Source organism: Brachyhypopomus gauderio, chromosome 14 (assembly GCF_052324685.1).
Source record: "Brachyhypopomus gauderio isolate BG-103 chromosome 14, BGAUD_0.2, whole genome shotgun sequence".
NCBI lineage: Eukaryota > Metazoa > Chordata > Actinopteri > Gymnotiformes > Hypopomidae > Brachyhypopomus > Brachyhypopomus gauderio.
The window spans coordinates 13740244-14026967 of NC_135224.1; the positions used below are offsets into that span (position 1 = coordinate 13740244).

General features: G+C 41.4%; 18 protein-coding genes and 3 long non-coding RNA genes across 40 annotated transcripts in view; 8 read left to right on the forward strand and 13 right to left on the reverse strand.

Moving 5' to 3' along the window:
- Nucleotides 1-897: 897 nt before the first annotated feature.
- slc71a1-2 (solute carrier family 71 member 1-2) lies at nt 898-14506 on the reverse strand. 2 transcript variants are annotated; one of them, XM_076972538.1, is made up of 12 exons: nt 14259-14506; nt 12117-12212; nt 9796-9858; nt 8872-8999; nt 8491-8605; nt 8002-8220; nt 7474-7587; nt 4391-4462; nt 4062-4174; nt 3855-3952; nt 3512-3678; nt 898-2798 (listed from the first exon to the last, which is right to left on the reverse strand). In XM_076972538.1, exons 1-12 carry the CDS (start codon nt 14340-14342, stop codon nt 2589-2591), a joined length of 1479 nt encoding a protein of 492 aa, XP_076828653.1. In that variant the 5' UTR covers nt 14343-14506; the 3' UTR covers nt 898-2588. The 2 variants fall into 2 exon arrangements, with proteins under 2 accessions (XP_076828653.1, XP_076828652.1); XM_076972537.1 differs by having other exon boundaries at nt 3497-3678.
- Nucleotides 14507-17631: 3125 nt separating this feature from the next.
- LOC143474806 (myosin IXb) lies at nt 17632-42113 on the reverse strand. Of its 6 annotated transcripts, XM_076972415.1 has the most exons (43): nt 41760-42111; nt 41565-41638; nt 40388-41269; nt 35749-35843; nt 35406-35468; nt 35202-35301; nt 34686-34786; nt 33220-33343; nt 32846-32935; nt 32428-32544; nt 32070-32204; nt 31852-31973; nt 30105-30246; nt 29781-29976; nt 29473-29548; nt 29110-29202; nt 28597-28704; nt 28442-28481; nt 28214-28336; nt 27859-27939; nt 27631-27741; nt 27293-27415; nt 27055-27204; nt 26772-26926; nt 26027-26563; nt 25835-25916; nt 25453-25632; nt 23920-23993; nt 23666-23772; nt 23330-23517; nt 23032-23139; nt 22702-22875; nt 22555-22596; nt 22315-22423; nt 22152-22225; nt 21600-21792; nt 21266-21394; nt 21059-21164; nt 20705-20836; nt 20359-20482; nt 19919-20013; nt 19623-19744; nt 17632-19352 (listed from the first exon to the last, which is right to left on the reverse strand). In XM_076972415.1, exons 3-43 carry the CDS (start codon nt 41222-41224, stop codon nt 19093-19095), a joined length of 6018 nt encoding a protein of 2005 aa, XP_076828530.1. In that variant the 5' UTR covers nt 41225-41269; nt 41565-41638; nt 41760-42111; the 3' UTR covers nt 17632-19092. The 6 variants fall into 6 exon arrangements, with proteins under 6 accessions (XP_076828530.1, XP_076828531.1, XP_076828529.1 ...); XM_076972416.1 differs by lacking the exon at nt 41565-41638 and having other exon boundaries at nt 41893-42111; XM_076972414.1 differs by lacking the exon at nt 41565-41638.
- Nucleotides 42114-53808: 11695 nt separating this feature from the next.
- myadmb (myeloid associated differentiation marker b) lies at nt 53809-58056 on the forward strand. The gene is made up of 2 exons (XM_076972675.1): nt 53809-53949; nt 56117-58056. Exon 2 carries the CDS (start codon nt 56191-56193, stop codon nt 57070-57072), a length of 882 nt encoding a protein of 293 aa, XP_076828790.1. The 5' UTR covers nt 53809-53949; nt 56117-56190; the 3' UTR covers nt 57073-58056.
- A 13059-nt stretch (nt 58057-71115) lies between these two features.
- On the reverse strand, nt 71116-79256 carry nfatc4 (nuclear factor of activated T cells 4). 2 transcript variants are annotated; one of them, XM_076972065.1, is made up of 14 exons: nt 78649-79256; nt 78004-78196; nt 77023-77183; nt 76251-76760; nt 75477-75652; nt 74749-74911; nt 74401-74501; nt 74057-74158; nt 73778-73965; nt 73372-73512; nt 73137-73192; nt 72832-72958; nt 71864-72571; nt 71116-71452 (listed from the first exon to the last, which is right to left on the reverse strand). In XM_076972065.1, exons 2-14 carry the CDS (start codon nt 78179-78181, stop codon nt 71382-71384), a joined length of 2682 nt encoding a protein of 893 aa, XP_076828180.1. In that variant the 5' UTR covers nt 78182-78196; nt 78649-79256; the 3' UTR covers nt 71116-71381. The 2 variants fall into 2 exon arrangements, with proteins under 2 accessions (XP_076828180.1, XP_076828179.1); XM_076972064.1 differs by having other exon boundaries at nt 78004-78383.
- A 15726-nt stretch (nt 79257-94982) lies between these two features.
- On the forward strand, nt 94983-108250 carry ltb4r2b (leukotriene B4 receptor 2b). Of its 2 annotated transcripts, none has more exons than XM_076972067.1 (5): nt 94983-95092; nt 102996-103539; nt 106638-106838; nt 106923-106963; nt 107329-108250. In XM_076972067.1, the coding sequence occupies exons 2-5, from the start codon at nt 103006-103008 to the stop codon at nt 107669-107671; spliced, it is 1119 nt and encodes a 372-aa protein (XP_076828182.1). In that variant the 5' UTR covers nt 94983-95092; nt 102996-103005; the 3' UTR covers nt 107672-108250. The 2 variants fall into 2 exon arrangements, with proteins under 2 accessions (XP_076828182.1, XP_076828181.1); XM_076972066.1 differs by lacking the exon at nt 94983-95092 and adding an exon at nt 101074-101314.
- On the reverse strand, nt 107879-108843 carry LOC143474560 (uncharacterized). The gene is made up of 3 exons (XR_013120811.1): nt 108518-108843; nt 108178-108203; nt 107879-108093 (listed from the first exon to the last, which is right to left on the reverse strand). It is a non-coding gene; the product is annotated as an uncharacterized LOC143474560 (long non-coding RNA).
- Nucleotides 108844-109268: 425 nt separating this feature from the next.
- sdr39u1 (short chain dehydrogenase/reductase family 39U, member 1) lies at nt 109269-112130 on the forward strand. Its single transcript, XM_076973678.1, has 6 exons — nt 109269-109417; nt 109773-109879; nt 110645-110727; nt 110994-111115; nt 111244-111396; nt 111703-112130. Exons 1-6 carry the CDS (start codon nt 109402-109404, stop codon nt 112128-112130), a joined length of 909 nt encoding a protein of 302 aa, XP_076829793.1. The 5' UTR covers nt 109269-109401.
- Nucleotides 112131-112376: 246 nt separating this feature from the next.
- mettl17 (methyltransferase like 17) lies at nt 112377-119211 on the reverse strand. Its single transcript, XM_076973676.1, has 14 exons — nt 119034-119211; nt 117303-117441; nt 116886-117035; nt 116696-116783; nt 116543-116624; nt 116379-116452; nt 114153-114247; nt 113994-114064; nt 113696-113803; nt 113512-113580; nt 113346-113396; nt 113132-113224; nt 112855-113045; nt 112377-112645 (listed from the first exon to the last, which is right to left on the reverse strand). Exons 1-14 carry the CDS (start codon nt 119106-119108, stop codon nt 112546-112548), a joined length of 1386 nt encoding a protein of 461 aa, XP_076829791.1. The 5' UTR covers nt 119109-119211; the 3' UTR covers nt 112377-112545.
- A 14-nt stretch (nt 119212-119225) lies between these two features.
- On the forward strand, nt 119226-134573 carry LOC143475749 (uncharacterized). Of its 4 annotated transcripts, none has more exons than XM_076973671.1 (10): nt 119226-119490; nt 121067-121228; nt 129015-129197; nt 129753-129854; nt 130343-130462; nt 130610-130717; nt 131268-132227; nt 132692-132860; nt 133805-133937; nt 134443-134573. In XM_076973671.1, exons 1-9 carry the CDS (start codon nt 119352-119354, stop codon nt 133932-133934), a joined length of 2073 nt encoding a protein of 690 aa, XP_076829786.1. In that variant the 5' UTR covers nt 119226-119351; the 3' UTR covers nt 133935-133937; nt 134443-134573. The 4 variants fall into 4 exon arrangements, with proteins under 4 accessions (XP_076829786.1, XP_076829788.1, XP_076829787.1 ...); XM_076973673.1 differs by having other exon boundaries at nt 130628-130717; XM_076973672.1 differs by having other exon boundaries at nt 130361-130462.
- An 11305-nt stretch (nt 134574-145878) lies between these two features.
- Nucleotides 145879-149722, reverse strand: LOC143475755 (uncharacterized). Its single transcript, XR_013121110.1, has 3 exons — nt 149595-149722; nt 148359-148426; nt 145879-146152 (listed from the first exon to the last, which is right to left on the reverse strand). It is a non-coding gene; the product is annotated as an uncharacterized LOC143475755 (long non-coding RNA).
- A 1229-nt stretch (nt 149723-150951) lies between these two features.
- On the forward strand, nt 150952-168515 carry parp2 (poly (ADP-ribose) polymerase 2). The gene is made up of 16 exons (XM_076973675.1): nt 150952-151265; nt 153796-153951; nt 160909-160979; nt 161101-161151; nt 161267-161363; nt 161733-161808; nt 161895-161997; nt 162214-162361; nt 162781-162919; nt 163057-163120; nt 163838-163972; nt 164656-164783; nt 165411-165510; nt 166692-166790; nt 166877-167001; nt 167205-168515. The coding sequence occupies exons 1-16, from the start codon at nt 151193-151195 to the stop codon at nt 167362-167364; spliced, it is 1725 nt and encodes a 574-aa protein (XP_076829790.1). The 5' UTR covers nt 150952-151192; the 3' UTR covers nt 167365-168515.
- Nucleotides 168516-168550: 35 nt separating this feature from the next.
- Nucleotides 168551-173199, reverse strand: LOC143475753 (protein lifeguard 1). Its single transcript, XM_076973677.1, has 7 exons — nt 173056-173199; nt 171796-172070; nt 171471-171553; nt 171173-171373; nt 169884-170012; nt 169034-169177; nt 168551-168845 (listed from the first exon to the last, which is right to left on the reverse strand). Exons 2-7 carry the CDS (start codon nt 172067-172069, stop codon nt 168693-168695), a joined length of 984 nt encoding a protein of 327 aa, XP_076829792.1. The 5' UTR covers nt 172070; nt 173056-173199; the 3' UTR covers nt 168551-168692.
- A 2993-nt stretch (nt 173200-176192) lies between these two features.
- Nucleotides 176193-179178, reverse strand: LOC143474489 (uncharacterized). The gene is made up of 5 exons (XM_076971957.1): nt 178411-179178; nt 177276-177371; nt 177088-177193; nt 176599-176698; nt 176193-176513 (listed from the first exon to the last, which is right to left on the reverse strand). Exons 1-4 carry the CDS (start codon nt 178898-178900, stop codon nt 176641-176643), a joined length of 750 nt encoding a protein of 249 aa, XP_076828072.1. The 5' UTR covers nt 178901-179178; the 3' UTR covers nt 176193-176513; nt 176599-176640.
- Nucleotides 178238-208940, forward strand: tep1 (telomerase-associated protein 1). 7 transcript variants are annotated; one of them, XM_076971955.1, is made up of 56 exons: nt 178238-178319; nt 184065-184602; nt 184751-184906; nt 185751-185900; nt 186220-186384; nt 186799-186936; nt 187180-187251; nt 187396-187517; nt 187681-187838; nt 188056-188165; nt 188403-188481; nt 188672-188861; nt 189063-189279; nt 189747-189899; nt 190176-190247; nt 190330-190451; nt 191143-191217; nt 191302-191448; nt 192293-192584; nt 192709-192830; nt 194364-194477; nt 195087-195204; nt 195388-195576; nt 195682-195866; nt 196019-196160; nt 196290-196469; nt 196573-196665; nt 196954-197086; nt 197222-197381; nt 197493-197611; nt 197699-197787; nt 197870-197984; nt 198184-198228; nt 198401-198608; nt 199167-199287; nt 199923-200047; nt 200305-200404; nt 200494-200649; nt 200759-200968; nt 201158-201214; nt 201300-201426; nt 201696-201926; nt 202100-202257; nt 202383-202490; nt 202657-202761; nt 202911-203037; nt 203145-203224; nt 203457-203610; nt 203712-203836; nt 204095-204216; nt 204510-204644; nt 204750-204846; nt 205240-205408; nt 206235-206317; nt 206592-206696; nt 206797-208940. In XM_076971955.1, the coding sequence occupies exons 2-56, from the start codon at nt 184123-184125 to the stop codon at nt 206914-206916; spliced, it is 7725 nt and encodes a 2574-aa protein (XP_076828070.1). In that variant the 5' UTR covers nt 178238-178319; nt 184065-184122; the 3' UTR covers nt 206917-208940. The 7 variants fall into 7 exon arrangements, 5 of the variants coding, with proteins under 5 accessions (XP_076828070.1, XP_076828071.1, XP_076828069.1 ...); XM_076971954.1 differs by lacking the exon at nt 178238-178319 and adding an exon at nt 182820-183589 and having other exon boundaries at nt 184041-184602; XM_076971952.1 differs by lacking the exon at nt 178238-178319 and adding an exon at nt 182820-183589.
- LOC143474490 (uncharacterized) lies at nt 180114-184316 on the reverse strand. Its single transcript, XR_013120792.1, has 3 exons — nt 184109-184316; nt 183362-183582; nt 180114-181433 (listed from the first exon to the last, which is right to left on the reverse strand). It is a non-coding gene; the product is annotated as an uncharacterized LOC143474490 (long non-coding RNA).
- A 3567-nt stretch (nt 208941-212507) lies between the features above and the next one.
- LOC143474571 (complement C1q tumor necrosis factor-related protein 3-like) lies at nt 212508-214224 on the reverse strand. The gene is made up of 3 exons (XM_076972080.1): nt 214050-214224; nt 213028-213162; nt 212508-212914 (listed from the first exon to the last, which is right to left on the reverse strand). Exons 1-3 carry the CDS (start codon nt 214222-214224, stop codon nt 212628-212630), a joined length of 597 nt encoding a protein of 198 aa, XP_076828195.1. The 3' UTR covers nt 212508-212627.
- A 6360-nt stretch (nt 214225-220584) lies between these two features.
- Nucleotides 220585-221611, reverse strand: LOC143474572 (cerebellin-2-like). The gene is made up of 3 exons (XM_076972081.1): nt 221443-221611; nt 221135-221275; nt 220585-220868 (listed from the first exon to the last, which is right to left on the reverse strand). Exons 1-3 carry the CDS (start codon nt 221609-221611, stop codon nt 220585-220587), a joined length of 594 nt encoding a protein of 197 aa, XP_076828196.1.
- A 256-nt stretch (nt 221612-221867) lies between these two features.
- LOC143475784 (cerebellin-2-like) lies at nt 221868-223350 on the reverse strand. Its single transcript, XM_076973737.1, has 4 exons — nt 223190-223350; nt 223040-223093; nt 222789-222926; nt 221868-222272 (listed from the first exon to the last, which is right to left on the reverse strand). The coding sequence occupies exons 1-4, from the start codon at nt 223293-223295 to the stop codon at nt 221977-221979; spliced, it is 594 nt and encodes a 197-aa protein (XP_076829852.1). The 5' UTR covers nt 223296-223350; the 3' UTR covers nt 221868-221976.
- Nucleotides 223351-224352: 1002 nt separating this feature from the next.
- Nucleotides 224353-234091, forward strand: apol1 (apolipoprotein L, 1). Of its 3 annotated transcripts, XM_076972661.1 has the most exons (18): nt 224354-224778; nt 225412-225477; nt 225824-225895; nt 227692-227742; nt 227873-227944; nt 228025-228105; nt 228195-228260; nt 228571-228624; nt 228759-228839; nt 228961-229020; nt 229160-229195; nt 229422-229514; nt 229636-229692; nt 229968-230006; nt 230606-230683; nt 230766-230805; nt 232468-232522; nt 232609-234091. In XM_076972661.1, exons 1-18 carry the CDS (start codon nt 224776-224778, stop codon nt 233495-233497), a joined length of 1893 nt encoding a protein of 630 aa, XP_076828776.1. In that variant the 5' UTR covers nt 224354-224775; the 3' UTR covers nt 233498-234091. The 3 variants fall into 3 exon arrangements, with proteins under 3 accessions (XP_076828777.1, XP_076828776.1, XP_076828778.1); XM_076972662.1 differs by lacking the exon at nt 229422-229514 and having other exon boundaries at nt 224353-224778; XM_076972663.1 differs by lacking the exons at nt 224354-224778; nt 227692-227742 and adding an exon at nt 227531-227653 and having other exon boundaries at nt 225411-225477.
- Nucleotides 234092-272488: 38397 nt separating this feature from the next.
- LOC143475092 (zinc finger BED domain-containing protein 4-like) lies at nt 272489-275328 on the reverse strand. The gene is made up of 2 exons (XM_076972829.1): nt 273952-275328; nt 272489-273729 (listed from the first exon to the last, which is right to left on the reverse strand). The coding sequence occupies exons 1-2, from the start codon at nt 275274-275276 to the stop codon at nt 273201-273203; spliced, it is 1854 nt and encodes a 617-aa protein (XP_076828944.1). The 5' UTR covers nt 275277-275328; the 3' UTR covers nt 272489-273200.
- Nucleotides 275329-284605: 9277 nt separating this feature from the next.
- The window catches only part of LOC143475619 (putative ferric-chelate reductase 1), a 2140-nt gene continuing 21 nt past the window's right edge, over nt 284606-286724 (forward strand). The window contains exons 1-7 of the mRNA XM_076973498.1: nt 284606-284728; nt 285080-285171; nt 285264-285455; nt 285644-285745; nt 285905-286040; nt 286127-286291; nt 286433-286724. The exon at nt 286433-286724 is cut by the window's right edge and continues 21 nt beyond it. Of these exons, the coding sequence (XP_076829613.1) occupies nt 285082-285171; nt 285264-285455; nt 285644-285745; nt 285905-286040; nt 286127-286291; nt 286433-286479 (732 nt within the window). The 5' untranslated portion in view covers nt 284606-284728; nt 285080-285081 and the 3' untranslated portion in view covers nt 286480-286724. The remainder of the gene's footprint in view (nt 284729-285079; nt 285172-285263; nt 285456-285643; nt 285746-285904; nt 286041-286126; nt 286292-286432) is intronic.

Consider the following 286724-nt stretch of genomic DNA (forward strand, 5'->3'; position numbering starts at 1 on the left):
TTCAGAAATGTTATCTAATGTGCTTGTAGTAGTTCAGAAGTTGTGCTTTCATGATGTTAGGTGCTGTGATGAGACGTCCGATACTGAGGCATGAAAACTAGTATTCCTATTACAAGCTTGTTCTCAAAAGATTGCATCAAAGTTACTTTTGACTAAATGTCTAAAGCGTCAAACATCACTGAAGCACAGGATGGGGGACCATTTCATAGCTTTGGCACCGTCCTATAACTTGCAAGCTATGAGTGTAAAATCTCTAGACATCTGTTTACTACAGCATTGTAAACATGGAAAATACAGATAATACAGAAGCAACATGGAGGAAGAAATGCTCAATTTCAGGACTACCCATTGCCTCCCGGTATAGTTTACAACATATTATAGGAAGTACATTTTTCATTTAAAAAGGCAAAATTTTAAATTATTGCAGACCTTTAAGGACTAATCATCAATATTGATGACCAAATCTGATAATGGTGTTTTGTATATTGTAGTTTGAAGTGCTGAACTCTTTTGAACTAAGTGGATGCTATAACCTGGTAACCAGCAGGTGTCACCAATATGGCATCAGCTTTCAATACTTTTTACCAGCACAATCAGGTGGAAACCCCAAAAGCTTTAAAAGGGCTTTGTTGGCCTATCACTAGGAGTGCGCAAGTGTACTCTCCTTCCGTGTTGGTGTCAGTGTTAATGTCTAAACCAAACTTCATCATCTGCTCTGACATATGTAACCATTTTGGAACACATCTGAGCTAATACTCAAATAACTGAATTACACAATTACTGAAAATTGTGTACTTCAAAGCAAACAGAGCTGCATCCCCCCACGCCTCCAGCAGCAGGGACCCTCCGTCTTACAGCTTCACAACAAAGTCCCTATAACCCAAAAGCAAGACGAGATCAATATCAATAAACTTTTAATAAATAGCTTGTCATTAGTTTCCCATATTTACATGTCCACTATTCGCATATATTACCATTTTTCAAGCACATTTTTAGGCACAAAAAAAAATTGGCTTTTACTGAGACTTTGTAAATTAGTGGCTAGGAGTAACAGTTTCAACAGTTTGTGACACTACAAAAAGAAATTTAAAAAGCCACCGTGTTCTTCACCGTTTCCTCAAGCTATACACAATTAGGACGTCCAGCAGGCGTGGCCTTCTCTACTATGTCTGACACAGACTGAGAGTCATTCCAATGGCATCAAAGTTACACCATTTCTTATATGTTAAGAGAAAAACTGTCTCCCAATTAGGTCACTGCTGGATTGTACTTTAAAATCCACGTTTCAGTAAAAAATTATGCATGTTAACCCCATGAATGCAATAAAATATAATTGCTTGTATACCAAAAATAATAAATAAAAAAAAGAAAAAGAAAGAAAAGGCCAAAAAAACAGAAACAAAATAATTATCACCATACTTGGACACACATTCCTAGGTATGGCACATTAATCAAAATGCAAAATGAACTCAATTACAAAATCAACAAAAGGAATTCCAATGCACTTGAGGCTTGTGCAGGAAGTTAACTGATCAGATGTTCAGACTGGATAGATTAAAAATCGGAGTGGAGAGTCAACCCTGTAAATATGTAAAATCACCCACAAGTCTCAAAGAATAACCGACGTCCTTGAGGTGGTTTAGTGGATTCCACCAAGTCATACTAACCATCTGTAAACCACCATGGTGCAACAGCACACCCTCCACCTCAGCAGCAAACAGCAGCAGTTACTCACACCTGCAACACATCAGCATCAACGCTGAGGCCAGAGCTACAGTCCACATGAAAAGCTCTGCTCGCCTGCCATGGGAAAGAGTGGAGTGGATCCAGACGGCTGAACCAAGACTCCAATGCACACAGGCTCCGATAGGAGCGATATAAACAAACCCATAAGCAAACCCACTCAGAGTGAAGTCGTCATCTGGGTCCTACAGAGTTTAAGATTAATCTAAAGGCAACTTTTCTTCACATCAAAAATAAGACTTTTGACACAACTATCTTCAAATAATGAGGGAAGATACTTGTCTTTAACATAAATGATAGAAAGGAGATAAAAATGCTTGTTAGCACTGGAACAAAATGGTCCCTTTGCACACCTACGTTTCTAACAAGCGTGAAAGTAGTGATTCTGAAAAAGACACTCGTCTGCACAGCTCAATTTGTTGGTGTCATACAAGCTTGTGTTCCTTCATTACACAAAAAGGTGCAGGAATGACTGTTTCACATCGTTTTCCCATCTACAAATAAAAAACAAAACAGCAACGGGGGGAGAAAGAAAGGGGGGGGGGGGGGGGGGGGGGGGGACTATGCATAACTTACTAAAAATTGTGATAGCTATCCTTCAACCAGTCATTATCAGTAGTGTTTTTAATGCAAGCACTGTCCACACCCCATGCAAGATGCTTTACTGGACGTCCAGACCATGGGTGACGTGTGAGTGACCGGAGCAGGCCCACCCTGGCCCATCCATCCAACCCCTTAGTGCGGCTGGCCCGGTCCTTACCATGACCCTGCGGGGGCAGCACTGAGCATGCCGATCTGGGGAGGTGGAGCTCTGGGCATGTGTGAGAGGGTGGGCATGGATGGGGTTATACGCTGCTGTCCTCAAGCAGTGGCTCCTTGCCCTCACAGGGCCCCTGGGGGTTGTGCACGTGGCTCTGGGCGCCACTGGTGTGCTTCTTATAGCTGCCGGGACGCAGACCAAGCGCGTTGTGCTCTGGGATGAAGAGTGCCACCAGCAAGGAGAGCAGAACAGAGCAGGCTCCAAACAGAAAAGGTGGACCTGGAATTATGGCACTCTACAGAGACACACAGAGATTTAGTAAACCTTTAGTAACCCAACAAAAGACATACAGTGGCATACAAAAGCAGACCCTTACCCATGGTATCATCGCCTTTTACTAGTCCTTTGGTAAAAACACCTACCTTGAACCTACCGTCACTGGCCCCTTTATTAAACTCACCTAGATGTGCATGTTGTAAATGGACAGTCATTCACAATCATTTGACTGTGGCCCATTTGTCACCATACTGCCCGATACGTCAGCAAAGATTATTTGGCTTGCAGAGCATTTTTTTATTTTTATGAATGCCGCCCCCCCCCCCCCCATCTTTGGAGGACAACTTTGTTTTTATTGCAGAGCATTTTCAAGACCGTATTAAAACTGATGCTGGTTGGTGGTGGCCTGGTTGTGAGTCTTATGCAGGTAAGAGTGTATCATGCACACAAAGGTTGTTGGAGGTTGAACTTACGTCACTGTTGGGTTGAGAGAAGTCTACCACCCAGAAATAACCAGCCAATAGTTGTCAGAAACTATGCTAAAGGATGGCTAATACAGTTTCAGCATGGAAACAGATGTGCTGTAACTGTAAACCAACAAGTTGTACCTACGAGTTTCCAACAAAATAGCTGGAGTACGTGTATCCAAACCTGCCTGTGTGACCCGTGTGCTTGCTAGACTAAGTGGCGAAGCATGACTCTGTTAATACTCATGACCTTTGAAAGTCCCACCTCGTCAGTGGGGTTGGCCATATTGGGTTTGGCTCCCTTCTCAGGGCTGTCCACAGGATCCATCTCGTTTAGCTCCACGTGGAACAGGTAAAAGACGAACCCATAGAGGGCAGGACCCAGGCCATTACACAGGCCCCTGATCCCTGTAATCATCCCCTGTACCACACCTGACAGACAGAGAGTAAGAAGAAAATAAAGAGGGAGTACACAGCATATTTTCATTTACACACAGGTTATTTTTCATGTTTTTTTTTACTTTTAATTACAGTGGGATGGTATTGGGCAGTATTTGGTGTGGGAGTGAACAGTGAAATAGAGGCTGCAGGTTGTGCCGAGGTCTCACCCTGCTGGTCGGGATCTGCGTTACGAGACACGATGGCACTGATGGCTGGAAATGTGATGCTGGACATGGCAGCCACAGCACCTGCTGCCCACATCATCCTAAAACAGGTCAAAACAAACCAGTAAACACACACATTCACACCCACCTGAAGCTAAAATGAGCTGTGCTGTACCCAGGCCACATGGCAGGGTAAACTGCAACACTTACCAGGGCTGGGAGCCAAAGCCATACCAGGCCAGCTGAAGAATCTGAAAACCCAGGCCCAACAAGATGGTGTTCTTGTTTCCTATGGAGCGCATCAGGATTCCCAACACAACAGTCTGCAACAAGCAGAATACAAAAACAAAAACGCCATATCACGCACAAATTACCCATAAAATCCCCAAATCCTCACAACAGTCACTGTAATCGGGCTGTGTTGCATTTACTTTTTGACAACTCGCTTAGCAGTCAGCTCACATACTCAGATAACTAGCACAGAAGGACACGCCGTTTCAACATTTGCACAGCACACAGCAGTCAGCAACTGAACCAACCTGAGCCAAGATCGAGAGAATCCCCACCACTGCGATGAAAGCAGAAACCGTCTCAGATGTGAACCTAATAACCTGGGAGTTCAGACCATAAAGCAGCAGATTTTAATGGAAGAAACCAGTCAAGACACCATGCACAGTCAGTCAGTAGAGCATCAGTTAAGGGGTCTGTATGATGGGACTAGACAGCACCCACATTATGCTTTTCACCCCCTCGAGACTCATCCTGTCAAAGATCTCAGACACCCCTTTCCTCCAAAATCATTATTAAGATTATGCAACCTTATAATAAAAAAATGTGTGAAGAGAAAAAAGAAACATGTAAATATTTATAGATCATGAGTTATTCATGTATTCATTAAGTGAGATTTTTTTTTAATTTGCAATACTGATTGTGAATATTGTGAATTGTGCGTTACTGAGGAGATGACCACACACGTTTCCAAACGAGTGAACATAGGGTTGAAATGGTTGATCCAGAGTTGAATGTTTTCAAGGCTGTATGGAATTTGAGCTGAACTAGACAGCTAGACTAGAATCTCCATTTCATGAACTTGAGAGCACTGATAATATGGCCACCAGGTCTGTGGCAAGCTGTGGAGCAACTGCCTTATTCCCTCAACTAATATTGCTCAGCTACTGCTACCAAATGTGCTACTGCTTGTGTATGGCATCATGTGGCTGGAACGCTTCCGTGACTGTGAACAGGACACCAACTGTGACTGAAACTAATGGCGCAGCACTGCAGGACACTGAAGGCCCCTGTGTAGCGAGGTGAAAACAGCACAATAAACTACATTGTTATTTAATAACCCAATAATCTACATAACATGGTTATTTAATAACACAATAAACTACATAACATGGTTATTAAACACACTATCATTACTACAGCAATTCCTGAGGATATTCAGTATTAATTGTAATGAATAATCACTTTAGCTGTTAATAAAATGTACTTTGTATCATTGTATTGCACTTTTCCAGTTTCACATGATTACAGATAAACTGGTTATCAACTCTGTTGTGTTTTCTCTCTGTTGTCTTTTTTTCTAGGCTGGAATAAGAACATTGTAAATTAAAATAATGAACATGAGAGAGAAATTGATATTACACTTGTATATTATCGTCCAACTAACTCAACCTTACAGAACAGAATGAGCTGACGGTGTCTGCATTTCTCCTCCTCTGAACAACTGTTAGTGACTGCCCTAATGCCAACACACTTCAAGCAAACTTGGCAAGCAAGGATTCACTATGCACCACTCTCACAAGTAAGATTACATCTTTTTAATCTGGTAAACATTAATAATGGGAGATTGAGCACATCTGTTGACTATAAGGATGGAGCATGTGCAGGGGGAAAGAAATGTCTGCATATTCCATCAAATGAAATGTCAATCTACCATATTTCACTAATCAGAACAAAGCAGATACCTGTAGGAGCCCCAAGATGGAGGAAGATGCAAGATGTTATTACTAGAAAAATGAAACTCTTAAAACAGCGTCAAGCAGGTCAAATGGGATTACACCTTACCTTCAGCGTGCTGGATTCTTTCAGGTGATCGACACTCATGTGCCGTCATATTTCTCATGTTGACATTTTAATTACATTTTTTCTGCACCTTCACCCCACTTCTTGCATACTGGTCTTCAATAACCTGTCCTTCATTTTTTTATGTAGCCAAAATATTTAAATACATTTCATGAAGGAAAATTTTCTTGGATCATGGTTCCTGTCGCCTTGACGTCTCCCTCCCTCCCTCTTCACATCTCTCTTACAGCAGCAAGCAGTGACATGATCACCCACAGTATGTGGGTGCCAGAGATTATTAAAGCAGGGCTACTGTGTCTCTGGTGATTCAGACAGCTTCAATGGGTCAATAACGTTACCATATAGCTTTATCACCATATATACTGCACTACCGCCCATCAGCACATGTCTAGTATGGAGCACAACAGATTACTCATTTAGCTTAATAAGTTTCTATGAAAAAAACTAGCTCAATTAGATCATTCATACAAAAAAGCATGCACAAGTACACCCCCCCCCTTCTACAATTTTGTGCCAACAGAAGACTACACATTAAGGACATTAACCACTCCAATCACGTTTTCCCATGAACGCAGTTCAGCAGTGAGCTAACCTTGATTAGATCTGCAAAGCCATTTGGCCTTGGTGATGAATGGACTGGTTCAAAACAAATGGATGCAAGCCTCTTCTTGTTAATTATTTATCTTTGTCAATGTTTGTCCCATGCTGTTTTGCACACATAATAAAGAAACACTAAGAGTCCAAACAACTCAGATACATGCAGAGACCAGAGTTACCCACATTATGATCAAACTGTTCTTGCCACCAATAAATGGCCCTAAATTCAAGCATATTACTTATAGAAAAGTAACTCTGAAGCAGTCTCTGGAGTCCAGAACAGGACAGCCTGGTGCAGATTGTGCAACCTGCTTGATCTTACAATGTACATGAAGCCTTGAATAATCATCCATCTAGCTACTGCATGAATGTAACGATGCACGTTTTTCAACAAATGGGATCAAATCACCTTAGTGAATACGACTCCTCCTAGGCCAACCAAAAACAGGCAGACCTCCGTCTTGTAAGAATGTACATTTTGATGGCTACACAGAGTGTGTTACATTTTGCTTAGCAAACTATTTGCATCATCTGCCATTATGTTCCAAAGGTGAGACCTCCAGCAGGATATGCAAATAAAACCTTTAAGCCAAATGACACCACTGCATAAACACAATAAGACTAAATAAACGCACATCTCTGTGCTGAACTAATCTCTGTGGTGCATATGTGGTGTCTTACTGCTGAGTCAGTGCTAAGGCTAACAGCACTCACCAAGTTTCTCACACCTTTTGACTGCTCATTTGACTCAATCAGCTTAGTCTCAAAGTGTCTTCACTGCAGTTATTGTCTGACCAACAACTCTCATTTTCATGTACAAGTTTCAGAGCATGAATTCACACAAGCTCTGTTTGAAACCGTGGTTTCAAACAGTGTTGTTAACGTAGGGAAAAGGGCAAAATAAAAGTTAAACCAAGAGAGTGTGTGTAGACACCTGTCGGAGATAGAGGAAGAAGCTGGAGTACTGGCCAGCCTCAGGCAGATAGGACAGGAAGACTGTGATACAGATCAGAAGGACCGTGGAGTCCTGGCCAACCTTACGCAGAGACTGCAAGAGAGACAGAAAGAGAGAGAGGGGGGAAGAGGAAGAGGGGTACAGTGCGACATGTATGAGCTAAATATAAATCATGCGAGACATGCAGCACTGTTTGAAGCCTGTATGAAGACCAACGATTACAAATGTATCCAGACTTATGAAGCTCAAGTCTGTGAACACTTATGTAGACCACTGTAATTATAGTTGGTTTCTGTACTAGCTATATATGAAGCACTTTAACTTTCATGGTAAAACTCATTAAAGCAACACCGCATGCATCTACCTTCCAGGTGGGATCGTGGGAACTGCGTTTGTGAGTTTTACATTGCGCTTAGTGTGCAAATACTAGGACCCGTGAATGTGTGTGTACCATCCAGTGGGTCTAAACGACTGATGGTGTAAAACTGCGTTTCTTATCCCACTTACAGCGAAGGGGTCTGCCTGTTCCCAGGAGATGGGGGCGCCCCAGGAGGCCGGCCGCATCTTTTCGGGCAAAGACTCGGGTACAGCCACCAGGATGAAGCAGATGTCTAGCAGGGCGATGGCTGTGGCTAGTATCACCACCAGCGTGTCCCCGTAGGCCTGCGACACGTACGCGCCGATCGCCGGGCTCGTCACTAGGCTTGCCGCGAACGTCGCAGACACCTGACAAAGGCGACGTCTCAATGACACAACCACAAGTAATGCTGACCAGTAGGACACTCGGAGGAAGAACGTGGATACTATAGTACTACAGTATCCAAAGAGCTGGACTGTATGCAGCAGCAAACAGTATCCAGACCTGTTGTGCTGGTTTACAACAGATCAGAAAAACTAAGAACATAAATGTGAGAATGTTCCTGATGCATGTGAACAGGTTGTGTGTGTGTGTGTGTGTGTGTGTGTGTGTGTGTGTGTGTGTGTATCAATGCTCACCAGGCCATAGGCAGTGCTTCTTTCGTGCTCTTGTGTGATGTCTGCCACATACGCAAAGATGACTGAGAATGTGACGGCAAACACTCCTGACATGGAGATTACAGCAAAGTACCACCTGTAAGGTCACAAGAGTATGCGGCATTACGTCAACCAGAGACGCCTTCCATCTGAGTGCTAAAGACGGTTTATTGAACCTAACAGAGAAGACCGTGTGTAAAATCTTCAATTAGAAGAAGAAGAAAAAAAATCAGAAGAGTTGTAACTTTAAATGTATTCTATTATCATATCAAAGAAATAATTGTTATATATATCCTATACAGTCATATAATGAATATTGTTAATGAATATTGACTGGCTGAAATCTGTGTTGCAGTATCTCACCAGGGGCTGATCTTCATGAGGGGGATTGGGGCACAGGTGAAGAAGACTGTGAGCAGGAGGAAGGACTTACGGCCCCAGACATCAGAGAGAGCGCCTATCAGAGGAGCACTCAGGAACGACAAAAGGCCCTACAAAGGACCCGCTCAGATTAGGCCAGACACACAGATCCCTACAGCTCTCCACAGTCACATTACACACACCAGCAGTCATTCCAGCAGAGCCATGAATAAACACAGCTACATTTCTTTCCTCAGGGGACTATTCAAGTTAATATATTACATGACCCCTGAGAAATCCAGACTGTGCCGTCTCTGGGGAAGGGCAATAAAGAAGTGGTATCAGAACAGTTTATCAAAAGCAAATACAAGAGTTACGGTCACACTAAGCCTGAAGTTTAACTCTGACTGTGGAGTGAGAGAGAACAAGGACGTGCACTCAGAGAGAGAGAGAGAGAGAGAGAGAGAGAGAGAGAGAGAGAGAGAGAGAGAGAGAGAGAGAGAGAGAGAGAGAGAGAGAGAGAGAGAGAGAGAGAGAGAGAGAGAATAAATGCTCTCTGTCCGTCTCGCTCTCATGTGCACATGTCCTCGTTCTCTGTGTCAGCACTGATTCCTGAAATGAGCAGTATTTTTGTTCAATAGCATCTTTAACTCTAACCCACTGCATTGGCTGGGATACATACTATGAGCAGATTAAAAGGCACCTTTGTAAGTCCTTTTGGATAAAAGCATCTGCATTGTAAAATGTAGAGACAGAGCAAGAGCGTATGTGTGTGTGTGCATATGTGGGGAGAGCTACATGTAAAATAATGGGAGACAAGCAGCACAGGGAAACATTCCAATGCGTGATCCTCAAGTCTGTACACACTTACGTAAACCACTAATTATTTTTTTGGTATTTTTAGTTGTCTGGTAGGTCATTACTTACCTTAACACCATGAATAAGCCCATTCATCAGGAATGTGTGATGGGGAAACGTCTGATGTAGTACCTAAAAAAACAAACAAAGGTCAGGAAGCACCTCGAAGAAATTCAATACTGGAACAGTAATTCAGTACGCATCACTACAGTCAAGGGGTAGCCAAATCGGAGGTGATTTTTTTCCCAAAAATTTAAAGAAGGGAATGAATGAATGAATATATATATATATATATATATATATATATACATATATATATATACACACACACACACACACACACACACACACACACACAGGTGAAAAAATACAACACTAGTATTATAGTCAGAGCTCTAAATATATGTCTGTTAAATACTAAGCAGGTAAACTTTGGCAGGCATATGTGCTCTAAATGTCTAAATGTCCAGCCAGTAAAGAAGCCACAGGTAGAATACATGTCCACAACCCATTCCACATGGTCATCTGGGCGTTTGAAGACCAAATACGGGTGTAAAAATACACTTATTCTGGTTTGCTCTAAAGGGATTGATGTAGTTCCATCCATATATACACACACACATTGATTTGTACTGTAAAACATCAGTTTAAAAATGTTTTCCCACTGTTTTGTAGGCGGTGGGATGAAAAACAGTAGTTTCTGCCTTTTATTCAAATTGAGTAATGTTATCACATTGTCTCAAAGTTCATCTTGAAAAAGCCAGAAAATGCCGAACACACACACTGGAATTGTATTGTGACAAAGTCGATTTGACTCATTAGTCTGCATGCCCAGTACTATCCATTAAGGCTCCGTAGGAAGCCGTCAGCAGTAGGCCACCAAACACAACCTATGCTCATTTACTGATACTTTTGCACAATGAGTTCAGTCAACTTTCGCGCTGGTTTTCATTTCAGTGCATTCAGTTCATTCTTTTTTTTTTTTGGCCTTCACGACCACCAAGACTCTCCACTTGACTGGAGATCAACTGGTCTACAGGGCAGCTGGGAGAAGGGCCCGTCTGCTGCACAGTCCTTCAAGCTTGCGCTTCATAAGTGGACTACCACTGTAAATATTTTAGATAAGTCTGATGTGTACGACACTTTGCTGAAAACAAAGAGCACAGTGAAAGTCAGATAAATGTAGAGGGACGACAGGGTCAAACACTGGCTTTCAACTGCCTAAACCAAATTATTACAGAGGTACTATGCCATACCCACCAGCCGTATGCAGCCATGATCTTCAAAAAAGAAAAAAAACAAGCATGTGTGCACACAAACATGTGCCTCCGCACACACAAGCACGAGCAAATGCACTCACACACATGCGCACGCAATGGACTGAAGATGAGAATGCTTGCTGATTTATCAAGGCCTACCCCATGATTTAGCTCAGATGTTTCAGGTCTCATTTGAATCTCCAGTGCTCTTGCTGATACAACATCTCCCTCATCAACTAAACCAAATGCATCTGTGGAGCAGCCCGATTCCAGGCACCATGAAACTTATCGTGCACTTATCATCGGTTTCAAAGGACACTGTGGGAGAGTGACCGCAAATGTTTTTGGTATACCTCCAAATGTTCTTGCCATCACTCACTGCTTGCTAGGTAATGTCAACTAGGCTGAGGTGTGGCTAGCTACACTCCTTTTGCATATACTTATTTTAACAATATGATTCACTCAAGTGAAAGAAGCGGCCGGGATGAGAATCAGCACCTCTAAAACTGAGACCATGGTACTGTCGGACAAGGGTGGAGTGCCCTCTCTGGGTCGGGAGTGAGACCTTGCCTCAGGTGGAGGAGTTCAAGTATCTCAGGTTCTTGTTCTCGAGTGAGGGAAGGATGGAACGAGAGATTGACAGGCGGATCGGTGCTGCGGGACGCTGTACCGGACTGTTGTGGTGAAGAGAGAGCTGAGCCAAAAGGCAAAGCCCTCGATTTACTAGTCAATCTACATTCCGAAAGAATGAGAACTGAGAAATGAGTGACCGAAATTAGTTTTCTCCGCAGGGTGTCCAGGCTCTCCCTTAGAGATAAGGTACCAAACACGGTCATCTGGGAGAGGCTCGGAGTAGTCACTGCTCCTCCACGTAGAGAGGAGCCAGTTGGGAAGACCCAGGACACGCTGGAGAGATTATATCTCTCGGCCCTGGAAACGCCTTGGTATCCTCCCAGAGTTAGAAGAGGTGACTGGGGAGAGGGAAACCTGGGCCTTTTTGCTTAAGCTACTGCTCCCACGACCCAAACTCGGATAAAACGGATGGATGGATGGAGTGAGAACACAGTGCTGCAGGAACTGATGGTTTTGGTCTAGATGCGACATTGAAGAAGAAGAGCGTAAGGAGGTTACCGTAAGCATAGGAGTGGTGAGCAACCCCCATGCGAAGAACTCCAGGAAGATGACCACCACAGCATGGTAGACACTCGGCTCGCCAATTCCCTGCGGCTGAACACAGACAATAGCAGTTAGCACATACACCTTGCAAATTACAGACGACAATTCACTACAGACAGAGAGGAAGGACAGAAATTATGCTTCAGCAAAGAGAGTAAGGCAGCATATAAAAATGGGATTACTGCTGTTGCTTTTGAATATGGTTTAGAAACCTTAACCCATGTTTGCCCCAATATCACAGGTGTCCTGCTGTTTGAGCCCTATGTCCACCACCATATCCCACAGTAACATGCGACAGTCCTCTTCACACAGTGCTGGTCCTCAGATAAGCTCACATGCCCAGTCACATCATCGAGTTCTGCGATTAGTGCTCAACAATCACACGGATGTGGTCAAATATAATGCTTGGACAATAGTTCAGACAAACAGTGGAAGGTTTCAGCGTGGGTAGCGACACTGCAGAGTGAGGTTGTTGGAGTAACGTGGCAGGCTGCAGTGCGGGATGTTTCCAGCTGAAGGTTTAGCAGGGAGAGAACATGAGAAGGAGTTTGTCTGAGCAGGAAGAGGTGTGTGAGGACAGAGCCCACAGAGACAGCCGAGAGAGCCAGGCAGGTCTATGCTGCTTCCTGCCTTTACAGACACCTGATGTACACACGTAGACCTGCTGGCCACCACTAAGCAACATGTCATGGCGATGTACTGACAAAGTTAAAAAACCATGATGTATGCTTTTTACTCCCACTACTCATAATAGGATCATTAGCCTAATATGGTATTAAAAGAAAATACTCCATTATACTGGAAGTGAATGTTCTAGGCAACTGGGTGGCGTATTGTCGGGGCGTCTGACGGGCAGTCACGTGACACATTAAGCACTGACCCCAGTGTCAATGAACCATTTGACTTTGATCGTTAAATGATAGTGAGAGTAAGTGCAACAGCCTGCTGTCAACAGCGCCCAAGACATGAACGCAGCATTGGAGGTTTCAAGTCCGCTTTCCTTTTGCACATTATACTGGGTCAAATACTAAACGGGTTTAAAATGTACCACACATGTGGACATACGCAGTGTAGGATCTAACCTGGGTCACACACGGTCCTTAAGGTCATTTCCTTTTGGCACTGAGTACTGAAAAGAAGCCTGTGAGAAACAGGCCTAACATACTATAAGACGGCACAGTGAAGCTAATTTAACTTGGATATCGTGTCATATCAAGATAACGTCTTGTTGCCTCAGTATAACAAACCACCCTGAACCGGACACTTTAATTTAATGTCTGGGTTTTTGAAAACATCTTGTGACGTTACATCCAGGAAACACTTACCTGACCGGCTAACTGCAGCTGTTAGCTAGTTATCCATCTAGCTGGCTAGCTTATTAGCCTTACCAGGTGCCAACACGCCGTGTACCTGTATGTATACTCTCGGTACTTACTAATAATGGTCGCATATGGCCTTGGATTTATTCATGGGTTCATAACAAATAAAGTAGAGTTTAATTCTGTGACAAAGCCCAGAATAAACAAACACATTCCGACTTTGTACTGGACATTCACTTAGCAGCTGTTATGAATCGGATGCAACTCAACGTAAAAAGGAAAAGCTAGCTAGCTTATGTTTGTTCCCCAAATAACATTCAACAGTTTCGGTGTATCGATTTAATTCTCAACCACAAACAAGCTCATGTATATGTTTATACAAGATAATGTACCACAGCACCAGCACTAGTCTAGTTCAATACCATGCCTCTACATGTAATGTTAGCTAGCATGGCTAACTGTACATGGCTACCCACCCAGTCAGGTGAGTTAGCTACTCACCCAGTACACCAACATTAATTACATGGAGCTAAATTAGCTGGATTTGTTTTCCAGTTACCGCTCGAATGGTGTTGGTTAAGGACAGTAAAAACAGACTTCCAAATACTATCCCATATGGTCCAAAGTACATTTAATACCGTTTTAGCTAACTAACCTGTCAAATTTACCCAATGGCTCAAATCAAGTAGCTGTCTAACGTCAGAGGGAAGCGAGGTTAGCCGGACAAGTAAGGAGACCTAACTAGCTAGGTAGCTATAAAAATAAATATTTAACTCACACTGCCACCATCTTTAATAATAATTTTCTTTGCCAGAAGAATGCTGCGGTTCAGCCGCTTTTTCTTCTTTTTCTCTCCAGTCATCCTTAGCTTATATCCATTCTTTGTGGCAAAGTTCTACCTTCCGCCGTAAGGTTAGCCAAGTAGCCAGATATCCGCGAGCGCTGTGGCTAGTCCACCGTTAGCTACGGAGCAGCTAACGCGACGCCCCGGTCTCCACCTCACTGTGAACCTGTCTTCGCAACCAACTGTCCCGCCTATTCCACACAGATGCATTTTGATTGGTTTCTTTCATAAGGAAAATCAAATGCACATCCGATTCGATTGGACGGAAAACATCGCCTGTAACAAGGTGCACCACTATCGATTCATTCCATAGATCGTATGGTTCGTCCACAACAACAAAGGGTTTTTACGGTGCTGTGGGTATTTAGTAAAAATAAAATGCAAAGATTGTAATAAAATAAATTTTAGGTACACTCTATCGTTTACTTTGAGTTCAGCACATTAGTTCGTTAGCTTGTAATATACTAATGGTCACCATCTCAGTTAATTGTCTTAATTCCTTTTATTATGTTGGCTTGCGAAGCAGCCAACATACTGTTCTCCCTATTCTTCTTATTCTTCTTCTTCTTATTATTATTATTCTATTCGAGTTTTCGGTAACTTTCACAGGTCGCAGTTTTTGAGCTAGAACCTTGAAAATTGGCAGGTTCACAGATCTCATATGGAAGAAGTGTGCTTGTGCTTTTGGGACATGTCGGACATACGGTGTCCTCAGGACAAGTCCTCAAAGTTGACTTTTTCCCATAGAGAATGAATGGCGGAATGTTCAGAAATGTCCCCAGTTAGTGTGCTCTCATGAAAAATCTCCTGGATAAACAGCTGTAAATTCCTTCCACTTTCATCTAGAAGCTCCATTTAAATTTTAAATGAGAGAGAAATTTGTCCTTTCTGGCAGGCCAAAATATCTAATCATTTTATTAATTACTTTTAGAGTTATGAGCATTTGTTTGGCACTAGACACAGAAAACTGCCCCATTAACTCCCATGTTAATTTCTCAAAATCAGAACTGTCTTTTTCACAATTTGCCTCTGTGTTTAACTTGTCATAAATCAGACAATATTGGGTCAAACAACACATAAATTACACCAAAATGATCAGCCAGGGGTCCTCTCTCATACAATATCTTCGGTTAAGCGATACGTTAAATAGAGCCCGAACTACGACCGTTTGTTCGGAGGGTGCAAATCACATTAAACAAGGCGTCTACAGTGGCAGAGACCGTGTTTCAGTTAAGGGATTTTTCACAATTAGCCTGTTTTTAACTTGTCATAAATCAGAAAATATTGGGTCAAACAACACACAAATTACACGAAAATGATCAGCCAGGGGTCCTCTCTCATACAATATCTTCGGTTAAGCGATACGTTAAATAGAGCCCGAACTACGACCGTTTGTTCGGAGGGTGCAAATCACATTAAACAAGGCGTCTACAGTGGCAGAGACCGTGTTTCAGTTAAGGGATTTTTCACAATTAGCCTGTTTTTAACTTGTCATAAATCAGAAAATATTGGGTCAAACAACACACAAATTACACGAAAATGATCAGCCAGGGGTCCTCTCTCATACAATATCTTCGCTTAAGCGATACGTTAAATAGAGCCCGAACTACGACCGTTTGTTCGGAGGGTGCAAATCACATTAAACGAGGCTCCTCCACTCAGAGTGGTGTCAGTTATGTTGAATGTGTCTCCCCCTCCCCCTCACACACGTACGCACACACACATGCATCTCTCTCATACCCACTCCACACAGACACACACAGATGGATCAGAGGAACAGATGGGGAAGATGGAGCAGAGGGGCAGATGGGGCAGGTAGAGCAGCAGGGCAGGTAGAGCAGCGGGGCAGATGGAGCAGACGGGCAGATGGGGCAGATAAAGCAGATGGGGCAGAAGGGCAGATGGATCAGAGGGGCAGATAGAGCAGATGGAGCACACACGCACGGAACCTCTTCTCTCCCTCAGTCCCTGCAGCAGTATTAACTGTATAACTGAACAACCACTCAATTTTAACTAACCCACAACCAATTACCCCTCAACAGTAATTGCCCCACCACAGGTAAATACCCCCTCAACAAAACATTCCACATCTAAACAAGCTTTTAACAGGAACTACACAGTAATCTTTATACCCATCAACAACAATAACCCCAACAGGTCAATAACCCCTCAATATCAACTACCCCACAGCCAATTACCCCTCAGCAGTAATTGCCCCAAACAGCTATATTACCTATTCACCGCAACAACACCATTAAACGAATAGCCTTCAACAATATCAAATACATCTGCATTAACTACCCCAATGGCAATAGCCCCTCAACAGTAATTGCCCCACCACAGGTAATTGCCCCTCAACAACAAATACAACATCTAAACAAGCTTTTAACAGGAACTACACAGAAATCTTTAAAGCTATCAACAACAATAACTCCAACAGGTCAATAACCCCTCAATGTCAACTACCCCACACCCAATTACCCCTCAACAGTTATTGCCCCACCACAGGTAAATACCCCCTCAACAAAACATTCCACATCTAAACAAGCTTTTAACAGGAGCTACACAGTAATCTTAATAGCCATCAACAACAATAACCCCAACAGGTCAATAACCCCTCAATGTCAACTACCCCACAGCCAATTACCCCTCAGCAGTAATTACCCCAAACACCTAAACTACTCCTTAACCGCAACATAATCTAACAATGATGACATTAAAACAACCTTTAACATTAGGCCATCAACATTCAAAACAGCGTTTCGACTGCTTTGCAAGCCAACATAAAGTTTGTTCACAAACTTTGCCTATCTAGTTACAGTTAATACCCTGTCGCAATTTATTCTTTTTACGTCTTAGTATGTTTTATTCTTTTTGTTACATATTATAAGCATTTCACTTTAACTTACACTATGTTTTTTTCTTTTAAATTACGGTGATGAGGTTTTTTTTTTGAGGTCAGGATTACAACCCAAGTATACATTCTTATATTTTCCCCACTTATTACATCCACACAAGTAGCAGACACTATCTTTTTTTTCAGCATCTTCTTTAAAATGTAGAGGCTGCACATTATAACCTAAGTCAGTTATACGGATATGCTGCATGGATTGCCTCAGCTCTTACAAAAATAAACCTACATAATTGTTCAATATTAACACAGAGTATGCAATTATTGGCCACTTTTTAACCACCACACTAATGCTGTGTAGGAACTCCATTTGCTCTCAAAACATCCTCATTGGTTCCACAAGATCCTGGGAACATGCCTGACATTTTGGGTCAATACTGATGTGATTGTCCACCGTTCAACGAAAGGAGCTTTATTGTATTCGGACATGGTGACTATGGACACAACTGAAATACACTGATCATTAGTCCTTTGTGACCTAGCACATTAGCATGATGGACTCAGTTTCTAGTTTCTGCATGATTATATTTACATTTAATATAATTAAAAATTACATTCATATGGCAGCAGCGCCATATGAATAAATGTCATATGTACGTTATAAATGTATGTATGTCATCGCGTGCGCACGGTGTGTGTAAGTAAATGTATGTATATACAACCCCTGGCAAAAAGTATGGAATCACGAGTCTGGGATGAGCACTCATTCAGACATTTTATTCTGTAGAACAAACTCAGATCAAAAACATTTCAAAAGTGGTCATTCCAAAGTGCAACTTGTTGGCTTTCAGAAACACTAATCAAAATTGAGTGATTCCATATTTTTTCCCTGTGCTTGCTTAATAAATGTAACATTGTTTCCACAATGTTTTTTGTTATTTCTTTTAGTGTTTCTGAAAGCTAAGTTGCACTTTGGAATGACATTATTGCATCATGTTTTTGATCTGAGTTTGTTCTACAGAATAAAATGTCTGAATGAGTGCTCATCCCAGACTGGTGATTCCAAACTTTTTGCCAGGGGTTGTATATACATACATTTACTTACACACACCAAATATTATACATTGTTTGTAATGTGTATATGGTGACGTGTAAAAGTCTGTCCAAGTGTAGGTCTAGTATTATGATGTGTAAGTGTACAGAATGGTAAAGAATGAGAATGATCTGGTAAAGGACAAAAGGGGCAATGAGCTGTAGCAATCTGAAATGCTTCACATTTAAACCATATGTGTAAGCACAGCAATGTAGATGCTATTTACAGAAAATAATGTGACAAGCCACCTGAAAACAGGCTGTGACACACGCCATCAAATCATATCGTTCCTAACTACAAATGCTACATTTTATATACAACGTGTCTGTTTAACCTAAAGACCAAAACATTACCAGTAAGGATCAGCAATTGTACAGTTATTTTAATGCTAAATGAAAAACATCCCTTAAGTGTATTTTTCTTAGAAATGTTTCTCTTTTCACTGAAAAGAGAAAACGTTTGGCTACTGTTCCTTTTCATATTTTACATATAAAATATGATCCATGCTTGGTTAGTTCATACAAAATGCAGTGTTAAACTGAAAACAATTGTTTCTTATAGTCGACGAACACAAAATTATGATTCGAAAAATGTTTTCATATGCTATTTTAAAGAGTTCGCATATATATTAATTACTCATGAAATTGTCTATACCTTAGCCAAATAATGCGATAAACATGACCATCAGAAAGCTCTACCTGGAATGATGAAAAACAGTGTGATGGAGAGCGTTGTTAATTCTGTTCTTTAACTTAATATTACTATTTAGTAAACGCAGCCTTCTCAAAACTAATGCTAAGATTGTTTTGTTCTTGCAGTTTCAGTTAGAGTTCCTCATCTATGAACGGGATGCTGAGGTCAGTGAACTGTCCAGCTGTTTTGGAGTTTAAGTCTTGGCTGCTGACAGAAGGGATGGATGACGAGAAGCCGCTTTGGCTCTGGGGGACACACGTAGACTGTGATGGCCGTTTGTGGTTCCCATCATCAGGGGGCGCTGTGTGTGCTGTGGTGGGAGTCTGTGGCAGGCTGGGAACATTCAACAAACCTTCCCAGCTCTGCCTCTTTAAGGCTGTGATCTTCTGTCCTGAAATAGAACCTTTACATTAGGCACAAGGGACTTGGGCACAGCTGGACCTCCCATGCCCACATTCTAAATGTGGCCATTTTATAGCTCATTGGGTATCCATGACCCTTGTATCCTTAATCTAATGGAAAACTATTGGAAAACACCACAGTAGCAGGTTTAAAGAAGTCAGTAGCAGGTTTTAACTCACCAAGCACAGACTAGAAGAGCACTCTTTACAGCATGAACACCACAATCAAACCAATGAAATTCTGTGTACCTGCTACTGACCTTCCAAGTCCAGGCTTGTGATGTCTTGCAGGCTGTCTGAGCTCACCATGGACTCACAGTCCAGGTTGTCATTATCTGAAGTGTCCTGGTCCATCTCAGGCAGTGTGCAGGCCAGTATGCTCCTGGAGCAGAATACAAGTGAGCAAAGTCAGCTGACGAGAGACAGGTCTTCACTGAGCACTTGGGTACAGAGGATTGTGGCCTACTCATCTGAGTGCAAATTCTGCAGCAGGGCTATGATTTTAAAAAAAGTATTAGAAAAAAGATAGAAAGGTAAAGAAGATATGGTTCCATACTTCTCTTCCTTTATGGACTTTATCCTCTCGACCAGGGTCTTTTCCACTTCTATGCCTGAATTTGTAGGATATTCAATCTTTGGATTGTCAATAATCTGGAACAAATCAGAAATGTTAGAATTACATGAAAGGATGACCAGCGTAAGATTCAAATACAAGACAACCTGCTAAATAATGTATTTTATCCAGGTACATTTCAATAAATTAGAATACAAGAATTACTATCACTATTAGAATCACTTTTTGTATTGAAGGAAAATACATCAAATAAATCATATTCAAATTTATTGAGATGCACCTGTATTTAAAGATACAGGTAAGTTGAAATCTTGTCTTGCATATTTCTTCAGTAAAATGTGATGTATCATCTTCATATGTATACTGGTATGGAAAGTTTCAGGACAGTCAGCATTCCTGTGTATTCAGCGATATCATCTTACCGTGTTCTGTCTATGGAGGTTGAGCTGCTTCAGCGCCAAGGCTTCAGCCTGCTCTAGCTGCTGTATGTCCTTCATCTTCTCATCATATCGCTTGATCTGCTCTGTGATCAGAATCTCTAGACACCTGTGCAAATCAGAACAGAGTCATACACAGCACATACCATACCAGAAGACACAGGGCACAGGACAAGCCAGGGAAAAACTTCACTGAGCAAACACTTCACCTAGAAGATCTTGTGCTAACTAATTATGCTCACCACCTAAGAACCTGGTGATTGATTATGCTCACTACTTGGTCAGATGTCTCCTTTGTGAATTAAAGTGAATGAGGGAATGCGGAGCTCACAGTGTGGTCTTGGACAGGTCTCTCATGCTAAGTAGAGGGTCAGTCACATCTGGGCAGCGCAGAATACAGGGTGCAAAGACAATGGCCAGCGAGTTCGGTGACATGCGGTTATGAGATTCCTCCTTGGCGACTCTAAAGACAGGTCATGGAAACATGGAAAACCTTCGTTTACAGCCATTTTATCTTCCTTGACATATACAGGAAGAATTTTCTGACGGAGGAGCTTTACAATTTATGGTAGTGATGTGTGTTTGTGATGCTTTGTCTGAGGTGTGTGCTGGCGTGTTGGCAAGGTCTATTGAAAAAAAGACTAAGGTGGTTAATAAGATGAATAATAGAAAATGAGTAGCTCACTTGACCAGGTGAAAGGTAAGTCTTTCTAGTGTACTGAAGTTAGAGGAAGGCAGGTCCTCTAACTTCCTGTAGACTGCACGGAGCCTCTCCGACGTCTCTGGCAAATCTGAGGGAAGGAACAAAATGGCCAGAACATAAACCTGCATTCTCCGCAATCCTTGACATCATAATCAGAACCCTATACAATATAAAAACACAAATACATACCAATGGCATACAGGAAGTCACTGTAAAGGCTGAAGGTCATGAGGGGTTCTGGTAACTCGCGTAACCAGGTTTTGATCAGACCAGTCACTGTGTGAATAGGGTAGTTTTCAAGACATACACCCTTGCAATCTAAAAAGAAACAAAGATTGCAATTAGTACAGTCATTCCTTTATGGACATTTCAACATATAAAATAACAAAATGTGTTTGATACATAATTATTTTCATTAGTGCATACATTATTATTAATAGACATTAGAAAATGTGCATTAAATGTCCAATTATTCTAATGAGTGTCAGTGTAGTGAATGTAGTGAAGAGAGCCCCATGCTCACCTGTCTCCAGCAGCTGATGCAGCTCTTTGGCCTTGCACACGGAGCCTGACTTGCGGTAGATGCCCTCTGTGTAAAGCCCATTCATCTCTACATGCGTTAGCATCATCTCCAACACAACAGGCACCGGGGTCTTGCAGCTGGTCAGAGCGTTAATGTGCACACCGAAGTGGGCAGTAGTTTTGTCCGTTTCAGTCTGCTCAGCGCACATATGCATACAGCAACGCGCACACACACACACACACACACACACACACACACACACACACACACACACACACACACACACACACACACACACACACACACACACACACACAGTGAGACGTTTCCCAGTAGAAATATACTGTGTGATTTTTTCACCAACATTTGAGCAGGAGAACTGGACACTAGTTATTTCATCTACAGCAGTTTTATCTACAGCTTCTTCATCTTGACGAACTTAATGAAGACATCCTGACATCATAAAGAAGCCTGTAACACTTTTGGCAAAAGAAGGTTATATGAAAATAACCTGCTAAAAATTTAAGGCACTGCAAACACAGAACAGCTTACCTTTCTGGGAACACGTTTAAAGCAGTGTGTGACTACCTTGCTCAGGCACTTCTTGTGACAAATCATCTTACAGACTGAAAAGCAGAAAAAAAATTCAGCCCAATTCACAGAACACAGAGGTCCAGATGCATTGTGGGGAGGAGTGCACTTTTGGATCACTCACAGTTGCACATGCAGGCTTTCTCCATTCCCCAAATAAAGGATCCACACACGTCACATGACTGCACAATGGTCACCTGCCATGTGCTGAAAGAGTGGTCCAGTGGACTTTCCTACATAGGTTGGAAATGGATTAGATGGATCAGACAATTGTGTGACCCATGCAAGAAATATTTATAAAGAAAAATCCTTAAAATATAAAGCTGTCAAATTAAAAACACACTTGCACACTGTGACTACTTACACATTTAGCATTTTCTTGTGACCTCTTAGCTTTTTTCGTGATCTGGTATAGGAAAAAAAAAGAGATCATGTAGATTGAAATAACTTGGCCCAATTTTGAAATTACTAAGTCGATTGGGTCACAGAAATCATTATTGGTGGAAGGTACCTTAACAGAATCTGATTCTAGAGAGTTTCTTTTGCTCTCGGCTCTGATAAACCCATCCAGAACGGACTCGAACAGATTCACAACCATAGACACCTCATCTGGCTTTTTTGTAGAAAGACTTATCACCTTACTCTTGTAGCCCTGCAGTAAGCCTTTATAGTTGATCTGTGGGTTCTGATGATCATGGAACAAAAAGCACAAGCCAAACAAAATATGTTAATTGCATCAGGTAAGTACGCCCTTTGAGAAGTAGATACAATTATTTTTGACAAAACTACATTTCTGGGGTGGTTACTATAAGTGCAGTAAAAAGTCAAAGAGAATACTCACAGAGACAGAGTACATGCTTTTAAGGGTGTCTCTAAACTGCGTGGTCGCTGTAAGGAAGATCACCTCTGTCTCCGAGAGCATTTTTACTCGTGAATGGAGATCATTCATCTGCATTCAACATGTCAAGAACACAAACACTACATCACAATCCTCAAACTCAGCAGCAACGCTCATTTCAAAACTCAACATTTGACCAGTCTGATGTTTGGAGATTCAGTGTCTTGATTTAGGCAGTGAATTGATCTTTATACAGTCGTTGTGGCTCCTAGACACAGATTTGCTCAGCACTTGGTCCCACCTGATTTCCCAGAAACTCATCCAGATGACGGAGTTCGCTGGCATCTACGATCTGACGGTTCATGGAAGCTTTCCACTGCTCTTGCACACGCGTACCACGGCTGATCTTGATGCTAGGGTTGAGGCGTTTGCGGCTAGGCAGGATCGGTGCACTGCCAGTGTTTGGATAGTATGAGTGGGGACTTAAACCTGTAAGACAAACCACGGTGAATAAGCAGAGGGGAACACGGAATAAAACGTAGGTCGGGGTGACCTCCTAAAATCAGATTTCTGTTTTCTCCTCCTACTATCCTCCAGCTCCAGAGGTGCTCAGAAGAGCTCATTAATTGGTGTTTACCTTGCTCATCTTTCTCAGCAGGTGCCTTTCCCTGGGTAGGGCTTTCACCTTGAGGCACCACGCGCTTCTTTTGGCCTCTTGGGAAATACCTACTGAAGAACGTAGTCCTACAACAATCCAAAAACAGACAAAATTAGGATGCATGTAATGAAGAAACAAGAGCAATAAACACCAATATGTGCAGCATTAGTTCCGGAAGGAAAGCAACTGCTGCTTTGTGTGCAAGTTGTGAGCAGTTAAGAGGAGTTACTCACTTCTCTGGAGTGGCCTGTGGTGAGGGGAGGGTCTTGGTTGTGGTCATCTTAAATGTGTCCGTTTCTGTACGTTTCTGAAAGTAACAGCGCCCAAAAACGACAGCTCTGGTTAGCTGAAAAGGCTTTGCTTGGGGTAGTTTTCCCAGACACAGAAATCCATAATTTACATGCTGTTCTTAAGTGTCAAATCATAACTTGCCTCATTTTGTTCTGTTCTGCACAGCCTTTCCTATAGTCAGTGAAAGACTCATATATACCAACTAAATTTGTGTGTTATTGGTGATTTTTAAGAGCAGACCCTTTGTATGTTGTGTCTAAACTGTGTCCAGAAAACCACCCTTTTGAGCTTAAGACAATGAGAGTATCATCAGACTACATTCACACAAATGAAACCACTCATTCAGCTTTTGCAGCAAAACCCACACCCTAAAAGGCAGATACACATAATAACTGTACCCTTTCCACACATCCCCACCCTGCTCCATGCTCCTAAGAAAGTCTGATCCAATAGGCAGAGCAGAGAGTGGCGGAAGCGCAGCACGGCAGGTGAAACGATGCATTCATGTGGCGCAAAAGGCACGAGAGAGAAACGACCACAAAAAAACTCCAAATATGCCCGAGATGACCTCATCGATCTCATGCTGACAAAACTCTCAACATATGACAAAAAACTCAATGTTTCCAGTAAAGGTGATAGAATAGACAATAGATTTAAAATGAGCTTTCCTACCACAGCCACCAAGAGCGACACCTCTTAGACAAAAGCCCCGCCCAGCATGCTGTATTCACGCCACCTTGACCTTTTTTGCTAAACTATATTTTGTAGCGAGACTGATTTTGAATTTTGCTTTATTTCACCAGCTCCGACAGAGCAAATGATACAGTTTGCAGTTAAATCTCAATAGAAGTGGTTAAAAACAACTGGTGTCAATTATTAGTCCAGGTTTTATTAATTTTGTTAAAATGTTACAAATCAACATGCCATAATTAATGGCATGATTAATGGCCAAAATTACAAATCAAGAAATTTGTAACACCCCAAATTAATGGAAAGATGGGTATTAATAAACTGGATTTATTATCATGTTATATGACAAAACAGATTAAATGTGGGATGACCAGTAACAGAAGCAAAATAAACAAAGGAAAAAACGAACAGTTCTCAAGTAGTTCTGAGGTCTGCTTTTATAGTCATTGCCATTTACCTCAAATAGTACTGCACAACATGTATACCACCTAGGCTACCTATACTTCTGCATGCACTCAGAGTCAGTAACCACACTTTCACCTTTGCCCGAGACAGTACTAACAAAAAAGGTCAGAAACCAGCTGTTACATAAAAATAAAACATTCAAACGCTACAAGAAGCCTGAGCATAGCCTAAATTTCTTGGAAACATTGAGTGTTTCACATGCAGAAAATTCCAGCTTCCAGCATGGGAAATTAACCTGAGCGTTTGCATGCAGAGACCTGTAAACCGGCCCTAGCCCCTGCCCACTTGCTCATTCCAACCAAATGGACTCATTCCGTCACCTCTGCTTCAGGCAGCCCCACAGGGGCACTTGCCCGGAAGGAGCCCGCAGGGCTGATGGGTGGCAGGGGAAAATTCCAGTACTCCAAGTCGGTGGCATCCACATTGAAATGCACGAGGCCACTGCGTGGGTGCGCCAGCCGGCGCTTATGCCCCACACGCTTGCGGCTACGCAGCTTCACCTAGTGATGTGCGAACCACGGTTTCAAAAGCTTCATTGCAGATGGCAGTCAGAAACGGCTAGTATTCTCCGGTTAGTCTGATTGTTAGTGTGCTTAAATATTCCACTTTGTAGTAATGCACAAGTGAAAATCAAATACAAGTTTAATTCTCTGTGCTGTTGATAAGGAGCATTTTTCTGGTTAGGCCTGCCGTTGTACCTACATCAGCCAAGGACGGAGTGCTGTCCGATTCAGAGGAGCTCTGATTAGACAGACTGTCCAATGACATGGAGATTCCTTGACCCCTAAATCAAAACGGTGACGTGTGGGAAGAAAAAAAAAATACATGGAAAAGCACGTTACCAGAAAAGATGGAAAACATTCATGGAGGATCCAAAAGTGAGGAATGTTTTACCTTAAACGTTTCATGCTCTCTTTTTGCAACTGGTCCTCAAAATGGCCTTTATCCAGAAGCACCATCTCACTCCTCCTTTCCCTCCATTTCTCCACCCTGTCCTTCATGACGGATGGCTTAGAGCGCTGAAGAGGTCCTATGGTAGAGACCTCATTTGAAACGGCCTGACCAGATGTCGCTGAGCTGTATAGTTCTGGAGGAACCGACTGTGCTGTTGCTGAGGAGGAGAGGCTTCCCCTCGTGTCCTTTCTCTCTTCTGTACCCTGTACGCTAGGTTGATCCTGACTAGTGAGTTTTGTTGGACATTCAGTAGAAGCAGAGATCTTGATTTTGCCGTCTTGCTGTTTAAACTTAATACCATACTGCAATCTAAGCTCTTCCAAGTTCTTGTCTTCTGGTGAGATGTTTAAGTTTGGTACTGTTGGAAGAGTATCTGTCTTATCATAAGGAGGAAGTATTGTATCACTCCTCCTCTCCTCCGTCACTTCACTGCCCTTGGTACTTTCCATTTTGTTTACAGTTCCCTGTCCCACATGCCTGAAAGAAAAGAATTCAATTAAGACTTGGTTCACTGGAAAATAAATGAGAAAGTTCATGAGCATCCCATAAATTCCAGGCCACAAACCTTGTGCCAACTGATTTGTCACAGCATAGATCATGAAAAGTGATCTCACACCAAACTCTATGTAAACTTTGACGTAATGAACATTTAAAGTCGGTGCACAACTTTGAAAACGGAGCAAACCTTTTGAGATCTGAGCTCCTTTTCAACAACTTCAGCTTTCTGAGGCTCTCCTTTTGGCGAAGGTATTCTGCTCTGTGACGAGATTCTCTCCATGCTTTCTGGATCACAGTAGCTGCCCTGTAGCAGGTTGATACTTGATAATTACGCCAGGATCGCTGAAATGCACAGAAGATAACCAACAACCACACATTACATACACTTACACAGACACGTTATTCACTAATTCACAAACAATTTTATATTCTGCAGGCATCAATCAATAGAGGAAAGGTTATATCATTACTTGTATGGTTATTATGGCTTTTCTCTTCATCAAGAAGTTCTTCCTGGCCAGGCATGCACGGAACCAGCGCTGCAGCGTGAGAATACGATGCATCACTTCTCTGTATAAGCTTGCTTGGAGTTTCTGTCTCTCCGTTTCATTTAGAAACACCTGTGAAGATGGACAAATATTCAGTTATGGAAAAGCCTGAAAACACATTTATTAATTGTGAGATCACAGTGGCCCAAGTGTAACGGACCTTGGTCCTGCCGATTTGGAAGCGTGTCTCGTCAATGCCGATTTTGAGCAGCAGGTTGGCGATATCCTCCTGGGGCATAGAGACCTTCTTTGGAAGAAGGACTCTATATTCTTCTGCAAACTCCTTCATGTGGCATAAGAAAATAAACGTAATGAGAATGTGCCAATCACTCAAATTCATCCTTCATATGGATCGCATACAACTAAAATGCATTGTTATGAACAAATGTTCATCTATGAAGATTGTCAACAACGTAGATTTCCATTCACGTCACTCAATAACATTAATGCCAATACTTTGGTGACAACACCATTCATAGTACAAGGGTACAAATTTACCTTAAAGGTATACTTGACGCAATAGCCAGACCTCTTAATGCGAACTGTCTCCAGCATACCAGTGTACCTCAGCTGTCGAAGGACGAGGTCGTCATCAAACTGCATGGCACTCTGAAATAACAGATAAATATCCATATGCAAATTGATGACTTCTCTCAAACTGAATAATCAAAACAAAATGTACAACTTTGTTTAGAGACTTTGATGTAGAGGGAGTCTCCACTGTACCTGCTCGCCATTAGACTTTATACACCGGATGAAGAAGGGTTCTGCTTTCCTCAACATGTCTAGCAGCCTCACCAGAGACGTCTGTGAGAAAATTACATGCAAGTTGAGTAATTCACAAATTCACTATATCCATTAGTGTCCATTACTTCCCATAATTTGGTCCTGAGGTCTGCCATTATGGTCATTGCTATTTACCTCACATACTACTGCACAACATGAATACCACCTAGGCTACCTATACCCATACGTAAGTCCCAAAAAGTGTTTTTGTAAGTGTGCAGCCACAAAGGCCTCTATGCAAATATGGACAAAAGTGTTGAATGGGGTGGTGGCAGGAGTGGGCATGTGGAATAACCTGAAACTGGGCACTGATGCTCGGGGGTTTCTTCTTCTTATGAGGGGGTAAAAGGGACCTGGTGTCGCAGTTATGCAGGTTGAGATCCACAATTAGCTTCAGAGACTGGGAGTTTATGAGATTCTGTCCATGATCAAGTAGAGGAAGAGTAAGAACAGTGCTGGATCAGAGTACTTATGGTAGTCTGATGTGGATCTTAAATTTATTACTATTACATGCAACATTTACCTTTGGTATAAGCTGCTTTTGTTTGTTTGACCTGTTCTTCCTGGAGATAGGTAAGAAAGAACAAGGAAAAGTCGATGAACATCTTCATGTTAAGGAACAACTAGTCCAGTAGCTGTGGACAGGCCAACACAGTGCAATATGAAACCCACACTCACTGAGAAAAATGACGTAACTTCCTCACAGAAATGGTAGATAGACGAAGCTTTTGAGGAACTTCACCACCTAAACGCTTAATGCTGTGGAGGACTTTTGCATGCAATTCTCTGATTTGACCCAAAGCAGAGAGTAGAAGAAGATAAAGAGATTTAGAGGGGAGAGGAGTTACAGAGCACAAAGAGTTAAAAATCAAAATATGATTAGTAGGACACAGATATTCCCACAGATGAGTCACCTGATTACAAAGTGCCCAAACCAAAACCCATATCCACCTCAGCAAGAACATCATCAGCAGGATCTTAATTAAGGAAGTTAAGACTGGGTACTCCAGCTGTGATACACTTCACAAAAGGCTTTTGATCTCTTAGTATTCAGATTAGAACGCAAGAAAAGTCACTAAAAAGTGAGAACTCAAAGAACCTTGCATGTCCGAGCATTTTGTTTGGAACCTGGCATGACCAAGCAAAAAGCATATGGTGTTGAGTCATGTTTTACAGATAAAGTCAACTTACTTCTTACTCTCAAATGTAGCAAAAATGTCCTCGAAGGCCTCCAAAGGGTTGTCCTCTGAACGGTCAAATGAGAAGTCTGTGAGAGAGCACTGGCTGTGTAGATCAAGCAGACATCGATTAACCACTTGCTTCTCCAAGCAGAATGTAAGTGGTGCTTTAAAACCTTGGTATATTCTTTAATTAATTTTATAATCAGCAAATGCCCAGGCTTTAAAAATTATCTGAAATTTTTTTGGGACACAAAAAAAAAAAAAAAAAAAAAAAAAAAAAACACCCCCCATATAATAGCCTAAACACAATTTACTGACTCTCTGGGGAGTTTTCATGACCTACTGCCCTCAAGCCCAGACCATCAACTCTTACCTCATCAGTCTTCCAATGGCAACACTGGGGCGCCTCGTTTCCTGCAGGGAACGGCGCCAACAGTATCTACGATTGTCTATCAGAACAAAGAATTTACTGCAGCACAACCCACAACATAGTAATTTGGAATTAACATCATTACTGGTATTCATTTTAAGTAATTAGACAACAATGCAAATTATATTATGACAAGAATTCTGTACATATTCCATAACAAGTGCTTCTTTGAGGAGGTTGACATTCTATTGGATTTTCTTTGTTGGAAAAAAAGAAAAATTTGTTAAAGCACTTCTACTAAGTTGTGTTACCATGATGTTGTGCAGGTGAGCGTTGGCCCATCTCCTTAAAAGCTGCCAGTGAGCGAATGGTGGCCCGAAGGATCCCCCACCTAAACAAAGCCACCGGATCCGAGCCAATGAGCTGCTTGAGGTAGCTACGCTTGCTGCTCCGCAGCAGGGCCACAATGTCAGGACGCATATGGTCTGTGTTTTTTGCCCTGAAGTCCTGCAAGAGAAATTAAGTCCTGCAGTATTAGGATGGAGCTTCATTAGCCAGGTGTCTTTTTCTATTTTCACTAACAGAAGAATCAAGAACCTTCCCAACTTTCCCCTCTTGAACTTTTCGTGTCTTACCTTTATCTGATACTTGACCTTTCCTGCATAATGAAGGATTACAAAAGCAGGTTCAAGAACTGGAATGGGCACAAAGAAAGGGTTCTTCTGATGCTCCCGCTTAAACTTCTCCAGCAGGGTATTGTCCGTGGCATGGGGAAAGCTGCAGACAAAGAGCAGTTAGGTGAACAGCTAGCCTTTCTACATCACTTAAACCTTCACTAAAGTTTAAAAACTGGCGAATTTACAAGCAGATGGCATGAGGTGAGATTAACTGGACGTACTTTGTGAGGGGTGAGATTAACTGGACTACCATGTGCTGTCTGGTTACAATATAGAAAATACCAGATCTAATGCAAAATCTCGCAGACTATCCCATTCGATTTAGCTCGGTAGCGAAAAATCCCAGCGTTATATTCATCTCGGATCCATCATTTGATAAATACATAGATAATAGTACTAGGATAGCTTTTCTACATCTCTGGATCATTGCCAAGCTGAGAAATGCATTATCCCAGCATAATGCAGAAAAATTAGTGCACGCCTTTGTTAGCTCCAGATTAGACTACTGTAACTCATTACTGTCAGGATGCTCAAATAAGAACTAAAATAAATTTCAAGTAGTTCAAAATGCCACAGCCAGAGTTCTGACTAGAACTAGAAAACCGATCATATCAACCCAGTCTTATCAACACTACATTGGCTGCCAGTTAAATTCCGTATTGATTTTACAAAGCACTACACAGGCTTGCTCCTGATTACCTCCAATAACTTATCTCCAATTATGAAGCCCTACGTCCACTAAGATCATAGGATGCTGACTTCTTAGTTCCTACAATTAAAACGGTAACAGCAGGGGGAAGAGCCTTTTCTTACAAGCCCCCCCCCCCCCCCCCCCCCCCCCCCCCCCCCCCCCAACTGTGGAATAACCTTCCAGAATGTGTCTGGGACTCTGACACAGTCTCAGTCTTTAAGTCTATGTTGAAAACTTACTTATTTAGTTTAGCATTTGGTAATTAATGTGTCCCCTTAGATACATGTTACAGATCTGGGGGTTCACGGGTGAAGGGCTTTATGGTAAACTGGGGCGCTGGTGCTGTCATCCTGTCACCACACATGATCACTCAAGTTTGTTGACAGTGTAGTGGACGGATGCCAATGTCTCAGCATGCTCACAAGTCTGTGTTACCGTCTACCCTTTTAGTTAGGCTGTAATAATTTAATACCGGAGTTGCTGCCACACTCCAGAAATGTTTACATTTCCTCTGTCCCACATATAATACCATACAGAGACAGTTGTCCCTCTTTTCTCTTCCCAAATGGCTGCACTCCTACACGAGAAATACTGAGATGAGGAGAGACGAGCCTTTGCTGCTATCCACACTGGGCCAGCCACCTCCGGCCTAAGTAGCTATGGATGAATCAACCTACTGACCTGCCCCCCCTTCACCACCTCGAACTCTCCCCTGCTATGACTGTATCTCCACAGCCCTGGACTACTATTGTTGGCAATGAAGAAGTCTAGGACTCTAAGGAGTTTTTCTTGCCACTGTCACCCTTGGCTTGCTCACTGGGGCCTTGGACTCACTTGTAAAGTGACAAATGTTGTAAAAAGCGCTATATGAATACATTTTGATTGATTGATTGGTTGATTAAGGGGTGAGGTTGGCTGGACTGCTTTGTGAGGGGTGTGGTTAGCTAGACTGCTTTGTGAGGGGTGAGGTTGGCTGGACTGGGGAGAGGTTAGCTGTTTGCATGGCTCCATCACCTGCTCTCCTCGTCCAGCAGGTAGAGCAGTCCAGTGGGTTTCTTGCAGATGAGGTTAATGCAGCCAATGTTATCAGTGTAGTCAACAGTGGTCCAAGTGATGCCTTCTGCCAGGTACTCCTCCTGCACATCGGCACATGGTGAGGAAATCAGCAGCACGTTACATATAGCATTTCTCAGTTCCCTACGTATAGAGCAGTCTGAGCTGATGCAACTCACCTGCTCCAGCCGGAATATGTGATGACTAGTGTAATGCTGCAGCTGTTCATTTGCATAGTTAATGCAGAACTGTTCGAAGCTATTGGTCTTGAAATCTTCGAATCCAAATATATCCAGAATTCCTACGGACAAACACTTTACACAAAAGGGGATACAAAATAATTATTGCAGCATTTAGACATGACTCAATGTTGTGGCCCTGAAAAATATTACCTCAAAACCATGATAAGTGCACTTATCATATTCTTTAGTCCAGGGTGCCTGGCTATGATCTGAACTCTTCCCCATGGGTTTTGCTATATTATTAATCAGCATAATAGTTCAGCTAACATTCTGAATAGGCAGGAGAGTTCAGTACCGGTACAGATTCTTCCATGTCTCTCTTGTTGAGGAGAGCATGGTTAATGCGCAGTACGATCCAGTCAAAGAGGGAGCTGTACAGAGACTTGGCCATGGAGTCTCGCGCCGTGACAGCCTAAGGAAGGATTATGATCAAAGTAAAGGTGATGAAGCCTAAAGCAGCCCTTGTTCATAGACAGAACCAATCAGGACAAGGCAAGACTGAGAACATATTTTTACAACATATGTAAAAAAAATATATACATAGGAACTTGGATTTATAATAAGGTGAAGAGCTGGTGGAAATGTTTATATTGCTATATTATTAAAAATATTAATAACTACTGGCTGGTGTGATTTGTCGGCAATTTAACGTTAATTGATAAATACATAATTCAGGCCAGTTTTCTAACTTGGATACCAGAAAGCCACTTTACCTCACTATGAGTGTATGGCAAAATCAGTACATCATTGGCAGTCATTGCTTTCCTTTTGGTTAGAGCCTCTACCAGGAGATCAACCTTCACCTGCATTTGGAAACACACCACTTACAGACAGTAGACAATAGAGAAGCAGCCAGCCAGTCACCAGCTACTCCTATTGGTAGCACCTGATCAAACCTATATGACTGGCGCCATTCATTATTACACATCAAATAGGATTAATCACATGCATGCTGGTGTAAGCAAGGTGAAAGCACAGATAAAGTATGAAATTCCAAAGTAAACAGAAATTTTTAAATGAGAAATATTGGCTAGGTTCTAGTTGAATGTGGAGAAGCAGGACCAGCAGTAGAGGGAGAACATGCTACCTTAAGAAGGTCAGACAGAGTTGACAGGACCTCGGCAGGGCCCACTGTTACTGCCTCTCCATCTGCCTTCTGCTCATAGGTCACATTACCCAGGTACAAAATAGCAGAAAGCACAGAGAATATTCTAAGGAAAAAGAAACACAACTTTTATTGGCAAATTGTTAAATATAAGCATTAATAAGTGAAAAGTATGTAATGTATGCATGTGAAAAAAACAGAATAAAATAGACAAATATTTTCACCCACACAATAACACAGAAAACACCTAGAATGTGTTTAAAAATCTTAACTCACATTTAAAATTAAATATTCTACCATATTAAATAATGTATGAGTGGTTGTACTATGGAGAGAACCTGATCTGTGATAAACTTGTGAAACTGAAAATGTGTTGAAATTATACATTACAACCAGATTACACTGCAAACAGTGGCTACAGTTTGTAATATTACAGGAGTAATATTTAGAAAAGAATATATATATATATATATATATATATATATATATATATATATATATATATATATATATATATATATATATATATATATATACACACACACACTGTATATATATACACCCCCCCCCCCCCCGTCAACAACTTTCGTTCGGGGGGCGCCGATAGTATGTTTGCATACACCTCAGAAAGTAAGTAATTGCACCCCTGTATAATTATTTTTAATTAGTAATTAGATTCCTATTAAATTAATATGTCCAACACCATGATCGGTATTTCTAATGAAGTGTTAGAAGCAGTCTTCAGTTCATCCTTTACAGTATTTTAATTTTAACTATAAATATACATATTTCCCACATTTCCCCTGGAAATGCACCTTCCTTTTGCATGTCTTCCTTTTCCAGAAATACACTCTAGTGCAATTTAAAGCATGTTTATAGAACATTAGTAGCATTGGCAGATGTTCCTATCCTAAATAGAATAGAAATTATTTATCAGTATGACTACATGTCAATTTAAACTGCATATACTGTCCTTGGTCCCATGGAGCAGTAAGAGAAAAACAGGATTAGTGTGGATTACACAGTTGTTAAAGCTAACCCAAGGGTAAAGCTTACTCAAAGGCAAATGTTCTGTGAATCTCTTTCCATGACCATAACACATGCTTGAGCACAGGTCTCTGCTGGATTCATGTCCGAGAACATGTAGATCAAATCTGATGCTTCCTGATATGTTAAGCTACTGATGCTAAACTAAATCCAGGATTTGAATTACTTTGTAATTAAAAATGTATACAAATTCCTAAATTTAATCTGTATACCACATTTTGCAAGGCAAAAATCCTATCCAATTATGAAAACTCAAATTGTAAAAATTTGAAATTACTGAAGGCTACAGAAATTTCCGAGAGCCTGATAAAAGTGAAACCTTGGTGCCTTGGGGTTTATTGACACTCATTAATAAAATGTGAATCATAAAATAAAACGTAATAAATAAGAGTTGTACTTACTGTTTCTTGGTTGCAGGCAGAAAGCCAACCATTTCCATTGCCTGATGAAGTCTCTTAAATTCATACTTGATTTCTGCTTGATCCTCCAAATAAAGGTTATCCTATAATAATGAGAGGAAGAGAATGTGTGTGTGTGTGTGTGTGTGTGTGTGTGTGTGTGTATGTGTGTATGTCTCTGTGTGTGTGTGCCTCGAATGGTTGTGCTGTTTTAGTATTTAAAGATCTCAAAATTTTGAGATCAAACTAAAATACAATACACCACCTCCCAGAGGCCACAGAAAGTTCCAACATGAGTGCACAAACATTAGAATCTGGGCCTAGCGTCATCTGGTACACTATCTTGGGCGTGCTCTGTTTAACAGCTCAAGTTGAATTTAGATATTGTTTATCATAATCTGAAAGCACATTTATGCCATCAACATTTATGTCAGAACATTTATTAAACACTTACTAAAGCAGAATTAAACGGATTCAGAGTGGAGCAGGTATCCTCCACGTAGCTTGGTGGGTCAATACCTGTTTGAGATAGTTGTAATCTTCTGGTGCCAAGAGCTTGAACTCCTCTTTCTCTTCCTCAGAGGCACCAACCAACAAGTAGTAGAACACATGGTAATTCCTGTAGTGTGTGGGAAGGAAAAGAAAGCCACTCTGACTTCCTTTATCAACGCAGTACTTTTATGGAGACAGTGGTTTGATCGTGAAGTTCAGTTTAGTCTATACCTTTCAGAGCACTTTCTGGCCACAAGACGGCACTTCTCCAGTAGGTACTTCTCAATTGTAGCTCTGAAAGTGAATCAAACTATGTTTGAGAAAGGCAAGCTTGGTGTATCTTTCCTCTTCAAGTAATTCCATGACAATTATGTGAGCGTGGAAGGAGTTAGCACAAGTAGAAGCTTGGTTATTTAAAACACACAACAGCACTTGAGATATGCATACTGTGTGAACCTCAACCTATAGCACCTATAGAGAGTCATATGTAAGAAGAACCCACAGATGTTATCACGTTTTCAAAAGGGTGTGCGGATTAGCTGCAGATAAGTCACACATGCGGTGGTAGACTCACCCTCTCACAATGCCTCCCTCCAAAAAGTTCACTTGGATAAACTTCCCAAATCGGCTTGAGTTATTGTTGTAGGCTGTTTTTGCATTGCCAAAGGCCTGTTGAAGAAGGAAAGGACGACAGAAAAATAATGTATTTAAATTATTCAACACCATATTGGCTAAGCTTTATCTGATTGATGATGACTACCATTATCTAGTGTAGCAGTCTGCAAGACACAAGTCGTATGAGTGAGACCACATGTAGATCTCTCATCATGATGTAAAAATGAGAAGTTATTTTTGTCATATCACTAAACTGATGAGTAACCACCATTTTATTTTTGTATAGAGATATGTTTGCTAAAACCACAGCCAAAAATCATCTTTGGACTGCAGAGCACAGCTATAAAATGCATGGCAGACTAATGGGTACAGCGATATGTATAAGTAAAAATCAAAAAGTAGCCCAAAATGTGAGAGTATGGACCTGGTTGAGGTCTGATTAGAAGAATGTGTTCATGACAAGAAGTGGTGGCACAGCTCAGCTCCTGTCCCAACAGGCTTGGGTGTGTCTGACACCTTTTTCAGACAGACACTCCTCTTGCACTAAACTCCTCCTCCTGATGCCAGTGAACCTACCTTTAAACCGTCCCATCTACCTATTCAGGAATGTCCCAGCTACATCCTTGTTCTTTTATAGCACCATGCTGTGAGTCTCATTGAAGCCACTGTATCGGTCTATAAAATGCTCCTGGTGTTATTTCCTCAACCATGCAGTGATGGTCTGTACTAAAGCACCAGGCCCAGATAGGTAATCCTAACCTTTGTTCATGTGTTTGTATCAGCTGGTATGATTTGGCAGGTTCTAGCATGTTTTGCTTGCTCTGGTATTCTGAGAATGCCACCACCCTTTTGTGACTGAGGCTGATGCCTCTGTGTCTTCCGGGACAGAACTAGCCAATCCATGAGTCCATTAGTGGGACAAAAATAAGCCAATCACCTAATCTGAATTCTATGTTAGAATACCAGCTGTACGGTAATGGTGTGCACTCCTTCAAATAGTCAGCTGTGCAGGGTTCACTCAAAGCTAGTTCACTGAAGAATGGCCCACAATTAATCCATTGTACACTTTAAACAACAGTTCAGATTCACTTTCAAACTGAGCAGGTTTTGGAAGAACAGTGTAAAATGTGTTTACTTACACACATATCTTCTATTGATATAAGTTCTTCTCAAGTAAGAATTTAGAAAACATATATTGCTAGTCAGTAGCGAACCGTGACCATTAAACCTGGGCCCGCTCCCATCCCCCCGAAAAAAAGTGTTTCCTCTCCTAATTAACTGCAATAAAGAAAAAAAACCTGAGACGACAGTACAGCTTTAGACACGCAATAAACAGTAATATCTGTACTAGATAACTTCTTAAGAAAAATAAGGTTCCAACAAAATAAGGTTCATAGCTCCGTGTTCCTCGGAAGCGGAATATGTAAACAACGCGCACGAGGACGTTAAAGGAATGAATCGGAACTAGCTAGCGGTGGTACGCTAACGACAGCTAGCGTCGCCACAGCGGGCGGAAATTATCATACAGTTAAGCCCGCCCACTAAGAGGGAAGATATGATTGGTCAATTTTACTGTCATGTGAAACTGGTATTGCGCTGAATTATAACTGCCAGGCCCTCTGTAAACGAACAGCGGGCATCACAGTCCTGATAGGGGGAGACACAGACTCACAGGCTTCCACTTAACCCCTCACCTTCCAACACAAACTGAATAGACATGGGTGAATAATTTATTCTTATAATGAATAATTTATTGCTTATATTTTTGTAATTGTTTAGATATTGATTGTCAAACTGTAAGTAGATAAAATAAAATTGGATAAATTATGTTATATATATTTATGTTTTAAGAATATTTTTAGGCCCTCTGAGAGGGCGTAGAGGGCCCTGACGGTTCCCCACTGTTGCTAGTACATTCAAATGACAAGTAGACAAATAGAGTATCAAGTGCCCTTCAAAAGCAATCACTACAAAGCAGTACCTACCTGAGACTACCAATGACTGTTCAACCCTACTGTATGAGAGACCCATTCTCACTTTTCACTTTTTTTTTTAAGAATACATCCACCCTTGATCTGTGCTAGTCTGCCCCTTTTGTGCTTTAGAATAATTCACAGTAGGGGCTGTACCAAAGGGTGTGTGTGTGTGTGTGTGTGTGTGTGTGTGTGTGTGTGTGTGTGTGTGGAGAAGGTGCATATTGAGTGACAAGTGTAGTGGGAGGAGGATACCAATAGAGGAAACAGATCAACATTAGCCACTATGTAGATTAGCATTACGCTAAGTATTGTAGCTACAATGGTAGTGTTTAGTCACAAACCAGTTTTGGGACAGTAGATCATTTGAAGTGGAAATGTTTTTCTCTACTAGGGTCCCTAATGATAATGAGCTGAATGACTCTGAATGACTGAATGTGCTGAATCGATTGACAGCAGAAAGCTTTTCAGGCCATTTAGATGAGAGAGAGAAAGTCATCCGTTTCATTGATTTGAGGTGTGGCTACAGATTCAATTTTATGGGGTTTTCAGGCTCTTTAGGAAAGGTTGTTTATTAAAAAGGCACATTGTTTAACAAATGGCTTGTATCACTACATATCCAATCAAACTTCTGGCTGAATGAATTTAGAACTCAAATATTCACATTTTCTTTTTCACTTTAATCCATTCCAAACCCTGTAGAGGTTTGAAATGTGCAGTAATGGCTAGATCTATGTCAACAATGGACAACACAGAATGTAACAAAGAAAGTACAGCCAATGGCTACAATGTGCCCACAATGGGTTAGCCATGGTCAGTTGGGTACACTGTGTCACAAACATATTTCATTGAAAATTGTTCTCCCTCAATTCAATAGTTTAATGAGACAAAATGACTCTTAGCTTGCTATCAGTCAAAAAAGTCTTCTTGGGAATGGCAGTTGAAAGGCAAAGCCTTTGGGAAATCTTGTGTGACCTGTTTGAGATACAATCTCTCTCTGCTGATCCCTTGCTCTCTGACGGCGTGCACACACACACACACACACACACACACACACACACACACACACACACACACACAAACACACACACAAACACACACAAACACACACACAAACACACACAAACACACACACAAACACACACACAAACACACACACACACAAAGCAGGGGCAAGATGAAGGCCATATGGTGCTAAACCTTTACCAGAATCACAGACACCGGCATCTACAGTACATTCACTCAGGAGCCTAATCAAAGAACCATACATTCTACCATGTCTAGTACTCACTGCTTGTGGGGCATGGGGAAAAGCTTTACCACTAGACTGACTTGATAAGGTAAAATTAGGTACATTTTAGTATTAAAACATTTTAAAAGTAGTAAAATAACCCATCTAGAAGTAATCCAGTCTACCAGAAAAGACAGGGAAAGGTAGTCATTAGTGGAATTAGATTATTAGTAGATTATTTGCATCAACAAGAGAAATGCTCCTCTTTGCATAACCTCAGAATGTGTGATGCATTTTAAAGGAATAAATGTAATTGATTTGAAAACATGCAGGGGGAAAACAGCCGTAGGCCGAGTTGGCTGCAGGCTAGAAACCTTCGCCGAGAGCTTCCAGCATTACCCCATTTTGTTAGACATCATGCCATTTCGCAATCCATCTGCATGGCACACAGTTCAGTCTCTATTTATAAAAGGGCTTTTCTCTGGAGACCTGGGAGAAGAAGCTGAGAAAAAAACCTCCCTAGTCATGTGATCTTACTGAATGGATTTGGCATTCAGTTTTTAACAATATATAAGGGATTACAACCAGGAAGCAACAACATTAGAGTCAGAAGCCCAAGAACAGAGCCAGAAGATCAATGGAGCAGAACACAAATGATTTTTTTCAATATTCAGACAGCTCAAGAAATAACTAAAAGTGAATAATCTGTGCACTCACAGAAGTGTTCCAGTCAAAACTAAGGTCTCAAAAAAATACAAATCCTTCTGCTATACAGGACCATATTTTTGATTAAGGCTGATTAAGTTGGATTTGAATAGGTTCAACTTCAAAGACCTGAACAATGCTGACCACAACATAATCTGTAGTGCTTTACTTAATTGGCCAAAAATAAAACACATTGTAACTTCATTACACAGTGTAACTTCATTACACAGTGTAACTTCATACAACTGCTCATATTTTGAAATCATATATACAGTATAAAAGAAGATAAATAAATAAAAAAATCCTGAGTTAAAAAAAATCTCTCACCACAGAGAAGTAACCATACTGGAACCCTTATCTTATATGAGGTTATTATCTTGCCTATCAGAAACAAGCAGAAGAGAAATTGGTTAAGCAGTACTTCCTGATTAGCGGTCACTTTTTCCATTATGCAAAGGTCTGCTGGCATAAGTTCACTGCACAAATATAAAAACTGAAAGCAAAAAATCTAAATATGAGTACCACCAAAATTATTTCAAATCTGAAGATACCTTGGTTAGAAGCAAATAGTAGATGCATCTCTTTATATCATTTTAAATATTTATCACCAACAACTCAATCTAGATTTCCATAGACTGGGTTTGAAGTTGCTGAGGACTAAACAAGCACCATGTTCTACAGTGTCATACCTCAAGCACAGGGCCTGCACCCAGGATGGTCCTCTCCACGCCGCTGGTGCAACCTTTGCGGCTCAGGGACGTCAAGCAGTGGATCAGGAAGTTGGCGCTCTGTGTTTTCCCTGAACCGCTTTCCCCAGATATGACGATGCACTGGTTGAGCTGCTTGTTCAGCATGGCGTAAAAGGCAGCGTCAGCAATAGCGAAGATGTGAGGGTCCAGTGTGCCCAGAATGTGGTTCTCGTACATCTCCACATATTTGGGATTGTAGATTGGTAGGAATTTAAAGGGGTTTATGGCAATGAGGATGTTGCTTGCATAGGTGTAAATCTGGTTCCTGTGAAATCGGCAGTGCAGTGTGTTCAGAATGTTTCTCTCATTCAGCACAGTGAGGTTGCACAGATCTTTGCAGTCTTCAGGTTGTGTCATAGCAGTGCCCTGCGTTACAGGCCTGTAAGTGTCCTTTTCGCAATGGCTGGCTGAAATGTGGTCGCACCGGCCTGATTCATCCGAATTTCCCATCCGTAGGGCAAAAAAGTACCTACAGCTTTGTGGCATCTGATATTGGACATGCTGGGGCCACAGCAGGGCTCTTTCAACAGGTAGGTCGCTGGCTTGCAGGACCCATTCCTCTGTTCCATACTCCCTCACCTCTACCAGCTCATAGGGTTTCGATGTGTCCAGGCCCAGACTGGCTGCTGCTTTCTGGATGACACAGGCTGCAGTGTCACCTCTCTGAACTTTAAGAGTGCAGCACGGGGCCGTTGTGTCGGACAGCCTTGGATAGATCTGTATAACATGCGCCACCACATCCAGGCAGGGTACTTCCTTCCTCTTGGGGATACTCATTGTAATATGTACGAGCACTATGCTTCACCACATGTCACATATCACCTGCAAATGAAGACAGAGGTGTGTAACAGAGAGTGAGGGAAAATAAAAGAAAAAGACCTCCAGTTTATGCATGTTCATACTTGTCCAATGTAAAGCAGGAAGTGCAAAGCTTGATACTCTGAGTAAAACCTGCTCTCCCCCAGCTCAGTTGGAATAGCTTATATGGATAGTTTAGTCCTCATGACAACATTAAATCGTGGTTTTTAAAATGCCTCATTGAAAAGAGTGCTTTCCTAATTTTCTTGTCATCCATTTCTGATTCGATGGGTGTCCCCATCCTTTAAGAAAAGCTCACCTTTACAAGGAGGTGATTAATACATACGGTTGGCGTTCTCACCCGTCTCTACTGTGAAACTTACTAAAGGGGCGCTGTGGAGAAATAAATATGGCAACAGAACTATGTACTGCCCAGACTCCAGGAAAGCTATAAAACAAACTTCCGTGCGCCAAACGTGTGTATATATACATATATATTTGTGGATAAACTTACCTGTCTTAACCTGCTGTTATTCGCTTAGCTTGAGCCCGTAATCATATCCAGTGATTAAAAACTAAACTTTCTTCGTTTTGCTTATTAAAATAAGATGCGTAAGAGAAATTAGTTACCAACAGAAGCCGCTCACCTGTACTGTTAATTAAACGAAAACTTGTAGGCGGATGTTTAGTAAAACAAAAAAACCTCCAACTAAAAAAGCAACGAACTAAGACGAAATCACGTCTACACCAAACTACATGTTTACAAAAGCTTTGAATTCCTGTCGGTTTTTTTTTACTTCCTAGCTGGGTAGTCTACTGCATTACAATGGCCTTCAACAGCACTGACGTATTGCCCGCCCCTGCAGCAAGTGTCAGCGCTGTAATGACGCGATAGTTGACTCAACACCTGAACGACAAAGTAGGCCTACTTCCGAATATGGTAGACCTCACACTCACACTCAACGCACTTCAGTGATGAGCTGATGCGCTATTAATCAAAACAATTATATAATAAAAAATTTACGAAAAAATCTAATAACGAAAAAAAGCCCCACTTTTTTTACACTCAAGTGTAAAAAGTGAAGTAACTTATTCGTGGTTCTTTCTTTAGTTAGGCTACACAACGAAATAAAAAAAATGGTAAGTCATTTATTCCTGTGAAACAACCTAACTTTGTTTGGGTCTGTTTGACATATATTATATAATGGATAGGTAATACCTAAATAACAAATAAGACTCAAAACTTCTAATAAACGTGTGATGAAATATATCTACATACTATAAACCTGTTGACATACTACTAAAATAATTATTCGTTGACGAATGAAAAGTGTGAGGTATGCAACACACCGGAAGGCTACATATTGAGAAGCACGTGCTATAAATTTGGCGTTATGAAAAATGTGCGTCTGAAGTCTTTTTTTTTTCCTTAGACTTTTAAATAAAATGCACTAGATGGCAGTATCCATCACAAATTTAATCTCATGCAACACATGCAACTACTCCTCGAGGTGTCTGATATGTCATAACCAGCTCCACTGGTCATCGTTATCTTAACAAGACACAGTGGCTAATATATCATAATATTACGTGACATTTCAGGTTATGATGTAGTCATGCACAGAACATTTCCACCCAGGCGTCCTTGGGCTTCTCCATGAAGCATATACAATGATGTTTATTTACTTTATCTATTTTATATACTATATGAGCAAAAGGTATGTGTAAAGGTATGACACCTACATGAGCTTGTTGTACATCCCTTTCCAAAACAATAGACATTAATTTGGAGTTGACCCCATTGCATCTACAGCTTCAAAAACCTACACTTGAACTGCATCGCCATTACCTCACACCCTGAAAAACCCCAGATCCTTAAGCCTCCTGTCATGCAGGTCAACACAGGAGACTGCAATTCCTGGAATTTCCTGCGTCGTCTGACCTGTTTCTCCTCCCCTTAGTATTACCTCTCACCTGTTTCTCATCACAAGACCATTATATATACCAGACCTTTTGCTGGAGTCTCTGCAAAGTATTGCCTATACATCATTGGAAGTATACACAGCATTTATTCTGACTGCTGTTGTTCTATATGGTTCTCCTCACATCAACAAGCATGTTGTCCATCAGACTTCCAGAAAGTGAAGCGTGTTTCATGTTACGTTGCTCAAGATTCCTGTGGAAGGGTGACCTCCTACCAGACTTTACACTATGGTTAGTGGTTTTGTGTGCAGCTGCTCACTGCTATTTCGTTAATTGAATTGTGGTGAAGGTGACAGACCATGACAGTGCCACGTTTACATAATGTCACTTGAGCTTTGAGGTTACCCATTTCCCATTTGCTCTGGAGATTACATGTGTATGCTTTTGCACATCTGATCCTAATAGGTATCACCACTACACACACACACACACACACACACACACACACACACACACACAAACAAATTCAGTCTGAGTGGGAATATATGCATTTATATATAAATGCACAAAATATCCAGACATTACCTGCCCCTTTTTGAAAACAGGCTGATAATAAAAGAGGTCACAAGGAAAATGCAAAGTCAAGTCACAGACAGGGCTGGTTCAGCTGCACAGTTATTCCTTATTTGATACTTATTTTGGAAAATATCAGTGAGGTGGCATCCACTTCACTGGCAAATGCTCTGGTATGCTGTCAGGTCTAACTGGATATATGATTTTAGTTTTTAGTGTGGACAAGGTGTTAACTTCAAAGTGCTGTGAAGGAGTTTTGATCTCAGTGTCTTGCAGTTAGAATCTGAAGATGAGATGGTTTTAAAGCATTATTTTGTGTTATACTACATTAACAAATTTATAAATTTAACCATATATAAATCAATGTATTAGCTAAAAGTTCATATTATTTACCACAATAACCCAAGGTAAAAGACCTTGTGTACAGGGGTGGAAAGTAACTAATTACATTTACTCACATTACTGTAATTGAGTACTTTTTATGAGTAATTTGTAATTTTCTGAGTAGTTTTTGAAATATGTAATTTTTACTTTTACTTGAGTACATTTTGACCCAAGTAGTTTTACTTCACTACATTTGAACGGCCTCAAATTACTGAGTAAAAAAATATTGATGGTGAAAAATTAAATGCGGGCAGAAATTTAAACTTCGAGTCCCAGAACTGAAGGCCAATTGCATGGCCTTGCCTTACGCGCGCCCTTTCCATTGTCTCATAATCAGGTCGTAATCTGGTGCACTTTTTTTCCAAAAGGATGAGATTGTTCTATCTTTAAATCTTCTATCTATCAGGTTCTGTGGGATCCTGTGGACATTTTATTGTGAAAAGTGGAATCCTGTGGGCACTGTATTTTGAATAGTTGGATCCTGTGAGCGTTTTAAATAGTGGAATCCTGTGCGCATTTTGTTTTATTTTGAGATGTGGCAACCTGTGGGCATTTTATTGTGAATAGTGGGATCCAGTGGGCACTGTATTTTGAATAGTTGGATCCTGTGAGCACTTACTTTTAAATTGTGGGATCCTATGAGCATTTTTAAATCTTTGATGTGGGATCCTGTGGGCATTTTATTGTGAGTAGTGGAATCCTGTTGCATTTTAGTTTGATTTGTGGCATCTTGTGGGCACTTAATTTGGTGTGCATTTTGTTTTTTGAATAATTTGTATTTCTTTATTCTTATCATAGTGTTGTCCATTGGACAATAGGACTGAAAATTGTTTGCACTTTATGGTACAGGTTGTGACTGTCCTTGTGCTGTGAGGAAGTATGTTCCTGAGCCCAGCTGACCTTTTTGCAAGCGTGGATGTGCACTTAAATACACTTTGAAATCGATTAAAACAACTTGTGTTGAATTTGGTTCATGATTCATCCATGCATTAAATAACTGAAAGTAACTAAGTAACTTTTACTCAAATTACATTTTAAATGAAGTAATTTTGTACTTTTACTCGAGTAAATTTTGAGATGGGTAATTTTACTTTTACTCTGAGTAGATTTTAGGCAAAGTAATGATACTTTTACTCAATTACAATTTTTCAGTACTCTTTCCACCTCTGCTTGTGTAACATTGTAAATGTAATTATATAAACGTTTTACTGCATAGGCAAAATTAACCTATTACTAAATTTGCTCTATATTGGACATCGGTTTCACAAAGGATGTTTAACATTGTATTGGCGGGTCATCTTTGTCAGCGGCGTTGAGTGAGAATATTGGGCTGGTCATTCTGTGACACCAGGGGTGTCATGGAGTGATGATGTGAATGCATGCTGTGAGTACAGTGAGGTTTATTATGGGCAAATCCATATAGAGTTATGGTCACAGTCAAAGGTCATACCATTATGGTCAGATACAGAAAGAAAACCAACATGCAGAGAAATATACATCCTAAATTAACTACCCAATAACCTTACCTTAAACACATAGATGAACAACAGGGCTGCATAGAGAACAATGACCAGCCACACATAAGACCAAGCACAGGGTTTAAATACACAGAAAATCAAGAAGACTAAACCATGACTAAACCCCTGCAGGCTAAACTAAACCCCTGCAGGGACACATGAAATCAATTACAAGAGACTTACAAATATAAAATACCAGGCAAGGAAAACCAGAATAAAAACAGAAGCACATGGAACATGACAACTTGACAGACACAGACAGGGGGCGGAGGCAGATGTGATACTACTAACGCCCCCCCCCCCCCCCCCCAAAGAACAACAACAACAAAAGAACAACAAAAAAAAAACAAAAAGCCAAAATGGACACAAAAAAACAGAAAACAAAGCAGAAAAACAAAAAACAATCAAAGAACCTGACCAGAAGACAGCACAGGAACAAAGTCAAAGTCAAATTTATTTATATAGCACTTTTAACAACACATGTTGTCACAAAGCAGCTTTACAATTGTATGGGTCGAGATCCCTAATGAGAAAGCCAGAGGTGACAGGGGCAAGGAAAAACTCCCTATGATGGCACGGATAGGAAGAAACCTTGGGAGGACCAAGACTCAAATGAGAACCCATGCTACATTGGTTGGCCTGCCAGCAGAGAGTCCATATTTAAAGTTCAAATAGTTATAGTTGTAGTTCTAGTTCCCAAGCCAAGTAGTCACAGTCCTTTCAATACAGATGGCGAGCCTCTGGTAGGAGCTAGCATCAGTGCGTCCTCTTACGGCAATGGCACATCCAACCCCGGCATCGGCACATCCACTGGCAAGCCAGACCATCTCCTAGGTGCTTGTATGGAATCGTCTTAGGTAGAAGCATGCAAAAAAGATATAAAATACAGGTTGAGTATGTGAACATCAATTTAAACAACCATTGATTTAAACATACATAGCTCACGTGCCAGTGATTAGCATGTGGCTCCGGCAGGCTAATCTATAGCAGCATAACTAAAGGGAGGGGTTCAGAGGTGACCACAGGCACGAGGGTTCACTGAGACATTGCTTTCCACCTAAGTCATTGTCACAACTAGAGTGATGACATGGCCCATGACATGGCTTAATGACAGCATTAACATCTCAACATCTCAGATTACCAGAAGTCTCAATGACTGGGGGCCCCCGAGCTCCACACTTTCACATGTAGAATATTAACTGAAGGCTTGATTAAATAGGTGAGTCTTAAATCTAGATTTAAATATTGGAACTGTGTCAGAATCTCGGATCGGAGCCGAAAGGCTATTCCATAACTGAAGGGCTTTAAATGAGAAAGCTCTGCCTCCGGCTGTCTTACTTATTTTTGGAACTAAGAGAAATCCTGCATTTTGGGAGCGCAGAAGACGAGATGGATTATAGTATGCAATGAGTTCACTCACATATATTGTCGAGCAAGACCATTTAACGGCTTATAGGTCAACAAAAGAATTTTAAATTCAATTCGATATTTAACCGGAAGCCTGTGTAACACGGAGAGAGAGTAGAACTAATACGATCTAATTTTCTAGCCTTAGTTAGGACTCTAGCTGCAACATTCTGTACAAGTTGTAGTTCTGTAGAACAGAACAAGGAACCAAAGGAACTCAAGACCAAGGATGTCAAAACCGCCGACAGGAGGGGGAGGAGCGACAGCAAAAAAAGAGCAATGACATCCGGGTGGAGGGACAAGAGAAGGATGAGGAAAACACAAATGCAAGACCAGGCAACAGGCAAAGGCACTGGAACAGAAACACTGGAACAGAAACACAAACGGAGACAACAGAACCTGGAACAGAAACCAGAACTGATACAGACATAAACACACGAGGAAACACAACAACAGGAACCAATGAAGGCAAAAACAAAAAAAACTAGACAAAGCATAAAATCCAGGCAGACACCCAGGAGACACAGAAAAGGGCGAGATGGGCAGGGTCCATGACAAAACAGAAGGCAGAATAGGCCCCTGGCGGGCCTCTGGAACAGCTGGGTGGGCAGTCTCTGGAGCTGGATGGGCAGCCTCTGGAGACATCCTCTAGGGACTTAGCATCAGGAACTTTGCAAACCCTGGGTGAACAAAGAGACATGGTTCCTCATCGGCGTACCTTACCACACTTACACACTTGTATGGAGTTTGCTCTGGCACTCAGGAGACCACAGGTGTATCTGCCTGTTCACACCAGCCAGCCACACCTTGTGTTGCAGGTTGGTCCTCCCTGCAATGCTGGTCAAGTTGGGCAGACTCGAAGTGCTCATAAATAGTCTCATCGCCTAAAGCGGCCAAAAATGCATGTATGTGCAGGTGACGAGACACCACTATATCCGAGGTGCCAGGGGATTTGCTGTTTCTGGTTTGCCAGGGCTGGGACACTAGAGACTCTCACGAGCCTCTCACGAGCAAACACAACAACGCTCTCTCACTGTGTCCATAGTGGGCTGGTCATCCTATGGTGCTGGGGGCATCATGGAGTGATGAGGCAGACGCATGCACTGAGTGGAGTGAGGTTTATTCAAGGCATATTCATACACAGAGTCGTGGTCATGGTCTAAGGTCATATCATTATGGTCAGACATATGGGGCGAGGTTACAAAATACCAGGCAGGCAAAACCAGAATGAAAACAGAAGCACATGGAATGAGACTTGACAATCAGATGGGGGGCGAGGCAGACATGACAGTTAGATGGCATGTGGCCCCTCTTAGGGACTTATTTCAAATGTTAAAGTGCATTAGAAATAAATTGTGGATCAGTATGTTCTTGATGGTTATATCCTATCATGGCAGGATATAAATAAAATGTTTGCACACTAAAATCCACACTCAGCATTTTGCTGTGAACATGAAATGACTTCAATTTATAAAAGAACCAGACATATGACTTCTTCCTCAGCAATGAGTCAAGTTTATTGCCTGGTTTATAAATAGGTTCACCTTACATCCTCTACTGCATGAGAGCTCTTAGTAATTATTGCACAGATTAATGCAACCAACAAGATTTGCATGTTCATTGCGTGTTGTTTCTGTAATTATTGACTGAAACTTTGATTCATTTTAATGCAGTATGCAAGACGTGGTACAAAACATATTGAGTTAACTTGTAAGTGTCACGGTGGGTCGGCCTGGACGCCACCAGAGGGCGCGCACACGCACCCCTTCTCTCACACGCACGCCCACAACCACACAGAGCACACCCTCTCATTCCCGGTCACTCCTACCGTCTCAGTCGCCTGAATACTAACACCTGCACCTAATCAGTTCAGGGCTGTATTTATTCCCAGAGCGCTGTCCAGTGCTGCGCATTCAGCCTGCACCCTCGCCTCTTGTCGTGGGGCACCTAGCCCTGTCTGCTAAATATATATTTGCCCGTTTGTCTCTCGTTGCCTTTTTCTTCTTTTGTTTTGCCTCTTGAGTCGTTTCTGCCTTGTGGCCTGAGTATTTCTGTTGGTTTGTTATCATGGATAATAAAACCGGTCATTCTCAGCCCATGCCTCCGGCTGCTTCTGTCTCGACGTCCCAGACGTCACAGTGCAGAGCCGGCCCTAACCAATGTGGTGCCCTAGGCGAGATTTTGGTTGGTGTATCCAACCTGTATCATCAATCATCGGGTTGATTGTGTCACTATTAAAGAAACAAATAAAAAGCAAATGACTTAAATATTACCATATAACAAGCAATAAATATAAAAGGTGTTGCACAAAAAATATTTTAAAACTATTTTACATAACGTAGTGCAGAGAACTTTTAAATATTAATAATAAATAAATAAAAAAAATTAAAAAACAACAACTACCACCAGTGCAAATCAGGGCAATTTGCCTACTGCAACATTATTTCAAAAGTGCATCCGCAATGAACAGAGGAGCATATGTGTGTTTTAGTATATATTTATTTTAAGCTAAGCTAATCATAGCACCTACTAGGATTGGGCAGTATGATGACAGTGGCGGTTTTTACTAAGATCATACAGAGGGGAAAAAGCCACAATGACGATTGTGTAACAACTAGGAGAGAGGGCTGAACGCAAGTGCGGACTGAACAATGAATTTAATGACAAAACTGATACAAATACACAAAGCACACAAAACATACACCAAGAATAATCAAACACCTAACATATGAACCAAACAACATGCCTCCGGCTGCTTCTGTCTCGACGTCCCAGACGTCACAGTATGCATTTAAACAACAAACAAAATTAAAGGTTGTAGAGAATATTATCAACCTTGTCTAGGGTCCCGGCCATAACAGGGTGTGAGAAAAAAACAGTAAAATTAAATTAGGACTCATTACAGAAGGTTTCAACATTAGATTTGGTGTATTTGGTTGTATTGATTTTCACATAAACAGCACCCTCCGTGATTATTGGCACCCCTAGTTAAAATGTGTTAAAAGCCTTTAAATGTTTTAATTTAATTTTTTTAATTAATATTTTTTTTATTGCAGAAGCATAATCTCTCTGAATGTTTTTAAGCAACCTTCAACTTAAGTGAAAAAAAATAAAACGTAAAGAAAAAATGCTGACTATGAAATAATTATTTCCCATAAAATTACTTGTTCCACAAATATTGGCACCCCTGGTGTTGTACTCTATATTGTACAACCTCCTTTTGCCAACAAGACGGCACTTAATCTTCTCCTGTAACTCCTCACAAGATGGGAGAATACAGAAAGAGATATTTGTCCTTTAAATCGTCCTGGGTCTTCTCCTATGCACTCTCCTATTCAGAGATGACCATAAGAGGAGCTTGATTTTGTGCCTTGTGATTTTTTCGAGAATATATTTGTCCACGTTTAGGGTCATTATCTTGCTGAAAGACCCAATGACAACCCATCTTCAGCTTTCGGGCAGAGGCCAGCAGATTCTGATTCAAAGTGTCCTGATATTTCAAAGAGTTCATGATCCCATTTATCTTTACAAGGTTCCCAGGTCCTTTAGAGGCTTAACAGGCCTACAGTATCACAGATCCTCCCCCATAGTTAACCCACTTCGAGTGTTTGTTGCTAAAAAGCTCTATCTTGGCCTCATCTGACCAAAGCACACGGTCCCAGTTAAAATCCCAGTACTGCTTGGCAAACTGCACCCATTTATGCTTATGAGTATAACTCAGAAAAGGCTTCCTCTGTGCATGCCTCCCAAACAGCTTGTTGGCATGAAGAAAGTGCCTGATGGTTGTTTGGGAGACCTCATAACCCCAAGATGCTACCGCTTGATTAAATTCTCTTACAGTGAGTTTTGCAGAACTTTTTTACTTCTCTTACCATCTTTCTCACTGTGTGTGGTGGCAAGATACACTTGTGTCCTCTTCATGGCTTGTTTGTCACAATTCCAGATGTTTTTAACTTTTTGGTCTGAATGTAAATAAGGGCTTCTGCTGGTGAGTGGTTATTTTCCTGTAGCCATTGCCTGATTTATGAAGGTCAACACACATCTGCTTTACTTGAGTAGTGTGTTCTCTTGTCTTTCCCATGTTAAAGAGTGAGAAAGTGTCACGGTATGGCAGGTATGGCACGGTATGGATACTGAAGTGTGTGATATGTGGGGAAGTTGAGACACCATCACTGTAAAGTGAGTGCGGCTGAGTGAGGTGGCTGTCAGCACGAGCAGAGGGTTGTAAAATGAGTGGTGAGTTAACAATAAAAGCCACTTTCTGTTGAAATGAGCTCCTTTCCTCAGACTCCTTTCTACGCGGATGCAAAAATATCAAAGACACAAACATAATCAAACCCAGCTAAAGCCAAGATTGCCACACACACAGCTTTGCACCAACGATTTACAGATTAACAGATTACAGATCGTGCTTAAGACACAACAAGTTCCATAATAAGTCCAACATAAGCTTTAGCAGCACCAAATTTTTCAACTAAACTCTCCAAGTTGGCGCCTGCCAACACTTCAGGACACATGACTACCAGAGCAGCAGTAAATGAATTCATGATGTCATTGCCCACACAAATGCACCTGACAACTATATGTGATGAATAAGCATTTGTGCATGTAACTTAGTTACAGAGGAGTTAAAACAGATAAACATAAAACATTGATCTTCTTTTCTGTTTTCTACTTATGCCATAAGTGCCATGGAGTTATGGCCACTCCTACCAGTATCCGATAACATTAATTCAATAACAGGGCTGAGAAAAAAAGTACACACAGCCTAGAATTTGCACTCCAGTAAATGTATGGACAAATATATACTGCTCAAAAAAATAAAGGGGAACACTAAAATAACACATTCTAGATCCTAGAATTAATAAAAGATTCCAGTTGAAAATCTTTATTTACAAAATAAAACAAAATAACATGAATAAAATTATCAATGTAAATCAATATTATTATCCCATGGAATCATACTCAAAATCAAAGTGGAAAATCCAATGACTGATTCAACTTCAGTGGAAATTCCTCAAGACAAGTTAAAATGAGGTTCACTCAGTAGTCAAATCAAATCAAATATATTTGTATAGCGATTTTCACAACATATGTTGTTAGTAGTGTGTGTTGCCTTCACTTGTCAGTTTGACCTCCCTACAACGCCTAGGCATGCTCCTGATGTGATCGATTGGATTCAGGTCTGCTGACATACTTCATCCACATGAGGCTTAGTGTTGTCATGCATCAGAAGAAACCCAGGGCCCACTGCACCAGTATATGGTCTCACAATGGGTCTGAGGATCTCATCTCGGTACCTAATGGCAGTCAGGGTACCTCTGGCTAGCACATGGAGGTCTGTGCGGCCCTCCAAAGAAATGCTTCCCCACACCATTACTGACCCACTGACAAACCGGTCATGCTGGAGGATGTTGAAGGCAGCAGAACGTTCTCCACTGCGTCTCCAGACATGTGCTCAGTGTGAACCTGCTCTCATCCTTGAAGTGCACAGGGCGCCAATGGCGTTCTCTGGCAAATGCCAGTCGCCCTGCATGGTGTTGGGCTGTAAGCACAAGCCCCACTTGTGGATATCGAGCCCTCATACCACCCTCATGGAGTCTGCAGTTTGAGCAGAATCATAGATATTTTTGGCCTGCTGGAGGTCATTTTGCAGGGCTCTGGCACTGTTCCTCCTGTTCCTCCATGCACAAGGGAGGAGTTAGTGGTCCTGCTAACACCAACCTGTGCACCAACACAACATGCTGTCATTTGTTTCAGTAAGCTGTGATCACGTTTTAAAAGTTTTTATACAAAGCAATATATTTTGCAAATGATTGTGAATCTAGGAGAAAAATGGACACGTATTATCAGACCTCCTCACATGATATGATGATAACATTGTTGACCGTACCTCTGAATTTCTGAACATTTTGCCAGCCCTTCAGATAGGGTGTGTCTGTACCAGAGGCTACGAGGAAACACCATATTTCTATTTTTGAATTTCTGCTTTGCAGCTGCTCTGAACGGAAATGAACTCTTGAGTCCCACATCACTTTAACCACATATTGTAAATGCTACATAACAGGCATCTGGTTTCCATAGTTACTGCTTTTATTACCTAGCAACATAAACAAACAGAGGATATGATGTACTTGCAGGGTGATAGTATGCACATCAATTGTTTACTACATTATTAAAAGAATTTAGTGTTGCTGTTGAAAAATGTTTTGTTTGTTTAGTTAATCCTTGAAAGATAAAGAACCTTGCAAATAGTGGTTCTCATCAATAATAACATAACGATTTTTTTCTCAAATATGAGGATGATGCCTTATTGAAATGTATACTTATGGTTTACAACGTAATAGCCTATTGTAGAACAGAATTTGCTGATTTTCTTGTGTTTTTGATTGATGTTGCAGAGACGTGAACATGCCATAAATATGAACTATAGCTTCCATAACACAGTATCATATCTATTTTTATTTTATATCTAATTAATTGGCTGTTTATTTGTGTTTACTTGTTTGAAGGGTATACTGCCACTTTCCTACGATGTATTCTGATGTAAGGTATTTTCAGTTAATCATAAATTCAGTTGTCACATTAACATTAAATTAATTAAGATTTAAAATCTTAACTTTTTTATAATAATGTCCACTCGTTATTCGTTATTTGCTTATAACGGAAAATAGGCGAGAGAGAGAGAGAGAGAGAGAGAGAGAGAGAGAGAGAGAGAGAAACACACAGATTTTATTTTACCTAATTTGGAACGTTATGGGCGGGGTTGAAGGGGATTTTCCTCTGGCGCATTCGTTGTAATGTTGAGGTCAGAAGAAAAGTTTAATCCATGCATGCACCCGCCCTTTTCTGATCTCAGCACTGAATGAGAAAGATAACGGAGGAGAGAAGGCAAAACAGGTAGGCTAACAAAAATGTAATTTTTTGCTTGTTTGTTTAGATACGGAGAAAACCGACAGCTTGTTGCTAATTTGTTTTTACCACTAGCAAACTACACGCGACTGTCAACTTCGACTCTGTAAGTGGAGGTTATATGCGTTAGAAACACTTGATGTGCCGACTGTTAGAATTACGTTTTCCATCGATTTAGTGTGGTTTGCGTCGTCTTTTATGTGTTCTAATACATTCGCCGGTTTCTGAATACATTTATAAAATGGCCAGTAATACAGAAGTTAAAATAATTCAATTTTTCTAAATATGCTGCATCTACTATATTTGCCTTCAGGGGATCAGTTATTTAACAATGACGCACGGCTGGGTGCGGTGCGTGGAGAGGCACACCCACCGTAGAGCGCGTGAAACACACAAGATTGTCTGATTTCATGTGTCATGAATACAGGGACTTAGTTAATAATTGGGGAGTGTGGTTAAAAGGGCTCTGTGTAATATATTTTGAAACGAAGAGTATAAACTAATCGATTAATCTGCAATATGTGTATTGTCATTTTTTTGAAAAATGAATTAAAGTGAATATGCAAGGATATGTAGACATGATTCCCGCTACAGTAACTAGTCCGTGCTGTCTGTGTTTTGGGCAATTTTTCAAGATTTGTCTCATGGCCTGCCACATGATCAATAGGGATGTCTAGTTCCTGCTTTTTTGTTATTCTATTCGAAGTTTGTTCTGTCCAGTGTTAAGACTAACACAATGGTGTAATAAGCCCCTTGCTGTAGCAGAGGGAGTACCTTCTACTTGTTTGATGGCGAGCTTGAGAACACATTCATTTGATTCATTTGGAAGATATGCCGAACATTATTTCCATCCATGCCATTGGTCTGCATTTTTTCCAGAGTCAGTGCTGAGTTTTCAGCAGTTTTGTAAAACTTTGAAAATGTGAGTCTGAAGGAAAAAAGTAGAGAATAATGGCGAGGGGACCAGACAGTATGAGTGGTGAGAGTTGCTATTGAGTAAGTGGCCTACATTAAGCCAAACACTGGGCATGTCTCCCTCACGCTGCTGTTTGGCGGGATCCTTAACATCTGGTGTGCATCAGCAAGCTGGAAACTCTGACAGAGCTAAGAGGGAGTGTAAGCGAGGGAGCGAGCGAGGGAGGGAGGGAGGGAGGGAGGGGGGGAGGGAGATGTGACTCATGGCTCTGAAATTCCAGTCTGTGTTTAACATTTGAGTCTCTCTGAGGTGAAAGAGCAGCTGCCCAAACCCCTCTGCTCTTTTCTCTGTATTCAGCACTGCGTTCATGTCTTTCATCAAGCCTCTCTCTATCTCTTTTCTTTTTTTGTTTGTCTTTATCTCTTTTTCCCTCTCTGCCTCTTGTTCTCCCTCCCTACCTCGCTGTGACAACCCAGACATCCCAGTTACTCTTGGTGACACCCCCTCCCCATTGGCCTGCTGTGTAGGTTTGAAACAGACATGTCTGCACTGTTTATACCAATCCACAGTGTGTGTGTGTGTGTGTGTGTGTGTGTGTGTGTGTGTGTGTGTGTGTGTGTGTGTGTGTGTGTGTGTGTGTGTGTGTGTGTGTGAGCGAGAGAGAGAGAGAATTCCATTTTGCTGGAGTGAAGTGTAGGAGAGGCAACAGGAGGGGTTTGAATGCTTCAATTGTCCTGCTAGCTGGCTTCTCCTACAGAAGCCAGTGGACAAATGCATTATAGGTTTGAGTAAAAATTTCACTGGCACCACGTCTGTCTAAATAGCTGGAATATATTAGTCAGAGGCTTTCACTAAACCATGGGCTGAAGGGCAGGGATTGCGAGTGCTACTCTGAGTCATTTTGTTGCAGTGGTATTTCAATTTTACAAGTGTAAAAGAATTTGTTAGCATTTTACTTACGGTGTAAGCAGCATTGTTAAATAAATGTAAACATCTGAGTGTCATGGTTAAAGTAGAGCTACAATGTTATACAACATTTGTGTAAAGTAGAGATACAATGTTTACAGCTTTTGTATAACATTTATATATGCACAGAGGAGACACATTCCCTAACAGTGTCATCAATGTCATCATGGGGAAACTATCAAAAAAGTAGCATTTTAGTGTTTTCTCATTAATTTGACATGCAAATGTTACAACCTGTTGATTTTGCTTTATTCTGTGTTTGTCCCATTCCAGAGACCTAGAAGTCTACACTGAGCAAGTTGAACATTTCCCCATAATTCCTTGCTGTCCAACCTGTGTAGCTGATCATGGCTGTGGTATTCCGCTCCACTCCCCTGCTGTGGACACGTGTTGCAGCCATGGTGTTCACGTGTGTGGCCTTCAGCGTGGCTCTGTACGGAGCCTCTCTCACACATGGTACTGGTGACTGGTGTATCTTCTGCTGGAGTTTTAGCTTTGCTGGTACACTCCTGATCATCCTGGTGGAGCTTTGTGGCCTCCAGACCCGTGCACCCGTCTCCTGGAAGAACTTCCCCATCACATTCGCCTGTTACGCCTCACTGCTCTGCCTCTCTGCTTCCATCATCTTCCCCCTCTTCTTCCTGAAGGGCTACACCGGCCGCGATGAGATGATCCACTGTCGTATCGTGTCCACGGTGTTCTCCTGCCTCGCCACCATCGCCTACCTGAGTGAAGTGAGCCTGAGCAAGGCACGCCCAGGCGAGGTGGCCGGCTACATGGCCACAGCCCCAGGGTTGCTCAAGGTCTGTGAGACCTTCGTGGCTTGCGTCATCTTTGTCTTCATCAGCGAGCCGGTGTCGTACAAACAGAATGCGGCCACCATGTGGTGCCTCTCCGTCTACTGCATCTGCTTCATTCTGTCAGCAGGTATCATTGTGATGTGCGTGGCTGAGTGGACCGGCTGCCTGCCTTTCCCATTCGCTCGCTTCTTGTCCACATATGCCCTGCTGGCTGTAGGCATGTACCTGTCTGCAACCATCATCTGGCCCATCTACAAGTTCGACGACAAGCATGGTGGGAGCAGCCACAGGCCCAATGATTGTGGCTCCAGTATGGGACTTTGTCCATGGGACAAAACACTCGCCATCGCTGTGCTCACTGCCCTCAACTTCCTCCTGTACCTGGCCGACTTGATCTACTCTGCTAGACTGGTGTTTGTAACCGTCTAGCCTGGTTGTTGAGGCACCTGTAGTATTATGGTGAATAACAGCGCTCTGCTCACTGTCAAGTGGTGCTGGCACCTGAGAGAAAAAAATGGAAATCTGCGGAAGCCCCATCAACGCCATTTGCATTATATGAAAGATGATTGGTCAGCAGAGAAGGGGTTGGGTGCTTCCTCTGAAAAAGGATTGGTCAGAGGAGAGGGGGTGCGCATGTCTTCTACTAGATGATTGGTCAGAAGGTTGGTGGAGGTGGGTGCTTCCGCTACATGATGTTTGGCGAGAGCAGAAGGGGCTCTGAGGTTTTGCTGATGCTAAAGGCAGAGATTACTGTGTCACCATGAGCACTGCAGATGCCATGCCAAACACACCCACCATTACATAAATACGTTTAGGATGCAATTGGCCTGTATCAAAAAGGTATTCTATGAAAGGTTTTGGGTGATATTTTTTCAGTATTGCCATGTTCAGTATTTGCATTTTAGTGTTATATTACTTTTCACTTTTCAGCAATCGTATACTATCATATACTGCACCAAAGAGGCTTTGGCTTAGTACTTTAAGTAGAGTACTTTTACGTAAGCAAATTTAAAATTCAAGCTGTTAGTAGAAACATTTATATTTAGGCCTGTCTTTACCTGTTTGTATAAGTGTAATGGAAAAGTAGGATATTGTTGCTCCACTATGTATCTGATGCTGAATTGACCACATCTCATGTTATCTTAATTATTCACATTAATCATAGGATTATAGGCTGTGAGTATCACATTACTGCCTTTACACCTGTCCCAAGAATATTCAGATTAATCTGTTCACATTAATGAATGTAAAAGTAAAGTTTTATCTTAGACCGTTATAATAATTGATATAATGCAGCACATAACACTGGTGATTACTAATTACACATATATGTAAAAAAAAAAAAAAGTTTCACTTTTAAGTTTACATTGTGCCCATTTGTCTTGTCCCCATATAACCAACTCTAAAAATAACTCCTAATAAACTGAGATGGAGAATTAATTGTATATGCTGACATATGAAGTTTTAACATAACACAGAAGTAAACCAATCAATGGTATTTACCCATTATTTTGAATACTTTGTTTTTCAAAAAATGTAATGTAAGCACTATATATAAACCAAGAACATGTTGGAGATGTGAATTCTTTGTGTTTGTGTTCTTGTATGTACATCTTTGCTATTCACATATTACATTCAGTATGCTGTATTAGTTACACAACCACCTCACAGCAACAAAGAATCAAGCAGTGTTTGTTGTGCAGAGTGTCTGGGGTCTGTGTCTGGCTGTTACTGCCTGTTACACTCCTTCTCAGTGTGGGAGGGAGAATGTGTTCACTGTGTGATCAACCAGAGCAAGAGACACGTGTTCCATGATGTCTCCAATCCTCTCTGTCTCTCAGTGTGTGCGGAGAGAGGTGCAGTTCACACTGCTGCATTGTGTTAATCTAGCTCTGAATAAAAAAAGTTATCAAAAGAAAGAATGAGAGCTTTGCATAATTTATGTATCTGACTTGGAGACTCTTTTCCCTGCTAGAGAGAGCCTGTTGAAATCTGATTACTATGGGTGGGCTTTTTCTATGTCAAACACCCTTAAACATGAACAAGCAAATGTCAAAACACACACATGCACACATACAAACACACACCATGAGCTCATGGATAACAACACCACTGACACATTACAACTCTATTTTACATAATATTTTGTATGAATATAATAATATTAGTAGAATATTAAATAGAGTAAACTATCCTGTTTCAATTGTATTCTAATACAAACCTGAAGGCACTGATTAAACTAATATAAATAACCACTGTTAGCTGGGGCAGCAATATACCTCAGTGCTTGTGATATTTTGACTCGTTTTGCAGCATGACCTTTAGGATTTTGACATTTTAATCTACTGGTTTCTTATTTTCAGGCATGAAAATCTGTCACCTTTCGGCGAAATTCGCCGTTTTGAAGTTGAAAAGGGTGACCTACGTGAATCGTGTAGATCCGAAGAGTTTTTTGTTGGGGGGGGGGGGTCGGGAGATTATATGTATATATTTTAATTATCATATTGACTTAATAAGCAAACAGAGCACTTCCGAAATCGGCAATTCCAGCAGTTTCCGCCCAGAACCTTCATGGAGGCCAAATAGCGTTCAATCATACGAACGTTCTTCATTCATGTTATTCATTTACTGCTAAGCAGGACGAGAAGCAGGACCTAGTGCTACACCGCGGACAAGTCAGAAGAGCGTACATTTACCACTACATTTACCAGATCGTACATTTACCACTACATTTACCAGATCGTACATTTAACACTACATTTACCAGATCGTACATTTCCCAGTGGATTTAATTGGGTTATTAATGGTTTCAATCGTTTTCATATTTTGCGGTAAAACAAAGTTACTGCCGTTCGCTACAGCGTTGAACACTGTCAGAAATAGCCACAAGCTCTTGTGATAAATAGGTAGATGGGCATACTAAGTTCGCGTCAACCCCGTGTAGTTAACGGCGACATAAAATGAGAAACAATATTTTTTTTTTCTAGTGTGTATGTAGTTGTAACTGGTGAATCCAGGGACGTGTGAGGATAACATTAGCGCCAGGGCTGAAAAGGTTGAAGATGAAGTTGTAAACGCTTGTCGTTTGGGTCTACCCTGTGCTTTAGCCCATGTTAGAAAATAAAAACACGTGAACCGTGGTATTTTTACACTCATTTTCGCCGCTGATGTATTTATTGGTTCATTAAGATGTAATGGTTTTGACTAGGCCTGTGTTGAAAAAATCGATTTTCCGATTCAGAATCGATTCGCATATGATGATCTGATTATCGATTCGTACGTCCAAAGATCGATTTTTTAGTGAACTTTTACCCCCGCCTCGTCACTGAATTCACGCAGGCGTGCTCGGTCTAACTAACTGTAAAACAACATGGCGACGGACAGTGCCGGTAACGACGATAGTCAAATCGGCAATCTAAAAACAGAAGGACAGTTTATCCAGTGTCAGTGACTATTTACATTTAGTCCATGTCACTGACAGTTTACCCAGTGTTTTTACAGTTTAAAAAAGTTAAAAATGCTCTTGTAACGTTGGGCGCAAGGCGATGGACGAGACAGAATCCTTTGCACTTTCCAAATCGTTAGTTTATTACATTTACCGAAGCGCAGACAGCGCACATAAAGTTTATTACATTTACCGAAGCGCAGACAGCGCACATAAAACACGTTTACATAGAACATGTGTGACTCAAACAACGACGAGCACAGGACGCTGCGCGAACGCACATTAAATGGACAAACCCCACGTGATGACGAGAGAGCCACAGGTGAGGATTATCACAAGACGCACCCGCACCCGCGGAGATACGCAGACGAGTAGCCGCAGACAACGTTAACACACGCCCAACAGGGAGGGGTCGGGGACCGTAACGTGACAGTTCTGTTATTATATTCTTACTTTAAAGAAAAATACACGTTTACATTTTATACTTTCAGTTTATTAAGTGTGAGCACTTTTAAAATAAAAATGCATTTGGTAGCAACAGCTTTTGGGTGACTTCTTAATTATTTCAATCATAATAATAATGCACTGGTTAGTGTCCCAGTAGGAGTCCACTGTTGCAGATATAGACACCTCAAAAATGTCCTCTGTTTATTGTCCTGGATTACCTTTCTTGAAGGTAGATTTATGATTACCCTTTTCACCAGTCTTCCAGCCATCAGTAACTACCAACTAGCAGTAACTATTTGCTGATTAATATTGATATAATACTAGTTTTAACATGTTGCTTCTGTACATAGTCAGGAAACAGCTCAAATAAATACATTTTTAATAACACTAAACCCCGAATTGGATCGAATCGGATCGAATCGATTAAATCGGATTAAATCGAAATAAATCGATTCTTAATCTTCAGAATCGGAATCGGATCGATTCTTGGAATTTGAATCAATACCCAGCCCTAGTTTTGACTAAGCCATCCGGAATGGCGAAAACAGCTTCTCGCATTTACGGATCTCGCTCGTACATTGAATACATTGACAAGACAGTCAAAACATTTTTTTAATGGATTTTACTATATTTTATGGAGCCCGTAAGGTGACATCATGTAAAAAATAATAACGCGTGGCCACGACTTATTAACGCGTGGGAACGAGATACTAATGTCGCTTTTCACACGCGGCAACAGTTTATTTTTCCCAGGGATGTTCGCGAACTGACTGCCCAATGAAGGTAAACCTGGCTTTATATAAAGTAATACTTAATTACCTTGTTCGCACGTGTAAATTATCTCGTTTGCACGCGTTAGTAAGTCGTGGCCACGCGTTATTATATTTTTTACATGATGTCACCTTACGGGCTCCGTAATATTTGGCATCACCTGTCGCTGTATCCCCGTACACCAGCAGCCACCCCCCCCCCCCCACCCCCCCCCCCCCGTCGCCGTATCCCCATGACGTCACATGTCAATGCCCCCCACGTCAACGCCCCGTCGCCGTATCCCCATGACGTCACATGCCCCGCCCCCGGTCTTCTCACCTTTTTAACCCCTGACCCATTTTCATGCCTGTATTTTTCTGTGTCAACATTCTGACTCTCAAAGTTAGAGATTGTGCAGTGTACACAATGCTTAAACCGTATTTTCATCAGCTACAACATTTCCCAGTTTTAAAAATGAAAATCAAAGCAATTCATGGATAAACAGCAATAAATAATAATATAACAATATTAATAATAATATGTGTTTTCCAGGTACCAACCACAGGCCTCCTTTGAAATACCTGAACATTTAAATTTTAGATTTTGTTGGCTATAACCCATTGTTATCCTGATGTTAACAGGCCACAGTGACCACTACAGCTCCCACCAATCAGTAAAGTGGTTTCCACTGAGTACTTTGGCATTGTTACAGTGTATTTATCTCTGTATGCCTATTTGCAGCTTCTTGTCACCCAGTTATTGTGAGAACACTGGGGAATGGAACAGTTGAGGCTGACTTACAGATTTACCTGAATCTGGTGGTAATATGGTTGTGATGATTGTGGTGAACAGATTCTTGAAGATGTGTTGATTGCTTCCATTTTCCAGCTTACCCATCACGATGGACACTGCAAAAAGTATTTTCTCCTTTGTGTTTCGCATCTACGGATTGCCAGAGGAGACAATGTGGAGACAGTTCTGCAAGACTCTGGGCATCCCAGTAAGTTTGTCATGAAGTCATCACCCCCAATCAAACAGCGAGGTGAAGCGGGTTAAATCAAGAAATAGGATGCTTTCTAATACAGTATTGTGTCACACAGTTTGACTGGCATCTCTACCTCCCCTAGGCTGAATATGCGAACATACGATATTCACTCACTCATTCTTCAACCAGACTAACCCCTTTCCAGTGTGTACAGGTCCTTCTAAAAAAATTAGCATATTGTGATAAAGTTAATTATTTTCCATAATGTAATGATAAATTGATAGCTGGAATGATAAATTAAACTTTCATATATTTTAGATTCATTGCACACCAACTGAAATATTTCAGGTCTTTTATTGTTTTAATACTGATGATTTTGGCATACAGCTCATGAAAACCCAAAATCTCACAAAATTAGCATATCATGAAAAGGTTCTCTAAAAGAGCTATTGACCTAATCATCTTGTGTCGTATACATAAGGACGTGTCAGACTCAAACAAAGACGAGCACGGGACACAGCGCGAACGCACATTAAATAGACAAACCACATAAGCCCCGAGTGATGACGAGACAATCCACAGGTGAGACAAATAAACACATTCAGACACAATCACACCCATGGAGATCCACAGACGCAGATGCCTAGACGTAGACAACGTAAACACACGCCCAAAAGGGAGGGGTCAGGGGCCGTAACGTGACATATCTGAATCAACGAATTAACTCTAAACACCTGCAAAAGATTCCTGAGGCTTTTAAAAACTCCCAGCCTGGTTCATTACTTAAAACCGCAATCATGGGTAAGACTGCCGACCTGACTGCTGTCCAGAAGGCCATCATTGACACCCTCAAGCAAAAGGGTAAGACACAGAAAGAAATTTCTGAACGAATAGGCCAGGAGTGGCCAACCTGCAGCTCGCGAGCCGCAAGCGGCTCTTTGCCTGGTTTCATGCGGCTCCCCAGCCGGTCCGCGCTCTCACCTGCACTAACGGTCTGTGTCGTGGCCCGGTTACCTCATCAGCTCTGAGGGCGACACACTGATACATCTTCGTGGTGCGTGGTTTGTTTACAAGCAGGCAGGGGTGTGAAAACAGAGACAACTAGGAATTTCAAAATAAAAGACACTCAAACACACAGAGAACAAAACAAAAGACATGACTGACAGGGGGGAGGCGGGAACCACGTGACAGTCATCTGCTGAAAAGCTTTATGGAGATGAAGATTTCATTTTTCAGCTGGACCTGGCACCTGTTCACAGTGCCAAAACCACTGGTAAATGGTTTACTGACCATGGTATTACTGTGCTCAATTGGCCTGCCAACTCTCCTGACCTGAACCCCATAGAGAATCTGTGGGATATTGTGAAGAGAAAGTTGAGAGACGCAAGACCCAACACTCTGGATGAGCTTAAGGCCGCTATCGAAGCATCCTGGGCCTCCATAACACCTCAGCAGTGCCACAGGCTGATTGCCTCCATGCCACGACGCACTGAAGCAGTGATTTCTGCAAAAGGATTCCCGACCAAGTATTGAGTGCATAACTGAACATAATTATTTGAAGGTTGACTCTTTTTGTATTAAAACTTTTCTTTTATTGGTCGGACAAAATTTTTGTTTTTTCTTTACTTCTTTGCCAAAATCATCAATATTAAAACAATAAAAGGCTTGAACTACTTCAGTTGTGTGTAATGAATCTAAAATATATAAAAGTCTAATGTTTATCAGTACATTACACAAAATAATGAACTTTATCACAATATGCTAATTTTTTTAGAAGGACCTGTATATGGTTATCAACCAGCTTTTTTGCCAGTAGATTCCGATCCCACCGAAGTCTCTGCATTGGATGAGTAGTTCTGCCAAAGCTCTAGGACGTGAGATGATGGCTCATGTACACCTTCGATGTGCGCAGACAGCAACGGTTCGCAGATCGTCACCACCTCCCAGCTCTCCCAGCTGAATCTTAGGCTTCCTTGTAAGAAACTCAGCCTGAAGTATTTAGGTCCATTCAAGGTGTTCCAACATATCAGTGCCGTATCCTACAAATTATTGCTCTACCAATTCAACCCCACATTTCACGTCTCCCTACTAAAACCTGTTCACTATAGCCCCATGTCAAATCAGACCCCTCCCACTACTCCTCCTCAACCTATTGAAGTTGAGGGGCAGTCTGCCTATCTTGTACAGTCTTTGCTGGATTCTCACAGACAACAGGGGTGCTTGCAGTATTTAGTTGATTGGGAGGGGTATGGGCCTGAAGAACAATCCTGGGTGCACCCAGTGGATATCCTAGACCAGGCGTACTCAACTAAATTTGTCCGTGGTCCAATTTTGGCAGATACCTGTGACCTGAGGTCCGGGGGGGGGGGTTGTGGTGTTTTGTCCGAAACGATATGTGGTAGAAACACCCCTCAAAACAGGGGAATGAACATTTACCTGACCAATTTTAATGTTGCTATGTGTTTCAGGTTTGAAAAGTGCTGGAATTTAGGTTAAAGTACTTTAAAATGCTTGAAATTGTAACTACTTGGTTTCACAACAAATCTGTCTGACTGAATAGTTCTCTTGTATTAGGTTAACAAATACGAGCCTCTTGTAATTCCAGGACGAAACATGAGAACGTGAAGACGTGAAGATTGGGCGTTTTTAAAATAAACAACCATTAAATAATGTGATAAAAAGCGAATTATTTCGAGTATATGTATAAATATTTAACTTAATTATGTTTAACATGCTGGGAAATATTGAAATGGACCTTGAAAGTGACGTACAAGTGCTTGAACTCCACCTTATAAAGGTGTATGAACCCTGAAAACGTGACTTTGTTCATTGCGCTGAAGCGCGGCGCGTGCGAAGTTACAAAATTCGAGAGGTGCACGACCTCGCGAACCGACAGCGCGCGAGGCACTCGCGCACACGCGGAGCCTCAGCGATTACGTTATTTTTGCCGCGCTGACCCTCACGCCGCTCGCGAAGCGTCAACCAGGCTTGTAGCCCGGGGGGGGGGGGGGGGGGGGGGGGGGTGGCGAACGTAAGTTGTTGAGCAGGGTGGCAAACGTACACTCGTGACGGAGTGTTTTTTCAATAGCCCTGAAATAAATGTTACGGTTTTGTTTTGGTCCGTATCCAGTTAATCAGGAATGAGATTGGGTCCGGACAGGACTTGAGTTGAGTACCCCTGTCCTAGACCCTTCTCTTATTTCAGAGTTCTATGCTAGACATGGTGAAAAGCCTGCGCCTAGGAATCATGGCCAGCCCCCAGTTTCCCTTCTGTCACGCCCCCGTCCTCTGTGATTTCACCTGCATCTTGTTTCTCTTCCATGTTTCAGTGTATTTAGACCCTTTTGTTCTACCCCTTGTCGCTCATTGTGTTGTGAGTACTCCTTTTCCCTGCCTTGCCTCGTCGTAATTTCTCGCATTCATTGTACAGTTTACGTTCTCCGCTCTGTTCAGTTTTCTTGCTCTGTCTCCCTGTGTCGGTTTGCTATCTCCTCTCGTTTCCCCCTCTACTCCAGTCTAGGTTGCTCTTTCCCGTAGTTCTCCCTATGCCTCTATTTTCTCCCTTAGTCTTGTTGTTGGTGTCTAGGTTTTCATCTGTCGTCATGGTTGTATTTATTATCCGTCTCCTATCCCCTGTCCAGACATCCAGTTCTGTGGTTTGTGCTTTCGGTCTTTTTTTGTTCAGTTTTCACTGTCTGCTGTTTCAAGTGTTCCTTTTAGTTTTATAGTAGCCCTACATTTTTACCCTGAGTAATATTTCTTATGTACGTTTAGTAGTAGTTCCTGCATTTAATACCCAGAGTGTTAATAGTTCTTGTCTGTTTGGTTCCTTTGTCTAGTTTAGATTATGCTGTTTAGTGTTACCCTTGTTGGGCGTGGATGGTCTTTTTTATGAGGTTATGCCCTCTTGTTCGTCGTGGATGGTCTTTATTAGTTCATGCTTTCTTTCTATCACTTGGTTGGTCCGTTAGCTGTGTTATCGTTTGTATGTTTCCCTTAGCATATATCCCCGTCTACTTGGTTGTTTTCCTTGGTTTAGTTCGGTTCCTGCTTCATTTAATAAAAACCTGCATCTGCATCACACCTGGCCCCTTAATACATGTGTTACATGTGTGCACCATAGAACTTTTATTTTATTTTATTTTTTTTACGTAAAACACTATATAAGAGAAAATGGAAGCAGATTCAATGGTAAAGTTAATAAGTAAATGGGTATCGGAAGGATTGCGTTACTTTATGTTCAATCATCCGTCTTGATGGCACAGTGTAGAATTGTCTAGTTAGGTTCCAGAAACTGAATACTGCTGATCCCATGATCAGATAATCCTGTATTCTTTAGCTATAATTTATGCTTTTCTTTATTAGAATTATTCCAAGTTTGGTGTCTTTGGAATGGTCTTGAAGAGCTGCTTCCTGTCCAGAATATAGTTATAAGAATTATTACAGGATACAGGTCTGTTTGCAAATTCCAAAGACAATGCTTTCTGGTTAGGAATGCATTAGATAAACAACAGAGGCTATAAACAGGTCCCTCTGGTTTGGTGTAAGCCATAATTCCTCAGACTAAGTCCTGGTGAATCTGATAAGAGGTCCTGAGATTGTGAAATTTGGGTCTCCAGCAGAGGGACTTTTCTTAGCAATTTTCACTTCATGCTGCAATAACCTTAAAGGACCAGAGACAGTTAGTTTCAAACTTTGTGAGGCAATGCACTTCCTGTGATTATGACAGTAGACCCTCAGAGCAAGAAATTGGAAAATCTTCTGCTTCACTCTACACCAGAGAACTAATTGTCCCCCTTCTTTTCCATATGGCTGCCCTCCTACACAAGAAATACCGAGACATGGAGAAATTAGCCTTTCCTGCTGTCCACCATAGGCCAGCCACCTCCTGCCTGTCACGCTACGGTCCCCGAACCCTTCCTTTGGGGCGTGTGTTAACGTTGTCTGCGTCTACTCGTCTACGTCAGTGTATCTCCGTGGGTGCGGGTGTGTCTTGTAATTATCCGTCTCACCTGTGGCTCGTCTCGTCATCACGTGGGGTTGATGTGGTCTGTCTATTTGATGTGCGTTCGCGCAGTGTCTTGTGCTCGTCGTTGTCTAATGTATACACGTCTCCGTGGTATGTTTGGATGTTCTTCGTGCGCTATACGCGCTTCTACGTATATATATAATAAAAGTGACGTCAGTCAAGAGGGATTCCGTGTCTCATCCTTCGCCGCGACCCCAGCGTCACACTGCCTAACCAGTTAAGGATTAACACGCTGCCCTGGTCCCTCTCACCACCCCAAATTCACCCCAGCTATGGCTGTATTTCCATAGCCCTGCACTACCATTACTGACCATCAAGAAGTCTAGGATCCTTAAAGTATAAGAACATATAGAACATGTGTATATAAATAAACAAAAATATTATTTATCATTTCCATTACTACTTTGTTTATTTATCTCTCTAATTGTTGTCATGGTGACCTGCGTCAGCCAGAGGAGGCTTTCCTCGCTCCTAAATATTCCCGTCAACTGTCAGCAGATGCTGAAACACATAGTGCGAACAAGTCGCCAACATTCTGCAGAGTCAATCACTACAGACATCCAAACTTCATGCGGCCTTCAGATTAGCTCAAGAATAGTGCACAGAGAGCTTCATGGAATGGGTTTCCATGGTCGAGCAGCTGCATCCAAGTACAATGCAAAGCGTCGGATTCAGTGGTGTAAAGCACGCCACCACTGGACTCTAGAGCACTACAGCAGTGGAGGTGTGTTCTCTAGATTGATGAGTCACTCTTCTCTATCTCGCAATCTGATGTAGATGATGTTGTCGTAACAATTGTCATATGTTTTGCATACAGCCTGTTTGCTATCATGCCTCGGTATCTCGTTCTGTATCTTAGTTTCTAGTTGTCCCTTGTATTCAGTCTCTTCGTGTAAGTTATGTTTCATGTTCTGACTCCCTTACGGACCTTACGCCTTTTTGACCCTAAATATGTAATACCCTTTAATTAATCTCGCTCCTCTCAGCGATTGTGTCTGCCTCTTCGCTCCACAACGCAGCCAGCATTACACTAGCCCTTTTTCATTGAGATGGTGTTTGTATGCAAATGTCAAGCTACTTCACAAAAATGAACTCGTAATGGAAAATTTTCCGTTTTCCAGTAATTTCCTATTTTGCTATGTCATTTCATGTACAAGTAAATATATCTGTAGCCTATACATTCATAACTTTAAAATAATCAAATTATCTTACAAGTACCTGTAATTGTTTAGGCCAATCGCTCTGTACCATATACAGATGCTTAAAAGATACTCTTGTCAGATTTGCTCAAAGCAAGAACTAACAAGAGATGTGATCCATGTTGCTGAGTCCTGTTTCTGGGCTAGGGAAGAGTCACATCCAGTTACACAGTCATTAAGTTTTAAACCCGTGGACATGAGAACACTCCAGGACTGACCACCTAAAGTATTTCCATTCCTGGCAACAACTGCTGGGCTCGGACAACATGCTAGGAGATTGAGTGAAGATACATGGGCTTGAAAATAGCTAACCCACAGGGACATACGAGAGAAGGGCAGACAGAATTGCATAGTTACTAGGCTCCTTGAATCAGATTGGGTGTATATGTCCATCATGGTGCATTGCTGGACCCATGGAATCCACACCAACAAAGTCAATGGTCCTACACCAAGGATTGGAATTGTCATGATACTGTTTCTGCTACATTTTAAAAATGGATTTGTACGGTGGCCCTGAAGGCCCATCACACTGCTAAGGACAAACTCGCTGCAAATACGCAAAAGCAAATTCATTAAAATGACAACGGATGTGCTACATTTCAGAATGGTGCTGCAAAATCAGAAACGCTGCAAATCCAGCCACAACACAACTGAAGCTACATTTAAAGAGCATTAATAATTCACTCCTGTTCAGCGTAACGAGATACTGTTTAAAATAACTCTTGTTTCTAGTTTAAAAACTAAAGTGTTTTTCCTTTCGCCTCTTACCAGTTTATGTTTTGTCTATTTTGGTCAATCATTTTGAGACATACTGCATCATTTAGGTCACCCATGATAAAATCACTTACTTATCCCTAGGTAGTCACTGCTTATGTAACGGGTAAAGACCTAAATGCTCTTTAAATGTAGCTAGCTAGGTATTAAGACTGAAATGAAGGCTTAAAACCCCTGATTTAAAAAATCACATTTAACACAACTTAGTTTCTATCTAAACAGCCAGATAGGGGACTTAATTAATAAAGCTCTTGAAATATCGCTCGCTAGCTAGTTACATTTAAAGTGCTTTACTACTTAAATCGTGTTCAATGTAATGAGAAACTATAACACAACTGTTGGTTATGGAAAAAAATCTGCAAAATCCCTGCGTAAAATAATTAGTCCAGAAACACTTCCTTTGTGTTGTGGCTGGATTTGCAGCATTTCTGAATTTGCAGCGTGTTTCTGAAATGTAGCGCACGCATTGTCATTTTGATGCTTTATGTATTTGCAGCGTGTTTTTTTTCCTTTGCAGCACAATGGGCTTTCAGGGCCACCGTACCTTTGAGCATAATATTCTGTTATGACACACGAGTTGTAATTTTTCAACATTTTCATGCCTTTTGCTCTTGTAGTGTGTTCTGTTGCTGCCTCTGCTATTCCTGTCACTGGAATGTCCCTTGAGGAAGCACTGTCTGTTTGTCTGTTGTGCATTTATTCATGTTGTCTCTGTTTAGACCCATTAGGAAAGCAGCTGGCCTCCTCCTAACCTCTCTGAAAATGCCACTACATTTACAAGATGGTCATAAAAAGTAATGCACAATCTAAAAGACTAAAATAAGTGCTTACTTATTTTTTATGTTTTGTCATAATAATACTATATAATAAGACTAATTATTGAATGAATGAATGATTAATCTTTCCTGCGTTTTTTAAATACTTTGTATAATTAGCTGCTACTTCCTTTAACTGATCAACCTCTAATAAAGATCGTAAAGATGCAGTGTCTGTTTACTTATTGCAGGAAAATACATTTTGTTGTTGTAATGTAATGTTGTGGTAACAGCATCAAGCACTATAGTGCACCTGGTCAAAAGGTCAAATGCAACCGAAAGGGCGGGTCTAAAAAGAAAAGAAAAGGAGCAATGCCCCCTAGTGGTGTAGGCCCACCAACAAAAAAAGCAAATCGCAGAAAAACGAGTGCTTAAACAGTATTATGTATTTTCACATAACACAATGAATATAAGCTAAATATTAGAATGTAATATGAAATGTTGAAATACTGAACTATGACATCTGGTGTACGGAATCTTACTGTAATCGGCATCTTCTGTCTCATTGGAAATGCTGAGGACATGTATTGCTCCTGTAGAGCTGATAGGGCAAGGCACTGGCAATGGTCACATCAAAGCTTTTAAAATTACATTACAATAACATGGATAAACCGCTCTTGAAAATATGTTGTTGTCTGGAAAATCAGAAACAGAACAATCCCACATGATAGATTTGAATATTCAGCTGTCATTTGCAGCTGAAGGAAACAATTCTTAGTATATCCAGATTTAATTTGCTGCTGTAGGCAGCTAATATATTTGAGGCACTGTGCGAAGGCACTGGTCTTCAGGCCAAATGAAAACTGTGGAAAGGCAGTCTAGCCTCAGTGACACTCAGTGAAGTCTGGGCATCACTGTTGAGTGTCCTTCCATAACTTCCAAATCCTAATACCTGGGCCTGACAGAACAGGCTGGACCACAGGCTGTTTTCAGTCACTGATACTATAGATCTGTCCTGATTCCAGAATATAGGAGCATGAGAGGTTTTCTCAATTTTACAATTATCAGTACAACTACCAAATTAAAGACACTGCAAAGATAATTTATTCTGAATACAGATTACAAACATTAGCTCTGTTCAAATTTGCAGTCATATTCATATATGAAGTAACAGGTATCTATCAACATACTTACAGTTGTACCCTTGTGTTCTGACTTACAACACATAACCAATACTGCATATTGCTTCATTTGAGCAATAAACAAAAAATATAGTCTTGTATATAAAAGAATGATATGATATTAATAATGCACTTATTATGGCTAAACGTGATTTATGAGAGGCAGGATCTTGTCATCCAGGTCTGCTGTCTACATGAGGCTCAGTCTGAAAAGCCCTGATGTCTTCACCAATGAACTCATTCACTGCAGAAGAGGATATTATAATCAATGTAGCAATCAATATTACAATCAGACATTAAATCAGTATATTATAGTAACTTGCACGGAACTAACAAATAACCAGTAAATGACCAATGCTCCTTCTATAAATGAGCATTTTCTTTTATATCAGTAAGTGACTAGTAAGTACTAGTTTCTTTCAAAGTGACTAGTATGATAAACCACACAGAACACTATATGCTCCAGTCTGCATCTTAATATTCTTAGCCCAAGACCCTTTCACATAATTATTATTTCACATTCCAACTTAGCTGTGCCATTTAAACATGAGTTTAATTATGATGATACTCCTAACCAAGTGGCCCACAGGCTAGGCCTGCAGCCTAACGTATGTGCAAATGTTTATGTCCAGTAACTGTGCTGTGTGCTTCTCACCTTCCTCCAGTGTGATGTGCTGCATTGGTGGAGGGCTGGTGAAACTCAGAGGACCCTCCTGCAGCTTCAGCGAGTCAACAGCTTCTTCCTCCTCTGCAGATGGGGCCTGCTGTTCCCAGCCATCGTATGACATGTAGGGAGGTGTGCCCAGCTCCTGATAGCGGCTAGGCTTGGACGGAGGAGAGGAACACATCTCCTGAGGATAGGGGCAGTGGGGGTATGGGGAGTGAGGCAGAGGAGGCAGGGGGGAGGTGGAGATGGGGCTGCTGGCAGGGAATGGGCTAAGAGAGGAGGAGTGGGAGGGAGAAGGGGAGGAGGAGAGGTAGGGGGAGTCCAGCCATGGAGATGGAGATGGGGCAGGTGAGGATGGCTGTGGGACACGAGCATATAGGGGGGGAAGAAGCTCTGTGAAGCCTAGCTCCAGACTCTCAAAGCTGGGGTTGCGCTCATTCAGAGCCCGGCCCCCACTGTCATCTGTAGCCTCATGCTGAGGGCCATAGTCCTCCTGGTAGCCCTGTGAGGGGTAGGAGAAATCGCTCTGATAGGGGGGCAGGTGAAAGGACATGCCTCTCTCATCAGTGGCAGCATCAGGTCCCAGATGCAGAGCCCTATCTCCTACGCCACTTCCCCTAACAGGGCAAAGAGTTACCCCCTCCAGGTGCAAGAGAGATGGACGAGACAACAAAGGGTCCTCTTCTTTAAACATGACTGAGAGATGAGAGCAGGGAAAGAAACGAAAAAAGAAACGTACAAATAAGGAAAGAGTACAACATTACTGGGGAGTTAGCTAGAGGACAGGGGGCAATAAACAAAAATATCCTGTACGCACAATTTCCTTATATGGAGAATATAGTTTACTTGATTATGATTTACATTCTCTAAAAGATTTCTATTAGGCAAAAACATCAGATGAATACCAAGTCTTGCATTCAGGTGTTAAGTAACACCTGTCCCACTGTCCCACTCACTGGGAAGGTATTTGAAGCAATGCGTGCTGCTCCTCTTCCTCTTTCCATTGGACACATACAGGCACACTGCCACAGGCTGACTCACAGACGCATCGCTGTAGGTGGGCACTCGCACACACAACACACCCTAACATACAACAAATACAAATCATCAAACATACATGCATAAGCAATATCCTAAACTCAATATCCATTAAATTCACAATGAATATAGACACTCACTGCATAAACCGATTTACGCCTCTCAGAAGTAGATGGGGAGTGTACATAAAGCTCTTTGGTGTATAAGAGTCTGGTGTCTTTACCTCATTACTTTGCTCCCAGTCGACATGTGCTTCTTCTTCCCATTGGAGTTTACCATCTAAGATTCAAAACATTTGAATACAATACAGACACAGTGACATCACTTTGGCCTTTATGTAAGATATTCTACATATAGATATTCTATGTCTAGATGTGTTGTTGCCATGTATAATGTCTAATACTACTCCAAATACATCATTATAAACTTGCATAAAAAGTAGTAGTAATGCTACTTACCAGAGCCTCTCTCCATAAAGAACACTCTTGATGTGGGCAGAAAGTTGGTTCCGCCCACCAGAAGCTCCTCCCCTCCTTCCACAGAGCAGGAAGTCAGACTAATCGACTCCACCACGGGCAACTCCTGAGCAGAGCGCTGGGCTGAATACAGGAAATGGAAATCATGCAGGGCAGTTCCGAAATTGCTAGGTTTAATTAATTTGTTTATTCAGTATCTAATGAGAAGCAGTTCATGCTGGGTGTGATGGCTACAGCATTATTAGAAAAGGTTAAACATGAAGACCACATATGTCTTAACTGACCTGCTGCACTGCAATACACAGGCCTCCCCAATATACATTTGAAAATAGTACCGTGACTGAGATACATAATTTAAAAGTGGAGAAGGCTGATTAACTGTACTCACAACACTCGATGGGCAGGGAGGCCATCTGCAGCGCTAAGACCCGCCCTGGAGGGGCAAGAGGCGGGGCCAAAGGAAGGTGTGTGCGGAAGACCAAACGCACACGTGTGTTCTTCCTCCCAACATCAGTCTCTCCTTTCCTCAGCTCAATATCTGAGTTCCTTAACTTCAGGATCCCAGCACAGTCAATACTGAGAGGAACAGAGATTTAATTACACACTTAACACATTGAGGAAGAAGGTCTTACGACACAGGTTCTCAGAACGAGTATGTGTTGCTCACAGTGCAGTCATGTTTGTTTCAGGGTTCAGGGGGATCTCCAGGAGTTTGGTGCCAGCCTGCATGCTTTCTTGACTCACCGTTCCCACAGTCTTCCCAGTCACCCTGGGTGAACACAAAACAATCCGCAACGACTTTAAATACTCATCCAGTAATGGGATCTTATTCAGGGATGATTCAAAATGCTTTTGAAGGAATGCTCCAGATTCTGAAAGGCTGCATCAGTTTAATAACAAGACGACCTTTTCTTAACTAACAAATATTTTAAGAATCTGAAAAGTAGTTTGGTTGAGGTTTGTCTACAGAAAACCATCTCAAAGCTGAGGATATTGGAAGAACAACAGTACCTGTGTATTTGATAAAATGGATGAGGCCGAATTGATCGATCATCTGCGGTTCCTACAAACACCTGTAAGGAGAGAGGCTGTCGCTCTCCATACCCAACCAGCTACAGGAGACACAAAAAATCAGCAACAAAAACTCCACATGTCTCAAAAAAACCTTATCCAAAAATGCCAAGGTGACAAAAAGTGAATGTTAGTTATCTGGGCCTAGTTAGCTAGGCTATTTTGCGCTGATTAGCATATTGGTTAGCATAACCACATGTGCACAGTGCTCTTCTCTATTAACTTTTATTCTCTTTGAGAAAAGACCGCCAAAGACAATCACAGAGTACATAGCAGAACTGGAATAACCTTCACTACAGGATGTCCTCCAGGAGATGCCTTCACTGCTCCACGACTTCCCTCCGTCTCATAGTGGGCACGGTGGTGGGGGCGTGGCTGCACCTCTATACGCAGCTCATACTGGTCAAACTGGCAGGGCAGGGGCCAGTCAAGAGGTGGCAATGCATTAGACCTGTGGTAGCATTCAGCACAAAACAAGAATTTCGGTCAAGAACACATTACTCAGGCACCAAGGAAGTCAATGTCGGTTTGCTTAGTGTTTTAATCAGGGAATCGACCTCTCCAGTCTTTTTACATTGTTATACATGTAACAAAAACACGCTAGCTAATGTAAGGTAACTGGCATGACAAAAAAAGATAAATATGTATATTACATTTAACGTGAATTTACAAAAAGGTTGTACTTCTGCAGTCTGTGCTAAATAGCATGCTAATTATTGATTAACTAGGTTTTTGAATTCTGTAGTGTATCTGAAAGACGTGGCATTTCACTAATTCTGAACAAAAAAGGTTCTGACACAATGCATACATCAGTGTACAAATTGGAAAATGCAGTCTGTCTGACTCATTTGTCATTCTTTTTATACACATATGGGTAGTTGATATCACTCTTTTAGCCACATTAGCATCATCACATGTCCCAGCTAGAGCCCTTTACCTCTTAATCTTAAATATTTCAAAAGTGTTGGCAGCTCTGTTGTAATATACAACAAGAAGAATGCACTCTGGGCTCAAACCTGAATATGGGACTGTGGGCACTGGCACGGGTTCTACCCCAGCCCACGGCTGAGGGTACTGACAGGTAGTCCATGCTCAGTGATGATGATTCCCTCCTAAGAAGGGCTGGATCTGAGAGGGAGCAGGGAGTGGTGGGAACAGTATTCTGTTCTGACTCTGCTTCCCTGGAGGAGACCTACATTGATAACCACACCAACAAACCCATATTTACACATAAGCATGTATAACATCACTATGAAATACGCATACAGACAAGCATGTTAAATGCATAGACAGTATAATTTACACTTGTATCAAGAGCCCTTGAGTTTAAGTCTGAAAAGTTCAGTTGCTCCCAACCTCATATTCAGGGACCATTTACTGCATTTAATAAACATCAAAGGAATATTTTTATTATTTAATAATTTTATTAAATTATTATATCTAATAATTTAAAGTAAAAATGGTTAAATTATGAAATTATTAATAAATTTAAAACCTAATTTTCACTCATTAAAGAAATACAAGCGCAGCTGCACTGAGCAGCAGAGTTTAAATGAGCTTGGTAAATGCCTTAAGAAATAGAAGAGTTTTAACTTTCTTCATGAAAGAGTTTAATTGTTCATTTATTTTCCTGCTCTAAAACAACAGCCCAGCACATAAAGGGCTTCATAATGACCTGATTAGTTAAGAGACCAATTATGACTAAAATGTGCAGTGAGGTATTTAAAAACGTGATTTGGAAGTACTGCATTCAACCACATAATGGCTGTCAAACCTGCTGCTCTGCTCACCTGCTCTAAGGATGTCTTCCTGGCCTTCTGTGGGATGCTGAGCTCACAGCTACTTGCTTGCCCCTGACCCTGCGAGGCACTGTCTCCTGTCTCCAGAAGAGAGGGGTGGTCCTCGGAATAGCTGCTCCTGCGGGATGAGATAGGGGAGGCTAGAGGGGAGTTCCTTCGCTTTTTGCCCCCAGGAGAGGTGGGGCGTGAGGAGGGAGAGAGGCAGAAATGGGCAGCAGCTTCACTGAGCTCTTCCTCTTCCACCAGTAGTGAATCACAGCTGGATGCAGGACTCAACCAGCCACGTGAGGAGGGACTGGAGGCAGGGCTAGGACTGAGGGAACCTGCCCCTGTCATGCTGTCCCGATAGCAAAAGGGGTCGAGCAGGGGCAGATAAAGTCGATCTCGGTCCCAGCCACTGCTGCTATCCCAGTAACTACCTCCCAGTACACCAGAGTCATCCTCTGGAGAAATAGTGGTGATCTGAATACTGGGGCACTCCAATACCCTAGACTCTGAAACCTGAGAGAGAGAGAGAGAAAGAAAAGGTGAGCTACTAGTAAATTTTGTTCATAAGTTCAGGTAGTATTAAAGCAAATCAAAAGTTGCACATGCAAGCTTTATCAATAATATTTCCGGATTTTTTTTTTTTTTTTTTACCACAAAACATATTTCAATACCAATGAACCTCTCAAGGTTTCAGAAATCCACTTTGAAAGGACCAATCACATCCCTAACATACTGAGCAAGTAGTCCAGATGCAGATATTCAAAGCAGGGTTCACCTGGACTGATCGAGCTGGGAGACTCTCGTATGTCCCACTGAACTCTCGCACCAGTGCCCTTCTTGGAGGCGGGGAATGCATCCCAGCCCTGGCTGATGGTGGAGGAGATGGGATTCCCATTGGCTGGCCAGTGTGTATGGAGGTCAAGTGGATATCAGAGACTGGATGTTAAATAACAATTTTTTTTTATTAGAGAACAACCATTGCAGCATGACAAACACATTAAGTAATAAATTATAATCAAGAACATGGTTGATCACAAACATGAAAAACGTTCTGACCAGACGTTCCAAGGGGGTTGTATACTGAATGAGATTTGACGACTTTATTGATACCTTATTTCAAGAGCTACAAGAATAATTGTGTGAGGAGATAACATGAATAAAGACTAAAAATGTATTTGCTGTCAGCATTACCAAAAAGTCATTTAGGCTGATATCCCATTCCCTGTAGCCTACATTCAGAAGGCAATGGCTGGAGTGCCTAAGGTATAGGTTCGGTTCAATCAGAAATCAGTAGTAAGTGCTAGGTATGGAGACTAGAGGTACCAAAGAGTTGCAGTGGCTAACAGTGGAGCTGAAAAGCTACCTTCATGCCAGTTCTGAGGGAGAGGCTGGGTGTGTGCCCAAGTGGATACCACGAGGGGAAAGGAGGCAGAAGAAAAGTGGGGGAAAACGAGGAGGTGTGTGTGTGCATGTTCAGTAAACAGAGACAGGAGGGTTCGGTCCAGATGGCAGCTGTTAACGTTACTCACACGCACAGCTGATTAAAACCACATTGTGCTCTACCCTCTCTCTCTCTCTCTCTCTCTCTCACACACACACACACACACACACACACACACATTTACTTCACACATTTCAACACTCATTATAGTGTATAAAACGTTTTTTAAAACAATTAACAGTGATAGAGAATTTCTACCTTTTCGTATACAGACCCGCTACATAGCCTTATCATCACTCTCAGATAGGTACTGACCAGTATTAGCGGACTCATGATGTACGGGAGCTCCCTCTGATTTCTCCGATGAACTGTGTTGTTGATCGGTGTTGTGCAGAGAGGACGGGCCGCGGAGCTGGCGCGGCGGATCTTCCTCGAACACCAGCTTGAACTCGAACTCCCCCTCCTCCCAGCCCGAGCCCGGCGCGGCCCCCATCCTCACCCCCAAAAACTATGTCAGACGGTACCGATAGAGCGCAATCAACTTTTGTTATCCAGTAGTGACGATCAAAAACCAGAAGAACCAGTAGTCCTTTCTTAAACTCTGAAAATTGAAAGGTCTCCAACTTTCACAAAGATCCAATTTCCTGAGCTGCCATGCATTTGCTTGAATTCCAGATTATCCTCAATCCCGAAGACTGTGTGCAAGATAACATTTTCATAAGCATTTTCTCATCGTACGCGTCGTTCTCGCAGTTTATTCAACGCGTGTTCCTTTAAATAACCTTTTGTTTAAATACCGTCGCTCTCGACTTCTTTAAACGAAGTTTCTTACCCCACTCGCTATTACAACTTCTTCTCACGAACTTGGATCGTTCAAAATAAAGTGACCAATCATGTTCGCTTGAAATGTAACTCCATATATCCGCATGACCTAAATTAATTCCTTTAATGTCAACTCACCTTATCTTTCCGCTTAGTGTAAAGAGCAAAAAAGTTGTATCAAGTATTTTTCTTGCTTTACCCTTAATTGCCTTTGGGTAGATTCCTTAGTCCCGTTTACTGCGTTACTCTTTCTCCCATTGGACATTTTATTTGTCAATCAAAAGACCCCCTTTCCCCCAGTTTCCTATGCCCATTCTCGCCGCGCACGCTTCCTGAGCTTTGATTGGCCGGCATAGAAAACCACATCTTTGGGGTGAATTATAACTTCACGATAGCCACAAGAATCTGTCCAACACGCATCCATCAAAGGAGAAACGCATTCTGCTCTGGATGATGGAGAATTCCCTGGATAAATATCAACAACTGAAGCTGCGCCTGAAAAGAGGCAGTGTGAGGAAAAGTATTCCGGACTTTGTCCAGGCGTGTGTAATATTTATAACATATTGCATATCCTGGAATCTCCGTTGCCCATGGCGTGCTGGGTGTGGGCACTGATGCTGCCTTTGGACAGGAAAAACATGTCATGGCCATGACACACCAAAGCCAGTGTCCTCTTCTCTGTCATTCTCTCCCTTCCCCTCATATTTTGCTCTTATTGGCCCTCCACTCTTCCCCTCTACTCTCTCCTTTCACCGCCCCCCCCCCCCCCCCCCCCAAATCTGTTTCTCATTATCCTCTGTAGTCTGCACTCTGTCTGAGACGGGAGATGAAAAACTAAAATAAACATGTTCTCTCTCTCTCTCTCTCTTTCTGTTGCTCAACCTCCTTAATTCATGCTCTCCTGATCTCTCTCTTTCCTCCTTCCATTTCTTACATTAATGCCTCTCTCTAACAGCTACTACAACCATCACTGGATTTTCACACATACGTATATTTACAGGCGGCTTCAGGTTCTGCATGCTGTTTTTTCATTGACATTTTCATCAGAGTTTTTTCAACGGCACTTAATTTATGCAGTTTGATTTCAAACTGAACAGTTTAGAATTCCGTTCCGCTGTAAGTGAGAGGGCAATTTGAGTTGGGGCTGTTGTTAGGGAAGGAAGCATTCGCATAACATCTCCCACCTCAAGATTCAGACTCAGCTCTTATACAGCTAGTTAACTAAATGTAGTGAATTTAAGCTATGTTGTGTGATATATATATATATTCTGTTATATGCAATAGGTCTATTATATTGTCTGGAAGACTAATCATACTGACAACAGCTGTTCTGCTTGGAAGAAATTATAGTTTCCCCTTTAAAATATATTATTATTTTAAATATATTATTACTTTCAAATATAGTATTGAAGCTTTCCATCTGTTGTTTTTTACCATGTCCATAATGTATGAAAAGGTATATAGAGATTAATGCTATTTTAATACTATTTATACTGTTGACTTTGTTTAATGGTCTGCATTCCATTGTACAAATGTAAATATGACTTGGATACTATGATGATCAAAGTATGACTTTGTGTGATCTTTATGATTGGGACAGAGTACGGAGAGAATCTAATTACATACACCAAACATTATCTTACCCTGAAGAGTGAGGCCTTACTGGAAATGTTAAAGGCTCGATATTCAGCATATTCCATTTTGGGAAATGTCGACCTCGTGTGGCCAACAGAGAGGCGGCTTTTCCCATAAAGACATTATTTCATAGCTCTGGAAAATCTTAGTGTAAAAGAAGAGATGTTTGAGAAAGTGACTCAGAAAATGGGTTTGTGATGACCTGGATAAAAATAAATAGTAAACAGAGAGATGCGCAATCCTGAGTGTTTTAGAGTTCCCATCAGGGGTGATGTTATGGAGCCAAACTGCTATCTTTCTTAATGCTGAGTAAACCATGCATTCAACAGGAAACTGGGCAGACTAATCAAGGGAAAGAAAGCACTGCAATTATACACATGCATCCATAAAACTCAGAATAAACAAGAATGTACTAGTGAGATTAATGATGGCAAACATAATAGAGCACACACAGCTACAGTGATGTATGACTGAAGAACACTTTTAGTTATGAAGAAAAACGAATTATTAATGAAAAATAGTCATTCCATTTGATAGTTGGATTATTGATACAAGTGGTGCATCCATGGTTGTGAAGATTCCTATTCAGAATTCTTATTCCAAGTGACAAGGAAAATGTCTAAAATCATATTTAATCTTAAATGGTGGGTGCCCTCAAGGGCCTCCGAGATTAATGTTTCCCTGATTAACTTCTATGCTGTTAAAACCTTCAATGAAACATGAAGACTTGAGGTGAGTGTTTTGCATAATGGGGAAACATGGTAACTTAGATGTAAGACATGTGAAGTCTAAGCATTAGGTCAATTAAGCTGGTTGACTTAATCCAAAAGACAGTGGTCCTGAAATTGAAGGAAAAATTACCAAAGACAAAAGGTGAAGTCAGAACTTTAAATTAATTAATACTATTAAATTATGTACTCACTAATCCTCCAGTATTAGCCTTTTCCAATTTTGACCTTCCTTTTGTATTGTGTACTGATATACAAATCGAAGGTACTTGTACTATATTATTTCCAAGTGATCCAAAATTCTAACCCTATGTTCTCTGATGAAAGTAGATGTTGCATTTCCTTTGGAAATCAAGGTCCCAGAGTCTGGAAGAAGAGAGGAGAGTCACAGAATCAGGGCCGGCGCCAGAACATATACAGTGAGGGGGCGTCAGAAAATTCCGGGGGGGGGCAAACGCAAGTTGTTTGGGGGGGTGGGGGGTGGGGGGTGCATGTAACGATTGTCGAGCGGGCCGAGGGGGCACCATGTAGCGATTGTTGTAAAATAAATGGGTCTTATTTTTTACATTGAGGGGGCGGGACACCTCGCCTGAGGGGGCGACGCCTGAGGCTAGGGTCCTAACTAAGGCTAGAAAATTCGATCATATTAGTCCTACTCTCTTGGCGTTACACTGGCTTCCGATTAAATATCGAATAAAATTTTTTTTTGACCTATAAGGCATTAAATGAACTCATTGCATACTATAACCCATCTCGCCTTTTGCGCTCCCAAAATGCAGGATTTATCTTAGTTCCAAAAATTTGTAAGACTACAGGCGGAGGCAGAGTTTTCTCCTTTAAAGCCCCTCAGTTATGGAATAGCCTTCCAGCTCTAATCTGAGATTCTGACACAGTTCCAATCTTTAAATATAGACTTAAGATTCACCTATTTAATCAAGTCTTCAGTTAATATTCCCCTTGTGAACGTGTGGGGCTCAGGGGCCCCCAGACGTTGAGACTTCTGGTAATCTGAGATGGTGATGCTGTCATCCAGCTGTGTCATGGTATCACTCTAGTTGTGACAATGACTTGGCAGGAAAGCAATGTCTCAGTGAGCCCTCATGACTGTGGTTACCTCTGAACCCCTCCCTTTAGTTATGCTGCTATAGATTAGCCTGCTGGAGCTACATGCTGATCATTGGCACGTGAGCTATGTACATTTAAATCAATGGTGGCTATGTACATTTAAATCAATGGTGGCTATGTACATTTAAATCAATGTCCACTCAGTCTGTATTGTCTTTTTGCATACCTCTACCCAAGATGATTGGATACAGGCACCTGCAGGCACCTGGGGGATAGTCTGGCTTGTCGGTGGATGTGCTGATGCCGGGGTTGGATGTGCAGTTGTCACGGAGGGTCGTGCTGGTGCTGGCTGAGGCCCACCGCCTGCACCGAGGGGACTGAGGCTGCTTGGCCGGGGAACATATTCTACAGTAAAAATTCTTCATCTTCTGGATTTGTACAGTCACTTATGTGGTCAATCAAACCTGCTTGTCAGATTTCTGAGACGATGTAAGAATCAGGAGATACAGCCATAGAAACTAAGACAAATGTACTGTATGCACAGTACATTCTATCGCCTGACATGCCAAGTTCACAGGATGATTATAAAAATATTCTACAGTAAAAAATCTTCTTCTGCTGGATTTATACAGTCATGTATGTGGTCAACCAAATCTGCTCTGTCAGATTTCTGATACAATGTAAGAATCAGGAGATACAGCCATAGAAACGTACAATACATTCTATCGTGGCGACAATGTAACTACTGCATTATTTTTTAAGGTGGAACGGAAAGTGCGAATAAGACACTGGTGAATAAGGAACCAACTTCAGCCTCGTATATGTACCGACCACTGCTAGTTGCCTAGACTACGTCTCCTGCCGCCCTCTTGTACCTTGCGGACTCTGCCATCACCTTATGACTTTGGACCGGATGGACTACTCCTATGTAGCTACACAAACTAACCCTCGTTCTTCCATCACCAGCTCGTATAAAGTGGTGTTTATATGTTTTAATGTGTTTACTATTTAGAAAAAGAGTTTGTTTAGGTGTTAACAGATCATTACTTAAAGTTATTATAATAAAGTTCAATTGTGATCGGTTGGTATTGTCTGACATACTAAATGGCGAGAATCGTTTGGTCATTCCTGTTTGGGTTAGGAGGGGGCGCTCTCGTTATGTCTGCTAGTGATGGGAATTTCGGCTCTTTTTAGGGAGCCGGATCATTTGGCTCAGCTCCTCATAAAGAGTCGGCTCTTTCGGCTCCCAAATGGCTCCTTATTTGAGGGGGTGGCGAACTTACTTTGTTGCCGGGGGGGGGGGGGGGGGGTGTGTCTTAGAGGGGAACCGGCTCGGTCTTAGAGGTGAACCAGCTCTTGTCGTTCACTTAAAAGAGCCGGCTCTTTGAACCGGTTCGTTCGTGACCGACACATCACTAATGTCTGCACATTCAACAGTGAGACGAGTGAGAAACAAAACGAGAGAGTTTGTCTGTTCATTGTTTCCCCCTATTTACAGGCAAATTGTAAAAGAAATGTGAATGTTTTTCTTTGTAAATGAGTTAGTCAGTATATTATACTGTCATGGTTAGTAAAATCCTTTTTTAAGGGAAATTCTTTTTGATGTGCGCAAAGTATTCGCTAAGTACTAAGCCTATAGTTAGCATAAGACCACGAGGTGCGCGCCATGAGCTGATGAGAAGCAATATGTATGTGTTTAAGCATGAAAGTTAGAGAACTTGTGACATGTTATGAGAAGTTAGATTAGTAGTAATTGGGTCATGACTAACATGTCAGCTTGTGAACCTGAATGTGAAAGATGTGGATGGATGTATGTGTTCGATACATGTGTTCGCTGTATGTTTTGCCTACCGATTGGCAGTGAGCCAATCTGTTTCCCTCTATTTGCAGGGTACTACACTACATTATTGTTGTACCGATCTTTCGTAATAAAAGCATTGTGCTTCTGCACAAGGATCCCTCTACATTTCCTTATTTCGTTACTGAATACTTCGCCAATCACATGGATCCTGCAAAAGCCCAAGCCCATCTGGACTACCAGGAGACTACCATCGCAACGATGAACGAAAGCATCAGACGACTCACCGAGATGACTTGTAACCAGGAAGCTACCATCCTGGCCCTCTCTGAGGTAGTCCATCAAGGCACCGCCACCATGCAGAATCTGCGTGCCACAGTTCCCACACCCCTTGTGGCAGCCACATTGCCTTCAAGCATCCCGGTCGCTATCCCAGAACGATTCGACGGATCAACCAATCATTGCCGAAATTTCCTGATGCAGTGTTCTGTGTACTTTACATATCATCCCGCTCAGTTCCAGACTGAACGACAAAAGGTACATTTTGTTTTATCCTTTCTCACCGGAGATGCGGGCGCCTGGGGTACTGCCCTTTGGGACAATAAGGATTATTCCTTGGAATCAGAAACTCTGTTCTCAGCACTGTTTAGATCCGTCTTTGATCACCTCGCAGCAGGACGTGACATAGGTACCCAACTGTGCGAGATTCAGCAAGGGGAACGTAGCACTGCTGATTATGCTCGAGAGTTCCGCACATTAGCTGCAAGGAGTGGCTGGGGGGACTTAGCCCTAAAGACTATGTTGTGTAATGGGTTGAGAGCGGATCTCCAAGTCGAGTTAGCCTGTAGGAGCAAGACTTTGTCACTTACAGACTTTATTCAAACCGCAGTAAACGTGGATAAGGTGCTTACGACTCACCGTCCTAATCCAGGAAGATATGTCAGCTCCCCATGTTCAGTCATCCCGTTCCCTGGGAGAGACGTCTCGAGATGTTTCAGAGCCGATGCAGTTGGGTCGATCTCCTCTTATGCCACGAGAGAGAGCTCGTCTACTCTACTGCGGTGAAGAGGGTCACTTCCGAGATAGAGGTCCTGCTCTATCGAATATTAAAAAGAAGAAATACCGGGACAAACCGGGACAGGCACGTGAAAACCGGGACAGTCCCCAGAAAACCGGAACAGGTGGCAACACTAACTTTACTATATTAGGAATTGAGTGATTGTTGAGGCAGACTGAATATTTTGAGTTAGAAATCAAACCAAAATGTGTTTAAAATAATCGCTTCTTGGGGGTTCTAGATCTAGTTTTTATTACGAATAAGGTTTGCCTCTTCCAATGGTTTTTAGTTTGTTTTTGATGTGTGAATCTGATGTACATCCTGATCAAACAAAAAGAATTTAGAACGCTCCAGATTTTAAATTTAAATGTAACCACCTACTACAACCCACGAAGCAACAGGGTTCATAGCGCTTTTATTTTGAAAACGATATGCAAAATGAAGCAATGACATGGCAAAATGTAATCCGAGGCCTCGTTTGTTGCTGATCATGTGATTTTGCTCAATATGACACAAGCTCCGAAGCAGGGGTTCATCGGACACGCCCCCTTTTTACTCTGTACACGCCTCGAAGCCTAGCTTCAGATGTCCCATCACTAGTGACAAAATTGTTGACCTACACAAGGCTGGAATGGGCTACAAAGCCACAAGTAAGAAGCTGGATGAGAAGGTGGCAACTGTTTGGAAGTGGAAGAAGTACATTACTGTCAATTGACCCAGGCCTGGAGCTCCATGCAAGAAATCACCTCGTGGAGCCTCATTGATCATGAGAGAGGCAAAAAATTTATTCAAGAACTAAATAAAATCTTGCAGTGCACACAAGATTCCTCTGCTCAAGAAGGCTCACGTCCAGGCCCACCTGAAGTTTGCCAATGAACATATTAATGACTCCTAGAGAGACTGGGAGAAGGTGCTGTGGTCAGATGAGACCAAAATTGAGTTCTTTGGCCTCAACTCAACGTGTTTGGAGGAAGAAAAATACAGAATATGAATGCCATCCCCACCATCAAGCATGGTGGTGGAAGTATTATGTTTTGGGGGTGTTATTCTTATAAGGGCACAGACCAACTTCACCGCATTGATGAGAAGATGAATGGGGCCATATATCGCAAAATCCTGGGTGACAACCTCCTTGTCTCCACCAGGGCACTGAAAATGGATCGTGGATGGGTCTTTCAACACGACAACAACTCCAAAACATACAGTTGTGATCAAATTTATTCAACCCCCAATGCTGCGAAGGGTTTTATGGAATTCAGTGCACATTTGTAATTGTGTTCATAATGAAATCTTACAAGGACTTGTTAAAGAACTAAATGCAACTAAGATAGCATCAATTTTTTTTGTCATAAAGTATTAAATGGCCTTTTTGTGATTTCTTCATTGACACAATTATTCAACCCCTTTACGACTACCACTCCTAAGAACAGAGGTTCATTCCAGTGTTTTCCATCAGGTATTGAAAACATCTGTGGATGTCAACGAGCAGCAATCAAGCATGATAAGCACCAATTAGGCAGATTTAAAAGGACTGTGATACTCAGCTCCTTCTAGACATCTACTGGTGTGTTTCCAAGCATGGTGAAGGCAAGAGAATGGTCCCAGAAGACAAGAGAAGAGGTTATTGCTCTTCACAAGAATGGCAATGGATATAAAAAGATTGCGAAGTTGTTAAATATTCCAAGAGACACTATCGGAAGTATCATTCGCAAGTTCAAGTTAAAGGGCACAGTGGAAACGTTACCTGGTCGTGGCAGAAAGAAGATCCTGACCGCGACTGCTGTGCGCTACCTGAAGCGTAATGTGGAGAAAAATCCCTGCGTGACTGCTAAGGAACTGAAAAAAGACCTGTCAGATGTGGGCACTGAAGTTTCAGCTCAGACAATAAGGCGCGCACTGCATAACGAAGACCTCCATGCCAGAACGCCCAGACGCACCCCCTTGCTGACTCCAAAGAACAAGAAAAGTTGACTGCAGTATGCCAAAAGTCATGTGGACAAGCCACAAAGGTTTTGGAACAGTGTACTGTGGTCAGATGAAACTAAATTAGAACTGTTTGGGACAATGGACCAGCGCTATGTTTGGAGAAGGAAGAACCAGGCTTATGAACAAAAGAACACCTTGCCTACTGTGAAGCATGGCGGGGGGTCAATTATGCTTTGGGGCTGTTTTGCTTCTAATGGTACAGGAAAGCTTCAACGTGTGCAGGGTACCATGAATTCCCTTCAGTACCAGGAGATCTTGGAGGAAAATGTGATGGAGTCAGTCACAAACCTGCGGCTTGGGAGACGTTGGACCTTCCAACAGGACAATGATCCGAAGCACACATCCAAGTCCACTAGAGCATGGTTGAACATGAAAGGCTGGAACATTCTAGAGTGGCCATCGCAATCACCAGACTTAAATCCAATTGAGAACCTCTGGTGGGACCTAAAGAAGGCAGTTGCAGTGCGCAAGCCTAAGAATGTGACTGAACTGGAGGCTTTTGCCCATGAAGAATGGGCTAAGATACCCATAGGTCGCTGCAAGACACTTGTGTCAAGCTATGCTTCACGCTTGAAAGCTGTCATAACTGGAAAAGGATGTTGTACTAAGTACTAAAAAATAATGTCACTAGGGGGTTGAATAAAACTGATAATGATGTGAGCACAGTAAAGACATTTGTGGTTATTCCATCATAAATATTATGTTATGTTTGTCTAATTTATAAGTGCCTCTTTGATATAATTGTAAATAAGATGACTGAAATGATCAAAATCAATGTCAAACTGGCCAAAACACTTTATTTCAGTGGGGGTTGAATAAATTTGATCACAACTGTATAGCCAAGGAAACAAAGGAGTGTCTCCAGAAGCATATCAAGGTCATGGGCATGGAATGGCCTAGCCCGTGTCCTGACCTCAATCCCATAAAAATCTATGGAGAGAGCTGAAGCTTTGCGTTTCCAAATGCATGCCTAAAAACCTTAAGGATTTGGAGATGATTTGCAGAGAGGAGTGGGCCAAAATTACTCCTGAAATGTGTGCAAACCTTATAAAAAAAATAAAAAAAAACTAAGAAACGTCTGACTGCTAAATGATGTTTTACTAGGGGATCAAATACATTTCTCTCAATGAAATGCAATTTTTTATTTCTCATTTCATTAAATTTTCTCAGTTTTTCTTTTGATATTCTATGTGGCACTGTTAAAATAAAGCTGGCATAAAATTGAGATTTTTTGTATTAAAACTTTTAAAGTCAGTGGGGGATCAAATAATTTTCCTCCACTGTGTGTGTGTTTGTGTGTATATGATAAAAACATCAACACATAAAATACCTTCAGTGACTGATATCCCCATAGTAAAGGATTCTTTCTAGCTTGTGGTAAAATTTAAAAGTGAGTTTATAGAATTTCTCATGACCAGTTTAAGTTATCTTAATACTTATGAGTAACCCAGATTCTTCAGAACACAATTATGTTTTCAACTAACAAAAGATTTGCAGTTTTTGGAAGAAAAACATAAAAAAACATCACTTTCTGACAGATTACATCACCAAACAGCAAAACAGATGCATGGGACAAAAAGTGCATTCATGGTGTCATACAAGGTATGAACAGTTGCACTGATTTAGTAGCAGATATGTTATTGGAATCTGAATTACTTGCTATTGAAATCTGATTTCCAAGGTCATATAATTCCACTGCTCAAAAAAATAAAGGGAACACTCAAATAACACATCCTAGATCTGAATGAATGAAATATTCTTATTGAATACTTTGTTCTGTACAAAGTTGAATGTGCCGACAACAAAATCACATAAAAATCATCAATGGAAATCAAATTTATTAACCAATGGAGGCCTGGATTTGGAGCCACACACAAAATTAAAGTGGAAAAACACATTACAGGCTGATCTAACTTTGATGTAATGTCCTTAAAACAAGTCAAAATGAGGCTCAGTATTGTGTGTGGCCTCCATGTGCCTGTATGACCTCCCTACAACGCCTGGGCATGCTCCTGATGAGGTGGCAGATGGTCTCCTGAGGGATCTCCTCCCAGACCTGGACTAAAGCATCCACCAACTCCTGGACAGTCTGTGGTGCAACGTGACATTGGTGGATAGAGCGAGACATGATGTCCCAGATATGTTCAATCGGATTCAGGTCTGGGGAACGGGCGGGCCAGTCCATAGCTTCAATGCCTTCATCTTGCAGGAACTGCTGACACACTCCAGCCACATGAGGTCTAGCATTGTCCTGCATTAGGAGGAACCCAGGACCAACCGCACCAGCATATGGTCTCACAAGGGGTCTGAGGATCTCATCTCGGTATCTAATGGCAGTCAGGCTACCTCTGGTGAGCACATGGAGGGCTGTGTGGCCCTCCAAAGAAATGCCACTCCACACCATTACTGACCCACTGCCAAACCGGTCATGCTGAAGGATGTTGCAGGCAGCAGATTGCTCTCCACGGCGTCTCCAGACTCTCCAGACATGTGTCACGTCTGTCACATGTGCTCAGTGTGAACCTGCTTTCATTTGTGAAGAGCACAAGGCGCCAGTGGCGAATTTGCCAATCCTGGTGTTCTCTGGCAAATGCCAAGCGTCCTGCACGGTGTTGGGCTGTGAGCACAACCCCCATCTGTGGACGTCGGGCCCTCATACCATCCTCATGGAGTCGGTTTCTAACCGTTTGTGCAGACACATGCACATTTGTGGCCTACTGGAGGTCATTTTGCAGGGCTCTGGCAGTGCTCCTCCTGTTCCTTCTCGCACAAAGGCAGAGGTAGCGGTCCTGCTGCTGGGTTGATGCCCTCCTACGGCCTCCTCCACGTCTCCTGGTAGTGCCTCCAGCCTCTGGACACTACGCTGACAGACACAGCAAACCTTCTTGCCACAGCTTGTATTGATGTGCCATCCTGGATGAGCTGCACTACCTGAGCCACTTGTGTGGGTTGTAGAGTCCGTCTCATGCTACCACGAGTGTGAAAGGACCACCAACATTCAAAAGTGACCAAAACATCAGCCAGAAAGCATAGGTACTGAGAAGTGGTCTGTGGTCCCCACCTGCAGAACCACTCCTTTATGGGGGGGGGGGGGGGGGTCTTGCTAATTGCCTCTCATTTCTACCTGTTGTCTATTCCATTTGCACAACAGCACGTGAAATTGATTCACAATCCGTGTTGCTTCCTAACTGAACAGGTTGGTTTCACAGAAGTGTGGTTGACCTGGAGTTATATTGTGTTGTTTAAGTGTTCCCTTTATTTTTTTGAGCAGTGTATATATGTAAGCACTCAGGGCCGGAGTGGGCCCCTTTTTCAGCCCGGGAGTTTCATGCCCAAATCCGGCCCAAAATTATTTTTCCCTCCCAATCGGCCCAAACTAGAGATTGACATGAGCTGGCCCATCGGGAATCGTCCCAAATCTCCTGATTAGCCACTCCGGCTTTGCAACAACTAGCCTGTGCGATGCATAATGAACGTAATAGTAAACAAATAGATAAAATGTTGACATGAACGTAACCATAAAAAACAAATAAACAACCTCTGAAGCAATGACTGCTCTTTTGGAATGCTGTTATGTCATGAGTTGTGTGGAGTGTTGTAACGATCTCTTACAGGAGCACCTGTGTGTGATTATGGAGTCACGTGTTGCTGGGCGGTGTTGGACTCAAGTTCACAGCTACAAAAGGCTCCCTGGAGTGTGGACGGCAGGAGAGAGGGGCAGGCGGTCCTCATTTATTCTCCCATTTAGGAGATTTTGTCATGTATCAGCAATCCATTAGAAAGGATTGTTAAATTGCTCTTGCTCCCAGGTGTGGTGATTTTCTTTTTGCTTGGTTGTATATTGGTTCATTATTATGTTGATTATCATAGATTTGTAGTTAAAATTATAATTTTATTGAGTTGGTTAGCACCTGGTAGGGTAGGCTGCTGATTATTTTGTCGTTTTGGTTCTTTTCCTTTTTTCAGCGTGGGCCTACCTGAAACTCAGCCGGTGCTATGCATGTAACATCTTGCATTTATATTTATTCAAATATTTATTTTGAAAATGCCAAGTTGTTTGTTTCTTCTTATTAATCTAATTGTTAGGGTCGTTTTTCTATTGTTTTTTTAATTATTATTTTTCTTGTTATCTGTCTGACCTATCAATCAATCAAATTTTATTTATATAGCGCTTTTTACAACAGTTGTTGTCACAAAGCAGCTTTACAAGTGCCGAGTCCTAGCCCCCAGTGAGCAAGCCAAGGGCGACAGTGGCAAGGAAAAACTTCCTAGTTTTTTGCATGAGGAACATTGAGAGAGAGAGAAACCTTGAGAGGAACCAAGACTCAGGGGGGGGGAACCCATCCTCCTCTGGCCGACACCTGTCACCATGACAACAATTTAGACAAAGAAAAGGAAAAGATGTAACCTAGACTGGGTGGTATCAATGCATAATACTAAGCAGATTTTTTGCATAATTTTCATTTGCATAATTTTTCCAGTACAATTTGAACTAATCTTTCCATTATTATTATTTTTTTTACAGAAAACCATATCAAAAGAACCAGATGTGTCTAATAAAACGACAAAATAAGAGAGAAGAGTACACAGGAAAAAGTGGAGGAAGCAGAAATCATCCATTGCTGGACCATTGTGTCAGTCCTTTAGTCCAGTAGGAAATATACCTACACAAAAACTTGAGGGCACCATCAGTCCGAATGTTGAGAAGCATATTGCACAGTGATTACTGGCTGACAAGTAAAGGAATTGACCTTGCTTGCTTTTACCTGGCCAGAGACAACAAACATATGGATGGATTTCAGTCTGTTCTTTATAGTGGATCAAGATCCGGTGGGATTGTGGGAACTCCTCATGGACAATTTGTCCAGTTACTGAACACTGGGGGTAATCACTGGGTTACTTGCAACAATTTATTCTGTGGAAATAATCAAAACTGTGTATGACAGTCAACTCAAGATTGATGACAGTACCAAACAGACATTATCTTGGATGTTGAGGCCAAATAAACCTGACTTTCATGTGCTTTAACCATATGTACAGCAACAACAATAACATTTGTGGCGTCTTGGCTCTTGCAGATGCATGTAGGGGGTTGCGCCCTGAGCAGTGCTATTTCCCTGAAAGGTGTATCCGAACTCAACGTTATGGCTCTTTCACAAAACAAGAGAACCAATAAATTTACAAGATGGACAAAAATAACCAAAAAGTGGAAGTTTACTGCTTGTGCAGAACAGCATATAATGGAGAGAAAATGGTCCAGTGTACAGACTGTAAAGAATGGTACTACTACTTGCTCTTCCATTCCAGAAAGTGCTCTGAATACTGAAGACGAATGGCAGTGTTCAAACTGTACTTCAGAGGAGTAATGCAAAAAAGACAACTCATACAGGGATGAAGAAAAAGAACAATATGAAAATTATATCAGCAAAGACAAATGGAACAAAAAGATGATTTTCTAAAACATGGAATATACTTTATACACAAGAAGTGTGAGACTTGCTGTTTCTGGGGTGGAATAGTCAGGGGCATTTTTTGCAGTGGCGGAGCTAGACTTTTATCCTTGAGGTGGCCAAAGCTATTTTAGGGGGTCCATAGACTATGACAATGTATATTTAAGAAAAGCATTCAATTGCAATCAAAATCTGTAAATGTTATACTTTTCATATCAAGTACATCTTAAGCACGCAGGAGATCAAATTTGTGTATGAAATTTGCAGTTTTTTTAACAATGTGCAAAATGTACAACACAATCCAAATATACGAAATAGGAAAGCTGCTTTCAGCATTCCCTCGATTCCCTCGATCAGTTTTTGAAATAATTTATTGCACTTGAGTACATATTTTCAGTAACTTACATCACTGATACGGTCACACAAACTTAAGTCGGGGCAAAGAAACCACTGTAGATGTAATGTGTAGTATATTATTTTTCATAGAAAAGTGTCTTTTTTACTATTTATTTATGTACAATATGTAAAATTATAATACAATTCATTCATAATATTACCCGCACCTACAAAGTAAAAAAAAAAAAAAAAGGAAAATGTTTTATAAGCTGCACCGGGCTAAAAGCCGCTACTGAATTGAACACATGGGGTGAGTTTCCCAAAACGTTCTTAGCGCTAAGTACTTCGTAACCTCGTATGAAATGTACGAGGTTACGAAGTAGCCTACTTAGCGCTAAGAACGTTTTGGGAAACTCACCCCTGATCAGTTTCTGAACGGTACCTGTAGCATTTCACGTGTGACACTTTTTGCTTTCAGCCGGTGTTGTGGGGCATTCCGACAACCCTCGTTTATCCGCATAAAGACGCTACAGATTATATTATCGATTTATGTTTGTATGCATAAATAAGAGCTAGGTTTTAATTATCCATCACAGCAAAATGCATTATCTATGTCCAAAGCCACACTGGCTCAAGGGTGTTAATTATTTTAAATCCTCTGGGATGTTTTTTTTTTTTACAACAGTGAGGTTAACCATGTCAATGTCATGCTAAAATACACAAGCAGCTGATGAGTCAGTATGCAGAGAGAAACGTCAGAAAATGAGCTTTTTTGCCACCAAAACTTTACAACACATGTAGGGTCAACAGCACAAGGTTTGGCTCAAGAGCAACTAAACACCTTAAGGCTGGAGTATCGTTTAATTCTTCTTCGCATCTCGTGAAGAAGCACTAATCTCCTGGGGCCTCATGTACGAACATGTACGTACAAAAACATTGTGAATGCTATGTTGGACGTAAACGGTCAGATGTACTAAATGTGATTTGAACGTGAGCGCGTACCCCCACGACACTTTCACTTCTGACGTACGCGTGTTTCCAATGTGTTTTCGTCAATTAGCCACACTTAGAGGTGATGCATTGAAATTTCAACTATTAAGATATCATTTACGCACACATTGTAGTTGTTAACATGAACGTACATAGTGTGCTATCCATTATATGATTATCTGGTATTAGTCATGTGACTATCAGAGTTGCACATGCTCTATTGTTAAGTTCGTTCGCTTTGTTAGAAGAGAGCGAGCTGTAGCTATGTATGCAGAGAAGTTTTTTGTGCGCGAATAAAAAGGAGACGACATTCTTCATTCAAGATTTGATCCGTATGCTGTGATTCAATTATCTTCGCCAGTATATAAGATGTCAACAGTTGTAAGCCCTTATTGTGTAAAATAAAGTAAATTAACCTGAAAATTAAACAGTAAGTTAATCAGACAATTTCATTGCGTTACTGAAATAATCATTCAACGTGTTTCCACTTAGCCTAGATTATAACATGCAATGTTGCGCTGGAGTTCTTGGGAGATGGCAGCGTTGGCATTAGGCTACTGGAAGATATTGCTAATGGCCGAATTCGCCGAGAGCGCGTTTTCCGTGAACATTGTGATTTTTTTTTTTATCCATGATGATGACTGGCTTATAAGCCGTTTCAGATTTCCAAGAGCTGTCCTCTTGTACAGAGTTGAAACGGAGAAACGGCTAGGAATCGCGCATTGCCATTTCCTTTACAGGTCTGTCAACGCTCGGCTTCCTGGCGACTGGCTTGTTTCAAAGAGAACTGGCAGACCGGTCGGGGATATCCCAGTCATCTTTGAGCCGAGCCATGCCAGCTGTTTTGGATGGGATCATCTGCATGTCAGCTAGGTATATAAAGTTCCCATATGAAGCGGTCGACCAGGCAAACGTTAAAGCGCAGTTTGCAGCGATAGCCGGTTCCCCTAATGTGCTTTCTATAAAGGGACCATCTGAGGAGGAATTTGCTTATGTGAATAAAAAGCACTTTTATTCCATAAACGTGCAAATAATCTGTGATGCAATAATGTGCCTTACTAATATAGTGGCACGATGGCCTGGATCAACCCATGATTCGTATCCTTACAAACAGCATGGTTGGAATAATGCATTTAACATTTCCAGCTTAGAATAATTAATTTAAAACATGGGTAATTGTTAAATTACTTAGGAGACAGCGGCTACGCGCTCAAGACGTGGCTGATGTAATCCACAGACTGACCGGGAGCGGAGATAAAATTCTCTCCATTCTTGCACCCGATCAGTCGTGGAGAGGGAGACTGGGCAGCTGAAAAGCCGGTGACGTTACATGGACAGGACCGGGGGAATGCTCCTGTATCGGCCAGAGGAGGTGTGTCGTATTGTGAGGGCATGTGGGGTCCTGCACAACGTTGCGCACAGGTATGCCGTGCCATTGTTAGAGGTGGTGGAGCACCCAGCGAACCCAGAGCCAGGACAAAGCCTAACCCAGGTGCCATACAAGCAAATCAACAAATCATAGCTACAATATAAAAAGGTAAGAGACAGCATTCAGCATTTTAACCATTTCTTTTATAGAGTTGCTGATGCTAGTGAGCGCATCACTGATATTTTTAGGTGCATTATATAATTCTGCCAGTGTGCGTTCTTCTGACCCCACAACATTTAAAGTTTCACACACGCTGTTCCACTGAGACCTTTTGCGCTTTGCCGTAATGCCACAACGAGCCAAACACTTTTTCCGCCCCTACTTCACATTCGGTGAAGTTCCTCTTCTTTCCCCGTTTAGACATTTGTGATAGATCAGAGAGGAAACTTCTCCGAGGCAGGGCAAATTTTAATGAATTTGCATATTTATAGGGGACGTGTCACAATTCTACGTACAAAAGAAATTTGCGTGGATTCCGGCGTACGCACGGTTTGATACATTCGGATTTTTTCTTCTTTTCTGGATTTGTCCGAACGCCAATTTTCAGTAAGAAATCCACACAAGTCTTTGTACATGAGGTCCCAGGTCTTCCCTTGTTAAGCCAGTATGTTTCAGAAACTGATGTCCTAATTCAGCCTATTTGATATTGAGTGCTTTAATTTGCCTAAATGCAGTATGAACCCAAAATGGATTTATGAGGAAATGTAACGGTGAAATCTACCCAAACTTACTATGGCGATAGTTAAGGGTTCATGCTCTTATGCAGCAGTGGAATTGTTTTGGCATTATGGGAGATTTCTGAGAAACTGAACCAATTTTCGAGAAATTTATCTCCAAGCCCCAACATTAAGGCTTCATTGTCGATTTTTGAAAAATGGTACAGCAAAATCTGTTTACATTTGCACCGGGGATAAACAAAGGCTACCCAGTCTTGGGTAGTAGTACTGTAGATTTTTTTGGCATTATGGGAATATTCAGACAAATAGGAAACCACAGTCTCAGAATTAAGCAGGCATTTAAACATCATTACAAATACAAGGACTAGATTTATTAAAAACATGTGTAATCATGTAAACCCCCTGCCCTGAACATTTGCAGCATTGCAATACCCCATTATTGCTGGTAGTCAAGCCCTACAATAAACTTAACACAAACATTAAATCTATTTTGTTCAGTGTTTTTTACATGAATATTTGCAAAGTCTTGGTCTCGGCCCCATGCTGATGCTTACTGGTAAAATGCAATTGAAATACATTACTAATTGTATTTAATGATGCACGCAAGTTAGTTAAATCAAGTAAATTATTTATGAATGGAGAGAAAGCTCTTTAAATAATAGCAATGTGTTTCTCTGTGCTTGGACAGCCTTAGTATGCGGTGAGCAGCGAAATACTGTAAAATGAAGCATATAGGCACAGATTTAAAGCGCGGATAGTTTGAGCGCGGTGCTAAACCGGGGCTAGACACATCTACTGTATGTTCTGTATCGATCGCAAATAAAGGTCATCATGTATTTTTTCAATACTGAAACCAACTATATGCAGTACATGAGCAATGTTCGCTTCGTGCATCTTGTTTTCAGAGTTTATAAGAATTCACATGCTCGATCGCAAAATACTATTAGCAGGCTATGTATTTTGATGTTAAAACTACAGTGTAGCCTATATAAGAAGCGCTAATCTTGTGTCGGAAAATAAATTGGCGCATTATAGGAGCATTATACATTCGCGTGATCTTGCAGTATGATTAGTTTTGTGGCATACTGGATACTGTAGGCCTACTGCATATGAGGACAAAGTATTTTCAACTAGCCTGTGAACTTCAGTTCCGCATTATGTTCACTGGATTTTCGCATGTCCTTATAGGATGCATGTACCGTGTATTCTCCGCACCTTGACGGTTCAGTACGAATACATGTACACCCCTAATAGTCAAATCTAGGCATAACTCATTGGTTCATCCCTAGTGTATCAGGCCTTTTCCTAGCATACATAGTCATTGGCTCTGTTCGAAATAGACTACTACATACTGGATACTGGACTCAGTATATACTGGATACAGCATACTGGTCCTCGTAGTAGTATGCAGTACAGTTTCCAGTATGTGACAAAAGCAAAGCATACTACGGGGTCACGTGAACGCAGCGTTGCATGATGGGATGCAGTACACCACAAAGATAGCTCTGTTCGCATACTGGAATATTTTGCAGAAGTAGTAGGTCATCCGGGTATGTTTCACGTACTGGAAAATTATTTGTCACATACTGCATACTGATTTGGTGCTCGATCAGTATGCCAGTAGTATGCAGTAAGCTTGTTCGAACACAGCCATTGACATCTTCCCATTCACGTCTTGTTACAAACCCAACGGTCAGGGAAACAAGTACCTTGTGGATTTTAACAGTGATGTTTCTTCAGTATTTCACTTCTGTATTCACTGTTGTGAATAGATTTTCTCAAAGTATTAAGTTTGTCTTTTACCTATCTACCAACCTCATGCACACTTGTTTCAGCATGTTTTTTTGGCATAGGCCTACCTTCAAACCCCTAATAGCCAATGTAGGCTGCATATTTTGGCAGCTACATTATACCTACATTGTTCCAATGAAGTGCACTTTGAACACAGCCTAGAAATAAAACCTATATTTGCAGTGATTTGAACAAAACTGATTTGGCTTTGATGCGTTTAACAGGGTATCTGCACATTTTTAAATCTAAAATTCAAGATTTAAAAATCCTTTTTAATACCTCTCACAAGAAAAAATAATACTATTACTGGGGATGCAGGTGTGTTCCACATCGTTGACCGGGGGGGGGGGGGGGGGGGGGGGGTGGCGAACGAGAATTGTTGACGTTGTTGAGGCCGTATACTCCAACGCTGGAAATCTAGCACTAGGACCCTGGAGCGGTTATTTTCTGCATTAGCGCTAGATTCGGCAAAGTTCACATCGCGCCAGAACAACTGAACAACACACACTTATAATAATTTAATGCCTCCCCTCATAAAATTCCAGACATTAAGACATTTTTAGGCCTTGAATATGGAAAACTAAATTTAAGACATTTTAAGACTTTTAAGGACCCGCGGGTACCCTGGTTTAAATTTGTCCCCATTGCACCGTAATACTTAAAATGATTAAAGAACTAAAACATTGATGTTCATCATATTTTTAACAGATGTATGTATAAATACTTATACTGGTTACATAAAACAGCATACCATAGCATATCAACAACAAAAAAACAAAAGGACTCCATTTTACCTCAAGTTTTGTGGTGCAATTTTAAGAGGCATCACCACCACAACGCAGCCTCATTAGATTACATCACAAATAGAACAAGTTGTCTTCACAGGACAGTCCTACTCAAGACCTGCACTACCTTGGCGGCAGCATAGGATTTGGAACGCAGCCATCATGTCTGGCCATAGTTTTCTATGTGGACTGCCAGTAAGGGGCAGCCTACAGTGCAGCCCTCTGGTCACCAAGGCCATGCACGGTTTAACAAATCAACAGGGACAGCAGCAGGTGGTATCTGATTATATATATAGTCACAAAACATGAATATTTGCAAAGTCTCGGCCCAATGCTGATGCTTAGTGGTAAATGCCGTCTCAAGTGGGAAGTTCTCTACAAGAGTTCCGTTTGTTTCCTACCATTCTGTCAGGGACAGTCTTTTTTGTTGTTCGTTTGTCCTGGTTTATATGTCCAGCATCTTCAAGTCAAGTAAATTTTATTTATATAGCTTTTTTTTTTTTTTTACAACAAAACACTAAGCAGCTTTACAAACAGATGGGTCCAGATCGCTAATGAGCAAGCTAGAGGCGATGGTGGCAAGCAAAAACTAGGCAGGGATTAGGAAGACACCTGGGAAGGATTAAGACAAAAGTTAACCCATCCTCCTTTGGACAGCCCAGGTAGCAGAAGTTCATACAATATTTAATGGCGGTGGATCTCGGACGCAAAATCCTCCGCGGAATTTTAATAGTAAGTTAATCCAAGTGCCAGTCCACGGAGAAAACGAAAACAGTAACTCGCGAAAAAAATCAACGCAATAAAACATGGGAGAAAAGAAATACTCACGGAATAAGATCAACGCGGAGAAAACAGGGAAGCAAACTCAAAAGAACAAGACACGTCAGTGGAAGTAAATGGCTGGCTGGCAAACGGAGCGATGAACAAAAGACCAAAACCAAACTGGATAGGAAAAATAACAGCGGGAGGAAAACTTGAGGGAGGCCAGGAAACGGCGCAGGAGTTAAGTACTCGAATAGACAGAGTGACAAAAAAACACAACGGAGAACGGTGGCAAGACACCAACGCGAAAATGACTGGAAGTTGCTACTGCAGCTACAACAACTCAGCAGTGAGACTCTGCCTCTGTCTTCCTTAAGAAGCAAGGAAGACAGGTGAAGGTGATCTGAGAGGCGCGAACAGTTGTCATTGGCCAGTTTCCTGAATGACAGTCAGATTAACCAATTATGGTTAAAAGCAACACGTTGAGCTCAAATCACGTTTATGCCCCTAGCCTAGAGATAACATTTATATTTAAGTTGTTGTGTTTTTATTCCAGTGTGTAACTATAGGCACACACATTTTTAAGTTTAAAAGCCTGTTCCATTACAATGTACGTCTACCAGTATATCAGTTCATCTGTCTCTCAGTGTGTTACAGGTTATTTCCTTGGTTATGTTCAAGTATAGACCCAGTGTTTAGAAATGTTTCTTTTAAAAGCACCCAAACAAACTGCCATTTTCTATTGCCATTGACTGCACAAGAACTAAAATGAGAACAGACATCAATAGAGATGGAACAATCAACAGAAATCTCCTACAGCCATTACTATAGTTACATACTTTAGATATGCCAATGTAAAAATCTAATGTCTGAACTGACATTAGGAAGTCACTCTTCATTCTGTAGGCATCATAAAAATGAGCATTTTCAATTGCAGAAATTATTTTCTTTTTCGTCAAATCAATTACATCACGTTCTGTGGCAAATTAATATGTCCGAACCTATATATTTTGTTCTGTGTACATTTTCTCCTGAACATCAATGGATCCTCTGAATTACGAGGACGCCTAACAATCAAAATACGAGTATTGATACATGTAAGCTAATACTATGAAAACCACATTCATTTCTGACATTGAAAATCATGTTTAAATCAGCAGTGCCAAAAGACATGATTTTGATTAAAATGACAGAGAAAAAAACTTTTTAGTTCTTACAGACATAAACCTTTATATAATCAACCGAATGTTTAATTGCAGATAATTGCTGTAATTATACATGAATCTGTATATAATTTAAGAAAGCAGAAAAATACCGTATAAATAATACTGTATTAATTCCGTAAAAAAACGAGAAAAGCATGTAACTTGTAATTATTGTCATAATACTTAAAATAAAAGACAATTTGTCAAATTAGAAATAATGTCTGTAATTTTACAAAGTTTTGCATACAATTGGAAAAAATGTTAAAATACATTAAATATTTAGTTATTTTCCATAAAATTAGGATTTTTTTTTTACAGTGTAAGACCAAATCTAAATTACAGTTACATTTAGGCATAGGCCCCACCACATTCTAAATGAGTGATCCTCAGGAGAATGGTGGTGGTTGACGCATTTTTCCTTGATCCTAGAATATTTGGGGGGTCCAGAATCACCTTGGCAGAAACCTGTCTATCACTCCACCCCATCACCATGTGTTTTCTCTGTTTTTACACCTCTGGTTTATTGACTTGGTTTGTCTGCTGTTGCTGTGTTTAGCCTTTAGCCTCATTGGTTTGCTCATTTTTGTGTCAGAATCTTGACAAGCACTTTAAAAATGCTGTTATTTTACTTTAATTTGAATTGAATTTGTAAAATATTCTAATTCAAATTGTGAAATAAGTCTTACAAAAGCAAGAATATCAAGTGAGTCTTCTATAGGCAATCAAATTTGTGAAGTAAAGATGGAAAGGTTGGGAGTACATCACCTATATTTCATGACATAAGAGAGCATGAAGACACAGGAAAGGAGGAGACAAACCAGAAGGTGTGGTGGAACAGTGTGATGTGTGTGTGTCTCTCTCTCTCCAGTATACCTCTCTATGCCACTCCCTCTGTCTACCTCTCCCTATGAGCATGCTACAGCTTGTGTACAGCCTAAGCCTTTCCCACTAACAGAAGAAGAAAAAAGTCTGAAATCATAGATCGGTGAATTACATGATCCACTTGTGAGTGGAAAGAAAGAACAAAACGGCTAGAGAGAAACATCATCTTAGATTGCTCAGTTCCGTTCTGCTATCTACAGTTCTTCTCTAACCAGGGCTATCACCGTGGTAAGTAATCAAAATGTCAGACTTGCTTTGTTTCCTCAATTTTATCCAGGCTCTTCCCATCTTTGCCAGCAGTTTGAGTCAATTTATATGTTTCCAGCTTTGTGTTGGGGTATGTTTACAGTCTTGGACCATTAACCTCTGGCCAAAAGTCAGTTGATGTAACTGTAAACAAAAGTGGTCATGATAATGAATATTAATACATTTCTCACACAGCCTACAGGGCTTTGGGTCTGGGTCGTTTAGCTCTGCTTGCCCTCCAGTTATTGGTAGATATCTCTCTCTCTCTCTCTCTCTCTCTCTCTCTCTCTCTCTCTCTCTCTCTCTCTTGCATTGCCTCATTAAGTTCATTTTTAGACCCTGTGTGTCTGATAGATGAGTCCTATTACACCATTGGACATGAGTGTATCAGAGCATGCTTCGAAAGTTTTGTGTACCTGGCATGTTTTAACAAGTTTCCAACAAATATTTATGCAAATATTTCAGTGTTTGTATTATGGTCTGTAAATAGTTTTTTGCTATGGGTAAGAGATACATGCTAAAAATAGTAAAGCAATTAGTCAGAAATTACAGAAGGGGATAACAAGGTGAATAATCTGCATACACACACACTGAGCAATTGTGAACAGTGAAGTTTAAGCAGAAAATTCAGAGCAAATAAATTGTAGTTTTGGATGGAATGCAAATCAGTCTTAAAATAAAAATGTAATAAGCAAAATGGCAATGTAATGCTATATTGGCATTTACATGTTCCACTTATACAAGCAGGTTTGACCTCAGAATTCAAATACAATAATTCAATTTACGTTTGCATTTTGGCAGACTTCTATTCGTATTTAATTTTCACATATTTTGATGCGAAATAAAGCACATCAATGATCATTAAAATGTGATTCACCTAATGTGCATTTACATTCAATTATAATGCATTTGAAATGTCATTTTCAACCTCCCCACCATGCTAAAAGATGTGAAAATTCAAATATTAAAGTGGAAATATCACCTCTCCTGTTTGCAATGACATTACAATACCAACAGCATTGACATTACAATACAAAATCCATTTTCACAATACAATCCGAGCAAACTGCATTTTCGTTCTGATGGTCTTATCTGGCTCTGATGTGACTAGTTATTGCCAAATTGAGCGCTGTGGCACAGCAACTACGTGTGCCTCAACCTTTGGCCGTAGGGTGACCAATCTCTGTGAAGCTGGCACCCTATGTGATCAGAAATAGAATAAACAACTAAACTTCAGTTTAAACAGATGACCTGACATTCTCTTGAATTTTCTGATACAGTGCAAAATGTATTGTTCCCCATCATTGTAGACTATCTACATACTACACAATCAGATTAAATATAATGTGAAAATCTGCACAAATTTATGAATTTGTGGCTGTACATAGGATGTACACACTTTTCCACTGCACTGTATTTGAAATGGAGACTGATGAACCTGTAACAATGAGGTTCATGGCTAACATCAAGAGTCTTGTGAAGAGCACTGATGTTGCTCTATAAGATACAGTACAACTGGAAGGCGTAGTGAATAAGAAACAGCAAGTTTACTCCTGACTGTCTCTATGGTGACAGCAAAAACTTTTGCTGTGATGCCAGATATAAAGGAACATGTCAGGCGTATGACTCATGTCAGGCATTGATTTGTTTTTGTTCTTTACAGGCTTTTCCCAATGTCGGGAAACAGCACCAGTCAGGACCTGCTCCAAGATGTCTCCTTTGGCATTGGCACCTCCTTCCTTGCTGTTGCCATCCTGCTAGGTGTACCAGGGAATGTTTTCATAATATGGAGCATTCTGGCCAGAGCTCGCAAGCGCTCTGTGACCACCCTCATCATCCTACACTTAGCGTGCGCGGATGGTGGTATCATGTGTCTCTCACTCTTCTTTTTGGTGTACCTAGCCAAGCAGTCATGGGTGTTCGGCCAGGCCATGTGCAAGCTGCTTTTCTACCTGTGCAACACCAACATGTATGCCTCCATTATGCTCATCACCCTGATGAGTGTCCACAGGCTGATGGCTGTGCGGTGGCCTCTTCGCATGTACGCACTAGCCCGTAAGAGGATCATACTGGGTGTGCTCATAGCTCTCTGGGTCCTCGTCTTCACTCTGGCTCTTCCAGCTTTTATCTTCAGGGAAGAAGTAAAGGATCGCACGAATGCACGGGAGCTGTGCTTGTGTTTACTCAACCACACACACTACCAATATGTACGTATTCTTATTATTCCTACTCCATTAATACTATTAGAAAACAGTATGTTTTTTGAGAAATAATTGAACAGTACCATGTTTTTACTATAGTACAGGGGTGGCCAACCCGCGGCTCGCGAGCCGCATGTGGCTCTTTGCCTGGTTTCGTGCGGCTCCCCAGCCGGTCCGCGGGCTCACCTGGACTAACGGGGCCACACACTGCTACATTTTCGTGGTGCGCACCCCCCCACCCCCCCCCGCTCGACAACTTACACTCGCCACCCCCCCCCCCCCCCCCCCCCCCCTCAACAACTTACACTCGCCAATGCATGATGTGGCTCTTTGCCGTTACACAGTACAAAAAATGGCTCTAGGTCTCTGGCGGGTTGGCCACCCCTGCTATAGTAGGAAATAATTTCCATTTTTAACCAATGCCTAGAAAATCCAAGTGCATCGAATGAAGTGCATTTTTAATTTTAACCTTGTTTTGTTTTACCATCTCTTAACTTGTTAGAGTTTTGCAATATTAAATTAGAGCTGTTTCACTTAATATACTAACAATCTCTCAAACTCAGAATGATTAGCATATTATGCACCTACTTGATTGTATTTTGCTTTGTAATTAAATATGTGGAAAAGGGCTTCTGTGCATGGAGTGTGGCACAACTTGGGGGGGGGGGGGGGGGGGGGCTGAGAAATACAGTGCAAATACTATATCTACAAAACAGTCGCCGGTGTGTGATTTAAAGTCCCCAGATAACAGTGCCCCTGCTAATGTTTTGTGATATATTATGAACAGTGTTGCCATAGTTACTTTGAAACAGTAATCCGACTACTGACTACTGATTACTTCTTTAAAAAGTAACTCAGTTAAGTTACTGACTACTTGCTTTTAAAAGTAACTAAGTTAGATTACTTTTAGTTACTTTCAGCAGAGGCTGATCCCCCCGCCCCTATAACATGAAAATGACTACCAGTTCTGCCAATACTCACTTTATTGACATGTATTTTAACCGGAACATCAAAAATGACACTGGCATTTGCAAACTTTTTCTTGAAATAGGCTTACATGTTTTTAAAATAAAAAATAAATAAGACAGTCTTTCTGTTCAACTCCGCCCACTTACATGGTTGCCAACTCTCACGCATTGAGCGTGAGACACACGCATTTGACTGTTTTCACACGCTCACACGCCACACATCCGATATCTCACGCCGGGGAAAAAATCTAGTTTATTTACCTCCGATCCACATCTATGATTCAATGAGTTACTAGTTCGCTCTGGCGCCAACCACCGGCAATCGATAGATCGCGATATAATACTGAATTTAGTCCATTTTACACCCCGCCCCCGGAAACAAATTACGTTCGCCACTCCCCCCCCCCCCCCCCCCCCCACCCCGGTTTTTTTTTTCAGATTTGACGTTGTTTTTGAAGGTAGACAGCACTCTGTCGCCAGCACAGAGTGTACAACGGACCTTATTGTTGTCATCCTTAGCCGAAATAAAATCAAAATAATGCCTGTATTTCCAGCTGCTAAAGGCGAACCTCTCCTTCCATCTGACTTTGGCGCCGCAGAGCAGAGATGACGTAACCGCGTAAGAAACGTGTAGCCAAAAAATAAGAATGAATAAAAATAACCTACGCTCCCCCGAAATGCAGAAATAGTAACGCACGATGTTTTAGATAAGTAACTTTAATCTGACTACTAGTTTTTAAATAGTAGTTGCGTTAGACTACTCGTTACTGAAAAAAGTAGTCCGACTACAGTAACGCGTTACTAAGTAACGCGTTACCGGCATCACTGATTATGAACTCTGTGTTCAATAGCATCAGCTCAGTTTAAGGTTTAGTCTATAGATTCTTAGAATTTCCTCAACACTAGTGATTGTGTGATTAATTTTTTTTTACCCTGCCTACTCTGACTAGTATTCATCCTACTGCCAAAAATTGCCTATTACCTGCAACATAAACATTCCAGCCTCCTGCCCGCTTCTGCCCAGTTTGTAAACATATGTAAATATTGCTTACATTTAAAAAAATATTTGATACAGATACAACCTGTTTAATTCTAAGTTGGAAAATGTTTTAAAATGTGTAAAAATCAATTATGATTTTTTGGAACTTAAAGCCACACGCGTTGCAAACAAACATCAAGGAAGAATAGAATCTAAAAGAAAAATGTATGATATTATTCCTTTAAGTAGGCTATGGTGTGTTTTTTCTTAGTAAGCACTAGCCAAAAGCTTAAATGCTAACAGTTTATATACTATACAGAACATTTAGACTATACATTGGTTCAGAAAATATCAAATACAAAAGTGGCTTCTAGAAATTTATAAGCACATATTTTTAAAGTACACTATAATTGCAAAGATGGTGTATAGTTTGAAGAAGCCCTGACCAGAAACAGTCAAATGTCCATGCAGACAGACTCGGCACATTGTTCCTGTCACTTCCTTCTTGAAATCATATAGATGATTTGGTGGTGAATGTCAGAGCTGCTTGCGGTCTTTTAATTGTGCACACATGACGCTTCAAACCACATGTATCCAGTTAGTGGCTACTGATCACCAACACGTTATAACATCTGTCAGAGTGAGTAAATGGTAGCTGATATCCATCTGCATTAGTCGCGACTGCAAATGACCATACGTCAGGCCTGCCTGCAGTTGACAACAGATTCTGTAGCAAAGTAACTTGTTTACATATATATTTTCATTATTATTAATGATTTTGCTTATATCCTTTTGTTTTTACATGCTATTTGATTATCAGCACATTTACACTATTATTCATTTGTTGCATGCCATTCAGAGTAGGCATAACAGCTGTTTTACTCATTTAATTTACTAATCAATCAAGGTATCTTTCCTGCTGTCAATGAGGCTTTACTCTGAGGATATATAGAGCACTGACAATTATTTAATACTGATTTAATAATAGTATCATGTTAAACACTTGTATCCTTTTGTTAACATTTTCCATTTTGTGCAATTTCAGGTTTTAGGGAGATTTTGCCTGTGTGTTTTACTGGTTCTCTAACCCTTCCTGTACTTGTCTAAAGTTGGTAATCATGCCAAACGTATGGTTTTTGGGATTTCAACATAAACAGGCGGTGTTTCAGTTCACGATGGAGACAGTAGTGGGGTTCCTGTTTCCATATGGAATAATAGTAAGCAGCTACGTGTGCATCATCCGTCGCCTCAGACGGACCAAGTTCAAGAGGAAAGCCCACAGGGAGAATCTCATCCTCGCCATCATAGTGGCATTCGCCATTTTCTGGTTGCCATACCATATTAACAACATCATGCAGGTGAACATATTTTTGGATAATTGTTTTTAAAGCATTCGTGAAACAATTCGAAATATAATAATTGTAAATGTTTGTCATTGTTAGATGGTGACTGAGTGTATGTCAGAAAATGATCACAAAAAATGGTATGCAAAACAGTTTGCTTCAACTCAAGCACTAATTCTCACATTTGTATGCCTGCTCCCTCTAGTGGTACGCATAGGAATTTCCAAAACGTTTATTTTTTTTTTTACATTTAGTTTTCATAAGGGTAGAAGTTGTAATGTTAACTGTATTGTGGTAGGCCTTATAAAATGTCCGAGAACCACTGCTCTAAATGTACAATTTAGACAACAGTACATGGGAGTAGGGCATTTCTTTGGGCTTCCATCTGGCAGAAAACAATGCATTCAAAAGCTCCTTTAGATATTAGTCTTGTAGAACTAGACAAACTAAAATGACCTGGCTTAGATACGGGCTTGGCAACTAAACCTCTGCCTTCCCCCCACAGGCTGATCAACAAACTGAAATCAAGTCGCCGAGTCATCGCTACATTCCCCTTCATCAGCAGCTGTGCTAATCCTGTGCTTTACACATTTGCTGGGCGCTCTTATATCAAAACCGAAGGGCTGTCCTTTATGGCTCGGCTATTTGACCGGACCGCCCTCGACATTAACGCCAGAAAGAATGGGCACAGCAACACGGACAGAGGTGTGGTTGGATTGAAAACGTCCGACGCCTGGAGCCCAACTGCTGCTACTACAGTCAAAATCCAGACAATGGCACACGGCCTGGGTTCAGATGTTGCAAGAAAGTTCAGCAATGAGAACCTACCAGAGGGAAAGTTCTGTTGAATGTAGAGCGCGATTTGTTAAAGCAGCTTAAAAGTCCAGTTCAGGAACTCCGTAATTGCTCAACGATGCCCTCATCCACCGTTGAAGAAACTAATGTCTTGGCGTCACATGGTCTCCCCTTTATATCGATTATATTGTTTTACGAATTACATATTGTTTATAAAAGTGAAGTTCCTGAGGTATCAATCATCAATGCAAACACTGGGGTTTTAACATTCAAGTCATTTATTTGAAGTTTATACAATTGTGACAAGGAAAAAGTTAAGAAAACCACTTTAATAGGAAAAGTACACAAGTGGGTACATGTTACGAGATCTAAAAGGGCACTTTAACACTTAATCACTGTACGTTGTATGCATATCTGTAGACAAAACGATGAATGTATTTGTCAACTCAGCTTACCATCAATCCGCGGTGTAGTCCTGTTAAAAGGAAAAGTTGGAGACGCACATTAACATTTTACCACAATTTCTACGCTGTCGTAGAAATAGTTATAACGAACATACCTTTCGCTGATCAGTAGTTGTTGCCACTGTAACAAACGATAAGGAACAAATGTCAATAAATGAAGTACTGGCACTCAAACACCCCGCATCTTCCCTTAGTAAATCCTGATCAGTGCAGTAAGTGTGTAATCATTATTTCTCAGGTGAAACACGGACTGCGAAAATCATCATGTCAGGATAAAGCGACAAACACTCGTAGGGACAACACAGCAAATAATGTACCGGAGCGGATGCCAAACTGCGACATCAGCATGGCCAGCTAGGTTGGATTAACACGTGCACCTGCCGATTCGGTACAAAATAAAAATAAGACCTTACACGCAATTGTAAGCAAGTTTACCTTGATATTGCCCACTTCGGTCCCAGAGACAATTAGTAAACTGCAGAAGTCTTCCTTTGCAAATCGACGCCGCTCCAGTTTTCTATTACAACCAACACTTATCTGGCTAGCTAGTTCTGTTAACCACAAATTATTTTAGCCAACTAACTAGATTCACGGTAATGTATCTAGTAACAAGCCTAACTGCAAAACTTAAATTTTTACCTATCTCTTGGACCACAACCGACGAAACAATAATTGAAGAAACAGCGAAAACATACAAGGGTGTAAATGAAGTCAGTATTTAGGTATGAAACGTGCTGAGGAAAGAAAGAGCCCGGCCCCATGTGGTCGTATTTATCTGCTCATCAACCACGTGTTTGTGTCCTCGACACACTTCCGGCTGCTCACCTAATCAGCGCCAATTATTTACATTAAGCACGTTTTCAAATAAAGCATTAATTTCACACCGAATAGATGTCACTTATTTCTGCTATCAAGACATCGTCTTTTATTTACTTTCTTATTCTAAATATCAACGAAGTAGCTATAAGGAGACGATTAATATAATATGAGAAATGTAATAAACGTTTTAAAATAAATGTGTTACCTTTTTCTAAATGTATAAATATTTCTAAAATAAATGTGTCGCCTGTACCTGTCGTACAGTACCGTAAATAATGAGTTTTATGTGGAACGTAGATTTAAGGCTTAAGTTAAATCTGGCCAGATAAATCTCTCGACCTTAGTGAGACATTTCCCTCACCAACATGGCTACTCTGTCTCTCCATCATTCCTCACATGGGAAGTGGATGAAGCACTGTTTAGGATCAACGCTGTTAACATTTTTGTGGTACATAAGCTAGCGAAACAAGCGAAGAAAATTTCCTGTTAGCAGGCAAAAAATGAGAGTATTGATTGGTAAGTTAGTTGGTGAAATAATTGAATGACTCGGCTCGTGAAACCATAGCTGTGTTGTTCTCGTAGTAATGCAGCCCGTCTGTTATTTCTTTTGACCTCTGCAATTATATCAGACTGCACGCGGATTTTAATAATATTTTGACTAAGTGGCTTTAACAAGAAAATATACCTTTGCCCAATTAAATTTCGAAGATGTCGTTCCCTTGCATATAAATTTAACCGTTGTGTGAGTTTGGTGCGTACAGATATATATTCTAATGCGTAAGGTTTCGCACAAATAAAGGTGGACGTGCATTACCACTGCTCGTTATAATTTTTAATTCTCTCACCCTTTCCCCCATACCCTCCTTTTTAGGCGGAGGGTCTGGGTTTGTTGGGCGTGAACTTGTCCAACTGCTAAAGGGTAAAGGTTATGAAGTCACCATCATTTCCAGACAGCCTGGCCCAGGAAGAATGACATGGGTATGATGCTCATATTACCCAAAATACCAGCATTAAGGATATCCCAATCAGTTCTCAAACACTGGCAAAGTTCCACAATACTGTTCCAGCTGCAAACCTTGTCTGTTTTCTGTCTGTGTGGATAAAAGTTAGTCTTGTCTAGCCTACTGAACACTTGCAGTGTGTTCTTATGGTGTGGTATGAGTGTACATTGATAGCTATTGCTCTTGATTTTTCTTTAAATAGGTTTTTTCAACTTGAGTCTGGCGCCTTAGATCGCTCAGCCATTCTGTCATTTTATATATATATATATATATATATATATATATATATATAGATATATATATGGTGAGGAATGAGGCGGAGTGTAAGCCACTACTCTTGCCTTTTCTATTATTAAAGGAACCTCACTTGTATCAAACAGGTGTAAAGTGAAAGAAAATAAGCACCTCCACGAAGAGGGGAGGGGGAGCACTCACACACAACACACATTCAGGGTGGCATTAACTAACTGCGCTGCCCTCTGGGGCCTAACAGACCCCGCCAAGGGGTCACCTATTGGCAGACGCTACAATATGCAAATAATGAGCATACTCCAAAGTATACTAATTGTTACTCTCCTACTCCAGTTTTTATTTTTGTCTCTGTATTATGTGCAGACCAGTCAAAACCACAAGAAAGGGATTGAAGGCTATAAGGACAGGATTGGGAACTACTGCTGGACAACCTGCACAAAAACTCAATTGTCTGATTGGAACTGTTTTCCCCAACATGTTCCCTCTAAAGGCTGATCTGCAATCTGGTGGCCTTCCGCAGTGTGAAGGTGTGGTGAACTTGGCTGGTGAGAACATCTTGAATCCAATGAGATGGTCAGTGCACATACAAACTAACTTCTCACATGGAATGATTTAAATTCGTAATTCTAATTTAGATGTGTCAAAATATATTGAATTTCCTTCTATGCAGTGGTTGGGAATTTGTTTTTTAAACATTAAAGAACATCTCTAATGTAATAGTTGGAACAAACAGCAATTCCACTCTTAAAATGGGTACAGCTACTGTCCAATCCATCAGTTTTTTGTCTTTAATCTGTAGGTTATTTATACACTATCTCTGGTTTACTTTAATCACATAGGTGGAATAATCATTACAAAAAGGATCTGTTTTCCAGTCGAGTGGACACTACAAGAGCTTTAGCTCAAGCCATCATTTCCTCCCCTTCCCCCCCACATTCATGGGTTCTGATCACTGGTGTGGGTGAGCACTTACACCTCCTAAAATGTACTAATGCCAAAATTACATAATGGATCTTAATAGATCATAAAGATCATAAATGATGTAATTCTTGAACTCGATCTGTGTTCATTGCCATTTTTGGCTGGCAGCATGTTACAAGCCCTGTCTTCAGACACAGTACACAGAGGAAAGCAAGTGGGTGCCTTTTGACTTCCTGTCTCAACTGGTGAAGGATTGGGAAGAGGCGGGGCATCTCCCTGAGAACGTTGCCAAGGCTACCAGACAAGTGGTCATTAGACCAGGTATCCTACTGATCTCGTGAGGTCGACTTCAGTGTTCTTCCTGATCCTATGGGGCCCCTACACAGTGGTTGTGTTCTCCTTACTTTGGTGCTCAAGCTCAAGGGCCCAGAAATTATGATTTTAGCTCAGTCAGAGATGTGGCCCTCCAGAACCAGGAGTGAGAAACCATGGACTACTGGATAATTTATTTATTTTAAGACAATTCAAGAATTAATTAATAACAAAAAATAGTTATGTGCCAATATATTAGGGTGCCCACAAACTTTTGCTAATGGTGGAACATGACAGGCCTCTCTACTTTCTCAGGGTGTGTTTTGGGGAGAGATGGTGGGGCGATGAAGCAGATGCTCACCCCCTTCCGACTGGGTCTTGGAGGATCTCTGGGCTCTGGGCGACAACCCTTTCCTTGGATACATATCTCAGACCTGGTTGGAATAATCGCACAAGGTCTGGAGCCTTCCAGATCTCCCCCTTCCCCACACCCACAAGTTTTTAACGGAGTTGCACCATCACTCAATACCAACTATGAATTCACCAAGGAGCTGGGGAGCCTTCTCAAGCGGCCCACCATCTTTCCTGTGCCAGGGTTCTTCCTGGACACCGTGCTGGGCTCAGAGAGAGCCGTCATCCTTACCCAAGGACAGAGAGTTGTACCAAAACAGACACTTGAATCTGGTTATAAGTTTCAGTACCCAGATCTAAGGTCAGCCTTACAAGAAATTATTCAAAACTAACGATTGTTCCCAAACTATTGGCTACAAAATGTAGTATGTGCACAGATGTGTCATGGCTAATGATTGTAGACTTGATACAATGGCAATTTAATTTATGATAACACTAGAGGTTTAAATGTATAGTCAAGGAACAATGAATGTTGTATTTACTCTATGAATGGATGGTCAGTCCATCCCTTCCAAATATTCCATTGTTCCCATGATCTATGTTTTCTAAAATATAAAATCATTTGTACAGACACCATATTGCTTTCATCAATCTATATTTTTTAGTTTTTAAACAGAATGTCTTTGATCACTGCAGTGATCTTTCCTGCAATATTGTAAAATTCCCTTCAGTCCCTGGTTTCCTCTCATTCTTCACTGCAAAAAAAATGTCCTTGTTGGCTGTTCAGATCACTGTGTCTGTACCAGACTAGGAATCATGTGTTTCATCTGTAAGCTTGTTTTCCTCTGCTTGTATGACTGGCAGCCGATCTCCCCAGTCACTGTTCCGGGCACAGCGATATATGTGCCTGTAAATGTAGGGAAATTATTGTTAGGAGACCACACCAGAGTCCATCAGTTACCAGGCATGTTGCTTCATTTTTCAGTTTAAGTTCCAGTGACATCAATATTTAAAGAGCTTTGCACTGGAAGTGATGCATTGGGTCGTAACGGGAATTCTGTGCAAGAATAAGCAGTATTAAAAGACGAGCTGTGTATGTCGGCGAGCATGATGTACCGTCCATGGTGGCGTGCAGTGACGGCGATCTGTTTGAGCTCTCCACTGGCGCAGCAGGCCTGGCACTGCACGTGCCTGGTCCTGCGATGAACTGGACCCGTCAGCCGAGCCCAGTCCACCTCTCCTACATCTTCCTGCTTCACCCTCGACATGATTAGGTAGCTGAACTTCTCCTGCTGCTTTTCAGGATTCTGAAATTTAAGAAACCAGACAAAGCAGGAATTTGGTTTGTTTGTTTGTTTTCTGAAGTGGGACCTTGGCAGTGCAGGTTACTTACCCCTGGTAAGGGCAGTGGGGAGTAAGACTGGAGAAAATTGCAGGGCACTATTTTCTGGCTAAGCAGCTTAGGACACGGCAGTTCATGTGTACACTACAGACACAGCAAACAGACCAAAATCAGAGGCACTGCAGTAGAATAAGTACAAAACACTGAAAAAGCCAAGTGATCATGATTGGTAAATGGTAGGAAGCAGGAATCAATTCTAACGCACAGGAGCAAATGTAGCTGGTCTCCTAGAGTCATGGGTCACCTTCTCTTCACTCTGTAAATATGTACGATTATATAATCACAAATATCACATAACATATGTACAAGGTTCATGTTTCAAGCCCCAGAATGTGACTTGCTACCAATTAAATAAACATGATTTTACATACCTTAAGTAATATGTCTCTGGCTTCCATTAAGATCTGGTGTCCCTCTTTTGTTCCATTTTCCACCAGTACCTTAAATGTAACCAGATGTGCATTACAGAAAAAAAAATCATAAAATGAGAACCGAGTCAATGAGAAGTACATGTATGCAGTGTATAGAACTTGGAAGTTAGCAATGATCACTAACAAGATAAGAGCTGGTTTTTCTCCAGAGGGTAAGAACTGTTTCTTGTCGATCAGCCTGGGAGGCCAACTCTGATAAAGAGAAGGCTGCCACCACCAGGTCAGCTTGGACCTGCAATGGGAAAATACTGGTATGTCTAAAATCAAAAGGGTCTAGATTTATTATAGCAACTGGTCCAGTTGCAGAGAAACCCTTTCACTTCATCTCCTGTTCAATTTAAATAAACCTTTAAAGCACAAATCATTTTTGAATATATGATTTTCCACATACATGCATATTCACAGGCAGACTCTGAACTCACCTTTGGGGAAACAGGCAAGAACTGACGGAAGTAGACGTGTTTGATAAGTGGTTCACCTGATTCACTACCCCCTGATGAACCACAGATATAAATGACATTTATGAAGTTCAAGTGTTAGTATCTTTAAAAGTTCTTCAAGGTGTGGATAAATGTCTATACCTGTTAGGAGCTGTTCTGCCAAGGTATTCATATCTCCACACGCATCTACACACACATACTCCTTCAGTGAGTCTCCCCACAGTGTGTGTGAAGCCCTAGGGAACAAAGTTCATGTGAATAAGTATTTTTTTAAATTACTAGAGCCTCCAACAATTCTACCTTATCTACATTTACTTTTTGTTTTGTCTGAATGTATTTTCTGATTCACTGTGTCTGTCACACTCGAGGGAGGAGGCACGACGAGTGATAACGGTGCAACACAGAACGTTTTATTTCACAAAAAGACGTGTAAGCTCAGTGTGGAGAGTGAGCACGATAACACAGACACTCACACTGGCACGAAACTTTAGACAAAGTCGAGCACAAGACACTGCGTGAACGCACATTAAATAGGTAATCTACACGTACCCTCGTGATCTCGAGACAAGGCACAGGTGAGACTAGGAACACGCTCAGGAACAACCCACACCCACGGAAGTACATACATGGACATAACGACACACAGACAACGTAGCGACACGCCCACAGGGAAGGGTCCGGAGCTGTCACCGTAACAGGACCCCCCACCAGGGGCTTGCTACTGCCGGAGCGTCCCGCACAGCTGGAAAGCCCTGAACCTACACCGACGGGCAGGTCCGGAGCCGCCGGGATCACGAGCCTCCGAGAGCCGTTTCCCCCGATGGTGGGAACTGCCACGAACAGCTCTAGTACACCCTCCCTGGGAAGACGGGAAAGTACATTGAACACGGGCACAAGCACAAACACGCACACTGGAACGTTAAACATAAAGGGCACAAGAGGGAACGGGGTTTGGGAGAAACACTGGGGCTGACACACAGACAGGAACAGGCAGCCACGACAATGTTTGGGCCGCCTGCCAGAGCGCTAATGGTGGCGCTACCCCTCCTGGGGATGCAAGCGGGGCGGGCGAAGCAGGCGGAACAGGCGGCGGAGTCCCTCCGGTCCTTGGCGCCGCGCATCCAGCGCGCGTTGCGCTGTTCGGTGCGCCCGTAGACCTTGGGGTCACCAACGCTTCACCCCTCGACGTGTCCATCACCTCATCCCCCGAGACACTCCGGCCCAGGGACATCGGCTCCTCAGCCGTCGTGCAGCGAGAACAGTCCATGCTGCTCCCTGCTGATGGGGACCGAGGAGCTTCCTTCCCCGAGTAAATGGTGCCCCCCGAACACCCAGAGGCGCTGTCTCCCTCCTCGCTCTCGCCGTCGTGCTCCGAGGGCAACGAGCAAACGGACGGAGGGCGGCTGACGTCTTCTTCTTCCCCGTAATACTCGGTGGGGGCCAAGTAGATGGAAGGGGGAGGGCTGACGTCTTCCTCCGCACCATGGTGCTCGATGGGGTCTGAGTGGACGGATGGAGGTGGGCTAGCGTCCTCCCTTCCATCACCGTAATCCTCCTCGGGGAGAGCCAGGGTTGGAGCGTAGTGACGCTCGCTCCAGAATCTCTCGGCGGCCAGTTGGAAGCATTCCGCCTCTGCCTCGTTCCCAGCCGCCTGGGCTTTGCGCAGCGGGCTCGCGCATACCGGGTCCCGCTGCATCTCTGGTTCCCGCACCTCGTGGTGATGCGCAGGGGAAGAGACGTGACGGCGTTTGGCCTTTTTCTTCCCCTTCTTGCGCACAGAGGTGTATCCTGGCATCTTTTGGCTCGTCTTTATGTCACACTCGAGGGAGGAGGCACGACGAGTGATAACGGTGCAACACAGAACGTTTTATTTCACAAAAAGACATGTAAGCTCCGTGTGGAGAGTGAGCACGACAACACAGACACTCACACTGGCACGAAACTTTATACAAAGACGAGCACAAGACACTGCACGAACGCACATTAAACAGGTGATCTACACGTACCCTCGTGATCTCGAGACAAGGCACAGGTGAGACTACGAACACGCTCACGGACAACCCACACCCACGGAAGTACATACATGGACATAACGACACGCAGACAATGTAGCGGCACGCCCACAGGGAAGGGTCCGGAGCTGTCACCGTAACAGTGTCATTATAGCCTTATTCAGGCTCTCTAAAATCTACACTAACAAAGTTTTTCTGTCATGGACGGTCAGTCATCTGAAAGGGTTTTCATTAGTCTTTGGGTAAATTAAAGAAGACTTGTTAAACATTTTAACCTTAATCCTAGAATAAAAGCTTATTTCAATTAAAAATCTAGAACTAAATTAAAAGTAAAAGAATCAGTCTTTTTTCTCACCAGAGAGCTGTTCCAAGCCCTGAGCCAAAGTCTAGCAGAGAGTATGGTGAAAATGCAATATCTCTCTTCTTGATCTAGAATAGGTGAATTTCAAACAATTACAAACTACTTCAAGCACCCTTTATCATTTGCTGCAGAACAGGAGAAGTGGTTCTGCATGTTACCTCATTTAATGCTCTCAGGACAGCAGCGTAGCCGCCTGCTAGCCTCGCAGCCATGTATACCACACCCAGCTCTGCATCATACCTATGAGGTGGACACATCAGACTGCACAAGACTAAAAAAGAACAAAAACTCATTTTGAAAATCTCCTTTACCTCAGAGGTGTCCAATGATATGTCATGCTCCTCAGTTCAGTCAAAACTTTCATCCTGATTTGGGCATCAGATGAGTGCTTATCTGTATCTGAATAGCATGAACACAGTAAATCTCACAGATCTGATATGTGGTCTTCAAATCACTGTCTTTGTTAAACCTTTATTTTTCTCTATTCTAGATACAGCTCACCACTCTGTGTCTTTTTTTCATTCTCCATCAATTTCTTCTCCAGAGCAATAGCTCTCTGCCTCAACTGAGAGGTTTCCACTGCACGCTTCCTACTCCACAGGACATTAGTAAGCCTGTCAACCCGTTCAGTCAAATCCTTGATTTCATATTCTACAAATTAAACACAGCAAGGAGGAAGATAAAAAAAAAAATCAGATATGTATTTATGAGCCATATTCTGACTGAAGCTTATGGTTTCGCTTGCCACTCAAAGCCAACTTGTGTGTATATATATATATATATATATATATATATATATATATATATATATATGTAGTTATATAAGCACAAGGTTAGTATATGTAACATAAAAGTAAACAAACCCATAAGTAACAAGGGCTGGAAGTGCTCCTCTGTAACCAGCATTGGTTTACTCACTATGTATGACAGCCAGGGCTGCTCTCTGGAGCCCCTCTGGTAGGCCCGGTGTTTTGAGGTGAGTTACCCCGGGGTGTTTGTGATATGGGGCGCCTTTCAGGAAGTCCGGCAGGGCTACAGCTGCTGCAGCACTTGCGCACTGCGTGGAACAAAACCAACTCAAGGTGTGCTGCTCCAAATGATTACAACTATAATAACAGTCCAATGAATGAATAACATGGGCTATCGTTATTGTTCACACATTTCATAGCATGTACATAGACAATATAAAATTAATGCAAAATTTGGGAAATATAACATTGACTAAAAAGATTGACATCTTTTAAATAAAATGCCAGAGAAAATGTATTTAAAGGCAAAAGGTTACATTACATAGTTATACACATCCAGGGTATGTTTTCTGCCAGATCATTCAAATAAGATTATAGTATATGGCAATCTGCTTTTTTGATGTTTCCATTATTTCAATGGTATACAAAGAAGCATATTTTCTCACAGCTGATTCACAAGGATCTAAAACTGGAGCAATAGAAAATGAAAGATCAAAAAGATTATTGAAAACAATATCCATGTTTTTTCGTGTGAGATTTGAGTGAGGTAATTTATGCTTAAAATGAGAGACATTGTAACTGGGTACTTTGCTGAGTAAAGTTTGACCGTTTGATTAGAATTTTTCAATGGGAACCCTAAATACTCTAATTAGGAGAAGGTATAGATTCAAAGGAGGGTAATTCCAATAAAATTGGAAATTCATTAAATGTCTGAGAAAGTTCCCTCTGAAGGTTACTGGGTGTTATGAAATCAAGAAAATTAAGTCCCCTGTGTTCCCTGGTAAATTAAATGGCTCTTATTCCTCCAGAAAAAAATATAATTCGAAAATAATTATGTCTTTAAGCACGTTGAGGTGTCCCGTGAAACAATTTTTACATCGAACCAATCACCGATCAACAATTTACATATTTCCCGTGTCTGTGTGAGAACAAGTGTTCTAGTATTTTTCCCTACATAATCATTAGATGAAAGACATAAAATGAACATAGACATAATGCAATCTCTAAATAGATCCAACTGTGACCATATACACTATGACTATATAACCACCATAACTGAAATACATTTGAGATCGTCAAGTCTATATATAAAGATTGCCCTCACTACCCCTTCCGGAGCGGGAGGAAGCTCACTGTAGAGGTCACATGCTGAGTGTTCATCACTCCACCAATCATCTCGGGGAAGGTCTGAGACAAGAGCCAATTGCTGTCCTTGCAGGACATCATCTGACTCAGATGAGCGAGTGCACAGAAAACTTGGGCCAACGCATGGCGTTCATGCGTGAGACGTTAGTATATGCGAAATTCAGCATACTAACTGATGCGAACCCTGCTGGCTTGGAAACACTCGCGGCTAGCAAATAAGTGCAATGTGTGAGCTGGTACACGCGACCAGAACCCAATTCAGACTACTCTCCCCCCACTCTTTTCTACACACAGACATTAGGCTTGCTCCATTTAGCTTCATCTTCTGTTACCTCAAGTGCTCAATGATAGTGGAGTTTATATACGTGGCCAATATTACATTTTCTGTATTAAAATGCCCTTGCAATTATACTAGTTCTGTACATGTATGTGAATGTGCTCTAAAATATGAACAGCTTGTTTTCATCATTCGTCTAGATAACATATTTAAGTCAGCACGAAGCTTTCAGACATGGGTTTATGAGACCAGACTCACCCATCGTGTCAGTCTTAGTGGAAAAACAGCATCACACCTTGAACAAACATATAAACGATTATAAATATAGGACATGTTTGAATTCGCAAAAACACGAACGAGCGACTTTTTGCATAAAGGCAGAAGAGAGATAATGGTCACATGTTCATCTGTACAACAGAGGGTCCGTCACCAAAATAATTCCGACTGGAAACACGCAGGGAGACGTTTGCACACCCGTGCGATGTGGCGCCAAACAGATTATTGACCGCTCCGTTCTAGCAGTTGCAATATATCTAGGTTGAAGTACGTAGTTTACTATATTATATTGATTAGTATATGTTTTTCGATTCTAGGTCAAAGAAACAACACAGTAATACCATCAGGATAGTTTTTTATTACGGCATGCGACGAACAAGGAGCAACCGGATCAAATCCGAAGAAAATTCATTGAGCGAGGACGTCCCGTTGAAAACAGGTAATGTCGTCTATCTAGCGTTCGTTAGGCAACCCAGTATCTTGTAAACGATCTGTTTACAGACGTCGTGTCCGTGCAGGACTATTATATCTACTCTAATGTGGTAAACATAAGAAATTAATCATTTTATGCGCCGTGTTTTAGTTCAGAAACCAATCACGGCGCTAACTACTAATAAAGACCCCATCAACAAAGCTGCACTGTTTATATGGTCTTTTATGTCCTCAATAATAAGATTGGACAGCTGATATATATGCTAAGTAGTTAGCTAGTTAAATTCTTTGGTGTGTGCTGTATTCTGCATTTACATATTTTGGTTGATACTTTTTGAGTTTGAACATTACAGGTTAGCATCTGCAGGATACTTTGGTAAGATACAGGAGTTGGACAGTGAAACTAAAACACCTGGTTTTATATCATAATAATGTATTAATATGGTGTAGGGCCTCCTTTTGCGGCCAATACAGCGTCAATTCGTCCTGGGAGGACATCCCGGTGCGACTGCTGGTCTCTGCTGCCCCAGATGGTGCCCTGCAGGCCAGATCCACGGGTGTGCGCAGCTCTCTACCGAACATGAGCTGTGGTGGCGTGAACCCTGTCGTTTCCTGAAAATGTGATGAAAAACTATAGGACGAAAATGTTCTATAGGGATTAGAACTGGAGACTGGCTAGGCCACTCCAGAACCTTGATATGCTTCTTATGGAGCCACTACTTGGTTATCCTGGCTGTGTGCTTTGGGTTATTGTCATGTTGAAAGACCCAGCCACAGTTATGTGAATATACAGTTATGTCTATAAATAAGTTTCTTTTACTGATTTAACATGAAATTGTATCTAAGAATTTTACAAATGAGTAAATCACTTATAATGATAAGTAATAATGATGTCAACCTGTGTCACTGCACTTTCTCAGTTTTCAGTCTGGCAGTGAGAGAGAGATGAGGGCCAGTGGGTACCGTACTCACCTGTGCTCTGTGCCCAGCTGGACACAGTAGTCCCGGCTGCACACAGTAGTCCCGGCTGGACACAGCTCTGTGTCCTTCTTGCATGGCTCTGGCTATGATGTAGGCCTTGTAAAGATGACGCAGAGTAACTCCGTAAACCAGTACGTCAGTAGGGTACCCTCCCACACCGTGTAGCCAGCAATGTCTGGGACCTTTAAGTAAAATAAATTATAAGGAAGTAAAAACTGATCCCTAATCCCCCAAAATTGCCCTTTCCCTGGTTAACAGAGCCACAATTGCATGTGGAATTTTTACAAACAAATTAGAATTGAATGTCCTTTGAGAATACAGTATATATGTTTTTTTTTGTGTTTTTGAAGGTTTTAGCTGTATAGGTGACATGACTTATGCACATTGTCCACTATGCAGTTTTATTTAAAAATTTCATTCAGGAATTGATGCAAATCCTGGACTTAATGACTTATTTGTTTGTACTGCAGCAGCGGAGCTTTTCAGACCACAGTACCACTACAGTAATATAAGCATGTGTCCCATATACAAGTATCAATTTCCATATCAGTTTCAGCTGTGGGGAAACACACATATATATGCATTGACCTTTCTCCTCACAGAGGGTCTAAATGGAGATGATGGGCTGAGTGGGACGGCAGCTGCTGCTGATCAGGTTAAGGAAGAACAGGAGGAAGAGGTTCCAGTTGCCAAGAAGATACATGGTGCAGGCTGGAGCCAGAAAGAGAACAAGACTAAACCAACTGTGGAAATGGACAGAAAAGGTGTGTGTGTGTGTGTGTGTGTGTGTGTGTGTGTGTGTGTGTGTGTGTGTGTGTGTGTGTGTGTGTGTGCGCGCACGCACCATAATAGGACATGCTTTAGTGATTTAAAATTAACATTTCATCAACATCTAGGGTTGATACATTATCTCATGCAGGTTAAAATATCAGCAGGTTTTCAAATGGAACATTATGGAAGCCTCACTGGATTTGTTTAATCTGTTATCATTCCTATTTACCCAGAACAGGGGTGCAAAACATATGGCCCCTGAGCTATATGCAGACCTCCTGATGGTTTGGTCCGGTCAGCAAGGAGCGGCAAAACCTAATTGTACACTTCCTGTCTTATTACCATGCAGTTGCTAGTTTATTCACTACAGGTCATTTTTCCCATAGAGTAGTGTGGTTTACAACTCTTCCACTGAAAAATGTCTTTGTCCAATAAACATTAGATTGATTCTGAATGTAGAGTGTTCCAGAAATTATGGTTAAAAAAGTATGAAGTATATTGGGCCGTTATGGCATCTGAGCTGATTTGCTTTTACTAATTTATTTTGTTGAGGCAAACTTTAGCTGAAGATTTGGCCAGGCAATTGGAAGGACAGAGTAAAAACCTTCGGTTGTTTTTCCATTGTTATAGATGACATTTTATTTGTATTTTTATTGATACTGCCATATTGTAGTTATATTAACAGGCATAATCAAAAACGCAAGTATGAAGTGGATAGATAACAATGTCTCAATACCTCAGATAACCAGAAAATGCTATGACAAGGGGCACAAAGCACCTTTATACACTCAAAGCTAACCATTTGCTAAAATAAGCAAATAAATATTTGACCTAGATTTCAAAATTGAAAATGAAAATTGAGTCCCAAATGAAAACTGGAAGACTGTTTCATAAGTGAGGAGCTTTATACAAGAAGTCTGTTCCCCCCAGCTTATTTCTCTAATTCTAAGAACTAAGAGAAACCCTGAAGGCAAGGTGGGTTATAGCATATACTGAGTTACTCTGATACACTTGGGGCCAGACCATTTAGCATGTTACATGCTAACAAGAGTATTTTAAAGTTTAGAAGAAACTAAACTGAGTCAGTATACAAGGTAGTATACGAGATAGTTTGTATAGAGTTAGAGTTTATTAAATTGTTTTTAGAGTATTTAGAAGCATTTAGCACAGCATTTTTAGAGCATTTAGAACAGTTAAAAGATCACTGGAATAATCCAATCTTGATTAAATTAAAGCATGGACTAATGTTTCTGCTGATGTCCAATGAGGAAAGTATAAGTTTTAGTTTAGTAATGTGTAAATGGAAGCAAGCAGGTTTAGTAACGTTTTAGTGTCAAATGAGTATGGGTGTCACAATTCTCTAATTCCTCGATTTCATTGTATTTCCGATTTTAGGGTCATGAATCAATTCAATTCTCGATTTACAGCAGAGAGGCCTATGCCAGTTTTATTTACAATATATTATTTCAAAAGGTGGGTTTGAAAAGTGATACAAGTGATCTGTAATACACTACATTAGGCACTAATGGTCAAATTTAAATAATTTAATTAAGATAAATGTAACAATCTTGTTCTCAGTGGAAAACAACAAAAACAAATAAATAACAAAAATGAGGGGTCACAGAGGGTACCTGCTATCTAGTGGCTTTTTTTGGTAGCAGCAATGTGCACTATTAAAACAGCAATGTGCAACATAAAAAAAAAAAAAAAATTCAGGAACAGTCATGTAATAATAATAATAATCTTTATTTGTATAGCACCTTTCATACATACACTGTAAAAAAAAGACATGTCTGGCAACAATAAACAGTTACCGTAAAATTACAGTAAAATGCCACACAATTCAACAATGAATTACTGTAAAATTACAGATTTTCCCTGTATTTATTCTTTGTAATTTCACAGCCAAATTTGAGTAAAATTACAAATTTTCGTTGTAAGAAAACACAGCTAGAATGTTAAAATAATACAGAATTAAAAACACTGTGTCTGTCATCCACTGTACAAATGATAGTTGAAGAAGTTAACAGTTTGAATACAATATGTCAAGAATTCACCAAGAAACAGATCACAGGCATACTAGCTACTAAAACAACCTTAATGCGGACGGACATAAAAGTTGTAATGACTTGTTTGGATGGGGCAGATTTGCATTCATCATGCAGCTCTCATCTTTCAACAGAGTACAGAATGTCACAGTACGTCAAACAAAACTATCCCTACATGCAGCCACAGGCTATTTATCTAGGTACAGATGAAAATAGGAGGGATTGCTACGTGCAGTATATTTCTGTGAAGGAAACTTTAAAAGCATTGTTAAAAGACCCTGGTGTGAGGCAGGAGTGTTCAAAGTCCCACAGTTATGCTACATCTACTGTCTGATGTAAGTGATGGAATTGTTCAAGTCCAACAGCCTTTTTATGGAGCCAGGTTTAACCTTAAAGCTCATATTATACCAGGATGCTTTTGAGGTTGTAAACCCTCTTGGATCAGCAAGGCAAAAGCACAAGATTGTAGGTGTATACTTTACACTTGCTAATTTTGAGCCATTCCATCGTTCTTGTGTTGACAACCTTCAGCTTGTGCTTATGTGCCTTGAGAAGGATTTGAAAAACTTTCCACATGACAAACTGTTTGCAAAGTTGTTGTCAGACTTACGAGACCTTGAGACATGGAATTGTGACCAGGTTGTGCGGGCAACAGTGTTGTGCATTGTTGGGGATAATCTTGGCTCCCACAGGTGGGTTCGTTGAAAACTTCAGCCGCACAGGTTACTTCTGTAGGTTCTGTTGCTTTCCCACAATGGAAATTCATAATGTTGCAGAGCAATTTCCTGTTAGGACAGTTGAAACTTACAAGGAAGCTGTGCAAGAGCTATGTGACACAGAGGCAGCAACTGTGAAGGGTGTGAAGTTTGACTCTGTATTCACTACTCTTGAATATTTCCATGTTTGCCAGCCAGGCCTCCCACCTTGCATAGGTCATGACCTGTTTGAAGTTGTTGCGTATGACCTTGTAATTTACATTAGGCACTTTGTGAATGTGAAAAAAATGATGCTAGGTCTTCTCCCTCTGAAGTTACTGAAGGTGGTAGAAAAGTTGGTGGACAGTCAGCAGAGAACTGGTGTCTTCTGAGACTTCTACCTCTGATCATTGGTGACAAAGTGAAAGACACACAGGACCAGGTGTGGCAACTACTGATTCAGCTGAAAGAGATTGTTGATTTGGTCTGTGCCCCCAATATATCTGTAGCTCAGATAAGTTTCCTCAGCGTTCAGATTCAGGATTATCTGGAAACAAGGATACAACTCTTTGCAGCTGAGAAACTTAAACCAAAGCATCACTTCCTCACCCACTATTCTTCTTTGATTCTGAAATTTGGCCCTCTTATAAGGTTGTGGACAATGAGGTTTGAAAGCAAACACTCATACTTCAAAAGATGCTCAAGAAGAAAACAGAACTTCAAAAATGTCTGTCAAACACTTGCAAACAACCATCAGCTCCTTCAGGCATATCTGAATGCAAGCTCTTTCTTTCCACCAACTTTACAAGTGAAAAATGCAACACCTTATCATCCTGACTTTTACAGTGATGCAGTATGTAATGCCATTGAAGGTAGTTTGCTTCCAGATCCTGATATGGTGTCCACTGAGGTGCAGTTGATGGGTACATCCTATAAAAAGAAATTCTTTCTTTGCACAAAGAATGATGACTGTGTGGAATTTGGACAAATTGAGCTCATTCTGATCAAAGACAACAAGCTTGTCTATTTCCTTGTGAGCCCACACATATCAGCCTACATGCCACAGTATGGTCTTTATAATATTGGTGAACCAGCAACACAGATGCTTTGTATCAGTGCTTTACACTGCTTGAATTTTTATCCACTTCCTGCATATAGTCTGTGTGGAATGACAGTCCTGTCCTTGAAACACAGTGTTTTTGATGTGTAGTGTTCTTTGACATGAAAAGTTTATAGTATTGGTACACTGAAGATCTCCTAAACACCCAATAGTGGATGTTTTTGCTCATTTTTTTGTGGTGTATGTGATTTTGTTTTGGTGATTATTAGGGGTGTCACGATTTCGATATTTAATCGAAATCGATCAAAATTTTCACGATCTTGAGCCTCGAAGTCAAAAAGAGGATCGACAATCCCTTCCTCTAAGCTACGCAAGCACCCACACTACGCAAAGTAAAGCCTGGTTTATACTTAATGTGACGCTAGAGTCTGCGCACCGAAAATGATGTAATCGCGGTGGCTCTGTTGTGCGCGAGCGCAATTTACCAAGTCATGTTTGCCGGGTTCATACACCTTCACAAGGTGGAATTAAAGCAGTTGTATGTCACTTTCAAGGTCCATTTCAATAATTCCCAGCACGTTAAACCTAATTAAGTTAAATATTTATACATATACTCGTCATGATTCTAAATAATTAGCTTTTTCATTACATTATTTAATGGTTGTTTATTTTCAAAACTTAAAGCCCAATCTTAGCGTCTTCACGTTCTGTCATGTTTCGTCCTGGATTTAGAAGAGGCTCGTATTTGTTAACGTAATACAAGAGAACTGTTCATTCAGACAGCTTTATCAGAGGGGTCCATGTACAAATGATGAACAAAGGGGGGGGTGGCGACGTGACCGTAGCGCGCGACTCCGCACAACTCGCGTGAACCTGCGCGAGCGGCGAAGGCGTTTATACTTGGCGATCGATCGCGATATAATACTTAATTTGTGTCCATTCACCCCCCGCTAACAATTTACACTCGCCACACAACCCCCCCGGTCAACAATTTAAACTCGCCGCCATAGTGGCACACTCATTGACTAGACATGTTATAGTTGGCACGCCATGTGTCAAAGGTTGCCGACCCCTGAACTACAGTGAGTCCCCGCTTAACAACATGTCTGGTTAACGACGGATCGGAGTTACGACGATTTTTTTTTTAATTTTGCGTGGTGCGTGGAGGAGCAGTGGTAGCACAGTGGAGTGTTGCGGAGTTTTATGTACGATACGCTGGGCTGAGGCATTGTTAGTTTTTTCTATACTGTATTTACGATCAAAGTATATCTAAATCTAGGGTCACACTTAACAACGAAAACTGATTTACGACGGACTTTTCAATCTCTAAGCCCATCGTTATGTGGGGACTCACTGTAGTTCGTTTTCATTAGTATGAACTGAACTTTGAACTCATGTGAACTGGCACAAGACTCTGTGTGTGTGTGTGTGTGTGTGTGTGTGTGTGTGTGTGTAAGTAAGTAAGTAAGTAAGTAAAATTTATTTATATAGCACTTTTCTCAGACAAAGGCCACAAAGTGCTTTACATATAGAAAATACAACTAAAATATATAAAACACCACACAATATATAAATAAAACAACACAATTCACGAAGACATAATGCGTTTCTGTCTGGTCCATTTATCCAAATGCTTGTTTAAACAGGTAGGTCTTTAAATGCTTTTTAAAAGATTCCACAGACACAGCCAATCTTAAAGACAGGGGGAGTGCATTCCACAGTTTGGGAGCAATGACCGCAAAAGCTCGATCTCCACGAGTCTTTAAGCGAGAACGTGGAACAGTCAGTGAATTCAAATCACTCGATCTAAGAGAACGAGCTGGCACATATGGGTGAAGCAGATCAACCAAATAATTAGGGGCCTGGCCATGCAACGCTCTGTAAGTAAGTGTTAATATTTTAAACTGGATCCTGTATTCAACAGGAAGCCAGTGTAAAGATATTAACAGAGGAGTGATATGCGAGCGTCTGTTAGATTTAGTAATTAGTCTTGCTGCAGCGTTTTGAATCATCTGTAAACGGTCACGGGCTGATATTGTGAGTGAAGAGAAAAGAGCATTACAGTAATCAATGCGAGTTGAGATAAATGCATGCACAAGCATCTCCAGCTCTGAATCTGAAACTACCCTCCTCAATTTACTGATGTTTCTTAAATGGAAGAAACAAGATCTTGACAACAGTTTAACATGCGCGTCCAACAACAGCGACTGATCAAATACAACTCCCAAATTCCTCAGGTTTGAGTGGACTGCAGGGGACAGCGACCCAAGATTTACCCTAATTAATGGAATAATTTTCTCAGGAGCAACAATTAAAACTTCAGTTTTTTCAGCATTTAGCTGCAGGAAGTTTTTTGTTGTCCATTCCCTGACGGCATCCACGCAGTCTATTAGCCTCTGCAAACTCTGGACCTCATTAGGTTTAAATGAAAAGTAGAGCTGGATATCATCAGCAAACAAATGATAAGCTACTTTAAAACTTTTTATAATCTGGCCCAAGGGCAACATATACAGTGAGAACAACAAGGGCCCCAAAACCGAACCCTGTGTGTGTGTGTGTGTGTGTGTGCGTGCGTGCGTGAACCTGAATATGAGACTGGTGGGTCAAAATGACCCTAAAAAAATCTTTGTACCCTGGAGTTGTACAGCTTTCATGAAAATATTAACAAAGGTTTTCTTCACTTTGTCCAATCTTCGAGACACTGTAGGAAAAGTAATCAAACTTCATGTTGAAAAAAGATCAATAAGGGGTTATATGCAGTCTCTTCAGTTAAATGTGGTGGCAGGTCATTTTTGACGCTTAAGACAACAGAGCTTTTGATTTTTCTACTTGTAGCAAGTTGTCTGGCAAACTCCACTCAAGCCTCCATTACATTTCCCTATGAAGTAGACTCTCCCCATAATCTGTGATAAACCTAAATTGGCTGAATTTACAAGAGTTTAAGCCCACACTTAAAGTAAGGAGTAATCTTGTGTGCATGACACCATGAAGAAAGGAGCAAGCTCTACTTTTTTTTTTTTTGAAAACTAGACAATACTTGATGTGGTCTCTTTAAGAAAAGTGCAACGTTAACTAGCTCCGCCTTTGTATCCACATGCAAATCAAGCTAATTAACATTAGAACATGTAATAATTAAATTTTTACTAGTAGAAATTAAATATTTACATGTAGGAATACAATTTTTACTAGTAAGAATTCTATTCTTGATACCAAAAATATAATTTTCACTAGTAAAATTTATATTGTTGATATCAAAAATATAATTTGTACATGTAATAATTAAATTCTTACTAGTAGAAATTAAATATTTACTAGTAGAAATAACATTTTTACTAGTGAAAAATGAATTCTTACTTGAATGAATTTAATTTATGATATCAATAATTAAATTTGTACTAGTGTACACATGTATTAATTTAATTCCTGATATCAAGAAAAAGGGAATAAAAACTAAAATGGCTTGCCATAGGTGTATTACAGATCACTTGTATCACTTTGAATCACTTATATCAAACCCACCTTTTGAAATAAGATATTGTAAATTTGATTAATAAAACCAATGACTGACCATAGACTAATCTAAAACTAGCATAGGCCTCTGCTGTAAATTGAGAATCGAATCGAGACCCTAAAATCAGAAATACAATCGAATTGAGGGATTTAGAGAATCGTGACACTCCTAGGGATTATCATGCACGTGACACAATTATACAATTATCAAAAACATTTTTAAGCTACATTCACATTAACAGGCTGAAGTGGCACAAATCCGTCACTCAGATCTGATGTTTTCAGAGCAGTATGGATACATAAATCTGATGTTTTCAAATCTGACATGAGTCACTTCCATATGTGGTCCTAGATTGGCTGCCGCGTAATCTTAATTGCATGAGTTCTGTTCATGGAAATTCTATAGAAGTCTATAGAAATTGTGATAAAATGGATTCGTCCTTCATCTGGAACTGCTTTTTTGTAGAGATGGAAGACCTGGCAAGACTAATTACAACTGTGCTACCAGACTGCCAAGTGGAGACTGTAATTGATACACTTGAAAGCATTGGCGTGAGCTCAATAGATGATTTGGGCTTTGTGGAACCAGATGACCTTAAAGCTGTCTTGAAGAAAGTTCAATCAAGAAAGCTTCTTGCTTATGCCAGAGGTAAGTAAAACAATGTTAGCTGCTCCTCTGTATATTCCATGTTATATTGATGGCATGTACAGTACAGCTTATTAGATTCACCAAGTTACATCTAATGCTATTTATTCTTAATAACCCCTAGCAATCTTATAATAAAACCTTTTTGAGGCTGGATTTATTTCAAGTTTTGTTGCAATTGCTTTTAGTCGACTCAACTTTATTTTGGAAGCTGTAGATTTGGTGCTGTCTAAAACTTGATTCAGTGTTTCAAATATTTGTATCTTATTTACATTAATGAAGGTAGACAAAATATTCTAAAGACCTTAGTGTAATACAATTCAACAGCAGCCTTCAAAATGAGAATTTGATCTGCATTTTTTGCATTTATAATCTTTCTGAAAGGTTAGATTACATGCTTTCATTCAATAAAACTATGTGGACATTAACATCATCTTTTCATCATGCACTTGATAAGCCAAATGATTATAACGTTTTTTGCTAAAGTTAACACTTATGCAGTCAACAGCAAATTCATATAAAAATTAGTGTCTGACTTCCATTTTAACTCTTCATCAGCCCTGCTCAGCCCTTCAGAAAGACATAATTCTGGACAAGAGTGGTTCCTAATCTCACCTGCAAGCTCACAGGACACACTGCGATTTCACCCTTGTGTCAGAGGTAAGTCCATGTGTATAGTTTTGATTAAACATCCAAGTTGTGTGTCATCTTCATCTTGACATATCAGCCTTTTTCTCAATGATGTTCACATTCTTTTGCTCTGGATAATCCACAGATTTTCCAGAACCAAGGTTTTGGTAGAAAAACTTTCTATTGAATGTGGCATCTTTATGAAAAGTGTATTACGTTGGTTAATCCAGAGTAACATGGACATTGTGTGTGGAAATCAATGTAGTTTTATTGTTTAGTTTTTAAAATCATTCGCTGTTTTGAGCACAAGTCATCCATTCAATTGTATTATGGTTTAGCATCCGCTCTGAGCTGGCCATTTTCCACTCTTCGTCACAATGCACATTGGAATAAAATGAGTATTGTGAGATTGTTGTAATCTTGAGTGACCACACAATATCTGTGTCTAATTCTGTGTCACAATATCTGTGTCTTTAACATGACACCTACTGCAATAAAGCATTACTAGATTTTTGCAGCCTTTACTTGGCCTCCAGGTCTCTCTGGGAATTCAGGTGGAGACTTTCAGGATGGGACTCTCCCAAGCTCTTCTGAAAGCTCACAGTCAATACCATGGGGTACAACCTCCACAAATGCAGGCAAGTGCAAATACAGCACTAGAGTACCTAATAGAAGGGAATGTAAGCAAAATGATTAGCACGTTTTGGTAAAGTTAACACTTATGCAGTCTTAAAAGCAAATATGTATAAAAATGTATGTAGACTGCCATTTTAACTCTTCATTAGCCCTGCTCAACCCTTCAGAGATACATAATTCAGGACAAGAGTCGTTTCCGAGCTCTCCTGCAAACTCGTCATCACAGGCCACACCGCGACTTCACCCTTGTGTCAGAGGTAAGTCAAATTATGATGAATGGCCATGTACTGTACATTAAAATTCTAATACAATCAAAAAATATAACAGATCCTACACACAGTGGAACCATCCAACCATGCAGATAGCTTTGATTGAACATCCAGGTTGTAATACGTAAAACGCAAGATCCATTAGCAGGCTGTTTTATTGATAACAACAAGGGAATGCAATGGTACAAACATACAGAACCATGCACTGATGGCGTGAGGGGTTTAAGTAGGGAGTGGGTGATGAGGAGTAGGCGGCTGAAACAAAGGGCAGACATAACAAGCAACACCTGGCAAATGAGAGGGGCAGAGACAAGGAGCATGAGAGAAAACAAACAGAACCCACATGGCAGTGATAGGGAGACGTAAACAAGATAGACGGGCAAACAAACAGACAGGCAGAGCAAGACAGACAGACAGATAGACAAGACAAAGACAAGCAGACAATCAAGACAAGACAGGCAGATAGACAGACAAGACAAACCCTTACACAGATTTCTATTTCAGTAAGCTATATTGATTACAGTATTGTCCTTTACAGATTTCTATGTTGACAACTCGGTGCCCTCCAAAAATAACAGTGATGTGATACCATCAGAACTGGACAATGATTGGCACTTCAACTTCAGCATACCTTGGAATATCATGCCATCACACATAAAAGACACTCTCAAGAATCAAGAACGCCCATCTGCTAGGGACAGAAGAAAGGTTATCAGGCTGGTAGTTGCAGAAATCCTGGCGGTGTGTAAAAGTCCAATGAAGAAACACTTGAGTGAAATTGCCCGCAAGATGGTGTTGGCCTATCCTAAATCATTCAAGGATGTAATTGAGGGTCAGGTAGTAGGAACTGGCTATGATTCTCTTACAAAACAACTGCAGTGCAGAGTGGACAACTACAGAAGAACACAGCCAATGATTATGACTCAAAACCGCTCTGGTGAAAAAAGTAGACGGCGGAAGAATATATATGGGTGTGTCAGCCCTGATGCGCTAGTTGTAAACGTTGAGGTACAACAAAAGAACAAAGAAGAACTTCAGAGAATGTTTGAGAAAAATGACAAGGACAGGAATAAAATTGAGATGTTGATGATGGGCACATTTGCTTCCCAAAGAAGAGACGTATTTGACGAAAAAGACACACAAACAATGAAAGAAGAATGGCCCTACCTCTTCGAGTCCATTGGATTGAAGACACATTTCAAGCAGCTAACTGGTGTCCACATAGATGAAGAATTTAAAGAAACCATGAGCAAGAAATTCAGACGTGTTTTGCATTACTTCAAGTGTCTGAACCGAGAAGTAGGAAATTGTGCAGCAAAGCTACTTCAGGATATCCATTCGGCAAATACAAGTGACGATGCATGTGGCGCTGTGTTGATGCTGTTACTCCACTTCAAAGAAGACGAAAGAAAGATCTTTGTTCAGGTTGAAGACACCTGCGTGTCATCTGAAGTAAGACCAGAGGATCTACCCCCAACTCCATGCATTGTGGTGTGTGGTAAGTGAAAGCAAGCATGTCTGGCTGTATAAATGAAAAGGTTTGGGTTTGTCAGAATCTTCTTATTCAGTGTTTGTCAAGTTTATATTTCCTTCACTGGCCTTTAATTAGGATTATCCTATTCTCTTAAAAAAAGACAGTGGTTTTGTATAGAACCATGAACACAGGAAAATTGCTTTTGCACTGTGAAATGGTTCTTAATATTGAAGGTTCTTCAGGAGCATGTGTTGTGTATGGTTCTACATAGAATCTTTTTGAAAAGCTCGACATTGTAACAACAGCAGAATAATTTTTGGTGCTGGATAGAACTATATGCAACACATTCAACAACAGTCTGAAGAACCATTTTTGCATATTTGCAAAGAACCCTTGCAAATACACAAAGCATATAGATAGTTTTTTTTTGAGTGTTCATGCTTCTAGATAGAACCTGTTAAATGAAACATTTTTGTATGTGTTCACAGGAGACAGCCCGCTGACGGCGGTAGAGTTTATGGTGGCAGTAGACCAGGTGGTTGTAATGGAAAGGATTTCCACATTCACCAGTGCAATGGTTTCCATGTTCATGATGTACTACATCATGAACATTGATTACCCTGCTGAGGTTTGCACCACCCTGGAGTTCCTTCAAAGGTATTTTCTAACTTTGTGATTGAATATGGGTTCATGAAATATTCTCCAAACTGGATGCTGATTAGTCAACTACTACCTATTTAAGTCCAAACAGATTGCCAAGTATTATAAAATTTACCACTGCAGCCAGCCAAAGAGTATTTAATCTTTTATAATACCATGAACGGCATATTTTTTCTCTTTCAATTTAAGTAGTATAAGCCATCTTGCCACTAAAGTGGCAAATGCCACTATCTTTGATCTCGATTTCCCCAGACAGAGGTCTTGGGGGTCACCCCAAAATGTGTTACTATAAGGGTAAGGTTGGATTGGCTGCTCAAAATAAGTCAAAAATAGAATTCCAACAGTTAGTCAGTTTTGGACAAAACCAAAACATGTGTGCATGTGTTACTGGTTCTATTTGACATCTTTCACACATTGGATTCATGTTTTGAACAAATTTGCCCAGTCTTGCTTTAGTCCAATGTAAGCGATGAACTTTTAATTGAACAGCATGTCTTAAACATATGGAGGAGGACTGTATGTTATCTATAATATTTTGCCACACTTCGGCAGATATATTTATAGAAAGTTCCTCCTCCCACTGTTGCTTTAATACAACTAAGGGTTTCATATCAAATGAATTCAATAACTGATAGGTAGTACCAATTACATTTTTTGTTTGTGGGTGATCATTCAAAGCTGTATCTAAAAATGATGAAGGTAAAGATGGGAATTGAGAATAGACACAAATCAACGTAACTGCAAATACCTAAAAAAAAGTGAGCATGAGTAATATCAAATTCATTTCTAAAAGATGCAAATCTTATCAATAAACAGATGCTTTTTAAGACCTTAACTATAATATCTAACCTCATACACAATAATTTACTGTTTCTCAAAATTAAAAAGCCATATTATAAGTGCAACATACAAGTCTAATTTTTACACTATTCTACCAACAGATGCATTTTCAAAATTAACCCTGACAGTGGCTCCAAAGTGGCAAAACAAGAGAAAAGAAAACGGGTTGCTGTCAACCCCAGGGTCCTTTCTCTCATTTCCAGGATCTCAGAGTACGATTGGATGGAGTGACTGGTGAGTTATTTTTTCATGTGAATGATTTAAGTCACTAATTCACTGCTGAATGACTTTCTTAAATCTTATAATAATAGTACCAACGTAGTACTCTCTGCCTCTCTTTTTCCTTCACTCACATACACAGTCTTTCTCTCTTTCGCTCTCTCCGCTGTACACACACACACACACACACTCTCTCCTGCCTCACCCCCAAACAGTTTCTCTCTCTCTCTCATTCGGCCTCTCTCCTGTCCCACCACACAGTCTCTCTCTCTCTCCCGCTCTATCTTGTCCCACCACACACACACAGAGTCTCTCTCTCTATCTCTTTCCTGCCCCACAACACAGTCTCTCTCTCTCTCTCTCTCTCTCTCTCTCTCTCTCTCTCGATCTCTCTCACTCACTCACTCTTTCTCTGACCCCCCCCCTCTGCAAAGTAATTCTTATGTATTGCAAAGTTTGAACAGGTTATCTTATGGAAAAAAAAAATCTCCTAATGCCTTATATATTTGTGCCTCCTCAGGAAAAGCCCTTGATTGCCCAGGATTGAGAATTGAGGACCAAATATTTTATACTATTCACTTGCTTGAGCAGAGTGGAGCAGTATTGCGTTCTAAACTTTAAATGTTGTTTCAAATAAAAGGCTATTGTTCAGTACTCTGTATGTGTTTCAATTTACAGATGGTTAGGTAGCAGAGTTATTAATGTATATTTAGAGAATTGGAAATGGGAAATTTTACGTAATATTTTACTTCAAATCTTAATTCACTATAATTCCAGCTTTGGTCAAATGTAGATGTTAGGCTGCTGTTTTTGGTTAAATATAATTTCTTTGATAACATGGTCTTTTAATATACCATGAATTTACTGTTTGAAAATGGAAAATTACTGTGAAGTTACAATAGACATTGCAGTTTATTACACTGTATTGAAAGTAATTTTATAGGACAGTTCCGTTAAATACATTTTTGTTAAGTTTTCTAATTGATTTATTACTTAATTTACAGCAAACGTGTAAACAAACAAACAATATTTTGCATTAAAATAAACACACAGAAGGAAAAAAGTAAAACAACTTTATTGTTCTGTGTTTTTACACTGAAGACTGCATTTTAGGGGTGGGAATCGTTTACTATCTCACGATTCGATTCCGGATTTTGGGGGCCACAATTAAAAAAACGATTTGATTTATAAAAATGTCTGCTTCAGTCTATAAAATCTGCATGATATACTACAGTCTGCTTTGCAAGACAGAACAACAAATACAGAAAATTAAGTGTCTTTCACATTTAATTAACAAAAATTAAGTGCTTTGGTAAAATAAAATGGTTTTTGTTGTTACCAAAATTCTTGAGCTTCATTTTGCGAGCTGTCAGGGCTGGCTCGGATGCAGTTCCCCCAGCCGTCGCTAGGGGCACCAGAGTCAGTCCCAGACTAAACCGACGTAACCGTACGTTCTCAGCCAGTCTCTGCTTTCTCTGTGATTGCTTATCGTTTAATGGTGTCTCGCCACCTCTCTCTGTTATGCTTTTTCTTTACTTATTCGAGTATCTTATGCGTCGCTTCCTGACCCATCTCAAGTTTTCCCAATCCTGTATGTCTTCCTATCCGTTTTGCCTTTATTTTTGGGAAGGGTTTTATTTTGCTGCAGCGTTTTTTGCCAGTTACTTCTGCTGGTGTCCTTGGTTTTGTTTTCGCGTTGCATTTATCCGCGCTGTTTTTTAGTTACTGTTGTTGTTTTGTTTCTTCCTCCCGTCTCACTACGGTTGAGTGTTATTTTTCACGCGTTGTATTTTCTGCATTGGTTTTTTGTTTCTATTTACTCCGTGCCCTCACGGTTTTGCTTTCGATTCTCTTGCGCGTTGAGTCTTCCGTGTTGTTTTGTTTGTTCGTTCTGGGTCGCTGTGCGCGTTTCCCTCTCGCTAATACATTTGACGAGTGTCAAACGTCTTGCTCTTGCGAGCCGGCACTTGGGTCCATCCTTCTCTATATTATTTCTCACCCTTCTCTATATTAACGCTCCCGTGCTCACCGCGTTACACAAACCTTGCACACGAGCTACATTGTGTCCAGTTCGGTCTTCCCCGGCATTCGGTAAAAACCAAAATGAACCCATATTTTTGCCTTAAATGAAGACCGGACAGGTTGAATATCTCTTTCCTCCATGTGTTTTGAACCTTTTCCGCGCATGAGTGTGTCCCAGAACATGCTGCTAACATGCTAAAGTCTCGCGTAATTTTGTAATTACGTAACGCGAGACTTCACCACGACTTAGAATCGATTTTGGGACATTTAAAATCAATTCTGAATCATAGTAAATGAGAATCAATTTTTGATATATGAATCGATTTTTTGGCACACCTCTACTGCATTTATACACTGATAATTACTAAATTAACTCAAGACCCTTAAAAAAAATACAATCCCCTTATAAAACAAGAAATTCTTGTAATTAAAATTTACAGACTTTGTATATTTAAAAGAGTTTTCTTTAAAAAAGTCATTTTCCTGTATTTTACAGGTATATTCTCTTATGAAAGACAGAAAAATAATGTTTTTTTTACGGTGTACATGCAACTCAAAGTGCTTTACAGAATAAATAAAAAGAAACATTAAAAGGAAGCAAAGATAAGACAAAAAGAAAATGTTAAAAGAAATTAAAGATTAAAAGGAAACAAACAATAAAATAATGACAAATTATAAAATAATAATGTAATAAAATAAATATAAAAATAACAAAATGTAACTAAATAAGATAATGTAAAAAAGTAAAGTAAATAAGATAATAATCTGGAAAACTTAAAATAATTTGAACAGAGTTAGTGTTTAACTAAAAGCAGATCTAAACAGGAAAGTTTTGAGACTCTTCTTGAAGCTATGCAGGGATGAATGCCTCTGAGCTCTTCAGGAAGAGAGTTCTAAAGCTTTGGGCCATAGTGGCTAAAAACACCCTCGCCAATCTTTAATCAGCTTTTAGGAATCACCAGTAGATTAGAACAGAGTTACAATAACCTAGCCCTGATGTGATAAATGCATGGACAAGTTTTTCACTGTCAGCAGGAGAGAGCACGTTTAGCAATGTTTCGAAGGTGAAAATAAGCTATCTTGCATGCAGTGCCAGCCCTGACCAATGTGGTGCCCTAGGCGAGATTTTGGTTGGTGCCCCCTGTATCATCAATCATTGTGTTGATTGTGTCACTATTAAAGAAACAAATAAAAAGCAAATTACTTAAATATTACCATATAACAAGCAATAAATATAAAGGTATTGCACAAAAAATATTTTAAAACTATTACATAACATAGTGCAGAGAACAACTTTTAAATATTAATAATAAATAAAAAAAATTAAAAACAAACTACCACCAGTGCAAATCAGGGCAATTTGCCTACTGCAACATTATTATTTCAAAAGTGCATCTGCAATGAACAAAGGAACAATTAATATATATTTATTTAAAAACTTGCTGAGCTAAGCTAATCATAGCACCTACTAGGATTGGGCAGTATGATGACAGTGGCAGTTTTCACTAAGATCATACAGAGTGGATAAAGCCACAATGACCATTGAGTGTTAGTTGTGAGTCAAGCGAGCTGGTTTCAAAGAAAAACACAACAGCTACAGATTGGCAACATTTTGGATTTGTTTCAAATAAAAATGAGAGATCATTGGAGCACGAGAGATCTGCCTTTTTGCCGTCTTTACGAGGAGATGTCACTCACTCTGTGGTGTCTTTTCTCCCCACAGAGAAACAGTAACGAGGTGCGCAGAGCGCGCGGGAGAGGGCGGGTTGGCGCGCGGGTGATAGGTGTCGTTTGTTGTTATTATAAGAATTATTAATGACTTGACTAATATTATTAAACAATGAAATTATGATTGTGAACTTTGCTTGTTTTCACATTTCTAAAAAAAAAAATTTTAAAAACGCACGCAAGCGCCCCCCTGGACAGACGGCGCCCCTAGCATTTGCCTATGTCGCCTAATGGAAGGGCGGGCCCTGCTTGCATGTAATCATGATGTGTGATTTGAAGCTGAGCTCATTATCAAAGGTGACACCCAGGTCCTTAACACACAGTTTGGCATTCAGATTCATTTGATTTAAATAAATCTGGACATCATTCCTTTGTGAATCACTCCCAAGAACAAGAACCTCTGTCTTCTCTTTATTTAATTGCAGACATGTCTGTATATCACCTATGTAAACAGTGAGCAAATTGATTTTAGGGCTTTAGGTTCTAGAGAAATGTAAAGTTGAGTGTCATCTGCATATTGATGATAACTAATACCATGTTTGTTAATGATATGTGATAACGGAAGCATATATAGGTTGAACCGTAACGGCCCAAGAATTGATCCTTAGGGGACGCCACAAATTATTTTTTGACGTGTGGAGGAAGAGGTACCTAATGCAACATAGTAATCATGCCCAGTTAGATACAATCTAAACCAGTCTAAGACTAAGCCAAGGCCTACCCAGCTCTGTAGGCGATCAAGAAGTATTTCATGATCAACAGTGTCAAAAGCGGCACTTAAATCTAGCAGAAAAAGGACTGAGAGTTTGCCTGAATCCTTATTCAATCTCAGGTAATTTACTACCTTAACTAGTGCTGTGGAGAACTCTGAAACCAGACTGAAAAGTAATTTATCTGATTTACTTTGACATATTCATTCAGCTGGATTGACACAACTTTTTCAATGATTTTGCTCAGAAAGGAAAGGTTAGATATAGGTCGATAATTATTAAGAATTGTGGGATCAAGATTTCTGTTCTTTAATAGTGGTTTAACCATTGCAGTTTTAAGAACATTAGGGAATTCTCCCAGTTTCAGTTTCTTTAGAACTTCATTAACTAATGAGTTCAGAATATGCTTGAAAAAGCATGTTGGTAAAGGGTCCAGTTCACATGTAGATGATTTTAGTGATGAAAACACATCAAGTAGTGTTACCATGTCAACTTCTTGGAAATAAGACATATTAAAGTTAGGCTGAGTAACTGATAGATGGGTTGATAGTCTATTAGTGCTTGTTGCTATGTTCTGCCTTATACTATTAATCTTGTCCATAAAAAAATATTGCAAACTCATCACATTTTTCAACTGAAACAGTTTCAGGGAAGACACAGGAGGTGGGGTTTACAAGCGGATCAAGGTAGCTGAGTTAGCTGAGTTATTAACAAGGTATCTGAGTTATTATTGGATGAATTGATTAAGATAGAGAAGTTTTTCCTTGCTGATTTCACTTCACTGTTGTAATTCTGCAATGTTGTTTTATAAATATCAAAATGTAGTTGCAATTTTGACCTTCGCCAACGTCTCTCAGCCTGGCTACAATCTTGCCTAAATTTTATAATAGATGAGTGTTTCTCCAGGGCATCTTACAAAATAATAAAACAAATAGAGCCTTAACAAACTAAATTCTATCCTACAAAATTTCTTAAAAAACAATTTCTTTAGTGTCTTCATACATGGAGGGCAACACTTTAGTTGTAAGATATGACCTTATACTTTCGCAAGTGATCGTAGCGTGCGACTCCGCAAACGCCGCGTGAACCGCAGAGGCGTTTACACTTGGCATGTCACATTCTTTGTAGTGTTCTCCGTAGAGATATGTGGTAATATAAAGAAACACCCCTCAAAAACAAAGGAAGGAACATTTACCTGATGAATTTTAATGTTGCATTGTGTTCCAGGTTTGAAAAGTGCTGGAATGTAGGCTAAAGTAGTTGAAAATGCTTGAAATTGTAATTACTTCGTTTCACAACAAATAGCTGTCTGACTGAACAGTTCTCTTGTATTACGTTTAACAAATACGAGCCTCTTGTAATTCCAGGATGAAACATGAAAGAACGTGAAGACGTTAAGATTGGGTGTTTTGAAAATAAACAACCATTAAATAACGTGATGAAAAAGCTAATTATTTTGAATCATTACAAGTATATGTATAAATATTTTACTTAATTAGGTTTAACGTGCTGGGAATTATTGAAATGGACCTTGAAAGTCACGTACAAGTGCTTTAATTCCACCTTGTAAAGGTGTATGAGCCCAGCAAACATGACTTGATTCATTGCACTGAAGCGCGGCGCACGCGAAGTTACAAAATTCCAGAGGTGCACGAGCTCGTGAATCCCTGGGCGCATGGGGCCCTTTCGCTCGGGCGGAGACATCGCGATTACGTCATTTTATACGTGTCAAGTATAAACCAGGCTTTAATTTGCATAGCGTGGGTGCTTGCGTAGCTTAGAGGGAGGGATCGTCAATCCTCTTTTTGACTTCAAGGCTCGAGATCGTGACATAATTTCGATCGATTTCGATTAAATATCGAAATCGTGACACCCCTACAATAACAGTTTTGAGAGTTAGTGAATAACAGTTTTGAGAGTTAGTGAAAATCCAAAAGTAGTACGAGATAAGTTGCAGCTTTGGGACCAAGCAGTAGCACCTCGATCTTCAGAAGAAGAAAGTCACCATCTAGGTTTTTTGTGTCCTTTATGCAATTCTAAATGTTGTTAAGTGTCTGGGAATCATCAGGATTAGCAGATATATAAAATTAGATTTTGTCCATGTAACAGTAGAAGCTAATGTTTTGCTTATGAATTGAACCTAATGTACAGGACTGTCTCAGAAAATTAGAATATTGTGATAAAGTGCTTTATTTTCCGTAATGCAATTAAAAAAAATGAAATGTCATACATTGTGGATACATTACAAATCAACTGAAATATTGCAAGCCTTTAATTGTTTTAATATAGCTGATTATGGCGTACAGCTTAAGAAAACTCAAAAATCCTATCTCAAAATATTAGAATATCTTGAAAAAGTATCCTAGTAGGCTATTCAACTAATCACTTGAATCGTCTAATTAACTCGAAACACCTGCAAGTGTTTCCTGAGCCTTGAAAAACACTCAGCTTGGTTCAGTAAACTAAATCTCAAGTATGGGGAAGACTGCTGATCTGACTGCTGTCCAGAGGACCATCATTGACACCCTCCATCAGGAGGGTAAGAAACAAAAAGAAATTTCTCAAAGAGCAGGCTGTTCACAGAGTGCAGTTTCAAAGCACATTCACAAAAAGTCTGTTGGAAGGGGGAAATGTGGCAGGAAACGCTGCACAACCAAGAGGGATGACCGCAGCCTTAACAACATTGTGAAGAAGAGCCGCTTCCAGAATTTGGGGGAGCTTCAAAGACAGTGGACTGAAGCTGGAGTCAAGGTATCAAAAGCCACTGTTCACAGACGTGTCCGGGAAATGGGCTACAATAGCCGTATTCCCATGGTCAAGCCACTTCTGAACTCAAGACAACGGAAGAAGTGTCTGACTTGGGCTATGGAAAAGAAGCACTGGACAGTTGCAGAGTGGTCCAAAGTCCTCTTTTCAGACGAAAGCAAGTTTTGTATGTCATTTGGTAGTCAAGGCGCCAGAGTCTGGAGAAAGGCTGGAGAGGAGCAAAATCCAAGTTGCTTGAAATCCAGTGTGAAGTTCCCACAGTCAGCGATGGTTTGGGGAGCCATGTCAGCTGCTGGTGTTAGTCCACTGTGTTTTATCAAGTCCAGAGTAAATGCAGTTGTGTACCAAGAGATTTTAGAGCACTACATGCTTCTATCTGCTGAAAAGCTCTATGGAGATGATGCTTTCATTTTCCAGCATGATCTGGCACCTGCCCACAGTGCCAAAACCACCAGTAACTGGTGTACTGACCATGGCATTGCTGTTCTTGATTGGCCTGCCAATTCCCCTGACCTGAACCCCATAGAGAATTTGTGGGGTATTGTGAAGAAGAAGATGAAAGACACCAGACCCAATAATGCAAATGAGCTAAAGGCCGCTATTGAAGCATCCTGGTCATCCATAACACCTCAGCAATGCCACAGGCTGATTGCCTCCATGCCACGCCGCATTGATGCAGTAATCTGTGCAAAAGGATTCCCAACTAAGTACTGAGTGCATTAATGAACATTTTCAAATGTTTGATTTTGTTTTGCTGTTATATTTTTTATTTTTTTACTTGGTCTGAGGAAATATTCTAATATTTTGAGATAGGATTTTTGAGTTTTCTTAAGCTGTACGCCATAATCAGCTATATTAAAACAATTAAAGGCTTGCAATATTTCAGTTGATTTGTAATGTATCCACAATGTATGACATTTCATTTTTTTTAATTGCATTACGGAAAATAAAGCACTTTATCACAATATTCTAATTTTCTGAGACAGTCCTGTATAATGTACCTAAAATGTAATGAGAATAATAAGGGATAAATAATAATAATCAGTAATAATAATAATTATTTTAAAAGATGCATATTTTATCAATGGTTATTCAGAGCCTCCAGAATTTCGTGATGTTGCGATTTGCAACTTCAACGCAAATTCAAGCAAACCCCGCGAATTCAGGGCGGTGTTGCAACTTCAGCCAATCACCGCAACTTTCCTGCAAATATGACCAATCACTGATGTCGTCTTGATGTGATGTCGACAAACTCCCACCTTACTTCCGTGTATACGTTCAAGAGGAGCAGACTGAAAGCAGCATGAGCGAGGCGAGCGTTTCACACTTGCCGACGAAAATAACGGCAAAAGATTGGGAAAAACAGTATCCCGGTACACTACATGAAAGCGGGGGTAAACTGTTTTTTAGGGTTCACACACATAGTGTGGGAACCCTATTGTAATTGTTAGGATTTTTCTTTCTTTTTCTTCTTCTTCTTTTTCCCATTTTTTGACCTAAAACATATTGTGAAGCCTAGACCGTAATGCCTAGAAACCCCAAACTTGGCAAAAAGGTTCAGTTAACTCCAAGGACCAGATTCCCATACAGGGACCCAAATTGGCCTGATGGTGGCGCTATAGCAGACCATGTTGACTTTTGGTCCATATCTCCCATACCATAGGTCCTAGAACCAAAATTCCAGTTTCTATACATTCCTTGACTAAATTCAATAGGACTATTAATATACAACCATCAAGCTCCGCCCACTTAGATTTCGAGTTAATTTGCATAATGTGCAAAATCGCACACATCTTTGAGCGTGAACTAGTCCCTGGATTTTTCACATACGTGCACATATGTGGTAAAAAATGTATCCAACAAAAATGCTAATTTCTTCACTACCTAGTCAGTATAAGCCAATCAAATGAGGGGGCGTAAACTCAATTGTAAATTTTGCGCATATGGAGCTCTAACTGAAGAACACTAATGAGATGACACTTCACAGACAGATTCCCCCTGAGGGTCTGGGGCAGCTCGCAAAGGTTGCCATACCTCGCCTGCTAGGGGGCGCTATAACATACAAAAATTTGCCCCATGCACTCAGATTGGCCGATGAACATGAAACTTGACAGACATCATCTATGGGCCTCTGGGAACCAGGTCCTAAAGTAGACATGCCATACTTCCAAAATGGCTGATGTAATCGGCCAATCAGTGATCGGCACATGTTTGACAGGCTTACCATTGGTCAATCTGCACGAAACCTCTTGGGTGTGGGCAAGTGCACACCCCCTATGACATACTCCAGCCGGGTGTCGATTGGCCACTGGGGGGCGCTATTGCAAAAAAAGCAAGTATATCCCCTACATAATTCCACTTGGGAACATGCAATTGGACTCTTTTGATTCCTTGCAGTACTGCAAACAACTTTCCCATTACATGTCCTATAAAAAATGCACAGCTCATTTACAGTTAATAATAGTTTGAAATCGTCACTTTTCATACTCCTAGGATTTTCATACTATCATGTCAAGCAAAGTCTTATAATACTCTAGAGTGTGAAATAAAAAAAACTATCCAAAAATTTCAACAGAGTCTGGTCGTAAATCTCTCCTCTTAGGCCACCTCCTCTCTGAGACCGATCTCATCCCTGAGACCAGGAAATGACGACTCGCTGTCACGTGATTGCATAAGAAATTAAGCATGGCAGATCACGAGATCACTCCTCTGCGTTCGCCCCCTACTACAGAAATAGTGCACTATATTGTAAATATAATGGTAAATTGTAAATATGGTAAATAGTACAATATTTCTGTGATAGGGAGCAATTTTGAATGCAGCGATGGGTTATATTATATTTAGTGGTGGGCCGTTAACGGCGTTAACACCGATAACGGCCGACCACTACTTAAATTTAACTCGCTTGCAGACCGTTTTTATCTGTGTGTGTGTGTGTGTGTGTGTATATATATATATATATATATATATATATATATATATATATATATATATATATATATATATATATATATATATATATAAAATGTTAAATTTAATTAATTGTCGGCCGTTATCGACGTTATAACGTCTATCTATATATATATATATTAGTCGTATGCAAAAGTTTGGACACCTCTTGCCAAACGGAATTTAATTTATTATATATAATATTATAATTAATATTTATATATAAATAAATATTTATTTGCAAATGTTTTCATATAACTGTATTATATAACCATGTGTAGGAATAGCGAGTTTAAATCATTCTTGCTTTCACTCATATATATATATATTTCATTTTAAAAATAAATAAATAGTAACAAAAAAGAAAAAATAATACTACACATTTTAAACTGAACGGAGTAGAAAGATCGTAACCATTTTTGACAGTGGCATTTAAGGACATGTTAAACACATCCTATGGAGAAAATCACAAATAGATTTTAATTTTAATTTAAGCAGCAGTGAAAGATCTTTTTCAGACAACTGCACTTGCTATATACAGAAATTTCAAATTTGTTTAAAGCCTGTTATGTGTTTGATTAAGTAAATGCAAGAAACCCAAATTTTACTCAGTAACGTGTTAATCAATAAAGACCAGGGAAATAATAAAAGCAAACTTGATTTGTGAATTATTTACAAAAAATATTATTTAGAATCAAAACAAAGATATCAAAGGCAATAAAAAAAATAGCTTACACTGAATTGTTTGTGAAGAACTCAAACTTAATGGATAAAACTATTGTGATATCTGCTTGTTCAAATCAAGCTCATTAAAAATTAAGCAGCTCAAGAGAAAACAGTAAAAGCCAGCATTCAGAATGAACAATAAAATGCATTAATGTGGCCATGCAGGATGCAAAACGAACTTCAAGACTACCAAGAGTCACAAAAAGCATGCACAGACACACACACACACGCAGTGTACAAAACAAAAGAGAACAAAAAACACTTTCACTTATCAATTATTCGTCAGTCCAATTGGCCTGCTGTTAAGTAACTTTGTTAAAAGTCGAACGACACTCACTGGAATATATAATAAAACTACACCCGTTATATTCCAGTGCAATACCGCCCCACGCCAGTAGCTGGCGATCAAGATAAAACAGGACCTCCTCTCTGGGACCTCAATAGGTCCCACAGATGAGGTAAGCCCCAGAGGTGAGATTTACGGCCAGACCCTACTAAAAAATTTTGGATCTTAGGCCACTTATACCTGCTAAATATTTTTTTAATGGACAGCATCGATACATATAATATTCATATTCTTGAAGCTCTTTCATATTTTATCCAATTCTGACCAAAATGCACAAGCCCATTCACAATCTCATCCTGAACAAATTTTTCCATGTTTCATGTTTTCATTCAAATCGGTTATTGCCCCTCCCATCTCCCCCTCCCATCTCTGTGCCCTAAGTAAACATTGCTCTGGCTACCTAGATCACTCTTGGCGCATTTCCACTAGGGCCTGCTTGGCGCGGTACGGTTCGATATGGGTCGATTCGCAACGGAACGGTACGGTCGCGTTGTGTTTCCATTACAATGGTGAACCACCCCAATGTGGGTGGTCCTGACATAATTTGTATGCGACCACAACACCGGTTGATGCCCCTTAACACATAGCGTTATTGTATCTTATTTATCTTTATCTTCATTATTGTATGTGGTTGCTCTAATTATTGATAATAATTTGGTATTACTCAAACAGGCTGAACACACCCTGCATAAAAAGCATCAGTCATACAATCAAATGAAATCAAACTTTATTATGAAATATAGATATTTAAAGTACAACATATGTAAATAATATAGTTATAGTTAAAAAAAGCGCAAAAAGCAAATATATACGTATAGCTTTATATGAAATAAATATTTATAGTACTACAAGCAACATTTTGTGTGCTTTTACTGGCGTCTGTCTCGCATGGTGTTCACAAGTTCGCCAAGCACCCCGAGGAAAGCCCGGTTGAAGGAAACATTTTCCGTCAACTCCGCTCGCCTCGTCAGTGGAAGGGGAATCTTGAACGTAAAAAATAAATATTAAACACAAGCATTCCCGTGAAAGCAACAACAATATAGCATAACTGCACAAAATGTGTAGCACGTCATCGCTGCTCATGCTTTGTTTATGGCTACTGTGTCTATTATACAGGCACAGGCACAAGCAGGCCTTCCTATAGCATTCACAATGACACTTCCTCAGCCATACGCACCCATATCTCAGTGACTAACACATGCTTATACAAACTGATATTTGGCTTCTTTTTTGTGAGACACACACAAACACACAGACACACACACCTTTATACCTATATGTATGTATAGTTTCTATGTATGCTTATGTATGTTTATGTATTAGTATATGTTGTCATAGTTTGAGTACATACACTACCACACACACACACACACACACACACACACTTCTACCTAAATGTATGTATAGTTTGTATGCATATCTATAGTATATGTATAGTATATGTCAGGGGTGCTCATTACGTCGATCGCGATCGACCGGTCGATCGCGAAGGAACTGTCGGTCGATCGCGAAGGAATGTGCGTAGATCGCGTCACATAAAATAGTAGTAGATGAATCGCACATTCACGGCAGCCAATCTGCAATCCACTCAACAAATTACGTTCGCCACACCCCCCCCGCTCAACATATTACGTTCGCCGCCACCCCGATAGATCTTTCTGACTGGGTCATCTTATAAGTAGCTCGCAAGCTGAAAACTGTGGGCACCCCTGGTATATGTCATGCTAGTGATGTCAGTCATATCAGTCATATCAGACATGCCAGTCAGATCAGTCCAGTCATGCCAGTCATGTTCTGCCAGTCATGAAAGTCATGTCATGCCAATCATTTCAGTCCAGTCATATCAGTTCTGTCATATCAGTCATGTCAGTCAAATCATCAAATCATTCCAGTCATGCCAGTTATGTCAGTCATATCAGTCATGTTACTTTTGTTCGTCATGCCAGTCATATCAGTTATGTCAGTCATGTAATGCCAGGCTTTGCAGACTACATTCATACTTTGAATACACGGGCAGTCATGTTAGGTGTGCAAGGAGTGAATTAACAAAGCATAGTCTCTGGCTCCCTCAATCTCTCTCTGTCAGTAATATACAGGCCCAATCATGTATAGACACATGCAGGCCTTCCTATATTGTTCAGATGGATGCAGCCATAGCCAGATGTGCTATTTCTGTGTCTCCCTTTCTGACACACGCAGATGTCATCACACACTATCTGTAGAGCACACACTGGCCAAACCCAAACAGCTTCTTTTCACTTTTAGGTCTAAAGGACCTTTTGGACTTCCTTTTGCTTATTGAGGCCAAAATGCCTATTGGTGTATGAACCCGCCTATCGCCGCTTGCGGCTATATATTTTTTTGTTTTCAGTGTTTCACAACGATGGGTTCATACATGTATTTTCAACAAGTTTAACATTTCTAGAACCAGCCCATCCTCTCCAAGTGATTTTTCATAGTCTTTTAAGAGACGGAAAGTCCATTTCTGCCACCGAGCTGTTGCACTTCGAGGGATCATTGTGCATTCTCTCTCCCAAGACCTGTGTTTCAGGGGGCGGTGCATACAAATCTTGAGAGGGATCATTCCTGCCCAAACTAGAGCAGGGGTCGGCAACCTATGGCACGTGTGCCACCTTTGGCACGCCGAGGCATAATCAGTGGCACGCGCCACGCTGGACCAGCATCAGCAAAAAAAATTAATAATAAAAAATCTCAGACAGAGAGCACGATCCTCCAATCAAAATCGCTCCTCAACGCTCTGCACTCAGCTCTCACCACAAACCCATGTTTAAATTAGTCTAAATAACCCTAACGGCCACACGGCGCTGCGTGTGATTTAATCCCTGAGCCGCGTCAAGGCTGGATTATTTATTATGGATTATACTTTCGCGAGTGACCGTAGCGCGTGACTCCGCACACCTCGCACCAACCTGCGTGAACACGGCGGAGGCATTTATACCAGCCGCGTCACATTTTTTGCAGTCATTGACGAAATTTTGATTTCATAGGTGGGGGGGACGACACATGGCTTGAGAACTGGGGCGTGGGGTTTACCAAAACCGGCTTTTGAAAAAGTGCAGGGGACATGCCCCCCCCCCCCCAAATTACGTCCGTGTTTGCAGTGTTGTCCGAAACGATATGTGGTAGTATAAAGAAACACCCCTCAAGAACAAGGGAAGGAACATTTACCTGACGAAATGTTGCTTTGTGTTCCAGGTTTGAAAAGTGCTGGAATTTAGGCTAAAGTGAGGGCAGCCCTGTTCAGAATGCAGACAGCATGATTGTCAGTATGCAACATCCAACCCCCCCTCCCCCTCTCCAATTTTATTTGTAAATAAAGTCATTGCTTGAAGTGTTAAAACAAGGGGTAAAACACGGGATAAGAAGCATAATACCCATAGGGAGATATAAATAAATAAATGGACAATAAATACATGGGTAAATAAATAGGTAAATACATAATTAAAATGGACTACTAAATAGAGGAAACCATACAACATTTACTCGCTATTGCAATGTAATCACAAAAAAAAAAAAGAAGCAAAAACACACCGCAACTTGCATCGCAATTTTTTTGAAAAACACCCGCAACATCAAACATTTTAGTCTGCAACAATCACAAAAAAGGCCAGCGAAATCCTGGTGGGACTGGTTATTGAAGCTCAAATCTCCGGTTTTTGTCACACAGACGTGAAGACAGTGGTCATGAAGGGAAAGGCTCCGGTAGATTCAGAATGCAAGGCCAAGTTGGGAAAGGTAACTCTCAAACTACAGATGCTAGTTAATAGGGACAAACAAGATTACTGTCTTTCCACCCCTACCTGTTTACTTCGATTTCTCTAAGAGGGGGGAGGGGGGTGAACATACTTTGCGGGCCGCCAGTTGAATAGCCCTGGCCTACAGTGTGTGGATGAGGTGGGGGAGAGGTAGGCACAGGAACTCATGGTCAAAGGTGGTGTTTATCCAAATCAGACGGGTTTGATCATGAAGGCCACTTTTACATTTTAAATAAACAAATCTGATTTAATGCAAAAATGTATGATCAAACTCTTCTTGCACTGAATCAGACATCTTGGAACAGGGCTGGAAAACATTGCCATTTTTGAAAAGTGATTGGATCTATTTGTGTCCCTTTAATATGGCATTTTGGTCAAAGTAGCTCAGAAACTCAAATGAGTCTTGGAGTCAGACAACTGTTGCAAACTAAACTCTAAGCTCCTCCAGGGTGCAAGTATGACACCCCTCATCTTAATGATCTTGTCAGACTAACCACGTGGTGACATTCTCTTTCTCCTCAGTGGGAAAAGTGGGACAGAGCAGCCTAGTTTCTTGTGGAGCAGATCTTTCTCTCACAGATATTGGAGCAGATATTGACTCATTTAGAATGACCATGTGGCAAATTGGAAAGGTATATTTAGCACTTACCATATAATTATTTTGTTGCTTTATCTGGATGAAGGAGGAGGCAGTGCGGTCCACTCCTGCCCAGTGGAAACCATCCCAGTTGGATGGCAAGGTGCACTCTCTGCTCGAGTTCATCTGTGATATCAAAGCCATGGAGGAATGTGTGCTTGAAATGAAGTTCGACATCATAAAGCCCCTCTTGGTTAGTGTGTGTGATATGATGGTGATATGATGTTTTAAACACATTTTCAATATTTCGATAAACGCTATTTACAACATTACAATGTTCATAACAGGGTGCTGCTGTTCATTGCTTTCAGTGATCGATGACGTCCACCACGTGCACACAACCAGTGCTCAGCAGCATACGCTCATTTTGGTTTGGCTCCAACGTGTCACATACTAGCTGCAAAATGAGTACCGCTGACCACAATACAAATATTACTAAAAGTACTACGACAAACGATAATAAAGCAGACAAAATAATTGATAAAAGGGAAAGAAATAGCATTTTCAGTTAAACTGTAGCATTGTGTAAGTAGGATACCATGTCTACCATGTTAGGTAAACTGACAGCAGAGCAGATCCGAGCAGGCTATGCCTCGCTGAAAAGGATTGAGGAGTGTGTGAAGAGAAAAGGCAGCAACAAGGAGCTTCTAGACGCCTGTAATCAGTTCTAAACTTGTATCCCCCATGACTTTGGGTATATGTTGTCCCTATCAGGCCACACCGTGGAATAGTAACAGATATCTTGGATATGGCTTTGGGTTACACTGAGCTGAAATGTACATACAGGGTCTAGCTTCCTGTGATGCTCTCTCTGTCCCTATAGTTTGCGAACCCCCCCCCCCCCCCCGTTATCCGCACGGAGCAGGAGCTCAAGGAGAAGGTGGCACTACTAGAGGTAAAACAAACAGAAAAGCTGACGGGATTCAGACTACTCTCCTCCCACTCTTTTCTACACACAGACTTTATTTAGCTTCATCTTTTTATCTCCAGTGCTCAATGGTAGTGGAGTTTATATACGTGGCCAAGATTGCATTTTCTGTATTAAAATGCCTTTGCAATTATACTAGTTCTGTACATCATGTGAATGTGCTCTAAAATATGAACAGCTTGTTTTCGTCATTCGTCTAGATAACATATTTAAATCAGCACGAAGCTTTCAGATATGGGTTTATGAGACCCTACTCAGCCATTGTTTCCATATAAACGATTATAAATATAGGACATGTTTGAATTCGCAAAAAACACGAGCGAGCGACTTTTTGCATAAAGGCAGAAGAGAGATCCTCACATTCCTCCATGGCTTTGATATCGCAGATGAACTCGAGCAGAGAGTGCACCTTGCCATCCAACTGGGACGGTTCATGGTCACATGTTCATCTGTACAACAGAGGGTCCGTCACCAAAATAATTCCGACTGGAAACACGCAGGGAGACTGCACACCCGTGCGATGTGGCGCCAAACAGATTATTGACCGCTCCGTTCTAGCAGTTGCAATATATCTAGGTTGAAGTACGTAGTTTACTATATTATATTGATTAGTATATGGTTTTCGATTATAGGGCAAAGAAACAACACAGTAATACCATCAGGATAGTTTTTTTATTACGGCATGCGACGAACAAGGAGCAACCGGATCAAATCCGAAGAAAATTCATTGAGCGAGGACGTCCCGTTGAAAACAGGTAATGTCGTCTATCTAGCGTTCGTTAGATATATCTACTAATGTAAACATAAGAAATTAATCATTTTATGCGCCATGTTTTAGTTCAGAAACCAATCACGGCGCTAACTACTAATAAAGACCCCATCAACAAAGCTGCACTATTTATATGGTATTTTATGTCCTCAATAATAAGATTGGACAGCTGATATATATGCTAAGTAGTTAGTTAAATTATTTGGTGTGTGCGACTCTTGAACTGTATTCTGCATTTACATATTTTGGTTGATACTTTTTGAGTTTGAACATTACAGGTTAGCATCTGCAGGATACTTTGGTAAGACACATTGGTTGGACAGTGAAACTGAAACACCTGGTTTTATACCATAATAATGTATTAGTAGGGTGTAGGGCAGGGATGGGCAACTGGCGGCCCGCGGGCTGCACAAGGCCCTCGTCCTCACTCAGTGCGGCCCGCAAATAGATCAATAATAATTTAATAATTAAAAGAAAACGATAGAACAGGACTTTTTTGTTCTTGTCACGTAGGGCTACGCCCCCCTCTCCCGTGTCGGTGTTCCTTGCCCGGTTATCCCGCCCTGCGTGTCCTGGTTTCCCTATGTCTGCCACACACGTGTCGTCATTGTGTTCAGTTGTGTCTAGTTTAGTCCTGTGTACTTGTATCTCTGTGTTTCGCCCGTTGTCGGTTATTTGTGGTTTGTTCGTTTTTGTGGATTATCTCTGTCATCGCTGTTCTGGTATTTTCCGTCTCCGTTTGTTTCTGTTACGACTCCTGCCTGTCCTGTTGACCACTTGGACGGCTCTCCCGTTTTGACCCGTGCCTGTACAAACGACTTCGCCTATGGAATTCCCCTTATTAAATCTCGCTCTTCTCAGCGTTTGTATCCGCCTCATTGCTCCGCAGCGCGCTACGCGTTACACTTCTTTGATATGAAGTTCAAATTCAGTTCAAATTCCTTTTTGCACTTTTTTATTAAGCAAATGTTTTGTCTTTGTTGCTTATTAAGGACATGTTAATGCATTTATATACAGAAAATAGATGTATGTTGGTGCAATAAACATACAGATCTGAATTCATTTAAAATGTGTTCTTATTGAGAATAATTTGTAGTGTCTTTCATATCCAATTATTTGAAGTGCATGGTCATGTGGCCCTCCAATAATAGTGCTGAAAAAATTTTGGCCCCCTTTGTCATGGAAGTTGCCCATCCCTGGTGTAGGGCCTCCCTTCGTCCTGGGAATGACACATACAAGTCCTGCACAGTGGTCATAGGGATTTTAAGCCATTCTTCTTGCAGGTCACTACGTGATGCTGGTGGAGGAAAACGTTGCCTGACTCGCTCCTCCAAAACACCCCAAAGTGTCTCAATAATATTTAGATCTGGTGACTGTGGAGGCCATGGGAGATGTTCAACTTCACTTTCATGTTAATCAAACCAATCTTTCGCCAGTCTTGCTGTGTGTATTGGTGCATTGTCATCCTGATACATGGCACTGCCTTCATTGGAGGCACATGGTCCTCCAGAATGGTTTGGTAGTCCTTGCCAGTGAAGTGCCCATCTAGCACAAGTATTGGGCCAAGGGAATGTCATGATATGGCAGCCCAAACCATCACTGATCCACCCCCATGATTCACTCTGGGCAACAGTCTGGGTGGTTCGCTTCTTTGGGGCTTCTCCACACTGTAACTCTCCTGGATGTGGGGAAAACAGTAAAGGTGGACTCATCAGAGAACAATATGTTTCACATTGTCCAGAGCCCAAGATTTGCACTCCTTTCACCACTGAAACCGACGTTTGACATTGGCACGAGTGACCAAAGGTTTGGCTATAGCAGCCCGGCCGTGTATATTGACCCTGTGGAGGTCCCGACGGACAGTTTTGGTGGAAATGGGACAGTTGAGGTGCACATTTAATTCTGCTGTGATTTGGGCAGCCGTGGTTTTATATTTTTTGGATACAGTCTGAGTTAGAACCCGAACATCCCTTTCAGACAGCTTCCTCTTGCTCCACAGTTAATCTTGTTGGATGTGATTTGTTGTTCTTGGTGGTATGCTGACATTAACCTGGACACCGTGGCTCTTGATACATCACAAAAACTTGCTATCTTGGTCACAGATGCGCCAGCAAAATGTGCATCAACAATTTGTCCTCTTTTGAACTCTGGTACGTCACCCATAATGTTGTGTGCCCTATAGTCCCCCAAAATTGCCCTTTCCCTGGTTAACAGATTAGAATTGAATGTCCTTTGAGAATATATATGTTTGAGTGTTTTTGAAGGTTTTAGCTGTAGAGGTGACATGACCTATGTACATTGTCTACTATGCACTTTTATTTTAAAATTAAATTCAGGAATTGATGCAAATCCTGGACTTAATGACTTATTTGTTTGTACTGCAGCAGCGGAGCTTTTCAGGTCACAGTACCACTACAGTAATATAAGCATGTGTCCCATATACAAGTATCAATTTCCATATCAGTTTCAGCTGTGGGGAAACACACATATATATGCATTGACCTTTCTCCTCACAGAGGGTCTAAATGGAGATGATGGGCCGAGTGGGACGGCCGCTGCTGCTCAGGTTAAGGAAGAACAGGAGGTAGAGGTTCCAGTTGCCAAGAAGAGGCGTGGTGCAGGGCGGAGCCAGAAGAACAAGACTAAACCAACTGTGGAAGTGGACAGTAAAGGTGTGTGTGTGTGTGTGTGTTTGTTTATGTATGTATCATAATATGATGTGCTTTAGTGATTTAATATTAACATTTCATCAACATCTAGAGCTGATGCATTATCTCATGCAGTGATTTTTCTATTGGCTAAATATCAACAGGTTTTCAAATGGAACATTATGGAAGCCTCACTGAATTTGTTTAATCTGTTATCATTCCTATTTACCCAGAACAGGGGTGCAAAACATATGGCCCCTGAGCTATATGCAGACCTCCTGATGGTTTGGTCCGGTCAGCAAGGAGCAGCAAAACCTAATTGTACAATTCCTGTCTTATTAACATGCAGTTTCTAGTTTATTCACTACAGGTCATTTTTTTGCCATAGAGTAGTGTGGTTTGCAACTCTTCCACTGAAAAATGTCTTTGTCCAATAAACATTAGCATTTTGCACTATGAAACCAATTATGGTTAAAAAAGTGTGAAATATATTGGGCCGTTATGGCATATGAACTGATTTGCTTTTACTAATTTAATTTGTTGAAACAAACTTTAGCTGAAGATTTGGCCAGGCAATTGGAAGGACAGAGTAAAAGCTTTTGGTTGTTTTTCCATTGTTATAGATGACATACATTTTATTTGTATTTTTATTGCTACTGCCATATTGTAGTTATATTAACAGGCCAGTCACCAATCCTAACTTGAATAAATAAACGAAATTGCAGTAATTAAGATATTGAATATAATTATTGAAAATTGTAGGAACCCATCCTCCATTGGGCAGCCCATCTAATAGTCCATGCTCTATTACATTGTGTTTAGTCCAAATAGCCAGAGTACATGTGGGTGTCTCAGCTACTCCACTAGGTCTATAGTAGGCAAGCTGCTTCTGCATCCACTGGTTTCAATGGAGTTGCTGGATAGATATAACAGTATCAGTTTATATACTGGCTGTATTGGAACTTTTTCTGGTCTTGTGCTTTTAATTTGTCATTGATGAGCAGATCAAGTCCAGTGTTAGCATAAGCTCCACAGCAACATGCAAATAAGAAGAATGTAGGTCTGTGAAGATGAGCAATGAATATCCATATTCATAACAAACTACTCTGTCAGGTTTGTTTGCAGCAGCATAACTAAAAAGGGCGTGGTTGACCACAGTCTTAAGGGCTCTCTGAGACATTGTTGTCCATCCACTTCATACTTGCGTTTTTGATGATGGTGTAGGTCCTACACCATCATCGAAAACGCAAGTATGAAGTGGATGGACAACAATGTCTCGATACCTCAGATTACCAGAAAATGCTATGACCAGGGGCACAAAGCACCTTTATACACTCAAAGCTAACCATTTGCTAAAATTAGCAAATAAATATTTGACCTAGATTTTAAAATTGGGAGTGTGTCCGAGTCCCAAATGAAAACTGGAAGACTGTTTCATAAGTGAGGAGCTTTATACAAGAAGTCTGTTCCCCCCAGCTTATTTCTCTAATTCTAAGAACTAAGAGAAACCCTGAAGGCAAGGTGGGTTAAAGCATATACTGAGTTACTCTGATACACTTGGGGCCAGACCATTTAGCATGTTACATGCCAACAAGAGTATTTTAAAGTTTAGAAGAAACTAAACTGTGAGTCAGTACAGAGCTGAAAGAACAAATTTTCTAGCCCTTGTAAGGGCTGCAGTTGTTCCGTTGTATACAAGATAGAGTTTGTATAGAGTTAGAGTTTATTTAATTGTTTTTAGAGCATTTAGAACAGCATTTTAGAGCATTTAGAACAGTTAAAAATAACTGGAATAATCCAATCTTGATTAAATTAAAACATGGGCTAATGTTTCTGCTGATGTCCGATGAGGAAAGTATAAGTTTTAGTTTAGTAATATGTAAATGGAAGCAAGCAGGTTTGGTAATGTTTTAGTGTCAAATGAGACATCAGAGTCAATAACAGTTTTGAGAGTTAGTGAAAATCCAAAAGTAGTATCAGATAAGTTGCAGCTTTGGGACCAAGCAGTAGCACCTCGATCTTCAGAAGAAGAAAGTCACCATCTAGTTTTTTGTGTCCTTTATGCAATCCTAAATTTTGTTAAGTGTCTGGGAATCATCAGGATTAACAGATATATAAAATTAGATTTTGTCCATACAACAATAGAAGCTAATGTTATGCTTATGAACTGAACCTAATGTATAATGTGCCTAAAGTAAACCCCACCTCCTGTGGCTTCCCTGAGACTGTTTCAGTTGAAAAATGTGAGGAGTTTGCTATATTTTTTAGGGACAAGATTACTAGTATAAGGCAGAACATAGCAACAAGCACTAATAGACCATCAACCCTTACATCAGTTACTCAGCCTAACTTTAATATGTCTTATTTCCAAGAAGTTGACATGGTAACACTACTTGATGTGATCTCATCACTAAAATCCTATACTTGTGAACTGGACCCTTTACCAACATGCTTTTTCAAGCAGGTTTGAAGTTTGAAAACTTTGAAAGTTTGAAAAATTTTTATTTCGGTTATGTGCTCCACAATCAAAAAGAATATATATATACCAACAAAACAATCAAAACAACAACACACCTCAGTTATAAATAAACCTGTCAGCAAAATACATATAACCGAAAAGGTATAGGTTGAAGCTTGTAGCTTATTTTACCTACCCTTTTTACATTAAGCCATTCTCACAATTTGTATATCAAAGCCAAGTCACAAAATAAGATTAAATATATAATAAATAAATGAATCAGTATATAATCACTGTACAAGTTTATAAGAATTTACTATTTTACTCTTGTACATTTTTTTGAATTTACTTACTGAACTACACATTTTCATTTCCTTACTGCAACTATTCCATAAAGTTAACCCCCTGACCGATACACATCTATTTTTTATATTAGTCCTTGCTCTTATTTTTTTAAATCTACTTGTTTCCCTAAGTTCATATGTGTTGTCTCTGATTTCAAATAACTTTTGTATACTGTTAGGAAGAGAATTTTTTTCCGCCTTATACATTATCTGTGCAATATGTAAATCAACTATATCATGAAATTTTAGAGCATGTTTTTTAAGAAACAGTTTATTGGTTGATTCATAATATCCTGCTTGGTTGATAATTCGTATTGCTTTTTTCTGCAGCATGAAAATTGGATGTGTGTTCGTTTTATATGCATTTCCCCATATCTCCACACAATAGGTCATGTATGGAACTATTAGAGAACAGTACAGTATATATAGTGAATTTTGATTTAAAATATGTTTGGTTTTATACAGTATTGCAATAGTTCTGGCCATTTTAGTTTTTACATTATTTATGTGTGGTTTCCAACATAATTTATTATCTATTATCACCCCCAAAAATTTATTTTCGTACACTCTTTCAATTTCAACATCATCTATACTAAGTTTTACCTCAGTTCTAATTTCTCGGTTACCAAATATCATAAACTTTGTTTTAGTTAGATTCAATGATAGCTTATTAATGTCGAACCATCTCTTTATAGTACTTAATTCTCTTCCTACTGTATTCAGAAGCCATTCCAGATTTTCCCCAGAACAATATAAATGTGTATCATCAGCAAATAATACAGTTTTTAGTAGATTTGAGACTTTACAAATGTCATTTACATATAATATGAACAGTTTAGGCCCCAACACTGAACCTTGAGGAATACCACAAGTAACATTCAATAAGTCAGATTTACTATTCCCTATTTGCACATATTGATATCTATTGCCTAAATAACTTTTGAGCCATGAGTATGCTACCCCTCTCATTCCATATCTTTCCAGTTTTTTTAACAATATATCATGATCAATTGTGTCAAATGCTTTTTTTAGGTCTATAAAAACTCCAACTGTATATTCCTTATTATCTATTGCTGTAGCTATGTCTTCTACTTGTTGCATTACTGCCATTGAAGTGGACCTATTTTCTCTAAAACCATATTGATGATCACTCAATAGGTTGTGCTTTTCTAGAAATTCATCGAGTCTATGAACAAATAGTTTTTCTAAAATTTTTGAAAACTGAGGTAGAAGAGAAACTGGTCTATAATTAGAAAATTGATGTCTATCACCATTTTTGTAGATAGGAATAATTTTGGCTATTTTCATTTTATTAGGAAAAATGCCTGTCTGCAGTGACTGATTACAAATATGTGTAAAAGGTTTCACTATGCATTTTATAATGTTTTTCACCAATGTCATATCCATATCGTTGTAATCAGCAGACTTTTTATTTTTACATTTATTTATGATTTCAAGTATTTCATTTTCTTCTGTTCCCCTGATAAAAATGGAGTGAGGGTTTTTAGTAATTATGTCATATGCTATTCCATCCTTTATTTTAGGTTCCACAATCTCCCTTGCTAAATTATATCCTACATTAGCAAAATAATCATTAAATTCATTTGAAATTTCTTTTGCTTTATTTACAATTGTTTGGTTGTCTTTCACAAAATACTTAGGGTTACTTGTTTTTCCATCATTTTTCCTAATTATGCTATTTAGTACTTTCCAAATTCCTTGCATATTATTCCTACACTGCTCTAGTACTTTCTGATAGTAATCCTTCTTGCTAACTCTAATAATACTTACTAATTTATTTTTGTACCTCTTATATTTATATTCGGCTTCTTTTGTTCTTTGCTTTAAGAATCTATTATATAATAAGTTTTTCTTTTTACATGCATTTGCAATTCCCTTTGTTATCCATGGCTTGCCTTCAAATTTGTTCCTTACTTTGATTTTTTTTAAAGGACAATTTTTTTCATAAAACCCTGTTAGTATGGACAGAAAAACCCCATATGCCTTATCTGGATCATTATTTTTATATACTTCTGTCCAATCTTGTTTCATTAAGTCCTCCTTGAGAGCTGTAATAGTTTCTGGAGTTCTATGTCTAACTAATTTATAAGTTTTTGTCCTGTGTTCTTTTTTAACTATAAACATGTTCTGAAAGACTGCAAAGACGGGAAGGTGATCACTAATATCTATTATGAACAGCCCGCCAATTATTCTATCCTCAATTTTGTTTGTCCATATGTTATCAATTAGTGTTGCAGTGTCTGTAGTTATTCTGGTTGGTTTTATAATTACAGGGAATAAACTATTACTATATAGTGTATTTATGAAGTCAGTTGTTTTTTTATATCCCTTTGGATTTAATAAATCAATATTAAAATCCCTAATGAGGTTCTGAGCTCATTAGCAAATGAAGTTCTAACGATTGTTAATCAGTCTCTGCAATTGGGTGAATTCCCTAAAATTCTTAAAACTGCAATGGTTAAACCACTATTAAAGAACAGAAATCTTGATCCCACAATTCTTAATAATTATCGACCTATATCTAACCTTTCCTTTCTTAGCAAAATAATTGAAAAAGTAGCGTCAATCCAGTTGAATGACTATGTCAAAGTAAATCAAATAAATGACACTTTTCAATCTCGTTTCAGAGCTCTCCACAGCACTGAAACAGCCCTAGTTAAGGTAGTAAATGACTTGAGATTGAATAAGGATACAGGCAAATTCTCAGTCCTTTTTCTGCTAGATTTAAGCGCCACTTTTGACACCGTTGATCATGAAATACTTCTTGATTGACTACAGAGCTGGGTAGGCCTTAGTGGCTTAGTCTTAGACTGGTTTAGATCGTACCTAACCTAGGTACCTCTTCCTCCACACGTCAAAAAATAACTTGTGGCGTCCCCCAAGGATCAATTCTTGGGCCGTTACTATTCAACCTATATATGCTTCCGTTACACACATCATTAATAAACATGGTATTAGTTATCATCAATATGCAGATGACACTCAACTTTATATTTCGCTAGAACCTAAAGCCCTAAAATCAATTTGCTCACTGTTTGACTGCATAGATGATATACAGACATGGATGTCTGACAATTCTCTGCAGTTAAATAAACAGAAGACAGAGGTTCTTGTTCTTGGCAGTGATTCACAAAGGTATGATGTCCAGACTTATTTAAATCAAATGAATCTGAATGCCAGACAATGTGTTAAGAACCTGGGCGTCACCTTTAATAATGAGCTCAGCTTCAAATCACACATCATGACTACATGCAAGACAGCTTACGTTCATCTTCGAAACATCGCTAAGGTCCGAGATATGCTCTCTCCTGCTGACAGTGAAAAACTTGTCCATGCATTTATCACATCAAGGCTAGATTATTGTAACGCTGTTCTATCTGCTCTTCCAAAGAGCTCTATTTCGCACCTACAGCGAGTTCAGAACGCGGCTGCAAGGGTTCTGACCCGCAGGAGAAAGAGAGATCATATTACACCTGCACTCCACTCATTGCACTGGTTACCTGTCAGCTTTAGAATAGATTTTAAGGTTCTAGTCATGGTTTTTAAATGTCTTCATGTTCTTGCCCCTCTTTACCTGAGTGAAATGATGGTTAGATATGTTCCAGTCAGGTCTCTCAGGTCTTCAAACAGTAATCTACTGGTGATTCCTAAAAGCCGATTAAAGATTGGTGAGGGTGCTTTTAGCCACTATGGCCCAAAGCTCTGGAATTCTCTTCCTGAAGAGCTCAGAGGCATTTCATCCCTGCAGTTTTAAGAGCAGTCTCAAAACATTCCTGTTTAGATCCGCTTTTAGTTAAGAAACTCTATCTTAATAGTTTTATCTTATTTACTTTACTTTTTATTATCTTATTTACTTTACTTTTTTACTTTTTATGTTATTTTAATATTTTTATCTTTAATTTCTTTTAACATTTTCTTTTTGTCTTTTTGTCTTATCTCCTTTTAATGTTTCTTTTTATTTATACTGTAAAGCACTTTGAGTCTCATGTATGTATGAAAGGTGTTATACAAATAAAGATTATTATTATTATTATTATAAAGTATAATGAGAATATTAAAAGATAAATAATAATAATCAGTAATAATAATAAATATTTAAAAAGATGCATCTTTTATCAATGCTTATTGGAGCTCAAATCTCCTGTTTTTGTCACGCAGATGTTGTGAAGACAGTGGTCATGAAGGGAAAGGCTCCGGTAGATTCAGAATGCAAGGCCAAGTTGGGAAAGGTAACTCTCAAACTACAGATGCTAGTTAATAGGAACAAATAAGATGACTGTCTTTCCACCCCTACTTGTTGTTGACTTAGATTTCTCTGATGCTCTAACTCCTTTCCACTTTCTTCCACAGGCCCACGTCTATGCTCAGGGAAATGACATTTACGACGTCATGCTAAACCAGGTGACTCCTGGAGTACTGGAGATGTTCGCATCAGCTGCTCATGAGTACCAGAGTTGAGGTAACGCTTGAGTTTTACTCTGTTATACTTAACCGTACTCAATCTGCTGTGTTTCAGACAAATCTCCAGAACAACAACAACAAGTACTACCTCATCCAGCTTCTTCAGGACAATGGTGCAAAGGCCTACAGTGTGTGGATGAGGTGGGGGAGAGGTAGGCACAGGAGCTCATGGGCGAAGGTGGTGTTGATCCAAATCAGACGGGTTTGATCATGAAGGCCACTTTTACATTTTAAATAAACAAAACTGATTTCATGCAAAAATGTATGATCAAACTCTTCTTGCACTGAATCAGACATCTTAGAACATGGCTGAAAAACATATGTGATTGGATCTATTTGTGTATTTTTGTGTCCCTTTAATATGGCATTTTGGTCAAAGTAGCTCAGAAACTCTAATGAGTCTTGGAGTCAGACAACTGTTGCAAACTAAACTCTAAGCTCCTCCAGGGTGCGAGTATGACACCCCTCATCTTAATGATCTTGTCAGACTAACCACGTGGTGACATTCTCTTTCTCCTCAGTGGGAAAAGTGGGGCAGAGCAGCCTAGTTTCTTGTGGAGCAGATCTTTCTCAAGCCAAAGCAGTCTTTGAGAAGAAGTGAGGACATTTGAATGATTTAATTAAAAGTAATTGCTATTATTTGGATGTTAGTTTGCATTCATTTTTAACTTCTTGTTGCTTAGATTCTTTGATAAGACCAAGAATGAGTGGGCAGGTCGTGCAAAATTTGAGAAAATTCCTGGAAAATATGACATGGTGTTCATGGACTACAGTGCTGATGACAAAGTAAGAAAGCAATAATTGAAACTTTTGGAAATTTTTTTCTCACACTTTTTTATATTGCTGACTTTCTTGCAAGTCACCCTTCTGGCTGTTCTTGACCTTACTGCCTACCTTCAGTGGAACGTGCATATTGACTCATTTAGAATGACCATGTGGCAAATTGGAAAGGTATATTTAGCACTTACCATATAATTCTTTTGTTGTTTTATCTGGATGAAGGAGGAGGCAGTGCAGTCCACTCCTGCCCAGTGGAAACCATCCCAGTTGGATGGCAAGGTGCACTCTCTGCTCGAGTTCATCTGTGATATCAAAGCCATGGAGGAATGTGTGCTTGAAATGAAGTTCGACATAAAAAAAGCCCCTCTTGGTTAGTGTGTGTGCGTGCGTGTGTGCGTGCGTGCGTGCGTGCGTGTGCGCGCATACATGAAAGCTCACCCTGAATTGGCTTATTGTGGAGCATAATAATTTCCAATAGGGCTGGACAATAACTCAGTATCAGTATATATTGCGATAGAAAATGTTTCAATAACAGTGATATGATGTTTTAAACACATTTTCAATAATTCCAGTGCTCAGCAGCAGCAGCCTATGCTCATTTTGGTTTGGCTCCAACGTGTTATGTACTAGTTGCAAAATGAGTACCGCTGACCACAATACAAATGTTACTAAAAGTACTACGACAAACGATAATAAAGCAGACAAAATAATTGATAAAAGGGAAAGAAATATCGTTTTCAGTTAAACTGTTAGCGTGGTGTAAGTAGGATACCATGTCTACCATGTCAGGTAAACTGACAGCAGAGCAGATCCGAGCAGGCTATGCCTCGCTGAAAAGGATTGAGGAGTGTGTGAAGAGAAAAGGCAGCAACAAGGAGCTTCTAGACGCCTGTAATCAGTTCTACACTCGCATCCCCCATGACTTTGGGTACGTGTTGTCATGTTGTCCCTATCAGGCCACACCGTGGAATAGTAACAGATATCTTGGATATGGCTTTCGGTTACACTGAGCTGAAATGTACATACAGGGTCTAGCTTCCTGTAACGCTCTCTCTGTCCCTATAGTTTGCGAACACCCCCTGTTATCCGCACGGAGCAGGAGCTCAAGGAGAAGGTGGCACTACTAGAGGTAAAACAAACAGAAAAGCTGACTGGATTTGTTTTACATGTAGTCACTACCAGCGTTTCTCAGTGATTTCAGTCCCATCCGAATCCACCATGTCAGTCATTTTTACAGACTGTGTGCAAAAGATTATGATGTTTTTTACCTTCTGTAACATGAGCCATAAAATTAACCCCAGGTTATATTAATACTATGTGAGTTAACATGTGTTTAATATGCCATCATAGTTTTTTGCTAGTATGGAGGTGCTCGCAGAGGCATTTAGTTTTCTCACTCCTGGCCTGTTACCTCAGGTGTAGCCTTACACTGGAAAGTTCATTAAGATTTTATTCAGCAGGTAGTAATCATGTTGATGAACATTTCATATTGTAATTATTTATTTTGTTTTCTGATCGTGCAGTTGATTCTTTGTACCCTTCGTACCAACTACAGGCTCCAGAAAAACCCTTTTCTGGGAGACAGATGTGCAATTTTAATGTTGGTGGCTGGTACCTGAACTATAGGATGCCACACACACTCTTATCCTATGTGAATCAGTATCTTGTAGTAAAATGACATTACTTCACCTCCCCATGTAATACCTGTCCTATTTGAATAAGGCTTTGGAAGTTCAGCTGGTCACATTGCCTCTTGGAATTTCAGATATTATATTTTATGGTGTTTGGATGGTTTTTGTTTCTGTTCAAGAATGTTTGTTTCTCACTCTTGCTGTTTGTTTCCCAGGCTCTGAGTGACATTCGTATAGCAGTAAAGATGGCTGAATCCAGTTACCAAAGTGATGAACACCCTCTGGACAGCCAGTATCGTTCCCTGCAGTGTCAACTGCAGCCTCTGGCATCTGATAGCCACGAGTTCCAGGTACACACAGCTCTCAGTGGATCCACTTGTGTGTAAGAGTCAATGAGGCTGTTTCACTGCTCAAGATTCAAGACTTGTTGTTAAGTATTTGTAATGGCTTCATAAAACAGCCCATAAGACAAAGTATGTACTTGCATGTAAGACACAACACAAGAAATTAAAAATGAAACAAAAGTGATATTGACAATTCATTGACAATTTATGACCTTCCAGTGTATATGGTAGGTGTGACTTTCACTTCCTCTAACTGTTACTGAATCTCAAAAGTGGCACCATATTAGTGCAGGATGAGGTGTAGGTGTAGGTGTGTGTGTGTGTGTGTGTGTGTGTGTGTGTGTGTGTGTGTGTGTGTGTGTGTGTGTGTGTGTGTGTGTGTGTGTGCGCGCGTGCGTGCGTGCGTGCGCGCGTGTGATTCATGTCCTCACCTGCCTGTATTCCAGCACTGCCTTATTGAGGTGTAACTGTTAGTGTATTATAAATGAAGAGAAGGTTTTGCAGTTACTAGGAGAAAATGACTTGCTTGTATTTGAAACCCACTAGCAAGGGAAAGACTCAAAACCTGTTTGTAAAATGAGGCTATGTGTGAGGTCAAATCATGTTTCAGTAGTTCTGTCTGCTGATTCTCTCTCTGTGTACTGAACCCACGTAAAGCTCTTTCCTCTTTGTTGGCTGTCTCTGGTCAGCTGATTGAGAAGTACCTTCAGACCACTCATGCACCCACGCACAGTGACTACACCATGAAGGTCCTGGACATCTTTTCAGTGGAGAGAGAGGGAGAGAGAGCCAAATTCTGCTCCGACTTGCACAACAGGTACTAGTCCCTTAAATCCAGCAATGTCTATTCTATTAGACCTCGCAACATAATCTAAAATTAAATGACAAAACGTTATTACGGTATTAACCTATGTACAGGGTGGGCCATTTATATGGATACACCTAAATAAAATGGGAATGGTTGGTGATATTAACTTACTAACTTGGCACATTAGTATATGGGAGGGGGAAACTTTTCAAGATGGGTGGTAACCATGGTGGCCATTTTGAAGTCGGACATTTTGGATCCAACTTTAGTTTTTTCAATGGGAAACCATAGTTTTTATTGCAAAATTTGCAATAAGTTTGATGTCACATGACTCTCTTCCCATTAAAAAAACTAAAGCTGGATCCAAAATATCCAGCTTCAAAATGGCCACCAATGGTGACACCCATCTTGAGAAGTTTCCTCCCCTTCCATATACTAATGTACCACAAACAGGAAGTTAATATCAATATTGCCATTTGATTTAGATGTATCCATATAAATGGCCCAACTTGTATATTTTGTTATAGACATTTTAATTATTTTTGAAGATGAAAATGCATGTAGTTTTATTTGTTACATTGAGTATATTTTTGATACTCAATTCTGAAAAAGTATGTGTGCGTTTGTTGATTGAAGGACACTGTTGTGGCATGGATCTCGCCTCTCGAACTGGGTAGGCATCCTGAGCCATGGTCTGAGAGTGGCTCCACCTGAGGCTCCTGTCACTGGCTATATGGTGAGTAGAGGCACAATCCTACTAATTTAGTCGTTGTCAAGGAATTTCTGGAAATCCCCATCTACATCTAGAACATTTACATATGTGTATATAAATGAGGTTTCAACTTAATTTTATTGTGAGGCACAGAGGAAAGGAATTAAAATGCTACTTCATCTTAATGATTACAATAAGGTACCCAATCGGGTTGGACACAAGGTCTGTGAATAAGGATGATGACACAAGGACTGCCATAAGGATCATAATCATCTGTAGTTAGCCTTAAATAATTGCTATCTACAGGGGCTTTCACTTTGCCTGAAACCAAGGCATTGAAACATCATACAGCACAGGGTCTGATCAAGCACACATCTGCTGTTCTCCAGACCCATGGCATAAGTGTGCTCATCAGACACTTTCTTCACCCCCCTAAGAACCCTTGAATCCTTGGGTTGGACAGGACAAGGTCCTGCATGTGTTCAATCAAATCAGTGATCATGCCAATCAAGGATGTAAAAGCAGCAGCTCCACCCTCCTTGGCCAGGTGTAAGTCCAGGGCCATTCTGTTCTACTACATCCATGAGTGCCCTGTTTGATGGTATGAGAGCCTTTGGAGTGGCATTTGCTAAAATCAGCTTCTGGTAAGCTAGGCAGTTAATATTATTTAAAGTTGCTGTTCTTCCCACTCCCTTGGTTTCATTTGAACATAAACACACATGACCTCTGCCTAGGTGAACATAGTAATGAAATCTCTCATCCTCGTAAACAAAGTGATAAACAGATATAGCCGCAAGCTGCGATCTCGGGTTCAAGCACATATAGGCCGTAGAGGCTTATTGGATGTAATGAAAATTACTGTAACAAAAAAGGCATTTTTGTTTGATTTGAGCAACGGAATGCATTGGAAATTTCGTTTCTATGTGTTATGGTGTGTGATATGGACCAAAACATAAATGATGTGATATAGTGCCACCATCAGGCCAATGTGGCTCCCTGTACTTGAGTGTGGTCCTGCTGACGGACTATACCTTTCTGCCAAGTTTGGTGTTTGTAAGCCTTATGGCCCAGGCTGCACGATGCGTTTTATATGGAGAAAAATAAGAATTAGATTTGCATTTCCTGATCATTTTTCATCACAGTCTCCTGCTGGTATGGACTGATTTTTCCCTGGATTGGTTTACATCTTGCTTTTTTCTTTGTAGTTTGGCAAGGGTATTTACTTTGCCGACATGTCATCCAAGAGCGCCAATTACTGTTTCACGAATCAGAACAACAACATTGGACTCCTCTTACTAACTGAGGTATGTTGGTCACGTGGCTTGTTTTTTTAGCACAACCTGAACCTCATGTGTTCCTGGGGTTTGAGAATCATGTCCTGTGCTTGCAGGTTGCCCTGGGTGATGTCAATGAGCTGCTCGATGCTGACTACAACGCCGATAAACTTCCTTCTGGGAAGAACAGCATCAAAGGCCTTGGACAGACTGTCCCAGACCCAAAGAACTCAGAAATATTGTAAGTTTAAACTTGATTTTTAAGGTAGTAGTTAGCATGTGTGGTTTCGGTTGCGGCTGACACTGAAATGGTTGGACTCCTTGAATTAATGTGCATAATATTCTGGTGGCAGGCTTTGATTTTCAGCTGATGAGCAGTGCTAGATGGACAGTAGAAAACAGGTTGTGAATCACTGTGATCAATCTGGCTTTCTCTTTCCTCAGGAATGGTGCCACCATGCCCATGGGTCCCTGCATAAAGGTTAAATTGAACCAGGGGCAAGACTACTCACTCCTCTACAATGAATATGTTGTGTATAATCCAGCTCAAACATATATGAGATACCTACTTCGAGTCCAGTTCAACTACTCTTCACTGTGGTGAAGCTGTTCTAACACTGTGGAAAAGCAAGTAGGATCAGTGATTTGTATATGAAGATCTGCACTTGTATGTCCTTTAAATGAATATGCAAGTATTGCTATATATGAAGAATGAATGAATTAGTTAGTTAGTTAGTTGGAATAATGAAATGTTGTATTGTTTACCCTTTTAGAAGATTGTTACATGCCTTTTGAGCAAATATTTTTGCAATAGAAATTGTATTCACTTTGTTTGCTGTAGTTTTTGGTTGTGTGTGTCTGGGGGTATATTTTGCAGCTTTAATAATAATTGGTAGCAAGCAAATAAGTACTGATGCACATTCTCTATGTTGTGCTTTATGCCACAGTCAAACTTAAGCATGGACCATTTATACCACAATCATTCAAAAAAATACATGGTGTCGTAACAGAAGAATCTTCCACTGTACATTAAATGTTGAATTACTTAATTTTTTATACATACACATTTGCAGTCTCATATATGTACACTTACATTTGTTACATTGTAGGGTTTGTTTTGATAGATGATTAATTTCATGAATGGCATTCAGTACATTCAGTAGTGAATACACAAATGACTGGAAATTAATTCTTTTGAAAAACGTGATGAATAATTATCTTTATTCATTCTTATTCATGATTGTTCATATTCATAATTCAAAAATGAGTAACATTACTTTTACTTTTTAGTTGTAGATGTTAAATCAGTTCCCTGGAGACCTCATCTGGCAACTATTTGTTAGACCTTTGTTCGAACTAATGTTGCAGTACATTATGTGAAATCTACTCACCCAAGGTATAAGGTTGAACGGTTGCCTAGTACTGTGCCTAAATGTAATGCAACATAAGCATCAAACATCGAGGCTTGTTCTCATTATATACGGGTGTTAATAATAATAATAGTATTACATATAGTTGTAGCAGTTTTTAACATTAATTTAAATGAATTTCAAATATAAAGCATGTGTACCATGTAGAAGAAACAGGATAACACTCATCAGCAAATTATCAACAGTTAAGATTACATATTTCATATTTCAACTAGTTTTACATGTAGAAGCAACAGCAAGGATAACATTACCATCTTATTTCAACTATAGTTCTATGTGTAGAAGCACTTTCATACTACAGTCTATCATTCAGAATTACCTAAAAGCAGATTTAAAATTCATTCAGTAGTTAAAGGGTCAAAACTAGCAAGTGTGGCAAATGGCAAGTATCTTTTTATCTATTTATTTATTTATTTTAACACTTATGTACACTTCTGAAGATCCATGTGATACCAGGTGGTTTGCTGCAACAGCATTTCGAATAAGCTGGGTGTAGCTGTGACTAGTTGTTTGAGCTGCCTCCAAGAAGGATCAAGATATACAGGAAGATGGTGATGATGTCCATGTAGATGATTAAGGCTGCAAAGACATATTCCTCCGGACTCAGGCCATACTTCTCCCTTCCCATCACTAGCTGGCAGTCTATTGCCAGAAACTGCAGAGAGGAAGAAAAAGGTTAAAAAAAATTAAATGTAAGAAAGAGTAAGAGAGGTAAGTGTGTTTGCATGTGTGAAAGGCTGTTGTATTTGTGATGAGACATTTAAGCCAATCACTGGGAAGCGTTTGTCTACTAAAGGTAGATTGGAGGTCACAGGAATAAATCAGTTGATGTAAAAATTGTACCAGTGCATAGAGCAATGCTCCCAGACATCCATACAAAATCTGCAGGGCTTGGGAATAGTAGAATATACTGAAGAACCCAAACATGAGCAGGTCCATTGCCAGAATGAGGAGAATGCCATTACATATGGTGAAGTCCACACGAGTCTGAAATCACAATGGCAACACATCAAAGAATGCTGGTTCACATCAAAGAACCATACATCAAAGAATGCTGCTGACACATCACGTCATCTAGGTCCCCCCTTAAATTCTTGTGTATACATTTGAATCCAAACTCCTAACATTACTTAAACAATAAATGAAAACAGATTAAACAGTGTTTATATGTTATATGATTATAATAGTTCAAATTATAATAGCTTAATAGATTATAATTATAAGCATTTCCATTGGTAAATACAGAAAACAAAATACAAAATAGAATGCTTAGTAAAAAGTAAACAAAAAAAGCCTGCATTTCTACAATCCTTTGCAACATTATTTCAGAGTTTTGTAGAAAGAAAAACAACCAAACTACGAGCAACAAGTGATGCGCATAGCACAGCCACAAACACAAAACACCCACGGCATTGACATTGACAGATGCTCTCATGCACACCGACACACCACCAAGGGAGGAGCAGGGGGCCATACTGTGACAAGTTCTTTAAGAGGTCAGCAGGAAATGGTGAAGCAAGGTTATGCAGAACTTTAAACATTCTGAACAAGGAAATGCTGAACTATCAGTAATGAGGTAACCAGTAATCTGCGCTGATTCCCTGGGTCTGTGTATACAGTAAAGAATAAAGAGAAGGATAATCTGTCACTAAGGTATGTGGCAAAATAAACTTTTTGTGGTGGCAAATCTTACCTGGGAAGAGAAGATGATGATGGTGAAAGAGATGGCCAGTGTTGCACCCATGGCAATAACCACAGCAGTGGTGTTGTGGAAGGATGCCACAGTCCCAACCATGTATGACAAGCTCATAGTCACGACAGACTGTGCACACACAAAGAAAACCACACTTATACCTTCTTGTCATAATAACATAGACACACTCACAAAACAGATCAATTAAAAGATAAAAAAATTTGACTTTTGTGTGGTCGTGCCTTAACTGATACTCAAAGGATATCGTTGGTTGAATAAAAAACAACAAAAAGAAAAAAAAAGTTTGCATGTGGGGTTCGTTTCTTTATGTGGGTAGCATGTGTTACATGAGAACTCGACAAAGAATGGCAAAACCTCTGATTTAAGCGTGACTTTTTCCACACAAGGGTTATGCTAATGCAGGGGTGTCCAAACTTTTTGCAGTGAGGGCCAGATTTGGTGAGGTGAACAAAATTTGTGGGGGAGAGGGAGGGATGTCCAACCATTCAGCCTGGCATTTCGGGTGGGGGGGAGGAGGTATAATGTAGTATACACTGCCATCTGCCCCTATAGTATAGTATAGTATAGTATGCCATCTTCTGGTGAAATGTAAAATACTACAAAGCTCACGTTATCCATGTTCTGAAATCTTGCTCTATTTCCGGGCACATTATTTCTGTGACTTTGATGAGGCACTGCTTTATCAAATCACCATCTAAGAACGTTTTGCCGTGCTGGCAATAAGTTTAGTGACTTCATAGTTTGAAGTTGTGGTGTTTTCCTGTATTTTGTTAGTATGTTAAAAAAATCTGTTGTTGAGCTGGCAGGCTAGCTGCCATTTGCTAGACTTTCTGTGTTCGTTCCGGACTGGTGTAAAACTGATGTTTGGTCTCATAATGCCAACGAACATTTATACTTTCATCACAGCGACAGCTTCATTGCAAATTAAACAGATACACTTTCTGTTGATTTCTTTTCCACCTTGTTTGAAATCTTCTACATTCACTTTATATTTAGATTTTTTTCAGTGCTGTCATTTCTGGTGACTCGTGATAAAAAATTTATTTGCTTAACTTTAGTGGGGAAGCACCGTTTCCATGACTGGCTCCTTCTAGTGTTGAAACTGAGAAGTGCAACAGAGTTGAGCTCAAGCTTCTTGTGAGGGCCATATTCAATTGTATTTTCAGGATTTGCCGCAGTTGGCCCGCGGGCCATAGATTGGACACCCCTGTTCTAATGCATAGGCCTACTCAATGTTTTTGTGTTTGCTTTTGTATACACACACTTACCAGCCCTATCATATTCCAGGGGTATGACCGGCTGAAGGAGGAGGAGAAGCTCAGGCAAATGGTCACCACTGCGAAGACAATGTAGGAGCTGACATAGATCCACAGGTTCTTCTGCACTGCACTTTTCACCGTTTCCGAGAAGGTGAAGACACACACGACAGAGAAGGTGAAGAGTAACTGCAGTGTGACCACGCTGAACACCTGCACAGGTACACGGAGAGGAACACACGCTCAGCTGAGCCATGCACGACTCCGACTATTTCTGGAGAAGGCAGATTAGCTTTGGGTTGGCAGACACCTTTCTGATGAACGCCCGTCGAACAATGTCGTCATCAAACGATGATGCTGCAAGAAAAGTCCCAGCTTCTGGATTTTCAATTCCTGTTTGAGTGATGTTAAATACCATTAACGCCAGTGTCTGGATACATTGCACTAATGCATAACATTTACTGCATACCTTTTATGCCAAAGTCTGTCCAATATGACTATGGTTTATGCCAACCATGTTATCATATTATGCTATTTAGTCTTGTATTCCATTTAGTTTTTCGTATGTTTAACAATTGGAAACATACTTCTTTCCCTTCGTTTCCTTATGTCCTGTGCATGGAAGAAGCTTATACCTGGGTTCGGCACTGGCATGATCTCTGGGGGTGGGGTGTCAGTTGTGTAGCCACCCTGGTACAGGGAGTACGCTGGGGCTGGAGGGTTTCCAGAGTCAGTGCCTGCGTGTACAGGAGGGTAAGCGGGGTGGAATGCAGGGCCATAAGGGTAGGAAGGGGGCATGTACAGAGCAGGTGGCTGAGTCTGGGTGTCCCCAACAGGGTAGGGAGGTGGATCATACATGCTCGGGTCACTCTTCACTTCCTGTGTCAGCTGTTTCTGTGAATCTGTCATCCTGCAGAGCAGAGTTGAGTTATAGTTCAGGAAAAGAGGAAGCTTAGTGATGCCCAAATGTGAATTTCAAATTCAGTTTTCAATAATGGATTTTATAATCACTGCTAATTATCTGAACACTTAATGTAACTGATATAATATAACTGGCCACTTTGTCATGACATTTGAGTCCGAATTAAAGAGGATTTGGAACTAGGTAAGACCAAGGAAGCAAGAATTGTTGAGGACTGTGATATGATCACTCCAGGCTTGAGGTACAAAGAATCAAAGCAATAAACTAGCTACTGACAAATCCGACATGTCAGTTACACATATGGTTGCCCACAGGCAGATTCACAAGAACTGGTACCTCAAACTTATTTTAAAATCTAAACCTGATTGAAGATTTGAAGAAAGACAGTTAAATTAATGTCATTAAAGCAGTTAACTGATTGATATGAGCTATGTGGTATGGGCCTAACTTCCTTTATATGGGTAATATTTTTAATTAATTTGCATTTAAACTTCATTTGCATTAAAAAAATCTTAGTTGAGAAACTGGAGTATATCATTGGTATCGATTGGCTCATGAAATATAATTAGTACGCTATGTGACTTGAAAATATAAAAATATATTATAATTAGAGAAAGCACATTTTTTGTTGCATTTAATTTCTGGCTATGTTGTACTACTAAACAACATTTTAGATCAGTAATATGAGAAAAGTGTTCAAAATACTGTTACTGTTGATCCCAAAGAAGGTTACACCCCAGAGGTCTTCTCAGTGACCATGGAAAAATATTTACTGGGCAATACATTTTTGTAAGTGATCGAGTTGTACCTATTGTGCTAATTAAAACCACTCTGTATTGATTTTGTAGTGAAACTGATCTAACATGCAGGAATTGTTTGAAATGTAACGAATGTTCTCCTGAAAGTCCTGCTGTCAGGATATTTATATTACTAAGGCTAAACTTTCAAAGTTACAATAAAAATGTTCCCTTACCTTATCAACCTTATCTGTGTTTTTGAGGCAGCACTGGTATGAACACACACTTGAAATCTTAAAGGTGAATCTCAACTTTAAGTGTCACGTTTTAGTTGTCACAGGCTAAAGAAGCTCACTTCCTGTTGCGCTGCTGATAAAACCCTGTATGTGGGAAACATGAGAATTGCACCAAGCTTCTCAGAGACTGATGGGGCAACTGAAACTGCCATGTTCTTCTATTTGTAAAATATTCTAAGTATACAAACATTTTGGAGTTTAACAGACAACATTTTAAGTGTCTGGAAATGTTGTGCTTCAATACATCTATTACATCTATACATCTATTAATATCTACATGTCTTACCTAAGTACACTGCAGTTACTTACTTGGAATCTCTGATTACAGTGACCTCTCTGGAGTTATGTGGAGTTTTGCATCAATAACCCTCATTGCAATCTGTCGCAAGCAACTACAAAAGATGGCTAAAGTAATACCGTACCTGACTATTGAATCATTAGTTAAGAGCAGGGGCGAGGCTAGGGTATTTTTAGTGGTGCTAGAGCACCACCGTGAAGTTGCTCAGCACCCCCTGGCTCAACACATTTTTTAAATATTATATTATGCAAAAACCTTGCTCTGCACCTGCGCAATACTTTGGTATTGTGCCTCTGTGAGCACTGGGGGCTGGGCACCCCTAAAGACCAGATCCTAAAATCGCCCCTGGTTAAGAGCATTTGTATTGGAAATGTCAGTGCTTAATAAACTGTTTACTTTTTACTACAGATCAGTCACATCAATTTACAAACTTAGAATTGCCATTACATTTCAGTGTACCATCCAAATACACCAGGGTTATTAGAACTCTTCCTAGTTCTCAGACAATATTTGAAAACAATTACACACACAATACTTTTTGATGTAGAGGTAAGGCAGATGCTTCAATGCAATTAGAAACTGAATGTACACCATTAGGTGACAAAAAATGTAAATGTACTTAATTGCGTCAAGCCTAAAAGAAGCGAAAGCAGTATGCCCAATTTCCTCTTTTACTCAACCTCAATGTGGAAACTGAACCACAGACATGGTACTGAATTTCATATCTTAAGAAACAGTATGACAAACTAAACTAAATCATATGGTGTTGAAAATAAAACATACACTGGACAAAATGGAGCATTAGAAGCTTTTTGTTTAAAATTAGGAAACAAATCTCAGCCTTAAGGCACATTCACCACCTCATACCAGAGTGAAGGACAACTAATTATTTCATGAATAGTTTATTGTGGCATCCAGCTGGCATTATTCTGGTGGCACATGTGTAAAATAGCTATGTACCCCCAAATAGCAACACAGACAAGATCTCACACAAAAACATATTTATTGTAAAAAATACATATAAAAACTTTTCAGACATACAAAATCTGGGCATAGAAACAGTCATGAACAAATAAGACAAGGCCATATTAAAATGTGATACACATTTACACTTTAATAAATAAATACTTAATTGTTCTGGACCAGAGTAAAGGCAGATTGTCTGCTTGGGGAGGGCAGGGGGTGTCAGAAAACACCATGCTGACAGTTACCATTGTCTATTAACACTCTACCCTCCCAGGAAAACGGAAACATTGTTAGAAAGCACAGATCAATAAGAAATTTCTGGCAGGAAGAAACAGAACATTTAAATCTGTAATATTCATATACAGTATGCGAGTAAAAAAAAAATCCAACAACAAATTCCTCCTTTAGAGTTAGCCAAACCCCTGGTTAGAATAGGAACTCTGTCAGGATACTAAAAAGGCCAAACTGAGGGCATTAGCCAACATTGCGATTGTCAAGATAATTCTGAGGCACTGTCCTACAGAATACTATACTACTATGAAGAATATAACCATAAAAGCTGATCTTTGTAGCTCGTTCTCTTGTCCAGATTGAAAATTACACAGAGCGAAAGCAATGTTTTTTAGTGGAACAGACAAGTGTTATACTGCCCCCTGAGGACAAAACAAGTCACTGCACTTTTAGAGGCATGAACAAAGTGTTGCTGCCACAGAAGGAGGAAATGAGAAAATCATGTCCGACATCAAAGCGATATTCATTTAGACTAAACTGCCCCATTAACCCTACTAAATTTCAAGCACACAAGCCTTGATGCTGGCAAGTCCTGTACTCAGCATGGACTATTTTTTTTTGACAATACAGCAGCAAACCAAACAAAAACATTAACTGCTGTTCCTTGTACTGAAATGCTGTTTTTGTAGTGCATTTTACATTCTTCTGAAATACTTGCATTTCAAATATTTCAAAAATGTATAAAATGCAATACATGACTGACCAAACATCTCTGGGGTATGTAACAATACCAGGAGAAGGGCAATTCCAATCTAAAAGAGGGGGAAGGGGAGTATCAAGTGTTTAATGGCAGCTGCCTGCAAGGTGAGACATAACAGTAACAGGGAGAGGCAGCACTCAAAGGCCTGCCACACTCATACCTGGGGCTCTGGGTTGGAGGGATGGGTGATCTCTGAGCCACAGAAGAATGAACTGTGAACCGTTTTCCAGTCTTGTGCATTTACATCAAGCCAAATGAGTACTCCGACACCTATACTCCCTTAAGTCAAGCAGCGTCATCCGGACTTCAAAGTCCCATTTATCTGCATGCGTACACACACACCTCCAGCAAAACCACTGCTCCCCGAGTGAGCATGGCCCAGCTGAGCTGACTGGAGTTCAGACTCTAGAATCAGACGAGGCTACCAGTTTGACATGTGCCTCATCTTATCATTTTCAGTCAACAACCTCAGCCAAAAGTTATTAAACAATTATATAAAAAACAAACATCAGTGAATCAAACATCACCGCACATGAAATGTTAAATATCTCAAGAGGGGACGGACAAACAGCAACACATTTTCAACATTTTCATGGGCGAAAATCAAAATGTTTACCACCGTGCCTCGTGGGGCACCTTGTGCAATATATACGCATACATAAACTCAACCTCTCAAGAATATACCCAAGCATTCTTATAAAAAAAGGAAGAGAAAAACAAAAAGAGGTCTTCTAACTGGACATACATCCCCTGAAAACAGGCCTCTTTCCCCTAGCCCTCATGTCATGCTGGGGGTTAATGGTGTCCACTGGAACACAATACTATCAATAACATTTTTTGCTACGTTTGTCATTTTGCTTTACCGTTTTTTTTTTTTTGAGGTTCCATTCACCGACGTTTCCAAGTGAAAGGAGAGTGAAACGCAAAGCAAGCAGAGTAGACCCCTAATTCAAGCAAGCAGTCAACAGTAGAGAAAAGCAAAGAGTGGCATCAGACGTTTCTTCGCTTGGCGGGTGGGATCCAAGCTCACTCTTTAGGGGCATGGCCTCCTGCTCTTTCCATCCTCATAGCTCATGCTCATCGTTTCTCTTGTTTTAAATCTTCTCTTTGTTACGCTGATGTGGCTGGCACAGGCAGGGTCTCCTATACAAAAAAAAAAAAAAAACTTTTTTTATTAAGAGAAGGAATATGCTGCAAGCTGCTTGTGGTTTATTTGGCACAAGCTCACCTGAGTCAAGCAGTTGAAGAGACTGGGGGAGGGGAACCAAAGTCAATCAAAAGGATGCTCTGGACAGCAAGGCTTCACCAGGCACCAGGAGTCAATGCATCTGTACAGAACCGGAAGAGAAACCTCAGTATTGTTTTGCATTGCTTTACACTGCTTAGAAATAAACAAGAGTCTGTTTTTTGTTTAGGGCCCAGTTTACTTTTCTTCCACTGGTAGGCAAACAAAAAAGTTACTGGCCAAATGTTTTTTACTACCCAAAAAAACACATGTAGTTCGGCTGTACTAATAACTACATTAAGTGTAGTAAACTCCAATTTAGCCTTACAATTACAAAAAGATCACACATTGTTCTTACAGTGATTTAAGCCTCACATTTTTTGTATGTTGAAATTCTGAAAGAAGTGAAGCTTGTTATTTACTTTTCCACCAAAGCAAATTTTAACAGTGTTAATTTTGGACCTTTTGGGCAAGTACTGAGATCATAGCTACTTTTTGTGGTAGACACATAGGCAAGCCAGTCGGGCGATGGTGTCTCCTTGAAGAAGGTCTTCAAGGCATATGGAACACTCTCCACTGTCTTTACTGAGAACGTCCGCTGCGTGGGAGGAGGAAATATAATGTTTTAGTCTTTGACAATAGGGATTGGTGTAAGAGGGAGAAAGAGAGACAGAGCTTACTATTGTAAGGCAGAGGTGGAGAGGTGAGGCAACCCAACAGGTGTTCTTCAATCCGGCCTCCCGGGAACATTTTGGTGCAGAAAGGACAGCGAATTGCTAGGGGAAAATTTCAAAGAGATTAACAATTTTAACAGTTCAAGTTCACAAATCTTCACAGCTTCTTTGGGGGGAAAACAAGGGATGTATCCATACATCCTGCCTGGAGCACATCAAGCACAATGACCTCACCAACTTAAGGTTAGCAGTATAATTATTAATTTTCCGAATGACATCGAGGCGCAGTCATGCGACCGGTAGCCGCTGTGCGTCTGCGGACCTTCGTGGCCCATTTTCAGTCTCCGGTACGCACCGGTAGCGTTTGACCCGTTTCCTGCCACCAATCTGAGAAACGCTGATGAATTTGGGCAACTACTTAACCCTGCTCACATGAGTGTAGTCTTTCGACATCTTTAATCTGACTCACTTCCCAAAGGAGGAAATCTGAAGTGTCCTATTTCAATTCGCACACCTCTATCCAAACACACACCACTTTAAAATGACAACATTCTTGGCCAAACGAGCAGACAGTGTGTAAGCGGAACTAAACCATAGCCATCAATGCTGCGGTTCACATTTGAGGCGTTCCTCCTAATCATCTTTGAAATAATCTAGTCAGATATATTGGAAAGTCGGCAAACCCTTTTGCTTTATTACAAAAAGGTGTTACCCACATGCATCTGTGGGTGACAGTTACTGGGTAATACCAATTACATTTAGGACAAAGACAAGGTCACTAACATTAAATCCACAGCCAAGTTCGCTGGCAACGTTAACAAATGTATGTACTTTAAAAGTTATTTCGATCTAGAAATATTACCACACTTAACTAGATTGATCTACACTTCTGATAACCGAGATAACTATGGAGACACACCGTGCTGGTCTCGTGTTAAGACCCGGTCAAATGAGCGAGGTCGCTGCTACTAAACAAGACATTAAACCTGCACTGGTCTAGTTGACTGACTAAAGTTTATTCGGGACTGTTTACTGAATCACAACTTTGCCGTGAGTATATACAACATTCCGGCTGTATAAACAACGGGTGTCTATGTGAATTACGTCCTGTGGTGAATTCATAAACGCATATTTGACTTACTGCCGTGGCGGACTCGGTACAGGCCGACCCAGGCATCCGACACTGGGCGAGTGCTCCTCACCCTCCGCCCGGTGGAGAGTCTACCTCCGGGTAAACGCTCAGAGAGAGTGCGGTGATGGACGCGGCCCGTTTCCTCCCCCGGCAAATGGTCGCTATTAACGGGGCTTTCGGGACTGTCATCGTCCTCATGTTTATCATCAACGGCGCCGTTTTCGTCCGCTGGCGAAGACTGGCTGGTAAGAGACGGAGAAATGTGGAGGTCAGCAGGACTTCCGTCAGCGCTCGCTTGCCGTCCGGTGTCCGAATCGCTGCCTTCTTCAGAGCGGCTTCGGTTAGCTTCGGAGTCGTGGTCAAAACTACTGGAGAAATCAACCACAAGACTGGTCGGCCTGGCGTTTCGCATTCGTCGGCAAGACTCTCGCTTAATACCATCCTTCTCGAAAGACGTTGACACGGTTTCTTCCTGCAAACGGCTCGATCGCGTCCCCATATTTAACTGTCCGTGCTGGCCTGCTACAGCGACAAAGACGTGCTGACTTAACAAGACCCGACTCGCGCCTTCAATATAACGCACAGATAGCTGGCTAATGAAAAATAAATCGACGTGATTTCGTATTTGGAGCTACAGAACATTTGTTTAACTCGTTTATTTAGGGTATCACGAACAATGCAGAGCGTTTTTTCGTTTGCATGTTCCCTATCGTCTTGTTCGTGTGCAGTGGCGGAAGTGTGCCTGCTTCATTCTGTGCTTAAGGGTGGTAATGACGTTTGTATGGCAGATTAACTTTTCATCGAATCATAGAGAAGACGTATTGTACGCTTTAGTGACAAAAGTAGTCGGACACGCCTCTTAATCATTGAATTCAGGTGTTTCATTCAGTCCGATTGCCACATGTCTAATTTACCCAGTCCTATAGAACCAGCCTAAGATCTTAGTCACATAATATGCCGTTGTTAAAGAACGGGTCGTTAGAAAGAGCTCCCTGAATTCGAGCGTGGCAGACCACTTAAAATTACAGAGTGGGGTCGCCAAATGCTACCTTGGAGCGCACTGTGCAAAAAAGTTGCCAACTCTGCTGACTCAGTAACTGCAGAGTTAACCCCCACTTGCATTGATATCAGCACAAAAAAAATTCATGACATGGTTTAACATGGCCAAGCAACTGGGTGCAAGCCTTGCATCACCAAGCACAATGCCAAGCTTCAGAAGTGATGTGAAACATGCCACCTCTGTAACGAATCACGCTTCTCCATCTGGCAGTCTGATGGATGAGTCTAGGTCTGGCAAATACCAGGAAAATGTTACCTACCTGAACGCATTGTGCCAACTGAAGAGTTTGGTGGACACAGAATAAGGCTATGAAAATGTTTTTCAGGGGTTGGCCTAAGCCCTTTAGATCCAGTGCAGGGAAATGTTAATACTTCAGCATACCAAGCCATTTTGGACAACTGTATCCTTCCAATGTTATGGGATATATTTTGTGAAGCCCCTTTGACTTTGCCCAAGTGCATAAAGCAAGGTCAACAAAGGCATGTTTGTGAGTTTGGTCTGAAAAAGAGGGACCAGTTCCATAATGTATATGGCTTTAGAAAAGGATGCTGGAAAAGTGTGCTTAAATACAGTTTAAGTACAGTAAATACAATTCAAAATCATTTACAGCATTCATATTTAATGCTACTTTAAGCTCAACAAAACAGGATACATTGAGATTTTGTGATATAGATAAGGTACAGATTTATACCTTCAGGTGTGCGTGTGTGTGTGTATATATATATGTTTGGATATTATTACTTCTTGTAAGTCAGTGGGATGAACTGACATAATTTCCACATTTATTCAGATCTAACTTAAGGCGTGACGCTTTCGAGAACATACTAATAACTTGGATAAATTTTATTTATAATTGTTGGAGTCTCGTTTACATCCTTCATGAAAAATAGTGGTGTCGTCTTCAAATTGGCTAATGATAAGAGGTCTTCCTAACATATTAAGAGGGGTAATATTGAAGTTTTTGATACAAATAGAGAGCATCTCTGCAGCCATTATAAAAAGTAAAGGAGAAATGGGACACCCTTGTTGAATTCCACTTTCTATAGAGAATCGAGAAGTTCCTCTTGACAGTGAAACTTATGAATTTGTGCTCTCATATAAACATTTAATGATATTCTGAAAGGGAATTCCAAAACCAAAAGATTTTAACTCTACAGAGTCAAAAGCCTTGTAAAAAATCCAGGAAAAGATAAGATGGTTATAATAAATAAGGTCCTGTATAAGACGAATATTATTATGTATAGATCTTCCCTTCATAAAACCAGATTGTGTCTGACTGATAATTTGGTGCATATTAGTTTTCAATCTATTTGCAAATATCAAAGTCAGTATTAAGCAAAGTGATGGGTCTTAAATTGTCTAAAATAGTGTGGTCCTTACCAGCTTTGGCAATAAGTGTCATAACCCCTTGCTTCACAGAAGCTGGGAAGGACAAATCATTTATTGCTTCTGTCATCATTAAATAAAACAGTTCAAACAGAATATCCCAAAAATGTTTGTAAAAGTTGGTCTTAAGGCCATCACATCCAGGTGATTTGTTTAAATATAAATGTCCTACTGCCGTGTCCAGTTCACTAATAGAGAAATCACTATCAATACGGGGAATCAGATAAGGTATTGAATCAAATAATGATTTGAAATCATTATCAGAATAAGATGAGGAGTACAATTTGGAGTAAAAGGAGAGTTTCTTTCATGAACTCAGAAGAGCTTTCTATAATCTGTCAATTTATCAATAAAGCTTTAATAGTTATTTTCCTGTCTCTCTTTTTCGAAATGACAAAAATAGGCAGAACTTCTTTCCCCCTCTTCTATCCATTTAGCCCTGGATCTTACATAAGCCCCTTCAGCTGTTGTAGTTGTATAGCTGTTCTTGACTCTGTTGCTCCCTTGAAATTTAAACAGGTCAAATCTAAAGTCCATCCCTGGCTGATTCCTTCTTCTCAGGAAATTAGAGCAGCCTGTAGGAGAGCTGAGAGGAAATGGAAAACACAAGGGCTACAAGTTAACCTTGATATATTCCAGAGTTGTCTACACAACTATCATCTAGTGGTTAAAACAGTCAGAGAAGTATATTTTTCGAATATAATTGCTCAGTATAATTGTTCAGTACAATTAACTCTATACTTAAACCTGTATCTGACTTGGGACATGTACCTCCTGACCTTTGTGAAGAGATTTAAAACTTTTTAATGGGAAAGATTGAAACTTTTAGATCTCTGATTCCTTACGCAGATCTGGATCATTCTCTTCATTTACCCATTTACCATGTAAAGGGGTTTTCAGCCAATTTGAAACTGTTATAATGTCAGAGCTTGCCGATTTTATGCTGAACACAAAGCTAACAACCACTCCACTTGATTTTATGCCTCCCCAGTTGATCAAGGTGCCATTTGAGGTTTTAGGTCCATATATCTTCAAAATCATTAATAGTTCCCTTGCTACTGGAATGGTCCCTGTAGTTTTTAAACATGCTGTAGTCACTCCCTTGCTTAAAAAGCCAAACCTAGATGCAACAATGTGTAGTAACTATCGCCCAATTTCCAAATTACCATTTTTAGCTAAGTTACTTGAAAATGTTGCGTACTCTCAGCTTTTAACATTTTTAAGATTTAATAGTATATTTGAGATTTTTCAGTCAGATTTTAAGGCAATGTACAGCACTGAATCCGCCCTTCTCAGAGTGATAAATGATCTCTTAGTGTCTGTTGACTGGAAATTGTGTCATCCTCATGCTATTGGATCTAAGCTCTGCTTTTGATACAAATGATCATAACATGCTGATCGGTCGTTTGAAGGAGTGGGTGGGGGTAGAAGGTGTGGCCTTAAGATGATTTAAGTCATATCTGGAACATAGGACTTTTTCAGTAAACATGGGCAACTCGTTCTCCTCTACAGCTGATGTGAAATGTGGTGTTCCTCACGGATCCATATTAGGACCAATCCTTTTTTCATTATATATGTTACCTTTAGGCCAAATTGTCAGAAAGCATAATGTTAATGTTATATAAAAAGAGAGGTACTATTGGCCAGTGTTTGATACCATACAATATGTATTTAAGAGAGGAAAAATATAAAACAAAAATACACTACAATAATTTTACATGATGAAATATTAATGTTGTAAAACATTAATAAACAAATTATTTAAAAATTAAAAGAAAATAAATTGAAAACACCTAAATGAGAAAATCAACATAGCCAAAATAAGTATTTTTTTTTTTATCTCTTCGGGTTTTTTTTTTCATAAAGCACTTTTTACAACACATGTTGTGACAAAGCAGCTTTGACTTTGTCTCTTATCAGGTTATGTTTAGCCTATTTTGTGGAATCGTTTTGAGACATATTGCATAATTTAGTTGACCTGTAATAAAATCGATTACTGTTCACTGGTAGGTAGTCGCTGCTAATATCGCGAGTAAGTTGTATGCTCATTAAATCTAGATAGCTGGCTAGGTATTTAGACATAAACTAGGGCCTAAAAACCCTGATAAAAATGACTTTACACACAATGTAGTTTTTGTCTAAACAACTAGCAGGCTAGATTTAAAGACCTTAGGCTACTACTCGAGTCCCGTTCAACGAGATACAGTAACACAACTCCTGTTTGACCTACAGTTCCTGCTTAAAATAATTAGTCCAGAAACACTTCCGTTGTGTTGTGTGAGGATTTGCAGCGTTTATGAATTTGCAACACGTGTCTGAACGTACGTGTTGTCATTTTGATTAATTTGCTTTGTGTATTTGTAGGGCGATGAGTTTTCTCGGCCACCGCATGTGGAAACGATGGTTCTCAATTCCGAATTGGGTACCAGTTCCAGCTGTTAGTATTATGTAGATTGGCAATAACGTTAGATACGACGAGATAACATTTATAAATGGTCAAATAAACCAAATTACCTGTAATAACCCAGTCTTATTTGCGAAAGGTAATGCCACGTGATCTGCCTTCAATACTTCATCCACACAACAAAATACGAGCATAGTTGCTCGTTCTGCCTTGACTCCGGTTGGTGGCGTCGCTGGATTACGCTCCAGCACGTAACGAGGCGTATACGTATATTAGGTCTATGTAGTTTCAGGAAGTTGATTATCGCTTCGATGTCTTCGGTTCCAGAAACCTGAAGCGTAAGTTTGAATGAACGAAAAGCTTATCTTTGACAATCCTCTCTTCATTTTTTAATTCAAAGACACAAAATGTGTGCAGTGTTTAACTTATATTCGCTTATTCAGCTGGCAAGGTGTTCAGTAGTTTAGATAATTTTGAAATTGTGTATTGTGCTATTAGATTTCTTTTATTCGTTATCTGGCTTTTTTCAATCAATCTGTTTTTGGTATACGATGCAATTATATAAATATAATCTGAATCGCACCTGAAACCAAATGAAACATTGCTGATTGCTGAAACATTGGTGGACAAATAATTGAGCCACACAGTGTCAAAGTACAATGATCTCTACCTCCTTCTCACTGTGCTGCACATACTACATTCCCTTATTATCATAGGGCTGTGTGCACTCGCAAGACGCACCCAGTCCTTTCAGTACTGCATTGTCTTGATAATTTCTCCCTTAAACAGGAGACAAATGTTCCTTTCCTGCAGCTCTGGACAATAAAGGAGATACAGTGAGCTCTCCAGTCAGTTACCTGCATACTCCCTGATGGCTGGGATAAATCCACGAACTCAGCTGGAGGGTTTCCATTACTCTGGTTGTGCTGGCCTGGAGAACGGCATCATGGTCCAGACCTCCTCATCTCTGTCCCAACCTCTTTCTTGGGCAGCTCCGACAGTCACCTCCTGCCTGGCTGTACAGCCCTCCACGCTCTCTTCCACTGTCACGTCCTCTCCTCTTCTCTCTGTCACCTCCACCCTTCTTCCCTCTTCTCTGCTCAGCACTGAGAATACCCAGTTAAAGCAGAGCTCTCGCCTGTTCCCCACCCTCTCCTCCACTCTCTGCACTCTCCACACCGTCAGCCCTCTGCTTCAAAGCACTCTGCCCCCTGCGGGTGAACTCCGTTGTGCCTTTGTTGCTGGTCCTTCGGAAGAGCAAACAAGTGTGGCATATAGAAAGACAAACACTGACCCAGTCAGTGTATGCTGTGCTGAAGACACACAATCTCACAGAGCAGAGCTGGCCCAGGTAGGTGGGCATGCCCTCTGTTCTCACAGGACTGAAGCAAAAGTTATCCTATTTTTTCTTCTGTTTTTCCAAGTAGGATTTTCAAAATATATGTATTTTTTATATGTACTTTTTTGTTAATGTTCTACAAATTTGTAAAAATCTAAATGATGTGGAACAGGAACAGGTTCGGCCCTCAGACATGCCTGTCGTGCAACATAAACAGGATGAAGAAGAAGAGAGGCAGTCAGTGGATCTCAGGGAAGAGTTTGTGGTGTTTGAAACAAGCTCAGCTGAACATGCAGATGTATTAAAAGCTAAAAAGGTATAGAAGAATTGTTTTGAAATCATCTGTCTAAAATGTGAATGTCAAAGTTTATGTTCAGAAAGTAAAAGTGCTGCAGTGATGATTCACCCAGTTTGTTTCACTAAATAATTCCCCTGGTTTAAATAATGAATTCCTGGAATGGATTGTAACTTTCAGAACATGGCTATCCACTTCTGGATTAATATAGCTTGTATTGAGTGTTTGTATGATTGTATGGTAATTGTACGTATCTTATCATTCCCATATCTGGAAGGACTAAATAGGCCAACTCCTTTTATCTATATGCATTATATAATTCAGTATATTCAATATTGTAATGAATGTGATGCTTCGCATTAGGGAAGTACGTCTCTGTATTCTTGTCAAGTATCATGCATTGATTGTGAGACATGCATTTGGGACAGATCTTATGGTATCATGCCCAACCAATCAACTCACCCATCATAAAAAAGCTTTGACAGTTTTTGATTTGTTGCTGTGCTGAAGACAAAAGTTGAACTCTAAATAGTCCTCCTGTCACATTTTTGATCAGCCAATCAGATGCACTGATTGTTAGATTGGCACCTTTTTTCTTTCACTTTGTGACTTTCTGACTTTGAGTGGAATACTATTTAATCAGACTGTAACCTATTAATTTGCACATAATATAGCTTGGATTCTGGAAGTGTTATGTCAGCTTGTTACAATGCTGGGGAATGCATTTTACATGTATTACTCTAAAGTTCATACTCAGAATTTTTTATTCACCCAAATATCAATGGAAAAAAACAAACAATCTAGCATTATAACATTGTCTCTGATCTGGTTTTCTTGTGCTTATCTCCTTCTGTTTTTCTGTCAGTTTGAGCTGCTAAATATAGTGGCCTGCTCCCTGGTCAATAAGAGCGATACTCCTGGTAAGAAAGACTGGGATGATGAGAAAAGTCAATGGAGCAAGATCAAGAATTTGGGTGCTGATGTAACGAACAGTGACCCAGAGTTTCTCCTCAAGGTGTGGGTGTGGCTGTGTGTGCATGTCCTGTGTTATTATCTGTGTGGTAAAGCTGGATTCCTGGTGTGTGTGTGTTTGTGTTTGGGGAAAGGGGGACCCTGAGCTCTATAGTGTTTCAAGACCAGAACAAAAGTTACAGTGTGTCTGAGGAAAAGAGGCTCTGTGAGCATGTTGTTGTGGTTTATTTCTGCCTCATGTTCTACATGTTCCACAGTTCACCGCATTGTTGTATCACACATTTGTTGTATCTGAGGTTGTTTTTCTTTCTCTCTTGTGCAGTAGTTTTATTCTTTCATGTCATTTCACCATCACCCAACAGGTGGCTGTCTATACCAGGAAGGTTCTGAACATTCACATCATGTCAAACTTCCTGCTTGCCCTAGCAGCCCACCTGTCAAATTCTAAGCCCCACGTGCGGAAGTACTTTGGTGCAGCGGTGCAGCTGCCATCCGATTGGCTGGAAGTGCCAAGAATCTATAACATGGTATGTTTAGGGAAGGTTTCAGTTGGGCAATTCAAAGGCTCACGCCCTAAGCACTGTGTCACTATTTGCACATCTTTGAGCCATTGTCTCAGACAGTCATGTCAAAACTGGTTGTCCGAGCATTGTAATACAGCAGAGTTCAAAACATGGCTATTCATTTAGACATAAAAAGACAAGGTTTGATTCATAACTAGATTTTCAAGAAATCTGCAGTTCCAACCACCATTTAATCCTTGTTAAATGAGTTTAACATCTTACATTTCCCTTCTTTGGATTTGAGACGCTTTACATCTAGTTGATGAAACAACTCGGACCAAATGTCAGTTTCTGTTTTATCAAATTTAAGTTATAGCTGTTTGTTTTTGTTTTGTTTTTCAGTGGCTGTCTCACAAAGTGCTGTAATTTTTTTTTCAGTGCTTCAGCCCATCTCTACCCACATGTCTGAAAAAAGCGCTAGTAGACAAGTTCAAGCAGTTCAGCGAGTATCAGCTAGCAAAATACAATACCCGCAAACACAGAGGAAAACATAGCAGGAAGACACGCAAAGCTCTGGTACGGCACACTACTTGTCTCTGAACGCCATAATGATAAAGACAAAAGTGAAGTCAGAACACAATGAAAACACAAAATCTGAATCACCTTCTGTATAGATCTGTGCTACCGACCCTTTAAATAATACTCAAAATAACTACTCTTTCAGACAAAATTCTTGTCACGTGAAACACTATTGAAATATTACGCAAAGAGTTCCGTGTTTTTTGTGTCTCATATGAGCGTCTCGCCTGCTCTGGATAGGATGCTTGCCCTGAGCAGTGGAAAAGGTGGGCTAACCTTCTCAGAGTAAATGTGCCAACCCTTCAGAAATATGTGAGTATTCCCTGCCACCTGAGGCCTCTTATTTATCTTCCTAGCTTGCTTCTTTAAGTATCAGGCCAAGTTAGATACAACTTACTAATCACTGGTGGTGGTGGTGGTGGTGTGTGTGTGTTTGTGTGTGTGTGTGTGGTTCAGCTTTTGAAAAGCCAGCACACTGCAACGACAAAGAACAATAGGAAGTTCAGTGTGAAAAAACTAATACAGCGTTTACATATCAAAGAACCTGCTGAGTTCGTCATGAGCATTTTGGGGAAGAGGTATGGCCCATTTTCCTGTACTCCTATAATATATTGTGTGGACCCTAGTAAAGCGTATGTGTTTATCCATGTGTATGCTTATATTAAAGTAATTCTGGATTTGATCAATGTGTGTGTGTGTGTGTGTGTGTGTGTGTGTGTGTGTGTGTGCGCGCGCGCGAAGGTACCCAGGTGATCCGAAGGCATTTGCCTGCAGCGGCCTGAGTGGGGTATGGCAGAGTGAGAGAGCAGGACTGCGCATGAGGCTCAGGCAGCCAGACACATGGGAAACCAGACTGAGGAAGGAGGGAAACACAGCTGCCACATGGGAAAAGCTCATAGGTCTGAGGAATGCAGACCTCAACGTGTCTTAGACCGCTCCAGCAAACCCCATAAAAAACATGCACTTAATCCAGACAAAGTTTATTTGAGCATGAATCATATATGGTATCTCCAGGAGTAGGACTAAGAGCTAAGAGCACACATACACACACGCATGAATATATATTTTATATATGGAGGTTAATAGTGTGTTATTTTGTGCTTCCCATTATTGTAGACAGCAACTCTTTATCCTATGTGGCCATGCTGAGGAACCTGAGGAAGATGATCACCCAGGGCATCAGTGCCAAGCACCATGAGACAGTTCTGCAGCGACTTACATCAAAGGTGAATGTCTCAGCATCTCAACATTCAGTTTAGTTCACTTTACTTTCTTTTTTGTTGTCTTTGTTCTCTCTTCACAACCAATCTCACAAGTAATGTGTTGTAAAGGAAGATGTGAACGCTCACATGCTTGCTGTTGTTCTTACAGTCTGATGTCTGTTGTTCTTATAGTCTGATGTCTGTTGTTCTTATAGTCTGATGTCTGTTGTTCTTACAGTCTGATGTCTGTTGTTCTTATAGTCTGCTGTGATTCAGAGTAGGCAGCTCCCATTCAAATTCCTATCAGCCTATAAAGTGATCATGGACCTCAACGCCATCCGTAAGCTAAACTACCGTGTGTGATCGATGCTGTGCACAAACTGAGTATAGGAAATATGCAGCAATAATTTTAATATCCGCCTTACCTGATTCACTACACTCGGTTATAAACATGCACAGAACTAAAACATGCCAAATCTGGGATTTCTTCCTTTTGTTGTCTTATAAGTGTAATGTTCTGGCATGTCCAGTTGGTGGTGCTGTGCAGTCAGTCAGTTCCGAGGACATCCTGCGGAGGATTCTGATGCAGCTTCCGAAAGGCAGGTGTTTCCCTGGCGATGACTGGCCGTCGGCCAGCCATAGGAGGCTTCGTGCCACGAGGGCAGTACCTTTTGTTCACCGCCTGCTGAGTGTAAAACGCAGATTCATAGAGAAAGCGAGGTGAGTCCTTTTGAGAAATAAACTTTTAGCATGACTATCAACACTTTAAAGCACAAATAAGATAATTGGAGATGGAGTACTCACAGACTGGCCAGAGTTCCATAACTGAATAACTGCAGAACTGGGAAAGAGGTGGAAAAAAGTGGAAAGAGGAGCCTGTGGATTGCTTGAGACCTTCGTTAATACCTCTTGGTTCCTCAGCCAGAGAAAATACACTGTGGACCTCCTGGATTGCTACCGACAGGCCCTGGAGAAGGCCGTGCAGATCTCCTGTAGGTACAACGTTCCCCTTCTTCCTGGGCGCACCCTGATCCTTTGTGATCAGTACTTCACAGAAGATGAATGGGCGGGAGCAGAGGGATTCTGTTTGCCCCCTGAATCTATGGAGAACGTGGAAAAGACCAAGCACCAACCTTCGGTGAGATGCCAGTGCATCTGTGATCATCAGTGTTTACTTATTTCACTGGTTGCATCCTAATGTTCATGTTGTTATTGTGCCATCCTTTGCCAACCAGAAGAGAATGGGTCCCCCCTTTGAGTCTCATTCCTCTCAAGGTTTCTTCCTCATGCTCTAGGGAGTTTCTCCTTGACACTGTTGCCTTTAGCTTGCGCACTGGGGGCTTGGACTTGGACATATGTAAAGCTGCTTTGTGAAAAGTGATATATAAAAGGTTTTTACTTACGACTTACTTACTTTACTGTTACCTGTTAGAAATGTCATGCTTTGGAATGCTGACAGTGTGTTTAACTAGAAAGCTTGGCCTTTTTTTACCTCCTTGGTGTTTGGTTTGTGTTCAGTGTCTGAAGTTTTGATAAAAAGTTTGAAATGGGTTTTGCAGGGTTTGCAATTGCTATTTGGCAACCATATGTCTTTTCTGTCTTTAGGAAAAGGAGGTTGCTATCCTTCTGACTGTCATGCTGAGCTACTGCTGTGAGCACTCCCAGGTGTTTTTGACATGCTACAGTGGTGTCCAGGAGATCCAGCTTGAGCCTGACAACGTTCTGGGCAGCGTGAGGCATGTGCTGAAGCAAACAGCGGTGAGACTCCATTCACTGGGGCTTTGCTGGACTTCATGGTACTGATGCCAGGCAACTGCCAACAAATGGAAACATGTTTCTGTTGTTGTTGTTGTGTGTTTTGTTTGATCCCTGCAATCAGTTCAGTACCATATTAAGTACGACCACTTCATTTTGACAAAAATGTTCATAATTTCAAAAAAAGGTCCATACATCATGTAGGAGGATGTAGACTGCAGAAATGTTCAGAAATGCATATTCCACCAAGATAATATTGAATAATTATTTTATTTTTAGGAACCTCAAGATGACTCCAAGTGGATATCTTTTAGTGATTTTTTCTCCAAGCTGACTGAGGAGAAGACCCAGGTTAGTTTTTTTGTTTTTGAAGGTGCTGACCCATGAGAGCATTAAAGTTCTTCACTCCTGAGTGAAACATTCTGCTGCACAGGTGGATACCATAATCACACTGAATGATTTTTGGGTGGACTCTGCTCTTGAAAGAAATATGAATAGGTACCGGAAGAATTCCAGTGGCGAGATTTTCATTATCAACTTGCTCCTGAAAGCTCAGTAAGTTTTGCTCGGTCACGGTTTATTATCTACCTTTTGTCACTGAAATGAGATGGAAGGTTTTCCAAAGAAAGCGTTCTATTTGTAGGATTACTGATTACCTGAAAAATAAATATTTCATACCCTAACCCAAAGCAACAGTGTACTAAAGTAACATAATTGATTGCAGTGTTACTTTTAGTGATAAATCTTAAAATAAAGATTAATACAAATTAAATTAATATTACTTTTACTTAATGTAAAAAAATACAGTACCCCGGAAAGAAAATCACATGTTCATGATGAACAAATCCATTAAGGCATGAATCCAGCCAGCCAGGCGTCGCCCCATACGCTGTAGTCTACACTGTTGATGATGCACCATGACAACAGCAGTGATGGGAACTGTTCACTTACTATGAACCATTTGAACAATAGTCACCTGTTTTGTAAACTGATTACATAGTGTCATTACAGAAATTCTGTATATGTATTCTGTTGCTTTATCTATCAAACTATGTTTTCCTATCATTAACTTTGCAAGCTTAATGGATTAGTGCAAAGAGAAACTGTACATACCTGTTTGTCGTTACCATTAGTCAGACTTGATATTCAATAATCCTTAGAAAATATTTCAGATCTTCTTGAAAACTCAAGAAACTATTTTTGTTGAATAGTATTTACAAACCCTTAATTTTTTTTTTCCTTTCAGGAATGACACCTCTAACACTAATGTCCAGGATCAAAACACTGTCTGCCTGTATGGTTTTAGTGAGCAGATCCTGAAGTAAGATTGTTCTTTTAGGTCTCTTGAGGGTTATCTGTTGAGCTTTGTTCCAGTTTTTTTTTTAAAACTGCTCCATGCTTGCAGGTTTGTTTCTGAGAGAGGTTCCTCCAGGCTCCTGGATCATGTGGAGTGCATTGACAAGGTGCACAACATCTGTCCTCCAGTAGATGGCAATGATAAGGCTCAAAGAGTCACTGATGTCATCCCACTTCCTACCACTCCTAAGTTCAGGTACCATCATGCCAGAGTAACACTGCAAACAGAAAGAAAGCTAATTTATCAAAGATTCAAAGAAGTTCTGACCCCAGTGTGTGACCAGTAGAGATAGAGCTCAGTTTTTCACTTGTGTGTGTATGTGTGTGAGATATATACAGACCCATTCCAAAAAATTAGAATATCATGGAGAAGTTTATTAATTTCCATAATTCCATTCAAAAAGTTAAACTTTCATAGATTATAAATTCAGGGCCAACAATTTAAACCATTTCAAGTATTTATTTGTTTATTTTTACATAATTTGGGCTTCTAGCTAATAAAAAACCACAAAAACAGGATAAAAAAAATTAGAATACTGTGGAGAAATCAGCCCCTGTGGAGAATTTATCCCCTGTGCTTGTTCTAAAAATCTGTTACTGGCTACCACAATTATTTTTCTTGATTTCTTTTAAGCCAGAAAGTTGACATTTGAAATGCCTTAAGTTTTTTGTCATGTCTGGGATCTTAAACAACTGAAGGAACATCCTCAGAGACTGGTGATTCCATAATGTTTGCCAGGGGTTGTGTATGTCATATACATATATATCACAGAATAACAAGGAATAAGATTAAATCAGAATAGTCTTTGTTTAGCTGTACAAAATTGCAAGACAACCAATGCAGGAGCTGATAGACCTTTGAGGGTCGGTAGCTAGTGACCTGTGCAATCTGCATACTAATGTGAAGAAATATTGCATATTGTCTTTTTTAACAAGAGCATGGAAATGTAAAAAAAACAACATTTAGAATTAAGCCCTGCAGTTAAACCCATTCATCATATATATACTTTTTCCATCCATTTTTTTTCTCTTGTTCTCAGGTGGCGAGAGGTTCGCGTTTTCATCTCATCAGCATTCCGTGACATGCGTTCTGAGAGAGACGTGCTGGTGCATAGTGTGTTTCCAGACCTACGTCGCCGTGCGGCACCACACTGCCTCTACCTGCAGGAGGTAGAACTGCACTGGGGCATCACTGAAGAGGAATTGGGCCGTAACGTGGAACTTTGTCTGTCCGAGGTCTGCCGCAGCCAACTGCTGCTTGGAATTCTGGGAGAACGATATGGGCTGGTGCCACCTCGGCCTGTCCTGCCGGACCTGCCCAAGTACAGCTGGGTAGGGCCAAATGAACTTCCCCCTCACGGTCTTGATGTTTGCACACAACAGATGGTCATACATTACAGTCTTTACAGATACTTTTGATGTGGCCGTGACATCAGTTTTATGCCTCCTTCACCAGCTGGACTCTGCACCTTCTGGACTGTCCATCACAGAGATGGAGATTCTGCAGTTTCAGTCCCTGCATCCTGCCTCTGCTAAAAAACGCATGTTGTTCTATTTCAGATCACCCCACCTGGTCAGGTATGCAAAAACAAAATCAGTAACATTTACAGCATTTGACTTTATCTTATTAGAGCATTTTATCCAGACTGACTTACATGTTGACTGTATATATAGGACAGTATGATTTACAGTATGACATTATGTGTGGTTTCATGAGTCTGGTGTTGTGAACACCTTTGCCTGTTCTAATAGGTGAGCTATAGGAGCAGTTTAAAAAGAGGACATTTTTATATTTCGTTCTGGGGAACAATACCAGTGACCTTTGAATTTGCAGTCCAGCACAAGGGTTCTTATGGTGCTTGTCTGTAAGAGCAGCATCCCGAACTTTAGCTGTAATTGCTTCCATGCCTTCTATTTTCCCCCATCAAATTTTGAAGGCTCTTGATGATAGCACTTTATACAAGATTTAACATCATGTATTTATCTTGTAACGTGTGATGTGATGAGATTCCTTTATTGATTCCCATGGGTGTTACAGCAGTAACTCCAGCAGAGAATAGACACAAATGAGGATTGGGGGAAAAACACAAACCTGGGAGACTCTACAATACTATTTATAGCTAGTGCTGTGCTCTGACTAGTGATATGGAGTGTAATGAAAGTAACTGTAAAACTGCGGCAGGTTTATGGAGGACTAATGGGTGTACATGCAATATGATATAGTATATAAGTACAATGATAGGTCTGCATTGCGGGTGGATGGGTGTATGTATTATATATGGCACTTTGTAAACATTATCTGAATATGCTATCTTCATTAGTTATTGTATATTTCTTAAATTATAAGACGTATATTTAGAGTTAACAGTATATGCATGTGTGGTATGTGTAATGATACACAAATCTAGTGCAATATCAATGTGTGAGGAGTGTGCTCATTTTAAGGATGGGCTGCGTACTCAGCTATTGATAGTCTAATTTCAGTGGGCACAAAAGAATGTCTGGAGTTTTCCATCATGCACTTGCATGGAATGAATCTATGACAAAATGTAGTGCCCATTTGCCACAGTACCTTACTGAGTCTGAGAGTGATTGTCCAGAATTACTTTGATTTTGTCCTTCATCCTCTTGCCCACTGTCTCCAGAATGCCCATCTCTAGACCCACCCTGGCTTTCCTCATTGGTCTGTTAGACTTTGCTTATTCAGTCTGTTAGCCTCTCTGGCTTTGGTTCCACCAATACAATACAGCAAATGAGAGAGCACTGGCTACCACAGTCTGGTAGAATATCTTAAGTAGCTTATTGCACACATTGAAAGACCTCAGCCTCTTCAGGAAGAACAACCTACGCTGTGCTTTCCTGTAGAGTACATCAGTGTTCTGTGCCCAGTCTAGTTTTGTGTTCAACTGTATCCCAGGGTACTTGCCCCTGAGACCACCCTCTCTACTTCCACATGTCGAATGAAAGCAAACAGGGACAGGGCTTCTGGGGGCTTCTGATTATGCATTACAATTTCTTTGGTTTTACTGATGTTGAGTTCCAGATGATTTTTGCTACACCTCAATCAGACCTCTGTATTCCTCCTCATATGCCGCATGTTGCTGGATTCAGCACAGTCCCTGTAGCATGGAAAGCAGATTTTGCAGCTGATTCCAAGGAAATAGAAGCCAAGATGGACAACCTGAAAAGATCAATCCAAAACAATGGATTCAGAGTTCTGGAAAAGTAAGTATTTGAACTTTTAAGTGTCTTGGGGTGTGGGTAAGTGAACGATTCTGGAGCATGTTGGGGAGTGTACTGTTCTGGAGCGTGTGGGGGGGGGGGGGTGTACTGTTCTGGAGGGTGTGGGGGGAGCGTGCTGTTCTGGAGCGTGTGGGGGGAGCGTACAGTTCTGGAGCATGTGGGGGGAGTGTAATGTTCTGGAGCGTGTGGGGGGGAGCGTGCTGTTCTGGAGCATGTGGGGGGAGTGTACTGTTCTGGAGCGTGTGGGGGGGAGCGAGCTGTTCTGGAGCATGTGGGGGGAGTGTACTGTTCTGGAGCGTGTGGGGGGAGCGTGCTGTTCTGGTGCGTGTGGGGGGAGCGTACTGTTCTGGAGCGTGTGGGGGGGAGCGTGCTGTTCTGGTGCGTGTGGGGGGAGCGTACAGTTCTGGCGCGTGTGGGGGGAAGCGTGCTGTTCTGGAGTGTGTGGGGGGAGCGTACAGTTCTGGAGCATGTGGGGGGAGCATACTGTTCTGGAGCGTGTGGGGGAGCATACTGTTCTGGAGCGTGTGGGGGGAGTGTACTGTTCTGGAGCATGTGGGTATGCATTGATCTCACTGTGTTCATTATCTGTAGCTATCCATGTGAGTGGGGTGGAGTTGTAGATAGACGTCCCTGTGTGAAAGGCCTGGAAGAGTTTAGGAAGGCTGTGATGGAGGATCTCTGGGAAGCTCTACAGAAGTTCTTTGTGGAGGTCAGGCCTTAAATTCAAACATCAGAAAAACTGATTAATTGTCACAAACTTATTTCTGTATAGTCTACTATTTTATGTTAAGCACCTTAATCCTGTTTTCTTAAGCTCCTGGAGTAATGACTTTATTCATTCATTCATTAATTCCTCTGACATTTCAACCCTTCTCCTTTTTGTTGTGCACAGGAAGCAGATGAGCTAGATCTGACATTGGAAATCAAAGAACAGGAAGTATATCAGGACTCCCACCAACAGCATTTCCATGCGAGAGGAAAGCTGGTTTCCATGGCAGTAGATAAAGTTCAAGAGTGTCAGCAAAAAGGAGGAATTCTACTGGTGGAGGGGCTTCCAGGGGAGGGCAAAAGTGTTTTCATGGTAACTGGTTTCATACAAAAAAAAAAAAAACCCAACACAATCATGCACAATCAAAGCAAAACATCGATTGAATATTTGTTGCATTTCTTTCTCCGTTGTCTTCAGGCTGCCTTGGCACGTGCACTCAGGACTTTGGAGAAGCTGAAGAGCACGCCTCTTTGTGATGTCATATTCTACTCTACAGCTGCCAGCCAATCTGCTGGCATGGTCAATCAGCTCCTACTCTGCCTGGTGCAGTGGTTGAAAATGAAGGAAGAGGAGGAAAATTTGGCTCCTGGCATGTCCTACAAGTAAGAAAACAATATGTATGTAGTTAAGGTAATCAACTTGTAAATCTCAGTTTAGAGTAAGCTGTCTTTGCATGTGGGAAGACAGGAATTGTTGTGTAATGGAAATGTAGACTAGACATAAGAATGTGCTTTTGTTTCTCTTATTTCTTTAGTGACCTGTTGTCCGAATTTTTTGCTAAACTGGCTGAGGTCAGAAAAGGCCATTCACTGGCCCTGTTTGTTGATGGGGCAGACCTTGTACATGATGCTAGAGGACAAGTGGTTTCTGAATGGATACCAGAACGCATTCCCAAAGTAAGAGGAATGCAACTGTCCACACATATATCTGGTATTTGAATAAACATCAACAGTACCAAAACATGTATGTAAATATAAGTATAAGATTAAACACACGATTAAATTGCTGATTTTTATCCTCTTTAGGGTGTCTGCTTAGTTTTAAGTGTCACCACAGATTCTGCCCTCCTGAAAGCCCTATGCAAAAAGAAAGGTTCCATCTTGTTTTCACTGGGACACCTATCAGTAATGGAGAGAAATGAGATTGTTCAGAAAGAGCTTGGTGTGTATGGGGAAAAACTGAGCGATTCTGCATTTAGCAACCAGGTCTGTCCCTTAAGTGTCAATTCCCATTCAGAAGAATATCAGACTGTTGCAGGAGTGCTAAGTGCAGTGGTGGTTCCACTAACCCTGTTTTTTTTTCCTGTAGCTTCAGACGCTCTTAATGAAGAAGGGAGCTGAGAGTCCACTTTACCTCCATTTAGCATGTGAAGAGCTGAGAAACTTTGCCTCCTTTGAAAAGGTTAGGCCTCTAGTAATGGTGGTGATGGTGGCAGGTGATGAAGGTCTGATGGTGTTCCAGATGATTGAGTGATGTTGTGTAGTACTGCAATGCGGTTTCATGCACAAACTTTACTTATCCAACCTCAGGTCCTCTGGGCCCACCAGGCGGACCACAATTTTGGTTCTATGTATTTTGGTGTTTATAGAGGTTTGGATCAGCTGTGCTAGGAGCATGGATGGAGATGGGGTCTGGAAGGCCAGCACCATTTTGGAAAGATGTACCTTTTGATGGTGGTATATTTTGCAGATGAAGGACAGGCTGCAGACTCTTCCTCACTCGCTGTGTGAGCTGGTACAACAGAACCTGCGCACGCTGCAGGCTCAGTACGGGGGAGGAGGGTTGGCCTGGACCCTGGCAGCTCTAGCTGTCAGCTCCACTGGTACAACAACCCTTCAGACATCCAAGTGACATGGCTGAAAAAGCATTTAGCATTTTTCCTTCCCTTGTCCACCTATCTTGAATATAAATTGTATCAGTCGTATTGTCAGTGAACGTTGACCTGGTGTCCCCACAGCTCTGAGGGAGAGAGACCTGTACTCTCTGCTGACTCTGAGCAATGACCTGAGCTCCATTCAGGACTCACTCTCCTGGAAGGAAATGCTTCAGCTAGCCAGGGAGCCAAAGAGCCATGTTCCCATGATGCCGTTTTCACAGCTGGCCCAGAATTTACGAAGGTATATCGGTAGCATTGCAATTTCTTAGCGTTTTTTTCTTTTCGTTCAATTTCATGCAGAAATGACATAACATCTGCAATTTCTCTAGTTTGTAACTAACTTCTGTTGCAGTTTGATCCATGGGCCAGATGAGGTTCTGACTCTGACCATCACAGGTGTGAGGTCAGCTTTTGAGCAGCTCTATCTGTCCACTGAGGAGGACAGAAACAGGGCATATCTAATACTGGCAGGTATGGCACATTATAGAATAAAACTCTTAAATACAGGTGTTTGTTTATTTGCTCTGTATTTATGTTGTATATGTTTTATGTTCACAGTTCACCTTTGGGTGTGTTCAGACCCTCTGGGAAAAGATACATTTGTTTACTGTGATGCAGACTCTCTTACTCACCTACCCACACACCTGGTTAGTGTGTCCTTCTACTGACTGTGACCTTGCTTGATTGTAACATTACTCACTGAGCTCACATGTTCATCTCACTGCTCAGATGAAGTGCCATCAGTGGGAGGCTGTGCGTTTCCTGCTTTCCAGTTACAACTTCCTGTATGCTAACGTTCGACATGGACTCTTGTACTCCCTCTTGGGGAGTTACGATTTGTTTTGTAAGTTATTTATAGACTCAAACCTTTCATGTGTTTTTAAGAGAACCGTTCAACACTCAGTAAGTCCATAAATAAATACTTCAGTTGAAACTGCCAATGAGATGGGAGCATGTATACAAATATATGTGATGAACTAATAACGAAATGGAAACAAAGAGGTCTGTTGGCCCCTGCTAATCTGAATGCATCTCTTTAATAGTGAAGTCTCATGCAATAGACCAGCAGAACCTAAGAGACTCATCTGGTAGGCCTGGTTTTGTCTTGTTTTTTACTTTAGTTTATATAGTATGTTTTTCATTTTATATCATTATAACATACTGTATGAGCACTCTCCTTTGGTGAGGTACCTCTATATGAAGCTCAGTCATAGTCTGTGAGTCCTGTGTTTGAATGACTCTCATCTCTCGGCTTCACAGATCACTTCGATGAGCTTCAGGACTGTCACAATTTCCTGAAGTGCCACGCCCACCTCCTCTCTCATTGGCCAGCTCTGTTTGTGCAGCAAGCTCTTAACGAACCAGATGAGTCCTCAGCTCATGTCTGGGCTGACCTGATGACCAAACAGGGGGGAGTGCGTGCAGTAAAGTGGATGAACAAGATCACAGGCCAGCAACAAGCATCTGGGTAGGGCTGGTGTGAGGTTATTGTTACTGGCCAGGGTTAGTATAGGAAGTACATCTAGTACTTAATGCAAAAAAGCTTAATAAAGCTCTTCTTAATAATAATAAATATTATAAATTATACTTAATAAAGATAATTATCATTAAAACTATAATAGGATAACGAGAGTCAGGACTATAAACTGTGATTTCTATTTTTTTGGTTATGTATAAAATGTCTATTAAATGCTAACAGATGGGATACATGAGTCTAAATCACTAGTTACATGTCTGGATCCTGCTTCTAAATTAAAAAATGTAATGGATAACATTTTCTGCTTTTTTAAATAAACGTATTACTTATGACCTAAATCTTATAACCTAGATTCTATACTGTTGCAGATTTCTACTGAATTATTACTGCTATTGTTGAACTACAAAACATATAGCTAGAAATTTTTTTTTGCATTGTACAAAACCACCATTACGTTCAGCCAGCTGAGGACGTCAAATGGCATTTGTGCTTATTTTCCCCTTGTATGTTTGCTACTGTAAATCGGTGTGTTTTGGTTGTCTTGTACAGTGAGCTGGTGTCCACCTTCCAGCGGACACCCTGCTGTGTGGCGCTGAGTCCGGCAGGAGGGGTCGTGGCAGTGGGCACCCGACAGGGAACTCTGCACTGTTTCCACACAGACACCAACCAGGTAACACCTACTGTTCAGCAAAAAAGCTTTTTGACACCGTAGTTTAGGCGTAGACACCGTAGGCGATCCAGTGTAAGGAGTAACCAGCCGACACTGTTGCATCATTGAACTTCATTTGGAGCTTTACCCAAACCTGGGTGTAGATCCATTACAGCACAAGACAAAGAGGATTCCCCTGATTCACAAGGGGAGAAAAAGACCCAGGTGAGCACAGTGAGGGGTGAGGGGTGGAGAGTACAAAATGGAGGCCAGGGCTGTGCAAACAAACAAGCGGAACAAGTCACATGTACTGTCAGCATGGGAGACATGCCGCCAAGGGGATGTAACAACTGTTTTTTGGGGTTTGAGTAAAGAATTTAATATGTGCTGTAGAACTAGAATGTACATTTTACAAGAAAATTAGAACAGGCCTTTAACATACTTATTGGTCTATATTAATACTGTAGTACAAATGTGTGTGCAACAAATATTTAAGTGAGTGAAAAATGTTATTATAATATATGCTATTTGTGTATAAAACACATTAATAACTGGAATATTGATGCATCTTATAGATATTTTGTCAGGTGAAGTGTTTAAAGTGATGCTCTGCAGTGGTCTTCGTGCTTCATGATGCCGGTGTCTTTCTCAACCAGGAAGTGCAAACACTGATGAGCAGATGTGATGGAGTGTCTGGATGTAGGTTTCTCAGTGAAGGCCTTGTTTGCACCACCTCTTACAATGGACAGGTGGAGGTGTGGGATGTTGGCTCTGGCTGCAGGTAAACACCTTGCGGGAAAAATTAAGATTAGAACAAAAATCCTTAAATAAAATATGCAATACAATTATAGAGTCGTTTCACTAATTTTGGTAATAAGCCAAAGCTTGATTATCTTAAAACCTTATTTGGAACATTTTTGATCAGTGCAATATGTGAGTCTAATTATCTGTTGGAAGTTTTGAAAGTTGGAATCAGTTCTAAACACAGTAAGCGGTGTGTATTACCCTATGTTTATGCAAGCTCCCTGTTTTCTTAAGGACTGCTTATCTGAACGCCCACTCAAAAGAAATCACAGGATGTGATGTCAGCTCGGACAGGAAGCACTTTGCTACCGTCTCATTAGACTTCAATCTAAAGGTCAGACTTGCTGGGATATATTCAGAAATTGTTTGTGCTCAGACTAACTTTACATTTTAACATGGACTGCTTAAAATGGTTGTGCACAGGTGTGGTCTTCCCAGAAACATAAGGAGGTGGCATGTCTCCAGAACCCCTCTCCTCTGAACTGTGTGACCTTTGAGCGTCAGGGCAAACTGCTGGCTGTTGGCTGCTGGGATGCTACAGTCCGTGTGTGGGATTGGCTCAGGAAGGAGATCCACATGGTGAGGGAGGCAGTTGGGGCAGGACCAACAAACCATGTGCTTATGTATCATTCTGCTCTGGAGATTTCAAATAACCTTTTCTCTCTCCATGTCTCTCCATCTCCCTCAGACTCTGTCGGGTCACCAGGGCTCTGTACGCAGCATCGCCTTCTCCCCCTCCCCCCTGCTCTGCTCAGGTTGTCTGGCTGGTGAGGTGCGCTTGTGGGCGCTGACTGGCGCTACTTGTGTGGGCAGCTACCTGGGTCACTGTGGCAGCACCGAAGCCCTCTGCTTTCTGCCAGATGGAGACGTGCTGCTCAGTGGGGGACGAGACGGCACGGTGAGGAAGACTCGGCTGTGTTTACTGGTACCCAGAGGGTACAGGCTTGAATAGCCTTTTCCTGTTGACATATTAAAGACCCCTCCCTGCCGTTTTAGGCACTTGGGTCACCCTGCTCTTGCTTAGTTGGATCTGTAGATGCACAGAGAATATGGGGTTTTCTGTTTTGACTCTGTTTACTGGGTTTAGGTCCAGGTGTGGTCAGCTCGTCTTGGATGTTTTGTTTCCATGCTGCGAGAGCGCACAGTAAGTTCTGCTATTATATTTTATATATTTTTTTCTTATTGGTAGATGATGATAATTATTTATTAATAATTTCTTACAAAACGAGACCCTGGACAGGCGAGATGTAGACAGACCTCTTGCAGCAGCCGAAGCTCTCTCTGTGGCTGTAGCTAATGGCTACGCAGCCGTGGGTTACCGTGGAGATGGCATGAGGCTCTTCAACTTGGAGTCAGGTGATGACACTGAGACAACTTCAGTTCCAAGTATAATTATTATAGTAAAACAAAATAATTATTGTAGGCAGAAAAATAATTTTAGTGAGTCATGAGATGTCATGAGATTTAATGGTTATTTGTCAAGGGATCTGTGTAGACATGGAGTGTTGGTAAATGATCCAATCCTACATACACACCAAATTTTGTATATACACATACTTAATGTGCTTAATTCATGAAACATGCTAGCCTATACTTCTTGAATGAGACCAGCCCCCTGTGTGCAGGAGAGAGGGTGTGGTCCACTGAGGACCTGCAGGTGTCCTTTTCATGCCTGCTGTGGCTGGAGCCCAACGGGGGTGACCTGCTGCTGTCTGGGGCCTCGGACCACCGTCTCCAGCTCTGGACAAGACAGGCAGCTGGTGCAGGGAGCCTCACACTTAGAGGGTCTTTTGGAGTCCAGAAAGGAGCCATTCTTGCCCTTGACCAAGACACCAGTTATGTGGCATCTGCCTCAGGTTGGCAAAAACGCATTTACCTCTGGTCCTTCCCACTGCTGTCAGGAATTGCAAATATGAAATACACCATTAAAATTTATGGAAATATGGTTGAAGTTTGAGAAAATATACTTCAAAAATTGATTCACACAAGCATATCTGGTTGTTCTTTTGTTTGTTAATTTTTTATGCAGATGACTTCACAATTGCATTGTGGCGGAAGAATGAATTAACCTCTGACCCCTGGGTTGAACCAAATGTGACATGGGTTCTGAGAGGTCATAGTGAAGGGGTCACATGCCTGGCTTTCAGTCCTAATGGAGAGCATCTTCTGTCTGGAGGGAAAGATCAGGTATAGGCAGACACAGGGACCACCCTGGGTTCAGTTTAATGTTCATCTATGTTAGGCAATTTAATCATATGTACATGTTTTATATTGGTTTGATAAAAATCAGGATGAGGGTTTCTTTGTTTTAGACTTTGATGGTGTGGAAGGTGAGATCCTCCCCTCCAACTCGCTCTCTGTCTTTATCCCATTGCCATGGAGACTGCATCACAGGCTGTGCTTGGACCCCATCTGCTATGGTGAGTACAGGACACTTGCATCTTTTAGGAGATGCATTTAGTTTATAAAGTAAACGAGCCCTAATTACTACAGTAATAATGTAGACATTAATGTATCATTACAAAACTTTATGATCTGGGAATTATAGCACCTATTCTAATCCCATCTGTGCCGGTCCCGCTATAGTTGAGCTGCTCTGCTGACTGCACGCTGTGTCTATGGGATTTGACGACAGGAAGCTGTATTCGAAAAGTGTCGACTACTTCCTCTCTCAGCACACTGCGTTGCTGGGTAAGCCCACCACACGTCAGGAGAGGCGTTGCAGATTGTGTGTGTGCGCGCCTGTGTGAGCCCCCTCGGGAGTGCGCACTTATGTGTGTTGTGCAATGTGAATTTAGAGTGTGACCTTGATTTTTTTTATTTTTATTGCATCTCTCCAGAAAGACTATGTGATCCTGGGCTCTGCTGATGGGCTTCTGAGAGTGTGGAAATCAGATGTGGGGATGATCACTGAGATCCAGGCCCATTGCTCAAGCCTCCACAGCACCACTGTCATCTCTACACCAGGTGGACCTGCATACAGCGCACAGACATACGTATTTCATGCATTTTTTTGACCCGCGCGATCATAAGCCTCTGACCATCGGCCTCTGTTCACTTTTGTGCGGCCCCAGAAGGGGACCAGGGAGCACAGGACTTATTGGTTGCCACGGCATCTGCAGATGGAAGTGTAAAACTCTGGCACCCTTTGCAGGTAGCCATTTCTCAAACCTGAACACAGCCACCACCATCAGTGTAGTAGGCTCGGCTCTACAACCAGGGGGAATTTACATTAGCAAACAAGGCAAATAATTGCCCTTTAAAAAACCTTTTAGTACAACCATAATGCATATAATTAAGCAAAAAATCAAAAGGGTTTTAAGTTTGTCTCTTTCTGTCCTTCCCTGTAACCCCCTCCACCACCCCCCCTCCCCTGGCATGTGAAGGTGAAGCATCTTAATTCCTATTCTGAACACAGTGGTGCAGTCCTGGCTGTAGTGGGTGGGCGGGGCCAACAGTTCTTCTCCGTGTCTGAGGACTGCTCACTTCGAACATGGAGTGTTGCTATAGGTGCACATTTTCCCCAGTCAGCCGCTAGAGGTGAGGGAGATGCATTTCATACATTGATGGATCAAGACCCAAACATTTGTAACACTTTGTGTTCTAAATGTGAATCTGACTGAAATTTCTATTGATTATAGTGAAGCCCCGTAGAAAGTCCGTTACTGTGGCCTGTTTTCTGGAAAGAGGGGAACTGGTGGCGTGTGGTTACATCTCGGGCAGACTTGAGTTATGGCATAACAACTTAGTGGTTTACTCAATTAAGGTAAGACATGCTTACCAGCCCTGTATTACTGCACTATGGCCACAGGTGTCACATCAGTGCCCACAATAAATCCAGAGCTAAAAATATTTTATGATCAGTCACAGTTACTTAGTAGGTATGTATTCAGGCATTATCAGTCATTTCTCTTAATTAAGTGATGTTTTGGTGTGTTCTTGAGGTATGTCCGTATTCTGCTCTGCGTGTGTGTGTGTGCGCGTGAAATATGTGTACAATTTTGTGTGTGTTTGTGATCACTAGATAAGTAACAGCAGCATTCAAGCAATCACCGCTCTGCCTGAACTGCGTATCGCTCTGGGATCCAGTGACTGTTCAGTGACTGTGTGGAACCTGGAATGGGACTCTCAGGAACGCACGGCTGGGTATTCATCTGTTCTACTCATCCACAGATCCTTTCCCTTTCTTATCCTGAAGATCAGCCCATGCCCTGTCAAAAGCTGACCTCTCTGTCACCTTCCATTCTAATCAGGCAACAACAAATTGATATGTTGTTCTCTTGAGAGGGATTGGTTTGGAAAACTTTTATGTTGCTTATCCCCCTCCCCCCATTCACATTGGTTCATATAACCAGTAATTTCTTTTTCTGAGCTTCTTAAAAGTAAGCAGGAATATTATTTGTTTTGTTAATTATGGTTCTGTTAATTTTCCCTTGTAGTCTGTCCAAAGTTTCTTCATACACTGTGGAGTCTCCAGTTGCTTACCTGTACTACAGAACATTTCTGCTGGGAGTGTGTATTGACTCAAAAATGATTGATGTCTGCTCTGACAAGTATGAGAGAAGATTTGATAAGTATGTGTATACGCACGCACATACATACCATACCCTCCAGCACATTCATTTCCAATATTTCCCACATTCTTCCTTTTGTGGAAAGTGCATGTTGTGTTGTTGCAGTTTAGAAGAAACGCAACCTCTGGGAATTGTGAAGAATGATGAAAAGAGTATCTGGGTTCTGGAAGAAAAGGACTGTGAGCTCCAGCTGGTGTTCTTTGTGAGTAGCTTCCATCCATACACAGATACTGTAAGCACACATGCTGAACTGAGAGATGATTTGGGTCCTTACTCCTTCAATTTAGAAGATTTTTAAAGGTCTACAAAAAGTATGAAAAGCTCTGCTTTGTAAAACATTTGTCTTTGTTGTAACCATTAAGTTGTACTTATCAGCAAAAACATCTTTCTCTCAAGGCCCGTTATGATATAATGCAGAATTGCATTGCATCCAGCTCCTACATTTTCTTTCTCAGCTACTCACATTGGCCTATGAGATAGTCTGGCCTCAGGAGACATGAGCAAATGCTCCACATCACATTAATGTCACCACTGCCACTACTTTGCATTATGACCATTATGGTTAGTGGTGTTTGTTATTCCTGTGTTCCTGTAGCTGTGTATAGATCCTGAGGAACCCTGGTATTCATCTACCTTCAGCGTTACATTACCTGTGGAAAACAGTTACGGTAATGAGGAGAAGAGCGAGATGCAGTCTGAGAACTCGCGAGAAGGCCAGTTTAAGCCATGGAATGCTCGCATTACGGCTGCTGCGATGCACAAAGGTTTGCTCTTGCTGTGAAAAGAATTAAGTTCTGCCCACTCTAAATGGTCATATTTCAGCAATAAAGCAGTTATGTTGACACACTGTTTATTCCCAACAAACTGCATGTGGTTTAAATGTTAAATGACTGAAATTCTATTGAGGGTGACCTTTATAGGGATTTACAGGGTTACAATCAGAAAATCTCTTTTGTTTTTGAATGTGTGAAAGCTCCTCTATGCATGTGGCAGAGTCCACTTGACTTAAAAACGGCTTTATTTATGAGAAGGTAGACATTGTGCTGTTCTAGGTTTCTCTTGCTTATTGTAGTTCAGTGTTTGCTCTTATCTCACACTCCAAAAGTTTAATTAGACCAGCGTTTCTCAAAGTGTGGGGCGCATGGGTATTGCAGGTGGGGCGCAAGCAATTGGAAGAAATGAACCTTTTTAAGCCTGTCATTTTAATGCCTGTTCGTTTTGCATAAGGCCTGGATGTTTAAAATGTCTGCGGAACAGCGTGAACCAGGGTTAGATTCCCTTTAATGAATTTGTACCGGCTCCCCCGGTTAACAAATTACGTTTGCCTAACGTACAAAAACAAAATATTAAAATCTCGTCTCATAACCTGCGGCAATCCTAACTTCCACAGGGTGCCCATTACATCAAACCAACACCAATAAAACCCCACATACCTATTATCCGGTCCAATATTCAACCAGTACACCAAATTGCTAGAACCCAAGCTGCACAAAATGCACAAAATGCTCAGCTGATTACACATGCATTGTAGATCTGTCACGTGCCAAGTTTTCCTGGTGGTTCTGAGACCAAACTTTGTTTTGTCTAAAGGGTTTATTGTATGTGGAGATGCCAAAGGATACATGCGGTTCAACCAGCCACCAAGGATGGCTGCCTGGAGTGAACAAAGAAAAGTGAGTTATTTGTTGTTCTCTGTGGTGCTCTCTCCTCCTCATTTATTTACTTCAAAGAAGCCTAAAAGAAGAACAATGAAGGATAGTATGCAGCGTTTCCACTGGTCGTGCAACACCACTAACCATATTCTGTTTAAAGACTCTGATATTGCATTATTGCTGAAGTATTTGATATTGCATTTTGCAGAAATATATTCTGCTTATTGCTTCTTTAAGATGAAAACATTAAAGCTACCGTTTGAGATTATAGATAAACATGGTTTGCCCCCTACAGGCACACAGTGAGAGAGTCAGTGTGTTACGCCTCACAGACAGCAACATCATTTCTGCCTCTTATGATAGGACTGTCAAACTGTGGGACAGAAACACAAAGAAGCAGGTGCTTTTATTTCTAGCTCATCAGATGCATCATCTAGCTATTTTTTTAATTTGGCCATTTAGTATATGTGTGATCTCTCTGAACCTCTGTCCTCCACCAGGTGGGGCGGTTTGTGTGCAAGGCTCCAGTGGAGGTGCTGGAGGTGAATCAGGATGACCCCAGGCAGCTGGTGTGTGGGGACACACTGGGTCAAGTGTACTTCCTTTCCTGGATTGGGTGATGCATTTAACGACAGCTGCACTGCATGCAAGTTACTTTTGGAAACAGCACTTTAATCTTGTTTAATAGACAACTCCACTGTGTATGTAATACATAATTGTGTATGAAGTGACACTCCTTGGCACTTGTTTTGTTTTAGCATTTTAGAAAGTTAGAATTGTGAGGTGGCAATAGGGAGTGATATTTAGGGAGTGTTTGTTAAGGCAATTGAACTTTATGACCAGGCCTGGACTAAGCCTAAAACTTTATTTATGAATTTCCAATGCTGAATCATCCTTTAGTCCAAAACTACATTTAATTCATGTCCAGAAACTAGGCCTGGGGTTTGTGGCTATATTTACACTGAATTTAACTCTGACTTTCATTTTTGCAAGTAACGTTATGAAGGAATGAACATTTATTTTTATGTTTTAATTCTGAAGTTTCAATAGGGTGTAGTGGTTATGCATTAAGGGAGTAAGTTCTGTGTTATGGACCAGTCCATAACTAGATTTAAAACATTTCCAACGCTGAATATTCTGAAAATATGGGATTTACACACTTATGGAAATTGTTCATTTTCATATCTGAATTTAATTTTACAAATACATTTATTATTTTCATCTGGATCTAATGCCACATGATTAATGGAAAGATTGAATAAAGTTTCCCAATACACTTTATTTAGTTTATTCATCTATAATATCTATAAAAACTGATTTCTTTGATTTCACACTTGGTGTCAATAAAATTTACTGAAGATACAGGAGATTTATAACTATATATGATTCTGCTTCTATTCCTTATTTATTGTTTGTTCTAATTGTGTTCTTAATTCTTGTTTATAATGTGGTACTATTTAAAATTGGGTGTATAAATAGCTGGCCTATTGATGGGAGTTCCATTTACTCCTGAAGATATGGGAATGACCTGAATTATATAAAAATATCTTCCTTTACTCTTCAAGTGGCATCCACCATGCCTCGACCACAAGGAGCCAGGGAGACTCTAGACTGGAGGATGGCTGCCAATAGCTTGGACCACCAATACAAACATTTCGACACTTGTTACTGCCCCTTCCTCTATAAAACTAATAAATGAAATTAAATGTATTCAAATACATTTTTTAAATAAAATGTATTTGAATAAAAATTTGTATTCAAATATATTAAAATAGTGGTATACAAAGTATCTAAAATTCCACATCAAAAACCCCAAGCAGGCAAATTAACCTCATAACCAATCAAATAAAATTACACACAAAAAATACAGCAACATACAATTTACACTTATACACGCCAGGGGGGTTCCAATATACCAACATAGGAAATTGTAGCTTCACATCGAAGCTACAATTGCCCCACCAGATTTTCTAGCCAAACCCCCAAGTGACACAATATTTCTGTGTTGATGGCTCAAGTCAGAAATATTTTCTGATGAATCTCATCTAATTTCCAGTGAAACTCAAGGTTACTCCAAGGTAAACAATTGTGCTTTTTTCCCCATCATTAAAGCTTTAAAATGTGATTAATTTAATTAGCTGATGAAAAACCTTTTAGATGCTTGTAAATTTCATGGACATTTACAAGTGGTCAGGCACTTTTAAAAACTGCTGATTTTTGCTACCAGACAATTACAAAAGATTCTGGGATTCAGTATATTTGATCATGTGTTCAGTCACCCGACCGGATAGATTTTTAGAGTTTAAAAAATCTTTTAAAAGTCTTTAATCTTTTATTAAAGTAAGTCTTTTTATTAAATGATTTTTTTCCGACGTGCTGTACTAACAGATATGTATCACTAGATATCTGAGCACAGAGTTAGCACTTGATTTCATATCAGAAACAGACCTTTGTATACTTAATAAAGTCCATGTTATTTCTGTTAGCTGTAAGCACACATATTGACTTCCATTCCATCTTGAAATTTCTGGATCATGTGACATTCCATTGGTATACATTAAAGGTCAATGTCTACAACCAGACCCCCAATTCCTCATTAAATGGATGGTATTTGTGCATTGAAGATGTGCATATATTGTGGACAGTAGCGAACCGTGACCTTTAAACCTGGGCCCGCTACCCCCCCCCCCCTCCCCCCCGAAATTTTTTTTTCCTTTCTTAATAAACTAAATAAAGAAAAACTGAGACGACAGTACAGCTTTAAAAACGCAATAAACAATAATATCTGTACTAGATAACATCTTAAGCAAAATAAGTTTCCAAACAAAATAAGGTTCACAGCTCCGTGGTTCTCGGAAGCGGAATATGTAAACAACGCGCACGAGGACGTCAAAGGGATGAATCGAAACTAGCTAGCGATGGTGCTAACGACAGCTAGCGTCGCCACAGCGGGCGGAAATTATCATACAGTTAAGCCCGCCCACTAAGAGAGAAGATATGATTGGTCAATTTTGCTGTCATTTGAAACTGGTATTGCGCTGAATTATAACTGCCAGGCCCTCTGTAAACGAACAGCGGGCATCACAGTCCTGATAGGGGGAGACACAGGCTCACAGGCTTCCACTCAACCCCTCACCTTCCAACACAGATTGAATAGACACGGGTGAATATTTTATTTGCTTATATTTTTGTAATTGTTTAGATGTCGAATGTCAAACTGTAAGTAGATAAAATAAAATTGGATAATTATATATATAATGCTTTAAGAATATTTTAGGCCCTCTGAGAGGGCGTAGAGGGCCCTGACGGTTCCCCACTGATTGTGGACAAAAAAACTGATTTTTACATGCATTCACTTTGTTTTGCTTTACAGATAGAGTGCATTATTAACTTGGTGTCACATCTGTTTCCTTCCTCTCTGTTCATCTTGTTTCGTGTGTCCCTTTAGCTCCACCCCTGTGTTTTTTGTTAGTTTTAGTAATCTGTCTCACTTTTTTTGTTAGCCTGCCTTTTTTATGTTCAAATGTTTCTTGTTTTTTAGTCTGATATGTTTGGTATTTAGGTTTGGTGATTTGAGTCTTTCCTTTGGGGGGGGTCTTTGCCTACAGTGCTCTTGTTCTGTGCTTTCTCTAGGCTTGGTGAGCGGTTTGTATGTAAAAGTTCTGATTTGTTGTGTATGTTAAGTTCTTTTGTCCTTTGGTTCCAATTTTCTGAATTATGTTTTGTCTCTCTGTGTGTGTTGTAACATTATGGTATTTCCTGATCCTGGTACCCTGACGTTGGTATGTTTATTCTGGTTAGTTTGTCTTGTTGTTTTGTATTCTGTGTCAGTCGCTGTGTTGTGAAATTTGGTTAGTCATTTTAGTTCACCGTGTTCATATTTGTTACCGTCCGTTTTAGTTTGTTTTATTTAGTCATCATGACTCGTCGTCCTTGTTGTATCCATGTTTGTTCTGTCACGTTGAATGAATGTGTCAGTGTTCCTTCTGTAATCCCGGTCAATAAACCTAACTCTTCACTCTACACCACCTGAGAGTTCATCATCACACCTGCAGAATATCCGTTTGGGCATTAAAGGGTTTGTATTTTTGCGTAATGCCATGTATGGGTCATTTTCACACATGGGGTTTCTAGGCACTATATATTTCTGTATGGAACTGATCAATTCTAAATTTAGCAGGTTTTGCAAGAGCTCAAAAACGTCTTGGCTAAGAAAATTATTAAACGGTTATGGATACATAGTGCTTCCTTCTCTTATATGTTTGTTGTGATGCCAGGTCCAGGTATATATACCTGTGAAGATATACCTGTATAGCTTTTCACTGTGTTTGTAGCACTAACTCAATTCTATAAATTATACTACAGCTACACTGACACCAGCCTAAATGTCAGTCAGAGAAAATGTTTACATGTAAGCTCATGACTGCCTGAATCCATATTGCGGGATAAAGTAACTCTTTAAGATTCAGAAAATTCTCTTAGCCAGTTTATTATAGAAGCAGATGTTATGTCTGGTCTATTTCTCATATTGTACAGCTTTTTTCACACTGAAAATCATTCCACAACCCACTGGGATGCACTCTCCTACAGTGCTCCAAATTACTTTCACTATTATTCCATTTGGTAAAAGTCAAATGTTCCCTGTTCATATATACAAACTGGCCCGCTGGCTCTCTGTCAGCTGCCCTTGTATATACATGTGATGCCTGAAGGGTCGTTTCTGGGTAAAACCAGCTTACCATAGACGTCAGTGCAGAAGCATTATTTCCAAGACAACTGTCATTAAAAAGTCAAGTGCAATACATGACATGCTTTAAGTTTCATGGTTTAGGGCAGCGTTTCTCAAAGTGTGGGGCGCGCCTCACTAGTGGGGCGCATGGGTATTGCAGGTGGGGCGCAAGCAATTGGAAGAAATGAACCTTTTTAAGCCTGTCATTTTAATGCCTGTTCGTTTTGCATAAGCCCTGGACGTTTAAAATGTCTGCGGAACAGTGTGAACCAGGGCTAGATTCGGCCCTTTAATGAATTTGTACCCCCCCCCCCCCATCAACAAATTACGTTCGCCACCCCCCATTTGTATTTTATTACCATTTTGTTTGGGTGATATGGGACCGGCGGGGCATGGATTTCCCCTTCTTCTGAGGTGGGGAATGATAGAAAAAGTTTGAGAACCACTGACTGAAGAGATCTCTCTCGCTCTCCCTCTCTCCCTGCTCTCATATATATATATATATATATATATATATATACAGTGGGGAAAATAAGTATTTAGTCAGTCACCAATTGTGCATTGTGCAAGTTATCCCACTTAAAAAGATGAGAGAGGCCGGTAATTGACATCATAGGTAGACCTCAACTATGAGAGACAAAATGTGAAAAAAAAATTGAGAAAATCATTTTGTCTGACTTTTTAAGAATTTATTTGCAAATAATGGTGGAAAATAAGTATTTGGTCAATAACAAAAGTTCATCTCAATACTTTGTTGTATATCCTCTGTTGGCAATGACAGAGGTCAAACATTTTCTGTAAGTCTTCACAAGGTTGGCACACACTGTTGCTGGTATGTTGGCCCATTCAGATTGGATCCATGCGGATCCATGCAGATCTCCTCTAGAGAGGTGTGGGGTGTGGGGACACACTGGGTCAAGTGTTCTTCCTTTCCTGGACCTGTTGCTGCATCTGACATTGTTGGCAACCCCACTGCATGCACATTAGGTGTGGATAGTGCACTTTATTTTCCATTTCTTTATTTTTGTAAAACTCTATGCTGTATAAAGGGACACTGCAACATGTTTTGTAACAAAGTTTTAAAAAGTTATCATTCAGAAGTAGCAATGGGAATAATACTTGATGTTTAAGGAAATAAAATAGACACTTTATGGGTCAGACCTTTACAAATTCCCAATGTTGAATCATCAAACTACATTACATATCTAGAAACATGGTCAAAGGCTTTTACACACTGACGAGGATTATAGGTAATTTTTATACATTTTAATCTGAATTGCATTTTTGCAAATAGATGAACATATTGAATAACATGATATCTAATTAATATCACATGTTATTAGTAAGAATCAAATCAAATCAAATATATTTGTATATTTGTAAGAATCTGTGTATTAGTAAGAATCTAACACCTCACCTCTATTCCTGACAAATATTTTACTAAGACTATGTTAAAGTCTCAATAAGGATATTTTTTAGAGACACAGGGAACTGATGTCCCATGTTTAATTGTGCTTCAATCCTTTATTCAGCCAACTATCTGTCCTCCTTTGCATTATTATGATCAGTGAAGTTGGTTTCCAAACATTTCCAGCTAAGCTGTTACAAGGGGAAAAGGAGATGACCGCTGAATGAGCTGTGATGGTGTTCGCCGTTATCAAATATCCATGTTGCAGCGTAAAGCTTCACCCATATGCTGTCTCCTTTCTCTAACTGCAGCGACACTCCATTGGAAGTGCTGTAAAATCCACCAGTTTGGTGTGCATGCGTGGAAAATACATGTTCACCATTCTTAAACAAGCCTGCAGTCACGGCCTGTGCAGGGCTTCCCACTGCTTTGGAAAAGACCCTGAATACATAGACTCCCTTCAAAGGTGCCGTGAAGATTCCTGCCCAAAGCAAAGAAAAATGACTGTAAGGATTTTCAGCCCTGAAAGATGTGCTGGGCTTACACAGCCAACCTCTGTAAGACTTCATTGAAACATTTCTGTCTGGTAAATACCTGTAGTTGGATTGTAAGCTTCTCCGATGTTTGTGAAAACATGTTTAAAGATTAGTGTCATGCCAGTGTTGAAGGGTCCAATGTTTGTGGGTCCTTTAGTGTCCAGTAGAGATGCAGAAAAGGCCACCTTGCTGGCTATAAGCACATCATTACACTTCATTACAGCCAGAAAGACAAGACAAATATTTTAAACTAACAAATCTAACAAATTTGCTTTAATGCTAACCATATTGTTCAGTTTGGAAACTCTAGACATGTGGTACAAGATCTTCCCATATCAGACATATTTCAGTTGTTTTTTGTTTATTTTTAACTTTTGATTCGTGTTATACTATTTGATTTAGAACAGTTTACGTTTCACAGAAAACACCTGGACATAAGAACATATGGTGTATCATACAGTTAACTGTAGATGCAGTGACACATATATCTAGTTTTGGCTTGTGCGGTAATCTCAGTGGTCTGATCAAGTTTTTGTGGTGCTTCACTTGAAAGTGCAGTTTAACTGCTTAATCTGATGTTCACTTTATTCACAGGAGAAAGGCGAAGTGCTATACACCAAAGGACCACTGTCCTTTAAAAAGTCCAAAAGAGACGAAAGCATGATATCACCTTCAGTCTTTTGGACCAGCTCATCCACTCTGACAAGTGTGCCACTCATGTTATGATGCAAGGCTTCCAGCATCATTGACTGCTCTGAAAGGATTGACAGAAACAGCAACTGGAAATATCTAGAAAAACTTTAGGCAGCAGAGGCATAAAACTATTTAAATCAAACATTTAAATATTTAATTAAATATTAAAATATACTAAATACAAAAATATTCAGAAACAAAATTACTGACATGTTTGGTATTTATACTGATGTTTCATTATAAATATTTGTATCACTATATGTCACTATTAACTCCATGTTACCAGGATAAGGAACTATTTTGTATTCTGTAGTTGCATAGTGGAACATAACAAGATGTTTTGCCTAAGGGACTTTCTTAGACCAGGATCCTAAATCTCAGTTTTACCTTTATTCTTGCTCTGCAGTTGCCTCATTTCATCCTCCACTTGTTTCAGTCTTTCCTCCATGGCTTTGACCTTTCCCAATTCTTTAAGGATATCTATGGTAGGCAACATGAGGTCCTGCATCTGGATTCCCCACACAAGCAGCAATAACAAAAACAAACTTAGAACCAGCTTCATCTTTAATTGTTCTTGGGTTAGGGTTAGCACATGTACATTAGTACACCGTTTCTGTCTGTCTTATGAATAAGAGAGCATTGTTTGATCTTTGCAGACTTTGGCCTATGCTGTGTTCAGTGGTGGAATAGTGTAGTGACGTATTCAAAGTGCCGGACAAGGTTCACATGTCTTTGTGTAGGTCTGTTTATCTCCCACTTTTTACTGCTGTGAGTCTTGGAGTTCAGTATATGAAAGCTCTAGCGTCCAAGTTTAGCATAAAACCCTTTGCCTATGAACCCCTGGATCTTTAACCTTTATCTAAGGGGGCACATTAATTACCAAATGCTGAACTAAATAAAGCCAGACTAGAAGGTTATTCCATAGTGGGGGGAGGGGGGGGGGCTTATAAGAAATGGCTCTTCCCCCTGCTGTTACCTTATTAATTGTTTGAAACAAATCTGTCTATAGAGGCCTTTTCGTGTGTTTCAAATTTCATTGATGCTTTTATTAAAATAGAAGATTGAAAAAATGCTGCTGCTGACCAGGATTGTCCAGGACTGCTGCCTCTGCAGATGCTAGAATATTGAACTGTATGAATTCAGTTACGATGTTGGTCACTGATCACCGGATCTTGTTGACATGGAGTGTCTACATCCAATCATCTTTGCTCAAACACAAAGGTTCTCTCAATTCTGGTTCAATTCTACGCTATTGCCAGCATGGAAATATGCAATAATAATTTATTGTCTCTCAGTGGAATACATTAATGTGAAAAGATACAACACTGGTAACTAGCTCCTAATCAGAGGGGTGATTTACAAATTTTAGTTAAGAAAACTGAAATGAGTTTAGTTAGGTATACTTGCTCCATACAACACAAGAACAGAAGCTAATATTGCCATATTGCAGTGTGGCACTTATTTGCTTCAGTTGTGGAAAAAGATGTAGTTCTATTTTGGAACATGCTGCCCCTTCCAGGAAATCGATTTCAACCTGATGGTGCAATACTATTGCCTGGCAATCGTCTCTCTCTTGATAAATTGAAATTTGTCCATTTTGGAGTGTATTCAGGGTTTACACTTCACTACACAAGAACACTTCACTAGCTTGCTCAGTAAAGTAAATATGACAACAGTGTGGCAATGCTCAAGTAGTTACGGTAAGAAACAGTAGCATAACTATTTGCTTCTGCCAGATATGTTTTACTCCAAGCAGTGACTCTGAGGTAACCCCATTGAAGCTGGGTGTTTTGCCTAAGCTGGTACTGACCTTTAAACTGTTAAAGACAGCAGTGGCTCAAACCTCTCCTATTTTGAATGCCCTCCCTGTGCTGTGCTCTGTGCTGGTCTAGGCAGCCTGGGGCAGACAGGAAACAGGGACCCAAAAGAGACAAAAGAGAACCAGATTTTTGAATGTGCAAATCTGAATAAGATCAGTTGCAGCCACTGATTAGCATAATTATTTGCTCACTGCTTACATTGTCATTATAAGAAATATGGTAGAGAGAGAGTGAGTGAGAGAGAGTGAAAGAGAGATCTCTTCAGTCAGAACCCCAAGGTCTGAAAGTTAGGCTTGTGTAACACAAACGCTGAGGAGAGCGAGATTTATTACATGGAATTCCAAAGATGTGATCGTTGTAACAGGCACAGGTCATATCAGGAGGGCAGTCCATACATGAAATGTAAACAGGCATAACAACGCAAGGAATAAACAATGTACTAAGACAACAAATGAATACTCAAAACAAAACACGGGGAAAACGCATACAAACTAGAAATAACAGGTACAGAACACACAGAAGACTGAGCAGCAAAACGAGAAGAACTTACGGACCAGGAAGCATAGGAACACTGAAAAAAAACAACCGATAACTGACATGGGAGACACAGGACTATAAATACACAGGACTAGACTAGACACAGGTAAAGACAATGACGAGACGGGCGTGACAGACTAGGGGAAACCATGGAGACAGACAAGCAGGGTGGGATCAAGGAGCAGGGAACAACACAGACACGAGGAACAGGGAAACCGGAGTGACAGCTAGGAGAGGGGGGCGTAGCCCTATGTGACAGCTTGCCACATTAGTGAAAGGAAGCTAATCCCTAAACCGTGAAAGTTAAAGCATGTGATGTGCTGCACTTGACTTTTGAATTAGTTGAATTAGAATTAGGTTAAAGGGGAAAGAAGCAATTTCCCCCCTTTTCTTACTAATTCAAATAAACAGTGATGTATGTAGAACATAATAAAAATATTGTTTTAGCAATGGAATCAGCATATGTATTAGTTGCCTATAAATACCTTTTTGAAAAACAGTGATATGGATGCTCTTGTTTTGTGTTTAAATTTACATCACACTTTATGCGACTCTCTTCAATGCCCCGTTACTGTACAACCATTTCCATCTTTTGGATGATCAATTAATGACAATAAGTGTAATACAACAAGAGTTGAAATAGAATTATTAAATATGATGATGCTCAACACAAAATTAGCGATGTCACTAAAACAGCTATCTTGTAACTACATATAACTACCACTTATTACACAGCTAATTAACTTGTATGAGTATTTTCTCATATAAAGAAGTAACATGATCATTTCCTACTTAAATGCACACAATGTTAATTATCTGATCTTGTTTTGTTCATGGTATATTGTTCAGAACTACTGTACTGTCTTAGGGGTCTAATCACATTGTTTCCAACCATTTATCTTGTGTTTGTACTGTAACGTAGATATATCAATCAATCAATCAATCAAATTTTATTTATATAACGCTTTTTACAACAGTTGTTGTCACAAAGCAGCTTTACAAGTGCCGAGTCCTAGCCCCCAGTGAGCAAGCCAATATACTATACTACATACTAAATACAATCAAATTAATTAAACATTCTTATTTTCAAAGAAGTCCATCTGGAAAGGCTAAGAAAGGTGTAAAGAAACACACTGACATAAATCTCACTACATACTGTCACGACTACTCCACCCTCCACCCCTGTATCATGGTATCATGCTACTCCAGTTAGTCACGTTCAGCTGTCTCTAGTTTTCCTAGTGATTAAGGTGGTTAAGTTGGTTTATATTCCCTGTGTGTTCAGTCCTTCCTTGTATGTCTGCTTCTCTGTTTGATTTGTAACGTTTGCCCCTTTTCCTAGCTGCAGATTTAAGTCTGCCTTTCATGGTCTGTCCCTCGGTTTCCTGTTGTTGAATATTATGCGATGCTGCCTGGGATTCTCTGAAAAGAAAAACCAAACAAGTAAACAAACAAATGACAGCAAAGTAATAAAGACTAGACATTCTTAAAGAATCTTAAGCATAATATTGAATTACAATAAAAAGGGCAAATATCCAATTCTTTTATATAGGGTTATGTTAACCGCAGAGATATCTGACACGATTCTGTCTCATTTTAACAAGAGCCAGAGTGATGCTAGGTAATGGGCCGGTGTATATTCATTATCACGCCTTTCATTTCCCTAGGTAAAGAGTTCAAAAAGGGTTGCCACATATCATAGAAGAGCATCTCTTTACCCTTAAGAGTACCGCTCAGACGCTCCATGGGCAGCACCTTAAGTATCTCACTATGCCACTGGGTAATAGTTGGGGGGGCAGTCTATATCCATTGGAACAACACACATCTCCTAGCCAGTAAGAGGAGCTTGGCCATGAGTTTATATTGTATGCTGGGTAAACGAAAGGTTCAGCAAAATTAGACTTTGGCAAGAATATGCTAACAACATATTCTTGTCATACAGGTCTGATAATTCTGATTCCTTTGTCATACCAGGTCTGTAAAATACCTCCACCTATACCTGGGGTAAATGCTGAATTTTGTATGATGAGGTGAGGGCTGATGGACAATTGCTACAGCCAATATATTTGAGTACATAATGCCAAAACTTGATTGTATTATTAAGGACTGGGTTGCTCTTGATTGTAGGCTGGAGCTTGGAGTAGTCATCAGAAATAAAGTTCCATAAAGTCAGGGGGGCACAAGTCCAAGCGTCCACTGCACTTGGATCAAAAAAGTGTTGCTACCAACCAGATACCATATGACCATGAGAAGCCCAGTTGTAAAATAAAAAAGCACACTGCACACAAGCACACAAGAAGAATGTGCCATTCTTAATACTGGCATACTTAAATTAGTGGGTAAGGCGCTGGAATGGGCGAACATTGTCCTTACCCACAGGACTGAGGATGCCTGGATGGTGGAGGGCTTTTTCAAGCTTTTGCAGGCACGTTTCTCCAGTGTTGCCCCCTGGCCTTACAGCGTGTCTGTGATGGACAGCGAAAAAACACCCCCTCCTGGAGAAGTCTACACCGCCAGCATGGCGGACCGTCCCAAGACTTTTTTGGGGAGGCGCTGGGAGCCTGTGCGTCAGGTCCTCACGTCTCCTCTGTCCAACCCCATTGATGATGAGGGGAGGAGGAGGGGACTGAGGGGTGGCGCAGGGGAAATCCTGTGTTCTCCAGACCCGCAACCAGCGACCATGGCGTCTTCAGACCCGCAGCCAGCGATCCGGGGGAGGCCTGCACTCGTGCCAGAGGTCCCGGGGGAGGCCTGCCTCCAGTGCCAGAGGCCCCGGGGGAGGCCTGCCTCCAGTGCCAGAGGTCCCGGGGGAGGCCTGCCTCCAGTGCCAGAGGCCCCGGGGGAGGCCTGCCTCCAGTGCCGGAGGCCGCGGGGGAGGCCTGCACTCGTGCCAGAGGTCCCGGGGGAGGCCTGCCTCCAGTGCCAGAGGCCCCGGGGGAGGCCTGCCTCCAGTGCCAGAGGTCCCGGGGGAGGCCTGCCTCCAGTGCCAGAGGCCCCGGGGGAGGCCTGCCTCCAGTGCCAGAGGCCCCGGGGGAGGCCTGCCTCCAGTGCCAGAGGTCCCGGGGGAGGCCTGCCTCCAGTGCCAGAGGCCCCGGGGGAGGCCTGCCTCCAGTGCCGGAGGCCGCGGGGGAGGCCTGCACTCGTGCCAGAGGTCCCGGGGGAGGCCTGCCTCCAGTGCCAGAGGCCCCGGGGGAGGCCTGCCTCCAGTGCCAGAGGTCCCGGGGGAGGCCTGCCTCCAGTGCCAGAGGCCCCGGGGGAGGCCTGCCTCCAGTGCCGGAGGCCGCGGGGGAGGCCTGCACCCGTGCCTGTTCCCGCGGCCCGGAAGTGGTCACCACTGCCTGTTCCCGAGGCCCTCCTGGGGCCTACTTCTGTTTCTTGTGCCCTCACGGGGCCCACAGTGAAGCCTAGTTTATACTCGACGCGCCGCGAGCGGCGCGAGGGTCCGCGCGGCGAAAATGACGTAATCGCTGTGGCTCCGCCCATGCGCGAGGGTCTCGCGCGCTGTCACGGCGCGAGGTCGTGCACCTCTCGAATTTTGTAACTTCGCGCGCGCGCCGCGCTTCAGCGCGATGGACAAAGTCATGTTTGCCGGATTCATACACCTATACAACACTGCAAAGCCATATTTATGTTTGATGCCTGGTGTATATATACGGTCTCTGGTCAGGTAAAAATGTTCTTTCCCCGGTTTTGCAGGGGTTTTTTATTCTCCACTGCCACCTATCGCCACCTATCGTTTCGGAGAACACTGCAGCGACGCTCGCGACGTTCGCGAAAGTATAAACGCCTACACCGCTCGCGCAGGGTCGCGCGAGGTGGGCGGAATCGCGCGCTACGATCGCTTGCGAAAGTATAAACCAGGCTTGACTGTTCCGCCCGCCTGTGGGCCCGATGTTGATTTTGTTTTTGCTCCCCCTAGTGTTGGCTCCCCGTCTGTGCCTGTGTCTCCATTTTTGCCCTGTTCTGTGCCCGGTTTTGTTCTGTTCCCTGTCTCTGTGCATGATGTCGTCGTTGTTCTTGTGTGTTTTTGTGTTAGTCATTTTATTAAAACACTCCAAATCTGCATCTGCGTCCCACCTGCTCAGCCCATCCGTTACAATTATTGAATAAGCAGGTGAACTGAGGGAGTGGACTGGAGGGAATGAAGGGGAGGTGGAGTGCAGTGGAGTGGGCGGCCCCCCTGTGGGGGCAGTTTCCAGAACTGGAAATACAAAAAATGACAGCATGAATAAAGTGTACAATTTGTTTCATTGTGACTTTTATTTAGTATGTTGTAGCCATGTTGATCTAATTCATACAAATTTAGTACTTTATGCACATGGTATTAAAATATATTTATTTTGCGGCCTCTCAAGGACTCTATAAATAATTGAAATGAAAGGCAACCTTATTTCAGATTTAGGAGCACTGACTTGTAGTACACAGAAAACATTTTTTAAAACAAACACCACCCCCTTTCGAAAAATAAGTGGTTTTATTTTGAAATGCCATTAAATACAGTGAATTTAATAAATACTAGGCTTATGCGATGAAAAGGTATGAGCAGGTACAGAAGTTAACCCTCTTCACATGGTGAAGATAAGATGTCCACTGAAGGTGTTACGTCTCCACTTGTCTGTGTAGACCTTGCGGTACTCCATGAGCTGTAGGTAGACTTGGTCTCCCTTCTCCAACAGTAGTGAGGCGAAGTTGCTTGCTGTATCTTCTGTGTCTGCTCCAGGTGGATTGTCAGACACAGAGACCACACGTTCCTTGTTCTTCATCAGATTCAAGCCAGTTGAAAGGTCATATGGGTTGAAGACCACAAAGCTGAAGTAATAGACTCCTCTTACTGGTGCTGTGAAAATACCTGTAAGTAACATCTCAGTGGTCACTGCGGTATTAAATTAATTAATTTATTTTATTACCCAATCAAACTCCTAGCTTATCATTTGGTTATTCATTTAAAGTAATGTGATTATTTCTCCATCATATGTGAATTATCAGTTCTTGTGACTTTAAATGGTCAATGTCTACAGCATATAGAATAAAGTATATTATAGAATGTAAGCTATACAACATTCATTTGGAGTAAGCTTATGTTTCTAATAATGTCACAGTTGATTTTTAGAATACCTGTATTAGGGTTGGAAGCATTGCCTATATTTGTGAAAGTGTTTTCGTACACCAGGATGACCGGTTCATGGTGTGGTCCTAGATTTTTAAAACCTGTTTCAAGTGTTGAGAGTGAGGCTGAAAATGCCACCCTTGGCTGATCTGAAATAGAGGAAACAAACAAGCAAATAACTGAAGTATAAAAGGAAATTGCAAAACTGACATTTGTCTAAAGTCCAAAGTAAGTGATGAAATGACAACTAGATGACAAAATACTAATCATAGTTTTGTGGTGTTTTGCTAACAAAAAGTCTCATCTCAACTCTCACCTCTGACCACTCTCCTGAGTTCCTCCAATTCAGTCTCCATGGCTTTCATCTTTTCCTCCATAAGTTTTATCTTCTGCAGTTCCCCAATAATGTCTATACTTGGTGTGAGGATGTCCTGTGCCTGTGCGCTCCACATGAAGAGCATGAAAACAATCTTGAGTATTAGCATCTTTGTTCAATTTCTCTGCACTGAATTCTGGAAATGATGACCTAGAAGGCAAGAGCCTCTTTTTATAGTGAAATTCTGTTTAAATGACCTTTGACACCGGGCTGGGTGCAATGACCACAACCAAATACTCTGACTGGAACTTTGTCTGATTAAAAATGATTGGCCAAACAAAATTTAAAAATCACTGTTTTGCTCTGTTTTACAGCACTTTACTGGTGTCTATCAGCAGAAGATGGAAACAAAGCTGTATATAATATTCACTTTTATTTAAGCTTTATGCACACACATTACAGTTCACAATGTACACTAGTAACACAAGCATGAAATATCGCAAACATTAAGAAACAGCAGAATCACAGTAAAGGTCACATAGTGAAGAGCAGATGTCCACTGAAACTGTCACGTTTATACACGTCCGAATAGATAATTTTATCTGATAACAGCTTCAGGTAGACCCTGTCTCCCTTCTCCAGTAGAAGGGAAACTGAATTGCCTGAAGATTGATCTATTAATAATCGAGGAACTTCAAAATTTGCAGATGAGGACACCACTTGGGCCCCATTTTTCCACAGTGCAACAAAAGAGGTCTTTTGCATTCCTTGTGGACACAACGTCACAAAGCTGAAGTAATAGACTCCTCTCACCGGTGCAGTGAAAACACCTGTAAATCACAACATTAATATTTAATATTTCACAGGATCCAGAGTGTGAAATGATAGACTGTGTACATTCATTCATACATTCATTATTTGTGGGAATATTGTGTTCTGTAATTATTTTAAATTACTTTACTGATAATGAGCAAACAACATAATTCTATTGCTTCATATTACTTATATTTTTGTCAAATTATTTTGCTATGTAGAAATTTAACCTTCACTCCTGAAAGAAAATCCTTGAACAGTCACTACTGTTATTTATTGACCCCAACATATGATATGAGCAAAATATAAAGACAAAATATATGAGCATAATTACATTTTTGTCATGAATTACATCCTATGTTCTTTGTGTATAATGACACACATACACAAAACGTATGGGTCACAATGTCAGTATTAGTGACGCATATTTCATGAAATAAGCTTTGATGTACTTTGATGATATTATTTGATTTATTTATTAACTGAGTATGCCAGTATTTTAGGGTTGTCCAGTAGCAGTGTTGCCAGCTTACCTGTTTTTGAGTTATATGCATTGCCAATATTTGTTAAAACATTTTCAAAAACCAGCGTAGTATCTTTTTTGTATGGCCCCATGACTATGAAAAAATCAGTGTCTTTCAAGGTGGCTGAAAATGCCACTTTTGCCTGTTCTGAAAAGAAGAAACGACTAAATTGAAGAGAATTAATGCAAGCAATGTAATGTATGACATTCACGTAGTTCAATATTCTAAAGCCATTATGAATAGTTAATTGTAGCTTATACCTGTATTTTCAATCTTGATATCCTCTTTAATATTCCTTAGCTTCTCAGAAAGTACTGCAAGGACATCCACAGTCACAAAAAACATTTTAGTGATTCAGTAGGTTGATTTTGTGAAATCTCAATTTCAGTGCTCATGTTCTTTTACATTACCTATGTTTGATAACTTCAGATTCTCCATTGCTGCTTCCATGGATTTCATCTTGACCTCTAAGGTTTTTACCTTCTGCAATTCCTCTATAATGTTTATACTTGGCATGAAGGTGTCCTGTGCCTGTGTGCTTCCTAGGAAGAGTAGTAAAACTATCTTCAGCATCACCATTATTGTTATTGTTCTCTGTACTGGATTCTGGAGATAACGACTGAGAATGCAGGTCCATGTTCACATTATTTATAGTGAAATACTGTTTAAATAGATCGGAAGACTTTGAACTTTGCAGATGAGGTGTGGGTATGACGTTTGTGTCTGCATTCTGATATCATCATAGTAAAGTAAAGGTTTAGTTTCTAAAATAATAAAATTGCTTCTGTAATTCTTCTGTTTTTCCTTTAGTTTTGTACAATCAAATAACAGAGACAACTTTTCATTGCAACAGAATATTAATAAGTTTTATTCGCAGTTTGAGCACTGTTACCTGTTTTCTCTCTCTCTCTCTCTCTCTCACACAAGTTTTATTCGCAGTTTGAGCACTGTTACCTGTTTTCTCTCTCTCTCTCTCTCTCTCTCTCTCACTCACTCACACACACACACACACACACACACACACACACACACACACACACACACACACACACACACACACACACACACACACACACACACACACACACACTTGTTTTATCTTCGTTTAACTTAATTTAACTGTTTATGCTTGTGGTCAGGTAGAAGAAGAGTTATATTTGAATCCATAGACCTACTTTCCTTGCTCTGGGTGACAGCTCCCTTTGCGGTACAAATATGTTAGAAAAATTAAAACAATTAATTTGTCCTAATTGTAAATCGTCATATAACGTAATATACGATTATTTAAAATATTTCTAATTGATGTGATTCAACAAACTCACAAGATCTGATCTTCTTTGCATTTCTTAGCTTACACCTTTATCGCCCTCTAGTGATAAAATCGACAAATAACTACAACATTATTGAGACTTAAGAATTGTTCATTGAAAATGAAATCCCACAATCCATCCTCACTAGGACAGTGGCGGCAGTACTTTATTGATTTATACTATTTTATGGGTAGCTCGAATATATTTTTAAATCGCTGCGGCAGAGATTAATCGAAATTCAGAATATTCTAAGCATATGACTTTCACAACTGGATGACTGTGCTAGAGCTGCAGAGGTCGTGGTCATACAGAACATTCGTGCTGGGTAGCAAAAGCGTGAACTTGGCATTCATTATTACAAATAAGGCGTTTATATCGAGGCATTCACAATATGTCCGTGTATACAAAATTTTTAAAATGCAGACACGTTATTTCCGAAATTTCATAAGGAAGTGACACTTAAACATATCGTGACGTTTTGCCAAGAGGAGTAAACGGCAAAGCACCACAGCCTTTCGTACGAAACTTGGTGGTCACGGAATGACAACACCAGGAACACCAGGAAGAGAATAACAACGGGCCACGGAGCATAACAGCTGACATCTAGGCTACTTGTACGGTATTAGCTAGCGTATTAAATTATCTCTTGATTGAACTACTCGAGAAGGAAGAAGTCAGTATTGGTCATGGTATGTAGTCTATGGAGTCGATCGTTCTCTTTTGTACAACTTCTCGAAAGTTATTACAGTGTGGTTATAAAACCAATTCAGATTTCGTTAAGAATGCGAAGTGTAAGCAGTCTGAATTATTTTATGCGACTCGTCTTCGCAGAGGTCACATTGTAGGACCTTTGAGATTTGAAGCGTCCTGAGAATTTGCCTTCAGGCTAGTGTTTCCAGTAGCGGACGGAAATCATTCCTGGGAGTTTGGTTGCGATGAAAAGCCAAATAAAAAGACTGCTGAGACTAGTGGGAAAGTTAGGACTGCGTTCGAGATCACCGATCGCTCGGTTGTTTGTTGACAAACTTAAACTGTGATTTAACAAATGTGGCTGCTTACAATATCATTATGTCGTTTTAGTCGTTGTAAAAGGTTTGCGCCAAGCACAGATTAATTGTTGCTAATTGTATTGTATGATTATCCATCTAGCCACTCACCCACTCACCGAACTTTAGGAAAAATGAGGAATAGTCAGTGTAATATTGATACACCACTAGCACTACTGAAAAGCCACTGCCCCCAGCACCTGCCTTATCACACTAAACACCATGTGTCTATAATATGTGTTTGTCCTTATTCCTTATTCCCTTATTTCATTTTAGGAAAAGTTGCTTGTAAACACAAATACCTCCAGAAATGACAGCACTTTGAGCAACAACAATTCACAGGTCAGCAGTGTACCAGAAATCATTAACTGATCAAAAATGTTAAATAACATCAGTTTTAAATCTGTTATTTCTAAATTACTCTGCTAGAAATTATGTTTATGTGGCCTTAGAGAAAAAACAATTTCTGTCATGTTTCTAAAATATTTCGATATTATATGGATATTATAACTAGGACAGTCTCTCGGTTGGCCGATATGTGTGTGGCAGCAGTGGTGCCCTCTCTAGACACTTTGAGATGTCTTGTCTTGAATTCAGTCTGGGATAGCCTACTTCAGTCTGATTGTGTGTGGCTTTCAGGGCCTTGTTCTCTGAAGCTTGTTCTAAGTGATGCTCTTCTGCATCTCAGGAGAACTCCGGAGTACTGAGTGGCCTGTTCAGGAGATCACCCAAAGCACTTCGTAAAGCTGGAGATGAACCGGTAGGAAGAGAGTCTTTATATGTGAAGTAGTTAGTATGTGCTAAAATTTCTATACATAAAATCAGTGCTGAAGTCAATCAATAACCGAGAACAAATGTTTAGTTTTTATACAGCTTCGAATTGCAATTCACAGTGGAATTTAAATAATCAGACTAAAAATTAGAATAACAAACAGAATTCATTTAATCTCAATTCATTGAAATGTCACAACTGTGAGGGGATTGTATTTCATATACAGTGAGGAAAATAAGTATTTGAACACTCGGCAACTTTGCAAGTTCTCCCACTTAGAAATCATGGAGGGGTCAGAAATCTTCAGCTTAGGTGCATGTCCACTCTGAGAGACATAATCAAAAAATAAATAAAGTCCAGAAATTACAATGTATGATTAAAAAAAAAATTGTGTGTTACTGCTGCAAATAAGTATTTGAACATCTGTGAAAATCAATGTTAATATTTGGTACAGTAGCCTTTGTTTGCAATTACAGAGGTCAAACGTTTCCTGTAGTTTTTCACAAGGTTTGTACACACTGCAGCAGGGATTTTGGCCCATTTCTCCACACAGATTTTCTATAGGTTTTAGGTCTGGAGATTGGGTAGGCCAGAACCAATGCTCTAACTGATGGAAGGAGGTTGTTACACCCAAAATCTCGCAATACATGGCCTGGTCATAATATCCTTAATACAGTGCAGTCATCCTGTCCCATGTGCAGAAAAACACCCCCATGATGCTTTCACCCCCATGATTAGGGGTGGTGTTTTTGGGATGGTACTCATCATTCTCTGTCCTCCAAACATGGCGAGTGGAATTAAGACCAATAAGTTCTATGTTGGTCTCATCTGACCACAGAAATTTCTCCCATGACTCGTCTAGATAATCCAAATGGTCATGGGCAAATGTAAGATAGGCCTGGACGTGTGTTGATTTAAGCAGGGGAACCTTCCATGCTATGCATGACTTAAAACTATGATGTCTTAGTGTATTAATTCATTATATGGAAATGGTCAATTAAAACTAAGTCATCTTAATATGACTCAACATCTGTGTGATAATTGAGAAATCACAGTCTCTGGGTGTGTGTTCCAAGACTGTCTACCTCAAAGCTGCTAATGCATGTTAAAACTTGTCTTAACATTATTGGAAAAAAAGATGTTGTGACATGTCTCATGTAAAGGCAGGCAGCTCAGAAAGCAGCGTGTTATTAGCATAGATATAATTGCACTAGATGTGTTGTCTTGTGTTATCTCTAAACATTTGGTTGTTTTCAAAATGTTATGTACAAAATTCAAAATTAATGTACAACATTTCAGAACAAAAAAATTTGCACATAGGAATTCACACACACAGAGTACAACAAACCAAAAACACATCAGCATTTTACTATTTTTTTTTGTTGTAAATGGTATTATGAATATACTACTCTTGTATAGAAATATACCATAGGACTAGTGTTGCTATGGTTGTTATAGTATGAAGATTAGTCACAGAGTACGATTGGATAGTTACCTCATTATCAACATTTTCAAAATACTGATATACCATTTATTTTCTTCCTTAAATGAGTGGTTTTCATCCCTTTTTTGTGTCTACAAACTTTCCAAAAGACATTTGTGACCCATGCTTTATTGTCACAGAATGCTGATCCTGCGGCCTGAGGGACACTGACTCACACAGAGTATAAATCAAACCACTGGCAGATGCTGATTCCCCCCCCAAAACTCCAGATCCTGATATATCGTCCTGACACTTCCATGTTTGTATGTGTTACTCTCCTTTTATCTTTCTTGCCTTTTAGAGTGGAATGCTTGGGTGGATTTTCAGAAATCCCTTCACCTCCTCAGCCCAGGTATCCGTGCCTGTGTAACTCACTAGAAGACATAATGAAGTTATTCATTTGTAACCCATCAGGAATTTGTCCTACACGATAATGGCAATGAAAGAATGTGCTAGCTGAATGGCATGTGTGTGCTTGGCAGGAGAGGGAAAAACCAGAGCCGCTGACATGCTGTCGCGAGGTACCTGTGGATCAACCTGCAGAGTCAGTGCCGGTGAGCATGTGTTTGTGTTTCACGCTCTGACCTCCCCACTCCTGTGCGTGTTCGTAATGTGTATATCTGTCCTTGTACAGGTTGTTGGAAACTCGGGCCGGACAGACAGCAATGAGAGCATGGATGAAGCACCCCGAATACCTGCAAGACCCAGTGAAGAGGTACAGTGGAGGGAGAACTGGCATACAGCACCAGTGACATACACTACATTGGAGTGTATGAGTATTACTGATTATCATCTTCTGACCAGGAGCTCAGCAGGACAATTTCCCACCGCCTGAGCCTCCTCAGCTCAGTGGGGATGGACCATAATCAGGTACAGAGGAGCTCCGCCATTTGTGTGTGCCTTTTATTGGTGCTATTCGAGTAGGACTGTGGCTTTATGTTTTCCCTGTTAGGCCTGTAGTGATATGAGCAAAGAACACAATGTGAATGTGAGTATAGGCCCAGTGAAACAGCAGGGCCCAAATGGTTCCTAGTTAGATTGGTAGATTACTGTTGAAGTAAAGAAAAGAGACCATAATTATATCCTCTAGAAAAACCTCACTTTTCAACCAGTACACAAAGTGGTTATTTTATTTCTGGAGGGAAAAACATTGTTTTATTTTTTTTCCTTTTTCCGCTAGGAACTATCTGTTGACCAGTGTAAAACCAAAGGAGACGCAGTTGAAGGTAGTGAGGTAACTGAATGCAAATGTTACCGTTAGATTTGAACTAAATTGCTAAAACATGGCTGAAGTGATGGTCTTAGCGGGCATTGTCCGTCGTGATGTGATCAGTATGAAGGGTAAACATGGATGTTTCTCTGCTGCAGGAGCATGGTGGAGAACATTTATGGGAAGACCTTGAGCACAAGAAGATGAAAAGCACAGAGGAAGAGGGGCTCATGGCTAATGTAAACATCTTCGGTTGTGACTGACTTGGACACAAAGAGCACACGTTCATAGAGAGTTCACAGCCCTTGTTCACATTGCCTGTTGTAAAAGTGTGTTGTCTTTTGGTGTGCATTATAACAGACAGCCCCTAAGAACTTGAAGATTGCAAACAGACAGTGTAATGCAGAAACGGAAACTAAGGTATGGGATCTGCGTTTTCACAGATTTACCTTTTTGTGCCCATTTTAGTGAAGTGTATTTTAAAGGTTTTCTATATAAAGTGTGCCTGTGTGTGTGACTTCCTGCATAACATTGGAATCTTGGTGTGCTGCTACCACAGATGCCAGAAACTTCCACTTGCAGTGACCATGCTGAGGTAGAGTGTTTATAAACCACACCCTATTGGCTTTAAGATCTCTGTTGATAAAACTCAACTCGGCACTCTTACTAATGAACTTCCTGAGGGTGTACACACATGGGCCAGAGGCCAGACTTCTTTTATTAGGCTAGAAATAAACACATAATAAAAGGAGACAAAAATATTTTCTTGTAATAGTTTTGCACACTCACACAGGGCTACATGTTACAAATCTGTCTGTCAGGATGATAGTTATGAGTGGGTGGACAGGGGTGCCACCACTAAAAGTCATAAGGAGACAGGCTTCAATCAGGAAAACTCTGAAAAGAATAAGATGGTATGACTCCATTTTAATGCTTTTTATTACCTTACAAATATCTCTCATCCTGTTTTCTCACACACTATGGAATAGCAATAATAATACTATGGACTTTTTGTTTATCTGTTTCTCCTATAAGCAAAAGAAGAAAAAAGTGAAGAAGAAGAACCCGTTTATGCCTCACGTGACGACCAAGGTAGCTGCAGAGCTCACGCTTACAGGGCTTTTACTTGTCAGGTTTGCTACAGGCTGGAGTTGATTTACTATATAATTTTCCTTTAGAGATACAAATATCTGTCTTTTAGATCTAAACCTAGGCAGCTTATATGCCGTTAATATTATCCTGCAAGGTTAAGAGAAAAACAGCTGTTTACACTGGACAAATCTGAATTTTATCACTTAGATGAATGTGGATGCAGGATGGCATGTTGTAGGATGGTATGTTGAAGCTTATGTTTGGTTGTATTTCAGGGGAAAATGAATAAAGCTGTCAGCAGTGAGCCTGTTGAGGTATCCCAGTATACCCCACACCAACAAAATCAAACAAAAGGCTTGTAGATCACTAATCAGCCAGCAATCACAATATTTTTATTTATTTATTTTCTTTTCTGGTTATGAATAAACAAATTTTTTTGTTTTGACTTGTGCCTGCTTTCAAAATATCTTAAAATTTTGGTTTTTGGAAACATCATCATGTTATGTTTTCACAATACATGGTCAAAAACGTCAAATCCCATGCAAGTACCCTGTTTTACTGGGAAATGTGTCACATTACATAAGCAAAAAGGCAAATTGCAGTTGCTCCTGTGTCAATTTTAAGTATTTCTGCCTTCATTACAATAGGTGGAAATTTTATACAGCTTGGATGGTTACTGTTTCTCATGTGACTACTATAGAAAGATGTTTACCCATTTCCCATTTTTGTCAAATTCACTCTCTTGTGTGCTTCATTTTGCAGAAGTCAATAACATCAATTTTCAAAAATAATGACAGTGACCATATCCGGTTTAAAAAATTGTGGCTCAACAAATCTGAGGGTTTTTTGTTGCATACCCACAATAGAAACCATGTTATTTATGACAATCCCTAAATATTGTTTCTTCTTCTAGAACAACATTCAGAAGAAGTCTCTCATGGACCAGCTGAATGAGCTTCGTTTAGACAGAACCCACAAAGATGAGGACAAGGTTGGTGTTCATAAATAAAACAGATGTACAATCAGTTCATTTGTGTCAGTATCGGCTGGTTTTGACATACTGTCTGTAACAGGATCCCGAAGACCTCATGAAATGGTGGAGTACCGTCAAACGTGAGGGTCATGTTGTATTTTACTAGATTAAATACTCAAAAAGAATATGTATACTGTTGGAATTATTAGAAACACCTTGTATGTTCATTTTTAGACCATACAAAGACAGTTGGCTATTTATTCTTGTTAGGAAGACCACTCTAATGTGTTTAAAATACACTACTCACAAAAATATATGATTATTTGGATTTCGGGTGAGATTTCAGAATGAACCTAAAATGCACTCTAACCTTTACAGGCGAAATTAATGTGACCATCTCTGCACTTTTCAGTGCACCTGTCCAACTCTTTGATGTTTCAGTACTTTTTGCACAACTTGCTGTTCTCTTACAAGCTTCACAAAATTTACAACAGGTGTTTGATCCATGAATCAACCAGTAAATTTCCTGGTTCAATTAGAATTTGTATTTAAACAGTCCTCCAATATCGTGCAGTTCACATTTTGACATCATTAAACCAAGACGACACCTGACAATTGCGAGGCTTGGGCTATTGCGAGGCTTCAAACAGGATGTTCTCAGATGGAAGTAGCTACTGAGGTTAGAGTGGTACAGTGTAATCAGCAGGTTGCAACAGATATACAGAGAGACTGGAAGAGTCACAGAAAGGCATAGAAGTGAACGTCCTTTGGCAACATCTCACACTTATTACGCTTCACTTTGAGCAGGCATATTTAAGGAAGGTGTCATTCAAAACCATTTACATCAGAGTGGACTGCATGCTAGATGACCTGTAAGGGTACCTGACCACATCACCAGGCAGAGGTGTCATTGTCTTGCATGGGCCAGGGAGCATTTACGATGTACCAGGGGCCTCAGTGCTGTTCACTGATAAGTAAATTCATGCTGAGCAGAAATGATGGCCGCCAATGATCTTGGAGACTGTTGTCACAACACGAGCCTTTGGGGGTGGCGTTACAGTGTGGGCAGGTGTTTCTAGTCAATACAGAATTGCTCTACACTTTGAGTGGTACAGTGACAAGCCCATACTACTGGAATAACATTATTAATCCAGTCATTGTGCCTCTGCATGAACAACAAATGCCTAATTTCATCTTCATTGATGACAACGCTCCAACTCGCCGAGTACTCATCATTAGTGCATAGCTGCTGGAGACTGGGCTACCTCAAAGGGAGCGGCCTACACTTTCTCCAGACCTGAATCCCATAGAAAACCTGCAGGATCAGTCACCATGTAGAGGCTCGTAACTCTGTACCCCAGACCCTCAATGACCTGAGGGCCCTTCAAGAAGAGGGGGATGCATCAGCAGACAATAAGTCGACTTGTGAACAGCATGAGATGATGCTGTAAAGCTGTAATTGATGCTCAAGGGCACATGACAAGTTATTGAGACATTGACATACCCACCACCATTGGCTGGTTGTTGGCTTTTGTTTCAACACATTGTTTTAGATGAAGATAACACCATTGCATGCTTCTACTTAAATACTTAAATGCCCTACTTTCATAATATCACTGTAGTATGAACTTTTTACGTTTTCCTGAAATTTCACCTGAAAGCCAAATATCTTTAACTTTTTGTGAGTAGTGTATGCAGGTGCAAGGTTGTTTCTAATAAACTCGTTAAAGTGGTTGTGGAGTGTATATTGACAATTATTCTGTTTAATAACTAATCCCTGTCTGGTTTTATGTGTTGTTCAGAATGGGAGCAGGTGCCTAAAGATGAAGATTATATGACAGACACAGAAGAGGCTAAGTAATGGACATCTCTCTGCCTTTATGTTAGTAAATCATAAGGCTGATTTTAGTATCAAGCTGGACCAGTTTTTTGTCTGTTTTCAGGGCGTTCGCGGTGACTGCTGAGAAGGTTCAGAGAGGCATTCATGTCTTCAATCAGCTTTTTACAGAGCGAGTTGAAGGCCTGTGGCAGCATGTCATTGACCTGCATGCCATCGCTGACAGCCTGGACCGCTTCAACTGGAGGACCAAGGTGGCCCAGATCACTGGAGGCTCCACCAGTGCTGTGGGTGGTGTGACGACTATTGCCGGCCTTGCCCTTGCACCGGTCACCATGGGAACATCTCTCATCGTCACGGCAGTGGGCCTTGGGGTGGCCACGGCTGGCGGCCTTACCTCCGCCTCCGCCGGGATCTCCAACGCCGTCAACAACTCTCTGGACCGGAAGAAGGTGGAGCGCATCGTGGAGGACTACCAGTGCAAAATGGCCGACCTCAACAAGTGCATGAACTTCATCAAACAGGGCATTGAGAACCTGCGGCAGTTCAACCTGCTAAAGATAAAGAGGCAGGCATACAACCGTGACTTCCCTGGCCTCAATGGCATCTACGAGGAGGGAGCCATGGCCAGCAAGGCCGTGCTCATCAACGCCAACGAGATAATGCGCATGGTGCAGATCGCCAACGTGGCGGGCAGCACAGCGGCTCGGGCCGTGCAGGTGGCCAGCATGGCGACGGGCGTGCTCACAGGCCTCTTTGTTGGCATGGATGTCTACTTTGTGGCAAAGGACTCGCAGGAGCTGAGGAAAGGTGCCAAGTCAGAGTTTGCCGCCAAGATTAGGGAGGTGGCGGAGCAGCTGCACCAAGGACTCATGGAGCTGAACGTCATCCGGGGGGAGCTGCAGTGCTCCAGCACTTCTGACTCCTCCACGTGCTCCACCTCCCTCCCAGCCCTGCCACAAAGTGCTGAGGACGAGCACCAGAACCAGTTCTGACGTGCCCTTGCGTTAACAAGTCGCTCTTTTAAATCTTAAGATACTGCAAAACCTCTGATACTTTCATGTACTTCCACAGCACCTTGCAGTGTAACCATGCTTTTAAAGATGAGGAATATTAGAGTGACAACAATAAGAATGTTTGTTTTTTTTTTTATAACATTGTATTAAAATAGGACCCTGAATTGACTGCTTCAATTTGAGCTTTATACTAGACTGAGCAGTCTGCTTGTATTTCCGTTTTCAGCTGGGTACAATAATGGTATTTTTGTTACTTTTTTCCTTGTATTTTTAGGTATTCTAATGTCTTGGCATAGTTTTAATCACGTGCACCTCATCTGATGTATTTGTTGCTGTAGGCATTTTGCAATACCTAGTTCATCGGTATTCTCAGGGCTTTTTGTGTGTTATGCTAAGAAAGAAAGCAGTCACTTTGTTTTTATGTGTTTGTTCTTATTAAATTTCATTTTGGGGTTGAAATTTAAGTCTACTTAAAACTCTGTACAGTCTCAAACTGTACTAAATGTAGTATTGCTTTTATTTATTGCAGTAATTATATTGAAGTATTATTAAAGCTTTTGCCTGTTTTTTAAAGATTCCCAGCTTCTTAAAAAAATTACAGCCTGTTAAAATTGTTCATGCCCCACTTATTCTGTTCTAGGAATAATGTCTTGTGGAATTTTGAATGGTCTGGTGTAGTGTTTCCTCTGTGGCCACTACTGACTCCTTACTTACATACCCGGTTCAGCTGATGAAAGGCTTGATAATCAGCTGATGATGAGTCATGGGGAGTGAAGGTGGCTGGTGCAGTACAGCTTTAACTGTGATATAAACTGACAACATGTGCATCCAGGACAATACTGAATTCACTGTTTTGTGAATTATTAGTTATGTAACAGGTAGAGGAAGTATATAACATTGTTGACAATGACTGGGAAAACCCACCCACTTCAACTTCTTCTTCTAACATTAGACTTCATTTGGTTATGTTAATATGTCACCTTCATTACTTGTTACACCGAGATTTTGCAGTTTTATTTACTTTACCATACATTTACATACTTTTCTAAATGTTATTATTTAATGTTATTTAAAGTGATTCAGAAGAAATGTAGCTTCCAAATGTTCTAAATTCCAAGACCAATGTTTTTCACTGACAAATTTAACTAACAGCACCATCTTGTGGACATTAAGGCAATTTGTTCCATTCCATGGCCTACTCATACACTATATTGCCAAATGTATTTACATCTAAAATTATAGGAATTGGGTGTTCCAATCACTTCCATGGCCACAGGTGTGTAAAATTGCACCTAGGCATGCAGACTGTTTGTAAAAACATTTGTGAAAGAATGGGTCGCTCTGAGGAGCTCAGTGAATTCTAGCATGGAACTGTGATAGGATGCCACCTGTGCAACAAATCCAGTCATGACATTTCCTCATCCTAAATATTCCACAGTCAACTGCAAGCTGTATTATAAGAAAATGGAAGTGTTTGGGAACAACAGCAACTCAGCCATGAAGTGGAAGGCCACGGAGCAGGGTCAATGGTTGCTGAAGCACATAACACGAGTCGGTTGCCAACTTTCTGCAGAGTCAATCACTACAGACACCCAAACTTCATGTGGCCTTCAGATTAGCTCAAGAACAGTGCCTTACATCACCAAGTTCAATGCAAAGCATCAGATGCAGAGGGGAAAATCACGCAGCCACTGGACTCTAGAGTAGTGGAGGCGTGTTCTCTGGAGTGACTGATTGTGCTTCTCCATCTGGCAATCTGATGGACGAGTCTGGGATTGGCAATTGCCAGGAGAACTGTACTTGTCTAACTGAATTGTGCCAAGTGTAAAGTTAGGTGCAGGGGGGATTATGGTGTGATGTTTTTCAGGAGCTGGACGTGGCCCCTTAGTTCCAGTTCCTCTGAATGCTTCAGCATACCAAGACATTTTGGACAGTTCCATGCTCCCTTTGTGGGAACAGTTTGGAGCTGGCCCCTTGCTCTTCCAACATGACTGTGGAACATGGATGGCAGAGTCTGGTGTGGATGAACTTAGATCGGAGACTGAGAGCCAGGCCTTCTCATCCAAAATCAGTATGTGACCTCACAAATGTGCTGGAAGAATGGTCAAAAATCCCCATAAACACACTCCTAAACCTTGTGTACAGCCTTCCCAGAAGAGTTGAAGGTGTTCTAGCTGCAAAGGGTGGACCATCGTCATATTGAACCCTATGGTTTGGGATATGGAGTGGGATAGTACTTAAGCCCATATGTGAGTCAAGGAAGGTGAGCGAATACTTTTGGCAACCATTGCTGGAATATATCTCAAATGTGACCGCACACTTTGTTGTGATGCCCTTATCGTATAGAGGTATCCAAACATTGTCCCCAATTCTCGATAATCTATCCTCATAACGTCTAACATAACGTACATTTGATCTAGCTATTAAATTTACTGAAAATAGTTATAGTTCTAATTCCAGGCCAAGTAGTCACAGTCCCTTCAATGCAGAGCCTCCAGAAGGAGTTGGCATCACCGTGTCCTCTTGTGACAATGGCACAGCACATCCACTGGTAAGCCTGACCATCTCCTAGGTGCTTGTATGGAATCATCTTGGGTAGAAGCATGGAAAAACATATAAAATACAGGTTGAGTATATGAACATCAATTTTAACAACCATTGATTAGCATGTGGCTCCGGCAGGCTAACCTATAGCAGCATAAGGGAGGGGTTCAGAGGTGACCACAGTCATGAGGACTCACTGAGACATTGCTTTCCACCCAAGTCATTGTCACAACTAGAATGATTCCATGACACGGCTGGATGACAGCATCAACATCCCAGATTACGAGAAATCTCAACGACTGGGGGCCCCCGAGCTCCACACCTTCACATGTAGAATATTAACTGAAGGTTTGATTTAATAGGTGAGTCTTAAATCTAGATTTAAAGATTGGAACTGTGTCAGAATCTTGCATCAGAGCTGGAAGGCTACTCCATAACTGAGGGGCTTTAAAGGATAAAGCTCTGCCTCAGGCTGTAGTCTTACTAAGTTTTGGAACTAAGAGAAAATCCTGCATTTTGGGAGCGCAGAAGGCGAGATGGGTTATACTTTGCAATGAGTTCACTCAGATGTGCACACAGAGCTGGTTTTACATTGTCCCTTCACCCACTCAGCCCCTCGAGTTAGGCCTGTAAAGGTTGCCTGCACTCAGCCCTCACATAACGTGACACACCACCACAGCCCTCATATGCCACCACATCACCACCACACCTCCAAATAAATGAAGCCGTCCCATCTTGTCACCCTATGCCGGTTTGGTGGAAGTGATCATTAAAGTGGCGCAGTTCCCTTCCATAGCGACTGGGATGGCACTTTTGCATGTAAGAAGAGGCTGTCCCTACCTGTTGCAGGGTGTAAGCCTTATCTCAAGAGGAGGAGCAGGCCATGGAGCAGTACATCAAGGAGGCTCTGGCTTAATGCTGATTTCCTACCACAAAAACCTGCACAAAGAGGTCTTCTTCTCATGTTTTGACTTTCAGGTCACCATGGGAAGTTCTATGGATCAAGAGGAAATCAACCGTAATGTGCATAAGAGGCATAAGAAGACCACACAAACTTAAAAAACTTTTTTTTAAAAACTATTTTATTCGCACATTCATAAGGGGAAAACAGTGCAGCTGTTTAAAGCAGTATAAATGCCTTATTCCTTAAAACACAGGTGTAAAATAATGGCTGAACTACATGGGCTCCATTTTTAGCTGCTTTTTTTAGCATTTTTCACTGCTTTGTTGTGGAAATTTCCTGAAAATAGATGAGGACTTGGTTAAATGATGAGACGTGGTTAAAAGAGAGTTTTTACAAAAGTAAAGAGCATGAGTCTCATCTAGAACAAGTACTCTGAGGAGAGAGGGCAGTCCAATCTCCTTTATTCCGTTATCACATGTTATAAACAACAGTCCTTCTGCTAATCAGAAGAACATGTACTAAATCATAATGTTCTTTAATGACTTTAGCAAAATGACATAAATTCACCCACAGCTTCCTCACAGATGATGATGTGTACGTGCTCTGTTTTAATTAAGCTTTGGTTGGAGTTTAAATAAAAGCAACTGCGTATTTAAGTTCAGTTTAAAGTAAATAAATACATATCCATAGGATAAAATTGCATTTAATACCTTTAACTACTCAACTGTGATTTGTTAACCTTTGGTGTATTAATAATTAGATTACTAATCTATAGTAATCCGTATTACGTATAGTTACTTATAAATGGTGTATTCGCTTTTAGATTACTTCATGAAGATATATTAATGATAAAGTCTGATCAGAATATATTTTCAAAAAATCTGGGTTGCTCTCAGGAATATATAATGATATTTAGGCTTAAAGTACATTTCTATGAACCACTTAAATAGACTGTAGTGATATTTGTTTCCACTTGGTGGGACCAAGTACTCCATACTATCAAGTACTACATTTTCCCTGTGTCACGGTGGGTCGGCCGGGAGGCCACCAGAGGGCGCGTGTACCCACTCGCACACGTACACGGCACACACCCCCTAGCATAATACCCTTGTCACACCCAGCAGGCATACTCCTATAGCCTACCTGTTTCTGTTCTAAAGGAAATGTGTGTAAAATACACCTAGTCACACATCTAATTAAATTCAGTAAACATCAGGAGTGTATCAGTAAATACTTAGCTCCTCTGAGTATTATCTATTATACTCTATTATCTATTGCCATCTATTACTCATTATCATTGTCCCCCAACTTCCTATAATTGGAAATGTCTGTTGTATGGTTCTTTTCAGCTGCATTTCAATTAAATTCAGTTTTAGCACTTTTAACAACAGATATTGTCTAAATGTTGCTTTAGAGGAACCTGGTCTACACCCTAATGAGCTGGCCAAGGGCGAGAGAGGCAAGGACAACTTTGGGAGAAGCCATATTCAGAAATGCAAGTCCATTCATTAACAGAGTGCAGTATTCATAAACAAATGAAGAAATATATTTAATTATGCTATAATCCAGTAATTGTAAATAATAATAATAATAATAATAGTCTATGTTATTATGGTTAGTTTAGGGTGTTTTCACTGAAATACTGATATATTTAATTATGCTATAATCCAGTAATTGTAAATAATAATAATAATAATAATAATAATAGTCTATGTTATTATGGTTAGTTTAGGGTGTTTTCACTGAATACTTGAGTCCACTTACAGGACCAATTCTGGGCTTTGGTGGTGGTTGGATTTCCCATCATAACTATGGATCGAATGCACAATTATACACATCACTGCACAGGTGCACAGGTTTGCAAAATGTTATGTGCTAGGCTACTTTACTGCTTTTTAGCAGATGCTCTTAACCAGAGCGATTTAAGAAGTGCTTTGACATCCGTTCACAAACCTGTTCATAGACACACTCATGGTAAGTCCCTCAAGAATTGTCTACTTTGCTAGAAAGGTATCAACTGCAGATAGCAGGTAGATAACAACTGCGTCATGAGTGTGAGTGTAGCATGCAGGAGATTACCAGGAAATGTGTAATCAGGGTATTACGTATGGAGAAGGTACTGTGTGTGTACCTAAGACTGTGAGCTTAGTTTAGAAAAATATTTAAATGATGTAAAAAACATGTAAGTAGATGGTGTTATTCAGGCGTGGCATTTTTGCATAAAATGAGGAAATGCATTCATACTGTTACATAATGTGGAATGCACAAAGACTTATAAGAAAATTTCATTGCAAAACACACTGTTGCATTACTGTTGCATAAGGATTTGTGACAGTGTCGTAATATATCCTCCCATTTACATGAATCTCATGTTCTTATTGAAACAAAAAATAACTATACCCAAATGACAGTAGGTAGTCAAAGAGTAATGGTCTGGAAAGAGCCTTGTGGAATACCCAGTTTCATGTTCATGCATTCAGAGGATTCTAGTTTAAGTAACAAACTGGTGCAGTTGATGAGATAGGATCTGAATCTGGACAACATCAGGCCTTTAAAAGTCATGCCACTTCAGTAGTAACTTCATGAAGATATTCTAATGATAGTCTGATCAGAATATATTTTCAAAAAAACATGCCTCTGTTAATCAAATACCTAGTCAAGTAGTGATGACACCAGAAGAGTTATTGAATCATTTTATTAATGCTCTCCTTGGCCAGTTTACTAAACACAATATTTTTACTAAAATATTTAAGAAGCTGTTGGACCTCTTTTAGAACTCATAAATTAATTTATCTGCCTTGGTTATACATCTTTCAAATGAATAATTATAGACCATTAACACACCCAAATTTTAGTTCTGTGTTTTGTCAGTCAGGCCAATTTCAAATATCCTTTATTCAAACTCAAAGATCTTATATAAAGTTGCACAACAATATGCATCATTTCTGTACAGGAATTAAGTACACAAATAATGATAATCAGGCTCATTAAGCTGCATTATTATATTATATTACTAATGTTAACCCTAGGCACTACATTCCTGCCGTCTTGTTGTGATGACACATTCTATCACAGATGGAGGGAATGTTAAAATAACTTTATTTCCCATAATGCTTAACTCAAACAAACTCAAATATTAAAAAGCTGGCAACATAACAGTAACAACTCAAAGATAAAAAAAACTGTGGAAGTGTGGGCACCTGAAAGCAGGTACAGGCACCAACACAACACCAAAAGCAGCTACCTGTGGGCATGGCTGGATTACTGACCGGGCCAGTGGGGCCAGCGCCCAGGGGCCCTTGAGGTTAGGGGGGCCCTGGCCGAAAACTTTTTGCGATGCCTATCAACATTTATGGTACAATACATTTTTATTTCCGAGGGCCCTCCATTTTAAGGATCCTCTGACTATTAGGGACTTTGACCCCAGGGCCTCTTGGGGGCCCTAGCCATGCTTTTGGGCCCTAGCCATCCTTTTGGGGGCCCTAGCCATGCTTTGGAGGGCCCTAGTCATGCTTTTGTGCCCTAGCCATGCTTTTGGGGCCCCTAGCCATGCTTTTGGGCCCCTTAGGAAAATGGATGAGGCGTTGTTGCACTGCTCTGACTTTGACTTATGGCTATTAGGGATCCTAGGAAAGAGGGGTGCATATTTTTAGAGGGCCCTGGTTATGAGAAGAGCAGGGCATACCATTAGAGGGCCCTTGATCACGAGGGCCCCTGCTACGGGTCCCTTGACTTCCATAGAAGTCGTTTACCATGGCTCCTTGACTTTCTAGGGACCTACAAACTCAGGCCCTTACTTAATGCTTCTGAATTTGTATTGTTTCAACATTATTATGTTCAATTTCTATTAAGCGCAGAGACACAAATTAATTTAGCAATTTTGCAATTATTTAAATTTAAGACAAGCAATTTGTCTGATGAATGCTATCTTTGACACTGATTAAATTGAGTGAATTTGGCCAAGGGTGTGATTTCACTTATGTGAAAACAACAAGCCATTTGACTAGTTTCATGTTTCCCCTTTAATAAACAACAGTAAAGAGATCAGTGGTCACTCTAGTTCTGAAGGAATGCACGAAAGGAAAAGTGCCTTTTCATACAACAGAACTGCAAGCTAATTTTACTGAGTAGCACAATTTTGGTTTGGTGACAGATGAAACAGCAAGTGGTTTTGTTGTAGTTGCTGTGGCTGCGTATGCGTGTAACCCTGATATTTAGTTTGAGGATTATTTATTGGAAAATATATTTTATTCAGCTTCTTATTCAATGACCATTCAATGACAGTTTGACATGATGTGACGTGACGTGAAGGGGTCTTGACAATAATGAAACTTGATTTAATATCATTAACACAGCATTTTTAATATACTCAAAACCTTTCCCCTGTCTCCCTCTCCATGCCCCCCCCCCCCTCTCTGTTTCTCTCTCACACACACACACACACACACACACACACACACACACACACACACACACACACACACGCTACCCCTCCCCCACCCTCTCACTCAGTGGTGAAAAATTAAAGTTGTTACATTGCCATAAATTCCCACGGGGGGGGGGGGGGGGCTGAGCCAATCAGGTGTTGCGAGAACTTCCAAGTGAATATGCAAGTTCTATATAAAACCCCCTGCCAGTATCAAAACTCCTCACATTGACAGTTCAGCTTGTGAACTTGCTCTGTGCTTTTACTACAACTTTTACCTTGCTATTACCAGATCAGCAACCAACAGCCTTTTTAAAGGCTCATTGACCTTTATACTGCAGTATATTATTTTATAATATATATAAATATTTTTATATTATATTATACTATACTATATTGCATATATTCTGTTACATTCTTTTTATAGTCTTTTCAAAGGCTTATATATTATATTACATTACATGATATAATATTACATTACTATATTTACTATTGTCACGTTACGGTCCCCGAACCCTTCCTTTGGGGCGTGTGTTAACGTTGTCTGCATCTATTCGTCTGTGTCAGTGTATCTCCGTGTGTGCGGGTGTGTCTTGCAATTATCTGTCTCACCTGTGGCTCGTCTCATCATCACGTGGGGTTGATGTGGTCTGTCTATTTAATGTGCGTTCGCGCAGTGTCTTGTGCTCGTCGTTGTCTAAAGTCTGCACGTTGAGTGTATGTGCTTCAGTGTTCTCATGTGCCATTGCGCAATATCTGTTGTTATTAAACGTAACATTTGCTACGTAAGCGGGGATTCCGTGTCTCGTCCTTGGCTGCGCCCGAACGTTACAAATATATTAAACTTTGAAAGGTTCACAGCCTTTTTCAAGGCTAGTGTAACGTTGCTATCTAGCAACTCACAGCTTTTTAAAAAGTTTATTGTTATTTGCATATTACATTATTGATAATAGTAGAAGTGTAAGCTTTATAATAGTAAAAAAAAAAGTGCGCGTGTGAAAAAAAATAAATAAAATTGCGCGTGTGAGCATGCATGTGTGAAAAATAAAAAATGTGTATGAAAAAAAGTGCGCGTATAAAAAAATAAATAAAATTGCGCGTGTGTGAGCATGCACGTGTGAAACAAAAAAAATAAAATGCGCGTGTGGAAAAAATTTTTTAATGCGCGTGCGCATGTGGAAGAAAGTTCGCATGTGAAAAAAAAGGGCGCGTGTGAAAAATATATATAAAAAAGTGTGCGCGTGAAAAAAATATATAAAAAATGGCTGTGGAAAAAAATAATTAAAAAATGTATGTGAAAAAATTTCGCGTGTGAAAAAATAAAAAAATTGCGCGTGAGCGTGCGAAATAAAAAAAAATAATAAAATGCGTGTGTGAAAAAAATGCGCGTGTGAGCGTGCGCATGTGAAAAAAAATAAAATAAAAAATGCGTGTGAAAAAAAAGTGCGCGTTTAAAAAATTTTTTTTTTTATTGCGCGTGTGTGAAAGGGGGGGGGGGCTGTGCAACCCTTTGCCCAGGGGCCCAGACTATCTTTAATCCGTCCTTGCCTGTGGGCTAAAATCAAATACGACAACAAAAAAAGAGGGCAAACAAGGAGCAGGTTTGCACTGAACTAATCAGTGGGTGACTGGAAGCAGGGCCCGTACTATGAGTGTGTGTAAGTGAGGTGTGAGAGCATGCTGGGTGACGTCCCTGGGATCCCGCATGACGTCATTCTTTGCCACGCCTTGGCAGAGGGGATATATTTGGCCATATAAGGACAGTCGAGGATGTAATTCGTGAGGCCTCGCCTTGCTTTGTCATTTTGTGCCTTTCACTACATGCTTTGTTTGTTCACTGTTTTTGCTGGCTCTGGTATTTGACTGTTTGTATTTGTATTTGCTGTCATATTTCAGTTTTGGATTGCCCTTTTGTACAATTGCTATTATATCAATACTTATATATGTATAGTTATTTGTTCACCGTTTGTATAGCGCACCAGATGTAGGGTTGGCTGCTGTTTGTTTTGTGTTTGTTTTGGCTAGGCAAGGAGTGAGGGAAGTGTATGTGTCTTGTTTTTGTATTTGCCTGGTGTTGGACAGTTATTGTTTGTTAGTCAGTGTGAGTTTTGTTTCTTCATTTGTTTTGTTTTCAGCGTAGGCCATTGGGCATTCTGAAGTTTGTCTGGTGTGTCTTTGTTGTATATATCACATATTTCACAAAATAATACAATCTATATCCATTCATTTGGTTTTGTGCAGTTTTCATGGCCAGTTTTATGGCCATGTTCTATACAGTAGTTACTGTCACTATTCTCTGGTTATCATATCTCGCCCTTGCTGTTACAGGCTCAACCTAGAATGGGTTGTAACCACATTAGTGTCACGTCTGCCCGCCCCCATCTGTCAGTTATGCCTTTGTTTGTTTTGCCATGTGCTAGCTGTCAGTCTGAGTCCGTCCTTATGTAAAAGAATTTATACCCTTAGTTTGGTCTTTCTAAACACTGGTGTAATGCATCATACGCTGCGGAGCGAGGAGGCTGACACAAACGCTGAGGAGACCGAGATTTATTAAGGGGAATTCCATAATCAGGGTTGTACAAACAGGCATGGGTCAACCCAGCTAGGCAGTCAGAACAAATAACAAAACTAAGACGAAGTGACATGACTAAACCAGGTCCAGGAGGTCCAGGAGGTGACGTAGCCACGCCCTGGGAGGTAACCTGCACACACAGACACCTCGAACGGATAAGGAGCCGTAGCTCCTCGTCCTCACACTAAGTGGGGCTAAGCGGCCGAGTGCCGGTTGGGGCGTGAGGGCCCTGTGAGCGACCGGGGCATGGTTTTGTGTTGTTAATGGCCCAGTCGGTCCAGGGTTCCACCCAGGTAGGTGAGCTAATGTGTATTTGTGTTTTATGTTTCAGCTCCTTGACTGCAGTGGATGTGTCCCTGCCTTATCCCCGCCTTCCTGCCCCTTCATGTTTTGTGTGCTGCCGCTGTGTGCCGCACAGCCGGTGGAGGGGAGTGCGGCTTGGAGGGGGGATCTGTCACGGTACGGCGGGCCCCCTACTGGTCGCCCCCGTATACAACGGCAGCTGTCATGTTGTGGGCGTTGTGTTCGTCCCTCAAGTGGGCGGAGCCCGCGCTCCGTCTCACCTGAGGGTCGTTAGTTTGTCTATATATGTCTTGTCTTTGTACCAGTTGACCGCTGGTTATTATATCCTTATTTCGGATCAGTTCACAGGTTTTTGGTTTGCGCACTTTCTCTATTAAACCATACATTTTCCCTGAGACTTGGCGTGATCGCTTCCATTGTATTTCACTCACCCTGCCCGTCACACATGCTCTAGTATATTCTTAGCCCTGGCATGTATACTCCTTGTAAACTCCTTGTATATACAAACTGTCACGTTGAGGTCCCCGGCCCCTCCCTTTTGGGCGTGTGTTAACGTCGTCTGCATCTACTCGTCTGTGTATCTCCGTGGGTGCGGTTACGTCTTGTGCTGATCCGTCTCACCTTTGGCTCGTCTCGTCATCACGTGGGGATTATGTGGTTTGTCTATTTAATGTGCGTTCGCAGTGTCCTGTGCTCGTCGTTGTTTGAGTCTGCCCATTTTGTGTGAACGTGTTTGTGTCTATACGTGCGCATACTGCGCTATTCGTTACGTTTATTTAAGTGACCGTCTGTGAAGCAAGGATTCAGTGTCTCATCCTTCGCCCTGCCTGCGCGTCACAGAACAACGTGCCTTCTGAGACCAAAGAATGCCAGGTTACACCACCCGTGCGAAGAAGGGGAGGAGACCCAGCAAGCACCACCATGGTTCTTCCCCTGCATGGCACCACAACACCTCCGTACCCCTCGAGCTACTGGAGCAGGACCCGTTTTACAGGTTCATGCTGCATCAGGCTCGAGAAGCTTGCAACGCCGAGCTGGCGGAAAGCTTCCGCGAAGCCTCGAAACGGAGGTGGGAACAACTGCACCCCGCTCCTTCCCGAGACCTCTCGCCCCTAGGCTTCCTCGAACTCTGCTCCACGGAGAAGACCTCGAGAGTGAGTTCGAGGAGGAGGGCTCAGAGGGCGAGGAAAATGAGGAGGGCGAAATACCTGCTCCCTCGGTGTGTTCTGCCCCCACCGTGGATTACAGGCGGGATGAAGAGGATTCTCCCCCCTCTGTGTGTTCCTGCAGAGTGCAGTGGGGATGAGGAGGAAGAGGAGGTGGAGAACGACTATCCTCCCTCCGTAGGCTCTGCCCCCGCGGAAGACCACGGCGAAAACGAGGTGGGCGACAGCTATTCCCCCTCCATATACTCCGCCCCCACCGAATACTACGGTGAGGGCGAAGAAGATTATCCTCCGTCCGTGTGCTCGGGTGTCTCCGAGTGCACGGACAGTGATCTGTATACGGAGGATGAGGGTAGTTCGGCTGCTTCAGAGCACTCCGCGAGGACCGTGAAGGGGAGGAATACCCCAGAGGTGAGCGCTTCCCCCAACCACTCCGAGGGGAGCGCTATGGACTGTTCTCAGTGTGAGAGTCTGGCAGAGCCTATGAGCTGGAGCCTGGGCAGTGAGGAGAAGGAGGAGATGGAAGTCACCAACAGCGACCCCACTGCCAGGCGAGGAAGGCTCACACCCGGAGGGAGAGAGTCCTCCCAGCAGGCTCCGCCTAGAGGAGAGAGAGAGCGTGGGCAGAGTCATCCTGCGATGCACCCCTCGGGGGCTTCTGGAGGAGCCAGCCGCGCTGCACCTGCCGCGTCCGCCAGTCGCGCTGCACATGCCGCGTTCGCTAGCCGCGCTGCACACAGTGGAGGGTTTGCGGCGAGGGAAGGAGGAGGACCGCCCACCGCAGCACCAGCAGCTCCCGGGTTCTCCTCGCTGGCCGCTCTTCTACTGGCGCGTAGCCTGGCGCCTGTTACATGTGTGTCTGTTCCTGTGTTCGTATGTCTTCCTGTATGTGTGCCTAATCCCTTTTTCCCTTTCGTGCCTCTATGTGTTAATGTACTGGTTTGTGTGTTTGTGACTGTCCCGTTATGTGTGTCTAACGTCTTTTCCCCCTTCTTCCCAGGGAGGGTGTTCTAGGCTGTTTGTGGTGGACTCTCCACCGAGAGCGGTCATCTCCCAGACGCAAGACGGAGCGCTGCGGATCCGCCCATCGTCGTGGGTTTGGGGCACTTGGTCCTGTTGGCACCCCGGGACGGATAGTGCCCTTGGTGGGGGCATCTGTCACGTTGAGGTCCCCGGCCCCTCCCTTTTGGGCGTGTGTTAACGTCGTCTGCGTCTACTCGTCTGCGTCTGTGTATCTCCATGGGTGCGGTTACGTCTTGTGCTGATCCGTCTCACCTGTGACTCGTCTCGTCATCACGTGGGGATTATGTGGTTTGTCTATTTAATGTGCGTTCGCGCAGTGTCCTGTGCTCGTCGTTGTTTGAGTCTGCCCATTTTGTGTGAATGTGTTTGTGTCTATACGTGCGCATACTGCGCTATTCGTTACGTTTAATAAAGTGACTGTCTGTGAAGCAAGGATTCAGTGTCTCATCCTTCACCCTGCTCGCGTGTCACACAAACCGGATTCCAAAAAAGTTGGGACAATAAACAAATTTTTAATAAAAACAGAATACATTGATGTGGAGGTGCCAATGTCTAATATTTTATTCAGAATTGAAAAATCAGACAGACAGAGGAGACCAGTTTCTCAAGTTTAGAAATAGAAATGCTCTCCCATTCATGTCTAATACAGGCCTCTAACTGTTCAATCGTCTTGGGCCTTCTTGGTCGCACCTTGCTCTTTATGATGTTCTCTATAAGTGAAAGATCTAGACTGCAGGCTAGCCATTTCAGTACCCAGATCCTTCTCCTACGTAGTCATGATGTGATTGCTGCAGAATGTAGTCTGGCATTATCGTGTTGAAAAATGCAGGGTCTTCCCTGAAAGAGATAACATCTAGATGGGAGCATATGTTGTTCTAGAACATAGTTCTCTGCATTAATGGTGCCTTTCCAGACATGCAAGCTGTCCATGCCACAAGCACTCATGCAACCCCATACCATCAGTGATTCAGGCTTCTGAGCGGAGCGTTGATAACAAATTGGGTTATCCTTGTCCTCTCTGGTCTGGATGACATGGCGTCCCAGTGTTCCATAAAGAACTTCAAATCGTTACTGATCTGACCACAGAACAGTCTTCCATTTTGCCACATTCCATTTTTAAATGACCCCTGGCCCAGTGCAAACGTCTGAGCTTGAGGAGCTTGCTTAGAAATGGCTTCCTTGCACTGTAGAGTTTCAGCTTGCAACGGCGGATGGCACGGTAGATTGTGTTCACTGACTGCTTTCTGGAAGTATTCCTGAACCCATTCTGTTATTTCCTTGACAGTGGCATTCCTGTTTGAGGTGCAGTGACCTTTAAGGGCCCCGAGATCATGAGCATCCAGTAGAGTTTTACTACAGCCTTGACCTATACGCACAGCGATTGTTCCAGATTCTCTGAATCTTTTGATGATGTTATGCATGGTTGATGATGATAACTTAAAAGTATTTGCTATTTTACGCTGTGTAACACCATTTCAGTATCTTTCTGCGCAACAATGGTGGAATTGGTGATCACTCTGAGAAGCTCTTTTTATACCCAATCATGTTATCAATTGACCTAATTATTGTTAATTGGTCTTCCAGCTCTTTGTTATATGCTCAATTTCCTTTTTCCAGCTACTTATTGCTACTTGTTGTCCCAACTTTTTTGGGATTTGTTGACACTGAAAATCAACATCATTTTCTTCTAACATTTTAAAATGTGTCTCCCCCCCCCCCCCCCGGTCAACAATGTTCGCATATGACAGTGTCCTTGTTTTTTGTCAGACCTAGGTGGCAATCCTATTGTGCGTCCATATGATCTGTATGCCTGGAACTCGTCCACTGAGAAACAATCCACGGTGTAAAAGTGTCTCATGCGTTAAAATTGCTTACATTTTTTTAGTTCGTTAATTTTCCTGTAATTAATTAATCAAAATTAACGCATTAAAGTCCCACCACTAATATATATATATATATATATATATATATATATATATATATATATATATATATATAGTGGTGGGCCGTTAACGGCGTTCGTTAATTTGATACTCTTATCGGGCGATATAAAAATTATCGCCATTAATCTATTCTTAAAGTTGGGTTGGGAACTGGGTCAAAATGTGTAAGCAAATGATGACTTTCAACATGATAGTTTAACTCGGCTGTATTCCTAACCAAATTGCACAGTAGGGGCGAGAACGAGTTTTCAAACCTGTGAATTACAAATCGTACGTGTGTTTACATGGATGCAGCTACGAAGTCGCCAGGTTTGCTTCATGGAAAATTCATTTTTAGGAATGTAAAGTGTTACCGGAGCGGAGCTCGGAGCGGTCGTTTTCTGCATGGTCCTAGCGCTAGATTCGTCGCTATTTAAATATTTCTTTTTAACCGTTAAAACTGCAGAGGACCAAAACCAGCTTTTGAAAAAGTCCCCCCCAAATTACGTCCGTGAGGTTAAATGTACTAAATGTTGGCTTACATTTCAAATATCATGTTTAGCTGAATAAACATGTTATCAACCCCTTTTAATGTACAGTATGTAGGCTTACAAATTCATGTTTAACTGAATAAACCGTTGAACACGAGTAGCCTACATTTTATTGAGCATGTTTTTTTTCTTCAAGTATCAAAGTAGAACAGCTTCAAGCAGTTATTGATGCATTTTGGAAACAGGAGATGAGGCCCTGGTCTAATGCACCCTCAAAAACTGACTTTTAGTAATTACTTGGGTAGCACGCATATGAGCCATTTTAATATAGATTAATCTAGATTAATCTAGATTAATTTCAAGATTTCAGTGAGATTAATCTAGATTAAAAAAATTAATCTATATATTTTATGTATATATATATATATATATATATATATATATATATATATATACATTTACGGAATTTAGCAGACGCTTTTATCCAGAGCGACTTACAAAAGTGCTAAGTGTTTCGTCAGAATATGCATCTCTATCTAGTATAAACAGGTTTAAGTCCAAACTACTCGAGCTCAAGCACTGCCATAAACAGTTGCCAGTGCTGATACCAGTGCTGATACCTAGAAAGAAGACAACAAAATATAAGATTAGACACAGAGCAATACATAGCAAGACTGAAATACCTACAAGACTACATTAGCAAGTGTTCCCAGAGATAAAGTGCAATTACGATTTATACCGATGCTTCAGTAGATTAGTGCTTATAAGTGCTTTACAAAGAGATGGGTCTTCAGTCTGCGTTTGAAAACCGTGAGAGAGTTCGCTGTTCAGATAGCCAGTGGAAGTTCGTTCCACCATCTGGGAGCCAGGACAGAGAAGCATCTTGTCGCGTGTCTTCCATGAATCTTGAGGGATGGCGGGTCAAGCCGAGCCGTACTTGAAGCGCGAAGGGCTCGAGGTGCGGACCGACTCTTGACCATTGCCATAAGGTATGAAGGAGCTGGTCCATTTTTGGCTTTGTAGGCAAGCATCAGAATTTTAAACTGTATGCGAGCAGCCACGGGAAGCCAGTGAAGGGAGTGCAGCAGTGGAGTGACATGAGTGAACTTGGGTAGATTGAAGACAAGCCTTGCTGCTGCATTCTGGATCAGTTGCAAGGGCCTGATGACCTGCAGAGGAAGACCAGCCAGGAGAGAGTTGCAGTAGAGTTCCTAAGGCCATGCCAGACAAACTTGTCCGCCACTAGCTTCTGCGACGCCCTCCTGCCGGGGTGTTAGAGACCGTGTACGGAATCAAAAACCAGCTTGCGCCAGCGGGCGGGGACAATAGGCCTAGGCCGGCCCATGGACATGTCACAGAGGAGCGTCACACCTGCATCACTGAAGGGAACATCCGCCAACTGCAGGCCGGTGATTGCCAGGTACAGGGCGAGTAGCTCGCGGTCAAACATGCTGTACTTGCGCTCGGCGGGGCGGAGCAGGCGACTGAAGAATGCCAAGGGCTGCCAAGCCCCATCGACCCACTGCTCATGCACCCCGCCCACGGCGTAATCCGATGCGTCTGTGGTGATGGCGATGGGCGCATCAGGAGAGGGGTGCGCCAACAAAGTGGTATCCGCCAACGCGCGCTTAGCTGCGTCAAAAGCCAGGAGCCGCTCACTAGTCCAATCCACCATGTGCTTGGCGGCCTTGCCTTTGAGGGCCATGTAGAGAGGGTGCATTAGGCCGGCTGCTCGTAGGATGAAACGGTGATAGAAGTTCACCATTCCCAGGAACTCCTGCAGGGCCTTAATTGTAAGCGGACGGGCGAAACGCTGGATAGCTTCCACCTTGGTAGGGAGTGGAACAACACCGGCCCTGGAGATGTGGTGGCCGAGAAAATCAATAAGGAGAAGTCCGAACTGGCACTTCGACGGGTTGATGATCAGGCCGTGCTGGCTGAGACGCTCGAACAGGAGCCTGAGGTGCTGCAGGTGCTCCGACCTTGAGGCGCTGGCCACCAAAATGTCATCCAGGTAGACAAAAAGGAAAGGCAAATCACGCAGGACACTGTCCATGAGACGCTGGAATGTCTGGGCAGCATTTTTGAGGCCATAAGACATGCGGAGGAACTCGAACAGGCCGAAAGGAGTGATCACTGCCGTCTTCAGAACGTCAACCCCATGCCTGCTGCTGTCCGAAGAAAACGTGGGTTCCGTCAGACCAGGAAACTCCGCGAGGAGACATGAGAAATCGTCCGAGACAGAGAACGCACCCGACAGGTTGGAGGAGCTTAAACGACTGAGTGAGCATGGGAGAGAGCTGAAAGTCTCTGGATTCACGAGGCGTCTGTTCCTAATATCAACCAGCAAGCTGTTGGCACACAGGAAATCGGCATCTAAGATGGGAGTGGACACCTTCGCCAGCACAAAAGGCCATGTGAACTGCTGCCCACCGAAGCACAGTGGCACTGACCGTTGGCCGTACGTGGGAATAGAGCTCCTGTTGGCGGCCTCAAGGGCGGGGCCAGCGTGGCCTGACCATGTCCATCTCGGAGGCGGGCAGAACGCTCAACTGTGCGCCTGTGTCGCAGAGGAAACGATGCCCCGAGACCGCGTCTGTCAGGAAAAGCAGGCTACTGGAACGGCCGACGCCTGTAGCCGCTAGCACCTGTAGCCTTCACTTTTCCCGGCTTCCTGAAACCGCATGGGGGGCGGCAGCTTCTGGCCTTGGCCCCGAAACGCGCATAGTAAAAATATAGAGCTGGGGAGGGTGGAGGCCTGGACGTGCGGACGGCAGCGCCAGAGGCGAGCGGAGGCGTACAGACATGCGTGGCTGCAAAACACTGCTTGGCCAAGAAAATCTTGTCGGCCTCCCTAGCTAACGCCCGATAATCCCTGAGGATAGAACCCGCCAAGGATGTGCGAACATTGCTGGGTAACTGCTGAAGGAAAATCTCCCTGAACAGAAAACACGGCAGGTGGTCGCCCAGTAGGGACAGCATGTGATCCATCAGCTCCGAAGGTTTGGAATCGCCCAAACCAGACAGCGAAAGAAGCCTGCGGGCACGCTCCGACTCCGACAGCTCGAAAATTTGTAGGAGCAGAGACTTAAGGGTTTCATACTTATCGTCCTCCGGAGGGTCTCGAAGAGAACTCACCACTCTGGAGGCGGTGCCATTGTTCAGGGCCGCGACAACATAATAATACATCATGTCGTCCTCCGTGATTTTCCGGATGGCGAACTGAGCATCGGCTTGAGCAAACCAAACGGCGGCATGCTGCTCCCAAAACTCCGGTAATTTAAGCGCTACTGCGTTCGCCGACATAACGCGAATACTTCGGAATTGTCTGAATAGACATCGGGGTCACCACTGAAGCGGGTTCGGGAACCGAGGCAGAAAGTGCTTAATCCAGAAAATCCTGAGGAGGGAAACTTTATTTTCCACGCAACTCAAACAATAGCACTGTTTTCTCCCTCTCCCCTGGCGCGTGCAGGTGCCACTCCCCCAGTGTCACTTAAAGGGCTAAAACTCCCTGAGTGGCCAAGTGCCTGTCTGTTAGGGAATTCGCTGCGAGGAGTAATAGTCGCTACACTAAGCCACTACCAGCTGTTAGTTTAAAGATTACTATTGTTTGAGCAGATTAGCTGTAGTTATGGTAGAGCTGGGCGATATGGCTCTCCAAAAAAATCTTTGATTAATTTTTTAAAAATCCGATTTTCGATTTTAATAGATTTATTTTCCTCTACTAAAAAACTACAGATGATAAAGGAATGGTAAAAAAAAGTTTTAATTTATTTTTCACTTAAATTTCCCCTTTGGGGTTAAAGTGCAATCAGAAACAAGCAAAAAACTATTTGTCAGGAATAACCGATGACATATCGAATTCACCTGTTTCACCACCATGCCCACATTCCTTACGTACTTTTACCAGAATTACACTTCCTGGTTGCGAAGTATTGCCTCCATGTTGTCGCGTACCAAGCCTTTATTCCTGACTGTCTCTCTGTGCACCGAACTCTGCTTGTTCCCTAGACCACATCTCCCGCCTGCTCCCTGGTACCTTCTCGGACTCTGCCCTCGCCTCACGACCCCGGACCATCCTGACCACCGCTACTCTGCTGCAGCCCTGCACCAACATAACACCGCAGCCTTGTCTGCGCGGCTCGCTGTACAACACTGTGTCAATAAAAACAGATCAGTTCCGCATCAGGATCTCTCTCTGCGTGCTCTATATGTTACACAATTGTAAACAAGTGAGAACATTCAGTAACTTTTAGAAGGCTTTCTCCAACATAGTTTAAGCATTGACACAATGCAACCTCAAACTTAAAACAAATAAATATAACACACCCTCAAAAAATAAATGGATATAAATAATTTGGTGCCCTTTAATAAAATGGAAAACAAATACAATTTAACAATTCTTGCATGTTGCGTACTGACAGTCATGCTGTCTACATTCTGATTAAGAACAGGGCTCCCCTCATTTTAGCCTAAATACCAGCACTTTTCAAACCTGAAACACAATGTAACATTAAAATTCGTCAGGTAAATGTTCCTTCCACTGTTTTTGAGCGGTGTTTCTTTATACTACCACAGTTTATACTTTATACTACCATAGTTGCCAGGTTCGCGTTTTCACGCCAAATTGGGCTTGTTTGAAAATCCAGCCACGGGTAAAAATTCTGGGGTCGCGGGGTGCGGTTTTTTGGGCTACTTTTGAGTTGGGCTACCGCGGGAGTTACAAGTCAACACTAAGAATGGATCGCGATATAATACTTAATTTGTCTCCATTTTACACACTCGCGAGGTGCGCGAGGTGTGTGGAGCCACGCGCTATGGTCACTCGCGAAAGTATAATCCATTGAAGCGGGTTTGGTGACTGAGGCAGAAACTGCTTAATCCAAAATATCCCGCGGAGGGAAACTTTATTGACAGCGCAACTGAACAATAGCACTCTTCGCTCTCTCCCTCTATCGGTTTCAAACACCTTACAGCGAGGACTTGTTTGGTCTACGTCTGACGCCGCAAAACCGAACCAACTCCAGATCACGGAGCTAGTTGCTCTTTTCTTGGACACAAGTTCCACCGTCATGTTTGTGTGTGTGTGTGTGTTGAGGGTGGATGGGTGGGAGGTGCTAAACTCACTGAACTACGGGAGCCCACAGTGCAGCGTCGGTGGTGAAAATTAAATCTCAGAAAATCGATTTTCTTAAAAACACATCGTCCTTAACTGTAAATTCGAATCAATAGATAATATCGATTAATCGCCCAGCTCTAAGTTATGGTATGATGAAGTGAGTGGAATTCAATGAATGCTAATTCAAAAAGCACACAAAGGCCTACCAAAACTGTTTGCAATAAAACCACTGGTTAAAATGTCAATATCCTTTAAGCAGCTGCTGTGTATGAAACATATTATACAAATAACCTTGGCTCGCTTTGCAACAGTAACAGGTATTTATAATATGTGCTCTCTAGCACAAGTTAACAAAAAGTTAATGTTAATGTTACCAACATGACATTAAAGTTGTATCCTGAACTCCATGTTATAGCTAACTAACCCAGCTCGCTTTTTCAAACGACTTATGTTAATGCTTCAATACAAAAATCCACTTTTAGTAAAAATTATCATAGGTACTACATAAATCAGTGAATGCTTGCGCATTAGAAAATGTTAAGATTATCTATAAAATTGTATTTATAATATGTTGTGGTTTGCATGCATATTTTAAAGTTGTAATTGAGGGTGTAATTATATAGTAATGTTACTCTTTTATTTGTTCTCATTATTGGGATATTGTTATTTACATTTACGGCATTTAGCAGACACCCTTATCCAGAGCGACTTACGTTTTAATCTCATTTTTATACAAGTGAGCAATTGAGGGTTAAGGGGAAAATAAACCTGCACATATATTTTACCTTCATCAACCAAACTTTCTGAGTGGTTACTTTCAAGTGTATAGACACACATCCTAACAGTCCATACATCAGCCTCCAGGAAATGACTGTACAGGATTAGTCAGTACAATTGGAACTGCAGATTTTAAATAAAATGGAGTTTATTCTTCATTAAAAATGCAGGTTTCTTCCTTGGGCTGGACTGAACCCCCTGGCCGGCGGACCGTTCTCATAAAAAATAAGTGATGGAGTAATCCAAATCACACCAACCAATGCCTGCCCCAAGGAGAAGACTACCTGTTACGGCTGAGACCAGGCCTGCACATCATGTGGCAGCTGAACCAGGTAGACACAGAACCCATCTTCTATGTCTTCATTTCTCTCACCAGCTGTACCAGGCTATATTTCTCATTTCCAAGATGAGCAGCGAGCTAGCCCGTTCAGTTCTCCCAATAAGCACTATAGCATATATAGAGGACCCACTCCTACTATACCTATGCTAACATCTCTGGATCCCAGAGAGTTTTCTAGATTGCGGATTGCTTTGGAGAATGTTCTACTTGATGACGCCACAGAGCAGTTTAGGTTTCAGATCCTCACAGACCACCTTAAGCTGGAGGAAGATTTACTAGTGGCTGATTCATATAGCAATTCTCACTATGCGGGCTGTCGTGTAAATTTCTGAAATAGATGAGGACTCAGAAGTGGATAAAAGAGAAATTTATTAAATAAGTAAAATAAGCATGGGAGTCTCATCTAGAACAAGAACTTTGAGGAGAGAGGGCAGTCCCATTTCCTTTATACATTTTTAGCAGACCAAGTTATCAACATGTTTACAGCAGGGTTGCCAATTCTCACACATTGGGCCTCATTTATCAAAGTTTTAGTAAAGATGTGCTTAAATGTTTTCGTAAATTAAACCGAAGAAAATATTTTCCCCTAATTTACAAACATATCGGAAACGCCAATTTTCTTCTGATTCTCATGCGTACGTTGATAAATATCAGCCGCCTGCGTATTCATGAGTGCGTTCACAACACATCTGATTTGCATAAAGTGACGCCCCCAAAAGACCATAAAAGAAAACACACACCCGCCGAAAATGCCAAAATGACAGGGAAACGCTAGAAGAAAAGGAATTTCTCCGAGGCAGAAGTAGAAGTAATCTTAACTCAAGTGCACGCTAACCAGACATTTTTATTTAATAGTGTAAGTACCGGAATCACAGCACCTGACAAGGCCAGGATTTGGAAAGAAATCTGAGATCAAGTTAATAGTGTATCATCAGTCGAGCGGTATGAAGTATAAGTTCGAGTTTACAGCAAACATCACAGTCATTGCAGACTGCAAAATGTGGGGAAAAAATAAACTAAAACTGGAACAAACAAAAATAGACTGAATTTGAGTTATACATGCCAAATTTACAGTCGCATGATAAGGCGCTGACGTGCGTTGACTGCATCATTACTGGGGGCTTCGTTTAGAACCAGTGGTGGAATACGTTCATGGGGTACCACGGCTTCAGGTAGAGGAACACCATGCTTCATGGCTAGATTGTGTAAAATGCAACAGGCTAGTATTATATGGCAGACTTTCTTGGGATGGTAATGCAGGGTGCCCCCCGGTGTGTCGAGGCACATCCCGTGACCTTTTAGTACACCATTTGTGCGCTCTATCACACTGCGGGTACGGGATGTACTTCATTGTAGCGACAGTTCAGCCATTGCCATTAAAGTTTCAAATCCCATGGGGTACTTCCTTTTATAGAAACACACTATTTGTAACGTTTCAGCCAGGAAGACACGGATCCAAATGCGGATTGCTGATGTTTTTATTTCTTGAGTGAATACGGAGTACTCGCACAGGTGAATAACTCCGTGTGGTGTGTGCAGTGTGTGAGTGCGGTTGTCGTGGTCAGGACGGTCCGAGTTCACGCCGGGTAGACAGATGGCTGGAGGTACAAAGGGGCTAGGCTGGAGACGAGGTCTGGAACGAGAGTAGAGGTCAAAACACAGGAGAGCAATCAGGAGATAACGCTTGGTAGATGGCATGCCAACAATACTTCACAACCCGGAAGATAGAGGGGGAAGCTTAAATAGCGTGAAAGGGGAGGGGCGATGAGCGGCAGGTGAAACGCATCTCATGGCGATCATGTGCTGTTCCTGACAGTACCCCCCCTCCGACGAGCGGCTCCAGCCGCAACAGACCGGTTAGAAGGGGGCCGGCCACGACGCCTGGGAGCAGGGAAGTGAGGATGAGCAGCGTGGAATTCGGCGAGAAGAGGGGGGTCTAACACATCCCACGCGGGGATCCATGCACGTTCTTCGGGACCGTAGCCCTCCCACTCGATCAGATACTGAAGCCCACCCCGACGCCGACGGGACTCCAGAATGGCGTGGATAAGGTAAGCGGGGCGCCCGTCGAGCTCCAGTGGTTCAGGTGGCTTGGCAAGAGACGGCGCCGCAGACATAGGACTGTAGAACACCGGTTTAAGCAGAGAAACGTGGAACACCGGATGGACGCGATACTGAGGGGGCAGTTGAAGTTCATACGAGACGGCGTTGACTCGCCGCAGGACCTTGAATGGACCGACGTATTTAGGGCTGAGTTTCTTGCATCGTCGCCGCAGGTTCAAGTCTCGCGTGGACAGCCACACCCTCTGCCCTGGGTGGTAGACCAGTGTAGGCAACCGGCGACGGTCTGCGTGGAGTCTCCGGGTGTGAAGACCGCGTCGCAGGTGCACGTGGGCCCGTTCCCAAGTGCGTGCACTGTTCTCGAACCAGTGATCCAACGCCGGAATGTTTGACGGACTTTCGTCCCAGGGGAAGAAGGCCGGTTGATACCCGTACACACATTGAAAGGGGGTCATTTTGGTGGAGGAATGCATTAGCGAGTTCCGGGCATATTCTGCCCAAGGTAGGTATTTACTCCAGCCCGCCTGGGAAACGCAATATTGCCTCAAAAACCTCCCTATCTCCTGGTTTACTCGTTCTACTTCCCCGTTAGCCTGAGGATGGTAGCCGGAGGTGAGACTAATTGTGACCCCGAGCAGTTTGCAGAATTGTTTCCACAATTGTGACGTGAATTGGACACCCCTATCAGAAACAATATCCTCAGGCAACCCGAAGACTCGGAAAACGAAAGTGAAAACAGCCAGGGCGGTTTCCATGGCAGTGGGTAACTTGGGAAAAGGAATTAAGCGACACATCTTGGAGAACCTATCGACTACAACTAGAATGACAGTGTTGCCTTCGGACTTCGGTAAATCGGTGATGAAATCCATCGCGATATGGGACCAGGGTCGGCGAGGAATAGCGAGTGGAAGCAACTTTCCTACAGGGAGAGTACGGGGGGTGCGACTCGTCGCGCAGATGCTGCAAGCTAATATGTAATCGCGAACGTTGTCTTTCAAAGATGCCCACCAATAGAGCCGTGATATGAGATGTATGGTGCGTGTAATCCCCGGGTGACCTGTACCCGCCGTATCGTGAGCCAATTGTAAGAGTCGTCCTCTCATAGACACGGGGACGTACTGTTTTCCTGCCGGGCAATCGTCTGGACGGGGATCTGTGCGTAGTGCTTCCTCCATCTTGCCTTGCAAATTCCACCGAACGGCAGCTACGAAACAGGTGCGTGGCAATATGTACTCCGGTTCCTTTTCTACGGGGTCTTTATCGTGAATGCGTGAGAGGGCATCGGCTTTTGTGTTCTTTGAGCCGGGTCTATAGGAGACAGAAAAACGGAACCGGGAGAAGAACAACGCCCATCTAGCTTGGCGAGGGTTAAGTCGCCTGGCTTCTTTTAAGTACTCCAAATTCTTGTGGTCGGTGTAAACAATAAAAGGGTGCTCCGCCCCCTCTAACCAGTGTCTCCACTGTTCTAAGGCGAGTTTAACTGCCAAGAGTTCACGGTTGCCGACATCATAATTTTGTTCTGCTGGTTGCAACTTCCTCGAGTAAAACGCACAAGGGACCAATTTAGGGGGGTTTCCTTGGCGCTGAGAGAGAACCGCTCCCACTCCCACCTCAGAGGCGTCGACTTCGACCACAAAGGGGACATGGGGGTCAGGGAGGTGAAGAATGGGTGCGGAGGAGAACGCTCCCTTGAGCAACGAAAACGCCCGGTCAGCCTCAGCCGTCCAGTCAAGGCGCAGACGCTGCCCGCCCCGTAGGAGATTCGTCAGCGGAGCGGCCACGGAGCCAAAGCCCCTGATAAAGCGACGGTAAAAGTTCGCGAATCCCAGGAATCGCTGGAGTTCCTTCCTCGTTTGAGGCACTGGCCATTGCGCGACTGCAGACGCCTTGTCCATAATCATAGAGATTCCCCCCGGAGACAGAGTACATCCCAGGAATTCCACGGAAGTCCGGTGAAACTCGCATTTCTCAGCTTTTGCGTAGAGGCGATGCTGCCGTAGGCGGGTCAGTACAGCGGAGACGTGCCGGACGTGGTCGGCCTCTGACGAGGAATATATAAGAATGTCATCTATGTAAACAATGACGTACTGTCCTATCATGTCTCGGAATATCTCATCCATAAACGCCTGGAAGACTGAGGGGCTGTTAGCTAATCCATACGGCATGACTAGATACTCATAATGACCTCGAGCAGTGACAAAAGCAGTTTTCCACTCGTCCCCCTCTCGAATGCGAACGAGATTGTAAGCACTTCGCAAGTCCAACTTCGTAAAGATGCATGCTCCTCTAAGACGCTCCTGTGAAGCGGAGATGAACGGAAGGGGATAAACGAATTTGGACGTGACGGCGTTGAGTGCGCGATAGTCAATACAAGGACGTAGTCCTCCCCCTTTCTTCTCCACAAAGAAGAACCCCGCCGCTACGGGTGATGTGGACGGACGAATGAAACCTTTCTGGAGGGCCTCGTCGACGTACTGTTCCATAGCTGCATCCTCAGGACGGGACAAAGGGTAAAGCTTAGTACGACGCGGAAGCGGCGACCCGGGCAGCAGCTCAATCACACAATCCCAGGGTCTATGTGGCGGCAGATGACTGGCATTGTCCTTACTGAAGACGTCGGCATACTCCTGATATTGCATGGGATAGGCGGTTTCGAGAGGAGAGTCGGGACTTTCTACAGACGTGGATCGGAGAGGTAAGTGCATACAACCCCCGAGACAGTGAGAACTCCACTTCGTGATTTCTCTAGCTTTCCAGGAAACAGTGGGGTCGTGTAATGACAGCCAAGGAAACCCGAGGACTACCGGATCGCGGGGTGACGGCAGGAGAAAGAACTGGATATGTTCGGTATGGAACAGCCCCACCTGGAGTACAACAGGTACAGTACACTGAGTAATAAGCCCTTCACCAATAGGCTGGCCGTTCAGGGCATTAACACGCAACGGAGGACTGACAGATGTCGTGGGGATGTGCAACCGATGCGCCAGGTCAACATCAATGATGTTTCCTGCAGCCCCCGAGTCTAACAGTGCAGAAAGGTGAGTGGATATACCTCCCCACGTGACTTGTACAGGCAAGTTAAGCTGGTTCTTACGGTTCAAACAAAACACTGGGTTGCTTACTCGTTTGTTCGTGCCGTCTTCTCCAGCGCGAGTAGGGTGAACAGGGCAGCGATCGCGGAAGTGACCTCTCTCACCACAGTACAGGCACAAGCCCTCTCGCAGACGCCGAGACCTCTCATGTAGAGACAGGGGTGTTCTGCCCAGTTGCATGGGTTCTGCACTTTCACGCGTAGTGTCAGACGTCGGTTGATTCGGGCAACTCGAAGCAGCGAAGGCAGGACCTTCTGCCCTGTTATCTTGCAGCATAGCCCATAGCCTGTTAGCTAGTCGGCAGAGTAGCACTAGGAGCTGCTGACTGTCCAGGGTCGCGACCAGGCCGCAGACTAACGGGTTAAACCTGTCTGCGAGCTGCTTAGAGGCGTCACCAAGTTCCCTTAGGATTGAGACTGTGTCTGTGCCCCGGGTTAAACTAAATCATAAGAAAATAGTCCGCCCGAAGTTTTTAACTAATATTCAGACTTCACATCAAATTATTACAACCTATATGACCGATCTGAAAATTGGATTAATCAATATTCGATCGCTCAACTCAAAAGCAGTTTTTGTAAATGAACTTATAACAGACCAGAAAATTGATATTCTTTGTCTAACTGAAACGTGGGTTCAATCTGGTGATTATTTAACTCTAAACGAAGCCACTCCTGTGGGATATAGTTATATACATAGACCTAGACTGTCAGGCAGAGGAGGTGGAATATGTATAATCTATCGTGATTGTTTAGAAATTCATCAGAAATACTTAGATATCTCAAACTCATTTGAGATGCAGTCTATTAATGTAATTAGTCCATCTGAAAATAAAAGTACATTCTCCCTAACTAATGTATACAGACCACCAGGGCCTTACTCAGATTTCTTAAACGATTTCACCGATTTTGCAGCAAATTTAGCAGTATGTAGTGACAAAATAATAATGGTAGGAGACTTTAACATACACTTTGATAATGCGGAGGATCCACTGACAAGGGCTTTTACTTCTATATTGAACTCTGTCGGCATTAAACAAAACGTAGTAGGACCTACACATTATCGAAATCATACCCTAGATCTAATATTAACACTGGGTATCGACGTAGATAATATAAACATACTCCCGCAAACCGTAGCAATCTCCGATCATTATTTAGTAAAATTCGATTTTCACCTTAACATAAATACCCGCCCGTCTCCTCGGCAGTGTATAAAGCGCTCAATAAATTCATCAACAGCAACACAGTTTATTGAAACCCTCCCTGACTTAACTGCTTTAGCCCACTCGCCATCCGATCCAGGAGAGTTAGATAGTCTAACCGACTACTTAGAGAATACCTGCAGATCAGCTCTAGATATAGTAGCTCCACTAAAATATAAAAAAGCTAGATCCAAAAAGCTCACCCCATGGTACACCGACCAAACTAAAAACTTAAAACAAATAGCACGTAAATTAGAGCGGAAATGGCGATCTACTAAATTGGAAGTATTCCACTGTGCCTGGAAGGATAGCATTATTGACTACAAACGGGCACTCACTAAAGCACGCTCAGCATACTTAGCCTCACTGATAGAGAAAAATAAAAACAATCCTAGATTTCTTTTTAATACTATTTCTAAACTTACAAAAAATCAAGCAGGCACAGAACCTCAGATTCCAGTAAACATCACTAGTAATGTATTTATAGATTTCTTTGATAATAAAATAGAGAATATTAGACAAAATATAAAACCCTTTATTAGCAATACAACTGGTATGTCATCTGGTTTGGTTGATATTGATTTAAATTACATACCGGGAGAAAAATTTGATGCTTTTCATCCACTCCCAAAATCAGAATTAGAGAAAATAATTTCTTCCTTAAATTGTACTACCTGCACATTAGACTCAGTTCCCTCAAAGTTATTAAAAGAGGTATTACCAGCTGTAACTGAACCTCTTCTAACTATAGTTAACTCATCCATTACAATAGGTCACATGCCCAAATCATGTAAATTAGCAATTATCAAACCTCTGATCAAGAAACCAAATCTTGATCCGACTGTGCTATCTAATTATAGACCCATTTCAAACACATCATTTATATCTAAGATCATAGAAAAAGCTGTTGCCCAGCAATTATGCCTATATCTGCATAGGAATAACACATTTGAAAAGTTCCAATCTGGTTTTAGGCCCCATCACAGTACTGAAACAGCATTAGTTAAAGTAACAAATGATCTCCTCCTTGCATCAGATCAAGGCTATGTATCACTGTTAGTGCTTCTTGATCTTAGTGCAGCTTTCGACACAATTGATCATAGGATCTTGCTAGAAAGGTTAGAACGCTGGGTTGGAGTCTCAGGCACAGCCCTTTCATGGTTTCAGTCTTACTTAACAAATCGCTATCAGTTTGTAGAGCTCAATAATATTTCATCCAAACATACAATGGTTAAATATGGGGTCCCGCAAGGCTCCATCTTAGGACCACTATTATTTACATTATATATGCTACCATTGGGCACAGTTATAAACAAACATGGTGTCAACTTTCACTGCTATGCGGATGACACTCAACTTTACATATCAGCCAAACCCGATGACAAACTCAGTTTAGGAAAAATTGAGGCCTGTGTAAGAGATATTAAATGCTGGATGTCTCTAAACTTCCTACAATTAAATGAGGACAAAACAGAAGTTCTCCTTGTGGGCCCTAAGGCCGCAAGACAGAAAATTCCAAATTTAATGCTTAATCTTGCAGACTATCCCATTACACCTGGCACAGTAGCCAAAAACCTAGGCGTCATACTCGACTCCGACCTATCATTTGATAAATATATAGATAATACTACTAGGATAGCTTTTCTACATCTCCGCAACATTGCCAAATTAAGAAATGCATTATCACAGGATGATGCAGAAAAATTGGTGCACGCCTTTGTTAGCTCTAGACTAGACTACTGCAATTCACTACTGTCAGGATGTTCAAATAGGAATCTAAATAAACTTCAAGTAGTTCAAAATGCCGCAGCTAGAGTTCTGACCAGAACTAGAAAATTTCAGCATATTAGACCAGTCCTATCAGCCCTGCATTGGCTCCCAGTTAAATTTCGTATTGATTTTAAAATTCTATTATTAGCATATAAAGCACTACACGGGCTTGCTCCTGAATACCTCCAGGAACTTATTTCCTACTATGAACCCCCACGTCAACTAAGATCACAGGGTGCTGGTCTGTTATTAGTTCCACAAATTAACAAGGTAACAGCAGGGGGAAGAGCCTTTTCTTATAAGGCCCCCCAGCTTTGGAATAATCTTCCTAAATGTGTCCGGGACTCTGACACAGTCACAATCTTTAAATCTAGGTTGAAAACCCACTTATTTAGTCTAGCATTTGATAATTAATATCCCCCTTAGATAAAGGTACAGATCCAGGGGTTCATAGACGAAGGGTTTTATGGTAGACTGGGGTGCTGGTGCTGTCATCCTGTCACTGCTCGTGGTCACTCAAGTTTGTTGACAGTGCAGTGGACGGATGCCATTGTCTCAGAATGCCCCCAAGCCTATGTTACCTTCTGGTTCTGCCTTTTTTTTAGCTAGGCTGTAATAATTTAACTTAGTGCCGGAGTTGCTGCCACACTCCAGAAATGTTTATAATTTTACCTGTCCTGTATATGTCCTCATACAGAGCTAATTTTCCCTGTTTCATTTCTCCACATGGCTGCCCGCCTGCTTGAGGTATAATGAGATGAGGAGAGACAAGCGATCCATCCTGGCCGGCCACCTCCTGCCTAACCGGATGCCTACACCATGATGGACATTATTACATCTTTTTCGGTCTAAATGGACATTATTGCATCTTTTACATTCTGTCTACATTCTGTCTATATTGTTGTTGTTGTCATGGTGACCGGTGTCGGCCAGAGGAGGATGGGCTCCCCCCCTGAGTCTTGGTTCCTCTCAAGGTTTCTTCCTCATGCAAAAACTAGGGAGTTTTTCCTTGCCACTGTCGCCCTTGGCTTGCTCACTGGGGGCTAGGACTCGGCACTTGTAAAGCTGCTTTGTGACAACAACTGTTGTAAAAAGCGCTATATAAATAAAATTTGATTGATTGATTGATTGATTGATGTCGGACGGCGGGTGAGCAGCAGCTTGTCTACGTTGACAGCGGTTTGGATGAACTCCGACAGCGATTTTCCTTCACCCCGGCAGGCGAGCTCCACCTGAAGGTCTTGTCTTAGCCCTCTACGGAACACTGTCGTCAAGGCGGGTTCGCTCCATCCGCTGCCGGCAGCCAAGGTGCGGAACTCTCGTGCGTAATCGGCTACACTGCGTTGTCCTTGGTGTATCTCACATAACATAGTGCCCACGTCTCTTCCTGCAGCTGGGTGATCAAACACGGACTTGAACAGCATGGAGAACTGAGCTTCGGATTCAAATGCCGGGTCTTTACTGTTCCACAGTGCAGTACCCCAGGCACCAGCTTCCCCGGTAAGGTGTGTCAGGACGAAGTGGATCTTTTGTTTCTCTGTTTGGAACTGGACTGGGTGATAGTCGAAGTACATGGAACACTGCATGAGAAAGTTCTGACACCGCTCTGGAGAACCGCCGTACCGCTCCGGCACTGCAACAGGAATACAAGGAGGAAAACCAGGAGGAGCGACAGCGGCAGCAGCCTGGTGTTGAGAAGCCTGCTGTTGGAATACCTGCTGCTGTATCGCCTGGTGTTGTGCCACCTGTTGTTGGGCCGTCTGTAACTGCGCGGCTTGAGCTTGCATGGTCTCCGTGAGTCGTCGGACGTCTTCCTGGAGCGCGGCGATGGTGTTCTCTTGTTGGGCCAGGAGTGCAGGTACGTCCGCTGGATCCATTGAACTAGGCGAAGTATTATGTAACATTTCAGCCAGGAAGACACGGATCCAAATGCGGATTGCTGATGTTTTTATTTCTTGAGTGAATACGGAGTACTCGCACAGGTGAATAACTCCGTGTGGTGTGTGCAGTGTGTGAGTGCGGTTGTCGTGGTCAGGACGGTCCGAGTTCACGCCGGGTAGACAGATGGCTGGAGGTACAAAGGGGCTAGGCTGGAGACGAGGTCTGGAACGAGAGTAGAGGTCAAAACACAGGAGAGCAATCAGGAGATAACGCTTGGTAGATGGCATGCCAACAATACTTCGCAACCCGGAAGATAGAGGGGGAAGCTTAAATAGCGTGAAAGGGGAGGGGCGATGAGCGGCAGGTGAAACGCATCTCATGGCGATCATGTGCTGTTCCTGACACTATTAATTAAAATGATGTCTCTAATTGCATTAACCTAATTCATGGATATTTGTGTTAGACTAATGCTGTAGTAAGTTAAAAATCTGACAAAAATTGTATAATTGTAATTTTTATCATCTAAATATTAAATATGAATCGTGTGCATTTGATATTGTTTAAATTTTACCTTGTTTGTCTTATAAAAATAGTTATAAAATAGTAATTCAATGTTTAATAGCCTTAATACAGAACAAAAACAAAATGTTCTTTTACGTAAAATATGCACATGCTCATGGGATGTCGTAGAATGCGATCTTTTTTCCGAACTAAATAAACTTTTAAAAACTTTCTTGAATACCACCTTTTTTGTGTAAATACTTTTACGAACTACTTGCGAACAAATTTGTTAGTATTTAGCTTAATAAATGAGGCCCACTGAGCGTGAGACACACTCATTTGACCGTCTTCACATGCTCTTATGCCACACTTCCGATTTCTCACGCCGGAAAAAAAATCTAGTTTATTTACCTCTGATCCATATCTATGGTTCAATGAGATACTAGTTCACTCTGGCGCCAACCACTGGTGATCGATCGTGATATAACACAAAATGTTTGTCCATTTTACACCGCCCCGTCAACAACTTACATTCGCCACCCTCCCAAGGTTCAAATCTCATTCCAAGCGATCTTGAAAAGTTGGCAACCCTGTTACAGTACATTTGGGCACACTGAGAAACTGAGGGGGGAGAATGCACAGTAGACAGTTTTCATCTCACATGTGTATTCCTCCTAATATGCAGCTTTCCTGTTTTTAGCAGAAGTTGTACACAAGCTTTCTGTCTCTGCACATTCCTCTGACGCAGGTTACAATATACACACACATACAGAAGTACATGATTACATACTGAATCATACTATTCGCAGTCCTTCTGCTAATCAGAGTGACATGTACTAAATCATAATGTTATTTTGTAATCTTAAATGACATAAGCAAAATGGTGTAATTTCTCTCACATTTCCCCCTTTGATTCTGTGTAATCGACTGTTTTTCAATGTTCAACCGAAGCAAAGTATCTCAACATGTCTGAGTCGCTTGTGCTGAGTGTGGCATATATAGTTACATGTCTTCTGTCAGTAGTGATCATTTTATTTGTAGTGTAGAATAATTATTAGCCTGACGAAGAAGACTTCTCGTTTAGAGGAGTGCATCCGGGCTTTAGAAAGTCCTAGAGAGTCGGCAGCACCTAGCGTAGCAGGCCCGGTTGGCACAGCTGTAGCTAGCGAGCCTTTAGCTCCGGCATTAGAGCCCTTGCAGCAGGGCGAATGGGTGATGTCTCAGCAACATAGCCATAAGGCTGAGCACCGTTCGACTCCGGTTCCCGTGTCAAACAAGTTTGCCCCACTCAGTAATACACAGACTGAGCAACCTGTTAAAAGAGCTCTGGTTATAGGAGACTCACAGCTCTGACACATGAATGTAGCAACCCCTGTAGAGACACCAGCGGCCATAGTCAAATGTATCCCGAGGTCTAGAGCGCTTGACATCAGGGCTAATCTAAGGTCCTGGCTAGACGTAAATATTCCAAGAGAGTCATACATGACGGCACCAATGATGTGAGGTTAAGGCAGTCAGAGATTACTAACAATAATACTAAGGTGTGTGACATCAGGAACAATGTCAGATGCTGTAATATGCTCTGGCCCCATTCCAGTTCGGCATGGCGCGGAAACCTACAGCAGGTTATGGGATATTAAAAGTGAGTTATATAGACAATTGGACATGTTTTGAGGGCAGGCCTGGCCTTTTGAAGTGGGATGGCATTTACCCCTCTTGGGAGGGTGCTGCTCTCATTTCCAGTAGCATATCTGCTAGGCTTAATAGTGGTAGTGTAGAAGTAGTTAATGGGGATTGACAAACCAGAGCCGAGGCCAGGCAGCAGACAAACAGGCTACACTGACTGCGTGCTGAAGGGAGACATCACCTAGGTCATGCCGGATTGAAACTGTGTCGTTCCTTGAGTATCAAAAAACAATTCTTGCATAATTTGTAGACAAAATTTAATCAATGTTAAATTCAATTACGCTCCCTCTGAGAATAATTTAAATCTGAAACTAGGACTGCTAAATATTAGATCCCTGTCATCTAAAGCATTACTGATTAATGAAATGATTACCATCATTACCATCATAATCTATGTATGCTTTGCTTGACTGAAACCTGGACTCGGCCAGACAAATATATGACCCTAAATGAAGCGTCTCCCTCTGGCTATAGATATGTTCATAACCCCCGTACAAATGGTCGAGGAGGTGGTGTCGCCAAAATATATGACTCAGATATAGGCGTCTCTCAAAAATCCAGCATCAAGTTTAATTCTTTTGAACATCTCATCCTCATTTTATCAAGTTTATCAACCAACAAAGCGATGCAGTCATTTATGTTGATGACTATTTACCCCCCCCCCCCCCCCCCCCCCGTTCATACTCTGAGTTCTTGCAGGAATTTTTGGACTTCCTGTTTCATGTAGTGCTATCAGCTGATAAGGTGATTATTGTTGATGATTTTAACATCCATTTTGAAAATCTGTGACTCTTTTAGCATAAACTTTCAAGCAATTCAGTGGGTATCACTCAGAATGTCATGGGTCCTACGCATAATTGTAGTCATACTTTAGACTTGGTCTTATCGTTTGGAATTAACATATCCACTTTAGCAGTACTTCCTCAGACCAAGGCTGTTTCTGACCACAGCCTCATAATTTTAATCAGCCACCCCGCTACCAAATTAAACGAACTATAAAATCTAGTATCATAGCTGCGCTCATTGATATTTTACCATATCTGACAAAAAATCCACCTGTAGCTCCAGAAGGTCTAGAGCAGCGTTTCTCATAGTTTGGGGTGCGCATGGGTATTGCAGGTGGGGCGCAAGCAATTGGAAGAAATGAACCTTTTTAAGCCTGTCGTTTTAATGCCTGTTCATTTTGCATAAGCCCCGGATGTTTAAAATGTCTGCGAAACAGTGTGAATTTGTACCGGCCCCCCAGTCAACAAATTACGTTCGCCACCATCCGTTGTTGTTGTTGTAAGTTGTTGAGCGGGGGGGGTGGGGGTGGCGAACGTAAGTTGTTGAGCGGGGGGGGGGGGGGGGGGGGTTTGCGAATGTAAGTTGTTGAGCGGGGGATAAGTGTTTATTTATATAGCGTACAATGGCGTGTAATGATTGTTGAGCAGGCGAGGGAGCGCCATGTAGCGATTGCTATAAAATAAATGGGTCTTATTATTTACATTGAGTGGGCCTGAGGGGGCGATGCCCCCTTTCACCCCCCCCCCCCCCCCCCCCCCCCCCGTGGCGCTGGCCTTGTCCTCATACTTATCAGCTTTAATAGAAAAACATAAAAACAATCCAATACTAAAATTGCTAATCCCACTAGAGTGCAACAGTAACAATTTTATGAAATTCTTTAATGATAAGATTGATACAATTAGGGAAAAGATTTGTCATACTATCTCAGAGACCGTCAACCTGCCAGTGCACCTGGACAGCTGTGTGGTCTGTTCTGATGCTGTTTTGGAGTCGTTTTCCCCAATTGGTTGTGAGGAGCACTCTCCTGATTCAGATCCTATCTGACAGACTGTTTCAAATTTGTTTTTGTAAATGACAAATGTTCAGAACATAGAAAGGTAAAATATAGTGTCCCACAAGGATCTGTATTGGGCCCCATATTATTCTCATTGTATATGCTACAGCTGGGCACAATCATTCGTAGGCATGGTATTAGCTTCCATTGCTACGCAGATTATACTCAGTTGTATATATATTCTAATCCGGATTATATCAATACTACTCTTAAAATTGAGAACTGCGTCCAGGACATAAAAACTAGATGGCATCTAATTTTCTACTAAATTCCGATAAGACGGTGTTGATTATTGGACCTCTTGGACAGAAGCAATTGGGCTGATATTCCCCTTACCATATATGGCTTTTCAGTAACACCTAAATCTACTGCAAAAAGCTTAGGTGTCACTATTGATTTGGATTTTTCATTTGACACCCATATATGCAACGTCACTAAGGCTGCCTTTTTCTGTTTACATAATATCGCTAAGCTGAGACACTTCCGTTAGCTGATGCAGTGAAGCTGGTCCATGCTTTTGTCTCATCAAGATTGGACTACTGTAATGGTCTTCTAATTGGATGCTCTAAACAATCCATAAATAAACAGCAACGTCTACAAAATGCTGCAGCTAGAGTCCTAAGGCTAGAAAATTTGATCATATTAGTCCTACTCTCTGCATTACACTGGCTTACGATTAAATATCGAATTGAATTTAAAATCCTTTTGTTGACCTATAAGGCGTTAAATGGTCTTGCTCCACAATATCTGAGTGAACTCATTGCATACGATAACCCATCTTGCCTTTTGCACTCCAATATGCAGGATTTCTCTCGGTTCCAAAAATGAGTAAGACTACAGCCGGAGGCAGAGCTTTCTCCTTTAAAGTCCCTCAGTTATGGAGTAGCCTTCCAGCTCCAATCCAAGATTTTGAAACAGTTCCAATCTTTAAATCTAGACTTAAGACTCACCTATTTAATCAAGCCTTCAATTAATATTCTACATGTGAAGTTGTGGGGTTCAGGGGCCCCCAGTGGTTGAGACTTCTGGTAATCTGAGATATTGATGTTATCATCCAGCTGTGTCATGGAACCACTCTAGTTGTGACAATGACTTGGCTGGAAAGCAATGTCTCAGTGAGCCCTCATGACTGTGGTCACCTCTGAACCCCTCCCTTTAGTTATGCTGCTATAGATTAGCCTGCTGGATCCACATGCTAATCACTGGCACGTGAGCTATATATGTTTAAATCAATGGTTGTAAATTGTAATGTAATGTAAATTGATGTTCATACTCAACCTGTAGTTTTATCTTTTTTGCATGCTTCTACCTAAGACGATTCCATACAAGCACTTAGGAGACGGTCTGGCTTGCCAGTGGATGTGCTGATGCCGGGGTTGGATGTGCCATTGCGGGAAGAGGATGTGCTGATGCTAGCTCCTACCTGAGGCTCAACATCTGCATTGAAGGGACTGTGACAACTTGCCTACAACTAACTACATTTGGACTACAAATACGGACTTCTGCTAGCGGAGGATGGAGGATGGGTTCCCTTTTGAGTCTTTGTCCTCCCAAGGTTTCTTCCTAATCCCCACCAACATAGGGAGTTTCTCCTTGCCACTGTCACATCTGGTTTACTCATTAGGGATCTGGACCCATACAATTGTAAAGCTGCTTTGTGATGACGTGTGTTGTAAAAAGCACTATATAAATAAATTTTACTCGACTTCACTCCCTATATAAGAAAACAGAGTGGTGGACCAAGTGCCAGCTCACACCGATAGTAAAATAGGCAAAGCCTAAAGTCAGTGTGAGAGAGAGGGACGTGAGGGCACAAAAGAAAAAGAACAGAAAACAACGTGGACTACTCAACGCATGCAAAATGAAACTGAATAGAGGAGCGATCAGAGAAAAATAATAAAGGCAACCAAAATGACGTGGAAAACACTCAACGCGTATAATGAAACCAAGGATGCCAGGGGAAGTAACTGGTGTTATGACCCTGTCTTTTTATGTGTTCGGGTGAAGCAATTCTGTTACAGGGAGTCCGGTCCATGTTCCACTCCAGGAATCCCTGATGTCCCTGGGAACATGAAGTCTCCGCCCTCGGCTTCCTGGGATAAAAGGAGGAAACAGGACAATCTCCGGTTGCGATTCAGCCTTGCTGAACTTGTTAGATTCTGTGAAACTTGAGATATTGATATACTGTGTATAGGGCTGCCACAAACGATTATTTTAATAGTCGACTAATCACCGATTAATTTTTACGATTAGTCGACTAGTCGTATTGTACGTTAATTGAATATAAAACATACAGCTTATCACACTAGAATGCAACTGCTATTATATAACCATCATTAGATTTCAGCTATAACTAAAAATAAAAACAATTAAGATCATAGTTCATTAAACCTTTAATGAAATATGCAGCTTGTTGCAACAAACAATTATTAAAATAAGGATAAGGCACTGCCTTAAAAAACACAAAAATAAATAGGCCTACATTAATAAAGAATTTTTTTTTAGGTTTTTCTTTCTTTCATTAGTCTCTGGCATCAAACTTCGCTACATTTAAATCAAATTAGGTAGGGACCTGAAACTAAGCAGTTATTCACAAAAATTAAGTTTTGGTCTCACTGACGTTACAGAAAATACACGAATGCGTGCTAAGGCTAATTAAACCAATCGCCATCACTAATGTTAACTTTTACAGTTACCACGATAAGCAGGGTTGCCAACTCTCACGCATTGAGAGTGAGACACACGCATTTGACCGTCTTCACACGCTCACACACCACACATCCGATATCTCACGCCGAAAAAAAAGTTGGCAACCCTGCGATAAGTAAGTACTAAGTTAACGCTCTGTTTATGGTAACTTTAGCAGCTAACGAGCAATTTAGATTACAGAGATGACGGTCCCTATTCATCGTTGTCACAAGTAGCCACAACATGCTTCAGGTACGTGGTTGTGCTGCCGTGGAAGGCAAGTTCTGCCTTGCAGATATTGCACGCGTTTCGGAACCTGACTACGGAAAATGATCCCGCACTTTTGAGTTCCGTAGCCGGGTAGCCACGATACCAGAGCCTGTCTGTATAACGTCCTGGGATGTCGTCAACTGTCTACCCCGGTTTCCACTAAACTGCGCATGTGCGTCAAGGACAGAAACGCAGACGCAGCAGTGGAAACTGTCGCAGCAGTTTGGAGAGGAAAAAAAACGACGCATCGACTAATAAATTAGTCGTCGACTATTTTATTAGTCGACATAGTCGTGACTAGAGATGTGACGATACCAGTTTTTTAGGTCCGATACCGATACCGATATTTTACATTCTATATCTGCCGATACCGATACCAATTCGATATTTTTTTAATAAATTGTTTTTAAATGCCTGGATGCATTTTATATAAGTCAATAGTCAACAAAAGAATTGTAAAGTTACATACTAATGTGCAAGAAACACATTGCACCCAAAAAATTGTTCAGTTTGCAAATACTGATTTTTTTTTATTTAAACATTGACAGTTTCACACCATTTAGCTGTTCAGAACTATCCAGACATTTTTTCTGAAATTTTAAAACTTTAAGCAAACGTTTAAATCTGAAGATTTAAAGTAATATTCAAAATAAAATTCAAAATGCAATTTTATGCATTTCAAAGGCTCTTTGGCTCTGAAAAAAAGTGCAATTTCACCATAAAATACTGTTCATATTTAAATAAAAATATAAGATGTAAATATTTAAATAAAATATCAAGATGTAGCATTGACCCTTTTATACTTGAAGCTCAACATAGATAACTACAGTGGAAAATTTCCACTGTAAAAATGTAGTAATGAAAGTACTGTAAACATGGCTTCTTGTGGCACTCAACCACTAAGATGGCTGTCAAATATAACCCTAGGTTAAACTCTGTGAAATCTCTGTACAAAACACTTGGATAAAAACATTTCCAGTATAAAAATAAATAAACACGCACAATATGAACTAAAGTATGTGGATATAGGTCTACCCTACAATGAGTAGCTGCCCAACATTGAACAACAGTCACTTTTGAAAACCATTTTGCAAGAGCTTATTCACTTTAACATGAGAGGCAGGTTCTTCTTTAGAAAGATCAGCATTTCGGCCTTCTCAGCTGTCAGCCTGCTTCTCCTCTCATCAATAATGATGGCAGCTGTACTGAAGAGTCTCTCACTCTCCACACTTGTTGTAGGTGCACATAGAAATTTAGCTGCTGTAGAAGCCAGAGTGGGTAATCTAGGTTGGTTGACATGCCAGTATAGCAGTGAATTGTCCGAGCGCTGAATAGTTGGCTTGCTGAGGTAGGTTTGTATCTCAAAGCGTGCACTTGTGGTGGCTAACTGAGAAACAGATTCTACAGTGTTCTCCTTCAGCATTTCATCAAAAATGCTTTCAAGTCTGCTGTGGCTCGCAGAGTCCATCCGTGGTGTCTTCTTTGCTGGTTCCAAGGCTGCTGAGCATGATGCCCCCTCTGCTGGCTCTGAGGAATCTGCTGTGGTTTTCCTCAGCACTTCCTCTGTCTTCATCACCTCTACCACCAAAAGAGCTTTTGCTTGTTTTGAGGCTTCAATATTTGTGAAGCATCTGGAATTATAAAAATAACCAAGCTATAATATAAAGTGATCAGTATCATCCTCAACTATGTACTAAAAAACTTAAGTAAATATCCTCAACATTTTCTATCACACACACTCCTCTCTCTCTTTCTGTCTCTCTCTCTCTCTCTCACACACACACACACACACACACACACACACACACACACACATTGATCTGATAAAATAACATCAGCGAAGACTCACATACCTGTCTTTATATCGTGGATCTAGCAGCGTTGCAAATGTGTAAAGTGGCTCAGATTCTACATCTCTAAAGCGTCTGTTAACTGCCTCAAGAAGGATGCTTTTCATCTTCTTTATTCCTTCATCGTCCTCGTTTTCTCGCGAGAGAAATCGTTTGAGGACACACACAATCGGGATGACATCAGATGCAGATGAGGATGAGGAGCTTACCTCCCGTGTTAACTCCTCAAAGGGGGCGAGAGTTGTCATGACCTTTTCCAGTAAACCCCACTGCTGTGTACCGAGTGTGGCTGGCAGTTCATACTCTGCGGAATATGCACACAAAACTCGTTTCTGTTCAGTGAGGGACTTGATCATGTGGTATGTGCTATTCCATCTTGTTCGCACATCTTGCATCAGACGCTTCAGAGGCATATTCAGCTCCATTTGAATGTCCTCCAAACGTGAATATGCCTGTGGTGAGTGCTTGAAGTGCCCCACTATTTTTCTGCCAATTGCCAGGGCATCGCTTACATTACGTTGCGCTAGTAGTCCCTCATTCACCACAAGTTGCAAGGTATGCGCGAAGCATCCTAAACTTGCGAGTCCGAGCCGGTCCATTGCCTTTATCATATTGCTAGCATTGTCTCGTAAAATAACATGGACTTTGCTCTTCGGAATCTTCCATACATTGAGCATTTCCTCCAAAGCTGTAGCGATGGACTCTCCCGTGTGTGAACCATGAAACTGTTTAGCGTGCAACACTGCTTTTTGTAAAGTAAAACTCGAGTCTATCCACTGTGCTGTCAGGCTTAGCAATGACAATGGACACACGTCTGAGCTCCAGATATCAGTTGTTAAACTTAAACTGGGAACGCTCTGCAAGCATTCAGAGATAAACTTGCATACTTGCTTGTACTTATCTGGGACTGCTTGCACCGAGATGAATTGCCGGTTTGGCAGCACGTAGCGTGGCTCCAAATGTTCCATTAAGCGTTGAAAACCAACATTTTCCACAACAGAAAGAGGCTGGTCATCAAGCACAACAAATTCAACAATTTTCTCCGTTATCAGCTTTGCTTTGTTGCTTTCCGGAGGGAGTTTCTCGCGCTTTTGAATGTTTTCCAGCAGCGTTTGTTGATGCGAAACATTTTTCTTCTTAGCATTCGAGGCCTCGATAAATTCGATGTACTCCTTTCCGTGGTGTTTTTGTAAGTGTTTAATCAAGTTTGTTGTATTAAACTTGTCAGATCTACTACCACCTCGTGAGACACTTGCATGACACACGTTACACTCGGCGGTATTGCTTTTTTCTCCTTCGAGTCTGAAGTAGCTCCACACTGCTGACATGTTGACAGCTCACGACAATTGCTCTATCACGTGATGACGTGATGCCTGCTGCTCCTACGTGACAAGGTGCTGCATTCGTTTACGGCATGTTGCATGTTGCATGTTAGTATAGTTTTGTTAGTTGTTTTGGCCTGGGTCACTTCTGACGTTTGTACCAGTGTACACTTTGTCTTGTAAATATCATTTGTGAACATCTTGTAAATACACCATACTTTATATTTCCTTGAACCACTGTGTCATTCATATTCCACCCCTTCACACCCCTGTTACGGCCTAGAGCCTAGATAGGTCGTAACACTGGCAGAGGACTAAACACACTTCAAAAACAAAACCTTCCCAAAATAAAGGCAAAAGAATTGAAAGAGAAATAGATGGAGGAAAACTAGAGATTGGCTAGGAAGCAGCGCAGGAGATAGGGACTCAAACAAGTGTCAGGTAAGAGAGAGTGATAAAGGGGGTGAGACACCTTGCAACAAAATGCAACACTAGAGAGAGCAGAGAAAGACTTAAAGTGCAACGGCATAACCAAAACGATTCAGCAGTGATTCGTCTCCACAAGCTTCCTTAAGAAGCCAAAAAACAGCTGAGACAAATCACTGCTGATTGTGCTGATTGAGTCTGGGACTGACTTGGGTGCCCCTAGTGGCGGCTGGGGGAACAGCATCCGAGCCAACCCTGACATCCATCCTGTCTTGTGTCTGGTTCAGGCTGTTGGTGGTGGTGCAATGGTGTGGGGTATATTTTCCCGTTAGTACCAATTGAGCATCATGTCAGTGCCACAGCCTACCTGAGTAGTGTTGCTGACCATGCCTATCCCTTTATGTCCTCAGTGTACCCATCTTCTGACCCATCTTCTCATGAATCATCTCAGATTGGTTTCTTGAGCATGACAATAAGTTCACTGTACTCGAATGGCCTCCGCATTCACCAGATCTCAGTCCAATAGAGCACCTTTGGGATGTGGTGGAACAGGAGATTCACATCATGGCTGTGCAGCCGACAAATCTGCAGCAACTGCATGATGCCATCATGTCAATATGGACCAGTCTCTCTGACAAATGTTTCCAGTACCTTGTTGAATATATGCCACAAAGGATTAAGGTAGTTCTGAAGGCAAAAGGGGTCCAACCCTGTACTAGCAAGGTGTACCTAATTAAGTGGCCGGTGAGCGTATCTAGCCTGTATTGGAGATATATTTTGCCTTTTGATGACCACACATCCTTTGCTTTTTTGAATGTACACTTGGACATAAACTAATGATAATGATGCTGGCCTGATTGAAACTAGACTACACTAGACACCACAGTCATGTGAACTATGTCATATATATGTCTACACCGGCAGTCACCCAGACATCATGAGATGTATGGTATTTTACATGGTGATCTTATGCCCCTAAATCATCAATTTTCTGCTTATGCTTGGATCATGAACCTTTTGCCTCCAATAAATGATTTAGTGTGGTCAAGAACGTTCCACTTGACCCGGAGAAAATAGTATGGGTGAGTTCTTAGTTGTTAAGGTGCTTCTCTGGTTTCATTTTTAATCTTTTGGCAAACAAATGGTCATTAAAGACAATAGAGACTGTCTGACCTGTTTCACAGGTGAGGTTTTGCATGTATTGTTAGCTGTTTTCCCCCCCGCATGTTCTTCATTCTATTGTTCACAAATAGGCCAATCTTCTTATCTGACCATAAATCCTTCCCCGAACTCCACAATGTTCTTTACAAGCTGTATTCCAGCTTTTTGCTCTTGAGGCTTATTAATGCTTTGAATTTTGCAATGAATCCTGAGAGGTGGTTTACATTTTGCATTAACAAGCATTATTTCTATAATTGAATCACATTCAAACTTAATTTGGCCTCATAAAAGAGTTAACAAGTCAGTCAAATTTATTTATACAGCACTTTTACAACATATGTTTTACAAATGCATGAGTCCAGATCTGACAGTGCTCTATTTCTAGACCAATTAGTTTTTAATCCCCAGGATGCACTGTTGTTTGATTATAAACAAATCTCTTAAAGGATTTATGTTATAACAACAGCAACAAGCAAACACTTTTTTTACATTTACGTAAATATATCTGTAATATTTGTAACTTGAATATGTGACGGGGAGGGTGAGCGAAAATAAATGGATGCGATCACGCCAAGTCTCAGGGAAATAGGATGGTTTAATATGTAAAGTGCGCAAACCAAAACCTGTGAACTGATCCGAGTTAGGGATATAATAACCAGCGGTCAACTGGTACAAAGACAAGACATATATAGACGAACAAACGACCTTCAGGTGAGACGGATCGCGGGCTCCGCCCACCTGAGGGATGAACACAACACCACACCCACAGGACAAGCTGCTGCTGTAGACGGGGGCGACCAGTAGGGGGCCGCCGTACCGTGACAGATCCCCCCTCCAAGCCGCACTCCCCTCCACCGGCTGTGCGGCCTACAGCGGCAGCACACAAAACAAAGGGGCAGGAAGGCAGGGACAAGGGACACACCCCCTGTAGTTCCGGAGCTGAAACACAAACAAACACACGTTAGCTCACCTACCTGGGCGGGACCCTGGACCGACTGGGCCGTCAACAAGACAAAACCACGCCCCGGTTGGTCACAGGGCCCTCACGTCCCCTAACCGGCATTAAGCCGCTTAGCCCCACAGGTGCGAGGACGACGGGCTACAGCTCCTTGTCCGTCTGGGGTGTATGTGTGCAGGTCACCTCCTGGACCTACCTCCTCCCGGAGCTGACCCCTGCCTTCTGCTAGGGGCCACCCCAGCCTGGGGAGTCAGCCCCAGCCGGGGCCTCCCTTTACGAGGTGGACTCCTCCACCCAACCCAGGAGCGCCAGAGACTGAAGCCCAGAGCACCCTTATCGCGGGCTGGGGAACAGCCCCAAGGGCCTCCTGGTCACCCCGAGCAGGAGGGAGGATCTCCATCTTCAGCAGGAGCTCTTCAGACCGGAGCCCCATGGTCCCCAAACATCCGGGGGCCCCAGCCCTCTAGGGAGGGGCTCTTTAAGACCGGGCTCCGGTCACCCCACAACATAAGGGGGCTCCTGCCAGCTGGAGACCCCCACCAGGTCCAGGAATACCACGATCCACCACCAGGGAGAAGCACCTGCACATAAAACACAAATGCACACACACACCAACACAAAACACAAACGCGCACTGCCCTGATCCCCCCTGCAATGGGGGAGGGGTCTCCGTCTCAGCAGGGGACTTCCACCGGCTCAGGAGAACCCCCCACGTTCCTGGTCAGGGCCTCCCTCAGGAGCGACGCCCTCCATACCACACTCTGTGGCATGGGACCATCACTGGTCCACCCCCAACACACACTCAAGGGGGAGGAGCATGTGTGGAATTACACAAAACAAATCACGCAACACGCTAGGACAACACACACGCAAAGACTAGACAAACAAAAGTGTACGAACAATGAACAAACGGGACCCACACATGCGCGCTCGGTAATATTGTGACACGCCGATCAGGTTTGCAGTCGCTCCCCCACACAAAACACAAGACGACAGGGGAGCAAGGCGACAGTGACGAGCGGCACCAACGTCACACACAACACTAACGCACGGCGAAACTCTTCAGACAAACAAACAACGGACATGAAGAGCTTTCCCAAGGCAGACTGCCCTGGTCCTCGCCGTGCTACACACACACACAAAACACATAAGCACGGCGGAGCTCTTCAAACAACGCAGACACACACACACCACGAGACATGACCATGAACGAAGGAGAAAGCAAAGGAGACTGGCGGCTTCCGAAGGGTGGCTGGTTATTCTGTGACGGGGAGGGTGAGCGAAAATAAATGGAAGCGATCACGCCAAGTCTCAGGGAAATAGGATGGTCTAATATGTAAAGTGCGCAAACCAAAACCCGTGAACTGATCCGAATTAAGGATATAATAACCAGCGGTCAACTGGTACAAAGACAAGACATATATAGACGAACAAACGACCCTCAGGTGAGACGGATCGCGGGCTCCGCCCACCTGAGGGACGAACACAACACCACACCCACAGGACAAGTTGCTGCTGTAGACGGGGGCGACCAGTAGGGGGCAGCCGTACCGTGACAGAATAATTAATAAATTCAGAGGTATTTAACATTAAGGAGTAGGTACATTTATAAGTCCTCCGTGGGTAACAATTATGCCGATGTGGTCCGCGTTGAAAATGAGTTTGACACCCCTGTCTTAAGGGCTTGGGGCTAGACTAAAAATTGTCCATATATATGTGGTACCCTGTGCCCAGGTAACCTGGCCTCACAAGAGACAGAATCATAGGACAGGTCATGTCCAGATGGGATGTTGCTTTTGCCAGTGTATATTGTGAAGTCTACAGTGTAGCCATTCTTGGAGTCAACTAAGATTAACAGTTTCACTCCCCCACTTCATAGTTTTGTCCTTTGTGTACTGTGTCATGCCAGTTTTAGCATCGACTGCCAACTGTCTGTGGGGGTGATAGAAGGACTTGCATTCATTCTTCAAACTGTCCATCAATGGCTTCAGACCAAAGAGTTTGTCATGATGATCCGTTCCCTTTCTCTGGTCATTATCATCCAGATTTTTCTGTTTTCCAGGAGTGTGATGATGTTGATGGCGCTGGAGATGGCTGTGGTGGAGGTTGTGTACCTGGCAGGCAGAGAAAAGGACTATCTAGCTAGCTCAGTGATCACCAGCTCTGACCTTAGCGATCAGCCTTCCTTCAGTGTTCAGTACCAACACAAACTTGTTGGAGACCATTTTTTGTAGTGTTCAGATTTGCAGTCACGTTGATGAGTACGAGCTAGATCAGAACGGGTAGGAAGGTGGATAGTCAAGAATGACCACTGTTGTAGGACAACAGTAATAAAAGAGCTCTTGCTAAATACATTTAAATATGCATAAATAAAACAGTATTTATATCAACTTTTTTTGCACTTAGGACTGGTATACCCTCTACCTGTCTTCCCTCATGGACCAGGAAAGCTCTCCTGAGCCCTCCAAGAAGGCTGCAGCTCCATTAATACGAGGTCTCAAGACTCTCCTCTAGAGTCAGAGGAGAGAGAGAGACATCTGTCCCTCGGAGTGGACTCCCCTGAGCCCTCTAAGCCTGTGGACCTGGAGATAGAGGAAGTCTCTGAGGAAGAGGAAGCCACTGTCTCCGTTGTATTGGAGATGGAGACAGAGGAGGAGGAGGGCAGCGGCTCTGCACCCCTCCCCTGGTTGCCCTGGCTGAGGCTGGGTTCCTCTCTCTGTGAGGGAGCTAAGCAACCTCCAGTAGCTTTGGAGGGTAACACATGCTCACCAGCTGCCCCAGAAGCCAGGCTGCATCCTTCTGGCTCGGCCAGAGCCTATATGTCTGTACTTGTGTGTGTATGCCTGTGTTTGTCTCTAAGCCCTTCTTTCCTTTTGTGCCCCCTCTGCTCCAGGGGAGGAGCTATTATGCTTACATGTTATTGTGTGTGTATTTAAGTGTGCTTTTCACCATTGCGTTTGTCAGTCATCTGATTTGTCAGTAGTGTTGCCACCTGTCCCAGGTTTCACGTGCCTGTCCCGGTTTTACCGGGCTGTCCCGGTTTGTCCTGGTTTTTCTTCTTTTTAATATTCGGTCCCGGCAAAAAAACTAGGTTAGTTCAAGCCACGATTCAGACTGTTTCTGCACACTTTAAATCTGTTTTTTTTTTCTCGCTGTGTCCATTTTAAACCCCTCCTTTAACATTTTACGTTCGCTGCCGCCACACCCCCCCCCCCCCCTCCGCTCAACAGATTACACTCGCCACCCTGTGTGTCCTTGTTTTTTGTCAGACCTAGGTGGCAACCCTACTTGTCAGTATACATGTTTGTTGTTTATTAGCGTTTAAGCGTTATTAGCATGTTAATAGCCACATTGATCTTCATGCTGCTTTTGTCTCTGCATCCTGCCTTCACCCTCACATGTGACAATCTAGTCTTGCCACTCACTTTTCAGCAAGTTATTTAACATGAATTAAGCGTGTGCATACTGTTTGACTGTTGCAAAATCAGCAGCTTAATATCTCAAGGTGAGACTATATGTCACGTCCAGCCCCTCCCTCCTCCCTGGTCCCGCCTAGCTCCCCGCTCCCATTCGTCCCTCCGTCTGTCCGTCACGCCCTCTTCGTTAGTCTCGCACACCTGAGTCTTGTTTCTCTGTCTTGTCCAGTGTATATAATCCCTGTGGTGTTTCATTCCCATGTCGGTCATTGTGGTTTTGTGAGTACCTCCCTGTCTGCCTGTTCATGGTTTTTGTATTTCCCTGCTTTCGTGTTCATGTTCTTGTTGTCTACCTCCCTCCTAGTTTTAATCTACTGTCATAGTTCTCCTTGTTACCCAGCCTCCCAGCTCCACATAGTTTGTATTGTTTGCTAGTCTCTCTGTCTCTGTACTCATCCCTAGTTTCTTCATAGTAGTCTCGTGTAGCTGTTTATTTTATTCCTTGCCCTGTTAGTATCTCCTTCCTTTTAGTTGCCGTCCTCCCCGTTGTTACTTCCCGGGTTTTTCTACGTGCGTTGTATATGTGTCTCCCTCGCCTTGTTTGCTCTCTCTGTTTCAGTTTAGTGTCTCATAGTTTTCTGCCCGGCTCATGTTAGGTTTCCTTATGGTTTTCTTAGCCGTTTAGTCTAGTGTATGTTTTCCTTGTCTACTTACCATATCACTCGTTAGCCCTCATTGTTCTGTGTTTAGTTTCCTGTTCTTCTAATAAATCATTTGAATATCTGCATGTGCGTCATCCCCGCCCTTGAATCGTTACATAATGACCGACCTAAGTATGACGCAGCAGGTAGAACACACTCACGCCAGCAGCACGACAACCAAGGCAAATGAACGCCTTCAGGAAAGACTGAAGATTTGTCAGTCTTTCCTGGCAGGAGACTCAATGGGCAATCCCGTGTGCCTGCCCTCCCTGACCCTCTGCCCTGAGAGGTATGATGGGGAAGGGACTTGTGCTGGAATGTTTGTTTTACAGAGTACTGAGTACATCAGGCTACTCACTTGTCCCCCACCGCCTGATGAAGTGCTGGTCCTGTTTCTACGTTCTCGGTTGGATGGCAAAGCACTTGAATGGGCGGACATAATTCTGACTACTCGCTTGGATGAGGCGTGGACCGTGAAGGGGTTTTGCAGGTTGAGGCGGAGGAGGTTCCAGGGAGTAACCCCTAAGCCCTCCTTCGTCCAATGCGGGGTTCCCTCCTCAGCTACACACTCCAAGGACAGAATTGAGAGGGGCTGTGTCCAGTCACGCCAGGCTCTCAGAGCTCAACCAGCCAACCATGTTAGCCATATGGGAGAGACGAGCGTCTCGAGGACAAGTACCCCCATGGCTATTACCCCTGCCTGCAACGCCCGGACTGACGGCGTCGGTCCGCGAAACCGACTTCTGATGATGCCACCTCGGCGTCCCCTGCCCCTGATGACGCCTCCTCAGCATCCCCGGCTCCTGGTGACGCCTGCTCGGCGTCCCCTCCCATTGATGACTACGCTCCGGCGGCTCCGCCTCCCGATGACGTCTGCACGGCGGCTCCGCCTCCCGATGACGTCTGCACGGCGGCTCCGCCTCCCGATGACGTCTGCACGGCGGCTCCGCCTCCCGATGACGTCTGCACGGCGGCTCCGCCTACGATGACGTCTGCACGGCCGTCCCTGCCTACGATGACGTCTGCACGGCCGTCCCTGCCTACGAAGACGAAAAAAAATATTGGTTTTTTTACATCCAATATTTTAATGCATGCATTTATTTATGAAAATCGGTGTTTCTGTTTTGAATTGCAAATGGTTTGAGTGCACATATTGCAATAATAAAACATCACTGTCATGCTGTCTGCTTCCTTGGTGTTTTTACAGTGCAATAATAGATCTACTTGATCACACTAACTTATCCACTGAAGCCCAGTTCCACTGACTCCCTGCTCCTGTTGTGAAATTATGTTGTCCCTTTTACGTTCGTTGTAAGATATTTAAATGTATTGTGTTGGTTTTTAATTAAATATTTTATGTGTATGGAATATTGCAGTATGAATTCAATTGTATGCATGTATGGTTTAAAAGGTAATACCAATATCAGTTACCCAGGAGGTGCTTCAGGTACCCAAGCTTGTTCAGTGACTTTTACTCAGAGGAGTTTTTTCACCCACACTGTCCTTGGTTCCCACAGTAGACCTAGTGGCCATTCAGTTCTTGAGTGCATCAAGATTTTTATCACCTGGAAATAAATACCACAAAAAAGAATGGAACTCCAATAATTTAAGAAGACAAGGCCTGATGTCCAAACTACCTTCTAGTAAGGGAACTATTGGTATATCTCAAAATACAGGCACGTGCCATGTGTTTGTGTTGTATGTTTGTAGATATTAATCAACTGAAGATATCTTTTAGTCATGTTCCTTCCGCCTTCAAACTTTCAAAACCACTATTCCAGGTTCAGGGGCAACCTAACCATACATATTCATTCCTTTCCGTCGCACTCCAATATATAGTCTAACATTTTTATACTTTGAAATATTGAACTTATTGTAGATTTTTGTAAATCTGATTCCAAGATTATAATTGTACAGGAATGCTGTCAAACAACATGACCTTTTTGTTGTGGTCATAGTGTCATCTTTCAGCTTTCGGCTATAGTGATACTGTGATGATAAATGAGTTTTGTTTCCCTTTAACCTTATTAACGGACAAGAAAATGCATCACAAATGGGGAAAGGCAATACTATGTATATTGTCCCTTTAAAAGTGGAAGTTTAGCTTGTGATGTACTTGCTGGGTCCTGAACAGGTCAGTGCTCACCTAATCTCTGCCACTAAAGTGGAGCAGCAGAGTGTAGTCTTGTAATCCGTGTCCTCTTCATATGTAAGACCTACAAAAACACTCACATGGTCTATGAACTGATATATGGAGTTTGGTCAGTCAGAAAACTTGAATCCACTGAATCATTAATGAGATAAAAAAATATGATTCTATATTATTTGAGGATGTGTTGTCACTGTCTATAAAATAAAAACTAAGATATGTGATCACCCAGATGGAAATCAAGTGTATTTATTGATTTATTCATTTATTTTTGTAGTCCCAGTTTTCATTATCTTTACTGTGAATGTTTATCTATAATCACACTCTGAGTTACTCACAATCAGTTGCTATAAACAAGAAAGTGTTTTCAAATAGCCACTACATAGTATTTCTGACTTTACAGTTGTCATGAATTAAAGTGATGCCAAGGGACATATTCCATTCATTTTCAAACTGATCCAGGCTGATAAATCTCGAGCATCCTCACTCACAGATGTCAGCAGAAGAACTTGCAGTGCAACATTCTCAACAAGTCACAGCTGACGCACTGACCACACCTTTGGAGTTTATAAGGTCTAACACAAGGACTCTCCCATAATACTCTCTGTATCTCAGGTACTGTGTGCACAGGATAAGCAAGATCACAGGTAAAGAGTCTTTTCGTTTTGTGTGTGTGTGTGCATATATCTTGTTAATCAGTGTAACGTTTTATAATTATAATGTTGATTTTATACATTGGTGATAAACCTCACATTTTTTAAAATAAATATATACAATTTTGATATGTTAAGTAATTGTTTTTGCATATGTGGTAAAAAAAACATGCTTGTTACAAGATGCGTGACAAAATGTAAAATATTTGCATATGCTGATGGAGGAGGTCTTCTAAACAGGAAGAGAGAGAGAGAGAGAAGTCTTGAAGTACACAAAATAAAATATACTTTGTATGTCATCAGCTTCAAAGTGCTTGACATACATATAAATCTGTTTGCTTTTAGATATGGAGATCAAAGTACTGATGGTAGCTGTGGTGATTGCCTCTGCTGTGTCTTACACTGCAGGCCAACTGCCAAGCCCAACATCTCTCAATGTAACAAACCCCAACTCTTCCATTCACTACTACCTCTCAGTGTCATGTTCATGGCTTTAATCATGGTACCTTCATTCTGTTCTTCTTGGTAGACCACCATCACTAACAGCGGTTGTGGGACATCTAAGATGTGTGTGGCTCAGCCGTCCAATTGCATCCCTGCAGGAAACAGCAGTTGTTATTTCGCCTCCTCCACAGTCTCGTCCAACAGCACAATCTTCTTTGAGCTCAGTGGCACAACATCTGGCTTTGTGGCTCTGGGACTGGCCACCAATCAGTCTCAGGTATTTTTCAGCTATCAGTGCATCACATACCATAAAATCTAATTTAAGCCCACATACTCTTGTTTCATTAACCGATAACGCAGAGAATATGTTGGGAAAGTTGTTCCAACATATTTCAGACTTCAGAACAGTCAGGTACACTATGTGATACTTATTATGAGAGCTCATTTCTCATTTCATCTTTGCAGGGACCCACTATTGTGTTTGTCTGTGCCAACAACAACAACAGTTTTGTGTTTCAAACTGCCAGTTTTACTAATAGCACGGCTGGCTTTTCTCTCATTAACGTGGTAAGCATTAATATGTAAAAAAAATTTTCAATCTTTGAGTACAAAACAAATATTTTTTTTGCAATTTTATGTATGTTAAATTTTGAACTATTATGATACCGATGAATTTAACTCTTTCTCTCTGTCTCTATCTCCCTGTGTATCTTTTTTACTCTCTAGACCTCTGTACTCAGTGTTCAGGGTGCAGTAAATGTGAGTCAAAGCATCCAGTGTACTTTTAACACCACCACAAACCTGACCAACACTGGTTCCACCTTCTCTTACTACATGAGCATCTACAATGGCAACTTCAGTGGTGGGCTATCACGCTTGTTTACAATTCACAATAAACATAATTTGTTTCGGTCTTCTGAGTAAAGACTTTCCATTGCATTTATACAGGATCTCAGCCTGGGGTACCAGCTGTGGTATACAGTTCTAACACAACACTGAACCTGGCCAATCCCTCAAGTAACCAAAGTAACTCAACCACTGTGACAACAACTACGGCTACAACGAGCACCACCAAAGGTGGAGGCAGCTCACTTGCCAGCGCTGGCATGCATGGTAACTATAAGCTTTCTACAAACTCTACTTTATAAAGTCTGAAAGTACAGCACTAAAGCCAGGTACCGATATAACTCTTAGTTAGTTAAGATGTATTTACAGGCTTTTATTGACTCCCTGTCTTTATGGTGTTACACACAGGGCTGGCCATCCTTCTGTCTACGATCATGCTCCGTGTTCTTTGTTAAGCGCTTGCTTTGAAACTTTTCTTGCACTGGACATCATCTCCGGGTACAGCATGTGGCAATGCATAGGCTAGCCTGAAAATGGACAGTCTATAGACAGTGTATGTGTATCCGTTTCGGTTTGCAATTTCAGGACAATGAGGAAAACAGAAAACACTTAATTTACACATCATTGCTTACAGCAAAACTGACAGCATAAATGTAAAAATGTTAATTTATGAATATATGTAATTTATGAATATATATAT

Bases quoted from the DNA above. Each gene is read 5' to 3' on its own strand.
- slc71a1-2 (XM_076972537.1), bottom strand. From the start codon at position 14,342: ATGACTGGAGAGAAAAAGAAGAAAAAGCGGCTGAACCGCAGCATTCTT. The intron at 3,953-4,061 runs GTAAGTGTTGCA...GACCTGTTTTAG, and splicing joins GGCTTTGGCTCCCAGCCCTG to GATGATGTGGGCAGCAGGTG. The intron at 3,679-3,854 runs GTGAGACCTCGG...TCTGTCTGTCAG, and splicing joins CGCAGATCCCGACCAGCAGG to GTGTGGTACAGGGGATGATT.
- LOC143474806 (XM_076972416.1), bottom strand. From the start codon at position 41,224: ATGAGTATCCCCAAGAGGAAGGAAGTACCCTGCCTGGATGTGGTGGCG. The intron at 35,302-35,405 runs GTATAGACTAAA...CACACACTACAG, and splicing joins GCCAGAAAGTGCTCTGAAAG to GAATTACCATGTGTTCTACT. The intron at 19,745-19,918 runs GTATGGAACCAT...ATTCTGCTCCAG, and splicing joins AAGTCCATAAAGGAAGAGAA to GAGCATACTGGCCTGCACAC.
- myadmb (XM_076972675.1), top strand. From the start codon at position 56,191: ATGGCTGTGGTATTCCGCTCCACTCCCCTGCTGTGGACACGTGTTGCA.
- nfatc4 (XM_076972065.1), bottom strand. From the start codon at position 78,181: ATGGGGGCCGCGCCGGGCTCGGGCTGGGAGGAGGGGGAGTTCGAGTTC. The intron at 73,513-73,777 runs GTGAGTACAGTT...TCCTGTATTCAG, and splicing joins CTCCCTGCCCATCGAGTGTT to CCCAGCGCTCTGCTCAGGAG. The intron at 71,453-71,863 runs GTGAGAAGCACA...CCTCTTCTGCAG, and splicing joins GCACATCACACTGGAGGAAG to TGAATGAGTTCATTGGTGAA.
- ltb4r2b (XM_076972067.1), top strand. From the start codon at position 103,006: ATGTCGGGAAACAGCACCAGTCAGGACCTGCTCCAAGATGTCTCCTTT. The intron at 103,540-106,637 runs GTACGTATTCTT...CAACATAAACAG, and splicing joins ACCACACACACTACCAATAT to GCGGTGTTTCAGTTCACGAT. The intron at 106,964-107,328 runs GTATGCAAAACA...TTCCCCCCACAG, and splicing joins GAAAATGATCACAAAAAATG to GCTGATCAACAAACTGAAAT.
- sdr39u1 (XM_076973678.1), top strand. The intron at 109,880-110,644 runs GTATGATGCTCA...TTCCCTCTAAAG, and splicing joins GCCCAGGAAGAATGACATGG to GCTGATCTGCAATCTGGTGG. The intron at 110,728-110,993 runs GTCAGTGCACAT...TTAATCACATAG, and splicing joins ATCTTGAATCCAATGAGATG to GTGGAATAATCATTACAAAA.
- mettl17 (XM_076973676.1), bottom strand. From the start codon at position 119,108: ATGTCCTATATTTATAATCGTTTATATGTTTGTTCAAGGTGTGATGCT. The intron at 116,784-116,885 runs GTGAGCTGTATC...CATGCTATTCAG, and splicing joins TGAAAAAAAGACACAGAGTG to ATACAGATAAGCACTCATCT. The intron at 112,646-112,854 runs GTACATCATGCT...CTACATTTACAG, and splicing joins ACTGCACGCCACCATGGACG to GCACATATATCGCTGTGCCC.
- LOC143475749 (XM_076973671.1), top strand. From the start codon at position 119,352: ATGTTTTTCGATTCTAGGTCAAAGAAACAACACAGTAATACCATCAGG. The intron at 132,228-132,691 runs GTAAGTGAAAGC...ATGTGTTCACAG, and splicing joins TCCATGCATTGTGGTGTGTG to GAGACAGCCCGCTGACGGCG. The intron at 132,861-133,804 runs GTATTTTCTAAC...TTCTACCAACAG, and splicing joins ACCCTGGAGTTCCTTCAAAG to ATGCATTTTCAAAATTAACC.
- parp2 (XM_076973675.1), top strand. From the start codon at position 151,193: ATGCGACGAACAAGGAGCAACCGGATCAAATCCGAAGAAAATTCATTG. The intron at 153,952-160,908 runs GTGTGTGTGTGT...TTTGTCACGCAG, and splicing joins TGTGGAAGTGGACAGTAAAG to ATGTTGTGAAGACAGTGGTC. The intron at 164,784-165,410 runs GTACTAGTCCCT...TGTTGATTGAAG, and splicing joins TGCTCCGACTTGCACAACAG to GACACTGTTGTGGCATGGAT.
- LOC143475753 (XM_076973677.1), bottom strand. From the start codon at position 172,069: ATGACAGATTCACAGAAACAGCTGACACAGGAAGTGAAGAGTGACCCG. The intron at 171,554-171,795 runs GTATAAGCTTCT...TCACTCAAACAG, and splicing joins CATGCCAGTGCCGAACCCAG to GAATTGAAAATCCAGAAGCT. The intron at 169,178-169,883 runs GTAAGATTTGCC...TTGTGATTTCAG, and splicing joins TCATCATCTTCTCTTCCCAG to ACTCGTGTGGACTTCACCAT.
- LOC143474489 (XM_076971957.1), bottom strand. From the start codon at position 178,900: ATGGGGACGCGATCGAGCCGTTTGCAGGAAGAAACCGTGTCAACGTCT. The intron at 177,194-177,275 runs GTAAGCTCTGTC...CCTCCCACGCAG, and splicing joins TCCACCTCTGCCTTACAATA to CGGACGTTCTCAGTAAAGAC. The intron at 176,699-177,087 runs GTAGCTATGATC...GGTTCTGTACAG, and splicing joins CTATGTGTCTACCACAAAAA to ATGCATTGACTCCTGGTGCC.
- tep1 (XM_076971955.1), top strand. From the start codon at position 184,123: ATGGCTGGGATAAATCCACGAACTCAGCTGGAGGGTTTCCATTACTCT. The intron at 190,248-190,329 runs GTTAGTTTTTTT...TCTGCTGCACAG, and splicing joins TGACTGAGGAGAAGACCCAG to GTGGATACCATAATCACACT. The intron at 204,847-205,239 runs GTGAGTAGCTTC...GTGTTCCTGTAG, and splicing joins AGCTCCAGCTGGTGTTCTTT to CTGTGTATAGATCCTGAGGA.
- LOC143474571 (XM_076972080.1), bottom strand. From the start codon at position 214,224: ATGAAGCTGGTTCTAAGTTTGTTTTTGTTATTGCTGCTTGTGTGGGGA. The intron at 213,163-214,049 runs GTAAAACTGAGA...ATGTGCTTATAG, and splicing joins ACTGCAGAGCAAGAATAAAG to CCAGCAAGGTGGCCTTTTCT. The intron at 212,915-213,027 runs GTATTTACCAGA...TGCTTTGGGCAG, and splicing joins AGCTTACAATCCAACTACAG to GAATCTTCACGGCACCTTTG.
- LOC143474572 (XM_076972081.1), bottom strand. From the start codon at position 221,611: ATGCTAATACTCAAGATTGTTTTCATGCTCTTCATGTGGAGCGCACAG. The intron at 221,276-221,442 runs GTGAGAGTTGAG...CCTCTATTTCAG, and splicing joins ACTCAGGAGAGTGGTCAGAG to ATCAGCCAAGGGTGGCATTT. The intron at 220,869-221,134 runs GTATTCTAAAAA...TGTTACTTACAG, and splicing joins TGCTTCCAACCCTAATACAG to GTATTTTCACAGCACCAGTA.
- LOC143475784 (XM_076973737.1), bottom strand. From the start codon at position 223,295: ATGCCAAGTATAAACATTATAGAGGAATTGCAGAAGGTAAAAACCTTA. The intron at 222,927-223,039 runs GTATAAGCTACA...TCTTCTTTTCAG, and splicing joins TATCAAGATTGAAAATACAG to AACAGGCAAAAGTGGCATTT. The intron at 222,273-222,788 runs GTAAGCTGGCAA...TGTGATTTACAG, and splicing joins TGCATATAACTCAAAAACAG to GTGTTTTCACTGCACCGGTG.
- apol1 (XM_076972661.1), top strand. The intron at 225,896-227,691 runs GTAGGAAGAGAG...CTTGCCTTTTAG, and splicing joins GTAAAGCTGGAGATGAACCG to AGTGGAATGCTTGGGTGGAT. The intron at 229,515-229,635 runs GTATGACTCCAT...TTCTCCTATAAG, and splicing joins ACTCTGAAAAGAATAAGATG to CAAAAGAAGAAAAAAGTGAA.
- LOC143475092 (XM_076972829.1), bottom strand. From the start codon at position 275,276: ATGTCAGCAGTGTGGAGCTACTTCAGACTCGAAGGAGAAAAAAGCAAT. The intron at 273,730-273,951 runs GTATGTGAGTCT...TTATAATTCCAG, and splicing joins GATCCACGATATAAAGACAG to ATGCTTCACAAATATTGAAG.